This window comes from Ornithodoros turicata, chromosome 5 (genome assembly GCF_037126465.1).
Source record: "Ornithodoros turicata isolate Travis chromosome 5, ASM3712646v1, whole genome shotgun sequence".
NCBI classification, from domain to species: Eukaryota; Metazoa; Arthropoda; class Arachnida; order Ixodida; family Argasidae; genus Ornithodoros; species Ornithodoros turicata.
Window position 1 is genome coordinate 26,334,707 of NC_088205.1, and position 243,793 is coordinate 26,578,499.

Consider the following 243,793-nt stretch of genomic DNA (forward strand, 5'->3'; position numbering starts at 1 on the left):
TAATGAGCAATATGCTCAAAACGAGTGTTCCTAACGCTAATGAACTCCTGCGGGGCTCCAGTGGATTCCAGATCTGAAAATTAAGCGGAAATGCAGAGGCTGACGGAGTGGCAGCCGCTGCCCGGCGATATCAAGCGGCTGTCCTAATATGTCAACCCGAGGTGACAGCAGGAGTGCGACTTGTCGGCGATTCAACCGATGTTGGTGCAACAGTGGCGTCGGGGCATTATACGGACAGGTCCTTGTTGTATTCCCTTCGATCCAAGTATATGTCATTTTCACTCCCATATTGCTCAGGTGGCAGTCGATGAGGACGTTTGCCACAATGCCGCATTTCGAAAAGGAAACTGTGGAGGTGTATCCTAACCGGTGACTGTGTGAAAGCCACATTGAGGGGAAGTCTGTGCCTAAGGGAGGAGAGACAGCGAGGCAAACGGCCTGCAGTCGAGACTTGATAGCGACTGACTAATGTTAGTTCGGGTGAATGGTTAACGGCTGTGGAGGCAATTATTTTGTTTTTGACCGCAGTGAATTCTGCTTCGAACAAGGGTTGCTATCTGCTAGATCCAAATGCGTATGCCGCGCACAGCTCGTGTACTCAGCTAAGAGAAAGAGGACTTGCAGCTGCCCCGTGAGCGCAGCTTCTTTCTTTGACTGTTCTTGTAAATTTCAGTAGCACAGTGAGCTAGCCAGGGGCGGACCCAGAGACACGGTTTCTTTGTCGGAGCGCGCAGTGGGGGGAGGGTACAGAGGAAAATCCCATGTATAAACTGAGGTTATCGCCCCCCCCCCCCCCCCTCCGGTATCTGCGGCTGGTTTGAGACATGGTAAATGCCATCGCAATGCTCCGTTGTTCGCTTAAAAACATATCAGCGGTCAGTTCAAGCATATATGCCTTGAACAGCACGAGTGGTATGTCCTGATGATTTCATGCATTAAAAACTCTGCAGAAAAAATATGGAAATTTTTCATGAGAAAAATTAATGTCAAAACTCCATGGAGTTCCTGATATAGGAACGTAATCTGGAATCACATTACACGTTGAGTTTCTGATGCGTTTCTGTTGACTCATTAAAAACACATCAAGATCATACAAGAAATTCAATATCGATTTTTGTAAGGGCCAGCCAACCTCGGCCACATCGTTGGTCTTTCGATTGGTGTTCTTTAGCCTCAACAATCTTCTCTCCCTGTAATACCTGCTGCGCTTATTGCTTTCCGGGGTATTAAAACGCAGTTCTAGTGGAATGACTTTCATTCATTGGTACAAAAATCTTGATTGTCTCGTAAGAATTGCTGTCTCCATTGCTGTTGATACAATTTTGTTTCAACGTATATCACAATATAAGATCTCGATAATCAGTTTCTTTCTTCGGCGATTTCTTTGTCTCTCTAGAGAGACTGATTCTGTACTCTAAACTATACACGCTTCGAACCGTTTGAAATTTATCCTGACTACCTCGATCCTTCGTGCACTTGACGGCGTTTTTATATTTCGTACGAAACCAGTGGAAGTTGGCCAGTCAGTCACTGATCGTCAGCATCAGGTGCAAAATCTATTTCCCTTCTATTGTATTCCCTTCCTTTTCAGGATATTGTCCAACCACTGGTATACGACAAGGCATCTTAACTCGCTTCTTATTTATTCAACATATAGCTCGAGATATTTTTCCTAAGCAATAATCAGGGTACAAGTTGCTTAGACACGCCGTTTTTCGCGTTAAATACAATGTGCCGTATGCTGAACTTTCAGCGCACGTTAAAGAACACTCAAGTGGCCAAAATTGATCCACAAACCGGCCACTATATGGCGTCCTCATGACCAGAGTTGTCTCGCGGCGTAAAGCCACGAATTATCAGAAAACAATAATATGTTGCAAGGATAAAGTTGTTACGGTCTGCTGCGGCCCATATATGCCCACTTATGACATCTTCGCGTGGAATGCTGTCAAATAAACAGACTTAAAAAAAAAGAAAGAAAACTCAGAAACTGTTGTTCGCTTGAGTACGTTCTTGGGGTATTTTTCCCGTGCCATTTCGAGAAAGCCCTGACAGAGGCCACGGTTGAGAATCAGAAACCTCGTCACGTTTTCCCCTTGGTTCCACCGAGTCGATTGGGGAAGTGGTGCAAGCCTCCAACTGCGTGGTGTGACGGCGGTGCGCGGTAGCGGTTTCCGATTTAATGGAGGCCAATTAATCCTACACTTAACTTTTAATCTCCAAAGGATTACGTTTCTTTTTGTACGGAGACATATGTGCGTTCCCCTTTTACCGGGGGATTATCTCCGAGACGCGTGCCACCGTCGCATCAAAATACGGCTACCTGCCAATATAACTTGCCTCATTCATACGTATGAGGAGTTTGCCAGAGGCACTTCCGCCGAGTGCTTCATGTGGCACGCGCCGATCACATACTTAAGTAAACGTGAGGGAAGTGCGAAGACAAACCTAAAGGTTCAGAACATATGTTTACAGAAAGCAGTTTTATTGGTTATGCATGTTGATAAGTTGATAAGTAAACTTAGAAAATTATGGACAAATTGAATTCGGCACCCGACCAATTCTGCAACAAAAAAAAATACAAATGAAATATAAAAATAGAAAGACCAGAAACGCGTTATAACACACGCCCCCACTAAAACGTAGTCTCGGAGGGAACAATTATATACAAACACGTGCGCAACATCAACGACAGCGCAATATAGTAACAACAAAGGTGCGGTACAGCGGCAACAATCACAACATCACACACCGACAGTGCACAGAACATAATAAACGGATTCCAAAGAACACAATATAATTCAAAAACAATAAAACAAAACAATAAAATTCACAAGCGCAGTCAGAGCTGCATTCCTCTTGCTGGAGGGCCAAATACCTAACACCTTTGCAATGTCAAAAGGTCTACCGTCCAGTTATGCGTGTGATGCGTGCATGTCAGTGCGATTGTGTGTGCGCTCTGTTTCTCATACCCGTCTTTGTCCATTTGAGCAAGCCCAGAACTCCAAGTATACCGTGTGACAGCACTCTGTGGTGGCCACGAGGCCGTCGCCTCGGGCCGGCTGACATGATAATGGTGTGCTGAATTTTTGTGGTTACAAGGTAGCCAGCACATTAGTGTTGGATACGGACAGTAGTCTGATATGGCGGCGGTTATACTGACCTGGTGCGTGGGAAAATAAAATGGAGATTGCGGCGCTAGTGAAGAGTTATGTATTTCCTATACTGTTATGCATTTTCTATGCCCATATCATCTTCATCATGTATTTCGCTCGCTCTCTCTATGCGCTTAATTGCAAAAGCAACGAGACAGAGTATTAGAACTGGCCTCTGTTATTGCCTATGTAGAAAACAAAGGGAATCGGCAAATTAAAGGTACAGGAATTGGCTAAAAAGTAGGTTAAGAAAGCTGGGCTTAAGTACGTTTTTGTGACTACACAACAACAACAACATATATATTGCGATGATGAAGTGGGGAGGTTTTCCACTCTAGGAGTGGAACGCTACCCCATAGCTAGGGGTTTAATATGAGTGGTGACTAATCAATCAACAATACATGCATGCTATACCACAATGGGCACCCATGGAGGATTCTGGATTAACATTGGATTGTCATTAACTTATTTGTTGTTGTTGTTGGATTATGACAGAGTATAAAAGGCTCTTCATTGGTTTTATGCATTACTCACTTTAGTAATTGTGTATACTGTTTGTGTGCGCTGCTTGTTTGATCGCCTGTTATGACTCTGGCGGAAAACGTCAAGCGCCATGGGTGTTTGTTGTTGTTCATCTTATCCTTTATTCGCACTGATGAAAACAAAACGGAATGAATGCACGTGTCGCGAAACTTCCTGGGCCTTTTTAATGGCGTCCCTGCCGTTGCAAGCCAAGGCCACCAAGGCCCGACTGCCAAACTGCCACTGGGCATGGCCGAGTCTTCCTTGCCAAACACGTAGCTCTAATAATAGCGTGGGGTATTATCATTGTGACATTTGACATGATGTGTCAATTAAGACAGTGCGTAGTCATGTCCGCACGCCTGCTATTTTCCCATAGTAATGTACGGTCTAGTATTAAATGTTTAATGGGTAATGGGTAGGTGATTAGGAATAGTAGGCTCCTTAGTAGATTTCGATGACAAGCTTTTGCGGAAAACTTCTAGCAGAACGCTGCAATTGTACAACGTCAAACCAACAAAGCCTAACGAATATGGTGGAGGTCTTCTTCGCCCATAAAACGTCTTCTGAGGCAAACTGTAACAGCTGCTGAAACAGCATCTCTGAGCGGGGTCCCAGCCCCAACAACAACAGCTACATACATAATGATGGGAGGAGGTATTTCACCGCAGGAATTAAGAAACCCTGTCTGAGTGCATGTGGGTTAATATACACGTGGCAAGCGAGATGCGTAGCTGTCGGAGTTAGCAGCCCGTGCAGTCCAGCACACGTCGTGTAGTACGATGAATTCCCATAGATGACATTGCCGTAACACGAGAGCCACACTGTTGCAAAAGTTATCACTGAGGCTAAAGGAGCTCAGGCAGACCGCGGTGGACGTCGGGAACTGATGGAATGATTGCAGACACTGACGGTGCATGCCGCGCAAGGTTAGAGCAATGGCATAAGATTGCTGAAACGCTGAGCGGCTTGCTATTTCATTTGAGTCAGTTGAGACTGCAGTATGGCACTGAAGAGTTCGACCACGGTTCGCGGTCTAATATCCCTTGCGATTGCAATGCATCTGCGCAGGCGTTAATTGTTCGTCGTTCTGATGTGGATCCTCGCGTATAGCAAACGAAAAAGAAGTAGTCATTGTATAAACTGGGGAAAGGCGACCCTGCCCTCCTCCTGCCTCGGTGGATGACAATTTCCATCGAGTGGTGCTGCCTCGTATATAGAGTGAGCGGTTGCCGCTCACGTTTACCAGTATGTTATACATGGCTATAGAACCAGGGCGTCGTCTCAAGACTCCTCATAATCGTTTATCATCGACACCTTCATCTGCGAGCAAGCCGCGACATTTCTCGTGAGGACAATTTCGGCAAGCGAATAAGGCAATGAAAAAATGGCTAGGAAGCAAGCGAGCTGGTGAAGATGATGCATAATGTAAACAACCCCGAGACTAGGGAACACGAAGGGACAGACACAAACACGAAGTCTCAAAGAAAAAGTGGCTAGGAAGCAAGCGAGCTGGTGAAGATGATGCATAATGTAAAAAACCCCGAGACTAAGGAACACGAAGGGACAGACACAAACACGAAGTCTCAAAGAAAAAATGGCTAGGAAGCAAGCGAGCTGGTGAAGATGATGCATAATGTAAAAAACCAATAATAAGGCAGACCGCCCTCTATTTCTTATTTTTTTTATATTTCTTTAGATAAACGATACCCCGGCCCCTTTCCTATTTATCTTCTTATTTGTTATACATCGATATGAAACATGCGCTATGTGAATGGGATTTATTTCCTAACATCTGTCACGCACTTTTAAGACAATTATGTTTGAGTCATATCTTGCGCACAGAGAGTACTGTGATATACAGTCTAAGAAAAAAGGGTGTGAAAAAGTGATAACTTCTATAGTTACCACCTAGATCAATATAGATACTGATAAAGGGTGTAAAAGGGTGGTAAAAGCAATTATCATATATCCAAATTGCTACAAAAAGGCGAACGCCCCACTCGCTCACCGAATCAGAAGTGGTAACCCTATCATTCATGAGGTAGCAGGTAGAACTTTGCAACCCTTTAGGCACAATATATGCGACAAATATTACCTCCTGAAAGGTATAACTGCTCCACCCTTTTTTCTGAGAGTGCATGTAAGCCGTGGTTCGCGGCAAATAATTCGGTAGAAATATTGACCCGTGACAATATTGGAAATAAATATATGACTTCAAAATCATGAGGTCGGGTCTAAACGCACTTTGTGACGAAGCCTGCACAGCGAATTGAGGTGGTTTGTAGAGCATTGGCGAGGTGCACATTTGAATTGAATTGACAAACTATCACATCAGCGCTTAGAAGGAGGCAGAACGCCGAGGAGGCATAGGATACACGTAGCGGATGGGACAAGAGACGCGCATGCGCCATAGGCTGTGTAACCAGGGGAAACACACAATGATATTATTATTCATCGTTTAATTACTGTTGGTGTCGTGACAAGGGTCCACGATACATTGAACGCCGTGACGTTTAACCGCCGCAACATGCATGTCCTCCTTAAGTATTATGCAATACAAGTTATATATCCGCTACCGGGCTTAGAGTGTAGTTGTTTACTTGCGCAAAACCGCCTGCTCGTCCCGTAGGAAAGGCTTACCGAGACACAAACAACACGGCGGTGGTCAACGCGACACGACTTTCGCAAACATGAAGGCGTTGATGACAAAGTCTGATCAGCAGCAGCACACCCCTGTACCTATATCAAAGGCTATCATACTTTCAAGAGATGACAGGACATCATTCATTCGTCATTGGTCTTCTTCTGTGGCCGGACAACAGTGGCGGCATGACATCCCAGTCCTTCCTGCATTCTCTGGACGCTATCGTGTCATCTACCCGCAAATATCTCTCGCCTTGTGAAGTCTCTAGTAAATAGCTACGACTCAGTGTCGCCCTCACTCCGTACTATCGCCAACAAATAGGCTGTGAACTAGCCCATTCTGTGGTGTGCCAGGGAACGCATGGAACGTATATTTCTTGCATGTTGCTGGTACCTACGGCACCGACACCAGCTGCGGTTTCAATTTGCAAAACCTCACAACCAACCTCTCTCTTGTAGAGTTAGTCTCCATCACCGAAGACATTGCGAAGAAACTTAGTACAGCCAACACCACCTAGATAGAGAAGCCTGCTTACTCGTCGACGTTACGTAACAATTAAGGGTCAGTCAGTCAGGATCGTGTTTCCAACGGCCATAGCCAATCACGAACGTGCGTTCAGCGGTCGTGACCATGGAGAGGAACCACCGTCGTCTGCGAGTTGTGATTGAACGCGTACTAAATGGGAAAACTTGGAAATAAAGCGCAAAACGGTCTCAATCTTTCTCAAAACTGATTTTCTGGAAAGCGTCTTGTACTTTTTGTCTAAATGTTTAGGTCTGCAGTCCGCTTCCAAGTGAGCTGCAATCATTTGCGGGCTCTCGAATTCGCGGAACAGTGAACCGCAGTAGCAGACGAATTCTGACTCTTAATTGAAGGAGGGAGAGGAGGCAATGCGCAGGCTTTCTCTATCTAGGTGGATTTTGATGTTGACGTTGAAAATATTAGGGAGAGGTTGAATTCGTCACACGACAAATTCGGCTACTCCCATAAACAGACCCCCCCCTACCCCATGAAAAAGAAATATAAAAGAGAACCGCCCCACCCCCACTTTCGCGATAGCTATCGGCCAAAGGCCAAAATCCAAAATCACCGGTTCACGTAGTGAATTACCTCACAGTGAATTACATGGTCCTAATAGACTGACTCCAACGCACACCTCTGAATAAATGTCACAAGCGCTGACGAGGCAGCCTCCGTCTTGTCAGATGGCCAAGGGCCCAGCACTTTTACGAGGTCAAAGGTGCTGTTGTCCAGTCGGTCGAGAGCAGATTTCATGATAGCCCTTTGAGTTGCGTATCTAGAGCAGTGCACGAGAATGTGTTCAGTGTCCTCCACGGTTGCACAAAGTGTACAGTTCGCTGAATCTGCCTTCCCAATTTTATGGAGGAATTGGCGCCCGTATGGCACGTTCAGACGCAACCTATGCAAGAGGGTCTGGATAGACCGAGGTAACGTGGACGGAACTCTAAATTTCAGATCCGGGTCAACTTGATGGAGCAACGATGAATTCGCGTCACCTCGTAGCCATTGCTACCTAGTCATAGTCTGTGTAAGAGACCTCCATATGCCTTGTACATCGGCTTCGAAGCACTGCACCAGATGCTTTGATGAGGACAGATGTGCTAGATCCGCTACTTCATCAGCCGCTGCATTCCCCCGTATTCCTGTGTGTCCAGGAATCCATTGAAGTATGATGTCATGGCCAGCATCCCTGGATTGCATATACACTGTCAGAATGTCGTGGACTACAGGTACCATACACCCATTACGCAGGAATGATATTATTGCTTATAGCTTGTAGGTGTTGGTACAGCCCGCCGCTCTTTTTCCACTTTTTGCAATCGACCGGCCTCTACGATATCGCGTATGGTCTTCGTCTTTTCTCACTACCGATCACTGAACACTTTCTTATCTTTATTTCTACGCATTATCTTATCGTCATTATCATCCCCCTCATGCTAAAACCCAACAGCAGTGGGGTGGCGTTCTGCTGCTGGAGCAGAGACCTTCAGAAACTTTTCCTACATCATCATCGTGGTTTAGCTGTTGGCGTTCCAATGACCATAACAAGTAAATTAGTCTCAAACGATAGGCAATTTATTCAGCCATTAACAAGCAAGCGTTTATAGGCAAGCCATTGGGAATTATATCTGGCAGGTGCACCGTCTCGCGAAGATAAAGATGACGATCGTAAATTAGAATGATTAGAATGAGGAGGCATGGGACGACGGCCTGGTCCTGGGCTATTTAGCATACCTCTTCCGTACTGTACAGCACCTTTTCAAGAAAGAAAGCAATCGAGTTATTAGGAATTGAACTTTTTCATATCTGGTTAATACATGCGCATGACGTCGAGTACGCTGGACAAGGATATCTCAGTGTTCAATAGACCTCTCCCTGTTGACAAATAAATGACGTCAGATGATACAACAGCGCCGCCAACTTGGTAGACTGGAACTACTATATCAAAAAATCAATGTCACAAGGAAGCCACGTGTAAATGTGGCTTCCTATATTGTAAGATTTTTATGTAATTCCTAACATATTATTAGCTGTATGGCCTTGTTCTGCTCCAGTCTACCGCGGTAGCTTTATCTTTTCGGTAGCCCTTTCTAAAGATGGCTAACGGGCTCTTCCATCTTCTGCAGCATGCAGGATTTTCTCTCGGAGTGCACGTGGTGTCTCTATACAAAGCAAGCGCGAACAAAGTCGTAATAACAAACCACATTCCACACAGGATTACGACATTCAGTTTCAGATGACGCAACTCTTGGGGTGAAGCCTTCTTTTTTTCCGCGATGGACTTGGGGTTGCCACCTTTCGGAGTGCAAAATACCGGCTGAGGGAGAGGAGGTGGAATAGAGGGAAAGTAGCAAATGTTCGGGAAAGGGAAAGTGGGTGAGGGGTGGAGAGTATACAGAGAGAGAGAAAGAAAGAACGAGCGCACTCGCTCCAGACAACAATGATAATAATAATGAATAACTAAGAAACCGACTGTTGACTACGGAGTTGGGTCTGTGCTCCAGATTTATTCTAGCTGTAGTGGAATGTTGAAAGGAAAACCCCTTAAAAACCCTATGAAAGGCGTCGAGCCACAAATACCGGCAAAAGGCTGCCGGTATCACCTTCCTACCGGCAACCGGCAGAACGAGCAAATACCGGCCTGGTGGCAACCCTAGATGGGCTGGGAACGCGAATGAAGACACGAAATCGAATAAAAACGTGGCCTCATTTGTGTGTACTACTGATACAAAGAAGCCACCCGTGACCTTTGTGAAGGAACACTTCTTTGTGAAACGGCGGCGTTCTCCACCCGCGCTGTTTCGGTTTCGATATGTCTACCAGCGTCATCATTACGTCACGATGTCGTTTCTTTGGTAGAGGTGTATAGATGGCGCTGGATGGTGACGACAAAAGTGGGGACCAGTGGGGACACCGCACGAACGGCGAGAGCTCGTCGATTTCACTCCGGACCCCCCGGACTGGTTTTGGTCTTTGTGTTACCCACGTGGGTTTGTTTTGACGCGCGCCGACGGTGGTTCGCTGGAGAGCCGCTAGGATACCACACGTATGTGGAAAAGGTCCATTCTCATCGACAAAACCAAAAGACGCGAGACGGCGCCAAGAGCGCACGGAATTACTTTGTGAGTTGGCAACCTATGTTGAAATCAGCTGGTATTAACACATATTAAAAGTAGTCGCCATGAAAACCAACACAATATTATTGCTTGTTTTATACAACATATTTGCTTTTTTTTTTTCAGTTGTACTTTCATTCATTAAAAGTTGTATATCACATACAGGGTGTTTGCTCTAACGTGTCAAGAAATTATATTTAAAGCGAGCGATAAAAGAAAAGCAAGTGGTACTTTGCTGCTACTTGAGTAACAAACAGGTACTGCTTCACTAGTAGCATCTGTTTCTTAGTCAAGTAGCTGAAAAGTAGGCTCGTTTTTCTTTTATCGCTCGCTTTAAATAAAATTTCTGGACACGTTAGAGCAAACACCCTGTATATTGAACTTTAGTGAGTGAGCGGAGTGTTCATGGTGTTTAATGTAATTTAAAAGAAACGTGTTGCACGAGCTTCATAAAGAATAGCATTCAAGGCCCGAGAGGATAATGTCATATTTCGTGCCAGTGTGATGTAGGTATAACATACACCTTTAGCGATACAGCACGTGTACTTTCGAGAGAAAGGCATCAACCCGAACCCTATCGACTGACCACTTCCGGGGTCATAACTACAAATTTTTCTCTTTTATCTCAACTATATTAAACTAACAAAGATCACGCGAATACGTCGCCATGCAGAAACAGCTGTACACGTTTCGGGAGGACACCCCGTCGTTTAACGTCCGATATTATCATCCAGTAGGTTCTTTACGAACGCAAGTCACGGAGCCTTATCTCTTTGAAGAGGGCCAAGAATGTCGCCGAATTTCCACTCGACAATGTTTCCCACGCTGACAACAACAGTCTGTGGCAACCACGGAAAGGAGATATCGTTTTAGTAGAGTGATAGATGGAAGAGACAAATTTAGTTGACGTTGTACAAATTAACGTACAATATCGCGAGTGCATCGGACGTGCTGACTAGCGATCCTGCGGAACAGCAGGAAGGATCGGGGGACAGCAGGACAGGAATGGTTACTGTGCGTCCGGGTCCGACTTCCGGAGAACCGTACCGTTATTATTCTGGAAAGTCTTCCCAGAAGTATGGAAAATCCTCAGCCAGCACAGCCGGTGGTAGGATTCGAATCCACCAATTGCCAGTCTTCAGCGCGACCTTAGCTGGGCTTTGGTGGACCGCACCTCATGTGGCGAATTTCCCCAATTTATCTGTTGTTGTTGTTGTTGGCTATACCACCAACGAGCGGTTTCTGTGAAACTATTGAGTTGGGTTAGAGGATCATCGTAAACGAACAAATCAAATCAAAACACATATCCTGACCTGCTTTTTTTAAACATCATAGGCCTCGAGAATTTCTCGCTCAAGCCTATATCTCTATATCGGCCCAAAAAGCCGTGTTTGCGAGTGTCGGGATACATCCACATCTTCCTCACCTTGTAATGTATGTCCTGAAGTGTCCCTGAACTGATGACGACATCGCTGCCTTATGCCACTGTCATTAATGCTTCTTCCGTGTAATAATAATAATAATAACAATAATTGACTTACACGTAAAGTGAGTTCGCCTCCGCTTGTGCGGCTACATACTGCACGTGCTGCAGGGAAGGACTGCGGATAATTTCGACCACGTGGTTCTTTATCGTGCGCCGCATATCTCTGTCACACGGTGCTGGAAGCAATAGCGTGCTTTAGTCCATCGATGAACTCTACGAAAACGATACGATAAAAGAAGTTATCAAATCGAAGCTTAGCAATGTGGTGTCACCTCCTTCAAACAAACACCGCGATCGCTAATCGCCTTGTTTCTTTGACATCACATTGCTAAACTTTGATTTGATAACTTACTTTATCGTATAGTAGTCGTAGAGTTCTTCGGATGTACTACTCGCTATTGTTTACCTCCCCCACGTTGCTACCATCCTCGGCCGAAATCTTCTTCCAGTTTGCCCTACATGTTGGAAGCATAGTGGCGCAGGGGATGAAAGGGAATTTGTTTGTTTGTTTGTAAGGGGAAAAAAAGGAGAAATCGAACTCGTTTCCCGCGACGTTTGACGGCTGACTTGTGCTCGAGAAAATAAGTGAGTAATGGTGATGCAAGGTTAACTAAAGGCATATCCGGAGGACAACTTAGCCTAGCCACTAGGCGACTAGCTGCAACTTAGACGAGCCACTATGCCGTTGTATGGGGAAATCGCTTTCCCAGGTGCACATATGACGTAGGTAGGTATACAAGTCAGCGTTGCTTCATTCATTTAGAGTTGTGCTAGAGAGTGAGCGGATTTTGGCTGAAAAGCCAATGCAGTGCGCGGGTGGTATTTTAGTTGCTCTACAGGTTTTCCCGAGCGCCATTCAATTTAATCCGGGCGCCATCCGAAAAAATCCAGATGCTATTTAATTTAATCCGGGTGCCACGTGAATTAATCCAATGTGTTTTTAAGCGCTGCAACCGTGTGCTCACACGCGGACATCTTCGTAGAGTATTTTAGTGGAAGAAAAAGTAAAAAAGAAACTGCTGATGAAACTGAAGTTGTGCTGTGCCTTATGTGGAACATTCACACGAAGCTGAGATATTGAGAGCTGAAGCGGAAGTACAGCAAACGACGGCACTGGTGCTGTCGTCTGCTACACAATATCTTCTAACTGAACTGTTGGATATTCCGCGCAGTTAGAAGAGCGCGAAAAGGCATGACTCACGTAGCAGACGACACAACTGGTGCTGTCGTCTGCTACAGGATATCTTCTGACTGAACTGCAGGATATTCCACGCGGTCAGAAGAACACGGAAAGCCACCACACACATAGCAGACGACACCATTGGTGCTGTCGTCTGCTACAGAATATCTTCTAAGTGAACTGTTGGATATTCCACGCGGTTAGAAGAACGCGAAAAGGCATGATGCTCATATAGCAGACGACACCAGTGTTCCTGTCACCTGTGAAGGAATATCTTGTGACTCTGCGGTAGGATATTCTCTGCGGTTTGAAGAGCACGGAAAGACATCCAGCTTAGTCACAAGATATTCCGTAGCAGACGACAGGACCAATGGTGTCGTCTGCTATGTGAGCCATGCATTTTGTGCTCTTCTAACCACGTGGAATATCTTGCAGCTCAGTGAGAAGACGTTCTGTAGCAGACGACAGCGCCAGTGGTGTCGTCTGCTATGTAAGCCATGCCTTTTCGCGCTATTCTATAACTGCGCGAAATATCCAGCAGTTCAGTCAGAAGATATTCTGTAGCAGACGGCAGTACCAGTGGTGTCGTCTGCTATGGGAGTCATGCCTTTTCGTGCTCTTCTAACCCTGTGGAATATCCTGCAGCTCAGTCAGAAGATGTTCTAAGCAGACGACATGACCAATGGTGTCGTCTGCTATGCTTCTGTTTTAACACTCGATATCTCGACGCCGTGCGAATGTGCAACATAAGACGCAGCAGAATTGAAGTCCTGTCAGCAGCTTTTTACTTTTTCTTACACTACATGTCTGTAGAATATTCTGCGGGGATGTCCCTCGTGTGAGTACACGGTTATAGTGATTAAAAACACCATGGATTAATTCAGATGGCACCCGGACTAAATTAAAAGTCTCGGCCAGCCTTGAACGATCTTTGTAGAAGAGGCGAACAGCGGTAAGGGGTACAGCGTTAAGCATGCACGCCCAAATTGTAAGCCTGTACGTAGTTAAAGATTTTAATTTAATTATTTAATAAGCACGTAGTTCATGACTAAGCTGCTGAGCTGAGTTTTGTTACATTTCTCACTACAATCTTCTTGTAGATGCTACCGGCTGCAACTACAGGTTTTCCCGTCTATTTTAGTGCAAGTGCCATCTGAATTGGTCCAGGTGGCATCTGAAATAATCCGAGCGCCATTCAATTTAATCCGGGCGCCATTTGCTCGAGAGAATAAGTGAGCAAGTGTAATTGAATAAAACTTTTGGAGGACCAAGTACAATCCTTCTCGGGTCAGCGGGACGTGCAGCACGTGCGGCAGCGGCAGCTATCATGGCGGCGAGTAGTGTGTCTTCAGCTGTGGAACAGTGATCCATAATCAAGTTCCTTGTAAAGGAGAACGTTAAACCAGCTGAGATCTTGCAAGTATTACAGGCACAGTATGAGGAACACACACTGTCAAAGAGAAGAGCGTACGAATGGTGCAGACAGTTTAGCGAAGGATTGGGTATGGTGACGAATGAACCATATGGACACGTTCCTCCGTCTGCAGTCGCGCCAGTGAACATCGCAGACGTTGAGCAAGCCATCCTCGAGAACCGGTGAGTAACTGTTCGGGACATTGCAGCCCATCGTAATATTAGCGTCGGTAGTGTGGACACAATCATTCACGCACACTTACTGTTCCGCAAAGTCTGCGCAAAACGGATTCCCCGACACCTCACTTGTGAGAGGAGGAAGGGAGCGCGCATGGCAGTCTCTGAGCAGCTGCTGAGACGGTTTTAATCCGAGGGGACGAATTTTTGCAATCAATCATTACATGTGATGAAACCTGGATGCATCATGTTTAACAGCTGAACTTCACCAAGACTGGCCCCGTCCCCCGGAAGTTATGGATCGCGACTTCACACTAATCGAGCTAAAGGCAGCGTTGAAGCTTGTGAACGCCGGCTCGTCCCCTGGACCCAATAAAATCACCTATGCCGCCCTGCGAAACCTTGACGGGCGGTCACTCCAAGCTATCCTTCATGTGTATAATACGCCTTGGCAACAAGGATTTTTACCACCTACATGGAAGGAGACATTGGTTGTTCCCATCCTGAAACCAGGCAAGCCCCCAAATGCCCTATCCTCCTTTCGCCCTGTGAGCCTGACAAGCTGTATGGGGAAGCTGATGGAGAGAATGGTTTTGCATCGCCTCGACTGGTGGCTCGAAAAACAACGTGCGTTCCCTCACGAAATGGCTGGATTTCGTCGCCACCGAAGCTCCATGGATCCAGTTCTCGACCTGGTCTCTACAGTTCAACATGCTCGTGCCCATCGACGGATCGTCCTATCGGTTTTCCTCGACATCAAGCGCGCATATGATACCGTCTCGCACATTTGTGTGCTGCACGCCTTGCGCTCGTTTGGGGTGTCCGGTCGGCTCTTCATCTAGCTCCAAGACTTCCTTAGGAACCGAACTGTCGCTGTCCGTACGTCCCAAGGCCAAAGCCCTCAGCATCCTGTTCCACAAGGAGTCCCCCAAGGAAGCATTCTCAGCCCGACACTCTTTAACGTGGTGATGGCCGGCCTACAATCAGTAATTTCCTGTAAAGTGTCGTTTTCTGTGTATGCAGATGACGTCGCCCTTTGGACAGTTGGAAAATCACGCCCAGCCATACAGCGCCGCCTGCAGCTCGCTTGAAATAATATCCATACGTACCTCACGCACCTTGGGATGGACCTTTCACCCGAAAAGTGTGTCGAGCTCCCTTTCACGCGCAAAGCTATGGCCAATTTCCCTCTTTGGCTTGGTACAAAGAAGCTTGAGCCGGTACGCTTCCACCGCTTCCTTGACGTGGTAATCCACTCGGACTTGCGCTGGGCTCGGCACATTAAACACCTTGAAACTAAAGTGCAGCGATGGCTCCCCGCAATTCAACATCTTTCTGGCTCAGGATGGAGCTGTGATCAGCGTTCCCTGCTCGCGGTTCACGCGGCATTGGTGAGAGCGACTGTGCTTTACAGCCTTCCTATTCTGCACAGGATATCAACAACTTCATTAAATACACTTCGGTCCCTGTTTGCTCGAGCCCTTCGTCGATGCCTCGGAGTTCCAAGAATGGCTGAAACACGGCAAGTACTGGCTGAAGCTGGTGAGCTCCCGATTGAGGTTCTCCGTGAACGTGAAACGACTCGGCACTTCCTCCGTTTGCGTGCTCACATACCCCGCCACCCGCTCCTCAGGAAAATTCGATACCGCCCTGAAAGCGACTTCTATCGAGTAGCGCAGAGGATACGCAAGGCTCTCACTGGCTTCATAACTAAGGACACTATACTGCCGGAAGCCCCCTGGTCTCTACCGGTAGCGCCCACTTTTGTACGCCTTCCAAACCTTCTGGAAAGAGGAGATCAGGTCCCCCCTCAAGTCCTCCGAGCCCATTTTCATGCTCTGGTAGACGAGAAGTTTCCTACGTTTACGGCAGCATATACCGATGGCGCATCCCGAAACAACAAGTCCGCCTCAGCATTCGTCATACCATCCGATGGCGCCTTTCACATCCAACCTCCTCCACAGCTGCGGAACTCTATGCCATCCTTCTCTTTCTACAACACATCGCTGATTTTACACCGCGGGAATGGGCAGTCTTCACAGACTCCAACTCTGCACTTCAAGCAATTGAAAATTCCGGCATACGAGGCCCATCCACACCCCTCGTCACAGATGTGTTAATGGCTTACCACACTATCTACGCAGCAGGACACAGGCTAGTTCTACAGTGGGTTCCAGCCCATTGTGGTGTCGTGGGGAACGAGCAGGCCGACAGCGCCGCAGAACCAGCACTCTCGTATCGGAAACGGACCAGTATTGTTCTGCTGAGAGGAGACCGCCGTTCCATTCTGCGACGCCTATAGTGACACCCCTGGCTTCCCGCCAATGGACAACCGACATTCTTCCCCCCTCTATGTTGAGCAGAGTTGATCCAACGCTCGCTTTCCGCATGCCACGAAACACCTCTCGTCCAGATGCTGCATTAATCCACCGAAGGCGCCTCGATGTGGCCTTTACAGCTCAAAGGTGCTACCGCTTGAGACAAGTTGACTCTCCCACCTGCTGCCACTGTGGTGTTCTTGAGGACCTGGAGCATATTCTTCTTCATTGCTCCCACTACCAACCTTCCCGAACCACACTCTCCGAGTCTCTTCGTCAGCTGGGCTCTCGCCCCTTCTCCCTATCGAAATTGCTTGGTCCCTGGCCTAATCCAGCACAGCAACGCTCTGCGCTCAAAGCTCTTCTGACATTTCTGGACACCATCGGACTTCGATCGTTATTGTGAAGGGGCTCGTTATTTTATTCCCCACATTCCCACCAGCAATGGGGTAGAGTATCGCCTGTGGCGATGAACCTCCCCACTCTCCAAAGCCAAAAATAAAGTTGTTGTTGGATGCATCATTTCACACCAGAGACAGAAAGCAGCAGCATGGAATTGCGACATAAGGCTTCTCCGCCGCCAAAGAAAAGCAAGATGCAGTCGTCTGCTGGGAAGTCCATGGGAACTGTCTTCTGAGAGTCACATGTGGACTTCTTGGAGCAAAGGAATGCCTAGTACTACTCCACGTTGATAAAGGGTGCCGTGCGAAACGCAAGTCTTAACAAAATTCCTGGGATGTTGTCCGAAAGGGTCATTCTTCTTAATGACAATGCCCAGCCTGACACCGCGAATTTGGCGATTTAGCAACCCCGGCCGAAATTCGTTGGGAAGTCTTGCCCCATGCTCGGCCCAGCCCAGATTTAGCCCCAAGGGATCATTTGTTTGGGCCGCTTAAAGAGCACCTTGGAGGAAAGACGTTCCACACAGATGAAGCCCTCCAGAAAGATGTCCTGCAGTGGCTACGACAGCAGCCCAATAGACCTCTCCCTGTTTACAAACAAATGACGTCAGGTGGTACAACAGCGCCACCAACTTAGTGAACTGGATCTACTACAGCAAAACATCAATAAGTCACAAGAAGCCCACGTTTAAATCTCGCTTTTCATATTGTAAGGTTTTTATTCAATTCCTTACGTATTATTAGATATATTGCCTTGTCCTGCTCCATTCTACGTTAGCCCTATCTTGTCGGTAGCGCTTTCTAAAGATGGCTGCCAGGCTCTTCCATCTCCAGGAGCCTGAAGGGCACGAGTTTCTTTTGGAGTACACGTGCAAACACATGACACTCGCACTGAGTGTGTCCAGAGTTGATTTCCAGTTATTTTGGGATCACGGGACGGTTGACATGAAAGCCCGTAGAGGTCGATGTGGGGGGAGCCGGGAACGGCCGAGCGGCGAGCCGATCGTGAAGGATCCTGATTGGATGGTTGCGGGAGCTAAGGAGACATTCTGATTGACCACAGGCATAGTGTTCTGTGAATTATCCCTGACAATGGGCTCTACGGGGAGCTGTTGGGGACTGCGCGAACTAAGTCGTAATAACAAACCACATTTCAGAATAAACACAGAAGAAAAACAGTCTCTGTTCGAAATATCGGCGGCTCTCGTCCTGAGGCAATTCCCTTCACATATTTCACACAGGATTACAACATCGACTTTCGAGACGATGCAACCAATCCATGGGTGGAGCATTCTTTTCTTTCCGCGCTGGACTGGGAACGCGAATGAAGGCGCAAAAACGACTCAAAACATGACCTCATTTGTTTGTACCATGAATACAAAGAAGCGACGCGTGACCTTCGTGAAGGAATACGGTTTTGTGAAACGGCGGTGTTCTCCGTCCTCACTGTTTCGATTTCGCTAAGTCTACCAACGACATGATTACGTCACGGTGACGTTTTTTCTGTAGAGGTACATTTCTTGCTACGCCAAAGGCATCAAACAGTTGCCACAGCGATGGCAGAATTGTCTAGATGCGCATTGTGAATGCTTTGGAAAACTGACGTAGTTTAGTGCCTTCTGAATTTTTCATTGTACATATTTAGAGAAATAAAAGTATCGGTTGAACGTGGCGTCCGGACCAAAAACGCAGTTGAACTGAAGGTGCGATCGGATTAGTGGGTTCCTGAAATGCATGTAACCGGAATATTTCGTCTTGAAACAGTCGGAAAAATTTAAAACATTAGAAAACGAATTTAATCGATTTTGAATCGAACGAACGATTTTTCATTCGACTGCTGCCCCCGGCTGAATTGAGGCAACAGTGTGCGGACCGACGTCACTTATGAAGGCAGGCTGTCCGTCACAAAATGCGGTCTTCCGACTCGCAATCTGCTGCCGAACAGTCGCTAGAAACATCTCCGTTCATGCTTTCGGTGGTATCGGATTGCAACCAGCCTAGCGACGCCGTCAGCTGAGCGATTGGGAATCTTGCCGGCGATGCCAATTACGTCACCGGAAGAAGCGAAGCAGGGAAGGGCCGTTTCAGCCGAAAGCTGGCTGTTGGTTTCGAATTCGATGCTTTGAGGTTTTATGAAAAATAAACACGAACGAATTTTGCGAAACCTTTTGGATGTTTAGTTCTTGGAAGGCATCTCAAAGTGGATATCACATTAACTTTAGAATTCCGGATACTTCGCGGTTAAATGTGCACGTTAAAGGTGCACCTTTAACCTTGAACGACCATGTATTTGACCGTTGGTTCTCTCTGTTGTAGAAGGAAACTCTGGGTTCCTGCTACACTGAGGAGGGAAACTCTGGGCTCCTGTTCCTCTTTTCGAGAAAGACTCGAGGTTAGTGAACCTCCTTTGGAGGGAACCTCTAGGTTCCTGTACACTAAGGAGGGAAACCTCTGGTTCCTGCTCCTCTCTTTGTATTCTACGGTATTCTACTTTAATCCATTCAAAATCATTAAAGTGCGTACAGACTTACAATTAGGACGTACTGACTTACGCAAGGACGCAGACTTACAAAAAGGGCGTACACCGCTGCACGCCTTATACTGCTGTACCCGCTACCGTTTCCCGCCGCCTCTATAGTTCACTATTGGGACTCTCATTTGTAGATGAAAGCTCTGGGTTCCTGCACCTCTTCTCGAGAAAAACTCGGGGTTTCTGAACCCCCGTTTGGGGGAAACTCTGGGTTTCTACTCCTCTCTCCGTTCTCTGTACTCTACGGCATGTTACGTCAATTAAGTCAAAATCATTAAGTGCGTACAGACTTACAATAAGGACGTACACACTTAGAATAAGGACGTGCAGGCTTAATACTGCACACCTTACCGTTGCACGCCGCTGCACATCTTATACTGCTGCATGCGTTATACTGCTGTATACGCCTCTTCCATTTGACTGTTGGGGCTCTCTTTTGTAGGGAAATTCTGGGTTGCTGCTCTTCATTGAGGAGGGAACTCTGGCTTCCTGCTCCTATCTCTGAATTCTACTGTGGTTTAGGCAATCCAATCAAAATCATTACGTTCGTGCAGGCTTTCGTTAAGGAAATACAGACTTACAATAAGGACATGCAGGCTTAGTGTAGCACGCCTTACAGCTGCACGTACTGCTGTACCCCTTACAGCTGTACGCCTCTTCTATTTAACTGTTGGGACTCTCTTTTGTAAAAGCAAACTCTGAACTCAGAACCCCCAAACATTACAACAACAACAATAGATGCTGACGATGAGAAGGGGTATTTCACCGTGGCGGTGCGGTACCCTACCCCATTGCACGTGGAACATTATATGAAGATGATGAAGGAAGGATGAAAACACGAAAACAAACTAAAGCGTCTGGAGTTGAGCGGTCTCTTGCTGATACGAGCACGCTCATAACACAGTATCCGCCTTTGCGGGCTGTAGAGTGCATGCATTCCATCAGAATGTGCTGGGTGTTCGCCACAACATCGCTGGTGGAGCAGAGACTTGTGTCACAGCATCTGATCATACATTTGAATTGCGGGATAAGAGCCACATTGAGGCGGAGTCTACACAGGAGGGAGGTAAAATGGCGTAATAAACGGCAGGAGGAAGAAGACGACAAATTCGGGTCTACCGAATACATGAGAGATTGATCCGTGATGTCCCGGCGCCATTGCTGCAGAGCCAGGGGCTGACGCAGTTCGTAGGGTCCTCATGTCACCCCTCGACAGCACAATGGGCACGGCTGTCGGGGACTCATGGGAAGCATGGGCACGACCCAGACACGCGGAGGATCTTGGGATATCTGCCGCAGAAAGAGCAGGATGGCATACAGCTCCGGCGATGTCGATGACGTATGATGCGAGAGACGACATCAGTCAGTCGATAACATTAACAGCCTTAATTACAACATATTCTGCTTCATTTGTGTCAATACAATCGAATGAACGACGAATGAACCGCTGCGTTTACGCGCCGAGTGACTCTTTCGACAAAAAATGTAGCGAACAAATAAATCGAAATGCATCGAAACGGCTACCCCTCGAATCTGCTGCTATCTCCAAGTGCTACTGTTTACCGCAGAATGAGCACCACGTAGAATTCGCTTCTCACCGCTCTTCCGCGTATCTGGCATCCTGTGGTTGCCCCGCAGGAGTGCCAGCGGCGCCGATAAGGCACAAACGCCGTTCTCCGAAACAGCTATTAAAACGTCGTTGGTCCGACACATTTTATCTGCTACCCAACGACAGAACAGAGTGGACCCTGACAGGGGCCTCACAGCTTACGCTGATCGATATGCGACTTAATTAGTCGCCTGACATGCCTCCAAATGAAACAAATTAATTCGGCAGGGTCTGGAAGCTATGGGCGGCCTCTGTAATCGACGTTAGTCCCTGACAGGCGATAAGATCGGAATTAAGTTAATAAATTAGAAATTATTTTCCCCGTATTGCTCCCGTACACCTGTTGGGCATCATAAACGAAATAGAGGTTTCTTCTATGACACTAAAAGGCATCATCTTGTCCGTTAGAGATTTTATCTGCTGATGCTACTGCGCACATCCCGCAGGATCAGTATCGCTGCGCACATCACCTATCTTTGTGGGAGGGAGTTAAGTTAAATCACACTCTCTTATTGGTGAGACTCATCCGGCACAGATCCCTGTCGCCGTCTATGCTGCTGCACCATTTATCTCGTGAAATCAATGAGGCTAGCTTGTGCTGCTCAAACTTACGTAAAACCCGGACGCCCACAAGTGCTCACCGGACAATTGCTAACTCGACAATTGCACACTCCACTAGCAGCAGCCCCCATCACACACCTCACACACACACACACATACTCTAATAAAATTTAACGCTGTAGTGGACGAGGCTATTAAACATCATAGGACAAACGCAACACCAGCCCCACAACGCCCAGTTACGTGCTTCAGTTGAACCGTGGCAGTTGAAGGTAAGCAAATGTACCACCAGTGGGATTCGAACCCACGCCCTCTGATTGTCTGTGAAAGTCTCAGAGATGCTATAGAGATGAATTTTAATAAAATTCTAATCTAGAGGTTCGTCAAGTTATAATATATTTTTATTGCAGTAAAATTTGGGAGATGTACAGAAAACCCGTGCACACTTGTTTAAGCAATATGTACGCCTACGTAAGACTGACTAAATCTATACGTGTAATATAATATAAGGACATCCATATAATAATATTGTTACAAGGTTCCGATCCCTCAGTCTAGCACCGAAGAAGTCGAAGTGTCCGTGCCCTTCTCCTCGGACCTCTTCCTCATTCTCGTAGCTATATTTATGACGTATAGTAAACCTTTTATTCAATTGAATAATGGCAGTTGAAGACAAAGCACCTGCAGTTGGATTCGAACCCACACCCTCTGACTGCCGGTCGAAGATACTGCCATCGTTCAAATTAAGTACGTAAACTGAGCGTTGTGGGCCTGGTGTTGCGTTTGTCCTATGATGTTTAATAACCTCGTCGACTACAACGTTTAATTTTATTGTTTCCCCACATACGGCGTATGGTGGCGAATCTAATCATTTCTAGATGTCTTTCTAACGCACCCGTAACCGTCCACAAGAAGCTTCCATATACGTCCCTCAGAGGTGACGGCTTCCGTAATGAACGATGCCTAGATTTCAGCCTGCTTTCTCCTTCTATAGGTCTGGCCATATTAGTTATCACTATTTTATCACATTATTAGTTATTTTTTATTTTTTCTGATGTATTGAATCAGACACTTTCCGAGGCCATCCATTGGACAATTTCCCTCAAAACGAAGCAAGGAAGAGTCATCCCACAGTCCCTATACCCTGCACAAGAGCACTGTTATCTTACGTTCACAAAGCACAAGGTCTCTCAGCACGACGGAAACTCCAAAATGTGCGCGTGTGTGTGTGTGTTTTAATGTAACCATCGACGGGATTTACTATAGGCTTCGCAAATATTCGAAATTTTGGAATACCGGAACGAATAATTCGATATTCGATTCAATTTCCCAATCGAATACTGACTTCTATATTCGAATTTCGAATCGAATCAACGTTTCTTCAAAACCGAACACATATTGGAATACGAAGGTAGTTGCCTCAGGACAGGAGCCGCCGATATTTCGAACAGAGACTGCTCTTCTTCTGGGTAAGAAAAGGTACCATCAGTGGGATTCGAACACACGCTGTCTACCGGTTCGCTGGATTTCTACCCATCTACATATTGGAATAGTTTCGAAGCTGCAGAAAACGCTGTTGTATACCGAAAACGGCACAACAGCGTTTTCTTTCTTTCTAACTTTTCTTCATTTCTACACTTTACCTCTTTTCAAAAAAAAAAAAAGAAAAACTGAGAGAGAGAGAGAGAGAAAAGTTTTCTTCCCTTCCAGCTACTTTCAACTCTCGTACTGTATATGCAGGAGGACTGATAAGTGTGATGTAAAGCCTAAACACATGGAAAGTAATTGTTCTGATGTTGGAATTGTCCATAAACATATGTTTGTGCAATGTTATACTGAGTGTGCTTACGAATTTCCGCTGTCGTGTGACACTAAATGGGATCGGACTATATCACTGTTAGAAACAAAGAGTCGAACCGAACCCGAACCTGAACCGAAAACCGTTATTAACCATTATTTTGGGCCGAACCGGAACTGAACCGAACCGAAACAATCGACGCCATCTCGGACCTGAACCAGAACTGAACTGCTAAAACATACCGGTAACCGGTTTAAATAACGGTTCATGCGGAACTAAGGGCGAAACTTTGCATGTTGTGCATGAACATAATCTTTTTTCTTCTTTTATTAGCTTCGTAGCCTTCCTCCTGCTTGCCGAAAAAGTCGTGCCCTGCAGGAATGCTCTAGATTTTCTCGGGTCGTGAAATAACAACAGCAACAACTTTATTTTAATATGATAAATGGCGAATTGTGAATGGGAATGAATTGGGAGTTATTACTAAAAAGTGTTATGGCTACTAATGTTTAAGGCATACACAAGAATATATTTATATATAATAATTAGGGATTAACGACAGTTTTGGGTAGTATTCACGATGTGACATAAATCATAATAATGTACTAACTAACCTGAGCTATACACGGTTACCACCCTAACTGCAGAAATGATCACTGACACATAGCGTTGTCGAAGAAAAAGTGACTGCTCTCCTATGACGTTTGTGTTTAAAACAGGTGCTGCATAGTAAGGTCAGCTCGTTTGTAACACAAACGTCATAGGAGCTGTCAGATGGGTAGAAATCCAGCGAACCGGTAGAGATGTAGGAAGGGAGTTGCCTCAGGACAGAAGCCGCCAGCCGCAGCTTCTGTCCTGAGGCAACTCCCTTCCTATAGAAGCTGTCAGTTTTCCTTTGACATCGTTTTGTGTTAGAGATAATTTCTACGGTTATCGTGGACATCCTGTTTATAAATGCGAGTAGGCGGACCAACCTATGGATATGTCGTCGGCTGTGGGACTTTCTTCTTCTTCTTCTTCGTCTTTCTCCGCAGTGGCGCACAGCACGGGACTTTCGGTTTATCAAAATTTCTCTTCTTCATTTTTTTTTCTTCTTCTTCTTCTGTTCTCTTTTGTGGAGTGCATTGCGAAAGCAGACTATAGGTACGTTCGATTAGGCCTGCACTCCCTGAACCAGTTCCGTGCGGTGCAGGGCCAGTTCTGAACTAGCGCAGCACTATAGACAGCTCCAGTTCAACGGTGCAACAATAGTGTGGCCGCGAAACGAATATCGAAGTGCAGCGCTAGTGCAGGCCTTCTGCTCTCCGCGAGTCTTAACACCGCTACGGATTGTAAGAACTCGTGTGACATTTCAATCACATGTGCATTGCTGCTTTTTAATTTCGAACACAATGAACTGTTCAACAATTGTGCAAACAGCCATGGAACTTGTGGATTCTGACAGCGAGGACGAAGAATTCGACAACCTGGTAATCGTGATAGCGTTGAATCCTCTGCGAACTGACAGGAACCGTGTACCAATACACACCGAAACTGTAGTGAATCGTTATTTCGGCTTCGAATTCAAACGTCTCTTCTGGCATTTACATTAACTATTATTTGCCTTGTGTCGTCTGCTGCCATTGCCGCCATTACTCTGTACTACCGTTGAACTGACCCCTGCGGGAGTGCAGAGTTTCCTTACACTATAGGGCTACACTTGGCGTGCACTGGTTTGAAACGAACGAGACGGTGCAGGAAGCGCTCGGCTGCACTGGCGAAACGAACGGCCAGGGCGAGTGCAGCACCACCGAAACTGGTCCAGGCAGTGCAGGCCTAATCGAACGTACCTTATCTGAGCTCAAATACAGCATGCGTCCGTGTGTACAATGCTGCCGGATAAACTGCCAACATGCGTGTGTGAACTTACAAACGACACCCTCCTAGCATTTTTGCAACACCCCCCCCCCCCCCTTGAAATTTATCAGGTGACACCACCACCAACCACCAGCTCGGCCACCAACACGTTCTGGTAGTGAGTCCGGCGCAGCGAATTACATCCTGTACAGTCAAGCTTGGGCTGTAGGACCACAGTCATGCAGATGATCGTACCATGCATTTGTCCAAAATCATTTGAAAGTGACTGTTCAATGTTTATATTCCGCGCATATACAAGCAAAAATGCGTCCGGGCACGCAAACTCAATGTGGATCATCAAGAACCATTTGCGCAAACTCAATCAAGCGAGTATTCTGTTTTTGTTTTTGTTTTTTTCATATAAGATTTTCATCGTGGTTGCTATAGGTACTCATTGCGCTTCCTGAGACAAGGCGCTAGTCTTTTTTGTTTGTCACTCGTGTGATTATGCATCTTAATGTTGAAATGCCTTTCATAATGTATGTGTATTCTAATGTACTGTGTTCTAACGTAATAACATGTACAAATAAAACGGGAAAGCTGTGCAGATATGTCACCAATGTGCCACGATTCTTTCCGTGTCTAAGAAAAATTCCGTAAGTGGAACCTTCACCAAGCATAACCCCCCCCCCCCCCCTTGAAAGCTCGGCACCCCCCAGCAATGAATTTCTGGGGAAATCACTGCTTGCGCGTGCTATCTTTGTTTCACAGACACTTCACTCTAACGGCGACATGGCAGTACGGCAGCGGTCAGTGATAACGAACAAATGAACATATACACACCGTTGCAAACTCACTGTTTCGCCGCGAATGGTGGCCACAGCCATCTCCTCAACGCGAGGCACGTCTACAAAAAGCACCGCCCCTTGTTTGTTTTGCGACAGCACAATTCATGGCTTTAACAATTGCGGAACACACTCACCAATTGATTCAAGACACCCCTGTGTTGAAGGGGAATGGCCGCACAACACACACCACCCAGTGCCCTGCTAGGGCACCGGGTGGTGTAGTACTTACAGTAAGTACTTACATAAAGGTCGAGGGCTCACGATCGCATGTACCATTCCAGTCCAACTACCACGAAGCGTCGTTTGCTGATTAACGTGTATCCGCGTCTCCTGACTGGTAATCAATATATAAATATCGATACCAATGACTTAAATGACTTAGGCCAAGGTAGCAGGCTTGGTCGACTGTTATATTCCTGCCGAAATTCTATGAACAACCCGGAACCAGTTCGTGAACCGAACCGTTTGGAAACAAACGGTTCGAACCATTTTAGTTACCTTCCGGAGCTGAACCCTTATCTTCGAACCTAGACCCGAACCGAACCGATAAACGTTTCGGTTTGGTTCGGGTCTAGGTTCGAAGATAAGGGTTCAGCTGCCGATGCAGATGCAGATGCAGATGCCGATAAACGTTTCGGTTCGACTCTCTGGTTAGAAATATTTATACCTTTTGGAGTATACACTGTTAGAAAAAAAGGTATAAAGAAGGTATAATAATGGGCTATTGTACCTTTTTTATACCTTTTGTTGCAGATATATACCTTTGGAGGGTATAGAAAAGGTACAAAGTGCCGATTCATACCTCCAACCATGCACAAGGGTATATTGCCGTTCTCACCCGTATGGTTGTCCGCCAGGCAAGGGGTGCTCCACAGTTTGCCAAGTCGCCAGCAGTATATCAGTATTTGATGTCCTTTAGATGTCGATATCTGGATTTGATCGATCCAAACTGCCAAACTCGCGGAACGGGTATTCCTCTTTGAACCTTTTCTTTTTATATATTATTTTATTTTGTATTTCTTTTTATATGAGGAATTCGTGTGGTGTACTCGAGCGTTACTCTCACATAGTTTGCATGTGTGAGTGTGGTGAAAAAGAAAAAAAAGAAAAAACGCTTTTCTTCTCATCAAATGTTATTTCAACTCCCTCTCATAAAATTTTGTCGCAACTGGATTAGAATATACCTCTGCAGACGTACAGTTTATGTGAAGAAAAGGTATAAATTCTATACCTCAACTGGGGTATAAACTATATATACCTTTCCGGAGGGTATAAATTTATACCCTAAAAGGTACGAGTTATTGCACGGGCGATTTATACCCTAAAAGGTATAAATTTTTCTAACAGTGTAGACGGCTTGTCCCAGGGTGAATACCTTCTGAGGTATAAACGCTATACCTTCCTCAAGGCATAATATCTTTATACCTCCCTGAAGGTTATTATTTACACCTCAGGGTATAAACATATACCTTCTAGAGGATATATTTTGAAGACCTTGTGGTATAATTGCGGAAAACGGTAATATTCGATTTATTTCAGCGTCATATCCGAATGGTGGCTTCTTAGCTTGCCACAAATAATAAAAATTAAGAAAGGACGAAAGGAACGATAACGAAAGGAGAAAGTATCTGGACACGCTCGCAAACGAACTCACAAAGCATGGATGTGAGTCGGAGAGGAAAGAAATTAAGTAAAAATTACCATCAAATTGGAAACCAAGAAGCAACATCAAGAAATATTAAGGAAAATATTTGCAGGAGCAGCTAGCATTTGCTGGAGAACAGATACACACACAACTTACGGTGGACACCATTCTTCGCCCGGGAAGTAACCTAAGAAGTGAGAACGTGTATACTTAGTTATTTTGGGAGCGAATAATAGGCTTCCAGATGTGACTACCCAACGTAAGTAGAAATTCGACCATGTTTTTAGTTAACTTACTCTTTAACTGAGACGATATCGTCCCCGCCACAAATTAATGTGGTCCCACACGTTGCAAAAGAAAAGGTATACAAAACGCTGAAGGTGTACATGTAATAGAGAAGTACCTTATGATACTCTCAGTTGCCGTGGGGGGTATAGCCTCAATGATCTATACCTTACGCATGGTTTAAACAGGTTATAGACAGTGGTAATGACTAATGAGGTACAAATGTGGTACTTTAGAACTCGTTTATACCTTTTTTATATATAACGTCTATGCATAACGTCTTGACAAAGACGGGAACACTCTTTGGGGTTTGAGCATGTTGCCTCTTGCGGTTGCGATATCTTGGTTCATGCTATACAAAGATAAAAGGAAGTTTTATAGTAATGGTATGGAAAAGGAGGTTTCGGAACCGTCGATTGGCCTTATTGTCAATGACAAGGGATTTCAGCGGAGTTTTAAGCGGTTTGAGTGAGAACGAATAAACCTTTGTTGTTAGTGCGCTACTTGTGTGTGGCGTCTCTTTTTGTGGCTCTAGCGCAAGCTCTAGCAAGAGGAACCAGTAATGTTACCATTGCAGCAAACCCCAAGTATAGACATTGACGTGGGCCGGGTTCGGGCTTGTTGCAGCTTTCGACCGCTGGCCACGGGCCAGACCTGAACTCTACACTGTAAACTTTTTCACACCTTTAAAGGTGTGCGCTATGCACATTCAACCTGGTTGCGTAACATTGCATCTCCATGATAATATTTTACAAAATTTGGAAAGCATTACTAAAGATCAAGTGTCAGTGCAAATCTTGCTTTCATTATGTCTTGCATATCGTAGGTACGAGCTAATGCATATATGCATCGCTATCGATAATCGAGCACGCGCGAGTGTCTACAGTACTGTTGAACAATGTTGATATGTTGCAAGACTGAATTTTTGGAGGACAGACAACACTCGAGTAAAGAAAATTTGTGGGAAACCGTGCTCCATTATGATGTTACCAAAATTACACCTAAAATGGCGTGCGCCATGCACGTTATTACACCTTTAAAGGTGTGAAAAGATTTAGAGTGTATGTCAGCATTCCATTTGCTACACTCAGGAAGAGAAAATGAACGAAGGCAAAAGGATGGCTCTTCATAGGTCCCCAGCCTCCAGAATGCTCAGCTAAGAAGGGAGACAGACTGTGACCTTAGTTGTTTACGCTGCTTTTGAAAAGAAATATTGCTTCTAAAAGGAATTGGGCCCTTATAAATCAGTATACCGCTGCTGACAATGATATTCCTCAACCCGGAGAATAGTTGTGTCGCCCCATAATGTAAAAGCCTGAGTCTGGGTACAAAGAGGGACGGCACGAGCACACGACTCAAACGAGCAAAATTCATCCACCGGCTGGCCTGCATATACGCGTGTCAGTTAGTGTGTCGTCTTGTGCTTCCAGAATGTCTTGCGATTAGTGAGCCGAAATAGCGGAAGGAGCTTCGCGACGCAGCTGGGGGGGGGGGGGATATGTTTAATGCTGATAAAGAAAAATAAGGGAAAGAGCAGCTGGCTATGTGGCCTATACTTCTAGCATTGCGAACCAGGCTCTATACCCACCATCCGTTGACGGCATGCCTTTGCTCAGCCAGAACCTTTAACAGCGAATAAAGAGTGCAATGTATCGGCATATCTATTCCAGATTCTCTAATTCTACTACAATCTAGTCCATTCCAGAAATGTGTAATCGAATAAACTCGAGAGGATTTATGATATCTGGGAGGTACGATTTTTGACCGTTAGACACATCTCATCCTGCCTATTGTGCCTTGGGGTAGTGGGCCGCACCTTATGTGGCGAATTTCCCCATTCATTATCATTAATTTATTTGTTGTTGTTGTAGCCATGGGGTAGTGTGCCGCACCTCGCGTGGCGAATTACCCCATGCATCGTCATTAATGTATCTGTTGTTCTTGTTGTTGTGGACTTCGGCAATTCCTACATAACGCGCTCGCCTTGTCTTTCTGTCGCGGATCTGGGCCAGGCTTGGGTCCTTTTTTAAGCCTGCCGGCCGGGCTTGGATACGTATTTAAGGGAGCAGGTCGGACCGGGCCGAAGAATGGCGACCTGCGTTAATCCCTAACTCCAATTTTCCTGACGCACAAATGAACCCCGATACACTCAGCTCCACTAAGCTCAGAACAAACGGAGATTGCGATGGCAAACCTAATGTAAACATAATGTAAACGATGGTAAACATATACGAACGTCAATAGGGCCATAGAAGGATATGGGAAACACGCACAGCACAGTGAAGCGCATCCACTAAGCTCTCATTCGAGAGGCTTGAGTATGCTGCACTCCGCCTGTGCTCAATTGACCTTCTTGAGAACGAGAATGTAGGCTTCCAGCTACACTGTCCCACTCAGCCTCACTCACCGCTATATTTTCATCGCTATCGATGCGGTGGAGCCTGTGGTACTATAGCAGAAGAGTCTCAAATAAACACATTGCGGGCTACAAAGGCCTCGGGTCCCGTGCGATTCGATAAGCAGATATAAATACCACCGTCAAATTCGCAGTAAACAAGAACGAAATGTCACTTACAGAGCAACCTTCTAGCTGGCGCATCCTTCAAAGGTACGGGCATCATTTGAACCGATATGTTCCTGTGCTATACCTGGGGTCATATTCATAGCAGAAGGAAGGGTCACCACTGAAAAGGGGCACCCTCAGCTTCCTTGACGATAAATATTCTCCAGTCGCGTTTGTGTACGCTCGGTGGATCGTGTTTTCTGGGAATTTTCGCGTGATGAGGACGTTATCGCAGCGCCGGAAGTATTCTTCTGCCACCTTGACAGGCCAACCTACAGCACCATCATTGGACAAAATGTGTAGTCGTCGTGTCGTCAGTTGTATTCGAAAGTATTAATCGAATCTCAGAAAGTTGGATGGTATTGGCGATTACTATTATTATGGCTCATATCTATGTCTCGTGTCGAGAAGCTTTCGTCGCAATCGCCATGGACGGCGCGAGCGAGGTAAACCAAATTCCGTTGGCGCTGACATTGAAACAGTTCCTGTTGCATTTAAGCAACTTGACATAAAAAAACTATTTGTCAAAGTGTCCAATTGCTCGATAAGTTAAAATGTTAGATTTAACGAACTGGCAGCAAAAAATTCATGTAGAGGAAGAATTAATCAATTAATTAATTAATCATTAATCCGTCGTGTTCAAGACTGGTGCGTGTCTCCTTGAAAGTCCGTTGCAATACCCGCGCGTGCGACCACGATGGGTGCAAAAGCATACCAACGTTCCACGCCTTCATGTGTAAGCTTAAAAATTATATTTTTTTTTTCATTTCTAACGAACGGACAGGAAATACGTTGGATAGACGAGCGGTTTATTCATTTCAAGTCAAATAAAATGTCAATTGATGGCGCTCGAGACTCGCTATACCTATACATACATATATATATGTAAGTTGAAATAAAGGAATGCGGTTGACCACGAAAAATAAAGATATTCAATAAAGATCAGAAGTGGAGACAGTGCTTCTACAGGACAAGGTATAAAAGGAGAACTTTATTAAGTTTTTAGTTAGTTTTTAGTTTTAGTTAGTTAGCTCTTAGTTTTTAATAAAGTTCCCCTTTTATACCTTGTCCTGTATAGAAGCACTGTCTCCACTTCTGATACTTATTGAATATCATATATATATATATATATATATGTTCACAACGTGCAGCCACAGAGCTCTGGCAATTTTTCCTTTGTATATATATATATATATATATATATACAAACGGAAAATAGCCGAAGCTCTTTGTATATGCCGGGTGTTGTATATGCCTCTGTAATAGCAGAAGCCTTTGTATATGTACTAGCTGGGTACATGTACTAGCTGTACTATGGGTACTATGGGTATATGTACTAGCTGTACTAGCTTGGGTCGGCACTGTTAGTGCCGACCCAAGATCGTGTCGCTTCCCTGCGCCGGTACTGACGAGCTCCAAGTAGAGCGAAACAGCTGTCCTCGGCTGGGAGTGCACGATCAAATTTTAAAGGACGACGGAAACGAAAATAGGCTGCAAAGCTATTTGCCTGATATTGCGATGTGTACCAAAACAATCCGGAATTCGACTTAGATTTGCGTATATTCGTTGAAACGCCGCCACAATCGCGATATAAAATTCGGCCGTGGAGCACTCTGAGCCCCTGGTGAGCGTCGCTGCGCCGCCGTAGCAGACCACGGAAGTGACGCACGTTGGCTCTCCTCTTGCAGTTCCTGACTTTCATTTCGCTTCATTTCATTTGGTGTTTCGGCGTACGTCTAATTCCTGCTACGGGGAAAGAACGAAGACGAAGAAGCATGTACGAACCCATCTCTCATAGGATATATTGTCTTCAGACTTCCACGAGATCTCCGAATCAAACATCTTCAGGCGTTATTCAGAATTCGCCGTGTTTGTACCGTGCAGCCGCACATGGAGCGCGAGAGATATTTGACGTCACGCGCTCCTCAGATTTTCCCGCAATGCTTGGCGCGCTCCATGGGCGATCGTGTCGAGTGGGCGGCCCAGCGCTCTCGTAATCGTCAGAAATATGGCCATCCGCACAGCGTACTTGCAAAATACTAGTGGCACCACAATTTTACATAATATTTACACCTTGTTCGGTCCCCTTTTTGTAATGGACAAATTTCGTTTCCGTTGTCCTTTAAACATCTACCGGGTATTTCAGTTAAATCCCCGGGCTAAATAATTCGCGAACCGGTGCACCAATCGAATAATTTTCTTTTTTACAAGTATCTGTCCAATACCGCCTACAAGATGCGCACCGCGTGAATGAGGCGCTCATTATTTAAATAAAAATTCAAATGAGTTTCGTGCAAAAAGCTAACTTCTAAAGCAGGGCGCCGTCGGCATTAAACTGGGAACTACCCCTTTTGGGGCCTTCAGTGGACACCTTTTAGAGAAAAATCTGCATACCGAAGTGGATCATTTGTTGCAGTGATAAATTGGTTTCGGTTTCCATATTTTTGTCGCGGTTGGTCGCGGCGAAGCGCAAAAGGGCGTAATTGATTGGTGTAATTCATTGGTGTAACGACGTAATTCATTGGTGGATAAGGGAGTGGAAGAGCGTCCTTTCGCGCTTATGCTGTTCATAATTGTCACAGAAATGGCGTACGCCTCCCGTTTTTAACAAATCACGGCAGATAACGATATCATTCGAGATCATGGTTGGCTAGGAGCGTGCTATGCGGTGAAGTTCATTTCTAAGAGTGAAGTCCGGCATACTCCGCCTGAAAGATGGCTTTGCCTGAATGCATATGAATAGGTGAGGAAGCCGACTTTACATCTCTGTCGAACAAGTTCGTACTCCTTAAACCGAACTTCACCGCATAACACGTCGAAGGCCAGCCAGCTTTCATGCAATGATGTCGCTCTGTCTCCTGATTTGTAGGGCGATGGGGCGTTGGCAAAACTCCGAAGACTTCGTGTCGAGTTGGAGTGCATTCTTAAAACAGAAATTCACCACGTAGCTCGTTCTTAGCCAACCGCCATCTCGAATGACATCGTTCTGCACCCTGACTGGTTAAACACGACGGGAGGCGTGTGCCTTTTTGTGACACCTATGCAGGTACGTTAATTGTCACAAAAAGGCGCACGCCCCACGATACCCACAAATCAGGAGAGATAACGTCGGTATCATTCTGCGCAATGGTTGGCCTTCAGCGCGCTATGTGGTGAAGTTCTCTTTTAAGGGTGTGTGCGATGATACCGCTATTACTCCTGATTTGTAAAACGTGCGGGGCATTCGCCATTTTGTGACAATCAACGTAACTGTAAATTAAAGACTACATTCAACTTATATCTGATTCTTGCACACGGAGGCCTCATGCAGTCCAATTCAGGGTTCCCGATGCTCGTTGTTACTGTTATAAATATAGTTTCTTCCCACGTACCTCTGAAGAGTAGAATGCGCTTCCGGCCGGTAGCTGTCAATGCAGCTTCCTCAACGGCAATCGTCGATTTATTGAAATGTTCTTAATTGGCTTGCTTGTGACTCTTGTTTTCCGCACTTGATTACTTTGTGTATATTGTGCGCTCCAGCATCCTTTGAATATTTTGCATATGGACTTCTTGTGTACTGTTGATTGCCCACACCTGCTTTGGCCACCAAGAGGTGGCTGGCAGTATTTCTAAATAATAATAAATAAAAAAACTGCATAAGTGTCACAAAAAGGCGTACGACTTCCGTTCTCAACAAATCGGGAGAGAGATTGCCATTCGAGATGGTGCTTGACTACACTCTAAAAACGGAACTTCACCGCATAGCCATTGCCATGAATGATCGCTTGTGATTCTTAGAGACAGGGATGTGAACGCTTTTTTGTGTCAATCATCATATATCCAAACTGACACAAAAAGGCGTACACCCCCCTCTCTCTCTTTGAAGCGATCAGAAGCGATAACCCCATCATTATGCGATGAGGCTTCGTTTTTAGAACGTAGGGCCGTGTCATGCGGTGAAGCAGAGACCGCTGTAATCATTATGTGGTACACGCTCTGAAAACAGAACTTCACCACACAGCACTGGAGTGATTTGCCTTTTTCTTTCGATTTTCATATATGTAAACTGATGCAAAAAGGCATACACTTCCTATTTTCAACAAATCAGGTAAACGATATCGTTCCAACTTCCAAGTAACCAGTGGCGTAGCAAGGGGGGGAGAGGGTTCAACCCCCTTTGATAGTGCAAAATCCTCCTCCTCCATGTAAAGGCCCCGTAGAACCCCTCCCCGACTATTTTTCTGCCTGTGCAGTCCTGTTTCGAGAGTGTGTAACCCTCCTTACCGTTTTCGAGATCTTTTCTGTTACATATACGAGGGGGGGGGGGGGGGGTTGAAAGTTTTGGGTCCAACCAGAAGAACGTGGCCAAGAGTGAAATTTTTACTACAATTCGACATATTCACCTCAAAGTTCAACGCACTTGGCACATCGTTGCTGAACCTTATTTAACCCTTGCAAAAAAGAAATCCGACGTCTGCTCTACGAAATGTGCTTCGGCTGTTCCTGTTACCTCCGAGTCGTCCGAGAATCTTTCCTCTCGAAATCTCCTTCAGGTTTGAAAACAGAAAAATAGTCTGATGGAGCAAGATCCGCCGAGTAGTGGCAGATATTCAATGCATTCAAATCGCAAGTCATTCGGAACCTGCATTGTCTTGCCTGGTTCGTGAGTCGGTGCATTGCCCCGCAAAAGCAGAACGCTTTTCCGATGCTTCCCTTGCCATTTTTCTTTCAAAGCCTCCTTTAACCGGCAGAGCATATTGATATTCTGCATTAACAGTTTCACCCTTCGGCTTTCAGTCATCAAAACACCTTCCTTGTCCCCAGAAAACCGTGGCCATGACCTTTCCCGCTGATCGTTGAGTCCTGAATTTCTTCGATCTCGGAGAACCAGAGTGACGTCATTACATGAATTACATGGATTGTTGTTTTGTCTGAGGATCATAGTGATGCAACCACGTTCCATCAACTGTAACAAGTCGCTGAAGAAAAGTGTCACTAGAATGCTCAAAATGATGCGAAATCGATTTGGGGGCATCCATTCGGCGTTGTTCCTCATCGGCATCGACTTGGATGACAGCTTCCGCATACCCAACTGCTCATGATTTACAAACAAAATGCGTTCTCTGGGTATGCCTAGGTCTCCGCAATTGTTTTAGCCGAGATTCGCCGATCTGTCAAAATGAGGTATTGGACACAACAACAACTTCGGGAGTTGACACCGTTGGAGGTCTCCCTGATTTTCCAGCGTCTTCTGTGTCAAAACCCCCACGCTAAACGTTGGCACAGCACTTCTGCACGGTTGAGTATGATGGGCACTCTACACTAGTGTTTGCATCGTGTACTCTTAAGATTTCCCTCGGAGTTTCCTTCTGAATGAACAGGAACTTGATGTCAGTTCGAAGTTCAACCTTTGAAAATTTCACGCTTGTAGTAGATATAGTTCTGTTGAAAGCCCGAGCAAAGATGAACGCTTCGCCGTTACAAACCTACAATTTCCTTTTCTTCTTCGTCTCGCTCTTTGTGTCTGAGATGACGAGATCGCGATCGTATATCTGGAAGTGGGTCGGGCCGAGAACTTTTCAGCACGCCTTCATATGCGTTTAGGTACAGTTTAGGGGAGAAAGAAACAAACAAGTGGAGTTGTTTGTTCCGACTACACATAGCGTAAGCACAGCGGAGAAACGAAGGAGGCTCCCTAACCACTATTTGAAAGGAGTGAAAAATAAGGGGCAAGTGATGCATGAACAGAGCTTGCGTTATAGCTCTATAAGCGTCACTCTGCCTAAGAAGGCCAAAGAGAGGACAATTGCTATTACACACGACTCTGACGGCTGGTTTGAAGCGCTACAGGTCAGTGTATATAGGCGAGTTTCAGAACTATAACCTTCGGGCGACTATGCAGACACCCAATACCGATTCCGAAAAGACGGTGTTGACCAGTGGCAGATCGGGGGGGGGGGGGGGGGGGGGCTGATTCCCTGCTGCCTGATTCCCTGCAGTGGCGTAGCCAGACTTTCAAGGTGGCGGTGGTTCTGGTGGGGGGGGGGGGGGGGATGATACGAAACCCGCTTCCTCCCTCTGACCCTGTGTGCGCCCACACACACATACCTGTATACAGGGGTGTCTCAGTTAAATCACCGGGATAAATAATTCGCGAACAGGAGCACCAATCGAATAACTTTCGTTTTACAAGTATCTGTCCGACGCCACTTACAAGCTGCGCACTGTGTGAATGAGTGGGTGGTGCTCAGTATTTAAATGAAAATTCAAATGAGTTTCCTGAAAACATAAACCAAACCAAAATGCAAATTACTGCAACAAATGACCCGCTTCTGTGGCAGATTTTTCTCTAAAAGATGTCCACTGAAGGTCCAGAAAGGTGTAGTACCCATCTTAATGCCGGCGGTACCGTGTTTTAGAAGTTATGTTTTTCACGAAACTCATTTGAATTTCTATTTAAATAATGAACACCTCTCACTCATTCACACGGTGCGCAGCTTGTAGATGGTATCGGACAGATAATTGTAAAAAAGAAAGTTCTTCGATTGGTGCACCAGTTCGCGAATTATTTAGCCCGGGGATTTAACTGAAACACCCGGTATATATGCAATGTGTATAAAAACAAAAGTACGACACCACAGATCGAACCCGAGAATGCGATTTCTGAACGTGCCCACCATACCACAAGGCCAACAACACAACTCTTTTTTTTTTTTTTTTTTTTTTTCAAGAACGGTTTATTTCACACTGTTACAGTTCAAGACGTAGATGTTATTTACAATGCAATATGCGGTATGTGATTAAGAGGGATGACACAAGAATACATGCTTGAGATGAAGTATGTACAAAAGTGTGGGTGTGATTTGAGGACCAGGGTCAGTCCATTAATACTCCGTGGGGCTTGACAGAACAAGCTCAGAACACGAGATGAGCGAGGAATTGGGTTAGAAATATGCTGAAAGTCATCGTAGGCTTATCGAGTACTTTTTTGTCGTGGAAAAAAAATCAGGGCCTCCTGCAACTGCGCACAAAGTTACACAGCACAGAAGACAGCTCCATCTTTCATGTCCAAGGTGGACACTTTTTGGGGGAGCCCTGCACTCTTAAAAATGAACTTCACCACATAGCGCGCTCCTAGCCAACCACCATCCCGAATGACAACGTTCTCGCCCCTGATTTGTTGAAAACGGGAGGAGGAGCCTATTTTGTGCCGTGCATAATGGCACAAAATAGGCTCCTCCTCCCATTTTCAACAAATCTAGGGCGAGAACGTTGTCATTCGGGGTGATGGTTGGCTAGGAGCGTGCTATGTGGTGAAGTTCATTTTTAAGAGTGTGGTTTTGACGTCATTAAAGGACGAAGACATGCCAACGTATTCTGCCATGAATCCAACACGGCGAAAATAAGTCTCTCAGGAAAAAAAAAAGTGACGGTCTTGAGCTACCATTCCACTTGTGGACAATCGAGGAACCTTCCGCCGTCACGCCTAGATGTACACTATCAGAAATGAACTTCACTGCATAGCACGCTCCTAGCCAACCATCATCTCGAATGACATCGTTATCTTCACTGATTTGTTGAAAACGGGAGGCGTACGCCTTTTTTGTGACAATTATGAACAGCATAAGTGCCACAAAGATGGCGTACACCTCCCGTTTTCAACAAATCGGGGCAGATAACGATATGATTGGAAATTATGGTTGGCTAGGAGCGTGCTATGCGGTGAAGTTCATTTTTAAGAGTGTAGACACTTGATTCTAACCCTCAGTTTTAATGGATATTCTATGGAAAGCAGACGGGATACCTAGCTTCAATGGAAGGCGGCAAGTCCGCACGGTAAGCCAACTTTAAGGGTAGGTGTCCCGCAATTCTGGGAATGGCTTGTTCGGTGCTTGGAACGCGCACTGAAGGTTCGCACGGACTTCCTCCGGTCGAGGTTGCAGTGAGGCATCAGAAAATATGGCTTGCACAGCGCAGAGACAGGACACATCGCTGCCCTTTCACTCCTACCCTTCCGTTCGTTTTCGTTTCTTTCTTTTTTGAGCGCTGATGGATCTACGGTTAACACACACCAACTACCCGAGCGTAGCGTTGACATGGCTTCCACATCGGGGAGTGGATATAATATGGCATGAGGACTGAACTGCGACGTTCCCTCGTGACACTCTTCCCAACTAAGCGACTCAAGGGCGCAAGGGCGCATCTCGACACACAGGGGCAACTTGAGTGCACGTTTTTGCATCCGTTCGTGGATGCAACGTGGAAGGACTATACAGGGAATCGGACGAACGTCGAGCTTCTTGTGGAAGAACTGTGTGGTATTTGGCCACCACACGTCATCGCTACCACCCGTATCGTGTTGTGTTTTATTGTGTCGTCTTCATTTTCATACCCCAAATCTTATAGCTCCAATAGAAGTTTGAATTGAATTACACTCTAAGAAAAAAGGGTGTGAAAAGGTGGTAACTTGTATAGTTACCACCTATGTCACACCCTTAAAACAAAGCTTCACCACATAGCACACTGAAGGCCAACCATCGTACAGAGTGATACCTCTATCACTCTTGATTTGTGGAAGCGCGGGGCCTACGCCTTTTTGTGACAAGTAACATTTCTGCATAAGCGTCACAAAAAGGCGTACGCCCCCCCCCCCCCCGTTTTCAACAAATCAGGGGAGATAACGATTTCACTCGGGCTGATGGTTGGCTACACTCTTAGAAACGAACTTCACCACATAGCACGTTCCTAGCCATTCATCATCGCAAATGACAACGTTCTCGCCCTAGATTTGTTGAAAACGGGAGGAGGAGCCTATTTTGTGCCGTGCATAATGGTCACAAAATAGGCTCCTCCTCCCGTTTTCAACAAATCAGGGGCGAGAACGTTGTCATTCTTGATGATGGTTGGCTAGGAGCGTGCTATGTGGTGAAGTTCATTTCTAAGAGTGTAGGAGCGTGCTGTGTGGTGAAGTGCATTTTTAAGAGTGCAACATAGCGTCTGATAAAAGGTGTAAAAGTAATTATCATATATGCAAATTACTACAATAAGGCGTACGCCCCTCTCACTCACCGAATCAGAATAGGTAACCCTATCATTCGTAGGGAGTTGGTAGAACTTTGCAACTTTTTGCATAACATATGCGACAACTATTACCCCCTAAAAGGTATGACTACTCCACCCTTTTTTCTGAGAGTGTATAGGTAACATTTTTAATTCCAACCTTCAGCAGCTCACCTGTCGCTCTCACCTGCTTGCATTCCCGTGACACTGGAACAATTCTGTGCAACTAATAAACTTTTCTGCTCTTTTTTGTTTTCGCCAAACCAACCAACTTTTCTGCTTGAATATCAAAGTAGGAAGACGACGGACGGAGGTTCGTTCTAAACAATGCACGCATGAGTCTCCTCACGCGAAATTCGAAAGAGACAACGAGGAACTGTGTATGGGAATAAGCAGTCATCCATAGAGCGCATCCATTCCTGCATATCTGCTAGGTTATGCACGCTCGGCCGATTCTGAGGGGAGCACCGATCCGCTGAGAGACACACTGTAAAACACTAATCAACCTGTTTCATTAAAGGGATACTTATTCTATACGTACAGAGAGTAACGGCTGCATGCTTGTTTCCCACTTCCTGATCGGTATAGGGTATATTATACACGTGGCTCTTGGTCCCGCATTGCTATTCTGGAGTCGCCTGGTGGAAAAAAGAACATTAGAAATTTATGTGCAAGCTGGATTCCAAAGATGTATGAGCCAGTCACTGGTTAGTGTCATGATGCATCTGCACATGCCGGATGGCCGTTTTGCCTTTAACGAATTGCTGCAAGCGCCTCTGAGCAGCACAACACCTCTGAGCAGCGGTCATGGGTCAAATCACCTTCTGATAAGTCTGCCGTAAACGGTACCGTCATAACACTATCCGGTTTTAGGAACTCCATTAGAGCAAGCATTTCGTAGCGTTTTATGTTATATAGGAAAATTTATTCAACACTACAAAACATCAACTGCACCCAGTTGTGCTACGTCGGAACTTTACACACTATAGTTATGGCTATGTATCTATGTATGTGCATAGGTATATCATACGCGTACAAACACTTGCAAAAATTGTGTAGTCCCGAATCTCCGATGATACGCGTGAAATGAGCACACTAGCAATACGACACGAATGCGATATCGACGCTCTATATATAATGGGTTTCGGTCATTTTATATGTAATGTATCGTTGTGATTGCTCACATCATTCTCTGAGCTGTATAATAGCGTTCCTGTGTTTGGGCCCATACGTATTTCGCCTCCCGAACAACGCGGGACACACTCCAAACACACAGGGGGGTGGGGTGGGGGGGGTGGGGGTGGGGGGGGTAATGGCAGGACAGGCTCGCCGTTGTTGGCCGCACAGAAGTGGGCGTCATCACGACTAAAGCAAAAAAAAAAAAGAACACAAAACCCAAAGAAAGGACGTAGAGCTTCACCACATAGCACGCTGTGCGCCAACCAGGAATGATATATATACTGCTAGAAAATTTTATACCTTTTGGGGGCATAATCGGCTTGTCCCAGGGCGCATACCGTTTGAGATATAAACGATACACCTTTCTTCAATGTATACTATATCTTTATACCTCCATGAAGGTATATTATTTGCATCTCAGGGTATAAACATATACCGCCTAGGGGGTATATTTTAAAGACCTCGTGGTATAATTCCGGAAAACGGTAATATTTCATTTGATTTATTTCAGCGTCATATCAAGTGGTGGCTTCCCAGCCCAGCTTGCCACAAATTAAAAAAAAAGAAAAAGAAAACGCCAAAATTTTTGAAAAATTCATTTGAAAAAAAATCATTTTTGAACAAATATAATGCACTGAGTTGCTCTCAACAGGGATTTCGAACTGGGATGTCCACCGCTACAGCTGTACATGCCGTCACCGATGGGATCAATCAGGCTTTAAATGAATCTCATGTTGCTGTTGGCCTGTTTGCCGATTTGCGCAAAGCTTTTGATACCGTCGATCATCACATTTTGCTACAAAAGCTCTATTGTTATGGTTTTCGTGGAGATATCTGGAATCTGCTGAGGAATTACTTGTCGTCTCGTAGAATGTTTACTCAGATCGATGGGGAATCGTCTGTGTCTTTGCCTGTATGTACGGATATACCCCAAGGTTCTGTCTTGGGTCCTGTGTTATTTTCGATCTATGTGAACGATCTTCCATCGGTTTCCGACAGGCTTTCGACTTTCATGTATGCGGACGACACGTGTTTCCTCTTCAGCTCTCCAGATATTTCCGAAATTGCGCCGACCGTGTCCCATGAGGCAAACAAGATTGCTCATTGGTTTGCTATTAACCGTCTGACGTTGAATCCGTCTAAGACAAAGTTTCTTGTCTTCTGCAAGCCTTCTGCCAAATATGTCAAAATGAGCATCTCAATTCATAACAATGTTATAGAACAAGTACATGTTATTAATTACCTGGGCGTGACCTTAGATTCTCATCTCACTTGGAAACCACACATTGATAAAGTTGCTAAGAATATTTCCAAGTCTTGTCACATTTTATTCCTTGCCCGTCAATATTTTCCACTACATGTTTTACGTCAATTGTACCTCTCATTTGTGCAGTGTCATCTAATTTATTGTGCCGCTTCTTGGGGTACTGCATTTCCAACATATCTGGATCGTCTGTTCAGGCTTCAGAAGAGAGCTATAAGATTAATTACTTGTTCCTGCAGTAGAACTTCCTGTATTGAGTTTTTCAATTCTTTGAATATTCTCCCACTGCCTGATCTTATTCGAGAGCGTCGTGCCTTACTTGTAGAGTCAGTTGTAAAGAATAACGTTCCTTTTAATAACAACATATTTCAAAAATGTCCAAGAGGTAACCGAAGCGTCATGTCGAATGACTTTATGTTATATCGGCCAAAAAATATGTATGGTACGACATTGACAGTGTGTTTTGGGCCGCGACTCTGGAACTCTATGCCTCTTGAGGTTAAAAACAGCCAGTCATTCCGCAACATGCTACGACGATACCTTATGGACACTTCAGCCTATTTGAACCCAGGAATGTAACTGTTTGTTGCATTATTTATCTCACCTGTTTTTCTGTTCCATGTACCCCGCGGGGCATGAGCCTGTACTAGCGAAAGCTATTGGACACGCCCCACGGTTTTTCTTGTTCCTTGTTTCCTAGTGATGACAAATAAACTCAATAAAAGAAACAAGAATGGAACAGAAGAAAAAAAACAACTTTATCTTGGATGATGAATGGGGAGTACCATCACCAGGGGCGATATTCTATACCCCAAAACAGAAGAAAACACCTAACACGCTCGCACACAAATTCACATCTAACTCCAAAAGTTTGGGTGTGAAAAAAAAAAGGAGAGGAAAAAGTTAAGTAACAACAAATGTATTAGCATCAAACTGGAAGCCAAGAAACAGCACCAACAAATACCTACACTCTTAAAAATGAACTTCACTGCATAGCACGCTCCTAGCCAACCATCATCTGGAATGATATCGTTATCTGTCCTGGGAGCTTAATCGTCGTTACGGTCGTTACAAGCTAACGAGGGGCGGGAAATTTAAAAAGGTGGGCATGTGATACAACACGTGCACGGCGCTCTTCGCACGATACGTGAACGCCGTGGTACACGTCACGCGCAATGTGTCATGTGCCCACCTTTTTGAATTTCCCGCCACTCGTTAGCTTGTAACGACCGTAACAACGATGAAACGATTAAGCCCCCTGATTTGTTGAAAACGGGAGGCGTACGCCTTTTTTTGTGGCACTTATGCTTTTCATAATTGTCACAGAAAGGCGTGGGCCTCCTGTTTTCAACAAATCGGGGCAGATAACGATATCATTTCAGATTATGGCTGGCTAGGAGCGTGCTGTGCGGTGAAGTTCATTTTTAAGAGTGTAGGAGCAGTTTGCAAAGTATGGACACCCCTTCGCGGGTAAGCAACTTAGAGAAGTGAGGGCGCGTAGATTTAGTTCTTTCAGACACAAATAATAAGCCTGCTAGATACCCAACCCAACCTGATTCCATTGCTCACTGTATTAACGACGGTGTTTTTTAATTAACTTACTGTCTAACTGAGATGATATCGTATCCGCCACGAATTAATGTGACCTCGCACGTTGCGGAAGTATACAAAACGCTGAGGATATAGACGTAATAGAGAAGTACCCTATTATACCCTCACTTGCCGTGGAAGGTATACATATAGCTTTATGATGATCTATACCTTCCACGTGGCTTAAACGGGGTATACTTTTTATGTACATTTTCTTCTAACAGTGATATGTAACAGAGTCTTCGGATTATCGCTTCTGATTCGAATAGGGGGGGGGGGGGCGTACGCCTTTTTGTGGCAATTTGAATATATGATAATTGCCACAAAAAGGCGTACGCACACCCCTCTCTCCCTCTTCGTAGCAGACGCGATAACCGCACAGCGTGTTATGCGGTCAAGTTCTGTTTTTAGAGTGTAAGGGGGAGGCAATAGTAGATAAAGAAATCTTCCTGATGACGCTGAGCCTCGTGATGGTAGCAGTCAACGATTGCGTCTCAATGAGGTCATTATTTATTATCTCTTGAAAATTGTTGACATTTTCCAGCCGTTCTATGTGTTTAATGTGTTTAATTGGGACTTGTGGATGTTTCTGGTTGAACAGGCTCGTGATGTGTAGGACTTGGTCTTCAACGTGTTAATAATATTTCATTTCATGATTATGTGGCGTTGTAACTGTAGCTGTGGACACATTGTGAGTGTACCACCCGCTAGGATATTTCGGTTGGTGGCCACTCTCAAATGAATGAATAAATAATAGAGCCCGTATATATGATTTACGAAATATCACCAATATGTATCATTCGTATGTTGCATTCTTTCCTTCCACATTATTTCCCCCTCACTGTACCACATTATACCGGGTGTTTCAGTTAAATCCCCGGACTAAATAATTCGCGAACGGGTGCACCAATTGACGAATTTTCCTTTTTACAAGTCTCTGTCTGATACCACCTACAAGCTGCTCACTGTGTGAATGAGTGGGAGGCGCTCATTATTTAAATAAAAATTCAAATGAGTTTCGTAAAAAAACGTAACTTCTAAAGCAGGGCGCTGTCGGCATTAAAATGGGTACTAGCCCTTTTGGGACCTTCAGTGGACACCTTTTAGAGAAAAATCTGCCACCGAAGCGGGTCATTTGTTGCAGTAATTAGTTGGTTTCGGTTTACATATTTTTGTCACGGCTGGTCGCAGTGAAGCGCGAAAGGACGCTCTCCCGCTCCCTTATCCACCAATAAATTATGTCCTTACACCAATGAATTACGTCCTTTTGCGCTTCACCGCGACCAGCCGCGACAAAATATGTAAACCGAAACCAATTAATTGCAGCAACAAATGACCGGCTTCGGTGGCAGATTTTTCTCTAAAAGGTGCCCACTGAAGGTCCCAAAAGGGGTAGCACCCATTTTAATGCCGAGAGCGCTCTGCTTTAGAAGTCATGTTTTTTTTTTGTTTTTTTCGAAACACATTTTAATTTTTATTTAAATAATAAGCGCCTCCCGTTCATTCACACGGTGCGCAGCTTGTAGGTGGTATTTGACACATACTTGTAAAAAGAAAGTTCGTCGAAAGAAAGAAAGTTGGTGCACTCGTTCACGAATTATTTAGCCCGGGGATTTAACTAAAACACCCGGTATACGTAACAGAGAAGTAAAAATGTGTGTCGCTGGTGCACCTCATTGTACGACATGCCCAAGCCTTCGGCCTTACAAATAAAGGTTTCCTAATTTTATTTGATAAGATAAAGCAAGGCACGGTGCAACTTTCTCCTTAAAGGGACGGTCTCGCACCCCCTGCCCCTCTCATAAAGTGTACCATTCGATTGCCCTTTGTTGAAAAAGAAATACTGCGAATTTACCCGATAAAACACGCCACAGTTATTAAATAACCGAATTAAATCGATAAACATTGCAGGGCATGTGTTGCGATGTCTTAGAATGTGTTGTGTTGGCAACAATAAGAACAACCACGTCGCCCTGCGGGAAAGTCCGTGATAGGATACAGAAATCGTCTGCTTTTGCGCGCGCTAGTGCATCGGCGTGAGCAGACGACTTTCAGAAGTTGCTGGGCACCGCGGCAACTCTCGTACACTTTCTCTCAGCTCTCAGCTGAGAGACTACAACCCCACCCACAATCACAAATCTGAAGTCGCCGGCAATCGGCGCGCGCGGTCGCATTACAGCTCCGACCAAAAATATATTACGCACGCTTCCATTACACTCCCCGTTGCACACTCATCCCGTTGCTCATGCTTCGAAATGAAGCGTCGCTGACGACGTACATGGGGAAGGAGTGCGTGTTTATGTAAAAACCGCATTAAATACTCGCGGAAAGAAAACACGTGTCTTAGCTTCCACGTATCCGATTATGGGCTACATTATCGGAGACCCCACAGTCAATGCTCGGACTACATTTCTCCGCTCGCGGAGGTATATGCCTGAGTGTCCCCATTTCGAGAGCAAAGGGGATGACTCGACCCAAGGTGAAAGATGAAAGTCACTGAAAAGGTTAGCTAGCTCTAGGACTCGAACCCACATCTTCTGGATTGCCGGTCCAGGGCTCTACCAATTGAGCTAAGCTCTCCAGGGACAAACCAGCCACTGTCTCAATCACTCATCCTCCTTTCACTCTTACCATACACACATTCACACGACGGGATCGACGCAGGCGGCAACTGTTGAACATGAAAGAACTGATGTTCTGAGGCTGGAACAACATAGAAGGGACAAATACATACAAAGCCTCAATTTGCCTAAGAAATTAACGATGAAAGATGGAAGGAGGATGAGTGAGAGAGAGTGGCTGGTTTGTCCCTTCAGGTGACGCACCCTGCACTCTTAAAAATGAACTTCACCGCATAGCACGCTCCTAGCCAACCATAATCTCGAATGATATCGTTATCTGCTCTGATTTGTTGAAAACGGGAGGCGTACGCCTTTTCTGTGACACTTATGCTGTTCATAATTGTCACAGAAAAGGCGTACGCCTCCAGTTTTCAACAAATCAGGACAGATAACGATATCATTCGAGATAATGGTTGGCTAGGAGCGTGCTATGCGGTGAAGTTCATTTTTAAGAGTGTGGAAGCCGCTGAGAAGGATGTTAGCTTAGCTCAATTGGTAGAGCCCTGGACCGGCAATCCAGAAGATGTGGGTTCGAGTCCTACAGCTAGCTAACCTTTTCAGTGACTTTCATCTTTCATCGTTAATTTCTTAGGTAAATTGAGGCTTTGTATGTATTTGTCCCTTCTATGTTGTTCCAGCCTCAGAACATTAGTTCTTTCATGTTCGACCCAAGGTGCTTCTACAATTTACAATTACCATAACGACGACGTACCCGCAGGCCGACGTCATACGTGACGTATGCATGAGAGAATCGCACGTTTCGTCGTCTGCTATTACGGGACGTTTCGACAAATTCCTCGAAAACGACTTGGTTATTCCGAATGAAACTTTGACGGTTGTATGTGTATAGTTCCCGTGAAGCTAGTTGTGGCTAAAGTTCGGAATCGCCCCGGCTGTACGAGGCCGTCCTTTTAACACAGAGACGACAGGGATTGAACACTTGAGATCCACTACATCATCGTAAAAACGGGTGTATTCCCAAAAGCAGAAAGACTACAGTGAAAAAGAAACGGCGCTGCTTAGTTCGGGCATGGGACTGTCTAAGAGTCTACACACAGGATGTAAAACACTTTCACTTCAAAGACATAAACTACTTTTAGGGATAAACTGCAAAACATACTCATGACAATATATCATTTTTATTTGTTTGATACACTGAAGAAAAACCGAACAAAAAGATCAGACAACGTGGTTGCATCACCGGTGAGGCTGACAGGTTCGGAGGATCGTACCTTTTCGTTGTTCATTGGCTACCCGTTTGCAACCTCGAGGCCCTGCACTTGTCCGATTCACAACAAAATATCTGTCGGACAGCGCACACCTTCGGACGTCGCTCGCACGCTTCTGGTCGGTCATATTCAAGCAGCCTCTTGACGGCGACCTTGACCGACATCATAATCATACAGTTTTCTCTTTTTCAAGAACCAATGAATAAAACTCGTCTCCGCTTTCATATTGAAGTATTAAATTCACTCTTAATTGCTTTCCTGCCTTCCGGGCACCCTCTTGCCATTGCACGCAGCTTCCTCTTACCTCGCACCAGATATTAATTCCACATGCTTGTAACAATACTCAAAGCCCTCCACTCAAATGTAGAGCTTTCGAACTGGCCTCCGCGACCGCAGGTAAGCCGACGACAATCACAGTCTCCATTACACGGGCGCTTTCCCAAACTCGATCTTCTCTGGGACAACGCCGACGAGGCACCCTCGATGCACGCCGCTATTTCCCTGAGCGCTTACGCTCAGGTGGCACCCGCTACGAAAGGCGCCGAAATTCTCATCCAGCCGGCGGCACGCACGCGACCACGCGTTCCTCCTCGCCCCCCTCCCTCCCCCTCTCGTTCCTCTCTCAGGGAAGGACCCCTGCCCATTGGTTCCAAGTATGGGGAACAGGATCAGACATCGTTCAAGCCGCATCATTCTATCTTAGTCCGTCCTGGAAAAAAGTGCACCGTCCTCCACGAACGCTACATCGATGCCTCACGGGACTTGCAAGTGCTCCACGACAAAGTGCGAGTCATCGTAAGATGGCTACTGTTCATCAAGGTCTAATCAATGGACAGCATCAGCAACTTGAGCAGCAAAGACAGTTGGTGATGCAGCAACAGTTGGTGCATCAGCAGCAAGTGCAGCAAATGCAGCAAGCTAGTGTAACAGTGACACAAACCCAAGTAGTGCCCGCTGTTCAAAATGGCATACAACAGTACCAGATGAACCCTTATGCTGGATACAATGGATACAGGTGAGAATTGGTGTTGTGACTCTGCCTCGTCGGGTGACATATAGTGGTGAATACCACCACGCCTCTGATTTGATTTTGGGATTACCCAGCCAGAATTTTTATACCCCCATATTTTATTTGCGCAATTCCCTTTCCTTCGTTTATTTGTTCATCGATCTGCGTAGCATGATTTTTATTCATATATATTTTTTGTTTTACAGTCCAGGGGTTTAATATAATTTTTATTCGTGTATTTTTTATTTTTTACAATCTTGAATTCCTTAAATGAGGATGACATGGTAGATCAAACAAATCCCACAGGTTGACGACCTATGAATATCGTGAGTGATAAATTATACTCGACACTCACTCGAATTTTCTACGTAAATTTGTTTTTGGAGATAAATAAACAGTTAGGCACAACCATCACGTTTCGCGCACATAGTACCATATAAAAGTACATGTGGTCGCAGTCAAGGCGTTGTTACGCGGGTAAATGACATTATAACCTAAAATCCTACACTCGGTACTCTGGGACGCCTGTACGAAGCTTCGCGATGCGCTATCCCAAACGATGCGAAGCGCACCGATAACCTGCGTTCTACCATCCCAAGACAACTGACGCAAAACTGTGAATGAAACTTACACGCGCGCCAAAGTAACGGGCAGCCACAAGGAAAGACCAAGAAGCATCCCGCGTTGTCCCAGAGAACTTTCTCAGTTTCCTCCTGACACAGTCTCGCCGTGCATCGTACTCCAGAATGCGCGGTGGCAAATGTGGTCCAACGCGTGTGTTCTGTAATACGCCGCGAAGGAAACATGGGCTTGACCATCGTGTCTTCACGCTGTCCGTATGACCCGCTAGGCGTCCACGTGCGTGGTACTGTTGCATTCTCCTCTGACGACATTATTTATACAGAAAATTTATTACATTGATTACATTGACATTGTTATCCATCCATTGTACCAATACGTTTGATGCGCATGATGGGTCGGCAGCCTTCAGTGATCATTGGGTACACCAAAGGAGGTGAATGGATTGGAAGGAGCATTGCGGGACCAAATTTTGTGGGAAAAAAAATAAAACAGAGTCGGGAAAGCTTTCGATGGAAAACTACTTTCTGAGATTACTACTCATTTCAATCGTGCTAGCCATTTGCGAATAGTTACCAAAACTGAAGAGGGAAATTAACGTTAAGTAGAGGAGTGGTTGCTCTATTTTGGACCGGTTTGATTGAATAAAGGGCCCCTATGCTGCATATAAAGGTATTGGTCGAACGCGGAAATGGAATATATAGAAAAGAAAAACGTGTGGAGAAGCCATACGGAGATAAAGGCTTAGCTGAGTTTTGCAAGAGACCGACATCCTCTACTTGTACTACACTGTTTAGATTATCACAGAAAAAAAAAAAGGAAATGGACTGAAAGGATTCAGAAAAGTGACGCATATATTTCCTAGACTCCGATACGCTTTGTTAGAGATGTGCTCTACATGTGATTTCCAGGGACGACCACGTAACGTGTAATAACAGGACTAATAACAGGTTAGAAGTTACAGCGTGGATCATTATTAATAGGATATGCCGAATTACGAAGCAGACGACTAAAGATGATGAACTCACGAATAGTATTAGCAACAATTATTTTCTTAATGTTTCATCAACTGGAGGCCCGCGTAGTTCAGTGATTCCTTGTATCGTCGAGCAATATGCAATCAATTCACAATATTAATCAACCGCAAGAGCATAATGTATAGTATTTTAGAAGCGTGCCGAGTCGGAGTCGCGGTACACGCGACAATTTTAACTCCTTCCATGTAGCGAGAATATACGTATAGTCCAGCAAGCTAACGCCAGCATGCAGCATAGGAACGCGAATATAACGCCGTGTTATGTCCACCCACGTACAGATTGATGCAAACTGCCTTCTTTGCATATCTTTCATGTCTGGAGTAAATGCAGAAACGCTCTGTTTAGTTTTGCGTTTTCACTTCAGTACCGCCCGGAAATCGCGAGACGGTAATTACGGTATTTGTTTCTTTTATTTTACTTACAGTAAATTATGCATAATTCCGTTCCTTGCCTCCTATACGTTTCATTTATGTAACGTAATCTTGCCCTTCGAGATGCTACGATTGACCGATGAATTATACAGAAAAAAAAAGTAGCAATTAGTACCGATCTTGCACACAACGGTTGAAACTAGTAAGTCGCCTTTATATACCCCGAAAAGATTTCAAGTTTCAATTTTCGAGTTTATTGGGCATTAATTGACAAAATGTTACATTGGACATGAAATTTTACAGGAGAATGTCCCAAAGTAAGCGGAATCAGCACGTAAACTGTACCAGTATGTTTTGTTCCTATCAATGATTCCTATCAATGATGTTCCTATCAATGATGATGATGCAGTGTAATTACATATTTGGTAGGCCTACTATAAAATTTGTCTCACCATACAGCCAACATTGATTATAACATGCATAGGGCTTAGTGCATGTATGTTTCATGTACCGCACCTACATGCTGCGGTGTGGCGCTGTTGCGCAGCGGCGCAGGCGGCGCCGACAATTCCGCGCGATCTGCCCGGCGAGATGGCGCCATGCTCCTAGTGGAGGCTCGTGCGGCCTGAACGACTTGATAGGAACGAAATAGTGACGAATTATTTTTAGTATAGACGGCACTCACATTTACAGAGGCAGAATTGAATGACCCCAATGTGTGCATGCTGACACTCCTCTGTGTTTATCGCGCTGGTACATTTCACGCGAATGCCCTCATAATTTAAACGATATTAAAAAATGATATCCTTATAAATGAGGCGCTTAGAACATGAAAACCTGCGCCTCCTTTATAAGTAGAGCTAATAGCATTAAGATGGTGCCAATCTGGTATTACGGACAACAAGTTCCAATAGCGAGGCGAGAGAGGCCGTAAATTGTGCTTCCAACGACGTGCCTACAGGGCGAACGCGGTCCCGGGTATATCTGGCGTGGAAATAGCCTACATTTTACGGGCTCAGTCGACTGCTTTGGCGATGATGATAATTTACTCGCAGCGAAAGCGGCCGAGAAAGCGTGGAAAATCAGGCCATTGTGGGTTGCATGTAAGCCTTTATCCCGCTTGGCACCGACGTTTCAGCGCTGGCTGTAAACTGCCTGTACCCCTATAGACAACCCTCAGAATATCCAAAATAAGTGACTTCTTGGATCAGCAGCTATATATGTTTTGGTAATCTTGTGATGTGCCACGCAATGATAAGAAGACCCCCAATAAATTGATTAAAATAGAATGAATGAATGAATGAATCAATCAATCAAATAGAGTTTATTGCTAATCAAGCAAAATACGTACAGTGCATATACAGATGGAGGTCCTATAGTTAAAAACTAGTGAGAATAAAACTTATTCAGAACTTTTAGACTTACTGCGATGAATAACTGTATACTTTATGTACTCTGTTTTAGATTAATTGTACAGGCACGATAACAGAAAGCGAAAAAATAATCCCGAGGCAATCGATTTGAATAAATCTTATTGCGACAAGCAACAATGCTGTACTATATGATTTCGATTAATTGCGGGTATGCCATACATAAAATGTAAAAAAAAAAAGCACAATAGAAAGACTTATAAAAGCAGACTCATAAAAGAAAATGAAAATCGTCATTCGTCACATTCTCATAGTCATGTCATAGTCTATAGTCAACTCTATAGCTCTGGCCAATCTCCCTTTTGGCTAATGGCCATTCTCCATGCGAAGAAAAAGAAGTTGTTCTTGTAAGAGATTGAAGCGTAAACTCATCCACCATTTTCCAACGCACCAGTACTACCAGTGCCACGTGGTACAGCAATTAGGGGAAAAGTTTTAAATGACTCTTGATCGGTTGGCCAGTTCATGCAGTGCTGTTTCCACATGACTGGAATCGCATATTGCGTTGCTAAGATTTATATCCCTCTGCGGGAAACTTACGAAGTGTACAGTACGTTAAGCGTGACGCCACAGGACTATATCGATGTATGTTTATATGATTAAGTCACTATTGTTGCGCCATGCATGCCTATTACGTACGCAGCGCCTTATTGCAGTCGAGAATACTGCACACATCGTAGATGCAAGTGCTGCGTATCAATATATACGATAATATAACTACCAGCCGGCGGCACTCTAAACGCGCAGTCGAAACGAAAAAACAAGAAGAAAGTCCGTTTGCCCAAGGGTTTCATTATTCATGCCTACAAGAGTGAGCCGAACGGATTTTAAAATATCTATAGCAGCGTAATGTACAAAAATAAATCAAGCATAAAACGAGTTCAATATGAGAGAACTGATGTTCTGAGGCTGGAACAACATAGAAAGAACAAATACATACAAAGCCTCAAATTGCCTAAGAAATTAACGATGAAAGATGGAAGTCACTGAAAAGGTTAGCCAGCTGTATAGGACTCAAACCCACATCTTCGGTAATCCAGAAGATGTGGGTTCGAGTCCTACAGCTGGCTAACCTTTTCAGTGACTTCCATCTTTCATCGAGTTCAATATATTTCCCCGTCGTAGTAATGTTCGAGACGTTCCTATACATTGAAACTGCCTCCTTCATGACGCCCTACATTTCATCCCATATATTTGGACGATACGCCTCCAGTTGTATTTCCTACATTCACAATATCATTCTCGACACCATCGGTCATTCTTTTCGTCTATTCTGCAGACGAACGAAATGAGGATGGAGCATGAAGCTTCACCGAGACGAATTTACAACCAGATTCCAACTGTGTTCGACTAGGGCGCGATTTTGAAAAATGAAGCCGCGATATGCGATGCCAGCGAGCAAAATATGCGAGCGGCTTTGTGTATGCAAGCCGATAGATAGCCCACATGATTGGTAATTCGTTCTGCTTTGCTCGTCTCTTTTGTAAGTGGCCTCCTTGTGTCCCACAGGACCGGTGCACATTGTTGACTATGTAGAGCAGATTACATTTGGGAATAAGAACGGCGATCTGACCCCTTGAAAAGTGTCGTCTGCCGGTATGATCGTCACAAAAATCCGCAGTAAAATCTGTGTCATTTACAAACATCACGAGCTGTTGCTTCCTTGCTTCGACAGCGATTTACTCTTAGGAGAAACGCAGTAACAAAATTGTGCACACTATATCGACGAGGAATATTATTTGTTTCGAGAAAATCTATTGTGTTTCTTCGCACACATTACTCCACACCTGATACTACATACGTACAAGATATTATTTGTTGCTACTGCCTTCTGAGCAGCTCCAGTGGCATAGTGGTTAGGACGCGCTGACTTTCCACACCGAGGGTGGGAGATGACACGAGTTCGAATCCCCGCACCGACTGTGATGTCTGGGGGTTTTCCCCGAGTTCTCCGGCAGAATTCCCAGACGAATGTCGGCATTGTTCCCATGAAGTCTACCCAGGACGCATACTAACCCCCCAGTACTTCCCCCAGTAAGGGTTGCATATTGCTTAAATCCCAGGAAACCTATTTAAGCAATATGCAACCCTTGTACCTCTTTTGTCCTGACGAAGACAGTGCCACTGTCGAAACGTCGACCATTCTTTTTTTAATCTATGTGTTAAATTGCCAATTAAATAAATTAGTTTTTGTTAACGTTCCTGTAATCTGTAGTCCAAGTCTTATTATTTCACTTATATATATATATATATATATATATATATATATATATATATACCGCATCTTCGAGTGGCGTAAAGTAACAAATATGTCCAACAAAACAATGCAGCAACATTTGTTTGGTCACGTGTCTGCCTTCTGATCCCAATGTAGCGCGTTCGAACCCGGCTCAAGTTGCCGCCAAATTATGGCATAAGTTGCTTAGACGCCGCAAGACGTAGAAAATCGCACGATAAGGATCCCTCGGGTGTGCAAAATTAATGCGCACACCGACCACTGCGGCGCACGTCGTTCGCGATCATAGTTGTCTCGCGACGTCAAGGCACGAATTGTCGTGTCACGTGATTGCGGGGGTGCAGGATCAGACAGCAGGACAACCGGACTCGCCCCCGGACGCATCGCTCTACGTCAGAAAACCCGAGGCCTTGACCTCGTCACGACTTTGTCAAAGCGGCAGTCCAGAGAAGACAAATGTCACTGAGGAACATTCTTGTTCTGTTAACGCAAATGATGTCAGCCACTCTTGCGTTGCGATGGAATACGCACGATGAATGGAGCGTATACCCTGTTTGCGTCGTTGTGGAAAATCCGCAATCCGAGAGCCGTCATTCGTCCACGGCGCATGAACGCTGCCAACTACCTCCTCATCAAAAAGTAATGGCGTCAACGAATGAAGTGTTCTTAGAAACCATCCTCACTGCAGTAGCTCGACGGGCTCGTCCAGTGACGGGAAGAAATGCACGAGGCTCGGCTTTCCATCATAACACTACACATTCGTGGAATCGTAATCTCCATGTTCTCCACCCAATCTCTTGCAACACGTGTTGATAGGATACGCTTTCGTTTTAAGTTCATTTCTGGGTTCTGTATAAAAAAATTGGCCTCCTACTGTACCTTCAAGCCACTGTAGCTGTTCAGAATATTTTATTAACATAATTATCTAATCACACAAGTAACTGTCCAGATTAGGCTTTGCTAACTTAACTAACACAATCAATAACAACGTAGATGTTCTGCGTGCCACTGTAACTTGTACACTGAATGAAATAAAAATTGAATTGAATTGAAATGTACAAGAACATACGTGCATAGAATGCAGAGCGCTACTTCTGAAACTATGTTACACTATTCAATTCATGTTAGCTCATTATTATTATTATTATTACTATTACTATTATTATTATTTTCATTTGCTAGTGTGTAAAAGAATGTACTAGAATTCTATGAACGAATGATTGCCCGAACTCATATTAAAGTCCACAGTTTCAACATATCGAGAACATCAACAGATCAGCGATGTGCAGATTAGTTATTTGTACTAGTTAATTATTATTAGTTATTATTCCAAGTTATTACTTTTAATCCAGCCCAATCCATCCACGTAAACTGGTTGGCGCAACTCAGAAAGCTCAGCGCCAAAGTTCGTCACAAGTGGAAGAGTAACAGCTATAATACCCGATGATGACGATAATAATGATCATGATAATGGTAGCAAAAAAAAAAAAGAAAAGAAAAAAAGACACTGAGATGTAGAGCCCACTCAACGCGGGATTGGCTACTCCAGGGCGATTAGCAGCACATGGCTAAAAATACCTATAATACCTATGCAGGCGTCGCACGCCACTCTTGACGAGGGAACTGGACGCGAACAAGTACAATCATCTAAAGTATTAGCGTACTCCACATCTCCACATGTAAACATTCAACATTGGCGAAGGAGTGGCATCTGGAAGCCAATTTACTGATTCTGTTTTGTCAGTTGGAAGTTGGAATTCTTAGGACCATTAGCATGAATGAAAAAGAAGAGCAAACATCGGAATACACTTTGACGTAAGGGCAGAATATTTATATTAAGTAATGTTTTTCGGATGTGTTTTCTAGGGCCTGATGAATGAATTTAAAAACATATCCCTTTGTACGAGAATCATATTAGACCTGGACACGGGAGTGATTTCAAATGATGATGAAAGGGCGTTCTTTGTATCCTCAAGCAGACTCAAATGACAGGAAAGAAAGAAAAACCGAGAAAAGGACGAGGCTTTTTTGCGTGGTGCTGACCTACTCTGGGTAACAGCAATGCGCGCTGTGGTTGCGCAAACTTTACTCCTTGACTGCACAAGTAACTGTCCGGATAGTTTCCAGGAAGAAAGCGTTTGTCCGAAATATCAGTGTATACTTTTAAATTGCAGTGAGTTTAAAAGTGCTGGTTAGCCGTTTCATTTATTCCAAATGACTTTGGAGATTCCTCCGTCAAATTTGCGCCCTAATACCCATCATCATAGCCTTCCATATGGATAAGTGCTTGCGACGTGAGACATCTTGTGGCAAACCAAATCCCCACCATGCATCCCATCACAAACAACAGTGTTATCTGTGTTTTCTGCCAGACGAAGGGCTCGCAGTTGTCGGCCTCACAGAGGAACATTTTACTCCGGTTGTTTATGTGCTATTTTTGCTTTGTCACCGTGCACACGCATAGTCCTTCAACCAATCACATTCATTTTAGAACCTAAAAATAAATCACAATATTTTCTTCCGCGCATGTCACGTCATGTCCAATTCCGTTTTCAAGTAACAACTCCGCAATCTAAGTTTCCAAGTGTTATCGTTCTGGCCAGACTTGTGCCCGTTACTCGAAAAAAGTAATTGATTACCGTTACCGTTACTCTTCTAGCAAAAGTAATTGATTATCGTTACCAATGACTCGACTCGAAATGTAATTGAGTAACGAGTATAAAAGTAACGCGTTACTCGGGCCGTTACTTTCAGTTCATGCAAACATTTCCGCCCCCGTTTGCTTCGAAAAAAAGAAAAACCTCAACTCCCAAGTGATTGGGACAGCTGAAATAGCGCGAAAGACTCGCGCGTGAGAAGTAGCAATAATATTTTTTCCACTTACTACAGTAAGAATAGCCCAACAAAGACACAGGAAATTGTTATTTTCACAGTCACAGAGCATTCACAGAGCCTTGTTATTTTGTGTCAGACTCTACTTCAAACGTAATTGATTACTCAAAATTGTAATCGAATTACCTGAGAAATTACTTGTTCAAAAATGTAATTGATTACTCGAAAAATTACTGAAAGTAATTGATTACAAGTAACGCAATTACTTGTAACGCGCTACCTAGAAGTCTGGTTCTGGCATACCGTGTGAGAGAGAATGAGTGAGTAATGCATAGCGCGCACCACGAGGTGAACAGACACGCGCTATTATTGCACGAAGAAGACAGTAAACCTTACGTCACCGTTTGTGTACCCAGTAATCTGAGCCCACGCGTCGAATGCGGGTACTTTTTATTACAACCATCACGGACGCAATGCTTATTCGAAGCCGACAAAGTCGGTGTCTTTGTAGACTTCGGTCTCCCGGTCGCTCTTTGTCTACACTTCCTTCTCAACAGTGGGCGTACGCCATTTTTGTGGCATTATGCAGCTCATAACTGCTACAAAAATGGCGTACGCCCCCGTTTTCATCAAATCTTGGGAGAAAGTGTCGTCATTGGGGATGATGGTTAGCTAGGAGCGTGCTATACGGTGAAGCTGTTTTTAGAGTTCATTCCAAATGATATCATTCTGTCTCGTGTGTTATGCAGTGAAGTTCCGCAAGACACCTCCTTAGGAGCGGTTCTTCCACGGAAAACTCTGATTTACGTATATAAGGCGCACCGGTAGATAAGGCGCACTGCCTCTTCGGGACACTTTTTACAAAGTATAACGCGCGCGTTATACATAGGAAAATATGGCATCATGAAAATGTTCCCTGGGGATCACTGTGTATACAGCATCCGTATTTATGCGAAGTAGCAAACGCCTGATAGCAATCCCGTCCAGACGCTACGAAGAGAACACGGCACTGGACTCAGATGATGTGGTTCCGTAGCTCACATTCTCTCCCAGCATGAACGAGGAACCCGTCGGTGGCATTCCTGCGTATACCCTGTAAACAGAACGGCATCCACGCTGGCTCACGAAGCCCACTTTGATGCGAAAAGTCAGAAGCAGCACGACGTCTCTCGAAGCCCACGATCGCAGAAGCGTACCTGACAGCCACGGACCACGACGACGGGACCCGATCAGCGAGCTCTCCTTGTAAAGGGATGCCGCTGCCCGATGGAGCCATCATTCCTGCGACAACCGCGACGTGCACAGCAGGGTTATTCACGATGTCACGTGCAGGAACATTATGCGAGAGACCGTGGGACCCGTTCGAGTAGTGACACGGATTGACGCCCGGATGTGTACTACGGAGACATCTGTTCATTTATATTTCTCAAGGAACAAAACGTAGACGTCATTTTCGCCTATACGTAGTCAGTATTAGTATAACGTGTGTCAGTGGGCAGAGCACGCCGTAAAATGTTCCGCATGCGGGTACATGCTCCTCCGAACACCACTAAATGGCTCAGCTGTTTGAATTTTCTATTCAGCTGGAGCATGCTAAGCACACAGTTAAAGGTGGTATGTATTTAAAATTGAGATTTGTGGCAATATGAAGTGCGACATTTTTCTAGAAATTTGACGGTGTATAACATTCCGGACATAATGGTTTATGCGATTGCACAATTCATCTACATTTTACGATGAACTGTAAAGTTGCTTGAATCTCCTCAGTCGCTTCTCATCGCTTTCAAGAGTCGATAGGCAGTTTTGCACAGCGAAAACGTGCTTCCAGGAGCAGGTGACGATGAAGTGGTTCTGTTCTTTGTCGTCGTAGATAACCTGGTCCCCATTAAAGGGGAGGTGCACTGGGAAATAAAAAAAAGGAACGTCATCTATGGCTCTAAGTCTCTATCGATTTTTACGGCAGTTTCCAGTATAGTCTAAATTCTGTTTAGCTTTTAAATAACGAAGGCTCCTTTAAAAGCAAGTCCTGGTTCATATGTCCAGGTGGACAAGGGTGAATTGATCGTATTCCCAATGCTTCAAACTTTCTGTGCGATTATAAATGAATTTGCAACGTGCCTCTATGCAATGGACAGCTGTTTACTTCTGATCATAGTTGTCTCGCGATGTAATATGAGAGAACTGATGTTCTGAGGCTGGAACAACACAGAAGGGACAGAGGGTAGAGCCCTGGACCGGTAATCCAGAAGATGTGGGTTCGAGTCCTACAGCTGGCTAACCTTTTCAGTGACTTTCTTTCATCGCGATGTAATACCACGAATTATCATTATCTCTTAATTATTCCATTCTAGATTTTCTATTATCACAGTAAACGCTTCCGCGCCTAGCATAACGCTAGCTTGGGAAGCTAGAATATGTAGAAGATGAATAACAATTGGTGTCATAAAATAACACGGGGGGGGGGGGGCACGTTTTGGGTTGAGACAGTAATGCGGTTCTTGTTGCAACGGTTTCCCATTGACGACAAACGAACTTGTGGGGAATAAAGAAGAAAAAACTGCAACGGCGCCTTCATTTCCCGTGGCATGCCAAGCAAGAAGGTATTCAGGAGTATGACAAGCGTATGCAGATTGCAGAGGGTACACTTCTCCACATTTGTACTTTCCATCTGACGAAGGGGCTTACCAGTGTCGTATTCCGTGTGCACCAGCCTCGTAGCGTACTAGTCACGCGAACCGCTTTTGTTTTCTTCCCACAACCCCTTTTTCGAGCAACCCATCCCACGCGTGACCAGACGGAGACAGAAATGATAATGAGACGGAACAGCACTTGGCGTATCCCTGGTATGCTCTCCGCACTTGAGGGGCATCGCACCCTGCACGACAAGCAGACGACATTCGGTCCTGCGTGGCCAGAATATTTTATGAGACTTCGCCGCGATCTGGTTCATCTCTGTAGGTCAGCAGAACCCTCGATGCTAAACCAGGAAACGAACTTCTCAACATCCAACGAACCACAACAGAAAGAGCCAGGAAAAGAGGTACGCACGCGCATTTCCAATCGCGTCATCTAGCGGCCGTTCCTTAAACCAGCCCCACGTTCCGTCATCTCCCAGGCAGCGCCACATGGTGGCGGGCCACCACAGCGCGCAACAGCTGTAAGGTCAGGTCAAAATATGTCGAAGAAAAGAACGAATTTGGAGTGTCGATGGCGGTGTGCGATAAGGGAAGGTCGATCCTGCAGTTGTATCGGATTAGAGCCGTATTGGGAGGCAGCTCTCATCTTGGAGGGTGAACGTTTCGAAACTTAGCAGGTTATAAGCAGGAAGAAGCAACGCGGATGTGACAGACGACAGAGGGAGCGCGTACGGATGTATCCATCGTTACCGCTATTAGATACGTGAACGGCTCTTCAAATGGTCCTTTCTGACAGTTGGAAGCGAGTCGCCAATTAGGTAGCTACCGGAGATGCAGGACCGACATTTTTGCAGCATCTGTTTGCACCACATTACAACAACAAATAACTTCGCCGCATAATATGCTCAGAGCCATCTATGACACAGAATGACGCACTCTTAAAACTGAACTGTTCAACAATTTTGCTTTGTCCCCGTGTTTGTAATTGTCGCCGCGTATCAGTCATGTACCGACCGTCCCCTTACATTTCCTATCCTGAACAGCAGTTGGTTCGAACTTGTAACAGCTGCGGGATACCCCCTAACGAAGGTTTCAAACTCTCTGTAATGCGAGAATGGAAGGAACATTGCACAGTTGCATCTTCAGTTGCACACGGAGTAACTGTGCGTGGTATCAAAAGCAATGGCGCTGTCTAATCATAATCAGTTGGTTTTGGACGCTCCAGATAACATGGACCTCGTGGACAAATGTTTCTGGTTGCCTTACTGCCTCGCAGTGTTTAGAGTGATGTGACTGGTGTTCAAGAACGAAATGCACACGCAGAGATTTTACAAGCTGAGACCGCCCTCAAAGCAGGTTAGGGATTTACAAACCAAAGCAGACACTTCCAAGAAGAAACTGACAATAAATAATGTTTTTCTGATGTACGAAATTTTCCCCATCAGAAACAGGGAACATTTTGAAGCTTGGAATGAGCGTTCTGCAAGACACATGTCAGAGATACTATGGAACATACGCAAGGAAATTATGTATGCCTACGGAAATGACTGCAATTAGCAAATTGCAGGAACGTCCGCCTTGCAAAAAGCAATTCCGTAGATGTTGCCGCATATTCGTGCTTTTAATGGCGGTCCTGGAAGTGCCATTGTTGGGTCTCACGACCCCCCCCCCCCCCCCTACACCTCCGGCAGACTGAAAACTCTCTGCCTATGGTTCGTAGCGTGCTATATGCGCTTAAATTCTTTCTTAAGAGTGCTGCTACAGATGTGCACGCTGGGAAGCCACGTTGAAGGTCCTGTTCTTCGACGAGCTTTTGTCGTTCTCGTTACAACGTACATGTGGTGACACGTACACACGAACCGGGCACGAGATCCGTATAGGGTCACGGCCGGGACGAACTTCATGATCCCAATCCCGATCACGTATTGGATACGACTTGTTGCGAAACCCGGGCGGTTTTTCAGAGTCCCTCGGCTAAGTCAACGGAAGAAAGATAGGCGATGCCGTCTTGTGGGCTAAGCCCCAGCGGCTTCCGAAAGAATCATTGTCTCAAAGCTTCGTACGAGCAGCTATTTCGGCCTACAACAACTTTGTCCAGAACCGTGTCTGATGACAATAGGGAAAGCAGGCAGTGAGTCCTCGAAGCTTCTCATAGCGAAGCTATGAGATTTTGGGACTAATATGGAAAGCATTCTTACCATCACCGGAAACAAATGAGGTTATCAGCTGAGTGTTTGCGATTCGCCCTTTTCTCTTTTCTTGGTTGCCTATTGTGCGGGTGTTGCTCACTCTTTTTATGGCCAACGTCTCCAGTTTAACCTTATCAAATGGTCACGCGAAAATCTGAACAAGATCCACTCTTAACAAGGCGAACTAAAGTGTTGTTATAACATCGTGCATGCGTTGTACTGCCAGCAGGCCAGCACCACCTAGAAAAAAAGCCTGACGCCTGACTGCGTAAACCATGCAAGTGACGTAGTGATTAAGAATCCGCCAATAGCGACCGTGCTTCAGCGGCCGTAGCTATGGAGGCAAGCCGCCATGAGCCGCAGGAGAAGCCACTTGCAGCCAGAGAAAGCCTATGTTCGAAATCGTCTGCGGCGAAGTCCAGTGGGAGGATGCATTTTTCACCCTTCTTATAGGCAACCCTTCTGTATCTTGGTCGCAGTAGCACTGCATGCCAGAGCATTGAGGAAGAAATGGTTATTTGTAAGGCATGTGCGAATATTCGAGTTTTTCGAATACCGTATCGAATAATCTGTATTGGATCTATAATCGATTCTATATTTTGATCTTTCTCATGTATATTTCGACCCTATAATGGATGTTTGTTTCGAACCGAATAGTTCTGAAACTGCATACGTCAGGCCGAAAACCGTACAAGAGATGGATAATTTTTTTTAAAATGTAATTTGACTTATAAACTTACGGCATAAGACAGTGTGAGCGCTACTTCATCTTCTGATCCGAAAGAATATATCGCGTATATACATATATGTTGTACGCATGTTTATATCCGTACATGTGATGCATGCGTATCTGATCCAGCTATACAGCTACACGCTTCGTATTTCCTTGGGCTATGTATCTATTCGCTTCGTATTAAATTCGGTTTTAAAGCCCATGCCTGTTATTTTTGTACGTGCCACAACCTCATCGCGGACCTCCTACTTCAGAGGAGCAAAAGCCTAGGTCATCCGGATTGGTTTCCGAGAACACGTGACCTCTCCCCCGGACCGTCGTAATAGTTTCCTGCGATATTACAGCCGGATGAGTTTCGAGGTATTAGCGGTACCTATTTTCTGCGCGTCTATTAATCTCTTTTCTGTAAAACTTGTAACTCAAGTTCACATCGATACAAATAAGCGTCTCTCGTATCTGACATAACGCTGGCATAACGCTATCACAACCAGAGGTCGGCGCTTGCGACCACTGCTCATTCATGCTCACTCGCTCGCCGCCGTTTGTTCACTCATGTTCGATTCATTCGTCACATTGAGCATGAGTGAACATTCTCATGAGTGTGAATTTTGTCAAGTATATCACGCTCCTCCATGTAGGAACTGCAGGCGCTTTCACCATGAGACTGCCACACTATGGGGCCATTACAGCTCAACTCATTTACCGCATTGAGCATAAATGAACATGTTCATGAGTGAGTTTTTCCGAGGTATATGATCGCAACACCTTTGACCAGGGGCCTCAATCTCAAATCTAGTCGCGGGAGCATAGACCACATCATGGAGGGCAGCAGAGAAATCATGGTAATTACCCTACCCGCAAAATACTCCAAAACAGCATGAAAATACAAATACACACAAAGAACTACAGCGATGTGTAGTTATTGTGGGGCCCGACCATGCGCACAATACATCACTGAAAAAGTCCACTTGCGACACCAAAAGAAATAAATAAGCTGCCTTTCGAAGTCGGGTACAGTAAATACATGGAAGACGATTCAAGGAAAATACGTACATAGTTCTTTGCGAACGACTATGACAATGTTCAGGAGTGCTGAAAATGCCTCATATTTACACACTTGTTGCCTTTGCGTACAGTTTCGCCTTGAAAAACGAAATAGAAAAATCACAGAGAAACGGCAAAACCTGAAAAGATTAGATAAAATGGCCCTAGCACATACGAGTAACAGTTCCGTCTCTCTTTTTTTTCCCCTCTTCCTCTCTCTGCTCTCTTTCCTATTTCTCGTGGATGATATCTGGAGAGGCTGCTGCCCCTATAAGCTGAGTAAACTTATTGTAAAATTAAGATAAACTCATCCTCACATTAATTACAGTATTAGTTTACGAAAGTGCACGCGAAGACCAAGTTGGTGTGACCATAACTTATTAAGGTACATGAGCCACCAGAAGTTCTCACATGCGTCTGTGGTACCTAACGATGGACGGGGGCAACGCTATACGCCGAGCAAGGGTTAGAAAACAAAGTGCCTGAAAATCTAGTTTCATTCGTAATTCTTCACTATTTTTTTTAGTAGGCAGCTTTCTTCTGGTTGGTGGTCAAGGAACCTTGGACCACAGAATTGCTGACTACGGGCCACATGCGACCCGCGGGTCGCGTGTTTGAGACCCCTGCAGGATTTGACTAATGCTACTACACTAACTACATATATCTATTGAATTTATTGACTAGGTGTTGAAATGACAAAAACTATGAGAAATGAAGCGTCTCAAAACAAATTTAACGAGGCATTAATGAATTGTGATGAGCCATGAGTGAATCACTCATTAAAATTGGTCTGAGAACTTCACTTTTTGCCAAGTTTTGGAGTATCAATGTATTCCTCTTCTGATTTGGATTATATATATGATTGATGAATGAACTATATATGAATTATTATGATATGATTTCATTTGAGAAAGAATAAAAATATGGACAGGTTGGTGGGGGAACTGTCACTCGGTTATTACTGGAAATATTGAAGATGTGCGTGTCCCTAATGGGGCGTTCGCTTTTTCTCAGCGACGTGGCGCTGCTGCAGCTACGAAATAACACTCTGGAAGCCACTTCTATTCCAATCTGTATTCCTGCTCGAAGCAAAGACGTCACATGGTAGGACGCATAAGAAAGGAACATGCGATGACGAGAGACGATGAAAACCCAACCTTCTCTCTGACAGAGGACGAGGCGATTGCGTGCTACCTTAACGAACAACAAGACGTAAAACGGAGCTTACCGCTGAGAGCGCCATGCATATCACCTCGAAGGTCGTATTGTGCGTGCTACCGGACCAACAAAATAAACACCAAGTTTCGTGCCACCACCGTAGTAGATAATGCGAGGAGAAAAAAATGGAAATCTCGAAAAACGGCACGGATGTCGAAAATTCGGTGGGAACGCTTGGCCGCCCGGTTCACTCAAGCGTCCGGTGCGCGTTCGATAAAACAATGCCAAGTTCGCGTCCAGTGCGTTCGATCGCTGATAATGGCGGAGGTCCTTGAATGGACGACGGGTTGCCGGGATCTCGGTCGAAAGGAACGAATCACTTTGCCGAAACACCGACGGGTGTCACGCGGTTACTTTCGCTGCTGAAAGTCGTTAATTGCTGAAGCTACAGCTGAAACTCGTTACTGTTCTGTACTGTTGTACTGTATACTTGGAGGCAACAATTACGGTCTAGCTACGGACTAAGCACACAAAAGAGACAGAGGTGTCTCTGTCTCTGTTTCTGTGTGTTTAGTCCGTGACTAGACCGTTGTCGCCTCCATGTAGTGACAGTCACTAGACAGTTTTAGTGGATCTGTGAACATCCGACGGAGCGAAAACGTGTTTTAGCGAACCGGGCTCTTTTCGCGAACGCTCCGCAAAAGTCATCGAGCGGTTGTCAGCAAAAGCTTCGATGGTCAGAGCCGCGAACCGTCTCACGCTATTTGAAAAGGGTGACGCACTGCATAGTGCAATGCCCAAATGCTATGTGGTGCGCTACACGATTCACTGCAATTTAAATGCTAATAGCCGTGCAAGACTAAACGTCATTTTAATTGCAATGCGTCTTGGACGCTTCATCACTGGGGAGACTGAGCATCAAACCCCGGAGGGGACATCGAATGACCAGTTATTATAACAACTAATAATAAGATCCAAAACGGGAACTTATTTACAGACAGTGTCAGACTAACAGCATCACCAGCGCCGTGATGGTGTCCACCTGCCCAAGCGACGCACACTGAAAGTCGTGACTTAGCTGCTCTGTAGGTATTAAGAAACAGTTACAGTGCTGCTGTAATAACCCTTTGCTGTTAAATTACGAGCTGCGTACACGGGGATTACACAGGATGAACAGCAATAAACGAAAAAAATAAATATGCAAATTACTCCGCAGCAAATTATTGACGGCAATGTGATGTCTCATATGGTGTAACCGCTCGTGTCCACGCGACCATAACACACGACAAAGCACTTCTTTCGAGGAAGTCCAGCGCGAAGAACAGCGGTAACAGACGACAAGTTACGACCTGCTTGTCTCTGCGCATGCGTGCAAGAGGGTGGTTTGTCAAATTCCCGCCGCAATGCGATGTCTCTTGCAGGTAAGGCGACGGCCGTGTTGTGGATATAATATAACTTAAATTCCCCCCATTCGACGCTTCGTCAAGGCCAGATGATTGTTTCGAATAGCCCTTAACAGCTCAACCGACACATAGCGCTCCGGGCGGCCGGCGATCAAAGCTCGATTTAGATTCGGCTACGCGTCGTCGGAGCCACGAAAGGCAGCCTTGGCTTCATCGTCGAAAATGTCATGCGCTTTGTCTTTCAAACTGCTGTTGCACAAATTGCACCTTCACGCATTTCAAGGGTGGGCAGTAATTGTGATACTTTGTATTATATTCTTATCTCTTTCTTTTGAGCGCATATTTGTATATCATGCTCATTCTCTGAATGTATTTTCTCCTGCATTATAACTAGGGTTTTTATTTTAAGGCGGACTCGACGTGTCTTTTTCGTTGTTTCTTTATTTTCATGAAATCGGCGTTTTTCGGTGATTTTTCTTGCGTGTACGTGGTTTACCCTGTGTTATCGGCGAATATAAGTCGCAACGTAATTTCAAAACTGTGCGTCTCGGCTCAGCCTTAAAACCAAAATCCAATACAAAATTACCCCTTGTGAGACATCACAAAAGGAGCACTTTATTGTTCCACAGGGATGGTATACCTAAAACAGTGGTGGTACCTAAATCGTGAAAGCAGAGCTCATTTAAACTCATTGTGTGCAGGCATCCTTGCACAGGTTCTTGTCTGACATCGCTGCACACGCTTTGCGGTTTCCACGCGCAACATCGAGAACGCCCCCTATCGCCCTAATCTTTCCTCGGACATTAAGTTGTATTCGTTTCTTCTTTTTTTTTCAACGCCAAATTATGAAAAAATCAGTGTATCCATTTCGGTGTTTTTCGATTAAAACCGGAAGCGTGGAACCCTATTCTATTTTATTTTACTGCATGCATTATAATGCCCCAGAAGATGTAAGCCCCATAGAATACTTACTTGGAAGTCTTAAGCCTACCAACAGAGTGTCGCAAGTTCACTCTATCGCTCATTTTCCCAAGCCCACGAACGGTTGGTCACGAAGAGGGCACACTATTCGCCTAAAAGCATGATTGAATAATTATCGTCTTTACGGGACTCTAAAGTGAATGGCATACCTATAGAAACTGTGTGCTTTTCTGAAAGCTTGTTACTTGTCATCATCACTTCTCCATCATTTATTGTTGTTGTTGTTGTTGTAACTTGGGCGCTTCATATACGAAAAATCTCTGCTGTACATTGAGCATTTTTAGCAATCTAATATCAAAGCTGCGCCAAGCAAGATTTGCGAACTTCAAGACGCGGCAACCGGGAGGCGACTCCTGCGCCATATATTGAGAAGGCGAGCAACTAGGTTAGCCGTCTGGCTTGTCGTGGCGGGTGGGCTTCGTCGTCGAAGGTGTGGGGTACACCCGGAACACCAGAATGTAAACCAGACATCCGTAGAGATCGCCTGAGATCCCTTAGAAGTCGACCCAGGACGTATATTCCTCCAGGACTTTTGGCAGGCTTTTCTGGCTGATTTTTTTTTTTTTTTTTGCGCGGATTGCAACATTTTTTTTTGGGGGGGGGGGGGGTGGATTGTGCATGGAGGAGTGCTAGGAAGGTCCCTGACCACAGCGTGGAATGCGCATTGAAAATAGCGGCAGCGGTCTTTTCGAACCTTTTCAAGGACCAATCTCCGAGCTCTAGACTGAATGACGATGACCCAGAAATATTCATACTCCGCAAGGTTTTCGAGGAACGGAACTTTGTGAGGAACCATTACGCCGTCCGCGGAAAACTTGGCTGCTGCAGAGTAGATGAAATTCATCGCATCGGCGTCGGTCATGTGTTTCAGCTTCGTTCGGCAGGCACCGAAGGAGAACGATAGGAAACTAACTGACAGGAGGATCATCGCGCGGGAAGGATAACCCCCACAGAGTAAAGCGCGCGCGCGTCGCTCCTGCGTCTCTCCCAACTGACCGCACCGGACGTGCTCAACCGGTTCCCAAAACTCTCTAATGGCAGCAGGACGCCAGTCGAACCTGAGGTGGTGATATCGGCTTGCCGAGCTCCTATCCGAGACCTGTGCTCCCGCTGTCTCAACTCGTAAGCCTCACAATGTCCACTTGAATGTCCTCCTACTGGTACCACCGTTCTTTAATCGTTCTCTCCGCTCAAGACAAATAAGAACACTTTCCTCCTACACCTGCTTCTTTTAAAAGCAACATGGCTGAAGCATATATACGGGCGAACATGATCGACAATCTATGGATGCATTTTCGAAATTCTTTCCCTGGCCAAGGAGACCTTACTGGTGTGACCAGGGCTCGAACACTCGTGTCAGTGTTTGCAGAACGTCGTATCTGAAAGGCCGTATAGCACTTGGACGTCATCCAGACGAACAGGAGACTTCTCAAGAGATGCCACTGAAGGATGCCTCTCCGCAACGAGTGCACGACTTTGTGAAAATAGATGGGCAGCGCTGACAATGATGCCGCTAAACGGGCTTCGGAAAAAGAGCCACGGCAGTCACACATAAGGAGCAAGAAACAAAGAGAACCCCCTTCGATCATACGTAAAGAGTGGCATGGCAGGGCAGCAGTCAACGCACTTCTTCGTGGAGGCTACCAGCCTAGCTGCTGACAAGCCCGACCTCGTGGCACTGCTATAGCTGCATTCTCGATGGGTCGCTATCGCTCGCTGTCCAGCTATACAGAAATGGGCTCCACTATGAGATGAGGAAGTCTCGTATAGAGAGAGATGACACCAGCTATTTAGCCCGCTGCCATCGTTATAGGCGTACTCGCCGTGGCGCTATACTGAAGTGGAAAGGAAAATTGTTGGCATTTAACGATTGCTCGGAATAGAAGTACCGTTTCACAAGACGTCTTCTTTTCCTTACGATACTGGTGGAAAATAGGTGAAATGAAGCGCGAAAAATGCATTGAGCATGTCGTTGTGGCGCTGATCGGATAGTGATTGGCCACAGTCCGCTCAAACAGCAGAACTTCACCGCATAAGACGATAATTTGCACATGACCACTTTAGATTATATCGTTCCCCCCAGCCCCTGTTCAATGAAAATATAGGAGGCGTACGCGTTTTTGTCACGATTTATATTGACGTTAATGATCACAGAAAGGCGTATATAGTATACGTCGCGCTCTTTCACAAAATCAATGTTAGGTAACAGTACCATTCTCTGCGGCCTTCGACTTTGAGCGTGTTATATGGTGGATGTTCTGGTTTGAGAGTGCGGCCGTCGTGTAGCGTTTCTGAGACAAAATGTGCCACAAGAAAAAAATGTGCGAGATATTTAGGGATAGAGTGCACTCTTAATGAATGTCAAAAATTTATTGGAGTATACAGGGGGTTTCAGTTAAACCCCAGGGCTAAATAATTTGCTAACAGGCGCACCAATCGAAGAACTTCCTTTTTTACAAGTATCTGCCCGATATCACCTACAAGCTACGCTCTGTGTGAATGAGCGGGAGGTGCTCATTTTTTTAAATAAAAATTGAAATGAGTTTCGTTAAAAGACGTAACTTCTAAAGCAGGGCGCCGTCGGCATTAAAATGGGTACTACCCCTTTTGGGATCTTCAATGGACACATTTTAGAGAAAAATCTGCCACTGAAGCGGGCCATTTGTTGCAGTTATTAATTGGTTTCGGTTTTATTTTTGTTGCGGCTGGTCGCGGTCAAGCGCAAAAGGACGCTCTTCCACTCCGTTATCCACAAACGAATTACGTCCTTTCCCATGGACTTTCCAGCAGACGGCGGCATCTTGCTTTCCTGTGGCAACGGGGAAGCCTTATGTCTCCATTCCATGCTACTGCTTTCTGTCTCTGGGGTGAAATGATGCGTCCAGGTTTCATCACATGTGACGATTGATTGCAAAAAATCGCGGATTGAAACAGTTTCAGCAGCTGCTCAGAGACTGCCATGCGCGCTCCCTGCCTCCTCTCACAAGTGAGGTGTCGGGGAACCCATCTTGCACAGACTTTGCGGAACAGTAAGTGCTCGTGAATGATTGTCTCCACACTGCAGACACTAATATTACGCTGGGCTGCAATGTCCCGAGCTGTTACTCGCCTGTTCTTGAGGATGGCTTGCTCAACGCCTGCGATGTTCACTGGCGTGATTGCAGTCGGGAGAACGTGTCCATGTAGTTCATGCGTCGCCATACCCCGTCCTTCGCCAAACTGTCTGTTCCATTCGTAGATTCTTCCCCTAGACGTCGCTTGTTCCCCATAGTCTGCCTGTAATAGTTGCAAAATCTCTGCTGGTTTGACGTTCTCCCTGAAAAGGAACTTGATTTTGCATCACTGTTTCACAGCTACAGACACACTGCTCGCCGCCATGATAGCTGCTTCTGCTGCACCTGCTGCACGTCCCGTTGACACGGGAAGGATTGCACTTCGTCCTCGTTCTTCGTCCTCTGAAAGTTTTATTCAGTTACATTTACTCACTGATTTTATTCGAGCAAAAGTCTCGGTAAAAACTTGAACGACCCTCGTAAAATCTCATGCTGTTCTATGCCGCCAGAACTGGTCAAAATACAGCGCAACTTGCATCAACAAAGAATCGCTGCGAAACAAAAAGTTGAGGCAAGAAAAAGTCGTCATCTGTGAGCTAGAAAGGTATTTCTGAACGGTCGTAAAAGGCACCCCTCTATCCTAAATCTGCAGCCGTCCTAAATCAAGTCCAGCTGCTTGTCACCATCCATGTTCTCGCAGTGAATGGAGGAACGCGGTCACTTCGAGGGTCATTAAAAAAAGACAGGTAGCCAACCTGACCTCATAATGAAGTTAATAAATCACTCTAGAGCTGGAGGTTCGCGTCACGCAAGTGACAGTTTAACACAAAGCTGCCACTGTGAGTGCCATCACGTATATTGTAATGGCGATGTCTTGCATTATAATACTATTTCTGTACTATAGTGTATCGGGTATTATTACTGTAGTAAGGACTTGCATCCATGCGTTCGTAGCATCGGTATATGGTTAACGACAGGCGACTGTACTGTGACGGCGTTCAACGACTATATGATACAGGGAAGGGCACCTGAGATCCTGCGGTGAAAAATCGGAAGTCACGATCATCATTTGTTGTTGTTATTGTACGGAATGTAAAGCAAAGTTGTTGTGCACTTATTGACTAAGCGACACGCAACACAGCATCAACCAGACCCCATCCCGCATAGTGCAGGATAGATAAATGTGAGGCGCCCCCCCCCCCCCCCCTCCTCCCTTTACCCGCTGCCCCCTAAAGCTACATGTGTGTCTAAGTTTTAACTTCGTTATTGAGCCTCTTAAATTTTTAGCACGCAAGTATGATGGTTTGCCGATAAGGTGTAACAGAAAAATGTTTTCTGTAGCTGCTTTTTCCTAGAAATTACCAAGTGGTTCGTCATGAAAATTACTGTATACCTGCCTATATAGTATGGCCGCTGATAGTTCCGGCAAACGTCGTGCATGCGCCCAGTGCGGGCTCAACAACGTACGACTACCGCCGCAAACATCGTTCTGCGCGTTTCTCACTATATGTGTGGCACGTTTTACACATTCCAAACCAAATATCGGTTCACGTAACGCTCGCAGGAGCGAACGTAGCACGCTGAGATCGTCAAATGGGAAGAGATGCGTGATCTTTGATTTTGTACTGATAGTCTAAGACGTGCAGAAGTTCGGAAATGGAATAAAGTGGTAATCGCAACTAACTCAAAAGAATTCCTGCAATGATCTTTAGTTATAGAGAGAGACACAGGCAGCCAGGAAGCGCCAGGTTTCGTCGATTGTTTCTCGGAATTAGTATCAAAATAAACTTCCGCGTTCTCGCAATCGTGGTTTCAAGGTGACGCTATTGGTTTAACGTGAGTTAAAGTAACGCGGTGTAGTAATCCCTCATGCACGAAGAAAACCATGAGTGATTGATGAGTGAACACCACGCTGTGTTTAAATGTATCAAAATATCTGCATTCCGCTGGTTGTAGTATCGGCCATCTCGTATGAGTTGTCCGGGATTTTTAATTTTTGCCTGACCGAACTCGAAAAGACATATGATGGAGATCTGTTTATGTATATAGCGTGCAGTCCTATAGCGTGACATTTCTGAAAAATTCCCAGGAGTATATTTTGATACGTTTGGTAACTGCGCCATAAGTAGCACTGACGATGGCCATACGTGACCATACGTTGTTTTTTCTTAAAATAAAATCAAATAAATCGTCTACGTGCTACGATCCGTCGTATGGCCACGATGGCCATACGATGGCCATACGTGGCCATAAGTGGCACACGACTACGATGGCCATAGGTAGCACTGACACATGTTATTTCGCAATCAGGCAACACTGAGGGCTTTGCAAAGTTATTTCGATCCACGACCCTGTCGAATGAAACAGTTTGTATCGAAAACCGGAAGTAACCAGATGTCTACAATGTTGTCAATTAATTCGGTACGTAGGCCACAACCAGTAGCCTAGTGCTTCTTAATTACTGTTCGATACTGCTTATTACACTAAGAAATGCCTTGTGTGTCGAATGAGAGCCAAAATGGGTTGTCGCGGTATTCGAAAGTATAGTCTTTAGGTCGACACTAAGAAAAATAATAATGGAACCAATTGCCTCGTGGGTGCAACCTCCCATCTTGATGCTCATACTACGTGACAACGCCAAGTCTCGGCCACATCCTGATCACATCCGTTTCTTGTTTTTCTGACGAGTGCGACTGTATCTCTTTTTTTTTTTTTCGTGTCTGTTCTGGACGCGAATGATTCCACGCATGTCCGCACCCCCTTTCCTCCCCCGCTATTTACCAACCCGTTCCGAACGGCGATCCTATAGCGGTCTCTATCGTCCCTATCGCTTCGGGTCACGTGGTACCAATGAACAATGTATGAAGATGAAACACTAACGCGGATGTAACCCACGCCATAATAAACGTAACACACGGTACGGGACGAAGCCCACGAAATTGAGACGTAATAATACCAAAAGTCCCAGAAAGATGCAGCAGTTACAGTTAGGGCAGCCGTCAGAAATAGAAAGAGAGAGAGAAAAAAATATGAGAAAAAGAGAACAGGAGGTATATACGGGAAACAACAATCAAAAAAAGAATAGGGCTATTTCAGCTGCGAGTACAATGACATTGAGCTGCCAGCTTAGTCGTGAGGTTGGCTTACAAGCATATCATTTCGTGGCGATGCGTCGTTGCTATCATGCACTTCAGCTATACCGCTGCCGATATTTGGTTATTTCTTTCTTCTTTTTTTTTAATCTTTCTGAGGCTCTTTTTATATTTAATTTTACTTTTCTGTACAGGAAGGGGGAGAGAGAAGGAGGGTTCATTCAGCTGTGTCTTGAAGAAAAGAAAGAACTGTGAGGGAGATAGCTCTACCCTGTTAAAACATAACTTCATCACACTACACCGCCTGAAATCGATCTCCATTCAGAATGATGTCGTACTTGTAACCTGACTTCAGTCCAAAAACAGAACTTCGCCGGGTAGCACGGTTTGCTCCAACCATTGCCACGAATGATAGGGTTATTGACTCGAAGAGAGATGAGGTGTACGCCATTTTGTGTCAATTTGGATGTATGATAAATGACACAAAACTGCGTAACCCCCCCTCCCCTCTTTCTCTCTCTTCGAACCCTTTCACTCGTGGCAATGGTTTGCGCACAGCGTGCTATGCGGTGAAGTTCTGTTTTGAGGCTGTAGAACTGAAACGACCATTGCTTGTTGCCAAGAGGACACACACGGTGAAATTGCGAGCACTAAAATGTGACGATATGGACGCATTCATTCCCTTTTCGAACCAAAAACAACTCTGTCATGAAATTCGCTCTCACATATATGTATGGTGGCTCCGCAATCCTAGGGACACAACTTCGCCACATAACACGCTCGCAACCAGTCATCATTCCAAATCATATCGTTCTCTCCGCTGTTGTTGAAAATGAGGGAAAACTTTTCCTTTTCAAAACCCAAGAAGCACACTCTAGAAACAGAGGGGGGGTCGTGGTAGCTTGCCGTTGTTGGCCGCACTCACGTGGGCATCGTCACGACTATAGCCAACAAAAAAAGGAATGCGGGAGAGGGGAGTTGAGGACTTCAAAGTGATGCATAGGCAGGATGACCGATAGTGATGGGACGGAGGGACACTGTAGGTGAGAAGTGCACTAGAGTGGTCTTTCCGCTAGGCCCGTTTCTTGAAGAAAGCGCACGAGGCCTCCTCTAGAAACAGAACTTCACCGCACAGCACGCTGTGCGCCAACCGTTGCCACAGATGCTTGTGATTCGAAATAAGGGCGTGGCGTACGCCTTTCTGTGACAATTAGAATATCTCAAAATTTCCACAAAAAGGCGTACGCACACCCTCATTCTTCGAATCAAAAGCGATAACGCTATCATTCGTGGCAATCGTTGGCTAGGAGGGTGCCATGCGGTGAAGTTATGTTTCTATAGAGTGTATCACTACGATGAATGATGCAGTTATCGCTTCAGATTTCAGGAAGCGCGCCTTTTGTGGCAATTAACAGTAGGCTGTTTACATCATTGCTACCACATAGCAGTTAACAAATACACACCACATAACAGTTGTCACAAAAAGGCGTATACTTCCTCTTTGAACGACTTCATTCTGAATTCTGAATGGCGTTTTGTTCCTTGCGTACCATGCGGTGAAGTTCTGTTGTTAGAGTGTGAGTATGAGTGACCATTATCACGAAAGCACACTTAAAGAACGAACTTCACCACATAGCACGCTCCTAGCCAACCATCATCCCGTGTGACACCGTTCTCTCCCTTGATTTGCTGAAAACGGGGGCGTACGCCATTTTTGTGGCATTACGCCGTTCGTAATGACCACAAAAATGGCGTACGCCCCCTTTTTCATCAAATCAAGGGAGAGAACGTTGTCATTCGGTATGATGGTTGGCTAGGAGCGTGTTATGCAGTGAAGCTGTGTTTTTAGAGTGCCGTGTCATAAAGAGGCGTTTTCTACACTCGTTTCCTACAAATCACGAGAGAGAACGGCTTCATTCGGAAACAGCTTTATCCGGGAACATGTTTCGTTGCGGAATTCCCTTTCTACACTCTAAAAGCAGTACTTCGCCGCATAGCACGCTCTGCGCCAACCTTTCCCAGGAATGATAGGGTTATTGTTTCTGATTCGAAGAGAGAGGGGGCGTACGCTTTTTTGTGTCAATTTGGATATATGATAACTGCCACAAAAAGGCGTACGTCCCGCTTTCTCTTTGAATCAGAATCGATATCCCTATCATCCATGGTTCGGTGAAGTTCTGTTTTTAACATCTAGAATGTACACGAGTGGGAAGTCCATTCATAAACTACATGACCGCAACAATGGGTCAAAGAATTGTTTTCATTATTTTCCCAATGTCCCGAGCAGCTAGAGAATTAGAAGCGATAAACCTATCATTCCTGTGCTCTAAAAACAGAGCTTCGCCGCATAGCACGCTCTCCGCCAACAATGATCCCGAATGACAACGTTTTCTCCCTTGATTTGATGAAAACGGGGGGGGGGGGGTGGCGAATGCCATTTTTGTGGCAATTAAGAAGCGCATAACGCCACAAAAACGGCGTCCGCCCCCCCCCCCCCCTCCGGTTTCAGCAAATCAGAGCCAAGAACGATGTCAGGGGGGGTGATGATTGGCTACAACAACAACAACAACAAAGTTACTCATAATGAATGGGGAAATTCGCCACGTAAGGTGCGATAAGGTAAGGTGGTAGGCTAGAGGAGCGTGATTGGCGCAGAGCGGGTTATGCGATGAAGCTCTGCTTTTAGAATATAGAGTAGATGCGTAGCACCCACTTCCATTCAGATCTCTTCAATTCACCCATATATGTACGCATTTTCTTCTTCTTCGTCTTCTTCTGCTTCTTTTTTTTTTTTTTTTCTCGACGTCGGAACACAGCATTGCAAGGAGCAATAGAGGGAACTCTCACTTTGTCCTCTTCCGTTCATACTGATCCTTCATTGATGTTTTCCATCCTGGCGCATCAGACCGGCTAATCCCTTTTCCAGACGAAACAGAACAAAGAGCCGCCCAAATCCGAATTCTTCTGACAGGAATTAACACTCGGTGTGTCCCTTTGTTTCCCGCGTCACTGTCTCACCCGAGTGGTTTCGCCCACGTGATTCTGCACGGCCAGCCAGTGCGCGGCACACCAGGAACGTTAGCCAATCGAAGCCAGGAACTCTACGGTTTCGTCCAATAAGGAGGCGGCGTGTGTTATCGGAAGGGCCTTATGATGAATGATAGATTATGCACAGTGTGCTTTGTTTCTTTTCTGGTGTGCCGCACGGTTCACGGGTCGCGCCGTTCATTACAGCGTGCAGTGACGTCATAGCACGTGACGGATGGGCTGGTGCTTTGAAAAGTGACGCCACGGGAGGTGACACTCAGCTCCCCTGATGGAAGCGAGGCTCGAATGGATTATCCTCGTCCAATGATGCTTTGTCGTCGGAGGCCCGCAGACGCGTGTGTGCAAGCTGACAGAGAAAAATACATGACGTACATATTGGAATGACGCTCACAGCATCCTGATTCTTTATCGAACTTTGCCTAAAATTACCACTCAATTCATCTAGCATCAAAGTGTTAAAAAAACACGAGACTACATATGTTCTATTACAAAATCCAGGGAAATCAAATTGGTTGAGGAGCTCCCTTGCCACGGATGTTCAAGTGAAGATTGGTGACGTTATTCTGCAGCAGTACATCGGCTATAACGGATACCAGTACGATCAGTTTCTAATTGCTGCCCTTTTCAGCACTTACGTTGTTGACATTCCTTAACAACAACAACAACAACAATAAATGAAGGTGAAGTGATGATGACATGGGATGTTTCCCCGTGGTAGTCACAGGACCCCACCTCAATTCACAGCGGTTAATATGAGAGGATGAATTACGATGAACGCGAAGCGACGACAGGTCGGAGTTCTGTTTAGAGTTCTTTCAGGAGTCCAATTCCCTAACAGTCGGTAATCAAAAAGGTGAAAGTCCAGCGATCCAGTGAAAGTAGATATCTCCGTTCGAAATATCGTCCACTATCCCGATCTGCTTCACTCCAAAGATTGGTATAGTTACTTCCAATGGTTATTGAAGTAACCTAGGGGTGTATTGATATAGGCAATTTCAGTTTAACATTTGTACCTGAAAACGAACATTTGTCACTACACAACTTCTCCATCATGTGGGATATTCTATTTTGTCTGCAGTAGCATTTAAGAAGGTATCTTCTCTCCCGGACAACGGGATGTGTTACCGGGCACTCTGTTTCCGACACGGCGCCATGTTGCTCGGAGGGAATCGTGCGGCCGGGTCGACTTCAAAGGGAACGGTGCCGACATTTTGCCAGAGTCTGCGGAAGAACTCGGGAGAACAGCCGGTGTCTGAGACTCATCGAATTTTGAACTATGCGCATCACGAGAAAAAGACAGCATCCTTCCAACATCACACGAAGATGACTCGATGACTTCTTGCTCGTGTGCTCGAAGCATCGTTTGCGGACACCTGTTGGCATAGAAGGAGAACGAATGTATGCGATTCATTTTAAAAATGCGCGATATGTACGTGAGACTTTACACGGAACAGCAACAGTTTCAGAGAAATCTCGGGCCTGAGGAGTCAACAAATCTCTCGTCGCAAGGGAACCCGCGAGAAGATGGCGGAAGCGTAGAATGCGAGTGCGTGTTGACTAAGTGTCAACATGGCAGCTTCTACGTTTTACGATCGACTTTAGCGTATCGTCCCCTGTGGCGGCCTCTTGAGCAATAGGACAACAATTCGATTCGAGGTAGTGTTATTTGCTACCACTTTTCTTTATTTGCTCTCGTTACAACAGTAAGCAGTGAAAGCAGCTTGTGTACACATCCGTCGCGAGTTAGTGCGTTCAGGTATTGAGGCTTCCTATATACCAACAGATGCCGCCGCACACAGCGGTCTTGGCGTCAGCATCTATTTCAAGGAACAAGCATGTAAGGTGTACGGTAGTGTATCGTAACACTCACATGTCAGTGCTACATGGCAATTTGTCTTGAGCTTCGCCTCTACAATTTCGGTTGTTTCTGATGGCCCGGTTGATTTTGTTCGGCAGTCGCAATCTGAAGCGCGCGCGGCAAATGGTCGCGAAAATGAATTTTCGTGTTCGGTAAAATGGGTCTCAAAAGTAATCGTTGACATGGTGGAGCTATTGGAACCAACAGCGATTCAGAATGATATTTTTTTCTTGATTTGTTGAAAATCAGATTGTTTGAGGGTTTGATCAGATTGATCGATTAGTCCTAAACTTCTCGGAAGGGCTACTCAGGGACGCGCTATTTACTTCATCCAGGAAATGGGACTCGCACTAAGTCTATGACTCAGAGTTTACTTGTTCACGGGACGTCCCAGCAATTCTAGCAGTGACCGGTCTACAACTTAAGTTTCGACCGTCTTCATTTCAACACCTCATATCACATCATCGCCTCTCATCCTTGGCGACAGTCGTGACGCTGCCCACAGGAGTGCTGTCAACAACAGCAAGCACCACCACCGTCACCACCACCTGTTTTAGACTCTACAGAGGATAAGATACCTGCCACGATGTTAAAACAGAACTTCACCAACCGATCGGAGCCATCCATTATTCACAGTGATATAGCGCTCTCTCTCCTGACTTGTCGAAAGCAATAGCTGTTCACCTCTTTCGGACACATTATACGAAATGCAAAATGTCCAAAATAGGCGGATCCAGTCCATCTGCAAGTCAGGAGAGGGAACAATGCCATCCGGGATTATGATTGGCTAGGGTCATACGTTATGACGTTCTGTTTTAACAGTGAAGCCACACACATGCAGCACAACTTCCGCTACATTGTGCTGCCTGGGGACATCCTCGCCTTGACCACGCAAGGTAAGGCAGAATGACTCCAAAACTGATCTGACACTCATCGAATTTTGATATATGCGCGCAACAGAGAAGTGAGACAGCAGCCTTCTAACAACCTATAAGCCTATACCGCGTTGCCATCTCCGTGAATAGCATATTTCGATATGGAGGTGATTTCCAATTCGACATCCCTAATAACTAGCCGAGCTGACGGCCCCCCCCCCCCCCCGCCTTGGTGCCCACCGCCGGCTAAATAAGGTCCCAGGTTCATTGACCTTGAGAGCGCTTAATTCCAACCGCCAGCGCCACGGTACTGACCCCAAACGCCACACGTATATAGACTCACAGGACGATCGGGTGAGGTACACACGCGCCTCGAACGCCCTCCGTGCGTATTTTTAAATTGGGTATGATAAGGAATCTGTCGCTTCAACTTCGTCGATGTGCCACATCGATCAGATTACGTCGAGTGAAGGTGCTTTTTATGGAGCCCCATAAACGGGATTCCGTTGCCCAAAGAATTCGTAACGTACCGTTAAGGACCCGTTTCTTCGATCTAACCTAACCAGACGAAAAGCTGCAGGAGTTGCTAATGTGGACATTTCCTCATTTAGCAGGAAAGTTTACGTTAAAGACGGGTCAAAACAGAAGTTTGCGCGATTTGATTCAGAGGCTACGAGGCGCTTCATTCTGTACGCGAGGGTCTTAAAATATTTCGTGTACACAGTATACGTTACCGGGTCACAGGAAGAAATGAAACCGAGTCTGACAAAAAAGAAAGTGATGAGGCAGACCTTGGAATGCGATGGACGTGCTGTGGCTATCGTGCCCGTGTCTTAATTGCATTTTTCTTTTCCGCTCGCTTTTATTTCCTTAACACCTCACCCTGGTGTCGCTTTCCGCAAACTTTCTTCTCTGTGGAAAATGTATTGCACATATAAAACTGTGAAACGAAACATATGAAACTATTCTTAGAATATAGATTTCGTGGTCACACCACAAGTCACATTCACATAAACTACGTGGGTGTTTCTTGTTATCTTTGTTATTTACTTAGGCCGTCGTTGCTCTACACTGTGACGCATTGCAACGTTCTTTTCCTATCGGTATTTACATGCATTACTTTGGTTTTGCCAAAATGCATTAGTTCTGGTCACACGTCCTTTCAATTGCTCCAAATTGTTTTAATTTTTAATAACAGTTAGTATCGTTCACACAAATTTGAAAAGATCAAATCTCTAAAAATAGAGGGTGGTGGTTGTGACGATTCCGGCTCGCTGCTGTTGGCCTCAGCGTCGCGTCTTTATACCTAGGATGGAACGGGATGATATGATTCGAGTTGTTGAAATTATGATGGTCGAAAGTTAAGATGTAGACCGGCCACTGCTAGGACTGGTGAGGATTGCGTTGAGCAAGTAAACTCTGGGTCATAGTCACGGAGGAGAAGCTCCTCCGTGCTCCTCCGTGGTCATAGTCTTTATGGGCGAGTATAAAAAAGAACTTCACCACATAACACGCTCCTATGGGTGATATCGTATCGTACGGGTAATATCCTTGTGCGTATATCGGGTATAATAAAATAGTTCCCTTTCCGTTTCCTTTTTGTTTAAGATAGGAGGCATACGTCTTTTGGGGGAACTTTGCATTCATATTGATGGTAACAAAAAGGTGTACGATTCTATCTTTCTCTCTCTCTTCTGAAATGAGGAGTGACAATGCTACCACCTTGTGTAGTTCTTGACATTGAGCATACTATGTTGTCAAATTCTGTTTTCAGAGCGTAGAAAGAAGTCCGAAAAAGAGGGGGGGGGGAAGAGAGAGACTCCAAATGCCTACTTGAGATACTCCATAACGGCAAGCCTGAGCAGGGCAAAAATACAAAGGCGACACAACACAGCGGCTTGCCTGTGTCTACGCAATTCTATCTACATGAGGTACCTCGAGAAAAAAAAGTCTAAGACAAGAAATAGTCCTAGTATACATTCGAGCATCATAGAAGCTTAGGCAAATTGAGGCCTTGTATGTATTTGTCCCTTTTATGTCGTTCCAGCCTCAGAACATGAGTTCTTTCAAGTTCTTTCAAGCTAAGATAAGTATTTAAAGAGATTGAAACATTTAAATAATTTATTTTACTAAAAAAACAAGCTTTCGGACGGAGTCCGTCCTTCGCCAGGTGCGATACATTGAACACTTGGTACAGATATTTATACTAATGTACATCAGAGAAAGGGGATAAAGAAGGTGGCGAGGAGGAAATACAAATTATTGTTAGAGAGGATTGAGGGCGCGAAAAAAAATACAAAACAAGGCGATGTAGGAGTGTTACCGGAGACAAAAACTGTTCAGACATCTCAGGTGGGCGAACACGGTAAGGAAGACCGCTGGAAGAAATATTACACTCCTGGGGTTTGAGAAAAGATAAACAATGGCAGCGCTCCTAGCATCGCGCGATGCACATTTTCTTTCTAGTTTAGTTCGTACTTTACAAAATAGACTCAAACTTAACCAACTGAAACCTGTCGCTTCTTCTCCCTCGTGCAGAGCCCCGACGTCCCAGATGCTTACGGCCACGTCCGTCGTGTCGTACAAGAGCGATATTTCTGCAAAAACTCATTTCTGCCCACGACGGGACTTCGGCGAATCACTTTTTTCTTCCTTTCATTGCGCGGAGCAAATTTGCGCCAAGCAAACTCACCTTCCAGTTCTTTTCCCACGAGCACACCTTGTTTTCTCGCTCCGGCGTCTTCAAAGGAGTCATGCCATCCCCCCTTCTCCTGCTGCCATGGGAAACATATCAGTGCTACTGCGCTAATTGCAGCTGCCTGTCATCGTACATATAGTTCGGCCCCACGACAGAAGGACCTTCTGTAAATTTTTGAATTTAAAATAGAATTTAATTGTTTTTTTCTTTTATGTGGTTGACACCTAAGCAATTTCATGCAACTTGTTGGCGTTGGTGTGCGGTTAAATTGAAAAAAAAAAAAGGTTGTAATTAATTTGTTTGTATTATTAATTGTTTTAGTTAGTAAAATGATGTTAACTGACTAAATGAAACGTCATTAGAGTAAATTCTGCGCCATCGCGAATCTTTCAAAAAGAGTGTCTGTGCACCCCTTAAATTTTGTTTTGCTCCGGTACCCTGATTTGCTACTCGAAGAAGCGATGGGCGTGAGTGGGTTTGTGACGTAGAGTAAATAGGGAATTCCCTGTGTAACTGCGTCTTTTGTCGTCCTTCAAACAGCCTCATCCACATAATATGCCACAAAAAGCAGTGACAGGTGACACGCGCTTCCAGCAACCGTTGGAGTAAGCAAACAACGATCGCATGCTAATTGGCTCAAGTACATAATCGTCTTGTCATCATCAGAGTCTTGACTTCCATGTCCATGTAAGCAGACGAGGCAGCTCATCTCGACGCAAGGTCGCCTTTTCTTCTCTTTTTTTTAATTCTTTTCTAGTTTTAAGCGGGAGACATTTTCTGTTATCTGCGACACACGAAGTGATCTTGACCGTTGTAACTGCTCATGATAGCCGGATTAGGCGGGACAAGCACGCGCCCCTTGACATATGTCCTCATGAACCTCGAGGGGTTTTCGGGGAACAGCATCTTACTTAGGTGGGATTATACTTTGAGGAGAATTTCCATTGTGGCATCATCACTCTGTAAATTGTCGTGCGTTGTACATTTGATGTCAGGCAAGGGACATGTTTCCAAAGAGATGTAAGAGAATTAGTGGTGACGAACAATATTGTTTTTACATATTTGCGAACGTGACCGAAATGGAAATCACTTTTTTTTTCATCTTGTTATTTTTGTATCTGCGTGACTGTGCATGTGCGTGTGTACGGCTACGGGTAGTTCCTGCTTTGAACCAGCGTCTATTTCTTGCTGTTACAGTTGGTTGCGTTCCCGTTTTCTCAAGTCGTTCAAAGTAAACTGACTTTCGAACAAACGTATGAGACAGCGAGAGGCGTTAGTGCGGTTGACAAGTGCATTGCGAAAAGAACACAAAAAAAGAAACACAAGACCAAACAGGACAAGAGCTTGCCCTGCTTTGTCTTGTGTTGTTCGGCTGTTTTCGCAACGAGAAGCATTTGTCCTTTGAGTGTTGAATGTTGGGGTAGTGACAGGGTTCTATCGGGAATCACAAGAACAAGGGCGTTGCAATACAAGGGGTCAATATTACAGTTACATTATAAATCCTTATCATTACCGACACGTACCTACACTCTAACAACAGAACTTCACCGCATAGCACGCTGTGCGCCAAACGTTGCCGCGAATGATAGGGTTATCGCTTTTGATTCGAGGAGAGAGGTGGGCGTACGCCTTTTTGTGGTAATTTGGATATATGAAAATTGCCACAAAAAGGCGTACGCCCCCCTCTCTCTTCGAATCAGAAGCGATAAACCTATAATCCTTGGCAATGGTTGGAGCACAACGTGCTATGCGGTGAAGTTCGGTTTTTAGAGTGTAATACTGAAATAATAAAGGCCACCCCCTATACACTCTCAGAAATGAACTTCACCGCATAGCACGCTCCTAGCCAACCACCAACCCGAGTGACAGCGTTCTCGGTCTGATTTGATAAAAAACTGGGGGGGCGGGGGGCGTACGCCATTTTTGTGGCAATTATGAACTGCATAACGCCACAAAAACCACGCCAGCCACGTTTTCCGCAAATCGGGGGCGAGAACGATGTCACTAGTGTTAATGGTTGGCTACGCGCGTGCTATGCACGTGCTTTTCTTTCTTTCCTGTTTTTTATTTTGCTAGTCGTGACGACGCCCACTTCTGTGTGGCCAGCAAGGGCGAGCCGATCTTGCCATTAACCCCTCCCCCTCATTTTAAGAGTGTATAGGGGGTGGCCTTTATTATTTCAGCATTAGACACGTGTCGGCAATGGTAAGGAATTACAATGTAATCTGTAATAATAACCCCTCGTATTCACCACCACCAGCACCACCACCACCACCACCATAATCATTTTTAAGAGTGTAGGGGTACACAGGAAATGAGGTGAGAGGGTTGTCGCCAAACATTTGGGGGCGTGGATAAATCACAAGCTTGTGATCACGCCATTTTCCTTTCTTTCCCAAAGAATACCTCTCAGTGAAATAATACTTTCCACTCTCTTCGATTCTCACATTCCGGCTCCGAAACGCATGCGCTCACAGCGATAGAACATTACAAAGTAGCATTCAACAGGGACGATGAAAAAAAATCAACCCATCACGGAAGCCCAATTCATCATCGACGCGCTTCCGTCAAGGTCACAGCGACGCATAGATATTTCCCGATTATTGAATATCTAGGCGAAACTAGCGAAGCGTCCTATATGACCGCTTCCGGTGGAGCTTGCCGCATATATTGTGATTGCTTCAGTGGACGAACGTCGGCTACACGGGGTCAAGGAAGGAACAAAACGATGTTTGTATGATAATTATACTTGCTTCCCATTTCACCACAAAAACACCGCGACACTGCGACACACGGGAGAGCCGGATTGAGGGTTAGTTACAGTAACAGGCAGCTCTATCTGACATTATTAATCTTTGAAGTCTGTGTTAGCGCCGCGAAGCAACTGTGGCTATGAGCTGCATACAGACGTACGTGGACCATGAGTTATCATGAGTTGATTGGTTGACTGACTGGTAAAAGAAAAAAGAGCGGAGACGTTAGTCCCAAACTACTTGGAACTGGCTACTCCAGGACGCGTTATTTAGGGCTCACTATCTGAAAAACAAACCAAGGGAAAGGAGGGTGGGGAAAAACGAAGGAAAGAAAAACTATACAGACCTGTACACTCTGTGAGGCACACATGCCCAGACGCGATCGAGTGAGAAAAACTCAATGCACGGAAATACAAACACACAAAGAGCGTCACAGAGTGTCGAAGATGTCCGTTGGGACGAGGAATTTCACAAGGGCGCGCATGGCTGATTTCCAGGCCAGCACCCAAGAACCTTTTCGGTGGAGTATGGGCGATTAGGCGGGCCAGCGATGACACAAGGGTACGGCGGCGTGCACTGTACCGCGGGCAGCCTTGGAGTATGTGATGCACGTCTTCAACTACACAACGCAGAACGCAGTTGGGGAAGAAACCCTGCCGAGCTTAAACAATAGTCGGCCGCTGTATGGCACGTCGAGGCGTAGCCTGTAGATGAGCGATGTGGTGGGTCGAGGAAGCGCTGATGGCATATAAAAACGGAGATCTGGGTCCACCTTGCGCAGGAATGACGTAGCAGAGACACTTAATTCTTCGCTAGTGTTCACTGCACAGATGTCTCGTGAGTGTACAGATTGCTCCCTTCGCGTCAGCGCTTATCGTGAGTTCATCATCATGGCTGCCGTCGTTCGTCTCCGTAGTTCGTATGCTGCATGCTCTGTTTCTTGGTTTCGGAAAATCACGGGATCATGGACAATGAGTAACAACTGGCACCAACCCCCATTGCGAAGCGGCGGCTGCAAGAACTATATACCTCACCGGTGCTGGAAGCTATCCGTGGACCCAATACTTTATCCACAGTAGTATATGTCGTGGTGACGCGGTTACGCCCCCGAATGCGGCCATCAAAGCACATCCTCCTATGGGAACGCCTACATTAGTCGAAGGCAATGTCTTATAATGGCAATAGATATGTATCGGATATAACCACTTTACTGATCTCAAGGTTGTGGGTTCGAACCCGGTCGAGGACGCCAGCACTCTGTTGGTGTGGTACAAACTGCTTAGGCACGTTAATCACGATGTGCTGTTTGCTGAGAGTTCAGTGCACGCTAAAGAAACCCCCCGGGAAGGCCAACGTAATCCACCCGGACTTCCTTTTTTTTTTTTTTTTTTTCCTGCACATAACCATAACAATCTACGGATCGCGGTCATCGTGGCATCGTTCCCGATCATAGTCATGTCGTGACGCAAAGCCAGAAATGAGGTAGTACAAAATGTCTCTCGGCTGCTGACGACCGGACAGTTCGGAGTACCCTTGTCGGAGCCATGCCGGAAAAAGAAGCGCTCCGCAGGTCAGCAACAAAGAAACAGCATAACGATACATCAACGCCGCTGTGGATATATTTATATTGTGAACCCGCGAGACACCGCTGGCCACGCGACAACCGAAATAAATGAATCCAGAATGAGTAACGACCCCGTGACGCACGCCGTCGCACACGGGCAGAGAACCCTGGACCTCCACGGCGTGACGGCGCTGAGAAAAAGAAAGTTGCACCTAATATAGCGAAAAACACGGAAGAGGCAGTAGGAAAACGCAGACGAGGGCTCTGTAAAGTAAAGATGGCAGACAGCGGAGCAGATTAATGTGCCCGAAAGATGCATCATGCAGTAAAATGGGTTCCTCTTCTTTGCGCAAACGGTGCAACGGAGAACAAACGTTGACACTCTCTGTCCGTGGTGGTCGCTGTTTGTCTTTGTCAATGCCAGCAGCTTCCAAACGTGCGAGCATACGTGTTCATGCCACCTCTCGTTGTACGTAAGGTCTACGTGTATGGGGGCCAAGTTTTATTAGAGGGCGGAGGGTTGTCAGTGTGTAGGGTAATGTGATATATGTTCAGCCGTGACTCTGCACAGGACTGAAGTTGGGACGCGTCCATTAGACACGTTTGTCGGAGGAGCCAAGGTCAGAGTGGCCTCAGATTGCAGAATAATCGTAAAGGTTTACGTGTCGTCCAATCACGAAAAGCAGAATAAGAAATTGTCGTATTCTTCTTTAAGGCCACGAGTACTTTTCAAAGAATGACTTCAACGTATATATTATAGGCCACAGGCAAAGCCCTCGCCGGCGATTCTACCCTCGGAAAGAGAGCTCACCACATGGCTCGCTTTTCTTCGTTTGACGCCACACTTCTGTCGCTTCACTTCACATTAGATGCTTCTCACATCACTACGGCGAATGGGAAGAACTGTTTCAATTGCAATGCGTCGGGTGGCAACGCCGGCGAAGCGCGCACCACAGTAACCTAATCGATCAAGAGGGTGTTCTTGGCTTCTCACATACGAAACTCCCGCATGAAAAATCTTCTTAATGCTGAGGCCGATCCCAGATTAACCTAGGTTACTGTAGCCGATCGTTCCCAACGGACACAGGCGGAAATGATCTCTTCAATTTAGCCGTTTCCATTGTTGTGTCCCCGGTGTTATTTCGCCGTCACGCAACGGGAGATGTGTAGTTCTACAACGTCTTGTCATTGTCTCGTGAATCCTTAGCGCCTTCGCACGTCATGCCTCAGCTGACTTGTCACCACCAATTTTTGGCGCCACGTTGAGGTGACGTCCGCGCCGACAATATACGCTCCCACTGCCTATTCCCAGTTTTTCGTAGGAAGTCGTTTGTGCGCCAGCAAGTGTGTAGGGTGCTATCCTATAGCTTACTAACTCTCCAAGTCACACCTCCCGTTATTTCTGATGTGTCCAGCTTCCTCCTCATTGATTGACACCTCAACCCTTAAAAGACGACTTCACCGCATAAGACGCTCTTCGCCAACCATCATTTCGAATGATATCGTTCTTTCATAACTGAGAGTGCACGGGCGGGACGCACACTGGGGAAGAAGAACGATACGAACAGCACTATCGTGCACTCTCTCTGTTATAAATGTATTGTACCACCGCGCCGAATCCATCACCGTTCTTAGTTGCGTTTTTAGTCAGTGCGGCTATACTTATTTTCACCTTCTGTTTGCGACTTTTCACCTGACCCTCACGTGATTGCACCTTCATATTCATTCTTGTTGAGAGTGCTGTTCGTATCGTTCTTCTTTACCCGTATATTTCCCTATCCTGCATACTCAGTTATGAATGTATTGCACCAACGTGCTGAATCTGTAACCCTCCTTAGATATCGCCTGTCTCCTGTTTCCAATAAATCAGGGAACAGAAAAATGTCATTCGGAACGGTGGATGTGGTGAGCTTCATTCGTCCTGTACATACCTCACCTTCACACTGTCATCCTTTTCTTTTTTTTTTCTTTTTTCTTCTGGTATAGTCGTGACAATGCCGGCTCGCGTGTAACCAGCAATGGCAAGCCTATTTTGACACTCCCCCCTCTCAGTTTTAACAGAACTTCGCCACGTAACATGCTCCTAGCCATCCACCGTTCAGTTTTAATAGTCAGACACCTTAAGACAAACGTCGGCACAGTTCCCTGTGAAGTCGGCCCAGGACGCACGGTCCCCCCATTACCCTCCAGCCGTGACGTTGCCCGCCTAAGCGTGGTCGACCACGACAAGCAGTACCATGACACCACCACCACCGTCAGTTTTAACCAGGGTGTCGGAGCGAACCGGAACCCAAAACCGAAAAAAAAAAAAACGCTATTTTGGTGCGAACCGGAACGGAATCGAAACCGTATACGTTTTATTTATTTATTTATTTATTTTTTCGCTCAGGAGGGAAACCGAAAAATTTATTTAACGGTTTTCGGTCCAAGAAAAAACTTCGCCGGTTTAGACTTATGAAACTGACGTCGTGTATGAGAGATGAGAGAACTGATGTTCTGAGGCTGGAACAACATAGAAAGGACAAATACATACAAAGCCTCAAACTGCGTAAGAAATTAACGATATCATCCTTTCAACCTTCCTTTCCATACCATCCTTTCCTATCAACGATTCATCCTTCTTCGTTAATTTCTCGTTGACGTCGTGTGTTCTGAAGTTATGTCATTGATACTTTACAAGGGTTACGGTTACGGTGGAATGTATGTCGCTATACTATGACCCTTAAGCTGCCTTTGTAACGTTTTATCGTTCGCGCACATAGACTTAGAGGTACATGTGAACGGTTGTGATTCTCTACCAATGTGCCGCAATGTTCGTTTTAATTCCATCCGCCCAAACCAAACTCTCCTCAACTAAGCAACGACCCAAGGGGGCTGCGTAACGGCTTCTCTACGGTAATGTCGCGCAACGCGTCCCTTGTCTGAGAGCACCGAAGTTGAATATATTTAGGTATCCGCGAGGGCAAGCGCGTGCGAAGTGGCGCTCCTTTTGTGGACCGGACACCAAGAAAAGAAAACGGAGCCGTCGAGCGCGTTTGTGAAGGTGTTCCTCGATTTGCGTCATACTCGTGTGGTGGTGCTTGCTGGCTAGGCAGTAGCAACAGACACTCGGATGGGACGCGAAGGAAGCACTTTACGTATGACACCACGACAAACAAGTCCGTCTGTATTATGCGCTGCAAGAAAGGAGAAAGCCAATTTGAACAGACAGTCACCTACAGGAACCAGGAGCTACCAATTTCACAGCTGCCTATTAATATTGAATATCATGTATGCGGAATACACGGGTTTACATTTAGCAAGATTGATTTTTTTTTCTGGGTATGAATATGCCCACCAGAAGCGGAACCGGTTAAAACTGGTATGAACCGTTATTTTTTTTGCTCCGGAGCAGAACCGGTACCGGACCGTTTATGATAAAACCGGAACGAAAAACGTTTCGGTTCGACACCCTGAGTTTTAACAGTGAGGACTAGCCTGGAGACTTTTCCTTGGAGTACCCGTTAACCATCGATTCTAATCGTCCCATACTCCCCTCTCATCATCTCATCTCATCTTCCAGCAACAATCGTGACACTACCCGCAATACGCTATGGATGTATAGGTCAGCTGTCAGCGCAGCCCCCCAGTTTCTCTCTCTCCCCTATTGTCCGTTGAGCGACCTCACTGGTCCCTCTCCCAAATAAAGGCGTGGCATCCCAAGGTTAGACGCACGTGGTCTCTTCTGTGTCATCTGTGTCTCATCCTCCATCCTTCACCCGTCTCTGTTTTTCTTTTCTTTTTTTGTTGTTATAGTAGTGACGATGCCCACTTCTGTGTGGCCAACAACGACGAGTCGATTCTGCCATGAACCCCCCCCCCCAGCCCCCCTGTGGTGAAAGAGCGGACCAGCTAGCCCCCTCAGCACATCACAGCTGCGGGCCTTCCTTATCAGTTCCCTACGACGCCGACAGACAAATGGCCGTCAAACCGTTGTCCGTCACCATGGATACGGGACATCATGCAAAATCACCGACCCTTTCTGCCCATGAAAGTCCTGTCGCGAGTCATTATAAACCATGCTTCATAGAGGTTGCACACAGAGTCTGCGTTCACCGACCCGCAACTACGCGAGATCGGCTATATGTATGATGCCGCAGCTGCGGTCACTGTGGGCGACTTGAAACCATCGAACACATCCTGACAGAATGCCGCGCATACAACACCATGCGACATTATATACCAGGCTAAAACACGACAGTTACAGTGAAGATGTTGGGACTTTTGGCACCGAACACGAGGGATGCTGCCTTGGCGGCACTTGTGAATTTTTTTCAGAGCTGTGGGATGGACACAACCTTTTAGGATTCTCTGTGCATGATGTTGGGGTAATTGTGAATAGTGGATAATTGTGAATAGTGGACTTCTAGGGAACATATGAATAGTGGACTTCTAGGGAACATATGAATAGTGGACTTCTGAATAGCGAACATGTGAAAAGTGAATAGCGAACTTGCGAGTAGAGCACGTGAGAAGTATTTTTGGGGGGTGGGGTGGGGGTAGGTGGGTGAGAATTTATCTTAGGAGTAGCAGAACAAGTCGGGAGACTAGTTCAATTTCTCCTCTTTTTTTCCCCCTTGCAAACAAACCAACAACAAACGACAGTTACTATGGATGACTAAAAGGGTGATGGTGACGGGGATAGATAGAAAAAAAAATGGTGAGGTGAGTCACAAAGGGGGTGACTAAAAGGGGAGAGGAGCAAAACGCACCATTCCTTGTATTTTTCCACCATTCCCACATTTATTTATTTATTTAATTTTTTTACGGTTTCTTCTTCTAGAATGTTCTCTGGGGATAACAGGCACTGTACCGCAATTTGTGATAGCATGGATGTGCAGTCCTATACGACTTCCTGGGGATAGCTGAAAAAAAAAAAAGACATTACACGTTTTCCACATGTTCATCGGCATGGTTTAATTCATTTGAGCCGTCCTATCAACGTCTTCTCTTATTCGCCGAGTACCATAATCGTTTCTTTAATCTGTGGCAGTCCAACGCACGCATTCTATATTGGTACACGATGTCGCATTAGAGCAACGCGAACCAACCTGCTCTGTCGCGTCCTACTTTAGAAGTCTCCCACAGTGAGAAACCAACAGACCGGTTTCACACAACATCGGGGCGAGCAAGACGTGACAGTTCGGCAAACGCCAATCTCGCTACGGAGTGGTTCGAACCATGTTGACTTTTCTCGTTGTGTGCATACGGTTCCGCGTCCAATCGCGCCTTCGACAAATAGGTCGCGCGAGTTAAAATTCTCCGTTTGACAGCTCGGCAAACACAAGAACGTACATTGACAACAACCAATCACATTCGTAGGCAGAAAGAAAGGACCGATTTCTGATTGGGTCTTTTTTTCGCGCTACGTTCGCCGGTTGAGGTCGAATGACGCCTTTGTTGCTCTGCCCAGAAAACGCAACAGCGACAGACGTTATGGCTGCGTCGGGAGACTCGTTTGAATTGTTGTACTTCAGGGAGGCCGTGTATGGACAAGAAGGACACGTTCAACGTAACTTTATATTATATAATTTTTTGGCTTAATTTTCGATTCTGCTACGTCCGTGGCATATAGTCAGGTATACCGCTCCATATACACTCTAAAAACAGAACTTTACCGCATAGCACGCTGTGCGGCAACTATTGCCACGAATGATATGGTTACCGTTTCTGATTCGAAGAGAGGAGTGGGCGTACGCCTTTTTGTGGCAATTTGGAGATATGAAAATGCCACAAAAAGGCGTACGCCCCCCTCTCTTCGAATCAGAAACGATAACCCTATCATTCTCCGCAATGGTTGGCGCACAGCGTGCTATGCGATGAAGTTCTGTTTTTAGAGTGTATACGGGGCAGTTAAATCCCCGGGCTAAATAATTCGCGAACGGGTGCACCAATCGACGAACTTTCTTTTTTACAAGTATCTGTGCGATACCACCTACAAGCTGCGCACCGTGTGAATGAGTGGCAGGCGCTCATTATTTAAATAAAAATTCAAATGAGTTTCGTAAAAAACATAACTTCTGAAGCAGGGCGCTGTCGACATTAAAATTGGTACTACCCCTTTTGGGACCTTCAGTGGACACCTTTTAGAGAAAAATCTGCCACCGAAGCGGGTCGTTTGTTGCTGTAATTAATTGGTTTCGGTTTACATATTTTGTCGGGACTTCACTGCGACCAAAAATATGTAAACCGAAACCAATTAATTACTGCAACAAATGACCGGCTTCGGTGGCAGATTTTTCTCTAAAAGGTGTCCACTGAAGGTCTCAAAAGGGGTAGTACCCATTTTAATGCCGATAGCGCCCTGCTTTAGAAGTTATGTTTTTTTTTACGAAACTCATTTGAATTTTTATTTAAATAATGAGCGCCTCCCACTCATTCACACGTGCGCAGCTTCTAGGTGGTATCGGACAGATACTTGTAAACAAAGAAAGTTCGTCGATTGGTGCACCTGTTCGCGAATTATTTAGCCCGGGGATTTGACTGAAACACCGGTATAGTAACACTATGAAGAGCGCTGATGCACTTCATTCGCCGCATAGCACGCTGTGCGCGACAACCATTGCCACGAATGATAGCGTGATTCGAAGAGAGGGGGGGGGGGGCGTACGCCTTTTTGTGTCAATTTGGATATATGAAAACTGCCACAAAAGGGCGTACACCCCCTCTTTCTTCGAATCAGAAGCGATAACGCTATCATTCGTGGCAGTGGTTGGCGCACAGTGTGCTATGCGGTGAAGTTCTGTTTTTAGACAGTGGCTGCCATAAAACGTTGACATGCACTCTTAAAAATGAACTTCACCGCATAGCACTCTCCTAGTCAGCCGTCATCTCGAATGATATCGTTATCTGCCCTGATTTGTTGAAAACGGGAGGCGTACGCCTTTTTTGTGTCATTTATGCTGTTCACAGTTGTCACAAAAAAGGCGTACGCCTCCCGTTTTCAACAAATCAGGGCAGATAGCGATATCATTCGAGATGATGGTTGGCTAGGAGTGTGCTATGCGGTGAAGTTAGTTCATTTTAAGAGTGTAAGTAGGAAATACATGCGTGCTGCAATGACAAAATGACTTTTACAGTTCGCACAGACCATTGTATGACTCTTTCCGAAAAGTCTAGCATGTTACTACGTCGAAGTCCCGATAGCAAATGAGTGCTGGTGGATTTGCGTTCGCCCTCGAATGACAGGCCCCGCATCAGCTGTTTCAATTGTTACAAACTGAATAAAATATAGAAAATTGATTATTGTGATATTTTGTGCCATAACATTGGTGGAATATTTAAAAATATATATTTTGCAACGTCCCTCGGTAAGATAGGTGAAAAGAAAATGTTACGCTCAGTATTGACTACCTGAGATGCTGAGGGAATGATGGTACTGTGCGAGTAACTTTAGGTTGTCTGTGTGCTTGCTAAGTAAGCAATCAAGGGGGGATGAGGAGGTAACATTGGGTAGACAAGCGGTCTGCAATCAAACTCTGTAATCACAACATCGAATAGCGTGCTATGATAAACCGTACTTTTTATTGCGCACTAGAAACGTCTATTAACTTGATTGAAAGAGCCGCCGCGCAACAATAGCAATTACGGTGGTCTTTTAATTTCCCGATGATAAATGCAGACTATATATATACATTTATAAGCAGACGTAGGTTAAGCGAGCAGGACCAAGCAAACAGGGTTTTCTTCTTTATCGCCTCCGCGCAGCTGCGCCAGGAGGTCAGCAATCCTCTCGCCCAGTTAACCCAATTCCAGTGACTTGATTAGGGTTAAATATAGGGGCCCCCATGGGCACCATCCGCTATACTGGCCACTCCAGAGAGGGCAGCCTCCAAAGGCCACCCTCAGTTTTATGCAGGCCCTCACGTGACACTGGTTGGATTCAGGAGAAACCATCATTAGGCATTCGCGGTCCTATGTGGACAGCGCACAAAGGAGTTGGACCGCTTCATTTTTATAGGGATCGTCGTTTTCGGGCTTTATTTTTCATATTTCGGAAAGAAAAAGTTTAACATAATACGGTGTAAATATCGGTCTCAGAGCCGCGGAGCGGGAAGCGGGGGGGGGGGGGGGGGGGGGCTGTGTTTTCCAGGACTTCGTGCACTTCCGGTTGCTTTCGTAACTACATGCAATTAATGACCGATTTGTTTCCAGACACAAAATGTGAAGTGATTGAACGGTTGACCACAGGGTAAAGTGAAGTAGATAAAATATTAGAGAAACGTAGTTTCCAGACCCAGCGGGATAAAAAAAAGACAGAAAACCTCTTACAGTTCTTTCTGCATTCGGATCAGTAAAAAGGGAGACGCTGTTTCAAAGCTGGCGATATCAGTACGACACCTAAGCTGAAGTGAGTAGCAAACTGTATGTGCATGTGGATGGCGCTATACTTCAATTATACGATTATAGACTGCGCTATACAAATGGGCGAATGAGATTGCCGTGGAGGCCGAAATTATTTTGCAATATGTATACCAATGCATCGCATTACTGAGACCTATTGTAAGATACGCCTCCTACAAACTTCACCATATAACGTCATGACCGGAGATATGTGGAAAGCGCGGGGCGTACGCCTTTTTGTGACAATTACCATATCCTCATAACTGTCACAAAAAGGCGTGCGCCACCTACAGATCAGGAGAACAGTGTCATTCGGGTCGATGGTTGGCTATAGGCTCGCGTTATGCTCATTTCCAGTCGAGGGTTGATATTTCTGTCTGTATTCTTTCGTGCCTATACCACAAACACTTTCATAACGCCTCCATGTCCAGAGAGCCAAACTAGTGCCCGTGAAAGCCGATAGTGTTTTGACGACAGAAGGTACGGTACCGTTTCCTAGACGCGTTCATCACCGTAATCCACGGAGGAAAAGCATCGCTCTTGAAGAGCTCCCTGAGAGCCGGAAAGTTGAGGAACAACACGGCATATGCATACGTTTCCGCATCACGGAAAGTGCTCGTTCGTGGCCGTCCGCCGCGTGTGCTGTCCTGGACTCAGGGGTTCCCGTGTCAGCCGTGGTCCTCTGCACGTGGAGCCTCGTTCGTGGTTGGGCGGATCTTCTTTGTTCGGTAAATCAGTGAGGATTTTAAGACACACGGCTATGCCCTTATCTGCAGCAATGCCGTGGCCGTATCTGATCACGCTCTAAAGACGGAACTTCACCCGCATAACTGAATCAGAATCAATCGTTATCCAGAATCGTATCGTCGTCTTTCATTGCTTTGTTGAATATGGGAGCCGTACGACTTTTTGTGGGATTTTGAATATATGTATTAATTTCTACAAAAAGGCGTACTCCTCGACCACTCCTGAAATCAGAAGTGACAACTGTATCATTCGGCACAGTTGTTGGCAGCGGGTGATGCAATTCTGTTCTCATATTATATCCTAGCTATAGTCATAAGGCTGCCCACACGAGCGAGGCCAACAACGGAGAGCCGGTCTCCCCACAACCACTTCTGTTTTTAGAGTGCTGAACATATTTGAATTTATTATTCACATATTGAAAAAAAAAAAAAAACATGTTGATGTAGGTTCCATCAACATGGGTGCAGGGTACACCGGGTAGCACTTAACGCTACGTGGACGCGTGCATAGTGAAAAGTGATGAAGGAAAAAGAATAACAAATAAGTGTAGAAGGACCTATGTGACTGCGGAGGAAAACTGACTGCAAAAAGACTGACAAAAAGTCACTCAAGGAAGGGAGAACCCAAGAACCTAAAGAGTAACTGAAATGCGTTGTCTGTCCCAATATTTTTGAATTTGAATATTTGAAAGAGAGGATACCATGCATCCATAGAGCACGCCGCCTATGGGGTGAGGGTCAAGCGCCAAAAATTGTCACATTCAGTTCTGCGAGCGAGGACTGAAGTCGACTGCGAGAGACACTGTTTATTCACACAGACGACATCCCAACGTTACATTCTAGTGGAAGAAGAGCAAAAAACTGCTCACGGGCCGGAACTTCCGGCGCGTCTTATGTGGACCATTTGCACGGCACCAGAATATCGGGAATGATGTACTGTGCACATAGCATGCAGACGACATCCATCTTGGAGAACAACAAGTATACAAGTATATATGCAACAAGTATATATACAAGTGGTATACAAGTCCTAGTCCTTGTATACCATCCCAGATTCCAGATATTATTTCTGGTCGTATGGGTATCGGCATAGCGAAGGCCACAGACAAATATGGATAGCAGAGGCAAAAGTAACACAAAAGGGCAGCCACAACGCTTACTGGTGGCACGTGATGTCCTCCCGTCAGGGAGGACGTCAGGGGAGGACATCACGTGCCACGTGACCTTCCGACGCCACTCGCTCAAACGTCGCCCCCCTACGCATTGCTGATGAAGGCCCAATAAGGCCGAAACAGCTGTCCAATGCTGGTGTGGTGACGTTTGGGACTTATAAACATATGTTCAACGTGCAGCCAAAGAGCCTCTGCTAATTTTCTTCAGTTATATATATATAACTCTCGCGTGGCGGTGGCTTGGTGTGGAAGGGGTGAGATGATGAGTGATTGGATGATGAGGGCACTGCAGGTTTATTTACATTAATATTTACAATGGATACAAGCTATAACGGAAATGAACTGGCTGGGACGATGGCTGAGTCCGGGCTGGGACAGTCGAAGCGTTGCTCCAAAATTTTCTTGGAAGGAGTCCTCTCCCCCATTTCTGGGAACTGAGGGGCGGACTTGTACAAAATACTGCGCAAAAGTATTTAAAATAAGATACTAAATACTCTACGGGAAAAGTATTTAAAATAGAGTATAAAATACTCAAAACTGAAAGTAATTTGAGTAGAGTACTAAATACTCTAAGAAGTATTTAAGATAGTCTTTAAAGTACTTTAGTATTAGCAGTAAGTGAAACGCGTATTCTGAACGTGGCCTTACAAGTGAGGGGAATAAACTTCATCAGCCATGCATATCTTTCATTTGCAACGTCTTGGTGTCAAGTAATGTTTGGTGAACTTTGGTGAACCCAAGTAAACTTTGTTGATATGTTCTGACCCAAAACTTCGTAATCCCTCCTGTATGTCGGTTCGGGTCTTTCAACCTCTGACACATGTTTATTGCTTTGATGACCAGGGAAATAAATGCCGGGATTATCTTGTACCTAATCCCCTGGTGATTCACCTGGCAATATGAATAGGAACGGTTTTCTGACGAAGTTTGCTATTCACAAGCAAGGCCAGGCTTGGGACCAGCCTATTGTACAAGAGGCTAAATGACAGATTCGCGCATTCCCGAAAAAAAGAAAAAGAAGAAACCAGTGAGCTGAAAATCTCTGCACGGCGGAAAGCGTGCTGGATATGGCTTGACGAGGAAGGAAAGTATTTTAAGTACTAAGTAGCAAATACCGAAAAAAGTATTTTAAATACATTAAAAATACTTGTCGCAAAAAAGTATTGAGTAGAGTACCAAGATACCGGAAAAAGTATTTAAAATACTGTATTTTGAGTACGTATTCAAGATACGTACAAGTCTGCTGAGGGGTCGCCCTTCGTGTGACACAGCTGTGGGGTGGAGATGATGAGGTTTTGGGGATGGCTATGCTACATATATATATATATATATATATATATATATATATATATTAAGGAAAAAAAGCCACTAAAGAAACAAGTAAATGACACTAGACGTGTTTGAATATATATCAACGGGTTATCCACCTTCCCAACAGTCTGATTAACATCTTTGGGGCAAGGGGAGCCTTTCTGACTGCATACAATGTTCTACAGAATGGTACCACGAGTTAAACAGTTTGGCCTTAATTTACGGTTATTGGTGTGCACCACAAAATACGAAGTATCCTGCTCTAATTTTCACTTTTGAACCTCATAGTAAGACGAGCAACATGAAGCCTTTGTTCACGACCATGATATAGGGGAAAAAATCTCTATTACTCGTGCATTGAGGGCTGAATGCAGAACCGGCACTGACGGCAGCAAAAGGCAAGAAAAAAGGTATACGGGATAAGGGGGATCTAATCTACGTTGTAGATTATATTAGATTAGAGTAAAAGAAAGGGAGAATTCAACAGGTGTCACATACGGGATTGTAAACACCTATGGAAGACTCACATGACAACAAGGACTGCGAACTCATTCCCATATGCTCCTTCATCACTTTGTACCTGTGTATGTACGGATATCTAACCCAAATAAATTTACAATTTGAAGAAAAATACTGCTATCTTGTAGCACGTGAAATTTTGTGCAGAACTAATGGCTACAAGCGAGCAGGGATGCACACAGTCTCTTAACCTCCTTTGACTAGGCCTCCCACTCACATTCATTCGCTTGTTAAGATGAATGTAACTCATGTTCGATATGCACTTTGACGCACGCAATGGTTACAACCGCAGTACGCACCACGCTCACTGGGCGTTGCAATGTGGGTCGCTTTCCATGCCTCTTTTCCTATTCAGTCGCCACCGCACGTGCACGAGCAGGCCCAGAGTGCGCTGGTGGCGCTGTCCTCTCTCTCAGTGCACTGTGTACCCTCAGTGGACCACGCCGACGCGTCGTTTACCTACTGGGAGAACTCGTTGATACCTTGCTTCCTGGAGGAGCGCACGGCAATATTGCTAGCTTTAGCGGTTTGAAGTGACATACCAACCAGAAACATTCAATTTCAGTCGTTTCTTGCTGCCACGTTCTCTCGGACAGACGCCACGGAGTCTTCAATACTGCGCTAACCGATTTTTTTACCGATGTTTTCACATTTTACTGTCGCTAAAAATCGCATGCTCTGCTGGAGGAAGTCGCTAAAAAAGTCGCTAAACCCAGTATACGATAAAGGTCGCTAAACTTAGCGAGACAATCGCTAAAATGGCAACACTGGTTCGTATACACACTATAGGAGGTCGTGCTATTAGTATGAATGATCCCGAGGAGCCGTCCATTACGTGCATCTGGAGGGCTGTCGTGGGGCAAGTCGGGCTGAGGCCCACACTCACTCGCCAATATGTAGAGATGTGATGTTGTACTCCATGTTCGTTCCAGATTATTAACTCACAGACAGCGTGCACCTTTGCCGCCCGAGACGTATGACTTCAAGACAAATGGAACGCGTAGTTGTGGCTTGTAGGTCCATAAATGGCGGGCTAACAACAAAATTTTGTCATCATTAAGCACCGCGCCACTTGTAATACAACGGACGAGATAGTACGTTTCGAATCAGGTTGAAAAAAAGATGTGGGGTTATTCGGACATCAGTGCGGTACTGCCATACATAGTGTCTCATCACTGCCCATGCTGCCAACGGGACGAGGCATCCTGTATCGAGGCAAAGCTACCTTCCGAGAAACACTGTATGAAGAGCATGTAGCGCCTCAAACTCTGTTACATCAAGTATAAGCGTAATTTTGACGGCGACTTTCATCGCTGACTGAGATCTGCAAAGTGCATTAGTCTATATGAAAATACTGAAGACCCACTCCGTCTGGACGACTCGACTTGGATGTTCGCCCATCGCTTTTCTTTGCCGCACGCTGCCCCATCCTCGAGTTATTTCGTAACCATTGCCCGTAAAAGGGCTCTTGTTTGTCAATGGGACATCGCATCAACGTCACGAGATGTGCATTCTGGGCATCAAAGAGACATCACCCATACCACACACAGCACAGGTAATGGCATTTGACATTTTGCCTTTGCCAAGGCCATCCGCTGCAGAAGGAGGGATCAAGACGGACACTCCACGACAAAGTGGAAACACTACCCGCCCGCATTTTTTTAAAGGTTTTTAGCTTACCTTGATCATTTCCTTTCCTTATCAAGCTATAGTAGGCGAAATATATATATATATAAAACAGTTATGAGGAAACAGCGTTCCACGTCGTTAGGATTGATGAAGAGACGCCACTCTCATATCGTTTGATACATGATATTCCTCGCAACAAATGGATGTTGCAAAAGCTCAGCCTTGGCCGCGGCACCAATTCAAATAACTCGCGACAAAAAAACCAAATGACATTTTAATCACGATGACACGCGACTGAATGGGTGGAGCCTAAAAACCAAGAGGGCCTTCAGAGGGAATTACATGTACACCCGTGCTCGGTGACTTATGACTATGCCTATGGCAGCTAATAACGGCGTCACTGGCTCAGGATGGTACAACGTCACTGTACCGGTACTTAAGAACATTCGTTCTCGGTGCGTTGTTGGCCGGAGAATAACGACATGCGGTCCGGAGAAGAAGGGGGGAGGGGAAGGCTAAATTCAGGATACGAAGGAACCAGCGTCAGCGTTCCACATTACTAGAAGACTTGGAACAGAAACTTTACCTTGATAAAAGCACTTGAGCTTCAACTTATAATGATGAAGCGTATAAGGGTCCGGTGGAAAGTCCTATAGCTATACGGACATTTGTTTATTATGCAACAGATGCTTCATCTATTCGTTCTCTATTCCCCTACTCGTGCGGTACGTAGTATCAGTACATACGGATTTTTTAGGCACCGTGCATCCGCCGTCAGACGTAATCGTAACGCGTGAGCGTGAGGTTTGCAGTCTAGCGCAGACGCCAGCGTCGCGGAGCGTTGCCTTCTGGGTTTGAGACTGTGTCCGAGACATAGGTCCGAAACAGGGTTGAGGCGTACACCCCCTCACGACTGCTGATGGCAAGCTCGGCTGGGCAGTTATAGCACCTACACTCTAAAAACAGAGCTTCACCGCATAGCACGCTGTGCGCCAACCATTGCCACGAATGATAGGGTTATGGCTTCTGATTCGAGGAGAGAGGGTGGCCGTGCGCCATTTTGTGGCAATTTGGATATATGGTAATTGCCACAAAAAGGCGTACGCCTCCCTCTCTCCTCGAATCAAAACAGATAACCGTATCGTTCCCGGCAATGACTGGCGCACTACGTGCTATGCGGTGAAGTTCTGTTTTTAGAGTGTACAATGAGCACGCACGCTTACCGCAGGCTGTAAAGCATGCACGCTGCCTCGCATAGCACGACCAAGCCTCAAACTGAGCTGGCTACTCTGCGCAACACAGGCGTCTGCGCAGGCCACTCACTCGCGCGTTACGTTTAAGACTGACGCAGGCTGTACGCGAGCACTGTGTTCTCAGGTACGACGGTCAAGGATATGTTGTTGTTGTATAGGAGCGGTATCGATGTATAATAATATCATACAGCGAGACAATAGGATAGTGAGCGACCCACAGTTGTTGCACCGTGGGTTATTTATGAACTTCATTTTAATGATGGTGACTAGGGAGTTTCATCGCCAGGGGCGATGCTCTACCCCACTGCTGGATTATTTTTTGCCCACATAAGTGCCCATTCAACTTCCGCTCAAACTTCAACACGCCGCACCCCGTATGAAAGTGACCCATGGATGACGATGCATGTGTTCTAAACAAGCTTAGGCTGACATCAAAGTGTATCGATACTGTAATTTGTTGGTTCCTTTGGTTGGGAGGAAGCAAAAGTAGAATGGAAAGTGTGACACCTATAAAGGGGCCGGCCACTCCAGTTCTACTAATTGAAAGAGGAAAGGAACTAAAATGTGGACACTGAGTCCCCAGAGATCACATTCATGTTCGCAGTGAATCCATCAACTTGGTGTCTTTGAGAAATTGCACGAAAATCTGCAGGACTTGAATATGTTTGATCGCATGCCAAGGGCCCGCCATGACCCTCGCACGTCAAAATGTCTGCTGTCCAATTGGGCCAAAGGTGCCCGGAGATGTTGTCGATGTTGATGATACATTGGGAAGGCGGCAAAACTCCTGTGCTATTTCAACAGACCCACACATTTGGCAGTTACGGGAGTAATTGCAGTCCTCGGTTCAACCAATAAATTACGCCGACACAAGCACTCATGAAGAAATTATACAGAAATACATGCACACTATCTCTTTATTCGCATCAACAAATAATGTAGCTGGTACCGTTAAGGTCCCCGGTTAACTTCAGCTTTGTTCCCAGACAGAGGAAGAGAACGACCGGAGAATTCCAGGTCTGTACTCTGGTTCAGGAGTGCTTCTGCAGTCTGATACAACGTGGACAAAAGTCACATGGTCGAGTGGCGCGATTTTTAAACTGCAATCTTCAACATCGGGAATAGCATAACAAACTGATGCTGTCGTCACATCACACTCGTCACTTTTGTGGCCACTGATGTCATCTGTAAATTGAAAGCGGAACCCGTCGAGGAAATTGCCACGTGGAGTTTTCTGCTTCAGCATAAAGCAACGTGCGAACAAGAAGAGGACCGTACGAGAGATTTACGTTCTCCGATCTCGTGCGACGAACGCGTTTGGTCGGAACGCTCGTAAAGATCCTTCGGGCATTGACGGCAGGTTGCGAATAAACTTCGCCTAAATCATTTTTTCGCTCCGCTTTGGTGGTCGCGTGACACTCACGTGACACCCTGCTTGGCGAGTGCGAGCAACGCCATCTACACTAAAGAAGGTCTGCTCGATGCCTGTCGTCTGCTTCAGCCGATGGCAGCAGACGATTCAAGTACACAACAACAACAATTATATTTTGACGATGAAGTGGGGAAGTTCAAGTACACACTATCTGTGCGTGGCTGCAAGGATGGGACTGCTTGCAGCTCGGGTCTCTAGCTATGGTCATTGAGTCATTGGTTAGATCCCTGATGGCTATGTAGCGTCGACTAGCGGCCAGGTTTTGTCTAGATGGCACAGCCGCTGCACTCTCGTGGGTATACCTGCAGATCAGCACATCACATGAAGCACATCACACATATACAGTTGGTGGCCGTGGTTGGACATTTTCAGACAAGGTATAGTGCTTCAAGTGTGTGTGTGGGGGGGGGGTAACGTTGGGTAGACGCGTGGTCTGCCTGCCGAGCTGGCGGCATGTTGCTCGGGGGGAGGGGAGGGAAAAGGGAGGGAGCCACTAATGTATAGTACTTCAGTAGTGCTTTATTAGCATAGACTAATTCGAGTCGTTCCTATCCGGCAGTGTTTCGGAAAAGCAAGCTACTTCTAATAGTGGCTTACTAGTTTCTAGCAAAGCAAGAATAGAAAGCCGCATTTACCTCATTTTTTTAATATAACATAACCCCCCCTGCCTGTATGAGCCTTCTATTTCTCTCAAATGTTTCAATGTCACTTCTTGAAACGAAATAGCATTTATTAACCTTGATTCTGCGAAAAAATTCTCCAGCATTCATTGCTCCCCCCTCTCACTGTTTGTTCGTTCACAGTTGTTTCCTTATTGGACCGCGGTACTATATATACAGGGTGCGTCACGTAAATCTCACCAGAATTTTATTAAATTCGCGGTTTGCTTTCGGAAAAGTCGTTGAATATATCTATTCCCGATGGGGCCTACTCAACGGTGGTGGTGTATCAGTTATTAGTGCAGCCATTAATCAACTTTCGTAATGAATCTTCATAATTAGTGAAAATAAGCTGACCGCGCATTTGCAAAGTTGTAGAGCAGGACCCTGAGGAGTCTAGTCCGCTAGAATAGTAACCGCAGCGCTTTTCTGTGTCCTATAGTAAAAAATATACGAAAATGCACTATTTTCTAGCGTTGCGCGAGTTCTGCGGCCGCTTTTTCCTATCCCTTTCTCGCTGTCACCCTTTCTCAACTAACATCCCCCAAGCTGACGTCAAACCCATTCCCTCAATGGCACCAGTCAGGCAATGGCAACATTGCTTCAAAAATGTGAGTCATCCAAAGCCTGCGGCGACATGACAGATGTCTCGAAGTCTTTAGACATTATCTTCTGTCTCCAGACATTATATATCAGAAATATTTGGACATTGCTGCTTCTCCTGACACAACTCTGTTCAGACTTCTCACTATAGCCTATGTCTTGTTGAATCGACTTTCCACAACTCTGCAGCCAGACACTCGTTCGTCTGACCGGTTGTAATCAATAACGCGAGGGAAGTGTCTACTTGCCGTCTGAAGAATTCACCCGCTTCACTGACCCGGCTAAACTTTATGAAGGGGCTGGCTCCAATCCCTCCCCTTACGCAGACATCTCAAAAAGGATCGTATATTACACTATAGCTCATTGGCGTTGGTAGAAGGTACAGAAGGAAAGCCGTAACATCGGCACCGGTAGCTATATTAACCCTGTGCTTGAACCAAACCTCGATACACAGGTGAAGGGGTTAACATCCCTCGATTGATTTTTTCCCCCTCTAAAGCATGAGCAAATTATATAACAGTGAACGCAGCACCCACAGAAGCATTAAGACGCAAATCAGGTCGAAGTTACACACACACACAACAGAGCACAATTTACGATGGTGACGTCATATTTCATGGTACTCGCGTGTTTGTCCAGACAATGTCCGCCTATAACAATGCTCAAAAACAGCTGTCAATTTTACAAAATTTACGCCTTTTCATGGTAAGGTGAAGTGGTAGTGAACATGGTAGTGAAGACACAACGAATTATCCTATAATGCATAGCCATATGCGAAAAATGTGATTAATACCTTAGCGGTGAAGTCTTTCGTGGCCCTGGCAGGAGTCCACATAGCTCAGCCTCTCGTACAGGGGGACGGTACAATTAACGTGCCGTTGAAAGGACGGAACGCAAACGATTCAGAAAAATAACTCGAGACGGCTCTAGTGTTGTAGACAGATTTCGCAAGGTTCCGTGTGTTGTCGTCGGAAACACCAAGAAATTAAAGCCAATTAGAGGTACAGGAGGTCTTCCGGCCTTCTTGTTCCGTCTGCGCTTTACACCGTGGCTGAAACGATATACGACGGATTTAATTCGTTGATGTTCGTCCTCCACTTCTAATTTTTTACAAAGTGTTTTTTCCTTGGGTATACACTGGAGATCAAAAGATTGGAGTTGCGTAGCGGTATGACAAGATTGTTCTCGCAAAAGTTACTAGCTTCTTAACCAGGGGACCTCCTCCTGCATATGTTTTTGCGAAGTGTATCCGCTTTGTACGAACAAACAAATTTGAGCCTGAAAACTATTTTCCTATTGAACAAACAAAAAAAAAATTAACGAAGCAAAGTCGCTGCGTATTTTTCTACTTCTTAAGACGCAGATATAGTCCAATGTTTTTTAGCGTCGCAGTCAGCGACAGCCGAAGTCAGACACGCCAAGCAAAGTGATCCGGGAAATATGCGTTTATAGTCAGACGCGCGTCAGCAGTGGCCTGCGAAAGTTGCGCATGCGCAAAGTCGCTGTGACTTGAGCCTCAGCGAGACTGCGACTGCGCTGATCTGACTGCGCGAGCGCGGTCGGCGAAAAATAGAACATGTTCTATTCTGCGCGGGCGACGTCCTAGCGCGTTGAACGCCGCCGGCCGCGCTAGCCACTAGACTATAGGGCGTGATTTCCCCCGGCGTAGCGCAACTGTGCAGCGCGCGTGCGCGCAGCACAGTTACGTCGGACTATATCTGCGCTTTTAGCGAGCTTGCAAGTAGACTGTGAACATGTTACATATATTCATTCTCCGACCGGTATATAGTGTTTACAGAATTGTTACGATAATAATCAAAGTAATTCAATTGAACTGGAAAGAGCCCCGCAAAGTCACGCTGCCGCATGCAGGTTTCCCTCTTTTCCGGTAGAGGGCTTTACCTGGTGAATATACTGTGGCTGTAAATAGGACCGTCATTGAGGAGAGCTACAGCGGCTGTCCACTCTAAAAACAAGACCTCGCCAGATAACACACTCTGTCAATAGTGAGTTTTAGTGCATCGTACGCTATCGCCTTTGCGTACGTAAGAGAGAGCGTTGATGGTTCTGCGCAAAACATAAAGAGAGGTTCGCACTTGCGCATAACCACCACGCTATCCCTTACGTACGCAAAGGCGATAACGTACGATGCACTAAAGCTCTCTTTGTGTTAGCGTCGCGAAACAACTGTGGCTATGAGCGGCGTACAGACGTGTACAGATGGAGAGACGACAGCAGGAAGGGGTGGGGGACAGGGGGGTTAGTGTGCGTCCTGGGCCGACTTCAGGGTGAACTGAGATGAACTGAGCCGACATTCGTCTGTAAAGTCTTCGGAAAACCCACGGAAAACCTCAGACAACACAGGCGGTGATAGGGTTTGAACCCGTGTCACCTCTGAGTCCCGGCGTGGAAGGCGATCATCTTGACCACTATGCCACGGGAGCTGGTACTAAAACTCTCTATTATCGATACACCGAAACATAAATTGGAAAAAAAAATGTCAATAATATTGTTCCATCCGCGCGTTATATATAGTCCTGGTTCTCATTTTGAGCTGGTGAAATCCGATTTGTTGAACTTGAAGACATATTCATGTAATACGATGCAACATTTACTCTCTTTGCGAGGGCAGATTGCGATCTATAGCCCAGATAATGAGCAAAACCTCCCCCAAGAAGAAGAAGAAGAAAAAATGCTAACAGGACCGATTGCCTCTGAGTCCTTAGCACGCTAATGATGTATAATAAGGGGTGGCCGGGGTGGCCGCTGGCGAAGAAAAAAGACAAACCGCTCGCTCATCGTCCTCATTTGCTAATTCTAAGCGGCGCTGGACATTTGGGCGGCGTCTTCAGTAGATGACAGACACAGCTGAGAATGGTACATTTCTTTGTAACTGAAGGATAAGGGGATTCAAAGTCATTTTTGCGTGAGTTGTAAGACAAACCTGTTACTCAATCATTTAACAAACCAACAAAGAAGATAACGATGTTCACACATAACGAAATAACTACGTTTCTGTTATATCTCCTGGCCTCTGATTCAGATACATGCTATGCTATTAGCCCGAGTAGCCTTTTTTTTTTTTTCTTAATAAACATATACCCCCCCCCCCCCCCCCGATTAGTCTGCACACCCTCCGCACACTGTACCCGTTCTCTTGTGACGTCTTTATGCTTTAATAATAGCCAGCACTGCGCAAATATACGAAACCTCGAAGTGTGAGAAACTTATGCTGACTCGGCACACTTCTGCGGAAGAAAACAACACCAAAACAATATCACGGTCTCAATGTCACCCACATGACACTCACCTGTCACAGCTTACCGTTGAATTACTCCCCATATGTATTCAGCTTCTCAATGCTCTTTATAATACTGTTCGCACCATCTTCTTCTGAGATATGATCCAACTCGCCATGTCCACGGTTCTGTTCCAATAGCTGTTTATTACCTACCACCGCAAAGGAAAAAATAAAGACATTTTGACATAATAAGGACACAGCTACCCTTTCCATGGCCGCGTACAATATCATCATGCTGGTGGACGTGGCTCGTTGTCTGACACCGTACACGAGAAGCAATTAATGACCGAAGGCGAGTGTACCATCTGTAGCCGAATACAGGCGGCGTGTTTCTAACTCACTTTGGGTCCCTCAATTATCAATCACTAATCGATGTGTTCATTAATAATTCAGCTCTCTGTCCCAAACAGCATCTCAGCTACCAAAAAAAAAAATAATAATAATAACAATAATAATAAAGACAACGAACATGTAATCGTATGTGGTTCCCGAAATCGACTCAGTTTCCAACACAGCACAGGGAGGGCGCAACAGGAAGACTCCCTCATGATAAGCAGCTTCCGAGTGCTCGTGTCACTCCTATTTATAATGAACGCGGGAACGCGGGACCTTATCTAGTCGGTCGTTGTTTGTTTCGGGGCGTTTTTTGCATGTTCTTTCAAGGCACACGCCGTACCCATTTACCGCCTTGCAATGAACTGTAGTGCAAGTTGTACTACTTTCCCTGTATTTGTGGATCATTTTTTGAGTGCAGATAACGCAGTTAGGGAAGCGATTAAATGTTTTTTTTTTTTTCTAGTCATTACATAAACCGGCTTTCAGGGGTGGTCAGTGTCAAGCCAGAGGTGAATGGAAAGAAAGGTGGTCGGAGAGCGAAAACAGGAGACAATAGTAGATCGTGCAGATCGGCTGTCGCTATAGAGACACGGACGATAATATTTCTTTGCTACATGCTATAAATCTCTCACGGGCGCACACATTCAATTTGAGGAGTTGGGGGAACTTGCAGTCTTGTATATGTATCAGGTGAGAGCAGGCGAAACTAATCCTGTTTAGCAGGGATGACGGCTACAGTGTCACCGAACACGGACGACATCCGAAGTTTGGGTCACGCCGGCACGCTTCTCTGAACCTCTCTTTTGCGCAGTTTTGGCCCGCATTGCAAGCAGATTGAAGCGTGCGACTTTTATATACAAAAAGGACACGGAGGAAGCAATCGTTTGACAAAATTTGGCTATGCGACCGCTTCAGGCAAAAGAAACGAGGCAAATGCGAAGATAACTGTCGAGAAAAACGACTATGTTATTCGCATTGCAGAGAAGGGAAAGGCCACAAAAGAAAGAAGGGAGCGACACAACGAGTTGTCGCGACGAAAAGTGTTTGTCAAACGAGATGAAAGGGAGTCGCTAATTACACACGCTTAAAAAGAAAGAAAGAAGACAACGAGAAAGCGACCGGCCATGCCGAGCTAGCGGGCGTCGCCGTTCACGCCGCACGCACGCCATCTCGCGGAAAGCAGCGCATTTGAAGCATTGAAGGGAAGCTTCCTCTCTCTTTTTTTTTTATTATTTCTTTTTCTGTTTTTAATACGCGGCTCTCTTGCTCCAGTCTGCCCAGTCTGTGTCAACAGTTCCAGGGGGCATTCACAGTCACAGCGCAACCGCGCATGTGCTCGAAAAACAATATTTCCTGGCGCAATTGAAAATTCAAAAGCGGTATAGGGCGGTAATGGTTTTCGAAGAGAGTCTGTTTCATTGCTATCGCTATATAGATACTAGTTTTCGACATTGGGGACATTGAAAACCGTGTAAACGTGCCAGAGAAACGTTGACAGTGAAATTTAGAATGCATATCGGACGACTGTATTGTTAACTAAATAACGATCGCGGAGGAAGCATTCGCAGTGTGGGGACATTGTATGATACCGGTGAGTCCCATTGAACTGAAGGTTATTATGACCCCGCACAACAAGAAAAAAATTACGGGACCTAAAGCAGCGGATGTAGCGTTTCAGTGTGCTATAACCAACACGCTCTTCTGGGCCTTCCATTATCGCCATATACGTTTGCATAAATGATTTTCTTTCTGAAAGTAAACCAAGTTACAAAATATATGTATAAAAACAAATATGGCGAAGATATGGTATTGACTAGGTTAATTGACATGACTACTACCGTAAAACCTTTCTATTTCGCGACACGAATTTTTCGCGAATCGGGCCCAGGACGCATATTCACGGCCATTAAATTTCGCGAAATCGAGATGCTAAAGTTCGTGGCTTCGTTACCTCACCTTATGATACGCTTTAATTTTCTTTTACTATATCTAATTAAGGGGGTATTGCTCTGCTGTAAAGCAGTTGAAATACTTTCTAGCAACTAAGGCTGAAACTAAAGTTTCCGATTATACAACTGTTTTGGAAGCGCCAAATTTCGTTCAAAATTTTAGCTCGCCCTGAAATTGAAGAAAATTAGGGGCGCGCAAACATTAAGGGTTTTACAGATCATTATTTACGCTAAAAGATTGTGTGAGAACAGGACAGAAAAAATCACAACGAACCGGCCACTATGCAGTTACGCAGCGTACCGCGGTTGACGACTGATAACAGCACAGACAGGATGGTGTGTGCTACACATTACATTCAAAAGCAAAAAAGAAAAGGGGTGAGAAGGGAGTGCGTTGTTCTCACAGAATAATATGATTATCAGTCCTATCAACGAAGAAGGTTTCCAGATCCTGTGCGGTATCTAACTTTGGGCCAAGGTTCAAACACGTTGTAGCGTGATACTATGGGCGTTCTCCTGAGTAGAACGATAACGACAGCGTGGATTTTATTTTACGACCAGCATTGATCATCACCGGGAAAAGCGTGTTCAGGTGGTCAAAGTGGTGCACCTAAAGACGGAATCATTCATATCAGGGACAAGAAAGTTGAAAGCAGACCGCATGTCAAAACGAAAATGCGGGTTATCCTCGCAAGGCGGTTAGAAACATTCGTCAATTTTTAAGATTTTTTATTTTGTGCTCCTGGAATTGATTGTTTGCATGAAAGAAAAAGAGGAAACCTGCTAACAATTATAGCGCCTCTTTTCTCCTTCCCCGGTATAACTGAGGAGGTCAACAAAAACAAGGACGTAAAGAGTTCTCCGGGAGAGGCGATCGGTGTACACAGATTCCCACAGAGCCCCGCCGTTGTACTCTCTGGATACTTCGATTCTATCTGCCTTTGCAAAGCGCAATTACAAAGGGTACCGTGCGAGCTGTGCACAACAGGACCTATGTCCACAGACGAAAATAAAAACAAAAATGGAAGAAGCAGAAGCAGATGAAAGAAACGGGGACTTATTTACGCGCCGAAGGCCACGCGCCGGCTAACCTGACGTCAGGAACATTCGTAGCCAATGGCAACGTCGCGCGCCTGACGTCACGTTTCGGTCTTCCTCCTCGCAGCGGGCTTTCCAGGCGCAACCGAGAATTTGCCATAGAGAATCGTGTGCTCCCACAAACGGAGTGTTGGTTCGCTCATGACAGTTTGTTTTCGTTGCCGGTGTCTGCGACAAAAATTGAAACCGAAACTGGAAGCGACTGTTCGCAGACATCCTACTGCATGGAGTGCAACGTGTTGAGCTGATATTTTCGTCCCCGACGGTGCAGTGCTGTTTATTTTCCACGTGTGTGTTGTGCTTTTATCGTCTGTTTACCGCGGTTCGTCTGCATCGCCTGCTGAATGCCGCTAGACGCCGCCACCATTGAGGGTCTCACAGGAGAGGACTCTAGGAACGACAGCGACTTGCCGTCGTTCCAAACGCTCAGGTAGAGTTTTTTTAGCCTTGTTCGTGTGTTTTGATCATGAAATATGTGTTCCGCAGTAATATGCTTATGGACACAACATTTCAGCAATATGCAAGTAAAGCAGAACTAACGAGGATCTTCGATATCGAAGCTACTCATCGGTTATTCCATTCTGTCATTGATTCGTTTTTTGCTTTGTTCTTTTTCTTTATTATTACACTTGTGTATATTTGTTGCCATTTCAACAAGATCCCATATTTTTTGTCAAGGTGAAGATTCCGTCATACATAATATTGGAGATCGCGTGTTGCTTTTCGGAGTCTACATTAACCCGAATGCCAAAGCAGTTTCTCACGACTTTGTCGCTTTTTAGGCATGGCTCGTGTTACTTACCTGCTTCCCGCAACGATACTCCATAGTTAGATTTTTTGTGCAGTGACAACGTGCGGTGTCATCCCGCTTGCCAATGTGAGCACCGCTGCTCTCTGCTCGTCCATGCCAAACCACTCCGGCGTATGGCAGCAACCTTATCTACATCATCGACGTTTACCTGGTGACCCGCGCGGTCGCACACTTGAACTTGAACGTGCTTCCACACCCCCTGCATACTAAACGGGCCGCTCGCTCCCTCCGCAACGTCTCATGAAGGGGGCCTCGCACGACCCCAAAGGTCACCCACGGATATCCGCCGCTTCACTGAGGATACGGAATTGCGAATTCAATTGCTTTTTTTTCTCGATTCAAAGGTCAATGAAGAATGTCGTTGCGATTGCAGGTCGCGTGTGGAAAGCATCCCATTTTGCGGTTGGTCAGGGCTGTATAGCACGAAGGATAAGAGGCGCAGCAAAGGAATCTGTGCCATCGTGAAATGAGTTGTCATTGCCTTTGTTTGTTTTTGTGCTTGAGCTGTTCAGTGAAAACAAGTCAGTTGTTTTGTGCACAGCTTTACGTTTCTCTCGAAGAGTTACACGAGTTGATATGAGCACTGATCACGCTTACACGTATTGTGCATCTCAAGTTCGCCACATAACGCTTCTGAAGTATAATGCGCTGCAACAGCGCCGCTCCTGCGGCAGGGTAACGCGTGCATAAGATTGATAGCCAATGCAGCTGTACTCCCCATGTTCCCATAGCGACGACTGCACGGTTTCTTTGGGGCGTGCAAACGAAGGTCGCCTGACACTCTGCAGTTATATGACGGTGCACAAACTGTCTCGACGGGTCTCCGCCCCGCGGTTCTAACATCTGCGCGCGCGGCTGGTGTATGCTGTCAATAACGGCCTTTCACATCAACGTCTGACACATAAAAATTTTGCAGTGCATAAAATATTTGGGCAACTTTGGCTTCCTGAAAACGCCGATTTCCACGAGCGACTACACCCGTCCGCTTACAGCTACAGCTGCTCCACGGTGAGAACACACTACAAAAAACTTTGGATGACTGAAGCATGAGTCAAAGTGACTCGCCATTTTCTGAAGATATAATGCCGATGATTCAAGGTTATGCATCTCGCGATAGCTATGACCAATACCTCGTGGGCAGATAAAACGGCATCGACTGCAGGGCAACGTAGCAACACCAGGACAAATGGGCTACGGTAATTTTCATTTCTTGGTATACATCAACGCCATCATACTGTTTTACCTCACTTAGGGAGGGCGCCATCTGACCAAGTTTGAAACATGGCACGAAGGTGCTGCCGTCCTCGGCTGGTATCGAACCCATGACCTTGGCATTAATTAGCCTTACCGCTCGACACCGAACACCCTATGCCAGCCTGTTCCTCGTGTATGGTTTTAGCCAATTTTCTCCTTCAACAATTTTCCAGCAAAATTCTAGCTCGGGTGCACACGATGTTGTGGGTGAAAGAACAAGCCAGACAAAATCCACGTCGCAAACGGCTAATCAAGACTGTATTTATTGCTCTTCGGGCCGAGACTGATAGGTGACCCATATACGAATCCCAGTACCGGCTGTACTGACAGTGTGTTCCCCCTAGGTATTCCTCTGCACTTTCGGACAAATTTCGGCACAAGTCGGCTCAGAACCCACGGTCCCCCTCGCGCGTCGTGGTCGTGACTGATTTTCGTGGGTTATTACAATGCCGAAGATCGTCATCAGTGTATTTGTTGTTGTTGTTGAAGATGCGAGTATGGCCCGTAACGCGGTGTATGCTAATGAAAGCGCTATCTGTCCGCTTCCTTATTGCTGGCCATCTCGCGAAAGGTGATGATATCGTCACTGCAGTAACATATCTCCGTCTCTTATTTTTTTTAATGTAGCGGTGTTGCGCGATAAGCGCAGCCTTACCACGCGTACCGAAAAGGCACGGTACGCGTTTCTGCTGTTGCATCTAGTAATCAAAGCCGATCATTAACGAAAATTCTCCATAAAAACCCTGACAGCTCATATACGCTCTCTGATAGCGTTGCGGACATCAGATGTGACGCATTCGAGTCAGCGCCAGCACACCTGGGTGCCCATGGTCACTGGCCAGTTTCGCAATCGAAGCGCGTGCATTGCTTCCAGAGAACCAGAGGCCAGCATCCAAGAAGTACGATTGGGACAGAGGGTAGCTTTGGACGATTTGTCAATTATCGTCACCTCAAAGCTGTCCTTCGCTGTCTTCTGTGTAAATAAGCCCGCGTTGACCGTGTTTTCGTGAATCTATCTGTCGTTCCGGTACGTGTGAAGCGCACGTACAAAAAACGTAATGTATGGGCAACATTGCGTCCGACGTGTAGGTCTCACAAGGCGATTTGGAGGTCACCTCTCTGGAAGGCCTCGTAATTTTCCCGCCAATGTTTTATCTCAAGGTGTGTTCAAAGCAGCGCTGTTACTATACCGCATCCGCGGTGAAAGTTGTTCGTCTTGGACGCACTGTCGCTGCTGTGCTCAATCAGCTGCATTCGAAATCGAATTGTACCATAGATACAAAACACGCAGACAGAGTCACAGGTTTAAATGGATTTGTCCACAACATTACGTAGCAGAGGCCGGCTAGTACATAGGAGTAGATATCAAAACATGTGTCGTCTATGTGTTTTATCAATGTGTGGCCATGGCCCGCGTGACTGAATGCAAAAATCTTCCATCCAAACCACCTCTGTCGATTAGAATGGTTAATTTTCTAGTCTACGTTGTCAGCGGCCTGGTTTCTCCTTGGTTTTCCCTTAGTACAGTGGTTTCCAGACTCTGGTGCGTGTTTTCTTCGCAGGCACGTGTGGCGCGGGTACCCTTTCAAGGGAGGTTGCTTTTCCGCGGGTATTTCCATAGCTGTCGGAGTAGTTTGCTGAAGGTTTCGTATATGGACGCACATCAGAATCTTCGTATAGGAGCTCCTGCGCACCGCGACCGACCCGCAGACAGTTCTGACAGTGGCGGCTCAATTCTCCAGAAATCGGCCCGCGAGACGATCTGACCTCCTCCGTTTGTGCACCGCTCTCAGTCACGGCTTTTTAGCGCTGATACGACATTTGACGGAAGGCTATAAGCTTGAACAAATTAGACAAGCGAGCTGATGTATTTTATTTTTATATTTTTTACCCCTTCCATAGCGCAGTAACTGTGCCACGGAGGGAGTCAGCATGACGAAAATATATACGTATAAGTAAATACATATGTGCGTACCTTAGCAAGCTCTTCACGGAGAATCGCACGAATCACGACTTACACCAATAATTACAATTTCCTAAATGAGAAGTAAATCAATTTCATCGAGACTAGATATGTGGGAACATATACGCAACTCATGCAAACACTTCATGAGACAGTTCAAAACTTCAGTCGCAACTTGCATCAATAATTGAGGTAATTACTTACGACAATAATTATTGTAACAATAAATACTGAAGAACTTTTATGTCCGGAGTACACGTCATGCCCTGTTTATTTATCATACAACGCTTTCCATAGTCTCTTAGAGCGTGACACAAAAATCCGACTAGGCGCCGCAATCAACTACCTCCTGAGGGAGACTATCCTTTATCCCGTCCCTTTCGTATTTCTGTCAAGGTGACGACATCTTTCATTCAGCTAGATTAAATTTTTGCACTTTATTGCCCCTTTAATGATTTGTAGATTATATTTTTCTTTGAGTACGAGGGGACAGCACCAAGGGACGAGTCTCAAATCTCGGCATTTTTCGTAATTCTAGATAAAAAGGTCGATTGGGCTATTGCTTTTTACGTGCTTGAGAAAGCTTGTTGCTGTCTTACCAAAGGAGATTTAAAAAAAAGGGAAACGAAAGAAAACACGCGATTTGTAAAGAACAAGAAAGAGTCAAAGGCTAACATTGTCAAGGAGATACCACTTCGACCTTGACGTCGGTCTGCCCTATGTTTGCGGAGAAGAGTGCGCGCACACCGAGCAAATATTGAGCGCATATCCGTTGGAACTGTCTCTGTCCGCCGCACACGCAAAAGCGCAAAGCCAAATAGTACTCGTCCCGCAAGACTGCCCCGAGGCGCCGAGCGAAAATTCCCGTTCGGCGCCCGCTGCTTCCAGACTAGATGAGCTCTATTACGTCACGGCATCGTGCCCTGCACTAAAACCTGTTGAATCCTGGTGGACTTTGCCGTAATAATGGCTGAAGAATGAAGCTATGTTGGTCAAAAGTTGGCAGAGAGACGCGTTAGCCGCGATGTTGTTTCTTTCGTGTTATTTACGGCAGTCAGTTTTTTCCCCGCGCCGGGGGAAAGCGCTGAAATCGTTTCTTTCGGAGATTGATGGCTATCTTTGATAGCGCCGGGTTTTCTCCGAGTCTGCCCCATACGAAGCTGTATGCGATGCTATCTCGTATCATGGGAGCCAGAAAATATTCGACATTAAATAGGGGAAAACAATGGGGTCCGCAAAAGAAGCAGGGTTTTCTTCGACTCGCTCAAAATAATCGCTTTCGGCTTGTCTCGATCAGCACCGACACTGAAGAAGTTCGTGAAAACGTTATTTTGTAAGTTGCACGCGCGCGACTTGTATCTCCATAGGAAACATGCGATGCGGTACCCCGCGGCGTTCTTGTCTGACAACCGTACAAGGAGACCTTTAAAGACGTCCACCAGGCGCGCGTGTCTCCATGATGGATGAAGACGTTTCGGTTCTCTCTAGCCGACACTAATGTCCTTTGATGCTCTGTCGACGACACGTCAACTGATCCTCTACCGCCGATATTACAATATCTGTACGACCGTCTGACAACCTGCCTCAGCAGAGAGGCACTCTTTCGCGAGGATTACGTCCTTTTCTGTTTTTTATGCGTCTTCTAGAAGGTTAACGTTTTCTTTTACGCGATTGGATAGATATTCCCAGATATCGTAACTAAACTAAAGACACAATCCTTGCGAAAGATTGAGAATGATTACACGTTATTTGGTGGTGGTTTTGGTGGTTATTCGATAACTTTCACAGGAGCTGGTTGCATCTGAGTTTAGTCCCACGGTAGCGTTCTCTAGGGAGCTCACGGTAGCGGCCGACGTATTCTGTCGTAAAATCTGACGGAAAATATTGGTTCTGAGGCTGAAACACACAACGGACGAACACAACACAACCCTTCAAACTGTTCAGTGTTGTGTGTGTGTGGTAAAATCTGTCCAACGTGTCTCCTTACTAGCACAGAAAGAAATTATTTTTTTCTCGCAGTCCATGTTTGAACAATCACAAAATGGACGGCCAATATACTCTAAAAACAGAACTACGATCACCACCACCTTTCTTATGACTGCATATGCTTGGCGGCCTTTCAAAGCGTTATAGTGTTTCTGATTACCCAAAAGCGTTAAGTTTTAGAACACAGACTGGACTCCACCTGTACTTGTAGGGGGACAGCTGGCTCGATAGCCCGAGAACTGTCTCATTAATCAAGTAACGTATCTGGACGTCCCGTATTGACTTAGCTGCCGGTGAATGGTGCGCATGAGGCCTTGGCCCCCTAGTAGCTCGATGCCTTGCTCCGCGCAAGCACTCGATTTGCAGTGAACTCGCGAAATGCAAACATCGCTCATCCCTCGAGAGAACGCAGCGCAAAAAGTGGCGTCCTGCGATGCAGAAGCCAAGGGGTTGGCGACGTTCATTCGCTACTGTAGATATATGCAAATCAGGCGCGGTAAATCATAAAGTGTTAACGGAACACACTTTACGAATCCAGTCATGCAACCAACGCTCTCATGCCAGTCCCCGTTTATGTGTTGTATACTTGCTTCAGAGCAAGTGTTTGTCCACGCTTTAACTTCTTTGCAAAGGTAAACCAGTACTGTTTTCGGTTTTTAAAGATGTTCAGATAAAAACCGACCAAGAAGTCGCCGCACACCCTTAGGAGATGCTAACTCAATAATGTGTTCACTGTGATGCGATAGATGAAGGGAAAAGAGGGTGATTTAAGTCACGACAAAGTCATACTGGCTACCCCAGACCACTTAGCCGCAGTTAGTTTGAAAAAAGAAAGAAAAAAAATGGGAGAAAAGACAGTAGTTGGGGGCGGGAGACAAGCATCCCGAACTAGTGGGAACACTTGTCACAGAGGGACGAGAAAGTCTCACAAAATGTCAACAACAACAACATAGATGAATGGATGATGATGATGATGATGATGTGGGATGTTTCTCTGCGTTGAGTGCAGGACCCTACCCCATTCCAAAATGTCAATCAGATGCGTTCCTTCGAGGAAACGTAGAAGCGTGTGTTCAATTTTTTTTTTTTTTTTCACTATGCGTTAATCGTCTGCCCTTACATGCATATACATCTCCCTGTAAGCCCATTCTGTCTCGCGATCAAGTTGGCTGCGTATAATCACTCGTTCGCTCTCGTAATATTGTGTCGCCAGCCGTACGTATACGGGAGGCTTTTGTGTCATCTGACCAACCGGTTAACTCACGCATGATTGAAAGTGTTTTCGGTACAGCGTAATTTGACTTGGCTTTCTTTGTGAGGCAAAGATGAACATAATTGTACTACAAAGACGGAACGATTAGTAAGAAAACAAGTTGCTGGGGGTATTGCCGCTGTTCTTACCAATGGTGTGGCACATGGAACAGCAAAGGAGTACAAATTGTGTGGCACATGGAAACTTTCGTGTGCTATGCTCATTACAAGAGTGTGTGTTTTTCTCTTTTTCTCTTTTCTTTTTCCTTTCTGCGGGGTCCGTCCATTTGTGGGTTTTTATGGGAGTAGCGGAATTCATCAGGTGACGAATTCAATTTATTTCCCCCTTTTTTTACATTCAAATTCAAACTCAACAACTGTGGCAAGCCGCGTTTACCTGCATTTATGGGTCGCTATTATTCGTAGTACGAGACGCCCATTTGTGCTTACCGTACTTACGGATATATATCGCGCGTTCCCCCAAACTGTCGAAATTTAGAAGAAAGTTCGATGGATAACGCGCACAGTTGAAACCACGAATTTGCGTATAGGATTTCCATCTCGCTGACATGCCGTTTGGCTGACCTTTCCTCCACTTTTTTTTCTTTCTTCTAATAAATATATCCCCATCTCGATTTTCTTTTTATCTCTGTCATCTCTTTTCTTTTTTTTGGGGGGGGGGGGCTTTTTTGGAAGGTATTCTTTCCTTTTTGCCTGGTATTTTTGGGGTATTGTAAGGTTTTGGGGAGTGGGGATGGAATTGGGATTGGAGATGGATGCTGAGAAGCTCCCTCGGTGCTTTAGTGTCATCCTTCGCTGCGCTGCAGTGCGGGTGATTAGCGTCTACACTGTACACTGCTCAGCACTGTATTTTGACACTCTAATGTGAGAGAAAGCTACGATGGGCCTCGCGGGAATCCTGGAAAACGCTCCCTGAAAATTCAACATCATTTTCGTATCCAGTAGCAAAACAAAGAACAGGTGGTGCTTTGCATCCTACCCACCAATCTTCAGCCGAATCTCGACGCAAACAAAAGCTTAAAAGTTAAAACGAACGTATCTTTCCGTCCCTCACAATGATATTCGTCGGATAAACGAGTCGCAGCCGTCCCTACTACGACATTCTCTTCAACACATTCGCGAAAACAATGTCGAGCGAAAATAGAGACACCGTATAATAAGAGCTTAATCTGATCCACTCGCAACAATAGGGAGAAAGCATTTAAGGAAAGCGAGCTACCTTTCTCTCAATTGTCGCGTTCACCTGCATGTGACACTCGGCCTGCTGCTCTGACGTCAGCTTCAGACTAACCTTGTATTGTTTTGTGCTCGCGTTAAAAGGATCAAAGGTCCTTTTAATTCCGGCAACAGGCGTCACTGTGTGTCCGTCTACGCTGGTCTACGCAAGTCTTTCCGACAACAAACGGTCGAAGCGAGTTCACATGACCTTGGAAGATCGCGGAGTGCCAGCGTTGCCAGCTACTTGCCGCGCCGACGGTTAATCTTTTTGCCACTTTCTAAGGTACGGCGAGACGAAGAGCGCGATTGTTTCACCAACTGAAATTGTCGTGATCATTCGAGCACCTTGAGACGACAAGGCAAACAGCGTTGCAAGCGTTGTACGAATATCAATTTGTCGAGAAACTGTGTGATTCTTCGCTTTTGATTGAGATGATTGCACATAGTGGATGTGCCGATGAACGGCAACACAAATGGGTTTGAAGACGCAGGACGAGCATATTAAGCTAACTCCTCATCTTGTACGTTTTAATATAGACGCGATGCCCATTGTGTTACGTTGTCATGGGCCTTGCTGTGGACAAAGCAGAAGGTTAGGTTTGTTGGTGTGGCGCGATAATGTAGCAGAAAGCACAAAACTTGACACGGCGGACAGACAACACGGCGAGACAGCACGAAGAGAAAACGACAGGACAACACGAATATCACCTCTGTATAGACGCCATTTTCTGCTTTAAACTCCGTCCCTCGTCTGTAGACAAGCACGAGAACAACTATGTAATCGGAGTCGTTTGACACGCCATGATTCAGGCTCTGGTGTACTACATACGTACATCTCAAATGACACGATGCACATGACACTTCTCGATCGCTCCTACTCCCATAATGTGCGCCACTTCAGCATGTAATGAACAATCACACCGTTCGTCATTCGAAACCTTTTAAAGGGATAGCTTTTTTTTTTGGGCCAATCACTACCTGATTACCAGCACGCCACGTGTGTGCAAGATTGATCGATTGATGGATTGGAAAAAGAAAAATATGGAGATGTGAGTACAGACTGCGATTGCCAGACTGTGTTTGCGCTGCGCTGAAATTGTGCAAATACCACAGTAACCGTCACGGTAACGCAGAAAAAAAAAATGAAATGAACAATATCACGAAACATTGAGAGGCTCTCGCAAATTTTAAATTGTTCATAAAAAATTGAATGACGGGGGTTTGACCAAAAATTTATCGCCAACGATAATCCTATAAGGCTACTCCATTTAACGCGTTTGGCACGATGCCCAAACCTTATGCAGTGCTTTTTTTTTCTTTTTTTTTTTTCCCACGTACGACGATTGCATACAGGGTTGGTACCAACCATAGTGCTAACATCCCCACTTCGGACGTAGGCATCATATTTTTCTTTTTTCTGAAGTGTCGTCTTGCTACTGATTCCACGTCGCCCAAAATGTACATATATGTATATATACAGATCTCGTGCTGTCCCTCCGAAATCAAGGCCTTGACCACCAAGCAGCGTGGATATGGAACTCAACTCAAATAACGGAAAGCAACGTTTGCCGTATGCTACCCGAAAGAATGAGGTGGGCTTTTGTCTTACGCAGCAAAAAGAAATTAAAAATATATAAAATCCTACAACACATTGATGAAGTCTGGCCAATCATCTCAGCATTATACTTGTTCCTGTGTCCACCCAGGACTGTGTGCATTCGGCAGACATACCGTAGACCAGGCAACACTTTTATAACTAACTGGAACATTCTTCGTTCCACGAAAAATGTGATTGTAATTATGTCCCCCCAAAAAACCTATGCTTTGCGCGAGATATTCTTGCACGGTGTGGCCGACATAGTATCCGCTGTCCACTACGTCCGTCCTTGAATCGGCCATCCAATCTCGCCCCGGGCGCAACCTTTCGTATTAATCGCTCCTGGCAGCCGGATCACAGCACACAGTGCACGTGACTGGCACCGTTGCGCAAGTTCCTTCGAAGATGCTGCGCTGGACATTCAAGGCGATTAGGGCCAGTCAAGGACGATTCGGTTCTCGGCCGGTCACTCTACCGTTTCGTTTGGATACCCACAAATATTTTCCCACGTCTCCGTGAAAGGGTAGGATATCATTCTGCGATATTGCTGTCATTAATTTAACAGGATCATTGAAACTGGAGCTTGGAATTCAGTTCAAGTGCAGGGATATCCATCCTGGGGTATCACGCCTGCGGTCAGTCCACGTATACGGTACTTTGAGAGAGAGAGAGGGAGAGAACTAGATAATAAGGGGGGGGGGGAGGGGTCAGACGTAAACCTCTGCGATGCTCCAGAAGCTTGGTGGATGTTAAACAGGACGATAACCACCCGCTCGAAGTATTGCTTGAAGGTACACCGAACCTCTAAATACGCTGCTAATGATGAGATACAATTCATTACCATTACTCATTAGTGAAAAGTAATGGATTACCGGTAATGCATTACTTTGTAATAAGTTATTCCCCACGTCTACCTTCCAGCAACAGCCACTGCCCACAAACGGTGGGGCAACAACGGCAATCTCTTCACCACATCCACTGACCGCCATCTTTCCCTGTGTTGCCAGTGTTGCTCTCTCACACTCCGTAATAGCAATGTTTCGCTTAAGACTGTACATTTTGATACATCGTAGTCATTAATTTAGCCCATGCTTGAAGAGTATAGGTACCAAAGGCGTTGTTTCTTTCGTATAAATATGGTTAAATTTTCAAACGTTTGGATACGTCCAAATACATGAACAACCGTGTCTGTATCTGCGTGCCTCTTGTGATATATAATTATCAACGAATGTCAGCCAGAATGGGAATAAATTTATTCGTCGTGAACGTTACGTTCGCATTATGCGCACGAAGTGCATTCAGCGAGACGCTCCTGGTCGAATTTCACCGCAAGTGAGGCGATAGCATAACCCGGCACTATAGAGGAATCTCTTCTAACATATCCTTTTGGTTTCTACAATGTCTAGACAAAGGGGACCTACGTAAGGGCAAATCAAAAAGACAAAACGATTCGTCTGAAATATTGCATAAGAACCCAGCTCACTAGCATATGTGAATGATTGTTTTCGTGTTTGCCAGGTCCTTCTCCATCACTGGTAATTCCTATCTTCCAGACGTCCGCGTGGTGGCCTCGAAGCCGTCGAGGCTCGTGACCATACGACTTGTACCCTGTCGTTATATTCGTATACAGAAAATACGGGCTGAGCATGAGAACGGAAAACAAACACTGCTCTTACATTGGGCAAGAGCTAGCACACCAACACAGAACTGCATGGTTTCGTGGAATATTGACAAGGCTTCCAGATTGGTGTTCGCGCACGATAAATCGATATTTAAAAGGAAGAAAAAAAAAAGAACGCGGGTACGGAAACTGCTGAAAAACGTAGAACTGTCAATCGAGACATTCCCTTTGTAGCGCTGGGCCCCTACGTTTCCTGCCAATCTTCGCATTGTACGTAGCGTGTCGATACCGATGTGCCGGGACGCTTTAGGAAAGTGTTTGATGTGCCCTACATTCTCTTTCTACGTTCTTTTTCATGTCTGATGTTTGAAAAGCTGCCCATATAGGTAAACTCTCATCCATTGCAAAATGCGAACGAGACACCGGGGAGCCCTTGTCATGGGACAACTGTTTTGGATACTGACTATATATTTCCCGCGCGGAGTGAAGATAATTTGTCTTCTTTTGGTTTCGCTTGGTGTATGGAGTTGCGAGATTCTCATCGGTTATGACTATAGAGGGCCATTGCTGCCTCACGTACTGCGGCCAGATATTTGACACGCTATATGTATAACTGAATAAGGTTTTATGCGTATCCGCGCACCAGAGCTACACTAGAGGACGACGGGCTTAGTGGCTGAAGTTTCCTGCCCCGTGAAACAGTTTCAGCGATATTGCTTTGCTTTTTCAATAAGTATTTGCCCAATACTGCCATCCTGCCTTGTGGATCTCAGAGTGGGTTGTCCAAACAGAAATTTTTTGTTTAGTTTGCTCTTATTTATTTATTTTTTCCTGTGACTACCGCCGTGTTCTCACTCAGCCCTGAGGGATCCCTTCGCTTCCGGGGATCCCTTCCAGTAGCTTTGGCAGCGCCTCCTGCGCGCGCAGCGAGCGCGTGCCCAATGTATTGCCAAAGCGGCTGGAAGAGCCATGGGAGCACAGGGATCCTTCACCTGGAGCTTCACTGAGACTGTGCTGAATGAAGCACACACTGAACTGAGGTGTCAACGCGAAGCAACGGCCATTTCTTTGGAAACCTCCGTAGATGACAGCCTCGTTGACGACTGATTAAAAATAACATACTTTGATCCGGAAAACACACGAACACCTGCACTTAAAGCCACAACAGTGGTTTCCAGGATTGTTTGATTCCGGTAAACGGCAAGCGGTGCAGCTTGGAAGTTTTTGTTTCCAAAAGGGACGAGCGAAATGCATCGTCCGCGGGTGAGGGAAAATCCTTGGCCATTTTATTGTCTTCTCGCGTGGAAATTCTAATGACGTCACAGCCGAATGCTCTGATGGCAAGGCGGCTGCCGTTGTTTTTGGCATGTTTCTTGGGTTTCGCCTGTGTGGGAACTGGAAAGCACGCATATCTCTACTTGCGTAAGGGAAGGCCACAGAAAAAGTTCCTCAGTTCTTTCTTGCGTGGACTTGTCCTTCTGCCAGCGTGCGAATGTCAAACGCACAATCCCCTATCTCGATGCACGCATCTTATACGGTGTATTGCGAAACACTGTACACGGTACGGGGAGCGCATTCTGGTGCGTTGATTGGTAAACGGAGCTGGCAGTACACGCCTTGTTGCTATGTCATTTAAGCGCGCCACAGCGTTTGCAACCTAGTTGAGGTCATCAGTAAGTGTTCAGAAGTATGTATATTTGTATGGTCACGCATCCATCAGTTTAGTCTGTGGCATCAAACAATCCGTCCGTTCTCTAGATTGGACTTCATAGCAGCCCCAAACCTGCCATCTGCGAAAAGGGGTAGTAAATGCGGATTTTATGATACAGCACCAAAGGCGATGCCCATGTCGTTACTTCCGTATCTTCTTCCTCATTTTCTTGCTGTTAACGAGTACAACAAAGAATGAAAGATTAAAGTCACTGAAAAGGTTAGCCAGCTGTAGGACTCGAACCCACATCTTCTGGACAAGTTTCGCTGAGCATGAACCATATATCACCTTCTGGCGACCGGCTCTTTTTTTACCTCCTTCTATTTGCCATTTTATATTGGCATTTTGCCTTTGATGCCATCCTCGCGCCTATAGCAAGTAAATTTTTTTACGGCGATCTAGTAATAAGAAAATGCGACAACACTGCTCCCACCGAAGAGTTTCGCAGTACCTCCAACCCCTCCCCCCCCCCCCCCCTAACACGCCCTTAAAGATCTTAGAGCGAACGCAAAAAAATAAAAAATAAAAAATCTGCCTAACGAAAACAAAAGCATCCCGAAAACCTAGCAGATGCGGTTCCCACACGCGGAATTTTAACCACCCCCGAGAAAAAAATCGTGCACAAATTCCTGGCTCCCATGTTGAGCACAACCATGATGTCTGTAGCTAGAAAGACGGTACCATGTTCCCAACGCGATACACAACGTAAGTAGAGAGCCACCCATACCAGTTATGAAACGAAGGATCCGAGACCGGCATAGCGATTACGATGGTCACTTTCCAAGACTCAGAGCTGTCATTGGCGGTATGTGCGTCCAGTTTTGGAAACACTCCAGGATTTCCCCCATAAAGTGGACGCGTGCCTTTGTTTTCTCGCGTCTATAGGCCAGGCGAGGATAATCGTGATCATAATCGTGATAATCGCATACTGACACTCGGAAGCTTCTGCGGGCGTATGTGCGCGTTGTAAAGGGTTATTACGACGAAGAACGAGAGAGATCCCTGTAGGCAATGTGCGAAGTGAATCACGAGACGACTGAAATCGCACCAAAATATGCAGGAATGTCTCGGCTAAAATGCACAGATACAAAAAAAAAAAAGAAAGGAAGAAATCACGGACACGGAGCACGTTACGCGAATGAAGTCAACTGAATGTTGTTATAGTGGTGGCCAGTCTCTTTTTCATTGTTCCTACTTAAATTAATTAGGTAAGACTGATTAGTTTATTTATTTACTGATTTATTTAAAAGGCACTCGAAGGGCCGAATTGTCAATTGGAAAGCTGTAGGGCGGCTCGACAAACATCCAGCCGACTTGCGTCGAACAAAGTACGCTTTTTGTGGTAATTTTTTTTGTTCGGCCCAAGAGAAGCCAGGAAAGAAGTTTGTTTTCTTTTAAATTCCGTGTTGGCTCCGCGAAGAACCGTGGCTATGTGCGGCGTATAGACGTGGACAGATGGAGAGAGGACAGCGGGAAGGAGTGAGGGACACGGGGGTTAGTATGCGTCCTGGGCCGACTTGAGGAAGAACTGTGTCGGCGTCCGTCTGGAAACTCTGCAGGAAAACCCAGGGAAAACACGGGACAGCACAGCCGGTGCGGGGATTCGAACCCGCGTCACCTTCCAGTCTAGGCGTGGAAAGCGATCATTCTATAACCTGAGACAATTGATGTCCTGAGGCTTGAACACACATAGAAAGGACAAATACATACAAAGCCTCAAATCTTTCATCATTCTTTCATCCTATAACCACTATGCTACGGGAGCTGCTCTTTTTTTTTTTTTTTTTGTTCAAGGATGATAGCACTGGGAGCTGACTTATAAAAAGTACGAAGTGACAACGCGCCCGCGCGTCAAGATTGCGGCGCGCCATGTCGCGAGTGTTTTTTGTCAATTATATCGAGGGCTTTCTTTTTACGCACACCGGAAAAATAAAGTGAGAGAACGCTAAAACAAGAGACCACACCCTCTCTCTTATAAGTCTTACTGCACGTTGGTTGAGACACCCTGTATAAAAAAACAAACAAAAAGAAATAAACAAATACGCCATCACAGCGCATCTGACATCACAAATGCAAGTGCATTAGGTGTCAGAAGAAACCATTGCACGCGCAAAAGGGTTTAGAGAGTTCGCGTGCTGATGCCAAGGTTGCGTGTTCGAACCTGACCGAGGACGCCGGCAACTTGGTGGCATATGGTACAAGTTGCTGAGACACAACGTCGTCCCAAAGTTGCTCCTAGACTTCAAACCCGGAATTATTGAAAATTAAAAGGGCTTAGAAATAAGTTTTCGCTGCGGGTCACGATAAGCACACAGAGAAAAACAAAACGAGGGGTGAAAACGCGGACGGTGAAAAAAAAAAGAAGCCGATAAATTTGCGCGTATGTTCGTCTGATTGACTTCTGCCGACTTTCAGCCCACCTGGCTGTCCGTACCCTTTTCCATGTGCCCTCCGTCGCTCTGTGTCTTCTCTTTCCATAGTTATAATCTACGCCACAAGCTGTGTTCAACCCGCTCTGTGGCCGGCACCGTAAACGTAAACCCGTCGTGCCACTTTATTGCGAATGACAAAAGACCGAATGATGAGGGGTCCCGGCACTCCCTCGGGCTATGATCACCACGGCGACTAGAATCAGATGCTATAGACTGCCTGCCTCACGGGGGAATCCACGATAATTGGTTTCCATTCCACGTTACCTGACCCACCTGAAGAGCATCTCCAAGAACCTTGCGTACTAGATTAGCACCGAACTGACATTATTATTATATTGCTATACGACGGCAGGAACAATGTAAAGACGGAAGTTTACCAGGTAACATGAACCTGGCAAAACCATCATTCCGAATTATATCGTTTTCTCCACAGATTCAAAACGAAGGGTGTATGCCTTTTTGTGACAATTACGCAGTTCTGTTAATTGTCATAAAAAGGCGTACGTCCCACGCTTTTGACAAAGTAATACGGTACCATTCTGTTCAATATAGTTTACTTTCAATGTGTTGTGTGGTGAAGTTCTGTTTTTGAAGACCCGGACCGGTTTTTGAAGAGTGTCGATGTCTTTTTTTTTTCTTTTTTTTTTTTTTTGTTAATTAGAGGCGTAGGCACTTTGCATTTGCTGCGCTGGTAACAGAAAAGGCGTCCGCCCCGGCCTCTTCTCAAATCAGAAGCGCTAATGATATCATCGTGTGGTTAGCATTGGGCGTGGTATGTGACGAACTGGCGTGTTTAGAATGAACATATACTTCCAAAACAGACAAAGCAAGGCAAGGCTCATGAGTCCAGCTTATTTTGTGGGAGGGAGTCTCTGGATTCCTGCTTCTCTATTAACGAGCGATCAATCTGCCGGTGTGGTGACATGTTGCTCGAGGGACACTCTCTGATTTGTGGAAGCCGCGGAGCTATGGTCTTTTGTGACAATTAACATAGGTGGAGTGTATTACAAAAAGACGTAAGCATCCCGCTTTCAACAAATCAGCGGGAGAGAACGTTTGTGTGGAACAGCACAGGAGACAACACAAAGAAAGATACAAACAACACAGCCGCTGTTGAAAAGAATGTTGTCCTTCGGGGTGGTGCCATGGTCGACTAGGCCATCTGCTAAGGACGGATTCGTAGGATCCGAACCGAAACGGTTGTATAACTTCGTACGAAATCACATTGTGTCCTCACACCTAACATGAAGCAGAGTGATAGTATCGACCTAAAAGGCAGGAGGCAGCCATCCATCAATCAACCTCAATCTTGCACCTTGAGATGATTTATTCGGTAAGCTGTAACAGTATACCCTAAACATATACACAAATACATGGAACGGACTCCTTAACAACAGAAGCCAAAACGTGGACGACAATTCAGAATATGGTAGTCCTTACTTTTACTACATAGAAATGCTTCACACAAAGCGAACGATCACACCGGTCGCGTACAACACTACCGGTATATATGTATGTCTGGGACACGCAGAGAAATAAAACTTTGTTCGAGAGCCCCTTCGCTACGGCCTTCCACACTGGCAATCATATTCGCCACGTCCACCTGAGAGGCCCTTCCACCTAACGTCCACACATATATATCCTGGCAGATCATCGTAGGCTAGTTCCATCTCAAATCGAACAATCCGGTACACTTGATGTCTCGAATGAACGGGAAAAAAATATATGTTGAAGCCATCGGTGAGTTAGGAGAAATAAACGCTTTCCGAATTCTCTGCGCTGCGCGGTTCGGGAAATAGAAGAGGAGGAAAAAACTGCCTCTCATAAGGCAACGTCGTCGCGAGCGGGTTTGAGCGTTCGCTACAAGGCCATTTCTTCTCGCATTATAGTAATTTATTGATCTGGCTTTAGACCACTTAGGGCACAATAGGATCCTTCGTTAGCAGTGCTGTACCGGTTTTTATCTGTCTGCAAAAAAATATCAAAGTTGACTCAAAGTGCCGAAAAACACAATATTCACTGCAGCTTTGCGGACGATGTACAAAACGAATAAGACTGGGCTTTATGCGGTTTAATTTGTCATTCATAGGGCTATCGAATGATGTATAATTTGTTGCTCTACTCTTTAAGGAACGTAAGCGATACCTCTTTTAGTAGCACCATACCACTGAAAAATGACGAACTTCGGAAGCCTTTATCTAAAAAACCCCACCAAAAACTTACCTCGAAAATTTTATATGTTGTAGGTAGTTCCTTAGACTATGCACAGAAGCAAAATCAAAATTCGGACTTGATCGGTAGGCGCACTGTGAATTTTTTGCCAGCCCTATACGCGGAGCGCATTCAAGCGGAGGCACCGTGTCCCGCGTGTTGCAAAATCGAATTTTCCAAAGGGACTTTGAACTTCTGTCTTCATATAAAAAGTAATTGCTGCCATTTGAAACCATTCTGAGGTTTCAAGGTTTCCTTTTCAAGGTTCTGAGCGTTTGCGTTCATAACAATGGTGTAATCGCTGAATCTAGATTGTGGAGCAACCAGATGTGCTCGCATTTTTTGCGGCACTTGCATTGCAAGTGCTGGGAGCCCGCGAAGAACAGAATGATTTTACATCTTTGTAAGAGGCATATCTGTTCAGGGTTATTCTAAACAAGCATATTTACTGTACGTATTATGGCAGGAGGGACGCAGTGACTTCCAGTATTCTTTGAAACATTTCTTTCCTATGACCTCGGACGGGGGAAATTGCACTCAGGAAAATGTTGTTGTGTAGTGCCATACGCACACACTCAAGGCTAATTCATGGTGCCTTTTGTGAACCTTGCCCAAACAGCCCGACTGGCGCCGCTGTCCGACATGTTATTCGGTTCGACATGCTGCAACCATGAGAAGGTCCTGATCGCATTTACTCACTGAAGACACCTTGCGCAAAGTTTCGCCTACACACAGACGACGCTTCACTCACTTCTCGACTACAGAAGTGCAAGGAGTGCCCTTATACAGAGTGTGCGACGGCATCTGCATTACTGTAGTGTGTCGTCCTGGTATGTCACCTACCTCAATGGCCACTTCGTTGTACTGCGCTGATCGTATGGATTTCGCTGACTACAGCATCATACACAAGAACAAAGTGCTATAGACAAAATATTTTCGCTTTGCTTCGGAGATCGGCGTAGCTGCCATAAAGACTGTGGTTCCACCAGATCAAGCCGAAGGCGTAACAGAAATGGGCCAGCTATGCAGAGGCTGCTTCAAGTACTTCACAGCAAAGGTGGCTGAATCACAACACGCAGCAATGTTGCCCACATTTGAAAGAAAATCTGACAAGAACCTGCCATCAAAAGTAACATTAAGGAAATGACTTCCACAACGGCCTAAAGCAGTTCATGACACGAGCACTCTCATCCACCTGGAATGCTCTGCATAACTTACGTTACCCCCCCCCCCCCCCCCCCTCCTTACCTTCGTCACCTTGTCTTCTTCGCTGTCAAGTTCTTGCTATTCTGTGTACTGTAAATATGCTTCGATGTGATCACCGTGGACAAATATACCTCTTATAAAGACGCAAAAGTATTCTAAGGCATTCTGTTCTTCACGGGCTCCTAGCACTTGCAATGCATGTGTGTCATCCCGCGAAAAAAAGGTGAGCACATATGGTTGCTCCACAATCTACATTCAGCGATTACAACACTATTATGAACGCAAGCGCTCAGAACGGTTTCAAATGATAGCAAATGCTTTTTATGTGGAGATAGAAGTTGAAAGCCCCTTTGGAAAATTCGATTTTTCAACACGCGGGACACGGTGCCACGGATTGAATGTGCTCTGTGTATAGGGCTGGCAAAAAATTCACAGTACGCTACCCAAAAAGTCCGACTTTTGATTTTTCTTCTGTGCATAGTCTAAGGAACTACCTACAACATATAAAATTTTCGAGGCAAGTTTTTGGTGGGGTTTTTTAGATAAAGGCTTCCGAAATTCGTAATTTTTCGGTGGTATGGTGTTACTTAAAGAGGTATCGCTTACGTTCCTGGCAGAGTAGAGCAACAAATTATACATCATTCGATAGCCAGATGAATGACAAATTAAACGGCATAAAGCTCAATCTTATCCATTTTGTATATCGTCCGCAAAGTTGCAGTGAATATGGTGCTTTTCGGCACTTTGAGTCAACTTTGATATTTTTTTGTAGACAAACAAAAACGGACACAGCACTGCCAACGCAGGATCCTATTGTGCTTTAAGTGGTCTAAAGCCTGATCAAGAAATTTCTATAATGCGAGAAGAAATGGCCTTGTAGCGAACGCTCAAACCCGCTCGCGACGACGTCGCCTTAGGAGAGGCAGTTTTTTCGTCCTCTCCTATTTCCCGAACCGCGCAGCGCAGAGAATTCGGAAAGCGTTTATTTCTCCTAACTCACCGATGGCTTCAACATATATTTTTTTCCCGTTCATTCGAGACATCAAGTGTACCGGATTGTTCGATTTGAGATGGAACTAGCCCGTAGAGAAGTCCACGTACCAAGACGAATCTCATCGGGCCAGTCGTCGGACTGCCGAGAATAGCAGCACGTTCGTGCCGAGACCATTAGAGAGGAAGTCTTCGCGGTCGGTGGTTGGCTGGTCGTTTCGCCATCGACGGCTGCGACCGAGACACCCAAGCGTGATTTTGCGCTTTTCTTTTATCGTCGTCTTTAAAAAGCACGGTTGACGACTTTCAGGCGCGTGAACGGAACTCGTGTCCAAAATAGAACAAACACACGAAATCTCGGAACAACACGGAGTAGTAAAATGCGCGCGAACATCGAGATGCATTACACATCCTGGTCTCTCTTCCCGTGAAGTACTCATAGATTTAGATGGTTCGGGGATAGGTTTTGCCTGAAGAGATTCCCAAAGACGTAAACTACTAGCAGAAATATCCCCAGAAGTAGCTGTGAAAGTCCCTGTTTCTCCTCCGAAAGGTCCCCAAGAAAACGTCGCACTAAGGAATATCGTCCACTGATTATCTCATCGTGGTTTTGTACCGTTTCTTCATCGTAGTTTCTCCTCTGGGTCTTTCCTGGGTTCTCTGGGTTTTCCTCAGAAGGCGCTATAGTTCCCAATGAAGTCGGATAATCCCGAACCAGCTGCTATATCGGTAGCAGAGGCGATGGTATTCTACAATCTTTACTTAGCCTTCGTCTGTCCTCGCTAGAAACTAGCCGGAGCTTCGTAATTAGTCTACTGTAGTTAACTACGAAAAGAAGTAGTCTCTCGAGACATTTTTCAATATTTTTCGTGAGGTAGTTCCTTTTATCATACAACTACACGTACATGCAGTTCAACTATTGCGCATCAGTCATCATGAACAGTGTCCGACCTTCAACCGTCAGGTAGCTTCGTTTTCCTTGCCTTCTTCGTCGGCTCCGTTTGAACTCACCAGCTGTACGGGATATGCATTGAAATGCCAAGGACTACTGGAAGTCTCTGGACACAGGTGCAGGGTCCGTTTCCCACTGACTTTTCCCGTTTTAGGATTACGAGGTTCGCAGCGATTTGCCAAAATGGTCACGCATTCGCGGAGATATTGATGCACTGCTCCAAACGTGTCAATGTAAGAAGCGATGAACTGATAGACGGAACAAAACGCCTCGCAACCGGTACGGCCAGGTCCCTCCAAGCGTGCGGGTCTCTCCTGCCTTATTGATATGGAGAGTGGCAAACGACAGATAAGCGGAGGGTCCAGCTATGTCCTTAGTCGAACAGTCGTCATCGCGTGTAGTTCCTATAGCATTTGGTAGGAGGCACGTTTTCTTTTTTGCGGGTCATTCGACAAATAAGTATGCATTCAAAATGAGAAATTTGTACAAGCAAAGGTGCTTTGTTTGTACAAATTTCTCATTTAGAGCGCATACTTGTTTTGCTTGTCGTTGAACGTGACCAAAACATAGCTGTGTTGTAACACAGACTGGTGCTCGTCATTACGTGGTGCGCATCAGTATACTTGCAATAGTACTTGAGAACACTTGTATATAGATTTATCCGTCTAAAATTTATTTATGAAATTATACAGTCATAACAGAAATATTTTTAGCGACTGGTATCACTGGACACTAAAAATATATGAACCATTGTAAAGTAAATTAACCATTAACTTCTCAACTTTATTCACCATTAAATAAAACCAGTATAACATTATAAATCGAGTCTGAAGTTTCCGGGAAATATTTTTTCCTAAATTATTGGGGTGAAAAAACTTCCAGTATGCTAAATTTGGGGAGAAATCGGGCTATACTACAAACGGTGATGTAATTGTGTTTGCTGCCAAACAAGCTAGTATTAAACAAGGAGTATATTAAGGAGTTAATTAGGGAGTAAACAAGCAAGTGCATTGCTACAGACGTTTCAGTGAGGGCAATTTGCTGGGTAAAAATCGGGTTTCATCCTAAAGAGGCAACCTTCAATTCGGGGTGCAAATTCGGGGAAGAATCGGGTTAAACCCTAAAACTTCAGGCTCTAATTATGGCCCACCATTCAAGAAACTTACTGCGAGCACTAGAGGGGCTAGCTCAGTCGGCTTTGCGTAGAATTTAGTTTGATGACTCTTAACATAATTCCTTAATTAATTCAACCGTAACGCCAAAACGTACCTACACGAAGTTTCTTAAGTGTCACCTATACATAAACGATCGAGGGAGACGTAAATTCTGCGTCAAAATTGAAGCATTTCAAATGCACGGCCACCTTGAACTAATTGGACTAATTCGTGGAGCACTCGCCTATTAGCCGCAAGCATAGCAAGCATAAGAGAGGGAAGACGCACCTTCCGTGCAAGCAAGAGCCACACGTCAGTCAAACCAACCGTGCTAACGAAATCCATTACAATAGCATGTGCACCGCAACAATATACCTAGCTTTCCATCCACACCACTTTCCATAGCAGATATCCATGCATGAGAGTCGGCACACCGCACCGCGCTCGTTATCGTTCCGTCGACAGCCGCTCCCAATAGCGCGCGTCTGATATGACGTCACCTCCCTTGCTGTGCTTCTATACTGGATGAGCGCCAAGATGCAACCGCGGTCGGAAGTACGCACTCCGGCTCAGTGGAATATCGTTCTGTATCACATGTACGACGTGCTCCCCATGCAAGTAAAACACTGCCCCACGTGAGTAGATGGTTCCCAGATTCGCCAGTTGTTGTACCATGTTTTGAGGTCTAACTACGAGGGGAGAACCTTTGGTAGAGAACAAAAATGGCTCTCCCCACATGAGAGATAAGCGGCGCTCGCTGTGCGGCAACACATATCTCGACTCTCTTTGAAATGTGTTGCCGGATTCTCTTTTCAGTGTCTCAGTTCGAGAGCTTTTCTTTCGTTATAGATCGTGAAACATGTGTTAATGGAAGCGGAACATTCCGAAATTGTATCATGTTCTCGTGTGAAGTTTTCTCTTAGTTGATGGAAACGTATCCCTCACACGTAAGACCAGCGATAAGAGACCGCTTAATCACGTGACTCTGCCGTACAGCGACGTGTGCTCTGCGGGGAAGGGTGTAGAATGCTGTCAGTAATGAAAGTACCCTGCAGCGAAAATCGTGTACTGAACTTTGCCCTGCACATTAATAAGCGTCTGAGTGTCGCTTAGTTTAGGGAGTGTGTGTGTGCGGGGGGGGGGGGGTGAAAATGTGAAGTGGGCGATTTATCCAGAAGTCCTGCACCCCAAATGTTGGACGACCTCCCACCACCTGTCCACCCCTTACATGGGGTGGCGGGGGGGGGGGTTCCTTTGTTCCAGCTTTAAACAGATGTCGGCGATGGTGCATAAAGTACATAGTTATGTAAAGCGAAAGTGACGCAAAATAGTAAGCAAAGTAAAGCACAGGTCCCCCTGAAGTCGGCCCAGGACGCATACTAACCCCCTCTGTCTTCCCACTGTTTCCTGCTGTCCTCTCTCCATCTGTCCACGTCTGCACGCCACTCATAACCATAGTTGCTTCGTGGCGCTAGCGCAGAATTATAAAAAAGGGTAATGACCCCCTCCCACCCCCACCCCATTTTTTGCAACACCTTCCCGTGCTTGTGATTCTGGATAAACTATATACTGGTGGAGAGGAGTACACACTTTCTTATTTCGCCACACAAGTATTATCCATACACAACTCTTCTTCCAAGCACTCCCTTTCATGACAGAGCGAACCCGCCGATCGAGTACTGCACGCGTACACCCGTAAGCTCCCATCGGCAGCCGTCATGCATCAAGATAGTTCAGCACTTTGCGTCAAAGTTCGCCGATAAAGTCGCTGCGCGCTTGTCTCGTCGTTGTCTGCAGACAGGAGGCAGATCGCCGATGGCTTCACAGAACACTCCTCAATTCCAGTATCAGTTACACACAGGAATGACAGGCACCCATCATCGCGTCAAAACCTCGACAGGGCCTGGCTACTTTAAAAGCTCTACTCACCTGAACGATGTTTACCGCTGGTGTACCGCGGAGTACCCATCTCGAGCGAACACGCTTGCATGTACGCGAAGCTGTTCTCAAAATTTGTATGGAGTCGTCGATGAACACCTGTCATCTTTAGAGTGAACAGCGGAGGATGAAGACTAAAAAACTATACGTGACACAAAATCGCTACGCGGGCGTCATTGCGAACGATCGCGCTATACAGCAAGATGTCACACAATACAAAGGAAACTACGCTGGTTGTTTTTTCGGACGAGCGTGGACAGGTATCGAAACAAACGAAGCAAATGATGGTCGCTGAACAAAAATAAAAATAAAAAGTAATAATAATAAAAAATATAAAATAATAATAATGATTTCACTCGTTTCTTTCGTGTACAGTTTTTCGCAACGAAGTACAACGAATTACAACGAAGGGTGCTCCACGTATAATGATTATAATAATAGAACTTTGGGGAATTCAACAATGATAGATTGAAACTGACATAAATGAAAATTTGAACAATATTGACAATGTTGAACAATATAAGGCACGCCGATATCCTAATAATACATCCTTACATCGATCATTCACTCTGTGAAACTGTGAAAGGTTGGCAGGAGACAAATGCGCCATTATGTGCCCTTCTATTCGAGCTCGAGGTAGCAGGCGCGTATACTATACCTAATTCATCGTTCGCAGAAGGCTCGTAAAGAACGAAGCGCGTACAACAAGAACTCGCACGCATCGCAGTGCCGAGCCCAAAATTCCTGAGGGATCTCAAAGAGAAAGCCGGTCTGACGTCGCCATACCTCACCGTCATTAGACACGAGCTGAAAACGGAACTTGCCCAAAAATTCGTGTGCGTCGAGTTTGAAAGCAAGGAGAACGAAATAAAGTAAAAAGAAAGACCTAATGGTTACGCTAATGGTCTTTTCCATGTGACTGTTGCATCGCACAGCATCGCAATAAAGTCCGATGCGGATTTTTTTTTTTTTGTGCCCCCCGTCTATCCCCCTTTTTTTCTTTTTTTTTTCTACCATGTACTCATCATAAGAATGTACGTGAATTACGTGAGCTTGTCTCTGTATCTCGAGAGTTCGACTATCTCGTTTAGTCCTTGAGCTTGAACAGCAACTAAAGCTGTTTCTGCCCCTTCAAACGCAATTTATGTTCACTTTGCAGCTGAACGAGAGTTTGCATTGAGCTCACGGTGTACACACGTAACCCTCTTAATCGAGGTGATTTCTGTCGATGTAAGGCGTTTCAGCGTTGTCTGAGGAAAAGTACGCTGTCCGTAGTTGGCGATGTGAGAGCATGTAAAGGGTAGATGTTTTTTTTTTTCTTCTTCTTCTTTTCATGATACTCGTGATGCTTGGGGCTTGTAAATCACGCCTTCGCATCCAATAAGCTGCTACCCATGAATAGCTCATGTAACGCACGCTGAGTTATCAGGCTCAACGCCAAGAATATATACTCTCGCGATATGGAGCATGTGTGTATACAGCCTATATGATATCTGACTGGGCTTCGTCCACGACAAGACAGCTGCTCTGAGAAGAAAATAAAAAGTGGGTTCTCTTTCGAAAAATTTCATATCGGGAATAAATAGGCTATTGACATGTTCACATGCTGGCACCTTCACATGCTCAACGAATAAAAGGAATGAGCGCATGTCCTTTTATTTATTTATTTTTTCTTCTATTCATCACCATCACCAATTGCTGAGGGATATTGTATGGAGGACACGGTCGCTACAGCGCTTGTTGTGTTTTACAACCTGCTCAAGAAGATCCGTGCTGTTTCTTGAGATAACAATATCGATATATATAGTTGAAATAAATGGGAGACAGAAGACGAAAGTAGGGGAAGTAACAAAAAATTGTTTATTAAAACTTAAAAATTATAAAAGTTAGGGAGGATGTCTACGTTACGGCGGAAGCTCCGCCTTCTTCGGGGCGAAATAGCTATTTCGTCCCGAAGAAGGCGGAGCTTCCGCCGTAACGTAACATCCTCACTAACTTTCAACTCCAACTCCAACTCTTATATAGTTTCCTCCTCCCCCTTTGTTCTTCCTGCTTTCGTTGCCATTGGACTATGTGTTCTATACAGCATTAACTGGAACTCTTGAAAAGTGAGAACTGCGGCGGCCAAAACACCGACCAGAGTGAAAATGTTTTGCGCAAACGTAACATATACTATAAGACGAATGTGAAGGGAAGCTCGGAGGCACATACCCTATTTCTCCAATCCACGGTCGACAGGGAGATTACTATCCCTTCATGTGTTGTATATCTGTTATGGGACTATGTTACAGCTAGCACCTATATCTTGAAACCAAAATTGTAGCGGGACAGCGTTGGCTAACTTAAAAAAAAATCGTGTACGAGGTCGATGGCTCAACGAAGACGAAATATATTGTTGGATGTATCAATTGTAGATATTTTTTCTTGCCCACTTACTGAGATTAGAAGTCTCGTTTGGGGCGTCTTTTTGTGAGTGATCACAAAACTAAAGAAGTTCTTTTTATTTTATTAATTTATATTATATGTATATTACGTTATTATTATTAATACTTTGCATCTTGTGAGCGCCATTGAATAGTTTCTAAACCAAACATATACCTTTACTAAGCACTAGACATAACTGAAATATAGTACCAGCGAAGACATATTTCACGCCAACTGAACAATCCATCGCGGCGCTTTACGATTTTAAAAATGCGCCGTGGCCACCCGGCCGGTGTTCGTAATGTAGAAGCGCGTAGCAGTGCTTAAATTGCAGATACTGTTCAAGTATGTAAGTGTGTAGTGGCTGGACCAGCGACACGTCGAACGCCCAAGGGCGCAATCTTCTTAGGCTCGGACATTGAAGAGGGTTAACGAACGGGCACTCGGCGTACCCAAGCGGCAGATTTGTTCCGCCTGCTAGAATACTCGCGAGATTTTTCTTTACTTTAATGCTTAATCCGGAGATTTCTAACGAGCCGCCGCTGAGCGTCTCAGCGAGCCTTGGGAGAAGCAGCTCTACATATAGGGTGTCGAGTCCGTCGCGCTACGCCGACTACGGTAATAACACTCGTATAGCTCTCGCTCTGAACTGGCTTCTATCGCTACTGTTGTTGCAAACTCGCAAAAACAGTAAGAAAGGGGATCTCATATCACTCCTCCGCCGCCCAGAGGCCATTATACTTACATGTACACGAAAAAAAAAAAAAAGAAACATTACTGAGCGGCTATAGGAAGACATTCTTAGGATGGAAGTACGTTAGAGAGCCCTCAATTTTACATCGTGCTGGGAACACGGAAGTACTATAGAGACGCTTCGAAGGCGACTTGCTTCGTAAAGGGAACAGTTTACCTATCGTTCACCAAACACACACTTCTTAAGTTTGTTTACAACAGCCACTGACTCATGCCGTGTGTTCACACGAGCGACATTCCCCGGAATACTCCAGCGGAAGATGCGAACGCCACAGCTTTCTGTTGTCACGTGAGCGCTCAACTTCGTGTCTTCAAGTATACTGCTAACTGTGGGGAATATCCTGCGACACAGCCACAAGACATTCCGTAGCAGACGACAGGAAAAGACGCTGACGAAGTCATCTGCTAAGTGCGCGGTACGCCACTCCCGATATTCCAGCACCGTGTGAATGCTCAACATAGCACGGGACGGAACTTTGGCTCCGTGAGCAGTGTTTTCGCCTTTTCTTCCACTAGAATCTTCCGTGAGGATGTCGCTTCGTGTGAATACAATGGATGGTGGCCAACAGCACCTGCCTTTCTCCTTCTTTCTAGGATGGTGTAATTTTCGAGAAGACAGAACGCCTTCTGCTTGCTTGTAACTCGTAGTCATTATGGCGTGCGCTCTTAAAACGAACAGAACTTCACCGCATGACGTGTTCCTAACCACAAATCATCGTGAGTGACATCGTTGTCTCCCCCGGTTTCTTGAAAACAGGAGCCGTTCGCTCTTTTGTGGCTCTCGTATTATCGGCACATACGTATTATGCACGGGTACGGCGTCCTCTCTCTATCGTCGAACACCTCTGGAACTGTACGATACCGTCCCGTAAATGTCGGCTGCACGCGTTGTTTGCATCAGAGAGACAAGAGCTCTTCCCACAAGCATTCATTGGCGTTCGACACTGGAACGTCACGTAGGAACGTGTTGGTGCAATGTGCCAGCAAACCTGACGCGCCTCTGATACATATTCCGTCTCGGGCTGCGAGGGAGGGGCCTTGATTTGGCCTTCAACTTGACCTGCGAGGCGCAGTTACCGACACAGGAAGTGTGCCTGATATTGCCGTCCCCGCCCCACGACGTCACTTCCGACATTTATGTTCTTTTTTTTATTTTTTTTTTTATTTAGTGTTAGGACAATACAATATCATAAACGATTACGTGGAAAGTGGCCGATTAGTGTACCGTCTGGACAGTCTAGTACGTCACTGCTTGAATGGAGAAAATTGAGGAGCATTATACCAATTGCATAAGCGCTAATGGAACGACGTATAGCAAAGTAGAGAACAGAAACAGAAAATAGCGTGATATAAGAACCGCTAAACGTAAAACCTGCTGCGCCCTAGAAAGATTGTGTTTCCGACATATGTATAGGCGCCTTTACCCAGACGCGATGACCGAGGGCCAACAAACGCCGATTGTATTATTTTTTTCTTCTTACAGCGATCATACATTTGGGGTGAACAGATGAATGTTTAAGAAAAATGTGAAGAACTTGGTCCCACGGGACCTGCTACTCCTATATGTAAAATCACTCGCACATTTACAAACTAGCTGTCGTTCGCAGAGACACTTACTGAATTGTGAAAATCGGCTGCATATGCGAACATTGTGCCAAACGCGTTCAAATGCGCCAGCTTCTTTATAGGGCCGTCAAGGTGTCACGTGGTTGTCCATACAAAGCTTTAAAATGAGCACACTTTTTTTGGACATTCGTTGCCTGCGATTCGCACACGGCAAGCGAGAGGCAAGGGCGAGAACTCCGCATTTGCCTGCATTCTCTCTGGGGCTTCTGTGAGTAATGTTGACCCAGTTTTTAATGAAATAGCAATGAACTTCTGCAGCAATCGTGCCGGGGGGGGGGGGGGAGAAGTGTTTCCGAGCGAGTGCCCACGGCGAGCGATGAACTCCTTCCGCATCGTTTCTCCTCCGGATTCGCCCACATGACTTCACTCATATACTCCGCCAAAACACAGATATTCCCGCCCGTTTGCGTCGCGACGCGTGGTAACCGGCACCGAGTAATAAAATGCATATACAGCACTCGGCCTCGATTTTTTTTAAAGACTTCGTTCAGTCCCTGACGTACTACGAAAAGAAATAAACGACACAGAATGAATTACGGAGGGCTGGTTCTGTCAGAATGGTCCATCTTCGAAGCCAGGGTTGAAACTCACGGTTTCAAGTTCGATATAGGCGAACCTTCGTGTCTTACCGCGTGAGTTGCGAAACGCATGGAAAGAAATGCCTACTTTGAAGAGTCCTGAATGTAGTGTCCTGTCTTTTTGTATCCGACTGGACGTATATATGACTGGGACACAACGAGGACACACATCAAACTCACCGAGCACTCGTAAATTTCCCCTCTAACGTGACCCGAACTTTTTCTCCCAGCTTCCCATCAAAATATTTTGGTGAAAATAAATATCTAATCTGGGTTCGATTTGTTTCGACCGCGCGTGTGAACCTGACAACAGGAAAAGGGCCTCTGCGGCATAATTTCGCGCACAAAAGTTCTGCTCGGTTAAGCTCTCCGCCGCTAAGTGTTTACAAAAATTCCGCATTTGTTCAGGAAGACAGGAAATTGGCTTAAGGAATTCCCCTAACAGATATGAAAAAGCACTAAAAGCCCACCTTTATCGAACAGCACGACATTCAGCACCAAATGTGCTTCCTGAAACACAGAAAAAGCGCGCGATCTCCATCCTAAGGAGCTGCCGCCAAAACGTTGTACAAGCAACGGACGACCTTGCTCTCGTCTCCATGACGTGTGCGCACGCCTCCTACTGTGTTCACATCCGTCCACACAACGTGACGTTTCCTGTGACCAGTGACGTAAGCTCTGTGAAAAGTGGAAAGGTGGGGATCGAACAGTTCCTGTGCGTTTTGCAGAAGCTCTGAGCTTTTATTTCTTACAATGAAAGACTGTGTGGTGACCGAGCCCTGGAATTGGAATTGGCAATGAAAGAAGCATATGGAGATGTTAGTCCCGACCCAGTCAGGACTGGCTACTCCAAAACGCGACCGAGCACTGGACAGCAATGAAAACAATTTTTTGTTCCTAACGTCTTGCATGGCTCTCTTACTACCTGACTATGCCTTCATAATTAAGCGCCAACCATAGTCGTGTTCAACTTAAGAAGGAAAAGAAATCTAGTCCGTCAACCACATTCGCCATATGAGATAAGGAGGCGCAATAGCGCGCCAGGAGAAATACTGCAGCGCCACCATGCGCCATCAGCAGGGGAGCGCACTTTCTGCCGCAGCGTAGTGTCATGCGGTCAGTCCTAACAGTCAATACGGAAGCAGAGTTAGCATGTTGGATTACATTATCTCGCGCAGGAGGGAGCGTGACCTCTCTGCGTCCAGCCATTCTATCTGCGGCGCAGTAATATTTTGAGAGCAGACGGACTAGATTTCTTTTCCCTCCCAAGTTGAACACAACTATATAGTGGAACGTTCTCAGGTGAACCCTGGTCAGTTTGGGTTTGCTGTGGACTGGACCTCGCAGCAAATACCAGAGCAGAATGTTTTGAGGTATTCGTTTTTTTTTTTTTTTTTACTCACATACTGTTAATCGCTCTGGAGCAACCTGTCCCACGGACGTATACATTCCCATGTTTTCTTAAGCCGTCATTGTCATTAGAGTGTTAGTCTGATGTGCACGTTGCATTTACGGCCTCTCATCTGAGTCTGGATCGGGCACAAACCGCATTATGTCTTATGTACGTACCTCTTTCTTTGCAGGTATGTACCCCTTCCTGGACTACTTCATCGACCAGATCGGACCAGATGTCCGTGAGTGTCTCACAGATTTTTACACCTATACACCACCACGCTTCAACGCCACAATCACCCCGTATACCTGAATCCTGTACATCATGGGAAACAAACATGAATTTTTGCCGAGAGAGTTTCACATCAATGATCGTTTCAAACTGCCAGTGTACTGGACGGTCCTATATAGGACCGACAATCAGCCTCTCTCTTTCTTATTCTGTCCTCTTCCTCCTCTGTTTTTATAATCAACACAACCCATTCTACAGAGCGTGACTTCAGGCTAAAGATTCCAGCTGTTAAAATGTTCTTTCGTAGCAGTTTCAAGCGTCGCTAATCAAGCCCCCTGCAAGCATACATACGTACTAGTATATCATATTCGATAAAGTTACGCATTCGTCGTTCCGTTTTAACGACAAAACAGTGTTAACACTACACAAGCCCCAACGTCTAAGCCCCCACGTTTTTATTTTGAAAATTGAAAATACTTTTTTAAATTTTTCACGTTTCACAATTAATGTTTATTATTTTAAATTTCGCCGCGTACCTTCGCACACGAACGACACCAGAGGATGTTGTGAATCGCAAGCCGTAAATTCTTTGCGTCAGCAAACAACGCAACCGAATAAGAGAAGGTCGAGGAACAAATCTACACAGAGGGAGTGCGGCTAACGCGTTCAAGGATGTAAAAACGAAGAAAGCTCGTGACGAAACGCAAACAGATCGCATGGCTGGGCCCCCTGCCGCTCGAATCGAAGCGCTGTCAAGGATGAAACCCCCGTTTTCCGTCGCTTGAACCCCCCTCCCCCCTTCTGTGTCAATAGGCAACGGATAGGACGATATGAGCTCACCTGCTGTCACCAAAGATGCATCCTTCTAGGGATGGAATAATATGGCGTGCGCCACATCCTAGCATTTGGCATTTCTTTTTGATCATTTGTTGTTAGTTAGAATGGCGAGAGAACGCGCGGGCTCACTCAGAGTTTCGCACGAAGTCAGGGGCATCTACACTAAAGAAAAAAAAAGAAAGAAAACGCAATGATTGGTTGTAGAAATGTGGAAGAACCAGCTATCCGGACGACTCTTCCCTTGGCCTTGCTGGAGAAGAGTACATTCCAAATGAATAGTATCTGTTCGATGTGAGGCCTTTGCTTTAATATACTGTTGTTAGTTGGTTGACAATATTAATTGGTTGATGGACACCGTGATGATGATTTCCGTTTCGAGAGGATTGTAAGACAACATGACATTCTTGGGACCTAGCATAGCGATGCAACTACAAAGTGACGCGGCAGGTATTTTTTTATTTTTTCACGAACGTCGCTGATGCCAAATATGCAAATGCTTATACAGCGGGGTCATGCCTTCAGAGAGATTTTAACTTCCCGTTAGAAAGAAAAGAAATGTTGTATATGACGCAGGGTGCCTTAGCACAACGCCGTCCATCGAGAAGTGCACCTGAGGACAGCGGACATTTGGCCGAAATCGTTTGGCGACACCGAGCAACAAGAGGCTGCTCGATTAGAGTACCGGGCACATTTACGCACAATCACAATCAAGTGAACTAACTAAACAAGCAGTGTGAACTAAATGGCAACGCCCTCTTGAACAAGTGGAGGAGATACCTCCTCCCATAGGTGGACACACTCTGCGTGGGCGGACAGGGTTGCCAGCATTGCTTCCCAGTGATGCCGAGAAAAGCCGTCAGCAAACAATGGGCCTCTACGAGCAATGTCGCGTGAGAGGCGCAGAACGGGGCCACTTGGACCGCTTGCGGGCGACCGACCTATGCGGGGTCAGCAATAAATGCGTCAGCAGTTTATGCACGTTCACCAGTTCAGACGAGAACTGTAGTATCTGCATCAAAGATCCTTTGTTCCTATGTAGACAGTCGTGCAAGACAACAGTATCAGACTAGCGTACAAAGATGTGCGCTATCAGGTTCATTGTTTTGCTTTCCATATTTTATACATGTCGTCAACTCGTTTCGTTGCACTTGCAGCAGTTCGGGGAGTCGTGAAGTTGTTTTGGGGGGAGACAGTGCTAAGGGTAATTCTGTAATTTCCCTCACTCTTAGCAGATTTTTGCGGGGGAGGGGATCATTCTGGGAGTACCTAGTAGTGCGTTCAATTTGTGTCTCTTTATTTCACGGCTCACTTCAATTCGTTTCAATCCTTTGTTACTGAAACATTCTGTAATATTTAATTTAAACACGCGTGACATTTCCAGCGTTTAGAAGCACCAGCTGAGGAGCAACCGTCACTTCAACTTGGCTAAAGCGTTCCCCAATATCTGAAGTATCGAGGTTAGAAATCGCTAAGACTGGGCATTAGTCACACCTAAAAAAAAAAAAGAAAACCTACTTAGGAGCTAATGCCACGATGGGAATTGATGAGCGTCAGCCGGCCGTTGACAAGCTGGGTTGCGGTCATTTAGTGTATTGTTCAAGTCCATAAGGAAAGTTTCAGCGGATGAGGCTATTAACCACGGAAGCACAAACACAACACAGGCCTAATAACGTCCAGCATCTCTGGACGGCAGTCAGAGGGTGTGAGTTCGAATCCCACTGCTAGTGCCTCTCCTTCAACCGCCATCATTCCATAAGGGACGGGTCCCCGTTCTAAGAGCAAATTTGATGTTTGCCTAACGACGTATCGTGGTAGTGGGCACAAATGCTTAAAAAGGGGGCTTACCCCTCCGCGCGTCTCTTCTTTAACCAGCAGACCGTCTAAAAACGCTGCAGGACTCAAGAACAGGAAATATTTGCAGCACGTGTATTATTATAGCGTGGCCGCAGAGGCGGGAAATCCCACAAGTAATATCTGTGAGCGCGCAAATGTCAAAACAGAATAACCTCTACTGCTTCGTCTGCTTTTTGATTTGCACGAAGGATCATGCACTACGGAGCCTTCATCAGGTTCTAGTTTTTTTGTTTTTTTTCATAAGTTGAAATATCTTGACAAGAGCACCTTCAGTACTCATATACAGAAAAACATTATTATGAGAAACAGGAACGTGTAGATAAACATAGGGTCAATAGGTATTAAAAGCATACTTCTACAACGACCGTAATTGACCGTTTACGCACTCTTTACAGTGTCGCTACAGGTATAGTTCGTGAGCATACGTCTTTGGTGATGTTGAAATAAGCTGCAGGTTTTCAACTTCGCGAAGTACTCGTTCCAGGCTCTAATGATTGAGCACTGCGCTGAATGCGCTATATACGCTTACACTATATTACTGCGTGCGGTGGCAATTATGACGATTTAGTGGCCGTTCTACATTGATTGCTTTGCGCGGTACAACACACGCGTCTATCCCACATATCATCACAATTCACTTTTCTTATCAATCTTTGTCTAGACCTATAGAGGTGTATGATACACATTACTGCATAGGGGACAATGCAACCGAAGGAAGCAAACGCTGACCACGCGCGTTCTATACAATGTACTTTAATATAATAAATCGCCGACGAGTCATGTGGGGCACCCTCCTGCAAGCAGTTTCGCTTCCAACAAAGTTATTATAGTCGGCAGATATAGAAGGAACGCTTGCGTGGAGCGCCGGCTGCATTGGCCACCAGGAAGGGACAGACCAAGTTCGTTGACCCTCAAACCTGCGTGAGAGAAAAATCTCTCTAACCCAGTTCCTTTTCCCTCGAGGGGTTGCTATATTCAAACGTCGTATCAACGTGGAGTAGAAAAGAAGGGGAAAAAAAGAACAGAAAAAGAATACAACGCGCACTGGCCTTGCACAAAACAACAACAACAAACAAGCAATGTGCTCTCTCCGCATACGTTATGCACGGACGCCAGAATGCGTTCACGATTCGTTGGCGTATCCTCGAGGCTCCAACGATAAGGTCTGTCGACAGAAAGAGATCCTGTTGAGCCCAGATTGCGTACGCTCACGAAAGGGAAGCATAGCAGAGACTGCTTACAGCGCCCTATGCGGAGCGTGGCGTTGTAATTGAAGCAAATTAAAGCAAAAGTTGCAGGAGCATCTCTCTCTCGCGGTCGAAACGGTATTGATAAAATATTTTCATTTCTTCGATAGCAGTCCCTTAAAGTGACCATTGGTCACTTTTCCAAGAAATAATAACTGTTCAACCGAACTCGTAGGAAATGAACCATTTTTGGAGGAAACGGAAATTTCGTGACAAGTACTTGGCTTTGCATTTCAGTACGAGATTGGATAGCTATACGACACCACTGTCGAACATCACCCACGAAGAATTAAGTACATAACTGCCCGATAACGATACTGCTTATATTTTATTTATTTATTCATTCATACTGCAGACCCAGTTGCGGGTCCTAGCAGGTGTGACATTCGTATTAAGCCACGAACAAAAACCATTATAATCTTGAATGAGAACAGCTTCCTCAGGCAGCCTGTTCCAATCCTCCGCTGTGCGTTGCAAAAATGAAAACTTGTGAGCGTCAATTTTTGATGGCTGTACTTCTAGAGACATCGCATGATTCAGTCTCCTGGATCCTGTAACTCGCAGAGTTAAAAAGTTTACGATGTCGCATTCAAGTTTGTGATGAAGAAGCAAATACGTACAAAAATTGTAGCCTTGACCTTCCACGACGGCAAGCTCACACTTATACAACAAATCATTAACAGAAATAGTCCTTCTGTAACGCGAACAATATATATATATTATTAACAACAATATATAGTATTAACTCTGCCGCAGAAGGTGTGCGGTTAATCGCCGGAATTGTTGCTCTGTTTTCTAGGTTTTAGAATACGTGCGAGGAAATATAACCGTGGTACTTCCTTTCTTTTGCGTTGTCTCCAGTGAAAGGATGCCCTGTAACTTCGTATCTACTTGAATACGAAATTCGATACTAAGTCATACTTAATATTAATTGTGGAAATTATTTCTAAAATTTTAAATTTATTATTAAGGTTCAAAATTATTAAAATTGAAAAGTATTAAAATTAAAAATCATTTACAGAAATTATTAATTACGTCTCTGTTCTCCACATCTTCCGTTACGAATCTAGTATAACCTCTCTTATCCCTTGGTTGGTTGGTTGGAATAAAAAGAAAAATATGGAGATGGTGGTTCCTATAAAACACAGGAGCCGGCTACTCCAAAACACTTGAAGATAAAAAAAAAAAAAAAACACTAAGACTAAAGAGTTAGAGGCACTGCAATGGAATTATATCCCTTGGAATTATATACACACACACACACACATATATATATATATATACATACATACATACATACATATATACACACACATATATATATATATATATATATATATATATATATATATATAATTATAACAGACATGACAGGTTGGGCCCTCGAGGTAGACATCTAGGCCGTGTACTGACCTGACTGTCATGATTTATTTGTTGTTGTTGTGTTGTACTGACCTATCTGCAAATCTTATCAGCTGTTCAAGGGTCTGAAACAGGAGTCTAATCCGCACAGGATTCCGCAGCTCTCAAACCTAATACTAATGGTTCGTTTGTTACTTCCTTGTTGTCCTTTGCGGTCTCCCCCATATTATTCTTGCATATCTCTCTCATATCTCTTCGTCTCTAGGCTTGTGTGCAGTACTGCAGCCTAGAATTATCTCGGTTCTGTTCTTTCTTCGCACATTGAAAGTGTGCAACCCAGGTTTCTCGTTATCTTTCGATAGATGCTTAGAGCTGCGGTGTTATTACCAATATAAAAGAATCCTCAATCGATGTAAAATTGACTCCGGTGTACCAAGCGTGACCTCACATTCTTGCACAAATGTGTGCATGGATTATTGAATTGCACAGATTTAGTCGGATCTCTTATCTTTCACGCTCCTGTAAGGCGCTGTAGGTATCCCTCTGTTTTCGCTTATACAAAGAAACAACAACGTGATTGGATGGAGTCTGCGCAAGATCGCACAAATGCCTGCATGGCGTGGAACTGATGGTCCGGTGACCAAGGGCCCAGAACTTTAACAACATCGAATGGTCTGCCATCCAGCCGAGCTAAAGAAGCTTGTAGATACAGTCGGTGCTGCTGATACCGTGGACAGGATAATATCTGCTACCTACTTCATTCTAATGTGCAGGACTATTCATTTAATCTACTTTCAATCCACTCCGTATCTAGTATCTATGTCTCATATTCATATCAGCTATGTTTTTTTTTTTTTACTTTCCTGTTAGCGCTTCGAAGCAACTGTGGATATGTGCGGCGTACAGATGAGGAGAGAGGACAGCAGGAAGGAGTGGGGACGGGGGGTTAGTATGCGTCCTGGGCCGACTTCAGGGGGAACTGTGCCGACATTCGTCTGGAAAGTCTTCGGAAAATCCAGAGAAAACCTCAGACAGCACAGCCGGTGGTAGGTTTCGAACCCACCTCCTCCCAGTCAGCACGACACTAACGAGCGAGACGACTTCAATATCAGCTATGTCATGCACGTACAATAACAATACAAAGTGCCGCGTAGATACGTCGTTCTCAACGGGAAAGCCGGGAAGCCGTCGAAAAGTATCCAGAGAGACGTGAAACGTGTGTTTAGAAACCGTTTACGTCCTTCAAGAACAACATTGACTGCAGCGACTCGATCGAGCGCTCCTGAGCAAACGACTGAAAGGCAAAAAAAAAGCAAAACGCAAACAGGAACAGAGAATGATGGACAAGTTTGGCAGTCAGTGCGTGACGAGCGCAGCGTTCAGTCATGCATACACACCTTTTCTTCGCATGGGGGAGCTATAGGAGAAGAACGGGGTGAGTCACTCAATTGGGGCGGACCAATCATGAACGGGCCCCGAGGACCTACCGATGACCCACTAACCAATCATACGACATTGCGTGCAGCGCGTCGAATTCGATGGAGCCGTCCATCTCTCCGGGGTTCTAAAAGTAGGCGCACCCCGTTACACATACCGCCTAAGTCACTTTCGTACCTGTCTTTCTTGGTCGGGACAACGTCGTGAAACCGGAACCAGAAATATGACAATGATGTAGGGATGCTCCAGATTGTTCAGTGTTGTGCTTTTGCGTTCGATACTGTACGCTTTGGCAATGCAATTATTTGTGCTCTGCTCAGCAACTAGAGATTCCATGTCACGCTATGTAATCATGTTTCGAACAGATAGAAAGGAACTGAACACGAATTCGGCATGGTGCATTTTGTTCTGTGATACAGAGCGCTGAGAATACTTTATTGGTCAAATTGGTCAAGAGCCTCAGGACAAGAGTCGCCTATATTTCGAACACAGGCTCCCCTTCTTGTGGGCCCAGAAGAAGAACAGTCTCCTGTTCGAAATATCGGCGGCTCTCGCCATGATGCTGTTCCCTTAACATTTCTACTTTGTTGGTCAAAGGCTTTCTACATAGACCTTGGGAATACAGGATCTACCGAGGTGCTGATCATCCCACAGACACACTAGGACATAAAGCCGAGTAATCTTAAAGAATACGGCATTGCAAGCTGCACTTTCGCAGCGTTTGGGCAGGGCCAAGGCTATCACCAGCGCAATAAAATAACGAGAATCGAGCCTGTTTCGGACAATAACATGTGTGTTGTAGCTGGCCAGGCTCGAAACAAGAGCGAGGGCTGTGGGCGAGAGAAGAGGCTGTCGTCGGTAGGTCAGTGCCAGTTCAGCCTCAGGAATGAGGTCAGTCTCTGCCCCGTTTTTAGCAAGATGCCGGCACACTTGTTGCTCTGCTGTCACGGACCAGCGAGCGCCTCCTCATCCTCATTGGACGATCATCATCATATACATGTCCCCACGCGCAGCCGTCTCCTGAAAGAACTCAACTCCCCGTAGCAGTCTGTCTATAATAATGGAGCGTAGCTGGGTACAGCTTCTCGAGAGGAAAAGTGTTTTTTTTTTATTTTTCTTATAGTGTTCAGCGAACGTGCTACTATTTTATTACAGTGGGAAATCCCTAATGAGCGAATAGCTTTATGCAATATCAATTGATCGAACTGATTACGCTCACCGACCACAGCGTTGCCAGAAAGGAAAGCTTAGAACGCATACGTGGAAGACAACACGAGCAACCATTTCTGCTCGTTAAAATGCTGCACATATATATATCTTGGTTGTACTTTTTATCGGCGTGCGATTAGTACAAATTGAGGCATTGTTTGTTATTCTCTACAGGTAATGGGTAACGATCATGATTGGAGTGTGCGGTAGTGAACACACGTCGCAGCGGTGCGGCCAATTGGTCCGATACGTTCCGTGTTGATGACGTCCTTGGTCGCGTACGGCCAGACAGGAAGCACGGTGGACACAGAGACAGGTCGTAGACAGTGTTTGCTTTCTATAAAGACAATTAACTTCCTCGTCGCACCTTCCCGCCACAGCCGGGGTCCTTGTTCTTCCGTTTGTGTAGTATAAATTTTGCCCGACACTTCGTTTTTTTGTTTTTTTTGCGTATACCGCCGGATAAAAGATGGTATGACGAAGGGCATTCCATGGAATCGTTTCAGTGCTTGCCGTATTCTGGAGCATGCATGCTCCAGAATACGGCGAGCATTGAAGCGATTCTTTACTAAAAAAAGGCTCCCCACTGTTATCCGCTGGTATTCTACCACTCGTCATAAGCACAATAATAGTTATAAAGCCGCTGGCAGACCTGGACGTTGCACGGCCTCTATTATTCTCCAACCGAGGCTACGGTTTACCCAGCAGCCCAGCAGCGTGCTAAGTTTGGACATGGGCGAATAGTCCATGTTTCCGACATGGTCCTGTTGTCGTCTGAGTCCTTAGGCCAACTCAGCCTTCGCGCCGTCTAACGATCGATGCTTTTGGAGACTTCTTTACGGACGCAGGACTGGTCCTCTCATCTTTAACCGCTTTGCTCCTTTTAGCTAGCAGCTAACAACCCCCGAATGCAAAGCAGCAAATCCTGTATATATTTTGTGGCCGACCTCCTTGCATAATGTCTTTTTTTTTTTCACTTCCCGTCCTCCCCTTACTTCAATAATGTTCATGCTCTTAAAGACAGTGACGTCTTTGATGTAGTTACTCCCTGAGTTTTACTCTGTACGTTACCCACAACGTGAGACGCGTCGCTATCCGCGTTCAACTGCACGTCCAGCATTAAAAGCGGACTTGACTTTCGGTAAGTCAGCCTACCACGTTGCGACACATCGTGGATGCCGGTATGTCATCTTTGTTTCTCTGCAGCTCCCGCCAAAAGTGAATTGAACCCTAGAGCCGTCAGAGTATTCTTCAGAGTTCTCCTGTGTTTCGAAGAAGTGCAGCCACTTTGAACTATATATAGCCTCTCCCAGAAGACCGCTGTGCCGCGGGTATGTCGAAGACACATTGCAACTGTGTATATTAATGTAGCCACCGGTAGGACATAATCCGTTGTGGGATTCGTTCTGGCCCAATGTAGTTTTCCGTTGAACCACGGCGCATCATCCGCAATGCCACGGCGCGTTTCTTGCCGCCGACGCGGCCCCTCGGGGCATCACTCGACGGTACAGCCGAGTAATTTGCCAAGGTTAAACGGTCGCTCACGACCGGCTACCTCAAAACAGTGCCGTCCAGTGTGTGTTCGAAACGTTTAATAAATTCCCTCACAACAAAAATATATGTACGTGCAGATTTGCTTATGGAAGCGGTCGCCTTCGCGCATGAAATGCGAACGGACAATCGTCTCCCTCCAGCAATATGCAGGTAGTAGGTAACTCTTTGAGCGAGGAAACTTCTGCACAAAAATTAACAAAAAATAAAATAAGATGAATGAAAAGCTCGCTGCCCCCTATGGCCAGGTTACCGTCCACGGACCCGGTTACCCCGCCGATCGATTTGGGACGGCATGGACGAAATACAGCATTGTATACGTCGTTTGGTACTGAAAATATATATGAAAGGGGGGGGGGGGGGGGTCTAGGCGCGCTATTAGTTCGGTCATTCAACAATCGTCGAGGCGTAAAAGTACAGGCAACCCAGTGTTCCTCACCAAAGAGTGCCTCCGTAAGGACTCTGGGCTGTGGTCTTCTGGCTATGAATTTTCGGGAGATTAAGAAATTCTGACACTTTTAAGAGATGCGGTCATAACGCACGCATTGCACTACACACCAGAACGTCGGGGAAAAGTATATTCGTTTTCCTATCTGTCGTGGCCAGCAAGACACAGTCCCCTGAAAACAACTGCGCGTCGAGATCTGACGTCAGACGGAGCAGCCCGTTTCGGTCATTCCTGTTAGTCCTCGTAAACACGTGACCTCTAACGTGGATCCCCCCACTGGTGAAGGTGACTGCAGTGATGTCACAGTCAGAGGAGTTTCGTCATTTGCAGTGCTTATTTTCTACGCGTCTATATTACCCTCTTTGCTCCACAAGACTTCGAACGCAGACTGTTCATACCGATCTTTTACGTTTATCCAGCGCATAACATATGGGGCGAGGTGACACTTCAACCCGTTTCATCTTCGCGTGTTTAGGAAAACATATACAGACCAGCGGCATGGCCGAGCGGGTTAAGGCGTCCCGCTTGTTCGTATGGTAGCTAAGGTCGTGCTGAAGACTGGGATATGGTGGGTTCGAATACTGCCACCAACTGTACTGTATGAGGTTTTCCTTGGGTTTTCCGAGACTTTGCAGACGGATGTCGGCACAGTTCCCCTGAAGTCTGCCCATGACGCATACTAACCCCCCCCCCCCCCTCGTCCCTGTCCCCCACTCCTTCATGCTGTCCTCTCTGTCCGCATCTGTGCGGCGCTGACACGGAATAAGAAAAAGTATACAGGTCCGTTTCTTTTCTTCGCCGCTTACATTCGTTGCATTTGTATGCATTCCATGATATATGCCCCGATGGCGGATAACACTCTGTATCTAACAAAATGTCATGTTTGAATGATATGTGATCGAGCACGTATCGTTAATGCTATAGTGGCACTCGCTGCGTGGAACGCACCGCCGCAGCTTATTAATAAAGCACTTCAGGAAGCGAACTACATATAAATATGTATAAGGTCTGACACATTTTCGGGTTAAACACGATTCCTCCCGATTAGTCGTATCAGTTTAGGTCCAAATTCTGGTCAAACCCGATTTCTCCTCGAACTCCAGTCATATATCACGCTGTATATCACCTACTTCTTGCTATATTTGATTGATTCGTTGGGAAAGAAAAATACGGAGATGTGAGTCGAGACAGGATGCCCCAAGTACAATATTTAGTTGCAGTCTGTCCGCGTGTTTCATGTAAATATTATTTGAGTACAACAATAAACTATGCCAAATACATTTGATACCACATGTTACAACATGAGGTGCTTATGACTATGTAGTTCGCGAGGATGCATACTTGACCAATATATGCACCTTCAAGTGCGGACCGCTTGCTGGACAGAAGGAAAGAGAAAAACCTGATACATCTCGAATATGTCAATAGCACCCGATTCCACGCATCCGAATTACAGATTTAAAAATAGCACCCGATCTTCTCCCCCGAATAATGGGAAGGCATTTAGCCCGAAAAAGTCACTACACTGTACTACTCAAGTTGTCACTCTGTATCGTAAAAGCCTCGCACAGAACGAAAGACGTATTTACAACCAGTCCCATGTATATACACAGACCGAATGAGACCGACTCACTGTAACGCATGCGTAACCACCAGCGTGGAACTAAAGGCTCGGACAAGGTCCATTGCGCGCCAAATTTCCCGCGGCACAACAGGGCCCATCACACGACGACACAAGGGACAACAAACCGCTCACTCGTGACGTTTAACCATATACGCCTTGTCGCGGTGATTTGTGCGTGACAGCCGGCAGCGTACCTTACCGACAAAGGCGGAGAATTAGCGAATTAACTGGATGTCGATACTCGTGAGTATCTTGCAGTATCTGCCCTGTGTCTAGAAGCCACTTACTGCTTCAGTTCACAGCAATACGAAGAGTGCAGCCTCAGTATAGTAACTGTCCCTATATGTAGCCTGTACACGCTAAAAACAGAAGCAGATAAGGCGCTCCCACCCAACAGTCAATGACCATATTATCGTTTGTTAAAAATGGGGTACAACTGCACTCTTAAAAGTGAACTTCACCTCATAGCACGCTCTTAGCCAACCATAATCTCAAATGATATCGTTCTTTCCCCTGATTTGTTGAAAACGGGAGGCGTACGCCTTTTTTGTGACAATTATGAACAGCATAAGTGTCACAAAAAAGGCGTACGCCTCTCGTTTTCAACAAATCAAGACAAATAACGATATCATTCGATATGATGGTTGGCTAGGAGCGTGCTATGTGGTGAAGTTCATTTTTAAGAGTGTGGGTACAAATGAGGTAAGTGTGTACAACTACTTCACGTATAACAGACGAGCAAGGATGGGGTAGTACACTCTAAAAGCGAAACTTCACCACAAGGCACTCTCCTAATCAACTGTCATCCCGAATGACATCTTTCTCTCACCTGACGTGTTAAAAATGTGAGACCTACGCCCTTTTGTGGCAGTTTGGGCGCACGTTAATTGACACAGAAAGTATCATTCATTATCGTGATGGGCGGTGAGCGTGCTATGCGGTGAAGCTGTCTTTTAAAGTGTACGTCACTGACACCTTTAGCGACGACGTCCGTTTCATGAGAGGTGCCTTTCATAAAGCGGATAGATATTTATGTTACTGATGCAAGGTGTTCCGTGGCAGTTGCCGCGATACTCTTTATTCGCCAGACAGATTCAACCTGGCATAAGAATTGCACATTCTTAAAACAAAGCTTCACCACATAGCACGCTGAAAGCCAACCACTGGTCTGAATGTTACCTCTACCACTCTTGATTTGCGGAAAGCGCGGGGAGTACGCCTTTCTGTGACAATTAACATTTCCACATAAGTGTCACGGGAAGGGGGGGGGGGGGTAATGACAGGATAGGCTCGCCGTTATTGGCCACACAGAAGTGGGCGTCGTCACGACTATAGCAAAAAAAAAATAATAATAATAATAAAGAAAAAGAACGCAAAGCAAAACACAAAAGTGTCATAAAAAGGCGTACGCCTCGTGGAGATAACGATCTCACTCGGGCTGATGGTTGGCTAGGAGCGTGCTATGTGGTGAAGTTCATTTTTAAGAGTGCAACGTAACATAAAGGGTGTAAAAGCAATTATCATATATCCAAATTGTTACAACAAGGCGTACGCCCCCCTCACTCACCGAATCAGAAGCGGTAATCCTATCATTCGTAGGTACATATAGGTACATACACGTAGGTACATATAGCCATAGCCTCTCCAAGCCAACTGTAATGTCGAATGATATCATTATATACCCTGATTGGTTGAAGACGGGAGGCGTACGTCCTTTTTGTGACACTTATGCTGTTCATAACTGTCACAGAAAAGGCGTACGCCTCCAGTTTTCAACAAATCGGGGCAAATAACGATATCATTAGAGATGATGGTTAGCTAGGAGAGTGCTATGGTGCTATGCAGTGAAGTTCACTTCTAAGAGTGTACAAATGAGGTTCATTCAACATATATATAGTGTACAGCATATGGCTCGTTTCTGACTCGAGTGCATCCCTCATTTTACGTGGTGTACTTACTTATAGTGGCTGGAGGTCACGTGGCCGTCCGGCCGTCCACGCAGCCGTCCGTCGCGGAATAACTTACACGCTACCTGGAGCGAATCTCCTGTTGGCCCCTACCGTCCGTGAGAATCCCTTGAAAAACGCATCTTTGCATCTATCGGGCTAATTACTCTACCTCGAAAATTTTCCAATGGAGATACGTGTCAGTTAAGCAGATTATCTTTGAGGGGAAAGGTCAACCCCTTTCGGCAAGCTGGGAAATGATATAGGAGCTTTTCGGCGAGCTGGGTATGGTGGCAAATGACCTGTAGATAGGAAACGTGCGAGAATCATAGAATCCCTTAGTGAACAGTGGCGAGAACTAGATATTATGTTGAAAGATGACACCCACCAATCGCAATATCATTAGCAATATTTATGACGAAAACCCCCGATTATATAGGGAACGTAGCAGCACATGCAGGTAATGCCACAGCTGAAGATTTTAATAGGAAGACGATAAACTCATCCATGGCCAGAGTAACAAAGGGGGACATCTCTGGATCAAACTTCTCTTGTGTGTGGTCTTTCTATGTACCCTGGTCTCGGGGGTTTTTCGTATTGAATCCTTACCAACAGCTCGCATTCTCGACATTATTTCATTAACAATGTGTGTGCTGTTTAGTAATTTGTTCATTTAGAGTAAGTAAAATATCTCTTCGAGACATTTCAGTCCGTTAAATTTTCTGTGCTTTTCATTTAAATAGTTTAAATGTATTTTATTTCGGCTCCTGAACCTAGAAGCCGTAAGCTCTGCGTCACTATCGTGAGAGGTCCTATCGTATAGTAACGATGTGGTTGGCTATGAGGACGGTTTTGAAACCCTCTATAATCGCTTATTAACCAATTACAGCGAAAGCGTAATGCTTGTCAAGGCAATGGAAAGCCCCATGAGAGATGAACGTAGGAAGGACAGAACGTCCCACGAACAATCGAATTGGTTGATTGACGGCGTGTTAGTTACATAGCGTTCTGCTGGCCGGTGCGGCGGGAGACAAGTTATACTGGGAGGTAGGACCGGCGAGAGGGGGGGGGGGAATGGAGCCCCGGGCCTCATCACGGGCCTGCCCGACAGCTGCAAACAGCAGGGGACGTGAGGAGGGGGTCCGGGCAGGACTCCGTAGTCTTGCATCCCCGGGGTCTGTAATTTCTCTCACCGGCCCTGCTGGGAGGACAGTGCGCCCTGGGCCACCTTCATAGGAAACCTTACCAACATCAAAGGAGAACCCAGAGAAAACATCCAGACAGCGCAGTCGGGTCACCTCCCAATTTCGATGTGGAAGGCGATGGTCTTATAGCCACTAAGTCACGGTGGTAAGGTAAATCCGGCGAATTGGGAAGGGACATGTCAGTCATTCGGCCAGTCGAACCAGCACATTTGGAGGTCAAGGGATTACGACTGTCTCCCGGCCTTCAAAGCATTCGGCGAGTTTGGATTCGGCAGATTGGGAGGACACGGTCGGAACTAACCCCTCATATGGGCAGCCTACACGACGCTTGGCATAGAGTAGCAAGAGCGTCACAGACTTCTTTTTTTTTTCTCTCTCTCTCTCTTCTTGTGGTTATATAGGAACGTGGTAATTAGATCATCAAGACAGGTAATCGCAGCCGGAATTGCAAATGAATGGAGTTCAGATACCTGCGCTTCGGTTGTTGCATTTCTTGATCAGAAGCAACCAAAAGTTGTCTTAATGGATATTCACCTTGTACTGACATGTACCCTGATTTTGTTGAAAACGGAAGGCGTACGCCGCTTTGTGACACTTATGCATTTATATTAGTTGCCACAAAAAAGCGAACGCCCTCTGTGAGTGTGATTATCACGTTGACATTTATTCTTGTGCGGTGCATAATCCAGTTCAACTGTGTTCCTTGCACTATTACCCTCCAGAAGCAGAACTTCCCCGTATAACACGCTGAAAGGCAACCACTGCACATAATGATCATGTTATAATTTCGCTGATTTGCTGACACATAACGTGACAGCGTAAGTGTCACAGAAAGGCGTTCGCCTCCCGTTTTCAACAAACCAGAGGAACGAACGATGTTCACTCAGGATGCATGTTGCCTGAAAGAGTGTTACACGGTTAAGTTACGTTCCCGCATTCGTTTCTATAAATACGAGCTGTTGCGATAATTTGGGCCGGCGTTTAACGAGACGCCCTGCATATGTTGCCGGTGCGAGTAAAGTTGAGTTTTATTGATGCCCACCAAAACGGCCGTTACATCCGCACCTCTATACCGTGACCTCAAGCGAGACGAATCGACCAACAACAAGATCGTGCGCATTCTTCAAGTTTGCGGTCCCCCAGGCAGGACCACCTCGTTTTGCTGGTGCTGTTTACTTGCATCCAACGCATCGGCGGAGGTCTCACAACCCCAAAGCAGATGGGGTACGTTGATGCCACTCATGAAGATGGGGGGTATAGTCTTATAGGCTTCATCCGTCGACATCCCACACGTCCCATTTTGATCCGTACAACACGTACATATCAAGGGGGAGATCTTGCCAGCTTGTCTTTCTGTGCCACCATCACGCACGTTTCCCTTGTTCGTTTGAATGGTATTTTGTTTGTTTTTTTGTTTTTTTGCCCGCTTCACATCAAAGTATACGCACAGCTATGTGCATCGCATCGTGTGTACATAAGCGTATAGATGCAAAGGCTGTCACATGAACGTGAGGACAACTTCGAGGATTAAAAATATAGGGACAGCAAAGAGAATGGAGCATTGCTCGATAGAATAGAAGGGCGACGCGTAGTGGTGGGTCGATGTAACCTCTGGAGCTTATTTCCTATGGAAGCTTCCGGCAACGTCTGGAACTTATGAAATTAGTGGAGTCATAGTTAATGGCGCTGTGCTATAGGCGTAGCCGGATGGTATCACGCACGCTGTTGAAAAAGAGAGCCACAAAACTGGCCCTAAATATTTTACGTTAGCTGGAATATTCGATAATGCGCTTTACTATATAGTATATACTGGACTCGAATTAACTGTATACGTAATGCTGAACTCTCTAATCTGTGCATTTCATGGCATTCTAGTTTTTCTACAGGCTTTCGTATATTACCGGAGGAAATTGTGATGTGGCCTACCTTTAAACACATTCGAGGGAGCGAGGAGGTACAAGTTTCTGAACTTGTTCAGATTTGCCTGTCAGTTGTGCGTTGAAATCTTTACATGGATTCGTATTATGTAAGTTTGTGTGTACGCAATTTGCGCGCGTTCTTGTCATCAAGCTAATGTAGTGTATGTATCGTATACCCATGTGTCATCAGGTACCGTCGCGCTAATCGTTTTTGTTCTTCCACTTCGTGAATCGACGTATATACCCACGATTGCCATTCATTTGTGGCGGCCACTCCCGTGTGGGTGACATTTCAAAGATGGATTGTGACAGATGACAGAGGGCGCCACGCTCAGTCAACAAATGGACACCTCCTCCATGCCCTATATATACTTGCAGATATCTGAAGGAGCATTTCGGAGCTGGTTTTCTGGTACGCACACGTAAACGCTTTTGAGGTTGCGAGTGAACGTCTTTACTGCCTATTCCCTGATGCAAGTTGTCGCTGAATTATTCGGACATTTGAAAGTAATCGAAGCGACGACGAGATTTATCGGACTCGTGATGAGCACAAAACAAAAGAGCCAGAAGAAGCCGTGACCTTCGACGAGTAACTTCCGGAAAGGGGTATTCGATCAGACATTTAGGCTCGAACCCAGAAGGGTGAAGAGAGCCTGAGAGCAGAGCGTTGGTGAGCTGGATGTGACCAGGAAGGGGGGGGGGGGGTGTTGTTGTTAGGCTCGAACCCCCTCCAGATATCTCATTCCATACAAGCACTTCCAAGATTGTGCCGCCGTGTTTCGAAAGACGAGCGCTAACACATGCCAAGCAGCACAACGTCTTGGCCCAATATTGGAAATATTGGACCGACATTGCCAATATTGGTCCAATATTGGGTCAAGATGTTGTGCTGCTTGGGGTGGTTTCCCAATGAACTCTCTCAGTACAACCGCAGCTTTGAGTATGTCGTGTCGGCAGCGCGTTCTTGACCTCGGGCTCGACCCCTACGAGTATTGCGACTTGAGTATTGAGTATTACGACTATTGCGTGAGTATTGCCTGAAAAAGACAAATTCAACCTGCCTCCTGGCCTGGACCGCTCGCAGCTACGCGGTTTGTTTACTGAACGATTTGAAGATCGTAATACACGCTTCCTTCCAAGTACGTTTGTAACCATCGTTCTGCCTATCTACACCGGTAAAGTAACGTAAAAATACGTGACATACTACTGTTGGGTCTCAACACAAAAACCTAACACACTTCTTCTGACAGGAAACCAGAACCCTTCTAAGGTTAACGATTTATTTCCTCTATCACTCACATGGAAGCGTAACGTGGATTCGGCAGCGTGAACCGATAAAAAAAAAGCAAACCATTACCAACTAACAGGATAAGAATGGAAGCGCCTCTGCCGGTCATCCGAGAAAAGAAACTATGCAGTGACAGACAACAGACAAGCAGATCTCTCTGTGAATCCCATCGGCTCCAAACTGTCGGCAGGAGCCGTCAGTGCGTAACTGCCGATCACTTTGCCATGGCAGATCCAAGTGGCTACGGATGATCCTCGAGCACGAATTCTTTCCCTCGAGGTTCGCCTCAATTTCGGCTTCTTGCCACGGGCTAACTTGTGATGGGTATAAATATACGCGGGGAAGTATTTATTGCCGTCCAACGGCGCGACCGGTCCCAGAACAGGTTCCTTCTTCTTCAGCAGATAATGACGATTGGGCCTTGTGGGATATGTGATAGCACGGGGACGAGTCAACGTCAGTTGTCCCGCACAGTGTGGAACTGACAACGCCGCCGGTGACACTTCCATCACGACCAGGCCATGGTTGCCCATGTCGATCTCGTGTAGCGTAACAGTTTACAGCACAGTGGTCTGAGAAGGTGCGGACATTGAAATGGAGGGGGGGATGAAAGAAAGGAGTAGTTTAACACGATGAAGGAACCTGAAGCAAGGCGTTTTGCATGTATACGCTCGTCGATCTCAAGAGGCACTTGCACGAAGACACAACTGACATGTTCCCTTTGCTCTGCGCTTCATGCAGTACCCCGTCCGCGGTTTCTACGTTGCACCGTTACAGATGATATTTCTCCGTAAACTTTTTTATGTACTTCTGACGTGTATACGCGCATCCAATGTCATGCTAACTGTAACATCTGTGTACTTCATACTAAACAATATTTCATGCTCCTCCTGAACGCAGTTCCATGTCCTTCCGAATGCGTTCGATATTTTCGACATCTTGTATTGGGATAACCTATAGGTTCCTCGATGGCTATAGGCTCGTCGATATAGGCTCTCGTTGGCTACAAGCAGCAGAGAGGAGACATACTGAGAAATACGTACTCCACTAGACCCACCGTTAAATGTGGCGAGTAGCGTCGGATTGGAATCTCTAAACTGCCTACAGCATTTTCAAAGACATTAGACGTTTAGGAGGGCATCTACATTTATCTGCACTTCCTCAGGTGACAGTGCCACCTGCAGTAGTGCAGTTTCATGCACGAAAGATCGCTTAAATAAATGCAGATATTCCTAACCTTTTTTGAACTGCTCACCTTCGTGCACTTGACATTGTTTTTACAATTTGTTCTTTGTACGTTCAGGATTACTGTCCACTTTGTAAAAAAAGTGCTTCTATCATGCAACTGAAAGGGAATAACATTCTGTAAATCTACGATTAAGCGTCGATAATCACATCAAGGGTCGTATGATAGGCAAATCGGTAAATAAGACAGACTACATCGAACACAAAAGCACGGAATACTTGACGCCACACATACGCACATGGTGGATTGAGAAGTTACCCGTCAAAAAGAACTCGTTACAAGTTAAGTTACCGTGTGCAAAATGTAACTAAGTTAATAACGAAGCTCCTCAGCCTGAAATGTAACTCGTAGTTACTGAGTTACTTAACAAAAAGAACGAGTTACTTCCAAGTTACTTCGGACACAAAATAACATTACGCAGGTGCAGCGCGCGTGAGCATTTGTGTTAGACCTTGAGTTGCCTGCGGAGAAGTGCAACACGCTTAGATCGTTTTCGTTTATGTCCAACAATGGGCACCTCCCTGTTTGTAAACAAATAACGTCATAGTGTTCGACAGCGCCACAAATTTGGTAGAATTGAACTACACTCGACGCTAGAGGTGAACAAGGTCGCGCCCGAAAGCCACGATCTTGAGGGGATTACGATATGGTCCCTTAAAGGGACGCGACCCTCTGTCCTGCTTTTCTTTCAATGGGAGGCAGCGAACAAGTGCCCGTTCGTGGAAACCAGCCCTCTCCTTCCGATTTGTTTCGGTTTCAGTCTGTCTACCAATGACGTTTCTCTGGTAGAGATCTATTCGAACGCTTTGTATCTCACTCCCTGCGGGCGCACAATGGTTCAGCTTCATTTCAATGGCAGCGGTTCTTACTTCCTGAACAAAATACTGTCATTGATTGATTCAATGTCACGTTTTATGGCAAAAAATGCCACGAGGGAACTGGAGAGACAACAAGAAAATATGTGGACGTGAGTGAAAAGCGAGTTAAAAGTAACTTGGAACTTAACTTAAGTTACTTTGGCAAAGTTACCTGAAAAAAAAAAAAAAAACGAGTTCCTCTGAAAGTTACCACTGCGCAAAAGTACCGAGTTAAGTTACAAGTTACCAAAAAAAGGAACTTAGTTACAGTAACGAGTTACCTCGAACTCTGCATGGTGCACGGAAGTGGTTCTGCTGAGATCTCTTCAAATGGCCTCATGATTCTCGCGGCATTTTTCGCCGCTCCGACGCACACGGCGAGAACCGTGCTGGAACTGATGCTTCTATACGAATGGAGTAGTGTGTGTGAGAGAGAGAAAAAAACGCTTAATGCGTTCTGGGGCGAAAACAAAGTCCAACAAGGACGCTGTCTTGATTGCCATTGCATGGCGTGGTGTCCCACGCAGTTCCACTGGACTGGAGATCTCGATATCGCCACGGCCATCGCATAAATCATGCACGTGTATATAGACAATGAAATCAGACACGTTATTATGCTTTACATGCCTGGGAACTACACTATACTCTAGTACTTTAGCTGCATAATGGTGACTTGTTATGCCGAGCGAGTATCCGTGCTTCGACACGGTAATAATCACCGAGACGCCATGTCGCGTCTTCCTTACAATAAAGTTAAAAGGATCACTAAAGTGCGAAAAATTCTCCTCCTAATACACCTTAACAGACACCAACACAAAGGGAACGGGGTTGATACATTTTCCCTCCTCCTCTCCCTCTCAGGAAGGCCGACAATGCGGTGCGGGCGCTCATTGGTAATCCTCAAACGATTTGTCCAATCATCGCAGGAGGTCCTTTGTGGAGACAAACCCGCATTGTCGCACTTAATGAGGAGGAGAGGGAAATAGGTAGTATATCATCAGCCAATAGCTTTGCAGAATTTGACAACATGTGACCTGAACCGCACGAGACAAACAGGAAAGCTATTAGTAACTGTCTTGGATTCCCGAAAAAGTGCAACAGCCAGTGTAAAGAAGTGCAAACGAAGTGCGGGACAGGTGCTGCTCTCGTGCAAAGTACACTGAGCCTAATCGAATAGCCTCAGATAGTTTCACATAGTCAGATAGTCTCACAGACGTCTACACTGCATCGGCAATTTTCTGAGCGATTATTGTCTACAAATTGACTCGAGGAATAAAAACAGGCCCATCTTAACAAAATTGATTGCCAGTATGCTCCATATCGATGATAAAACATCGCCAAAAACCACAGTTGCCCTATAAACGTCGTCTGCTCTACGGTGCACGAAACGTTTCACGGACGTCGGAGATGGTGCAGCATTTTCGTGAACTCCCGTTGCTCTCTTTCCAATCGAATGGTCGAATGTATACTGCAAAGGCTGCACCTCCGCTGAATCGAGTGCTGGAAATTGCACCGTTTGCACTAGTTCAGAATGTGCGACACAATCGAAGACAGCTAGTTGTGCACAGCTATTAGTTGTGCATAGCTAAGGAATAAGGATTAAAAGAAAATAACTATCGCGTGTCACATACGTCACATGATTGTCACAGTGAAGTCACAGTCACGGTACGTGCACCAGCTTATAATGTCTGTACAAAACTGCACGAACGCCTGCAGGCTTGGAATGGTTTGGTCGGGGCCATGGGCCCAGGCCAGGACCTTCATTGCGTCAAAAGGTCAGCTGTCCAGTTGGGTCAAGGTTGCCTGGAGATAGCGTCGACAGTACACAGTGCAGTGCAGTGCAGTGTCCTGTACAGAGCCACACACGCGACCGTTAGGGGAGTCTATACCTTTCTAAGTCTATGTAGAAATCGTCCGCTGTATGGACACATTTAAGCGAAGCCGGTGAAACAACGCTGCAAACCTGCTCTGAAACGATGGCTACAGTGATGGTAACTGTGAGCTCTGGGTCAACCTGGTGGAGAAGGGAGGATCGAACCACCACACCGAAGAGCCGTTGTTGGTTAGCCAGTTGACGACAAAGAAGGGTCAGCGTGCACCTTGCGTCAGACTCGCGAAAATAATGAAAACAATTATTTGGTCCGTTGTTGCGGTCATATAGTGTCGGCAGGAAGCAGGAAGGCAGTTCATGAATTGACTCACCACTCCTGTAGATCCTACATGTTAAAAACAGAACTTCACCGCATGGCACGCTCTGCCCCGACCATTGCCACGAATGATAGTGTTATCGCTTCTGACTCGAAGAGGGATGGGTACGTACGCCTTTTTGTGTCAATTATCGTATATCCAAATTGACACAAAAAGGCGTACGCCCCCCCCCCCCTCCTTTCTTCGAGTCAGAAGCGATACATCTATCATTCGTGGCAATGTTTGGTGCAGAGGGTGCTATATGCGATGAGGCGGTTTTTAATACGTAGAATGTACAGGAGTGGCGAGTTCATTCAGAATGGCATGGCTCTGCACCCTGATTGGCTGAGGACGAGGGGCGTGTGCCAGTTTGTAACAGTTTGCGTTTCAGACTGCTCGAAAACAGCACGCCACCACTACCACCACCTTGTAACGATTTGCGTATGTGCAAAATGTTTCTGAAACCCAACAAAGAAGCAAACTTGTCTCTAGTTGGTTTAGTACACTCAATGTGACAGTGCGAAAGTTGTTGTTTAGTCCTTTGTCCCTTTTCGCGTTGCTCAGAACGAGAGTTTCTGAAGAGACATGCGTGCGCTTCCCATTTTCAGCAATCAGAAGATAGAATAACTCCTTCATCCTGATTTATTGTAGTGCATATGCTGTGGTGCGGGCAAAATACCTTGGACACTGCAGGGGTTGTACGCTGAATGATGTCCTACATCCCAGAGGCTCTTTCACTGAAAGATACTCCAAAACTCGCAGCCTATAATCTGCTTATTCCACCGGGAATCTGGACTCGCCCAAAGGCTATGACTATGACATGACGTTTGTTTGCTCACGGGACTTTTTAACAAACCTACCATGCAGTGACCGATCTACAGCCTTAACTTTCGACCGTCATCATTTCAACCTCTCACACATATCATATCATATCTAATCTCATCCTGGCTACAGTTGTGACGATGCCTACATGCGTGAGGTCAGCAACGGCAAGCCGGTATCGTCACCACCATCTCTTTTTTGAGTGTGGTATCTACCTGAGTAATAAACAATATCCTGATCAGAAACAGAACGTGTATATCGGTTTGTATCGAATTGGTTATTAAATATATTCTGAACAGTAACAGAACTGGCACCACATAAGACGCTCGAGGCAGAAAACTGCACAGGATGGCAGCGTTATCACTTCTGATTTGAGAACAGAGTGCGGCGTACGCCTCTTTGTGTCTACAAATGCGAAGTCTCCCAAAAAAAGCGTATACTGCTCCCATCTCCAACCAATTAGGTGAAGAAACGATGTCGTCCTCAATGATGGTTAGCTCGGTACGTTCATTGGAGCGTATGTAGAAAAACGGTTTGGTTGCATCGCAAAAACGAAACGAAAAGAACAGCTTTGTCTGCTTAGCAATGTAGCCAAGCCTGTATATCCATTCAAAAATCGAGCAGTTCTTTTAATTATCTTGTAGGCAAGTAATACTCTCACTCCAGAGCACACAGAAGCGTCCCTGAACGATTCATCAAAAAGATGATGTGAACGCGCGAGTTTTTCCCAATGTATCCTTCCTGCTCCAGTACCCCATATAGGTTCCGCCTTCCAAGTCAACCGGATAAGGGTCGGTTTTTCCGAAAAAAATTTATACGGGCTTGATATAAAAATAAAGCCATCATCGTCGAGCAACAATGAGGAAGCCCGCAGAGGATCTGGAAATGAGTGATAAATGAAGAACATCTCCAACGCCAGAATGAGTCACATATAGTGCGACACACCGAAATGATGACATAGTATACGACTGTACACACTCTTAAAAATTAACTTCACCACGTAGCACGCTCCTAGCCCGAACCCTAACCGAGTCACATCGTTCTTTGCCTTGATTTGATGAAGAAGGGGCCTACGCCATTTTCGTGGCGATTATGAGCTGCATAGTGCCAAAAAGATGGCGTACGCCCCCAGTTTTCATCAAATCAAGGGAGAGAACGTTGTCATTCGGGATGACGGTTGAGTAGGAGCGTGCTATACGGTGAAGCTCTGCTTTTAGAGTGCAGGCAATACATGTATTGCTCAGACCTTCAATTATCAGTCATTTCAGTGCAGACATTTTGTACGCTTCCATGAATGATTTCTCTTTCGTCTAAATCAAACCAATAAATGCGGGAATTCAAGGCGCCAGCCACATAAAGGTTTATGTCAATATAATTTAGACATATTTAACTGGCTTGATATAGATATAATAATGTAGACCAGATTTAACTGGCTAAAAAGTGTTTCGGGAGGGGCAATTGAGGAAATAATAAAAACGGCCCAGCATATGCGGACAGCACAAGTTAAAAGTGCTTTCTACACATACGTGCTTTGTCTCGCAGTTCTTTTGACGTTTAACACCTTTTCTGACGACGAAACGCCTCACGCCCAGCGTGTACCATGTAAACACTCTCACGTACTTTTAACTGTGACTTGTTACTTTTAACTTGGTTACTTTCAGAATGCTAGGGACGTAATTTCCCGCAGCACTGAATCTGCTGTCAAACTGCGACCTCTGCCGCACGGCCTGTTCAATTCAACGTGTAGCGACGCCTTAAATTCTAGATTAATTCGTGAAGAAGTCGCTACCTGAAGAGGAGTAAATGAATGCCCTTCAAAGAACAAGAAGCGCGACTTTCACCTGTAAAGAGGCGACCGCCAATTACCGCCAACCGCGGACAATGGAAGTGTCATGATCAGAGCGGCAAGTAATTAGCCATTGAGGGACAATTGTGAAGATAGCCTAGCATTGTTTCTCGTTCGGTAATGAAGTGTACGCTCGCATTCATGATAACGAGGAACGATACAAGGACAAGGACACCTCTGTCACTTCAGTGTGTATACGCATCGTATGCATGCAGCTCCAAATACTGGCCGTTTCGACTTGTTGAGTCTGTTGAACGTTCGTGTCTTTTCTTTATTTCTTTTGAAACGTTTGTCCCGTCTCATCCAAGGGGTCTCGTTTTTTGTAAAAACTGAATGACGAAATTTAACTTTGTCCTGGCACTGTACAAACAGAACTCGGTCCACCGCATATTCCACCATCACTGCGGACAATAGTTCATTCAGAACCGCAAGCTCGGGAGGGGGGGAATGCAAAAAATTTGGGGGTGCAGTTACATTGTAACAATAATATACCGGAAAAAAATTTTGGGGGGTGTTGCCAAACATTTGGTGTGTGTGTGTGGGGGGGGGGGGGGTCTGGATAAACCACTGATTGCTAATGATATTGTTCTTTCTTCCGATTTATGGAAAGCGCGAGGCGTACGCCTTTTTGTGAGAATATACGTAACTGTATGTGTGTTTCAAACAGGCGTATGCTTATCTCTGGTCGCGTTATGTGCTCAGGCTCTGCTTTTAAAGTGTATAATAAAAAGAAGAGCATTCCTCCATTTTGCGAATGGCTTTTATGCAAGCACTTTCCTTCGTCCGGCTCCCAAAACTGGATTTCCCATTATTCTCGTACCGTGCGCTAACTTGCCTACTTTACGGAGCTTCGCCGCGTGTCGCTGGAGTTCCAGGCAGCGTTCCGGATAGGCGCGTGCATCACGTGACCACCGTCATGCTGTGTCACGCAACGTCACGCGTGAGCGGTGAGCGCTAATCCGCCCGGCAGAGCGCGCACCACTTGCGGCAAAATGCGATCCTATTTCGGGCACTGCTCGCCCTACTGGAGCAAAAATCGCCCTGTGCGGGCCGCTGACTCTTGCTCGATTTTCTTTTCTTCTCCATTAGTGATTGCGCGCCGTTTCTGAACGAAGAGGAAGAACAAAGTATCTGAACATCGCATGCATTTACGTTCAGTACTGCATACGCCCGCCATCGTGGCACGTCTTGCAAGTAGTTGGAGCTGGTAGCAATTTTCCGAGTTATTGCAATCGTTTAACTATCTTTATTCGTGGATATTTGCATTCCTGAGGTTGGAGATGCATTTCAATGCTTGTGTCAGGGTGTCATCGCGAACGTTCCACACCATCATCTGCATTCATCTTGCAAACAAGTACATGGAGTGCTGTGCTGCCATCTGTCCGCGGCGCGTCTAAAGCGGCGGCGCTGCATGTTTGTTTGTCATGTTTCAATACGATAAAGTACCAAGCAGAACGTATTCCAGAGCAACGTACATATTCTTTATGGAGGCAGAAGCGCTGGTACTTCTCCTCTGACGTAACATTTTGACAGTTGCTTCGCGAGAGACGTCGGGCGACGTATTATGACGTATTTATTTATCCTGAAACATTGACCCATTCAGCACCAATGTACAGCAATTTCGGGTTACATAGGGATGGCTGGCAAGTATCTTCACTGAAGAATTCATATCGCGAAAGGTACACACGTTAAAAAAATAAAATAAAATAAGAACTTCACCATGCCTATATATAGACTCGCATTTTGAGTACATTGTGCTGTTTGGATTGCGTCTCCCAGGTTCTCCCTTATTCAAAGACCATCATGTGGCTGTCATCAGGAACAAACGTCGGCAAAATCTTCAGAAAGGCCTGATTACACAAAATTGGCAAAGTAGTCTCGCTGCACGCAGAAGGTTAGAACCAATCGATTCTCCCTTCAGTCACCCTTCTGTCGGTGTGGTGCGCATCCTAGGGTGCTTAAAAAATCTAGATGATGCCTTTTGGAACAAGAAAGAATCATTCTGCGTGAAAAATAAATAAACAGGAAAAAAAGAAAAGTAAAAAGCACGCTCTGCCATGTGAGCACGACATAAACAGGAAAATTATGGCAAAGAAAGAAGAAAAAATCAAACAAACAGAGAAGCGACGGTGGACTGAGAAAGAGAAGAGGGAAAAAAAAAAAACGGTTCAATGTCCTGCCTAGCCGTTACTATAGAGAAGGAAGCGGCTACGGCTGCTTCGCAGCGCGGCAACCTTCACAAGTCGATGAGGAAGACTTTCAGCTTGTGTACTAGCTTACTCTCACTTTCTTCACGTCAGGAACAGGTAAACAAAGAGATGCAAATGGTTTAGGATGCAAAAATGCGAAGAGAAAACGCGCAGTATGCTGCTGGATTAGGGAATGTCATGGTGGTTGCTGAAAACGGCCAAGAAGAGCTGTGTCATTGTGTCGTCTTTATTGCGTTTTATCTGCACTTAGACCACTTCCACATAAGATTCAGTCATACCAATATCTGAGGTCAGGACGCGGAATAAGGTAACGTTTCCTCGAGTTTGAGGGAAGACACACTGAGACTTGTTTTTGTTTTGCGCCTTCTCTCAAACTCCAGGATATGCTACGAATGTACGAAGATTATACGACGAAAAAAATATCGATAAGGGAATCTCAGTTGTAGAAGAACACAAACTAGGATCAACAAGAAGATATATCATCGTAGTTTTTTTTTTTTTTTTTCACGGTCTTTTCAAAAGAAAAAAAATGCTCACTTGCTGGACAAAGTACGGAGAACTACAATCATTGACAGAATCTTTTGTTTAAATTTCGTTTCTTCGCGTATAATTGCGCGTAAGAGGCTATGTGTCAAGAGTCTTTAGTCACATTGTCGATATACGAAACTTAATTGGGCGTGTGAGGTCGACAGAGTCCGGTATTCCTTTCTCCAGGCGATGTCACGCACCGGTTGTTGTCCGCCGTGCGCCTGCCGCGTCCGGCTGCTTTAATTAGGATCCGACGCTCGCAACAGATATAGGTTACTCGGTTAGTGGCGTCTTTGGGCGCTATCTTTTCCGAACGGCGGTTATCGATGACCCCTTGGAGCACTGTGTGTGTGTGTGTGTGTGTGTGATTCATTACGGACGCCGCTGGGTGGAGCCTCCTCCACGACGCCGAGGGGTCTACCATTTAGGAAGTCTGATTTTTGTAATCTCAAACGCAGAAATCGGGTTTTATTCGGTGAACTGATACGCACGTCTTTAGGATTTAAAAAAAAAAAGTGATCAATGGAGCTTTTACACTGCATGCACCCTGCAGACCAGAACTCCCCCATGTCGCACGCTCCCAAGTCAACTATGGTTCTCTGTTCTCGATTTGTTGAAAGTGCGATACATTGTATAGTCTCAAAGCATACACCAGTAAGGGGTATGTAGATGCATCAACTATAAATTTACGCCCAGTATAAAGCGCGAGTGCGCACAGTAGAAAACAAACGTTTCACATTATTGCGACAACAGTGAGTGACTCATATGGAATGCAGCATTTATTGTGGGATAGTTCCTTCCGGTAGTATCCGCAGGAAGCTGCCACCCGATCACAACGGAAGGAATACCCGGAACGAACGATAAACAGACAATGTGTGTCTCGTTTCCAAGAAACACGAATATATTCAATATATGTGTATTCGACCTTATTTTTGCAGGGTTCAGTCAAGGACGCCCACCACTGGTTACAGAATGATGGTCAACCAGACACCCGATCTCATGACTCCTCACGAGGTAGGTCCCTTCTCAAGACTTGGAATCTGAGCGTCAGTGTCAAAATAAGAGCGGTACCATGGTGTGCGCGACTCTCCCCTCTAGCGTAGTATGTGGGTTTAGTTTACCCGTTTTTATATCTGAGCGGAGGACATGCCGGCATTAATATACACACATACATACAAAAAAATGATAAATCTCTGTTGCCTTTGCCTCCTCGACTGGGAAGCGGTAATAAAAATCGGGTATCCCCACTGTCTGCCCCAAAAGAGGGGAATACTAAGCTCCGACCCTGGCCAAAAGCATGATGGTATACCTGATTACCGGCAAGCATTGTTTATTCCTAGTTGGTCCTCTGGGTGTGTGGCACTGGGCCAAAAAAGGCGATAATCCAATGTCTCAAGAAGCTCCCCATAGTGAGACAAAACACAGAATGAGAGGGCGAATGCAGTGGATTTCCCCGCTCTCCCCCCCCCCCCCCAGTGGCCAATACAGGGGGCGATTATCCCTCCCCCAAATTAGTTTAGACATTGGGTTTCCCCAATGGCCCTCAGTTATCAGTTCACTTACCCATATAAACATTGTATCGCCTCTTGTCTTCGTATCTGTTCATGTCTATTCCGCTGCCCATCAACACGTCCGACCGGGGAGCGCAAATGATCATTACCGTTTTCAGTCTCGAAGACGGCAGTGCATGTGCTGGGGCACAAATGCGTGTCTGCCACGCAGCGGCGTAGCCAGACCTCCAAGGAGGGGGGGCTCGATACGAAAATCCGCCCACTTTCACCCCCCCCCCCCCGCTATTCCTGGGTCCGCCAACACAGACATTTTATTGCCAGCTGGCTATTGCACACACCGCAAGATAAGGGATGCAAATCGAGTGATTTGAACGTTCACAATGTGATTACATGCAGGCTGTTATGACCAATGAGGCCTTGTCACCAGATTGGAAGTATTTTCATACACTCACACTTTGAAAGCCATTCAAGAGTGTAGACAGACGCAGGATCGTCGCTCTGGTACCCCCTCCCATATATTATTTTCTCCTCGGATATGCACGATTTGCGTGGATCGGCACGTGGCAGGTAGGGGGTGCTCGAGCCCCCCCCCCCCCCCCCACACACACGTAGCTACGCCACTGCTGCCACGTGCATATAAAACATAACAGCTTTAATGGAGCGTAGAGACGAAGGGTGACTATAGGATGACAATCGTCGCGTGGTCGTTTGCTGTCGTCCGAGCGCACGCGGCGTGAAACGCTGGTATAGCCCAAAAATAGCCAAGACTTGCGTTTGCTGACCAAGAGCGAGGGAGGCCCCGCCTCCCGGATGCGGGCCAATAGGAGGACGCGGAAAGCAGGCACTTCCCAAGCCTCTGCTCTCGCCTAACAGATGGCGCAACGTTATTGTCATTTCATGTGTCGCAAGGCTTCTACCATGGCGCACCTATCTAACCATCTAACCAACGGCTTCGCCGTCCGTCACCATGGGAACGAGGCCAAGCAGAATTCGTGCGTACGCCGGTTAACGGTAACAGTACAAAACAACGGTAACCCTGCGTCATCTCTTAGGCGAGAGCAGAGGCTTGGGAAGTGCCTACCCTCCGCGTCCTCTTATTGGCCCGCATCCAGGAGGCGGAGCCTCCCTCGCTCTTGGTCAGCAAACGCAAGGATAGTCGGTGGGGGCTAGAGTGGTATTTTTACTATTTTTTTTTCAACAATTTCTTTGTGATACTGTGCTTTGTTTTTGTTGGATCTGCGGTTATCCTCGGAGAACTTCGTATTTCTGTAAAAAAAAGTTAATTTCACTCTGCAATTTTCAAAGTTCGATTGAAGAAAATAAATTTTGCTCAATTAAAAAATTAAAAGTTGTGCAAAGCCTTCCTAAATGGCGGCATAACATTCCAGATGGTAACTGCCGAAAGTCCCACAATCCTCCGGCGAGTACAGCACCAGGTAGAATTTATCACCTTAGGTGAAACACCCTGTATACCTACAAATAGCAATTAAGAGTCACATTTGAGAATCTCCCACCCGATCTTCTCAGTTTTGTTGGAACAGAGGGTCAATTAACCCTACAACAAACACACAATTTGAAAATGTAAGGCATACAAGACATAGTCTGTAGTGGCGATCATTACACTGGATCTCAGCGTAGGACCCTTGGTGAGCATGTTCATAACAACACAAAATAGTTGCCTTGTACACCTGCCAAAATGCCCGGGTGCACACTCTGACTGTTTCTGTACTTGTTGTTGTGCTATATCACGCCCAATCCAGAAAGCTTTCTATTAGACAAAAGATACCAATTGTAAGAAGTGGGTTAGCAATCATGGGTGAACAGCGTGGCAGGGATACCTTTGACTGCCTAAGGTATTGTAATAAATGAAACCATTGCGAACCACATTAAATTTCACTGTCCCAGTAAAACGTGGTCAATTCACCGATATTCAAAGAACGAAAAAAGGGAGCCAAGTTATGTTACACAGCGAACGTTGAACGAAAACACCAAACCTGGCACTTATGTCCGTTTTTGTCTTTTGCAGTCGCCCTACAATGCAGATGAGCATTTTATGTACGAGCCGACAGATGACGACAAGAATGCCTACTGCAACCTGCAGCCCATTGGGCTGGACAACACAAGTCATGTGACACAGTCCTTATCACACTCCATTGACCTAATGCCTTCAACACGGCCCATCCCCTTTGAAGGTAAGCTGTTTCGGTTAACTTTTTTCAATCCAAGTTTTGAAGGTGACCACAGACCAGCTCAGTTTGTAACACCCTGTTCAACATTACTGTGGTACAGCAAATTTTTTGAAAAATTGCCAGCGAAATAATTTTTGCGGGTACACGTAAACGATCGTACCACCTAAACGTCGCATCATGCACAAGACACAAAAGGAGGACTTACTCAAACAAACAATATTTATTCATTGTTTCTTTATATTCTTTCAAACAGCAGTGTCGATTCAGAAATTAAGCCAAAATTCTACTGGTGAGCAGCATGGACACGAAGCTGAGGAGTTTTATTTATGGTTACGGAGGAGTTCTCGAGAAAGATGGAAACATGTACAGTAATTGAAGATGCCAAATGTTGAAGGCATGGAGTACCTTACACGCAGAAAACCATGAAAAATGTCATACACACACATAAGTACTACGTCATCTGCCTAAGTTCAAGTAAACAGTTGTTTGTAGTTTTTGTTTAGATCCAAACTTCTTCCCTCAAGATTATCACTTGGCTTTCCCACCGCATCGTATGAAGGTAGTCTGCATTCGACATCCACAAATAATTCAGAACTACACTCAGTCTCTCACTTATCAAGACCGGGGTAAATATTTGAGGTGATGTAGCAAATGTTGTGAGCACAGCATTTGTTCATTTACTACACATGGCGAGTTATGCTGCAATTATTCACAGAGTTGCATTACGAAAAAGCTTGAGAACCGAGTAATATGCATTCTGATTCGGTCATGGCTGTGCAAGATCATCCTATCAAATGTAATTTGTGATAAGTTTACAGCCTGTAATGACAGCACACTTTCGTCCAAGGCACACAATTAGCTATGAGTTAATCCGCTCACCGTGTTGTTCTTCACAGGTGACACATTCCCCAGTGATGTCCTCGACCTGGAGGCAGACAGGTGGCAGAGTATTCCCATTCAACATTGGCAACCCTGTGATGTGCTCAACTGGCTCGTATCCTGGTCTGGCCAGAACCTCATAGAACTTGTTGACGAGGAGATCAACATCGCTGCGTTCAGCAACATGAGTGGAGAGCAGCTTTGTCGTCTCAGCCTAGACGAATTCCGTGCCATTGCACCTCCGTACGGTCACAGACTATATGAAGAAGTGCAGCGTCATTTAGGTGGACGACCCAGTGAGTGGATGTCTCACTTCTTACAGATCATAATTTTTGTGAATTGTATTATCTGTCTTACCCTTGTGTATTTTGGCTGATATTGCACTATGTGACATATAGAAGCACTTTAAAAATGGTCCAAATTCCAGGGCTGTCCATGTTTACTCACACTAAAATTCACACTGGAAGCTACAATGGTTAAAAACAATCTAAAACTGATGTTTCACAACCTATATGGGTTCCACCCTCAGATGGAACCCGTATGGAACCCATATAGGATCCGAAAGGTCGGTTTTAGATTGGTTTTAACCTGTTGTAGCTGCAGTGTGCACTTTAGTGTGAATAAATTAAAGCACTTTAAATGCCGCACTAGGGCCTAAAATAGACGAGCATTCTTTTGATAGTGATCCATTTGTCTCCACAGATACAACTGCTCTATCAGAGTCCTACTATGATCCAGAGAAATATGGGTCCTTTCAGCGTTTCTTTGACCCGCTCGAAATCCAGAACAGCAGTCCAGGATCCGAAAACGGTATGCAAAGTTGAAGATAACGAGTTACAATGCACAACAACTGACCTTTCAGTAATGTTTCCAGAATCAGACAGTGGAAGTACCAGCAGTAGTTTGAGTACAGTCAATGAAAGAACAGAAAACCTCTTTGCCTATATGCCTCAAGATACAAGAATACTGTCTAAGCAAAGTAAGTCAGCTTTCTGCATTCTGTGACACACCCAATATCAACTAACCAACAATGCCATCTCTTCATCTTCACCTAACCACATTACACCTCCTGGTAGGATTTCTGGTAAGGCTTACAATGGACATCATGGTATTCCACACTGACATTACACAAAGACATGAAAAGTCTTGTGGAAATCCCGTAAGAACCTGTAGCTGTGTAGGTGTCAGACACCAAATAGTAGAAATGCTAGACATCAAATAGTTAAATTTACTCAAATATTATTTAAAATTGGCCCCTTTACATAATTTTTCATTGGCCCTGTCTATACATCCTAGAACAAGTGTGTGGGCTGCCACAAAAAGTATACCAGGGAAGTTGTTGCTCTCGCGAGTGGAAATTTTTTTATTGGGTCATGAATGGTTAGGTTGCATTTGATCTCTTACACATCCCCTTCTGCAAAGAGAACTGATTTTATAAGCTTATTGATTCTGCACTTCAGCTATTCCATAGTGCCCACATTATAAAGAAGAATGATGCTGAATAACGTCCGCTGCCACTAAAAAGTGTATCCCCGTAATAACAGTAGATTTATACAAATCAGCATCACATCCTTGAAAATGAATACCCAGTACAAGATAGTAAAAATAACACTATAACAGCCAGGCTCAGTCTAGCTAAGTGAGACGCCAAGGGCATAAAGGTAGCATAGCGATGGACTGATAACAAGGTTTTCTTTCCCACACAGTGCCACCTCCCATGCCTATGATGGGCAAAAAGAAGGGCAGGCGAGGCAGACCGCCCATGAAAGAGGCCAAAGTACGCAGCAGAGCAGGTAAGGAAAAAAGAGAATCGCTTAGCCGTACTGCCAAACACATACATGTCCGAGTAAGCCTACCAGTCCCTACCACCATCCTCTCACCTCTGTCATCTTCACTCTTCTCCTACTAACACTCATTCATGATATGAGACACCTGTTTCCTGCAGTGTACCATGCTGTTAAAAAAGTGTGTGTAAAAGGAATCACACTTACCATATTCACTCGCATAATTCACAAGTTTTTTTATCCCAAAATGTAGCAGCATAGAGGAGGTGCGTTAATTACAAGTGGAAAAAATGTAATCGCAACATTCAAGGTGCACTCAGGTACCGTTATATCCTGAAGCATTGGAACCTACATTTCCAGAACAACGTGTGCTAAGTATGGGGAAAAATCAAGAACAGGCTTGGCAATTAACTTGGGCAACATTCTGTTGCCTAAGTTCGGTGTGTTAACTACACATTTATTATGTGAGTTTGTGCGTTAATTATGTATTGATCATGTGGGGTATTAATTATGCGAGTGAATACCGCAATCCTAACCATTAATGCCGACAATCTCTTCTCTGTGATAACAGGTGCATCTATGCTGCATGAGTAGGGCCCTGCTTTTTCGGGGTTTATGTATAATCTGGAGGTAAAAATCGGGTTTTATTTCAGGAGCCATAAAGCAGGGTAAAATGGGGCAATGTCGGGTGGAAAAGCAGATCTTTAGGTGGAAAAAAAAAGAAGGCGCTTCTCGCCACTTAGATGAACACGAGATATAAAACAGCCATGCTCAGTGTGCAGTACTTAAGATGCTGCAGTGCCCGTATTGGTGGCTGAATTGACACTTTGCCAAATTAGTTTTCGACCTTTACCCAAAGTGATGCAGGTGCAAATCGGAGGGGAGGGGGGGGGGGGGGGGGGCAGTGAAAACGGATTTTACCCTAACATTACAAGTCCTTATGTATGAGATAGGATGTCATTCCTCGTGTTGATATCAAAATGTGAACCTCTAGGCACTTGCTAAGCATGACGAGTGTGTAAACCTCAGTTTAACCTCCTTGCATTTCTCAAAATAGGCAAAGGAATGGGCAAGCTGTGGGAGTTCATTCGTGACTTGTTGCTCAACCCGACCACCAACCCTAGCCTCATCCGATGGGAGCGGAGAGAGGATGGCATCTTCAAATTTGTGCAATCCGACAAGGTGGCCAAGATGTGGGGAGATCGGAAACAGAACCCACGCATGACCTACGAGAAGCTCAGCCGGGCGATGAGGTAAGCGCTACATTTCACGTTTCATGTGTTCATTTTTGAACTAACACCTAGGGAGATGGAAACTGCATTTTCATATACAGCACTAAGCATGATGCAATACCACACGTGATATGAGTACATTCAAGTGAACGTAAGCTGCTGCAACATACTTGCTTATTAAGACATCAGGTTTTTCCTAAAAATGATACAATAAGCTTCCACTAATTTTGCCATAGGGGTACGACAAAATTAGGACAAAGAATTGAATTAAAGAAATGCTGGAAATCTGCACAGCTCAAAGTCACTATTAGCTGCCAAAGTAGACCACAATCGCCTATTGCCGTCTACGTATGAATTGCGTGGTGAAAGGTACTACGTATTCATGGGGTGTCGGCATGTACTTTAGAGAAAAAGCTACTGCTAGACAAGAAAGACACGAAAGAGAAAAGCCTTCTCACCCAGGCTTGCAAGGTGCAAGCATGCTTGACTGCGCCTGTGCAAATTATTATACGTGCAAATAGCTATGTGGATGGTAACTTTCAGATATGGTCTCTGCTCATTGTTTATTCACGGGAACCCCCGGACTATCTTTTGCTCTTTTTTTACGGCAATGCACACTGCATCTACCTACATGCATACCAGCTAGAGTTGAATTATCTGGTGCAGTTGTTGTCGGGTTATCTGAAGTTACAAACTTCACAGAAATGTATTGGTGGATGCAAGATGATATCCCCGCTATCGGATTAAGTGAAAAATGGGAATAACTCAGGTTGAATTAGTGGAAGTCTACTGTACACTTCTTTTGTCCAACGACCTCAAAAGTTTTGCAGCAGTATCCAATCGGATGCCTATTCAAATCAAGCACAGATCACGTGGTGGTGGAGAAATACATGGTGGTTGGCTGTTAAACTAACACTAACATCTTCAATTCCCTCTTCCTCTTGCCTCTGCCCTTTCTCAATCCTTGTGGGTGCACGACAGAACATATTACGGCAAACAGATTCTGGAACCAGTTCCAAAGCTGGATGGTCTGCCCAAAAAATTGGTCTACAAGTTCGGTCCACGCTCCAGTGGTTGGAGCACACCGGCTTCAGACCGTCGTACGTCATCACAGCTTCATCACAGCATCATTCCGACTTCATGAAGATGCATGACACTGGTGGTGGTGCTCAAAACTTGTGCCTTTTTTTCTTTCTCACACGATGGTGTAGCATTGCATTGGACACACTTTCACTCTGCCTTCTCCAATGACAATGCGGTGCACCTGCTAACTTATGAAATGCATGGTCATTTTGGAGTTTGTGACAAATGGTGGCAATGTACAATTCGATGTAGAACATTGAAGTTTATAAGCGACACAACTAAGAGGGATTTCAGGGGTGCGTCCAGGAATTTCCCACAGATATTACATAGATTTCTATATCGCGAAAAAGTTGACCGGTTCCTAGCAAGACACATGAAAACAAACGAAAAGAAATAGACGATGACATGTGTGACTGATGCATGTGATAGAATACTGTAAAAGTCGACTTCGTGCAGAACATATTTTTGAATTTTGGTGGACGCCATTGTAGACACGGGAACCTAAATTCACGAAAAACGTGAGCTCATGTCTTTCAATGACGTCAATGTATCTACTTTGCAGATACTTAAATTTGCGAATTTTTGGCGCTCGCGAAAAACACGAAAAATCATTCCGCACACACACACAAAAAAGAGACTGTTACAGTAAATAATTTCGAGTAACTGTATGAGTAACAAAATGTTTACCACGTTGCTACTCTCCTAGTCACCAACAGCAACTCAATAACAAAGTGTACTTACAAAATTATAGTGGGCATACGACAGCTCCGATGTAGATACCTGAAATGTTGTAATGGTAGGGACCGTGCCTGTGGCAGTGCACATAGTGTAAGCAGAACTACATCACCATTTGTAGAAAAAGGAGTTATGTATATGCGTGCAACTGTTTCATAATCGTTTCCAGGCCTGTAAAAATTACTTTTGAGACGTAGCTGAACTACAATTATGACATGACTAAATTAGTTACAAATTACAGTTACAGCTACCCTGATCCCCGAGGAACATTGTGATGTGCACCTTGTTGGCATGTTCCAGACTATTCAGATTAAATATGACAACTTACTATTACGGTGTTCCCCTAATCACACGCATTCTTCCAAATTCACGTTGCGGTCACGATAATCCTGTCTTTCGTGAATGAGTAAAAATCTCAGGTATCGCGAAAATTATTTAGAAATATCGCGTGCAAAGTACGTAATTTCAAAAGTTACTGCATGTAAATTACAAATCACTTGCAAAAGTAAAAGTAAGTAAAGTAAGTTACTGTTACAATTATACAATATCAAAAGTAATCATGCAAGTAATTAATTACTATGGGAATATAATTATTAGAGTATTTGGGTTGATTGTCATTAATTGCGTTACTGAGTTACCTTTCCGTGGCAAATGTAAAACTCTAGTAGGATGGTTAACAAGGTTCCACTTCCTAGATTTGTAATTGACTGAGCTGCAAAAAATTTATGACCAGCAAAACCTGTTGCTCGAGGCATTGGAATACTATCATGCTGAAATATGGAATTTGCACTGAACTTTTTTTTATTCAAAAGTTTTGGAAACATAAAATACAGCTGTCCAACATTGCTCACGGACGGCTCCAATTAAGTCAGGTAGCTATAAAAGGTCATCTCCAGCATTAAAAAGTCTTCATTTTAGGTACAGAGAAAACCATTAACACCATCAATACCTGGAGACATTTGGAAAATGAAGTGACAAATTATTTAAAAATGATGTACTTTCACATGCCGCAATCTTAGTTTCGTGCTTTTTTTTTCTGTCACTTAATTATAAGGTTAATTGAGACATCTTTAATTAGGCAACAAACCAGTGTGGAAAGTTTCCAACAAGAAAGTGGATATAACCCTGGAAAATTAATGGACGGAAGAGTTCTGTGTATATGTCACTCCTTTTTCCTAGAGACCCTGAAGTGATTCAAGTTTAGTCACTCTTCGGATATGTAACACATTGAAACACATACCAGTGTGCCTTGATTCTAAACTGCCATATGTGTTGTTTTCTTGCTCTGCTTGCTGAAACAGAGAGCTGCAAGGAACAGTGCCAAATAGCTGCGCCTGTAACTAAGTTAGGTGCCAAAACCCAGCCACAAGACGCAGTGTCCTGTGCAGTCTGGAAGGGCGCACATGGTTGCCTACAGTAATCGGGGTGTCTGTCCCTTCCTCCTGTGGCTCACAATATATAACGGTAGAAAGGCCGCTACTCAATGGCTGGGCTAAACAGGGTTCATTCAGCTAGTTCAAGTACATATCTTAGCTACAAAAAAAAAAAAAAAAAATTGCAGCTGGAGGCTATTGTTCATGCAGAACTCTATAAAGCTATGCGAAGGTCCCACAGTCCTGCTTCTGTTTATAACGTGCTTTTGTTTTTGTCCTCTTTTCCTGCCTTCGTTTGCAACCGCCAGATACTACTACAAAAGCCAAGTACTTCTGCCCGTCTTTGGACGCCGCCTTGTGTACAAATTTGGCCCCAATGCCACGGGCTGGAGACCGTAAGCCTGGTTGCAAAAATCCGGCTAAAAAGTCAACACGTTTCCATTTGCTCTCTGCGGCCTCCGTACAGTATCAGTGAAAAAAGTCATGTTTATATTTTGTTTGTATGAAGAAAACAGAGTACAACACTGGCTGTTTTATTTGTTTGCTTTGTGTGTAGGTTTGACACACAAACACCATCTGCAAAACGTTATCTTTATCCTGCCTTACTTTTTGCGCAGTGGGAGATAAATATTACTTAAATTGGAACAGGCTATCATTTAATGCAATTAACTAGAAGTGACAGGCAATATCTTTTGCTCATACATTGAATATGTGTGTAAACCTAGGTTACTAGTGTGTACAAAAACGCAGAAGGCATAGAGAGACACTACGGAGAACTTAACAGATCGAGATCCTACACTGCTGCCAATTGTACTTTGCGTGCAAGGCTTACAGTGTGCTTATGTCCTCCTCCGCAAGAACTAGCTTGGTGAGCTATCTTAATCGCCCTTGTCTGTTGTAAAGACACATATGTAACATCTTTTTTTGTCATGTTTACTACTTTTATTCATTGCCAAGCTGGCTTTGTTCCATGGGACCTGTAAAAATGCACATCTTTTTTTTTTTTTTTCATACATTTCGAAACAATCCTTTTAGTGTGCAATTGTCATTTACATTACGGTCATCTCAGTGTGTGAAAGTCATTGTGAAATGCTTTACTCATTGCGACGGTGATACCATTTCCTACTATATATATATATTTTTTTTTTTGTTTACTGGTGAGTTTCAGAAACTCTTGGCAACAGTTGAACTGCCTTGGTTTGTTCAGGCATGTTTGGAATTGGAGGAACCCACCATGCATAGTTGGTACTGTAAATAGCAGTGAAAGGTACTACCATGTTGTACAAAAAAAAAGGAGGGGAAAAAGAAGTGTCTGCTATCATTAGAATGTCTCTTTTGTTCCATAGGCCACATTCCAGATAGTATCATATCAGCGGTTATTAGATATCATATCGTCACGGTGTATATGTATCACATAGTGCTTCAAACAAGCTTGTGATGTGATGTATACACCATTATTCAATGGTTAGCACACATTCCCTAAATTCCAGCTATAGTGTGACCTGTAAAGCTGTAAGCTTTGGTTAGGCCATCAGAATACCAGAGGTGTGACACGTGGCATGACGCATTGCAGCACAGCTTCAGAAAATCAGGACAGAGTCAAAGTGTAGAACTCATGCAGTCTTGCTTTTTAAGAGGTGACAGTATCCTAAAGAAAAGCTCATTTAATGACCCTAGTGATGCCTATGGACTCAAAAGGGGATAGCAAATATAATGGTATATTCCATTTCTCAAAATGTACCATTTCATCGGGGAAAAGACTAGCAAGCAAAGCTATTAACAATTTTGAATCATCTGAGTGACATTCAATGTGTACTCTATGCATACATGGTAGATGAAAAAGCTCTATGGTGTACTGTCAACATTCCCCCTTGATTTCGGACATGGAAGCATAATGCTCAAAAAGGAACAGAGTAGTGCTGATTCTTATGTGCTGCACATTGCTAACAGCATCAACAGAACACCAGTAGACATACTTAGTGAATGTACATAAAAGAAGAGATCACCTGTCTCCAAACAAAGGGAGTGTACGATCGATTTTTTTGTTTACCCTGTGAGTTGCAAGTTGATGGACTGTCATATCAGTGTTGATGCTGACATTGTAGTCTTCACTGTTTCTAAATGAGTTGAGCAAGAGAAACAAGAGAGGAAAATGACCAATGGAAAATAGGTTTCATGTAGCTCTCTAAATTTGTTTCTGCACTCTCGTGAGTGAGCACTGTTGAGATATTGTCTCCACGTTATTTTATGAATGAAGAATATATTTCAGAAATATTAATAGCTATATAAATAAATATATAAGTATATATATATATAAATATAAATCTATTTCATACATGCAAAGTGCCCTTTTCTTCCGTTGTCTACTCTGTACGACAGCCCAAAATAAAATCTATTTGTAGATAAAGTTCCTGGTGTCATTATTTGTGCCATCCCTTCGATGCCCAAGCCCACAGTTGTCCTATCCGATACGTACATGCATCGTACCTCCTGCGAAATTTATTGTTGCAAAGCCGAAACATGCTATGTACAAGAACGCCACATGAAACCTGCCTTTAAATGTAGCAGTTACCCCAAATTAACTACCACATACCTGCCAACCTGACTGACTCAAAATTTGGGAGACTGCCCGCAGCGCGACCGGGGAGAGGGGGATGCATTAATTTTGTGCATTCAAAATACCATTGACAGTGGCAATCCCTGTACGTCATAAGTAGCCACTATCGGGTGGAGCTGCGATGTGCTTGCTTCTGTCAACCGCAATTACGAAGACGTGTCGTTTCAGGACATTGCATTTTGCGCGGCCGCAGCCATTTCACTGATGATGGCAGTGGTCTTCGTCTGTCCACTCCCGTAGCACTTCGCTCTGTCACTTTTGGCAACATCTTCTGGAACAGCGGTCACACATCGTCGCTTACGTTGCTGGTTGTGCTCAACCAGAAAACCTGTGAAAAGGCACTTGGCACATGTGAGGAACACGTGCAGGTAATTCTTCTGTTTGGAGAGCGCCATTGGTGGAGATAAAACTAAGGTACGAGACTGGAGTGACGATAGGACGATGGCACATCTTCTCAAGAAACACGGACACAATGAAACACGCTATCTGCTGCCACCTCCAGCCATGGATGGTCATGCCGCGAAACACGCGTTACAGGCTGTCTAATTCTTCAGAAATGCGTTTGCGCAGCTTTTAAAGGAAAATGAGAGAAGAGAAGCCAAAGGCCCCAATTTTCTGGGAGATTAGAGGGCGCGTCCGTACAATCGGGAGACTAAACGAAATTCAGGAGTCTCCTGGATAATCCGGGAGAGCTGGCAGATATGCTACCATTTTTATTCCACACAATATGTTCATACTTCTCTTGTGCCACTTGCATAATGTGACCAGACGGCCCAATTTAGGTGGGTCAGGTCCTGCTTTTACGGTCTTAGTCCCGCTTGTCCTACCAGCCTACTTGTGGGAAAGCATTTTGTCCCGCTTTTGGCTACAGCAAACCCCCAATAAATAAAAAGGAGCTGAATAGAGGAAGAGCTTTCGACTTTCGCTTGACCCTCTCCCGGCTCGCATCTTTCCACTGTCTAGCCAATTGAACATTTAGACTTGTCGGCTATCAAGTCATCCCAGGGTCAATACTATGTCGTAAGCAAAGCTCGCTTATGCATGATTTGCTCATCAAGCTGCCTCAGTGGGAGCATGGTCTTAATATTGTGAGGCAGAATCATCGCCATGATCATCACTGCATCTTAGCGCGAGTTGCAACCACCCGCATTCATTCTTCCTGCCCTCATTAAACGGCTCTTCTCTCGCCTTTTCACTATCCCACAATAAAATGATCAATCATTGCGGTGCTGATAATGATGACGGAATTGAACAGCAAGTTCATCAAGCTTGGGCTGAGACTTTGTTTTCGTGTCTGCAAATATGCCGACACACCAAACAGAGTACATTCTGGACAAAGCATTTGATGTGTGCAATAAGTAGATATGCATATGATGCGTAGATGTGCATATAAATATGAAAATGAAAATAAACAGACAAAAGAATATAAAGTGAAAATAAATAAATAAAATGTATATACGTACTTGACTGCCAGCTATTACCCCCCCCCCCCCCCCCCCCCCCCCATCCCTTACTGCAGATGTCCCGCCCCGGGGTCGGAGAAATATAGTCACATTATATACTTGCACTCACTTTCTCATAGCTAATGTGGATGGTCTGATGTGCATTAATTTTTCCATACCATCTTCACTGGATTACTCTCATTCCAAATATATCTTCATTTTTGCAATTATACCAGAAAAAAATTATAACCCTTCTGAAACAAACTCCAGGAACATACCTGGAAAACATTGAAAAGCCACAAGAACTGCGAATTGTCAACGTCCTCACAGCTCATATGATGTGCATCATATGTAACACAAAATCACTTTTGTCAAATGACACCATTTTGCTCCTTTCACCTACAACTGTCACCAACAATGCATTTTCAAAGTGTAAATTTATTATCTACTTTGGAATTTGTAACATCCCACTATGTACACATGTATATACAATTCATGCATGGAAAGGTTAACAACAGAGGTGTCTCCATGGGTGGAAAATAACAGTGTTAGATGTGCCACGCAGTGTAAGTCCACTTATCAACCAACGCCGCTACTCTTTCACCACGAGGGAGTCCCAAAGCGACGTACTACTTTTTCCTGGTCAGTTAAGTCCTTTTGAACTTTCATGCGCATGTAGAAGATGGGACAGTCACGACTGAAATGGCATCAGGAATAACGTGGATACGTTAGCAGCCTGAACACCACAAGAATTGATTGCTCACAAGAAAAATCTTGACCACACAGAATTTGCTGGTTCTCAATCAAGCAGACAAGTAATGATCACGCTGATGCTCAGGCACAAGAAATTTTATCGGACCTTTGAAAGCATCTTGCATTTAGACCACATTAGTGAACACTAGGTTGTTTGTTGGGATTGCATTCTATTCCAACAAAATCTGAAAGCAGCTGACTGGGTAAGTCACTTCTCAAAATTGGTTTGTTTGCACTCAAAATGTAGCACTGCATTTAGCAGGGATGTACTGATCATGATTTGAGAGCAAGTGCACAGTCAAACTGAGTCCGAGGCAAAAGAGTTCCGACATGTCTCCATAGCCATTATTTGACTTCTTCACTGGACATAGTACAAACCATACAGATATATGCAGCTCTACAAGCTTATAAAGCCAATATTGACGGCACATTTTTGGCAAGCTCTGTTCGGAAGCACAGACTGGCAATCACATGGTGGTGGTACGGTCACGTGACTTACAGAGCTATTATTACACAGTGGCTGGCCCTATAAAGCTTTTAACGTGCTTGGAATATCTATGGGAACCTGCTACATAAACTAGATCTTTTATAACGCAATGAACGAAGTCTCAACAAGAAATTTCACCCTGTGGTCCGCACAACAAAAACGTGCATTGATCGCAGAGCGAAAATGACTGGTATACACACATGTGAATTTATGCCCAGTTACAAAGGCAAACAGATATACACCCAGTCAATGCAGAACTGCACTAATGAAAAGCAGGAAATGACGTCCCCCTCCAGAGATTGCAGCAAAGCAAAATGACGGACACAAACTCACCTCGTACAAAGAACCTCCTCATGAAGGCTACCGGAGCAGCGCTGGCACTGGGTCCACAGCCTTGCAAACTTTGTTTCTAAGCTAGTCTGGTGTTCCACCTGCGCAAGATAAAAAGGGAATTGATACACATAACAATATGGTATCTCACTATGCAGTGTGATCACATTTGCTGGTGTTAGAACACAGCTTATTGCTTGCAAAATTCAGTGGGTGGTAATCAGTACTTATTAGGGGGTATGTTCATTTGGATGAGTAATGAATAATGAAGGGAAAAGGTTAGCCATACAGGAGTTGGCTTGCTATTCCCCAAACAAACAGATGAAATGAAAAAAGAATGACAACAGCCTGAAGTGTAACTGTGTGTCACTGTTCATTGGAGCCATCACAGCCTGCCAAGAAATTCAGTTTGCATGAGGAACCCGAATAGCACTGCAGCCACATCACTGTGTTGGGTAGGGCAAAGAAATACAGTATGGTTGGTATGGTTTGTTGGCCCGATATTGCAGTACGGGTGCGCGAATCTGAATATTTAAAGTTTAATCGAATATCGAATCTAGTGGAGGAAAAAATGTCGAATACTGAATCAAATATCGAATAGTCATACAAAGTTTACAATACATGCTTGTTGCACTAAAAGTTTGCAATTTCAAGCCCATGGCTTTAGTGTAATTTTTCTGGCATTAACTGTCACAAGAGACACATGTAATTCTCCGTACAAGTTACATGATAATGTTTCCTACTTTTCAGATGAGTACATACTGGGGCAATTATCTTGATTTCAAAATTTGATGTCAGGAAGTGGCCTGTTACACAGATGAGGCTGCAATTGTTTCTGAACATTCATAGATCACACTACAACAATGAAACCCGAGACACGGAAGGAAACAGAGGAAGAGACAATCTCAAACACAACATCTCGACACAATCTCTTCCGTGTCATGCGTTTCACTGTTGTTATTATGTATGTATGTATGTTATAAGGCATACATGCCTATATGCACATGTACTGTTGGGGACATAGTTAGCTAAAATCGCTCGTCAATACTTCGCCGTCCCATGCTACATCAATTGCGCTTGAAAGTTTCGTGCAAATATTATATGTGAAGGTGGACCATGTATTGCATGTGTTTATTACTCAAAAGTCTTGGAACACCTGGGGATTTGAGATGAGATAAACCACGGAGTGCTGATTTTAGACAACAGTGTCCCCTACAGTACAGTTATAGTATTTTTACAATGAAACAATGTGCTGTCCTCATGAAGCAAGCTGGAAACCATAAAAACAACTTGTTCTTCAAAAATCTTTCATGGACAGTGAACACCTGCGTTGGCATTGTAAGTGATGGTGAAGACAGACAGAATGGAAGTCAAGGGCATGTTCAGAATCTGTGATGGTTTACAGACTAGCATATCTCAGAAGGAAAGTGAAGGTGGCAAATGCTTTCTTCTTGCACTGACAACGCCTTCCACATTTGTCGTGTAGGAGAGAAACCGCATGGCACCACTGTGCTCTCACAACGTGCTCAACGATGGCCTCACGCATGACGTCGCGCGTGATGCCATCGTTCCTGTTGGTAATGCATAGTTTGGAAGAGCCTCATTTATTATCGCAGCAAAATCACAACCCTCGACGATGTTGCATGACTTTGCTCATCACGCGTGATTGTTTCCGCATCGTTCGTGTTCAGCGCTTCTTTCATTTTGGCTGCAAAAATCTGCGTGCACGTCTCAAAACTTTGTCGCTTCGACACGTGACAAAAATCGCGAGCAAAATCTTGCCATGGGGGTCGGGCATGAGGGAATATGCGTTGTGCTATCATCCGTAACAACAGCTAGTGAAGTTACAAATGACCTGTGCCACACAGCACAGGAGTTCGAGAAACTATGTCGAAATACTGTCACGAAGCGAAATGGAAATACCGTCACGTCCTACTCCTGGATTATCGAAGTCACTGCACGCGGCCATTTTTTTTTTAAATATGTATATACTAGGGGTGTGCGAATATTAGAGTTCTCGAATTCGAATCGAATATCAAACGCTCGAACTATTCGATTCGCGAATCGAATATCCAATATTCGAATTTTCGAATATTCGACTATTCCACGAATATGAACGACACAACCCGAAGTGGGCTTCACCTGATGCTTCCGTGCATGGGGTGAAGCCTGCTTTAAGAAATTGCCCTTGCTTCAGGACCAACACAGGCGGGACAGTGTTTAGTTTAAGACAACGTTATCCAAAGTTAGTTTTGTAGACATCGTCTGTGGAAGGGGTGGCGCCCCTCCCATATGTAGTTTAGCGGTGCCGACGAGGGACCTTGATTTGATGTCTGTGAGGTTGCCTTTAAAAAGTTAGAACTCTCGAATAATGAATACATAGGGCCTGACTTTTTAGGGTTAAACCCGTATCTGCCCGATATTTACCCCCCCGAACGAAATCTGTAAAATTCGGGTTTAACCCGAAAACATCCGGGTCGCGTGGCACACTCATAAGCGTGCATTAAAATAAACTTTGATAACATTGCTAAACATTAGTTCCATGTTAAGACAAATTTTTATCAAACAAAAAAAAATTCACCCAAATACACCCGAATTCCTGACGACAGAATATGCCGTAACGGGATTTGACCCGAATACACCCGAATTTTCAAATGAAAAATATCACCCGATATTTACCCCCCGAATTTGGCCAAAAATAAAACCCGAAAAAGTCAGGCCCTATGAATACAGCCCACAAACAAGAAGGGGGCGTCTTAAAAATGTCCTTTTCGTCTAAAATTTCAGTAGTGCAACTTCCTAGGGCGAGTGGCAAAGAAACTAAAGGGTGTTCATTGCAAAGCTGAGGCAGGATGCCAATTCGTTTATTTCACAAATGGCCTGTGGTTGTCTGAAGCAATTACAGCCTCATCTGTGTAACATGCTACTGCCTGAAATAAAATTTTGAAATGAAGGTAACCACTCCAGTACTCCAGTAAGTGTAGGCTCACCTCGAAAGCAGGAAGCACTCTCATGTAAAATTAAAGAGTAGGGGCTTTAAACAGAAGGATTGCATGTCTCTCTTGTGACAGTTAATGCCAGAAAAATTACACTAAAGCCATGGGCTACAAAACGGAAACTTATAGTGCGAAAGTCACATATTGCAATTTTGCACGAATACAGACACAGATATTCGATACAGATATTCGATTCGGTATTCGGAATTTGTTTCCCCATTTGATTCGATATTCGATTCGACTTAAAATATTCGGATTCGCACACCCCTAGTACATACCGCTGACTACCATAAGCAGAAACCGGAAAAACTGTGTTCGAGACACGGGTTTTGACTCATGCAGTGGCACGGTGAACAGCGGTGTTCAGCTCAACGCCAACAACATTTAGGTGTTGAACCGGAATTTCACCAAACTGTTGGCCTCACACGGATGTTCAGAGTTAGTTGGCAATCCACTGAAGCGGCGACTGTGTATAATGGCGGCTCCACACAACTGTGCACTACTTTCGGTTACCGACCGTGTCGCGACGCATTCGTAGATGATCGTACCTTGAAAGCTCCGTGCGTCGCTTTACAGCTGTTCTACTATTCATGTTCATCACCGCTACCGCAACGTACAAAACTCCAGCGCGCAGCCCGCAACAGCGTTTGTAGTCTGCTATGATATTTGAAAAAAAAAAAAAAACTTGAATATTTGAAAACTTCAAATATCAAATTTGCAAATATTCACACATCTCTACTTATTACGTTTACAAAGCCAACAGTTAATTGTTAGAGGTCCAACTGCAAATATGTACAGTGACATACAAGATTACAGACACAACTATAAATTTGAAGGAGTGCAACTTTACTAAAAAGAAAAATGTCTTAAACTTGCTTTTCTACAGACCCTAACAAATGCTGAAGCAGTTAAGTCAAAGATTTTTTAGATATGCACAAGTATAGTGGTACTTGGTACGAAATCTTGGCCATTATCAACCAGCTGGAAAGCGAAGGAACAATGGTATATGACGTCTATACTCTTCTACGCATCTACCTGCGAGCACTGTTGGGTCAGTGGAAGGGCGCCACCTACACTCACTGCATCGGACCAGAGGTTTGACGCGATGTTAGACTTGTTCGATGCTGACCAGCGAAGGCAGCTTGAGGTGCACTACATTGTAATTTCTATTTGCCAATAACTGTCGAGTAAACCATGTACACGACTGGAAAACATAAAAGAACACAGGTTTCATAAAACCAATAAACACCGAAAAACGTACGCCAAATCTGCCCAAAAATAAAAGCCGAAAGTGCGGACCCTCCTTATAAGCTATCAGTTCTATTATGAGCAACTAACTGCTTCACCCTGGGCTACGCCCTGCAAGAACTTACCTTAACAAAATGTGTTGTTGGGATAATTGGTGCGTAGGTAGGTACATGGGAATCACACTAAGCTTGAGACAGTCACACAAGGCAGAGGTAGACATGTGATCCTGTCTGTGACAAGGTTGTCTGTAATCTCCAGCTCGTGGCACAGTGATCCTGTATCAGTGGTGTTGTGCACTATGGAGCTGTACCAATATCGTCTCCGAGGGGAGGCAGGCTCAGACTCATGCGCCTCGGAAAGCACTGTCTGCTACCGCAACTCATCTGTGGGCATATTGTGCAATTCTAGCTCTTGATGAGTGGCACGTGGCATTCCTTTGAGATTACAGACAACTTGTGTCGCACACAGTACCCTACCTACAAGAAATAACCTGTCTGAAGCACAACCTCTATGAGACTTATGCACCTACCTCCACGAGGTAGATCTCAGCCTCCCTGAGCTTGCAGTGTGCACAAACTGCAGCAGCTGAAAGGTTAGAAGTGGTTTGTTCAGGGTTCTGTTGGGCCACCAGTGTGTTCAGAACAGAAAACACAAATATATATATGTTGTAGGTCAACGGTTCTCTAAAGTCTGAGAGCCGTGTTTACTGAAGCATCCCTTCCTACAGACACCCAAGCCATACCTGCCTCCCACACATGCAACCGAAGTGCAAATACACAAGCACCAGGCTTTATAAAGTGCAAAGAAATTTACGGCCTTATGGGATCATGTTGTGCGTCTGTGGAAAAGCATGGCTGCTACCATGCACAGAGTCTCATCAAAGCACACCATATTTCAGAACATTAACGACATAATTTCTTCACATGAATATGTTTTGTTACACGTGATAATTTGCCTTGTATCAAATATGTAGGACGCGGAAATTTAGGCACTAAAACCAAGGTGTCGAACCGCAAAAAATACAGGTTCGGGCTCGCGTTGCATGGATTTCGTTCCAGTTCGGCCATGCCAAAAGTCGAACCAGTTCGCAAACCTGTGCAATGCTTCCATTTTATATCTCCTATAAAACTTCTTTTATCAGAAATTGCGTGGCTAATGACTCACTGCTGTTGTCTGCATTGACGTTTTTAGTGGTCAGGTACATCATTTAGCGAAAGAAAGGAGAAATGGATGGGCACTTGCGAATAGCATCCACACTGATGAAGCTCGTGTAGTCCTGCTACTTTCTGTTCTCAAAATCGCTTTTTTCACACGCACAGTGCCAGCTAGATACACTTAAAGGAAGCCTAATAAGATGGACAGCATTTTACATAATGACGGTACTTGCCGGCACATTGCATTTGCAGCGTGAATTGATCTGAAACCGTACTGGAGCATGTCGAAAATAAGTCTGCCAGCCTTGCTCTGTCCGAGCTCACAGCAGTGTACCAGTTAATCCACAACACAAAGGCAATGTGTCACGACACAATTGCACTACCAGTAAGCAGAACTACATTTACTTTTCAAACCACGACCAATCAAACAGGCACAGTTCTGCGTACGCTTCTTCTCCACTTCTCATGTCTCTGACTTGTTTAATTTTTACTGCTCACGTGTAAAGCGAAATGTTGGGTGCTTGCTCAATCACATATTCGTCCTATAGAGCTACACAACTGGCCTACTCCACCCCTGCTTCGTTCGTCCGTATGGAGCCTCCTCTCTGAAGAAGAAGTGAGAATTTGCGAAATCCATGATATGGAGAACAATGTGTCCTCGTTCGGGAATTGAGGCACTTGAACTCTTATGCAGACTACTTTTATGTCTGAACCGTTTTGTTGCGAACCGGTTACCGCTATTATTCGTTCGGGTTCTGCTCCAGTTTGGGTTCAACAGTGTCGTGAAAACTGCAGCTCAGGTTCGGGTTTGGTTCGACACCCTGATTGTAAGAATTTATTTATACTTTTGTAACGCAACATCAATTACAAAATGAAATCATAAAAGTCCAAACCACTTATTGCCAAAAAACTTTCTGATGTGAACGTGTATTGCTGTTCACCTCAGCACTGCTTGGGTTGTGCCATCTTTAGATCTGATTTAGGCACCCGCACTGTCCGAAGGTTTTTAGTCTTTTCAGTGCTTTTGCTGACTAGATTTAGAGATATCTGTCTGAAAGACTTTTCAAGACAAGCAGTGTCAAACACAGCAAGACTGCAGTTCATTTCGTGACGTATGAAACTTTTCACAGATATTTTGAGATAACAATGAGTTCAGTTGAGTTAACAAGGTTGTACTGTAGTTCATACATATGTTCAAAAATATATGTACAAAAATGCACACTTCATTTACTTTTACCCACGTTCATGCACGCTTATAAGCAGTGCATGAACACAGCATTTTTTTAGGGTATTGGCATAGTAGAAAAACAAAACAAATCACTTACTTTCATTGTCTAAAACAGCACGACAACCGATGCATGTGCTCCTCTTTTTTGTGAATGCTGCTAGTGCTCCCACCTTGGAATGGACTACTGTCTTAGTACGTGTGTGGTCCCCACCTGGAGTAGACGTAACATCACACACAAGTACTTGGCACCTTATGTGTATCTACTGCCAAATACAGGGACATTCCTATCATAATTAGGGACACTAGCTAGAGAAGCTGCTCCATGTTTGTTTCTAGAGTATATTTGTTTGTTATGACAAGGATGCAACTCTAAACAGAGTGGGAATATCAACAACGAGTGTACTCTCAAGCATAGATCGAGAAGTTACCCGTCAAAAAGAACTCGTTACGAGCTAAGTTACTGTGTGAAAAATATAACTAAGTTAATCACGAAGTTCTTCAGCCTGAAATGTAACTCGTAGTTACGGAGTTACTTAAAGGAGTTACTTCCAAGTTACGTCGGACACAAAATAGCACTACACAGGCGCAGCGCACGCGAGCAGTTGAGTTTGACCTCGAGTTGCCTGCGGAGTAGCGCAACACGCTTAGATCATTTTCGTTTATGTCCAACAATTAGAACGCTTTGCATCTTACTCCCTGTGGGCGCACAATGGTTCATCTTCATCTCAATGGCAGCAGTTCTTACTTCCTGAATAGAATACTTTCATTGATTGATTATCATGTTTTATGGCACAATATACCATGAAAGAACTGGAGAGAAAGCAAGAACGTGGGCGTGAGTGAAAAGCGAATTAAAAGTAACTTAGAACATAGCATAAGTTACTTCGGCAAAGTTACCTGATAAAGAAACGAGCTCACCTTAAAGTTATCACGGCGCAAAAGTACCAACTTATACCTACCAAGTTATAAGTTACCAGAAAAAGGAACTCAGTTACAGTAACGAGTTACCGCGAATTCTGCTCTCCAGCAAGCACGATTTCCTGTATCCTTTCGATTATTTCGAAAGTGCACACGATATTATGTTAAGTTTTAACGTTGTGTGAATATTTTATTTTAAAAGCAAAACAAATAGGGTAAACCAAATACAGCATGTACATGCCAGCAGATGTTCACGTGAAGCACCACGCATATGCAGCTTCAGAGTTATATTCGAGTATATCTGGTTGAAAGAGGCATTCCTCTGTTTTGAAAATTGAATATATAGAATTTCATATTAGATTCGAAATTATATTCAAATACACATCATTTGCTTTGGCATTCGAAAATCCGAACATTCACGCAACCCTAGTACAGTAGCAAGTTCATAGCAATCATGAGAACGTACGCAACAGCACAGACTCTGCCTTTGTTTCACCAAGGATGGGCTCGAACACCCGGAGTAGAGGCTTGGACAGCTGGTTCTCCAGGTAGTACTGCGTATCTATTGGTATGTTGTTTTCCAACACGTAGATGGGATCTTCAGACTTGAGGTAGGCTGCAGTGCCCTTTGCTGCTGCTATTATGACATATGGGACACGGTCACCCAAGTTTGGTGCACTTCCAGCATCTCGCTTGCGCATCCTGCATGTTTCAGTCACGCAGGTAAGCAACGAATCACGTATTAATTCTAGAGTCTTACCGGTTGGCTAGCTCCACGTGTGCTTGCTTGGCGGCATACTCTCCATCGTTTTTCGTTAGTTCTTTCGTTATGACTAGCTGTGAAATGTCTACCCGGTTGCAAAGGAGGTCAGCGATGGTCTGCTTAGCAAAGTCAACTGCTCCATTTGGATCGCTGTGGTGTGACAATTAAAAATTAACGCTCGGAAAATACTTGAGACATATGATAAGAAAACCATTAACAGTGCAGACAATTCAGAACAATTATTAATTTATTTACAACTACTGCAGCCTGATTGAGGCTATAGCAGGAGTGAAACAGCTGATGTGGGTAACTTACAAACATGTCCATCTATCTTATTCTTCTCAAAAATACAATGTTGAAATAAAGATGTACTTAAAACAATCCACCCTGTAGCTGTAAGGAACAATATTTAGTCTATGTGAGCTCCTTAGGTACCAGCACCAGGTAAGCACAGGTACCAGCTAATTGTAAATAATGCTTGTAAAGGGAATTTTCAAGATGCTGAAGACTATTGAGTGAAACGTTTTGAAACAAAGTGTCCCGTGCCTCACTAGAAGTGTTGTAAGGTCAAGGTCAGATAAAGCAGCCCACGTTGAAAAAAGTGGATCGTATTTATTCTGGACAAAGTGGGGGACCCTATTCTGAATAATCTCTTTGTCTATTGAATGTCTATTGACGTTTTGAAGTCTAGCTGTGAATGGGATCCCAACACCCTACATGCAAGCAACTTGGTCTTGACAGTAGACGATTTTGGCGTTCGTTTCAGGTACCCTAGCTTTCTCAAAGCTTTGGATGCAATCATATCAATATTGTTGTCATAATATTGTGGCTGTCTCAAGAGCAAGGGCCACACCCCACTGCCACCACCGTCACCCACCATACCCATAAGTATAGTCCAGTTAAGAAATACATTTGAAATTCTGTATGCTGCAAGACACGAGTATCACCTGTGGCGATAAATGCTCTATGATCTGGTACGTGGTAAACACTGTGGTTGGTAAAGCTCTAATCTCATAGCATGCACTACATTTTCAAAGAATACAACAAAGAATACAATCAAACAATACATACCACGTTAATTTAATTACGTAGTACACTATGTCAACCTAACCTTGACTCATATGCAACTGAAACTGTAAATCGTACTTCTCCCAGGAGCATATACACTTAAAGGAACATTCAGTTTATGTAAGTACTACATTGTATCTATTTCTGCTACAATATTATTCTATAACTACTATAATATTCTACTAACTTTGAAAAATGTTTTCTGAAATTATGGAGGTTGCCAATGACATGGTAGCAGCTAATTAGAAAACATGTTGTGCACTATTTCACAAACACACCGACCCCTCACAACAATGGCATCAACATCATTTTGCAGGTTACGTCGGCCACCAGTTATATCGCTGAAATTTTTAATGACAGTTATACAGTAAAATCTCATCAAGTCAAACGCCGGTTAAGAACAAAATTAGGTTTAAGTCTAACGCCCATGATGTCCCATGAATGGCCTGTATTCCCATAATGTAAATGATACCTGCTTTAGTCGAAATCGTATTAATCGTATCGAAGTCGAAATCACTGCTAAGTGTTTCGTCCCAGGCGACATTTTTCATCTGTAAGTCAAATTTCACTTCGGATCGGTAAACACCACCTTCAAGCCAGCCAACACAATCCAATCCAAGTCCACCTGATTGAGAGTCGACGGGATCGAGGCTTGCGTGATTCCAAAACTAGCGCGAGACGTGAGGACGCAGTGAAAGTCAAGAACTGTGTGTACTGTGCACGCTGTTAAGTTTTATGCGACATGTCATTGTCGACGCTGAGGCAACGCAGGTTGAAGACTTTCACGCTTGCAAAAAAGCGCGAGCTGACAGCAGCGATTGAAGCCGGCACAAAATCGAAAGGAGATTGCCACGGACTTCTGGATACCAAAGAGCACGTTATCCACAATTTTGGCAAAGAAGTTGAAGATTTTGTTAAGTGGCAGCAGTGGAGCATGCCCAAAGAACAGAAAAAGGGTTCAAGGCTTTCTGACACACAAAATGTACAGGAAGCAAGGAAAGATATCAGATTATTGTTAGAGTGCAACCACAACCAGTGGTTTGTAGTAATTGCAGCAGTAGTGGCTATGTCTGTAATCCTTGAAGTACATCTGCAGAGTATTGTGTGAGTTAAGTTATAACTACAAATAAAGGTGATATTGATCCATTTGTGGATTATGCAACAGTTTAGGGGTCAATTTTTATCAGAATTTGGCAGTTGTTTGATAAGTCAAAATACTGCTTAAGTCAAACTAACTGGTCTGGATGGTGGGTGTTTGAATTAATGAGATTTTACTGTATTTGAGTCAATAGACTACGTTCATGAGGGACATCGTGACACAATGTGTTTGCACATCTCTCTGAAGCTTTCAGTAACTGACATGACATTACTTGATAAGGAGCACCATTTCTTAATGGTGAAGCCACTCCACAGCACCAACTGTGCAGAGGTAAATATTTGATTTGACTTGATTTAATTAGATTTTTTATTGGCACACTAGCTACAAAGGCCATAATGTGCCAAATACTACTGGAAGTTCTATCTAAGTAAAATTTGTGTGTTCACTAAAACTGGGATAAATGCTAGATTAGTAATTAAAAACACACATCCTTTAAAAGCCCGGTATCTCTAAAAGACATGTATACCTTGTAGGGTACCAGGGGAGACAATGTAAGAATAGAGCAAGTACACTGTTCCCTGGTTATGAACCGAGTGAGGCTCGTGCCCCATTCCTCGGCTTCTTTATTGTCTCCCCTGGTACCCTACATACCTTTTCAAAGGGTACAAAACTTTTATCACCCAGCAAAAGTGCCGGGTGCAGTGGGTAAGACGTTTCTATCAAATAAAACAAAATGACGTTGACATTTTGTTTTGACAACGACACAAATGACGTTGATGCTGATATGCTGGGCATGTAATGAGGATGTGAAAGATTGTGAATTGTTCCCCACGGTGACTGCATTCGGGAGAGTCTCCTTCCCGCAAGAGATATCAGTGGGTTAAGTAGGTGTGTCCCAGGCGGAGCCGACAGGACAGCACCTCATATAGTCGATTGGATGTACAGTCGCCGTCCAATTTTTCGGACTCGGCGGGGATCGCGCAAATGTCCGAATAATCGAGCAGTCCGAAAAAACGAATTTCGCTTCAAAATAAACTTTACTAAGCCCTACTAGGCTGGAAAAATTTGTTGATGCTTTCCTAACGCGCTTCCATCTCTACCTGATAACATCAGCTTCTATTTCCCGAAGCGACATTTCATCAACGTACACTGCGAGAGGCACCGCCGTCATCAAGTCTGCAAGTCGGCTTCACCTAACGCATGCGTGTTTTAGGTGAAGCTCGCTTTACAGCGCTGTGGCGCGACTCGCGGGCGGACAGCACGTGCTGGGCCGTTGGCCAAAAATGAAGACGCAAAAGCGCTATGACAGACCTCTTCTACTCAGAGGAATAGAAAATGAACAATCATCACTGCCTATTTTTTTGCCTCAATATTTTAGTTGGTTGATTTCTTTCGATACGAATTTCAGATGATACCAATATTTTCCGTCACCCCAAGAGAGAAATTCGCGGGTTGGGCAAACACAGTCCGAAATATCGAGCGACGGAGCTGCACGGCGTCCGAAATTTTGGACGTTCTTATACATCAACTCTATGGGACCCGCGGTCGTTCCGCGAACGAGTCTGAATAATCGAGCACGTCCGAAAAATCGGTCGGCAACTGTAGATGGAGGAGTGCCTATCTTAGGTTTTATAGTGTGTAACTTGTTGCTTGTCTGTTGGTCCCAAAAGCTCTGCCAGAGTCTGTTGATGCTTCTTGTTAAACATAGCCTAAGGCAAATGGGCCGTGCACATTTCAGAAGTGCACTACATTGTTGTGCTCACTCCGCATGACAGGGATGACTAGGGTTGGCTGGTGACACAAAACGACATTCGGTGGCAAGCCGGGAAATAAAGAGCTGTGATAAGTCGGCACCGCATGACTTAGCCCAGTGACGTTTGCAGACACATTGAAGGAAGGAAATGTTTGCCGATTTTGCCCCTTGACCTGCTTTGTAAATAATGACGGAGCTTGGGGCTCACCAGGCCTTGCACATGTATAGGTAAAATGAAACTCCTGCTTTCACTGTGTGCAGTTTTTAGAAAAAGCCTGATCAGCAGTTTAGTGCCCCTGCAAAGTGAAGGCAGCAGTTTAGTGCCCCTGCAAAGTGAAGGCAGCATGCAGAACGACAACTAAAATTTCTCTTTGAACTTGTTCACAGACGATCAATCATAATTATCAGTCCTGTTAGTCACAGCATGGCTCCAAATCAATTGCCCATTTGTATGATGATGCAGCCCAAAGCAAATTGGCAAATACGATCAACCTCTTCTGTAGCCCCTGTGATGTTGACTAGAAGCAGTCTGAGCTGTGGAACATAGCTTACTTACTTTTCTATGAGAATCTTCTCCAGGCACGTGTTAATGAGATTGGCAACTAGAGGGCAGTTGTCTCGACGGACTGTCTCAATTCCCTTGCAGTCCATCTTGTCATAGGTTTCAGGTTTTGTGTACAACAATCCAGCATATCGCTTTTTGTTGATCAGCAAATATGGAAAGTACACCTGAAATATCCACATCAAATCCTTGTTTTATTTGTAGTGTTTCAACTCAAGCTTACCCTTTATGCAAAGGTCGTTCCATTCAACTTTTACAACTTTCTTGGTGTTTGACAATTATTTCACCAATGCCGAGCAACACCCACAAGGTGACTTTTTGAAAATGTGGAAAGGGCTTGCTTGATGAACCAGATGAGACAAAAGATTACAATACAGAAGAACCTCGCTATAGTGAACCCGCATGTAATGAAGAAACGGATGTAGTTAAGGGAAATCTCGGTCCCGATTGAATGCCCATAGACGCCTATGTATTTGCAACCGGTTTATAGTGAAAACTTTTCTGCCCGAGAACCGGATATAGTGAAGAAAAGACGACCGAAACTTCGAAATTTCCCGAAAAAAAAAAAAAAAGACTCGTTCTGCCACCGTGGTCGAAAACGGAACTCACGTAGCGCCGCCGTGTTCCGGAAGTTGGGCGTGATCAATGACGTAGGATGAAAGGCGCGGTCATGAGTCATGACCAACCAGCCAGGCATCCAGGCTCGCCACTTTGTTTTGTTTGGTGTTGTCAAACTACGCAATGGAATATCGTTCCACAGAGTATGCGGAGAAGAAAATGCGGTTGACGATGCGACAGTCGCAGAGTTGAAAGAAGTGCTTCCAACCATTTTGGAAGGATATGCACCAAAGGACGTTTTTAACTGTGATGAAATGGCAGTCTTCTATAAGTAGCTGCCAAACAAGACTTACAACCTGCACGGTAACAGAAGTGCTGGTGGAAAAGTCAGCAAAGACCGTGTCACAGTTCTGTTGCGCTGCAACACGGATGGCAACGAAAAGCTACCGGCCCTCGTGGTCGGCAAGTCAAAGAAACCGTGAGTGTTCAAGAATGTACAGAAGAACATTCTCCAGGCAAAATCTTTGGCAGACCACCTTGCTGCAACACTTCAGATAGCACCAGTTCCAAATGTACTTGCTATCATGTGTTTTCATGTAAATAAAGTGTATGTATTCCATTACAACCAATATCTGCTGCTTACAGGCATTCTGTGGGTCATACATGCCAGAGAAAAGTGAACTACGGATGTAGTGAAGACCCTGATATAGTGAAGATTTTTCATGGTCTGGACGACTTCACTATAAAGGGGTTCTACTGTACTTGGGAACAGCAAACACACACAATTTCCTAATGTTGTAATGTTGGTGTGCTTCCAACTCCCAAAGCAATGATAGAACATTTGGCACCAGAATGTCAAACATTGCTCGCTTGCAGGAATGCAACGTTTAAAATATGTCATTGTTAAGGCCCTTCTTTTTCTGCGATTCCGTGATTCTGCAAAAATTCGCAGAATTGAGGGTCTGCCGCGGAATATGAGGTTTTGTGCAGAATTTTGCTGAAATGGCATGCTTAACTCAGTTTATGCATGAGATGAATGGACTTTGCTCGCACTGGGTCAGCTTGCGTTACAGCGTAGATGTGCCAACCGGAAAAGGCCACCAGGCCGTGATATGGCCCCATCTGTGTGCTTGAACAACCCTCTAACATATTGCGATTCTCGAGTGGAATGCAAACGCTGACCCCTGCTTTGGTGTCCATAGCTGTCAAGTACCGTATTTTCACGCGTATTAGCCGCGGCTTATGCGCGATTTATTTTTTTCGCGGACGCTCTGCGGCTTATCCGTGGGTGCGGCTTATCTGGTGACTATTTTTCCCTGGTACTTTCCCCATATCCCGGGTTAAACGAAAGGGCCGACAGTGCCTCATGTTTTTCGGAACAGGACCGCCCTGCCAGTGCACGAACAATACCGAACAGGGGCGGGTCCACTCCACATTCGAGTGGACTAACCCGTCAATCCACGAAAAACACCCAACAAGGGCGCAATCCGATCTTAGTAGAACACTAGAACTGACCTCCTTTGTTATACATGATGCCGACACCAGAATGTGGACAGGGCTTATGGCCTTCCCCACGGTCTCCTTTGTCGGCAGACCCAAGGGTTCAATACACCTGTCATCGGGATAAAACGTGGTCAGCTAAGCGTCAGTTCTCATTTGACTATAGCAGCAGCATTCGTGGACACGGGCACGGCAGTTAGAGGTGAGGCATGGCTCCAACGCTGAGGCACAGCCACGACAGCGGCTTCAAACTAAAAGTCGTCGACTTCGCGGACAAGTACGTGAACAGGGCAGCTGGCAGGGAGTACGGTGCTGACGAGCGTTGAGCGTCTCTGTTGATTTTGTATGTGCATCACTGGTTTAGCGCACAAAGCAGTCGCGTCGTATTACCCGCGGCTTATCTGCGAGTGCGGCTTATCTGCAAAAACATTTTCAAAATGTATCTAAAAACGAGTCCTGAGGCTTATCTGCGGTGCGGCTAATACTCGTGAAAATACGGTACCTCTGTGTGACAGTAAATTCTGTACATGCAGAGAGGTCACTTAGCAAGTACAATTTGACAGCGACAAAAGTCACTCCCTCTCAGAAGAAAGTACAATGTACCTTGTTATCAACAGAAAAAGTAGGGCCGGTTGGTAGAACTCCATTTCTTAGCGACAATCAATAGGGACACTCGGTTAGAACAGAATAGGAAAGACGAGGTCGCAACCACTCTTGCGACCTCGTCTTTCCTATTCTGTTCTAACCGAGTGTCCCTATTGATTGTCGCTAAGAAATGGGGTATCTTGTTATGCTAAGTCACAAAAGTTGTAACCGTGTTCCCTCCACACTAAGAGCTAACAGAGATTATTTTCCGTCTGAACTAGGGCAATTTGCCTTTTACCGCCGAAAAATGCAGAATTCATAGTTCCCTGCTGCGGAATTCAGGAATTGCCGCAGCAGAAAAAGAAGGGCCTTAGCCATTATGATGGAAACAAGTACTCTTCTTGGTAGCATCTGCTACTATTCAGTTTGGAGTTGGGTAAATAAGTGTCTTCTGACATGTTGGGTAAACATGTCAGAAGACACGTTTTTCATAACCTGGAAACTGACTCATACATGGCAAAGCATAACAGAGTTGCTTTCATGCATACTTCTAAGATTTTTTGCAGGAAGCATAGAAAGGATAGCTTTTTTTTAAAAAATCATGGTGCTTTTCTCACATTGTCTCGGCTAGCGTAGAAAATGAACACACAGCAAACAGTCACCTTTTCAAACTCCAGGTTGATGGGCCGAATGAACTTGGAAGTGACATACTCTGCAGCTTCCTTGCCCATTCGCATGGCTTCTGGAAGAGTGTCGACTCCAAACTGTATCATAACGGAGTCCGTATCGCCATAGATGACCTTGGAGTCAGCAGGGTAACCATTGGCTTTTGTATACCTTGCTTCCACTTCTTGTTTTGTCTGTTCAATCATCATTCGACCAAATGCTGTCACACTCTGGAATGCAGAGATGCCAGTTAAACAGGGGTCACAATCCATTACTGCTTGTCATTTGGAAGATCTCCAGTCGGTCAGGCATACAGATGGCCAACGGACTTTTTGCTCTGACCTTATACATTCACATTTACAGCATGAAATATATGTTTGGACAAGTGGCGATGACAAGGATATTGTGGGCGCTTCCCCATCAACTATGGCAATCCTTGCAACAATCACCATAGTAGTTGTCAATAAGTACAGTGACTATGGTAAGCTAACGAACTTCAGCGTGATGCGTTGTCCTGTGTTTGTGCGGCAAAGCAGACATGTGTAGACACAATGGAAATTGATGTTCTGAGGCTGGAACACGGAAGGAAGGACTAACCCACAAAGCCTCAAGTGCCAAAGAACAATGAATAAAGAAAGAATGAAGTCACTGGAAAGGTTAGCCAGCTGTAGGACTCGAACCCACATCTTCTGGATTGCCGGTCCAGGGTTCTACTGACTGAGCTAAGCTAACACACCTCTCCAATGACTTGAAAAATTGCGTAATCTGAACGGACAAACCACACCCATTCACTCACTCATTCCACGATGTTGAACATGACGGCTAAGGCCCCTGGTTTTCTGCTGAGGCAAATTCAAAATTCTGCGGCACTGGCTTGTAAATTCAGAGATTTTCCGCGAAATGGGAAATTTTCTTGGATAATGTGGGGACAAAAATATTTTATAAAATTACAGGTTGAAAGCACTGTTGTGCCCCAGCATTACATACATGATATTTTGATTTCTCCTCTGACAAAGACGAAGGTCTGTCACCCGCAATCATTTTATGCCTGCTGAAAGGTCTTTCAGCATCTACAGAGTTTATAGGAACTTTATAGGAATTTAGAGGAAGGAGCTTACAATACATGCCCTGTGGAAGTTACACCCTTTTTGTTTCTAGGCAGTAGACACTATTTAAGAGTCTTTAACGGCAAACGCTCGGACATCAAATCAGAATCCCTCACAGCCACTGCTGAACTGCACACGGGAGGGATGCCGCCCCTTCCTCGGGCGAAGTATGCACAATAAACTTGGGCTAACGTTATCTTAAGCTAAACTACAATCTGTCTGCGCTGGTCCTGCAGCATGGGCAATTTCGTAAAGCAGGCTTCACCTCATGCAGGGAAGCTTCAGGTGAAGCCCACTTTCGGGAAGTGTCGTTTGTATTTTGCGAATAGACGGATATTCGGAAATCCGAATATTTGGGTATTTGATTCGCGAATGAAATACTTCGAGTGCCTGATATTTCATTTGAATTCAATAACTCTAATATCAGCACACTCCTAAAAATAAGGAATTCCGTGAAATTCCCTGCCAAACGAAGGATTCCGCGATGAATTCCAGATTCCGCGATATTTTGCAGAATCGCAGATTCGCGGAAAACCCGGGGCCTTAACGATGGCTTGCCGCCGCTTGAACACAGATGCCGCTTGCGTCGCCCTGTCGTACGAATGTGTGTGTGAGTGAGAAAACAGGTAAGAGTGAAAGTGGAATGAGTGAGTGAGTGAGTAGGTGTGGTTTGTCCGTTCAGACGATGCAACCTCGGAAGTCATTGGAGAGGTGTGTTAGCTAAGCTGGATTGGTAGAGCCTTCGACCAGCAATCCAGAAGACAGGGGTTCAAGTCCTGCAGCTGGCTAACCTTTTCAGTGACTTCCCTCTTTCTTCATGTGTTGACAGTTTCCTAAGCTGCTTTGAAATAAAGCTTCTGGCACGAAAACATTGGTTCTTGCCATGACTGCAAATTCAGGCAGCTCAATAATTTGGAGCATATTGAATGGCTCCCAGAAGCCCGAAAAGATTGATTGGTGACTATACTACTGTACACTGCGACATCATGAATGCTATGTTCGTGCAGCTTCAGAATCTGCTCTCCCCTGTGCTCAGTCCAAAAAATATCTGTAGCTTTTAGATTTGCTACAGATTTGCTCCTAGATACAATGTTACTTCAGGAAACACCCCTTAGTGGAAGCATCCTAGTGTACATACCTGAGATATGGGCAGGCAAGGAAGCTTTCCAACTTGGGCCCCGGTGAAACCATAAACGGAGTTAGCACTAATCTTCAGAGCCAACTGACGCCCGTCAAGTACTTTCTTCCGAAATGGGTCAGTTTCCCTCTTGAGATCTGCTTTGGCCCTGCATTGCAAAGAAACATTGGCTCTCTATCACCATGGCATAAATACTGATTGTGTATCATGTACTGCATGAAGTTGTGCACCTCACAGTCATGCTTCGTTAATATGGACCCCATTAATATGGACGACTCGAAATAAGGACGATTTTTGTGGGAATCAAACTTTTCAGTGTATTTATATCTTGTTAATATGGAAACTTGCTTTTAGGACAATGAGCAGTGCAACAAACAACAACTTTATTACGGGATGATGGCCGGGGAGTTTCATCGCCGGGGGCGATACTCTACCCCATTGCTGGTGGTGATGCGGGGAATGAAATAATGAGCCCCCTTCACAGTAAGGATCGAAGACCTGTGGTGTCCAGAAAGGTGAAGAGAGCCTTGAGGGCAGAGCGTTGGTGTGCTGGATGTGGCCAGGGACCAAGCAATTTTGTGAGAGAAAGGGGGCGGGAGCCTAGCTCGTTGAGGGATGAGCAGTGCAGTAAGGTAACAAACCCACACAGCCTTTGTATTTTTGTCTCATTACTATGGATGGCACCGGTCTGCAGGGAAGTTCGCCTACCATTAAGTACTAAGCAGTTTGCTGTGTGCAACACAGGGGCAACTGTGTGACAACTGGACAAGACAGGAAGGACAGAGGGCTCTGAACAGGATCCTCGGATGTTCCTGCCACAGCGCAGAGATGGCAGTGTAACTTGTTTAAAGAATTGGCAATTTAACTATATTGGGTGCACAGGTATCTAAAGGTGAATGGCATTCTTCTATTTTCTGAAGGCACATTTCCAGCATGACTCGAGGCACCAAAGCAGTTTACCAAGCTGCATCTGTCCCTACAAACTGTCGATCTCCAATGGCATTTGAGAGCACAAACGATATTAATGGGACCATGAAAAGATCAGGAAAATCTCTAAGCACATATAACGCATTCCTGGCTGCTAGTACGTTTACCATGTGGAGTATGAACCTGACATTGGTTAGAACAATATATTGTCTAAAACCAAGGCTAAAAAATGGGAATGCTGCGACCTGACCACTGCCAGCGTGAGACCAACTAGATGGAATGTCACAAGCAAGTGACCTTCCACACTGGTGAACTGGCTTGGTGCAACCTTAGAGTGAGCAAATGATGAAGTATATCAGGCTACTTTTAGGAGGAGTGTCAGGCAGCCGCTCATTATTTCTTGTGTGTGTAAACTGTGCCCGCGTTGAATGCAACATGACCAAAACCTGACATATTTCAGATAAAAGTCCTCCTTCAGACCCATTCTCCACTGAGAACACAGATTTTTCGAGAATCTCTTCATAGTCCCATTAATACGTGAACTTTATAATTTTATCACGCGAAACCCTAGAGGTGCGTTACAGCAATAAAACATGCGCTGAAGGCTCATATAGATTTCTTCATTTTGGCAGAAACAGTTCCAAAGATGATGACATTGTAAAGCTGTCAACAAGAACTTGCAATGTCTATAAACTCTTCAGACAAGAAGCAATTGGGTGAAGATTGTCTGCTACACAATGATGAGGCAGTGCATGTGTTTCCTCCCTTTTCTTTTGCAGCTGCTAAACATCAACTGTGCCACACACCTCGAGAACACAGAAAGTGTACTACGTAATGGCTTTTACTGAGAACATGATGATTAGTATTTTAATGGCGCAGCAGCAACGGAGGCTATAAATTTTACTGAGAACAGCTCATAGAAAATGAGATGTGAGGACTACATGGAAGAATACTGAGAATGTAATAGATGTGTACGATGCCGCAATGTAGTCAGTGTAGCAGAACTGTGCAGCATGCTGACCATTTTACTCAAGAGGAGGGCATTTCAAGCATCTATGGCATGCTTGAAGGGAAAGGGAAACCACACAAAAACTAAAAAGGCAGTTATTAGAGGGGTTGCGACACATCATTCCATGTTATCCCAGATAAACGTAACAGACGGTTCCTTTTCCCTGATGTGAACCTGCATTCCAAGTTTTGCAGCGACGATGGTAATAAAAGCATAGAAGACTGCCACAGCGAATACCGAAACTCACCCCGCTCTGACATCACAGCGCATGTCGCCTCCAGTGAGGCAGCGCGATAGAAGTCACATGCTTACAGCTACAAATGTTAGTGGTCACAGCTCTGAAACCTCAGATGTCTGCGCTTTACTCTGGTGCGTGTTCGACGGCTTAGATCTAGGGCCTGACTTTTTTGGGTTTAATTTTTGGCCAAATTCGAGGAGCAAATATCGGGTGATGTTCTTCATTTGAAAATTCGGATGTATTCGGGTTAAATTACGTTACGGTATATTCTGTTGTCAGGAATTCGGGTGTATTCGGGTGATTTTCTTTTGTTTAATAAAAATTTGTCTTAACATGGAACTAATGTTTAGCAATGTTATCAAACTTTATTTTAATGCACGCTTATGAGTGTGCCACGAGACCCGGATGTTTTCGGGTAGATTCGGGTTAAACCCCAAATTTTACAGATTTCGTTCAGAGGGTAAATATCGGGCGGATACGGGTTTAACCCTAAAAAGTCAGGCCCTACTTATATCTCGCAAAGTATGACGCATATAAGAATAATTCTTTCTTGCTCAGTGCTCTGGAGTGTAGTGCAATGCATGCATGATGTAAAGAACCACATCTCTGAAAGTGTCACAATCCCTTTAGGAGCATCTACACTGTAAAACGGAATATGGGTAGGGCCTGACTTTTTCGGGTTTTATTTTTGGCCAAATTCGGGGGGTAAATATCGGGTGATATTTTTCATTCGAAAATTCGGGTGTATTCGGGTTAAATCCCATTACGGCATATTCTGCAGTCACGAATTCGGGTGTATTCGGGTGATTTTTTTTTTGTTTAATAAAAATTTGTCTTAACATGGAACTAATGTTTAGCAATGTTATCAAACTTTATTTTAATGCACGCTTATGAGTGTGCCATGCGACCTGGATGTTTTCGGGTAGATTCGGGTTAAACCCGAATTTTACAGATTTCGTTCGGGGGGTAAATATCGGGTGGATACGGGTTTAACCCTAAAAAGTCAGGCCCTAAATATGGGTTAACCCCCGTAAGTTACGAACTGGAAAGAAATGAAAACCAAAGGTTCTCATATCCCCAAGCAAGCCTTATTACCTGAACAATAAATCTGGTGTAGTGTGCGGCACAAAAGGCAACAAGGGAAGACAGCTCAAGCGACAAGCGCATTGGGCAACATCAAAGCGGAGTTAGAAGACTGTGGAGCCAGCCTCCCATTGTTGCAAGATTCATGAGACATTATATGAGACAACGATAGACTTTTCTGGTGAATATTTGAAAAAGTGTGACCTATATTTCAGTTATATGTCGCACCGTGAATTATAGTTATACAATCAAACCTCCATGTAGCAAACTCTCCATATGGTGAAGTTCTCGATGTAACAAAGTTTTCTAGCGCCCACGTTTTGCTTCCATTGAATGCCATGCATAAGAGTGATCCATAGGTGAAGTTGTTCTCTCTGAGCTTTCCTTGCAACGAAGAATTTCGTGCAAATGCCCTGGGAACAAAAGCATCGGAAGTGCTACTGCCAGTGGCTAGGGCAACACGGCATACCCGCCAGCGAGATCGGAAGACGGAGGAAGGAAAGGGAGCAATGGCTCAAGCTTTCTTGCCCTTTTTTTCCATGTCCGTCTCCCCCACTGGCTTCCTCTCACCACTTTCGCTTCATGACATCATGGAGTCCAGATCTGCTACCACGTGCAGAAATGCAAGGCCCTCGCTATGGACGCAAAAGTCGATGTTATCAAAGCTGTTGCTCACAGCGAAAAGAAGGACATTGCAGCCAGATTTGGCATTCCAGCAAATTCGTTATCCTGGAGTGAAAGGATAGCATCCTCGCTGCTGCTGCTGCGGGAACCAGCGCCACACGAACGTGGCACAAGCTTGCCGTTTACGACAAGGTAAAAAAAGCCACATTTACGTGGTTCATGGAAATGCGGGAGGTGCAAGTTCCGCTGACTTGAGCCATTGTGCACCGTCAGTCTGTGCCGAAAGTTTCACAGGTTTTGAACGAAACGAAAATCAACCAAGGGGCAGCACTAGAGGCCCTCTCAGAAAATGTTCTGCCAACGTTTTCCATTGCGTAAACGAAACGCACTGGCTTTTTCTTCAAAGAATAAAAATTATGTACAGGGTTGATTGGCTTCCGTATTGTACATGCACCTGGTCGTTTGGCAGATTAGCAAAAGCGGGAAGCCACAGTGTTTTTGCTAGCTATCTGTACAGACTGTCAGTCAAAGCCCACAAAGAGATAGTGAAAAACATTGATGGCGCAACCCCATAAATAAACATGACACAGAGAACACTCACTTTTTCCTTGCCGATAGTAGATCCTCTAGAATTTCTGGCAGGAGACCCCTCCTTAACCTGGACTTAACAAAATAATCCCCAGAGGGGGTCCTAATGAAGTCATCGGCATCCAACTTGTCTTTATGTCGAGGATCCAGCAGTGTTGTATAGCATAGATTGTGAGCCATCATAATGGATGGATACAGAGAAGAGAAATCCAGTGTTGTAATGGGGATGCTATAAAAGCCTTTTACAGGTTCAATGACTGTCGCTCCTGTATAATCATCACCAGTTTCTTGGTGCACTGTTGGCATCACCAAGTCCTGTTCAGCAGCCTGTGAAAAAAGAAACTTTTCTGAGCTTTCAATGCAACATAGTACCTCACCAACTATAAGATCACTTTACTTTTTTCTGTTTCTTTTTCAGAAATCTGCGGAAGATGTGCCTGAAACGTTTGATTGAGACATCTGCCATTTTGAAGATAACGTTTCTGCATCTACATTGCAAGAAACACAATTGCGAAGCGTAGCTTAATAACGCAAATGACTTAGAGCCGTGCGAATATTCTAAATTTCGAATACGAATCGAATGTATGATGCTATTCGAATGCTATTTGCAACCTATTTTGCGGTATTCGGAATGTTCGAATATTTTTCCAATAGTACTAGAGCAGGCATCACTATCGCCATTCTGCAAGTGAGCTTCACCTCATTACATCCAAGGGTTAGCTGAAGCCACTTCACGTCACCGCCATTGTTCTTTTGGGTACGGCTCCATTCTGCAAGTCGGCATCACCTCGTTACACTGGAGTGTTAGGTGAAGTCCGCCTTACACTGTTAACAATATTCCAAGTTTACAACTTCTGTGAGCTCTTGGTCAACACTGTACTCTGGGCACTGTATGTTCCAGTAAATGTACTCCCAACTTTCAGAGTTATGCTCAGTAACAGATGGAAATATGTGCAGTTTCTAAAAAGAGTACAGGAAATTCACAATGTAAACATAGAAGCGTATACGAAGAGGGGAGTCAAGTCCTGTAGATCACATAAACAAAATACAGAAACCGACACTGAAGATTTTTGTTTAAGTTTAATTAGTACAAGCTTTCGCGTGGAGGTCCACGCTTCCTCAGGTACAAAGTGAAGTGGTGACACACACAAGTATATATAGTATAGCCATATACACGACTAAACATACTGCTGCACAAAGAAAGGGAAGGGGAAGGAGATATGGTGCCACATGTCTGTGTACAATGAATAGCTGGGCAGACGAATAAGTGACCTCTAACCGTTTAAGAACAGTAAAAGGTGTTATTGTGAACAAAAAGGCTCGCCAACCCAGTTTCGCGGAAGGGGGGGTTAGGAGTATGGGAAACGAGTGGCCCAGAATGGACAAAGGGGAAGGTTACGGATTATCTAACGGAGTGCCAGACGATGACTGAAGCGAAGATTCAAGAATTGTGCACAAATAAATATGGATATATAACTATTAAATTTACATAAGCGGATATAGCGAGCCAGGACTAAGATTCAGACCATTTGGTGTGAGACACTTGAATTGCGAAATTAAGTAGGACTCCCTATTCTTACGTTTGATGTCGGTGCGGAACCCAGATTCTAACAATATAATTTTCAAATCAGTTTCAAAATCGTGATTAGGTTTGATTGAAATGAATGGCGACAGGAGTTTGGCGGGCATTTAGGATATCAAATTTGTGGCCGTAAAATCTTTTTCTCATTGTGTTGGAGGTTTCACCGATGTATTGTGAATTGCACTTGCAGCAGAATATCAAGTAACAAATACTGGGTGAATTACAGTGGAGTGAATGACGAATTTTCAAACAGAAGTCACCCAAAGTACTACGGGCAATGGTGGACGGCACGATAAATTTACAGGTCTGGCACCGTGCACTACCACAGGGATAACAACCCGGAGAGCGCTTCATGATGCATGATGACGTGAGGATGTCGCGCAAATTTTTGGATCTACGGAATGCTACTAATGGGGGAGTCGGAAAAACTTCCTTTAATTGCTCGTCAGCATGTAATATATTGAGGTGGCGTCTAAGAATGGAATTGGTATTGACAAGTGATTTATGATATGTAGTGGATAAAACTACATTACTTAAGTCTTCTTTGCGTTTCGGGGTGAATAAGGACTCCCTGGATAGGCTAGATGATTTGGCAACAGAGTCATGAATGAGTTCAAGTGGGTAATTTCTTTTTTGGAAATCAGATACCATTTGCTGAGCATGTTTTACAAAATCAGTCTGATCTGAGCAGATTCGTTTCAGGCGCAAGAACTGACCATATGGAATACTCCTTTTCTGGTGATTAGTATGATAGCTTTCATAGTGGAGATATTGGCGCTTGTCCGTTGGTTTCTTGTAGAGTTCAGTGGTCAGCCTACCAGATTTACATGACACTGTCACATCAAGGAAGTTGATGGATGACCTTGAATAGTTACAGGTAAATTTAATTTTGCTATGCAGAGAATTGAAGTGATCAAAAAATGACTGCAAAGATGCCTCATCACCAGACCAGAGGACAGAAATGTCGTCGATGAACCTGAGATATATGAGTGGCTTAAGGGGGAAAGAATTAAGGGCTAAGTTTTCAAAACGACCCATGAATAAATTGGCATAATTAGGTGAGACCCGGGAGCCCATGGCAGCGCCATGAATTTGGACGAAGTGTTGATCGTTGAATACGAAGTTATTACAGCCAAGAACTAGTTCTAAAAGGGGGATGATAGCGGGCATGGGAAGAATATCGGAAGGGTGAGAATTAAGGAACTGTTCAACAGCAGAGAGACCCTCGTCATTAGGAATATTAGTGTATAGCGAAACGACATCCATTGTTGCCAACAAAATGTCAGCATGGTTACTGAAATGGTCATGGACAGCGTTAATTTTGGAAAGAAAATCGTTTGTGTCTTTGACAAAGGATGGGAGAAGGGGTGGGATGTGTTTGATGCAGTGGTCAGCAACTAAGGATAAATTCTCTGTCGGTGTGTTTATTCCTGAAATAATGGGCCTCCCGGGGTTATTGGGTTTATGAACTTTGATCAAAAATGACGAGATGGACACAAAGCAGGCTACATGGAACATGTTGACTAAAGGCTGATTCACATACCAGCATTTACAGCTGCGTACCAACGTCTCACATGCACCTTCGTCCCATCCTGAAGGATGCTCCGTTCCAATGATTCGCTGTCAGCGGATGCAACACGCAAGCACAACCATAAACGCAGCAGTGTGAATTAGGTTTAACTCTCAATGCAGTTCATCCCACTAATGCAGTCTACCACACACAACAGAGGGCCCCTTCTCTCATGATATGTTATGCTGGATGAAAAGGCTCACAAGTATGGGGCAGATCATGGAATGAGCACAACACCACAAGATATTTCACCACGAGGTATTCCAAATTATTCGAATTGGGCCTTTTCTGAAGAGATTATTCTGGTTCGATTTGCAGTGCAAGTGAAATATTCTTATGCTATTCCCAATAGAAATTTTGCTATTCGCGCAGCTCTAATAAATGCTCTTTTTCTTTTTTTAATTCTGTGTTAGCGCCGCGAAGCAGCTGTGGCTATGAGCGGCATACAGACGTGGACAGATGGAGAGAGGACAGCAGGAAGGAGCGGGGGACAGCAGGGTTAGTATGCGTCCTGGGCAGACTTCAGGGGGAAGTGTGCCGACATTCGTCTGGAAAGTCTTCAGAAAACCCAGGGAAAGCCCGTGTCACCCCCCCCCCCCCCCCCAGTCTTGGCGTGGAAAGCGATCATCCTAACCACTATGCCACAGGAGCTGGTAATAAATGCTCTAAAATACTTCGTGCCCACTAGGAGGTGCATAAAAAGGGCCTTGTGCTATTAGTGTTATCTAATTAATTAGGCACAGCAACAACAACAACAACAAAAAAAAAAACTGGTGGCTATGGTGCACTACTGCTAATATGTAACATTCAGTTGACTTCATCTGCATAGTGTGCTCCACCTTTTTTAAAATCTTGGCACGTGTTATTAGGGAAACCACAGGCACATTCGGATGGTATGAGGTGCGTCTCTGTATACTGCACGCTGGAAGTGTCGGCATCTTAAAGCCTCATTTGAATACCCTGGGAGACATCAATGAAGGCGCACGTCATGAAGTCGGTTGCGATGTAGACTGCATGGTGTGCACTATGCACTTTCTGCTACAGGTGCTAGGTGTCGCACCTATAAACAGATAATTTCAAAGCAGCCAACACACTCTTCTGCATACCATCTGCAATCCAAAAATGGGTGATGCATCGGAGTTCTACGTCAGGCTGCTACAAATATAAGTTTGTAAACTGTCACAAAGCTTTTGCTGGCGCTGCCCATGTGGCACTAACATAATTGCTTTAAGTGTGTGTGTTCGATTACCTAGCAGTAAGGGTGCAACTATGGTGCACACTGTGGCACATAAGAATTCGAACACAGCATATTTATTATATGTGTCACCTGATGAGTTAACTTTGTGCAGGAATTTTCATTATACGTTGTAATAATGTATTCAACTAGAGCTTGAAGTTTTAGGGTTTAACCTGTTTCTTCCTCGAATTTGCACCCCAAATTGAAGGTTGCCTCTTTAGGGTGAAATCCGATTTTCAGCTGGATAAATTGCCTTCACTGAAACGTCTATAGGAATGCCCACTAGCTTGATTTCAAAATATGTTGCCAGGCGGTGGCATGTCACATAGATGAGGCTGTGAACATCAACAGGTCACTTGTGAAACAAACAAATTGGAGTCCTCCGTCAGCTTTGCCATGGACGTCCTTTAGCTTCTTTGCTGGAGTGTGTATGAGTCGCGTCTGGGGAAGTTGCGTTGCTGAAATTTTAAATGTAAAGGATGCCTTTAAGACACTCTTTGTTGATGATATTGAAGGGAATATGTTACAGTCGCCGACCGATTTTTCGAACCCCGAACCCCAATTTTCGGACATGCTCGATTATTTGAACTTGTTCGTGCAGCGGCTGCGAGTCTCAGAGTTGATGTATAAGAACATCCAAAACATCCAAAGTTTCGGACACCGTGCAGCCCCGTCACTCGATATTTCGGACTCTGTTTGCCCAGCCAGCGAATTTCTCTCTTGGGATGACGGAAAATATTTGTATCATCCGAAATTCGTATAAAAAGACATCAACCAACTAAAATATTCAGGCAAAAAAATAGGCAATGATTGTTCATTTTGCTCATTGCGCTTTTGCTCTTCGTTTTTGGCCAAGAGCGCGAGTCACGTGACAACTCTGTAAAGCGAGCTTCACCTAAAGCACGCATGCAATAGGTGAAGCCGACTTGCGGGCTTGGTGACGGCGGTACCTCTGTCAGTGAACAGTGACAAAATATCGCTTCAGGAAATAGAAGCTGATGTTATCAGGCAGAGCTGGAAGCATGCTAGGAAAGCATTGACAAATTTTTCCAACTTGTGCTTAGTAAAGTTTATTTTGAAGCGAAATTAGTTTTTTTGACTCCTCGATTATTCGGACTTTTGCGCGATCCCCACAGAGTCCGAAAAATCGGACGATGACTGTATAGGCCTTTAAGGCACCCTCCCAGACATCAATTAAAAATTCCTCACCAGCACCACTAAAGTGCATGTGGGTGGGATGCTGCCCCTTCCTCAGGCGAAGTATACCCAATTAAATTGGGCTGAAGCTGTCTTAAGTTAAACAACAACGGTCCACCTGTGTTGGTCCTGCAGCACCAGCAATTTCGTAAAGCAGGCTTCACCTCAAGCAGGGAAGCATCAGGTAAAGCCCGCTTTCGGGGGTGGTGTGATTCATATTCGGGGAAAAGTCAAATATTAGGATTGAATACTTCGACTGATCAACATTCGATTTGAATCTGAGAACTCGAATATTTGCACACCCCTATATAAACATAAATATGACCATTGTCTTCATATGTCTGCATATTGGTTGGGACACCCTTAGTGAGTTTTAATATACCGTTGATAAGGTTATCGTGCCTATCAGAACCAATCTCGGGTTGCGTGACTTGGAATCTTGTCCACTGATTGGTTCCGGTTGATACGGTTCGACGTTAGCCACGTTATCATATTTTATATTCCTGTCAACATAGTCATAAACAGGCTCAACAGTACCATTTTCTTTGGCCTTCGTGTTCTCATATACTACATCCACCCATACATACATATCGATACTTTATACATATAGGTACATGTGCAACGCTACAGAGCCAAATATTACTTTAGGCAATTACCTTGCGAAGCAACTGGGAAACCACCTTGATCTGCTGCCCTCGGGTAAGAAGGTAAGTAAGTGGTACACCAGTCACACGTGCCATCTCCATGTAGTTGATGATGCACATAAGTTTATCGAGGAGGCGAAGAGGTAGCATGGCATCTTTGAGACAGTATACTGCTAGACGGCGTCGTGTCTGGTCTGTGCCATTCTGGAAGTTATTGGCTCGTTGCAGACAATCTGAATGTGTTGCTACACCATGAAGCATGTAGGCAAAAGTTGATTTACCTGGAGGTCAGTAATGATGCTATGCTGCACATCTTCCTTTTGTTCTTGTAGAAAGTGGTAACTTACAGCGTTCAATGTGTAAGATCTCAGCTTGTAGTCACGAACCAGAGCCTGCAAGTATTTAAATGGCATTCTTTTACATACTGAACCATCCCAATGCACAACATCTGGATACATACTGTGCGTCCTAGAACACCAGTCCCTAGATTCCCCCATTATTTTCCCTGATCCTTCCCCAAATTTGTCCGTGCACAGGGTATTGATATTACCAACAGTTTTCATACTACTGAACTACTACAAGTACAGTGCAATCCAGTTATTTCGTACTTTAAGGGGACCAAAAATTTGCTCGAATTAAGTGGAACTAAAGGGAGTCGCTCTGAATGAATTAGAGACATGTCATGGCTTGCTAGGCCTTGCCACATGTTTGTGGTCACGCGATGCTGCAAATATAAGAGGTTCATTCATATTCAAAGGTATTTATTTACAGGCAAGCATCAAAACACCTCAGGACAAAAAGTAATCTATTGTACGTATAATGTAAAACCCCAAGACCAGAGAACACGAAGGGACAGACACAACACGAAGTCTCAAGAAAAGACTCTGTGTTGTGTCTGTCCCTTCGTGTTCTCTAGTGTCAGAGTTTTACATTATGCAACAACTCCACCAGCTCGTTTTCTACTTTGCCAAGCAACAACAACAACTTTATTACGAGATGATGACTGGGGTTTTCATCTCATCATCTGGGGTGATGTTGGGAATGAAATAATGTGCCCCTTTACAATTTACTACTACTTAGCCATTTTTTCATTGTTATATGTGTTTCCATACAATCCACCCAATCGTACTCTCCACGAACACAAGCATCGCAGACCAAATTCCGAAAGACACTGGCCTTCATCCATGCCTTTTTGTTATCTGCGTATCAACAGGAAAGATCTTGCTTGATCCCCTTAAAACAGCGAGGCATACTTGCTTTACTGACCTCAAATAAGCAACATCATTCTGTGCATACCCAATTATGGAGATTTGTTCTTTGCTCCTCTTCCTCTGGCACATGTGTCTCCTTTACAAGTAGGATTCCAACTTTTCGACGGTACGACTTTCCGATTATTTATAAGTACGGTCTGAGGTTTTCTGGTTTTCCCCGATTCTTCCCCCGAATTTACCCGCCGAATCGCACATTCAGTGATTCAGGTAAAACCCGATCTCTCCCACGCAGCACAGAACCACGGCACATGACTGCAGTAACAGGAGAGAGGGAGACGGATGGAGGCTACACTGCAGCCGAGAGGCAGAAACTCACGGATGTTTCTCCAGCGTCAAAACGCCTCGTGCATGCTGTGGCCTTGTACACGCGGTGAAGAAACAAACTGCGGACAACCAAGAGAAATGCCAATGTTGCCACATTCGTTGACCTCAAGCATTTGCCTGCGAATGTCAGTGGTCGACAGATTCTGGTGCACACATGTTGTGCAATCATCGAAAAAAGAATGTGGTGCGCAAGGCTTTCAGCAGTTCCAAGACCAAAACAACGCCCAGTACCAAGCAACTTAAATAGTTCTGAAAAGATGGGAGTCAGGAGACAAAGTAAGCAGAATTGCAGATTGCTGTCATCTTCATCTTCCTGGTCATCACTTGGCGTCTCGTCTGTCTCTGTGGTTTCAGCGGCAGCCCCGCTGACCTTGGCAACGATCTCGCTGCCCATCAGTTCGGGAGCCACCATGAGGCCGTTGTCTCCCGACATAAAATTGTCGAATGCGACAATGTCGACGTTCAAACGCCTCCACACCGTCCATGTGAAGGTGGTCCTAGCATTCCAACACTTCCACGACCTTTTCATACTGCTTGCCACTGCTTGCGCGGTGTAACTGTTATCGATGTTCTCACGGGCTTTGAGGATCGTTAAAAGGGTGTTTGAAGGAATTCTGTACTCCTCTGCAACGTCCTCCTTCCATTTTCCACTGCCAACTTCTCAGAAAATGTCCAACTTCATGTTCAAGGATAGGGTTTTCCTGTTCCTCGACATCACCAAGCTCGGAGACACGATGTGAAGGCAAACAGAAGTAGGAGGTCGTCGAGACGGTGGAAACAGAACGCATGCGAAGAGGTCGAAATGTCAACAAACTGAGGGTGAGGGTCAGCTAACCGGTAACTGAGGGCGAAGCTGAAATGGCTGGAACGGGCAGCCAATGGAGTTGTTGCCTCGCACTCGCCCACTTTCGCCCCTCTCTTCACCTAGAAACTTATATCTCCTAATTCCCCGAAGAGCTTCGGGAGAAGCAGCTTTGTTCGTTGCTTATCGCACCATGATTTCTTTGGGGAGGGGATGCTAAGTCACTCCGTTGTAACCAAAATTTCGAGGAACCTTGCGAAGTTGGACTCATTGTAAAAAAAAAGAGATTCCCATAGAAACAAAGCGCCACCAACCAAACTGAAATAAAACTTCGTAATAAGCGAAAATTCGTAGCATCCGAGCTCGTTGTAACGAGGTTCGACCGTATAACAAGCCTTTTAAACCAGATTTTTACCAGTATCATATCATTCCAGAACTTTCAGCTGAATTCACCCGAATTGAATGGTGCTGTTTTTATGCTTTTTACCCCCAAATTTGGCAAAAAATATTTCCCAAAAACCTCAGACCCTATGGTGTCACAAGTAATAGGTACACTAAATAAGCAAACATGTCCTTGACACACCCGCAGAGCGCCGGATGGCGAGCGCCTGTGTGCTTCCAGGGGCATAGTCGGGTGCCACTGACTAATCTCGTTCAAATAAACCATTACGCATATTCATAGGTGCAAACTACCGGGCACTTTCCTGCTACTGAAATACGCAATCAGAAAGTTCAAATTAAGAGATTTTGAATTAACGGGATAGCACTGTAAAAGAATCTATAGCACTAGTAATTCTTCAATCAGTAATATTGACAGCCTTATTGGAGCGGCACTGATCATGTAGAACTCACAGGGGCACATCAATTATTGAAAGGCTACTATTTATATGCTGTGAGCTGTTTGTCAAGAACTTTCAGATGTTTCCACAAATCTTTGCATTGCACCATGAACGCTTTCGTATTCATACATTCATTCGTTATGAGAAACATTGCCTTAACATGTGTTCTAACTAGAGGTGTGCAAATATTGAAATTTTCGAATACGAATATCTGCAAAATAGTCCTTCGAATATTGAATATCACATCGTAGGATAAAGGCTTCTAAAAGTAACAATTAAGCCCCGAAGCCACGAGCATGGTCACTTGTATTCTGCTGACCATTAGAAAAATACCCCAAGTGCTAATAGGGAATGTGTATTAATGTGTTGACTTAGCATAGGACATACAAGCCTATATGCACATGTACAGCAAAATTATTTTTACAATGAAACAATGTGCTGTTCTCATGAGGCAAGCTGAAAACCGTAAAAACAGCTTGCATTTCAAAAATCTTTCATGAACATTGAGCACCTGTGTGGACATTGTAAGTGCTAGTAAAACAGACAGAATGGAAGTAAAGGGCAATGACATACGTCCAGAATGTGGAATGGTTTAGTGATGAGCACATCTCAGAAGGAAATTGAAGGTGGCAAGTGCTCTCTTCTTGCACTGACAATGCCTTCCACATTTGTCGTGTAGGCAAGAAACTGCACGGTTTCACTGTGCTCTCACGCGTGAGACCATCCCTCCTGACGGTAATGCATAGTTTGGAACAGCGTGATTCATTAGCGCAGTAAAACTGCAATCCTCGATGATGTTGTACGACTGTGCTCATCACTCATGATTGTTTCCGCACACATTCGTGTTCAGCCCTTCTTTCATTCCACAGCAAACATCTGCGCGCGCGCCTAAAAAAAAAACTTGCGAGCAAAATCGCTCAGCTGGTCAGGCTTTGGGCTATATGCATCTTGCTACGTATCTTCTGTAACAAGAGATAGTGCAGTTTCAAATGACATTGCAGCGCTATTGTTGTCCATGTTAGCACTTTTAACATAGGGTCGCACAGTGCCGGAGCTGAAGAAACTATGTCGAAATATCGTCACGTCTCACTCTTCGATTATCGCCGTCATCGCACGTGACTATGTTTCTACCATATTTCATTTTATTTCATTTATTTACCTGAAGCGCCTCAGAAGAGGCATTACATCAGGGGGGTAAGAATTGCGCCCATAACCTATATTTGAGCACTAAACAATATGAGAAGGTAAGCTATTCCACTCATGTATACAGTACCACACTGTAGAGGAGAATTGAGAAAATATTCGGTAGGTCCAAATGTCGACTGAAGTTTAAAAACATGATCAACACGGCCAGAGATAAAGCATGCCGGCCTTAAATATGCGAACTCTATGTGGAATAATTTATGCAAGAATGACTAACATTTGATTAAGTGTCTATTCTCAAGAAGTGCAATGTTACCTTGCTGTTTTAACGCCTTTATGCTTGTAGAATTATCATGGATATTAAAGATAAATCATATAGACTTATTCTGTATACTTTCTAGTTTTCCAATCATGTACTTCTGGAATGGGCTCCAAATCATGGATGAGTACTCTAATTTCGGACGAAGAAGTGTTTCGTACGCGATTAGGTAACTTAATTTCGGGAGATGCCAAGTGTAGCTTACACCTTAGAAGGCCAAGGGTTCGTAAGGCTTTTCCGCATATGTGATCAATATGGAAATTCCATGACATGTCATCGGAGAAGTAGATTCCTAAGTATTTGTAGCAGCTTACTCGTTCGACGCAACAATTTTACAGGAAGTACCGATTAATCGAGTGACGGTTGCTTTTAGATATGGTCGTATGCTTGCTCTTGGACGTGTTAATCTCCATTTGCCACTTCCTGCACCAGTCCACAATATGATCTAAATCAGACTGCAATATTAAACTGTCATTTTGATCACTAATTTCCCTATAGAGTACAACATCATCTGTATAGAGTCTAATATTAGAGCAAATGTCATTTGAAAGGTCACTGATATAACTTATAAACAATATAGGACCTAAAACAGTACCCTGCGGAACACCCGACACAACATCGTTATCGAACACAACATGCTATATCGTTGACTACCAGAAATCAACTGACAAAAAAAAAAAAAAACGCTTTAGAGACGTGGGTTTTGGCTGTGCATGCAGTGGCACTGGGAACAGCAGTGTTCAGCTCAATGCCAACAGCATTTCAATATCTAACTGGAATGTCACCAAACTGTAGGCCTAACACGTATGTTTGGAGTTCATTGGCAATCCACTAAAGTCGCGACTGTGCTGACGATGCATGCGCACCACTGTTTCGCGTTGGGCTTGGGCAGACTTTAAATGGCAGCTGCACACAACTGCGTACTAGTTTCGGTTTCAGTTACCGAATATGTAGCGACAGCATTCGCAGGTGAGCCTACTTCAAAAGCTCCGCGCATCGCTTTGCAGCTGCTCTGCTATACTTGTTTGTTGCTGTTACCGCAACGTACGAATTCTAGCGCTCAGCCCACGACAGCGTTGAGAAAAAGCTGCAATGATATTCGAAAAAAATCGGATATTCAAACTTACTTGAATATTCGAAAACTTTGAATATGAAATTTTCAAATATGAATACGAATCCAATATTGCAAATATTCTACTCGTATTTGAAGTTTTCCAATATTCACACACCTCCAGTTCTAACAGATGTGGTTCAACGTCATCCACCACATCCTAAAAATTTGTCAACGCATCAATTTATAAATTACGTCATACTGACCAGCAGTAGGTCAAACTGCACTCGTCCCTCCATGGTGATAATTTTGTTCTCACGTCGGCCCATCTGCTTCGACTGGAGCACGGAGTCCTTAACGAGAGTACGAGAGTCTCGAATACGTCCCAAGAATGGGAACGATGCCACAGACAGGCGCTTGGCACGGTTGATCAGGTACGGAAAATCGAAGTTCTGGATGTTGTACCCAGTTACGATGTCCGGGTCCACTTCACGAACAAAGTCTGCCCATTTCTGTACATAATCATGTCCATATCATCATCATCACAAAATATTTGCAGATTTCATGAGTAGCAAAAGTGTTACAGTAGAATCTCGATGATACGATCAGGGATGATACGAATTTCGGGATGATACGAATTCTTTTCCAGTCCCGGCCGGAATGCCTATTCTTCCCATGTATTCGAGTTCGGATGATACGAACGCGTTATCTTGCCTTTTCGGGTGATACGAATGCGGCATGCGACAGAGGTCGTTCCCTTGTGAGGCGAGAGCACGGGAGTCATGCTGCTCCTTCTTTCGAAAAGGGAGGACGATCCTCACCATGAACGCCCTTACATCATGTAGCGCAATGCAAGCAATGACTTTCCTTTTGGTGGTGGTGGAGTAGATAAGATCAAAGGGATTGCACGAGGCCGGGAACCTTATCTCTGTTTTGACCTTTTTACCCCCCTCGCAACAATAAACCGTGAAGCTGTGTGACATCGCTCTGGCGGAAAACAACGACCGGAACACGTGGAAGGAACATATCGGGACAACTTGTGGCAACATTATGCGTCACCATTCCGCAAGTCGGCTTCACCTAACGCCTGCGTGCTTTAGGAGAAGCTCGCTTTAGAGCACTGTCGCGCGACTCGCGGGTGGAAAGCACGTGCTGGGTCTTCTGAATCATCTCGCGTATTTGGGCAGCATTGGCCAAAAACGGAGACACAAAAGCGTTACGACCGACCTCTTTCACTGACAGTAACGGAAAATGAACAGTCACTGTATATTTTCTTGCCTCAATTTTTATTTTGGTTTAATTCGTTTGATTCGAATTTCGGATGATACGAATTTTTTCCGCAAACCCGTGAGATTCGTATCATCGAGATTCTACTGTAACATTATATGACACTGACCTAAAGCAGAACTGACATATAGCAGAACACATTTTTCTCCATATATCAGAATTAGACAAGCTTCAATGTTGTTCAACCTTCTTGTTTAAGGGGGGCATTGGATTAGAGACTAATCCTATTTCTGGCCCAATTTCGATGAAAATTGGTGGAAATGTTCTTCGTGTGCTTGAAATGACTTTGCCCAAGTTTCAAAAGTTACTCCTCAGAAGTATAGACTGGTCGCTATAATACCTATTCTGGGGATCTGGTCGTTTTATTTGTTACACCTGCACACCATTTTCAAAAATTTACAGTAGAATCTCGATGATAGGATCACGGATGATACGAATTTCGGGGTGATACGAATTATTTTCCGGTCCCGGCCGGAATGCCATTCTTCCCATGTATTAAGAGTTCGGATGATACGAACGCGTTATCTTGCCGTTACAGATGATACGAACAAGCTGAGGATGCGACAGATGTCGTTCTCCCGTGACGCAAGAGCGCGCGAGTCACCCTGCTCCTTCTTTCAAAAAGGGAGGGCGATCCTTACCATGAACTCGCTTGCATGCGCAGCGCAAGCAATGACTTTCCCTTTGGTAGTAGTGGAGGAGATAAGATCGAAGGGATTGCTCTTCCCCTAACCTTATCACCTTATCTCTTTTTGACCTTTGACGGAACAGTAAACCGCGAAGCTGGGTGGCATCGCTCTGGCAGAAAACAGCGGCTAGAACACGTGGAGAGAACATATCGGGACAACTTCTGGCAACATTAGGTGTCACCATTCCGCAAGTCGGCTTCACCTAACACCTGCGTACTTTAGGAGAAGCTCGCTTTACAACACTGTCACATACTCGAGGGTGGATGGAAAGCTCGTGCTGGGTCTTTTGAATCATCTCGCAAATTTGATCAACGGAGACACAAGAGCGTTACAACCGACATCTTTCACTGGCAGTAACGGAGAATGAACAGTCACTGTCTATTTTCTTGCCTCAATTTTTATTTTTGTTTAATTCGTTCAATACGAATTTCGGATTATACAAATTTTTTCCGCTGCCCCATAAGATTCGTATTATTGAGATTCTACTGTATACTTGCAAAATGCAAAAAATGCAAAAATAAAAGAAAGAAATAAAGAGTCATTCAGAGTCAGTTTTGGTCTCTATACAGTCGCCGTCCGGTTTGTCGGACTCTGCATGGATTGCGCAAAAGTCAGAATAATCGAGTAGTCCGAAAAAACGAATTTCGCTTCAAAGTAAGCTTTACTAAGCACTAGTAGGCTGGAAAATTTTGTCGGTGCTTTGCTAACGTGCTTCCTGTTCTGCCTGATAACATCAGCCTCTATTTCCAAAAGCGACATTTCGTCACTGTACACTGACACAGGCACTGCCGTCATCAAGTCTGCGATTCGGCTACACCTAACGCATGCGTGCTTTAGGTGAAGGTCGCTTCACAGCGCCGTCGCGCGACTCGTGGGGAGACAGCATGTGCTGGGCCTTTTGAATCAAGCTGGTTGCCAAAAACGAAGGCTCAAAAGCGTTACGACAGACCTCTTCTACTAAGACGAATGGAAAATGAATGAAAAATCATTGTCTATTTTTTTACCTCAATGGAATGGAATGGAAAATTGCCTATTTTTTTGCCTCAATATTTTAGTTGGTTTATTTCCTTTGATATGAATTTCGAATTACGGTACACCAATATTTTCCGTCACCCCAAGAGAGATATTCGCTGGTTGGGCAAGCAGAGTGTGAAATATCAAGCGACGGGACTGCACGGCGTCCGAAATTTTGGAAACATCAACTCTATGGGACCCGCGGCCAGGCGACTGCAATACCTATTCTGGGGTTTTAGTCTTCTTATTTGTTACACTACTGACTGTGCACACCTTTCAAGGCACCACCAGTGCTCAACAAAAGCAGCTTCTGAAATTATTTCCCAGCCATGGTGTTCCACAGAGTTTTCATCATCCAAATTAATTGTGAAGGATTCTGAGCTGTGTCAAGCATTTCAGCTGCAAAGTCAAAGTATCAACGAACACTCAATTTTCTCTGCTCTGTACATACCTGTAGCATTTCCTGTTCCCTTTTAAAACAGAGCACATTACAGCCAGCAATTGGAGCACACGTGTTCAAGGTAAACACATTACGGATGAATGGGTCTTTGTTGCCTTGGCGGACCACCATGTTTGCAATCTGGATTACACTGTCCTTGTCAGCTTCTGGGAAAATACCTGCAGGAAGAAAACCAGACCTCTTCACAACACCATACAATTTTTGTTTCACCATTTTCTACATAAAGGGATTTAAATGATAGATCCCCATCCCATTAAGGGGCTACAGGGCAGGAAGGACCCCTGCAATGTAATTAAGTACTCATAATTAAGTAGACAGCACAGCACTGTCAGAGGAAAGCTTTATTGTTCAAGGTACTTTCTTCAATTTCATATTCACATCGAGCCACATCACCACATTACTGAATATCCAAGTGAACTGCCTTGTGAGACATTGTGCTGTGCAACTACTGCTACCATACTTAGAAAAAGTTTGTGCATATTTAGCTTACCGTCTCTATTACCTTTCTTATATACGTAAACTGACTTCTTTACTACGATCTAAATGATCTGTCGTGTTCAGGCTCCCATTATTTGGGTATTTATCACATATTCACATTTTTACATTTCATGCACATCCTGTCATCACGAAAACAGCAAATTTCAAAGAGAAAATCAACTGAAGGACACGAAGCAGCAATTAAGGAAACCACAAGCAGGGGGGATCTACTCAAAACGTATTGTAAACTCACGAATTCCATACCTTTACGACCAGCACACTCAATGTCAAAACTGAGAATGCGGAAGGGAGCTACTCGTGCCCACTGGCCTTCTGGTGCATGAGCCACAAGTGCATCCCATGCTACATCGACTTCCAGTTGGCAACGAGACATCTTCCGTTTTGTCCCATCTTCACCACCAGAAGATCGCAGACGATAACTGCCAGCAGGCAGTTCGATCCAACTACAACCCACCACTCCAGAGTCCACCATGTACCTGAAGTGGATTGGAGTAACGCTTTACTTTAACCCCTAACCCATTCTTAAGTACACACATGCTTGAAGTACTGAACCATGAGCAAACTGACTTGCACAAATCTGGTTTGCCCGTTTCAAAGCAAGGAATGTGTTCTTCAATGAATTCTACATGTCCGATGCATATTTCACTCAGTTGTGGGTACATAGTAGCAGAAACTTGTTTCAAGAGAAGTTAATGCATGTAAAGAAGTCTGACACAGTTGACAATGAGAGTGTATAACACTTTCTTCCCAAAATGCTCAAGCTCCAAGCTCTGCATAAAGCAGTGTTTCTTGTTTTATAGTAGCTGCAAAGGATTGACTGACCCCCTTATGCCTATTCGTCTCTAGCAAGGGTGTCTACTAAGCTGTAGCCTTCAAATTCCCCGACTTTTCCAGGTTTTCACTGACGAATTCAAGCGAATTCCCTGACCAAAACAAAAGGGAACTTGGTGCCTGCTCCTACATTTTGATTCAGATCCCTTATAAAACACATCATTTATTAAGAAAAACTGCCCTACTTTTCTGCCTCTGAGCTTGCCGTATTGGAGAACTGCCACTTGCAGCAACATTTCTGTGGCTTGGCCACCCAACCACTCATCAGCACTCGTGGTTCACTGCACATCATGACAGCACTTGTCTGTGATTTTCCCTGACTCCAGCTGCCTTGTTGGTAAATTCCCTGACAATCCCCTGATGTTTCCAGTCACATCAAAATTCCCTGTTTACCAGGTTGGTAGACACCCTGACTAGACGAAAAATACACTTTTCAATTTTCTTTTCAGGAACCACGAAAAAAACAAAACTTCCTTTTGTGTGAACATCAATGAATGAGATGCTACAAATTTTAACAAAAAATCTTACTTGGGGCTTTTAGGAGGAAAGTGTATAGCAAAAATGCATGCACAGTGGAACCTCTTTATTGTGAAGTTGGTCAGTCTGATAAGAAACTTATATGTATCAGTAGGCTGGTTCATGGTTGGGGTTTCAACACACCGGAACCACAGGTTTACTTCACTATATCTGCACTAGATGCAGGTTCACCGTTTTTTATTTTTTTATTCCGTGTTAGCACCATGAAGCAACCGTAGCTATGAGCGGCATACAGACAAGGACAGATGGAGAGAGGACAGCAGGAAGGAGTGGGGGACAGAGGAGTTAGTACTAGGGGTGTGCGAATCTGAATATCGAATCGAATGGAGGAAAAAATTCCGAATACCGAATCGAATATCGAATATTCGTGCAAAATTTACAATTTGCGGCTTTCGCACTAAAAGTTTCCATTTTGTAGCCCATGGCTTTAGTGTAATTTTTCTGGCATTAACTGTCACAAGAGAGACGTGTAATTCTTCTGCTAAAAGCCCCTACTCTTTAATTTTACGTGAGATTGCTTCCTGCTTTTCAGGTGAGCCCACGCTTACTGGAGTACTGGAGTGGTTACCTTCATTTCAAAATTTTATGTCAAGCAGTAGCATGTTATACGGATGGAGCTGTAATTGTTTCAGACAACCACAAGCCATTTGTGAAACAAACGAATTGGCATCCTGCCTCAGCTTTGCCATGAACACCCTGTAGTTTCTTTGCACTCGCCCTAGGAAGTTGCACTACTGAAATTTTAGACGTAAAGGACATCTTTAGGACACCCTTCTTGTTTGTGGGCTGTAACCATTATTCGAGAGGCCTAACTTTTTAAAGGCAACCTCACAGACATCAAAGTCCCTCGCCGGCACCGCTAAACTGCATGTGGGAGGGACGCCACCCCTTCCAGAGGCGATGTCTACAAAACTAACTTTGGATAATGTTATCTTAAGCTAAACACTGTCCCGCCTGTGTTGGTCCTGCAGCAAGGGCAATTTCGTAAAGCTGGCTTCACCTCATGCACGGAAGCATCAGGTGAAGCCCACTTTCGTGTTGTGTCGTTTATATTCGTGGAATAGTCGAATATTCAAAAAATCGAATATTGGATATTCGATTCGCGAATCCAATCGTTCGAGCGTTTGATATTCCATTCGAATACGAGAACTCGAATATTCGTACACCCCTAGTTAGCATGCGTCATAGGCCGACTTCAGGGGGAACTGTGCCCACATTTGTCTGGAAAGTCTGCCGAAAAACCCAGGGACAAACCTTAGACAACACAGCTGGTGGTAGTATTCGAACCCACCACCTCCCAGTCTTCAGCGCGACCGCGACTACCACCAACACGCGGATGTTTCTACCCACTTGGCCATGCCGCAGGTGTTCACCATGTATACATAGGGTTCTTCGTTTTCGGGTTAAACCCAATTTTTCACAATCGTTCCCCCCCCATACAAGTTTTCAAGAATTCGGTTAAAACCCGATATCTACCTGAAATCCTTGCGGTCCTTCAACTTGTCGTTCTAGGTAAACCGTCAGAAAAGTGAATCATAACATCAGCAAAGAGAGCTGTTTGTGATAATCTATTTGTCCTCCTTTTCTAATCCCCTCCTGCAGGAGTGAAAGACAAGCTTTGTGGAGCTCGGGCAAGTGTTTGAACACAGCGGCCATTCACTGCCCCAGTTCTGAGCGGAAATATTTATAAGATATATATACACAAATACGATTATTGTTTCTCGTCCCAGTGTCACAGCAGTGGCTTGTTTGATATGCCTTTGATTTCACCCGAAAATTCCCCGATGATATCAAACAGAGATAGTAGCGCCCAATTTCTCCCCGAATTCTCGTGTGTAAATAGCACCCGATTTCCCCCCCCGAATTTGAAAAATCATAAAACCCGAAAACAAAGAACCCCATGTATACATAGACACATTATATTTGCATATCATCAGCTGGCATGTGCACAGTACACTCCTCTTAAACAGAACTCGCAGGGAACGGAAAAATTGTTCCATTTATCAGAAGTTGCATTTAAGCAGTGCACACAAAATTACAAACAACCTTTATTTGTTATTGTACTGTGCCTCTCTACCAAAATAGAGGTAATTACAGTCTGCTGCGCATTTTCCAATCGCTTTTTCACAAAGTGCATATGCATATGTGATAAGCCCTTTACAAATTCTGTCTCGCCTTCTCGTTCAAACTACTGCTGCCGCTTTAAGACAGCATGCCATGCCTCATGCTGTGGCACTGTCTGTCGTACAGTGTCCTCTATTTCATCATCGTCGTCAATGGAGCTGTTGTCCTTATTCTGCACCTCTGCAATCAGTTCCTCCAGCTTCTCTTCCCGGCACGTGGCTAGGGTCGAATCCACCATTTCATATTCATCCCGTGTGAAGGTGGTGGTGCCAGCAATTTCACTGAATACTGTATCAGCATCAGAATCATCATCATCACAAAGAGTGTTGCATACTGGACTCAAGTCTTGAGCAAAGCCTGCATAATGGCAGCGGTCCTGCACAGTTACTGGTTTCACTTGTGCCCACGCATTTGTCAGAATGTGAGGCGCTGAGAGCAAGTCAATGCCATAGTCTTTGTTATTATCCGCACACAGCAGAATCCGATGAAGAAGCTGTCGCCTGTAGAAGACATTAAGGTTTTGAATGACATCTTGGTCCATAGGTTGAATGACAGCTGTTGCATTCGCTGGCAGAAACTCGAGCTTTATGGACTTGAGCATCCACCTGACCGTGGGCCGGACAGTTGTCCACTATGAAGATTACCTTCCCGTTTTGCCGTGTAAACTTCAGGTCTTCTTCTCGCATCCAGATCTCAAAGATTGTCTGTGTCATCCAAGCTTTCGAATTTGAATGGAACCGGGGTATAGCTCGAAAGCAGCGTGGGTGCTTTGCTTTTCCTACAATCACAAGCTTCAACTTCTTACTACCGTCCATGTTTGCACCCACAAGAACAGTAACCTGCTCTTTGCTTTGTTTTCCTCCAATACACGCTTCACCTTTGTAAGTGAGTCTTATTTGGAAGTGCTTTATAAGATAATCCCATTTCGTCCACGTTGAAGATGTCCTGTGGCTCGTAAGCTTGTAGAATTGCTTGAAGTTGGCCCTGTTGCAAATCGGCACAAAGGTCTCTGTTGACAGCAGCAGCTTCCCCGGCAATCATCTTGAACACAAGGTCATGCCCCTTTTTAAAGAGACTCAGCCAACCGTCACTCGCATTAAAGTTTTCGCAGACACCCAGCTGGGAAGCAATCTCCCTTGGCTTGCCTTCTAAAATGGGTCCGCTGACTGGAAAATTCTTGCTCTGGGCATGCTTGAACCATAAGAAAAGCACTTTTTCCACATCTTCGCAGGGCATTGTTCGCATACGCTTTTGGGCGGCTGCAAAGTTTCCGGTTGTTACTGCCCCTTGGATTTTGGCCTTCTCTTTCAATATCCTTGAAAGCGTGAACTTCGGGATGCTGAATTTCTGCACCAACTCTGCTTTCGTAATCCCTCCCTGAGCATGAGCTTCGATGATTTCCAACGTCGTCGCTAGCGAAAGCGCGACAGACTCCACGGCACACACAGAAAGTAGGCCTAACTCTGACACAGGATAGCAGCACGTTGGAAGTCACGACTGAAACCAACTTGAACTGCTGAGCATGTGACTTATAACCGGACCTGGACGTCGCATCGGATTGGATCGTGCTACGGCTCTCATTTAGCCACAGTCAGCGTCACTAGCCACAGTCTTCATTGTTGTGTGGCGGCCGGTGACAGTCTTCGACGTCCATTGGGCGGTGTCATTGAATTCAACGTGACTGTTTAACCTAAGTATGCAGAATTATATGTTCCAGAATTATATAGATTTTTACCATTGTGCATACAGGAAACCAACGAAAGCAGCCGGCAGTGTTCCGTTTATCCGCAATTTCCGTTTATCCGACACCACATGTCGACACCACAGTTGAGGTCACAGCCTACTATCTACTACAGATAAGAGTGGACATACTGAGCAATGGTATAGGAGAGTGGAGACACAGCAGCAGCCCATACGTATTCACCTAATTTCAAAGTCCACGTTGCTCTCGTAAATCTTGTAGCAGACCGGACCACATGCAGGAATACTGACAGCACCATTCTCTAGGAGCCTTTTTGCAGGGGCAATTAGACGTGGCAGTACCATGGTCACCTTGAGGAATGGTTGTTTGCCCTTGTCACTGTACCCATAAATACCTGAGGACACAAGCATAGGAAGAAACAAGCAAATTAATGCTTGTTTTGCAAATTAATTTGCAAATTAAACAATGTAAAGGAAATTAATCAAGAGGTGATCTCAAAGTGAGGAGCACAACCCTACTAGATTACACCGACAATGTCATAATTGGCATCTTCTATACAGGAGCCCGCACATATCATAATTGCATAACAGGAATTTGAATTTTGAATGTGCGTAAGCAGACATACGACTGTAGTAGATGACAACGACAGCTCCCAAGAAAACATGTCAAGTGATGGTGATAATCAATTTACAACCTTGGCAAGAACACATTTCTTATGGAACATGCTCCGCTTGTACAAAACTCCCAAGGTAAACTGAAGTACAAGGTATTGTATCAATTGAGGGAACAATAAATGAGCTGATGAGCAGCTCCACCGCTACCTTCCAGATGCAGCGCTGGAAACGGGTGGAAATGACACTGTCACCATGATTTAGTAGGTCGTGGTGAGAAGCCGGGCTATAGCTGGTTGTCATACATACTGAACGTAGAGAGAAAACACGAAAACAACATTGGACGAGCTCAGGTCGAGCAGGACGAGCTGTTTTCATGTCATCACTGTAGCAAATAAATAAAAAATGGTAAAAATGAGGATCTCCCTAGCAATGCCCAGCAATACAAGTATTTTATTTTGCACTTCTAAGTTTTTAGCGAATTCTCAGAGCAAACCACTTTCTGTCAGACATGATCAAAGCAAGGGATTAGTAAAGCTGAGCTCTACACTGATCACTGTAGCATGGTGGTTTCAAGTGGGGATTTACAATGTATGCTTTCCTGCTTCCACTAGCATCCCAAATGTACATTATCAGAGAAACTGATGTCACATACTTTGTTTCAAAGTCACGTCCACAGCAGCAACCGCATCAACCAAGTTATTCTTGTTTGACCGCATGTCGGCAAGGACGGCAGTGTTGAGTGCATTCTTGAAGGATATATGAGAAAGAACATCAGTTCCATCTTGAAAATGGTAAGGTAAAACAAAAGTAAAAAAGTACACAGTGCAACATAGAACACAGTGCATATAAAATAGAATATGAAAACACAGTGCATCAGGGTCAGGACAGGCATACCACACCTCAAATTAAATTCACATGTAGCATACGCAGACCCTTGAGTTTCTGAGTTTTATGATTTTTTAAAAATTGGGGGTAAAAAAAGTTTTATTTCAAGAGCTATAAAATAGCGTAAAATAAGGAAACGTGGGTACATGCCAGACAGAAAACTAATTTTCGGTGGAAAAAAAAAAAAAAAAAGAGAGATCTCGTCTCGCATTTCAGATTAACACGAGACAATTGATCATTTACGGCTTTACATCGCGAGACAACTATGATCACGAGCGACACCACGGTGATCGGTCTGGGGATTAACTTTGCCCACTTGAGGGTTCTGTAACGTGCACTGAAATCTCAGCACATGGCACAGCGTATTTAACGTCCCTCACGGAAGACAGCATGTATAAGCAACTGGTACCCTGCAACCAAGTTGCTGGTGTCTTCGGCCAGGATCAGTAGGCGGAGACAGTACTAATTGATCCACCGACGCCGGTATTAATGTAACATGCCGAGCGGCTGTGCTAAATGCACAGTGGTTAGCATTCTCCAGTGCCTGTATTGGTGGCCGAATTTGTACGTTGGCAAGTTCATTTTCGGACATTTTCGGGATTACCCTAACTGACAATGATGCAAATCAGGGGGGCAGAAACAGATTTTACTGAATTTACCGCTACAACACAAGGTTCTAAACATAATGATGGAATTTCATAGATCAAAGACATTACGCTAGGCTGATTTATCTGCGTGGCAGCCTTTACAAGCATTTGGCAAAGACTCAGAAAACTAAAGGATGTCAGACCAAGCTTTAGCAAGCGTTCACACTGACGAAGGGATAACAAGGGGTCTCATAATGGGGCAATATTCACGGTATCATATTGGGACTACGAGATGTGACATCAGTGCAACCTTTGCAGATCAGTGCAGGTGCTCAGTAATGTTTCCACGATGACAAATCACAATTTTACATCTTAATGCAATACCCCCATGCTCCAACTTCAAAGATGTGAAGATATTCTTCAGGTATGCAATCAACAGCTTTTGGTCCCATTTGAGCTTTGCTCTCGAGTCCATCAGAGAGTACGAAGTATCTAACTTTCCTACCTCCACGGGTACTCAAGAAAGAGTATAAAGAAAATGAAAGCCTCACCTTGAAGGCAGTACAATGCTCTTTCTTGAAACTGCTCGGAGCCTCAACGTAGAAGTAGGCCAGGAAGCCGTGCACGTGACACAGAACACTGTGGCCACCATCTGTGACACCAAACATGCGCACAATGGGCACAGTACCAGTACGCATGCCTGGCATGCCATCCATGGGCTGACCCAAGTAATGGTCCAGATCCAACTGTTGGAATTCCAAGGAGTCCACCGACGGCCTCAAAGGTGGTACAGCCGGACGTGCCCAACGTGCACTCGTACATGTGTCCTCTGGGCCTTGCCCTAATGAGATTTTATGCAATAAGTGTGTTATCCAGGTCAGTAACAACAAAGAATGCGGCCCACTCCGAATATCTGTCCAGGGCACCTTGCAACGCAGAAACTGGAATGTGATATTTGTTTTATACAATATACAGGGTTCATATTATGTATGCATAGGCCTACAGTGTACATGTATTCTGTATTTATGCAAAGCGCTTCTTTCGAGCCCTGTTCTCTGCAAATTTGTTAATCAATTCGTCATAGTCCAGAGATCTGGCAATCGTGTTATCGACTGAGATAAGTCGAAGTGCAGAAAGCTTGTCATATGCCGTGGCTGAGTGCAGGATATTCTTGATTAGTTAATGAGCTGATTGTTGAGTGGGTCATAAGTTGATGAGCTGGATCATCCGCTGATGATCCAGGGTCTGGATCGTCAGTCAGTGGTTCAGATTCGGATACTTCTTTCCCAGCAGCAACTGGCAGAACTGACTTCACCTTAGACTTCACTTGAAGTACTTCTGCATACTTCTGGATATGATTTGTAGCTGCTGGCGCTGCCCATTTCATGTGCTGGTATTTGAACGTTGGATTACAGCACAAAAAACGTTGACAACGTTGGAATTTTCGGCATCCTTTGCTGCCTTTCATTTACTAGCTCCACTCTTATAGATTCACAAAGCCGTCACACCATTAATTAGGATTAGTGATTTATGTTATGTTATATTAGTCATTTATTTAAGCGTTAGATTGATTCATGCAATTTTCTGTATCATAAGTGTGTTTTGTGATTTTTCCTTTCCTTTGTATTTTCGTGTACCGACTCCCCTCTGTAACACCTCTGGGGCCTTGAGGGCAAAAAAATAAATAAATAAAAGCATGCTTCTGCGATGGAAACGATACAGAACTAAACTAAATTAATAACAATAAACTCTTCCCTTACGAAAGCCAGTCTCATGAATCAGGTGATAGGCTGAGCTTACAACCAAATACATTGTTATCTATCAAGTAAGCCATAGTTTCACCTTCGGGTGTTGTCGACTTTTGTCTTTGTCGACTTCTCCCACAGTTCTCTCGAAGGCCTCAATTCTTCAAACCCACTGATATGCATCCCATAATGCGTGATGAACATCTTTGTATACACTACCTTACAAGTGCGACACATCAGCTGTATTGGCTCTGCTCGATATTAAATAGAATGGGCTGCACAACAAACCTGTGAGCTGACGGACGCCCATGGTATTGACAACCAGCAGCATTTTTTTATCATGCAGACGTTTCGTGCAGTTTTCTCACCCACAGATTCCTGCGATTCTGTATCATATGTCTGCTCCTCGCTCATAATATCTTCCATTGATGCGAGCTCCATTTCGAAGTCCATAGGTTCGTCGTCGTCTTGCGAGCGGGATCTTTTGTTGCCTTGGGACAGCGGCATCTTATTGTTGGACGGCTTCCGTTTCTTGTCCATTCTGGTACCTTTCCTACCGAACCAAAATATCCACGTTTATCACCCGAGAAAGAGATTTCAATGTATGCTGGAAAAAAAGTCGCGACATATGAAATGCTTTTCGCAGGAAGAGAGGTCTTCAAATATTTGTCCTCACGGAATGCTATATTTAGTAAGTAGCAAGTTTTAGTTTTTCGTTTCGTATACAGAAGAAATCAAGCCATACAGGTAACTTGGTGACATCGTTGCGAAGACGAAATTGAAAATGATCAGATGTAAAAGAAAGCTTTGCGCGGAACGAAGTTGGCCGGCTCCGTGCGCGTGCAGTGTTATTTTTGCAGTTTACCTTTAAATTTCACAGAACTGGCTTCGTACGAGTGGCGTATTCACAAAAGCAAGCAGAACAACAACCCCAACACGTATGTTGAACCGTACTAGAAGCTGTCACATCAAAACGCACGTCAAGACGCAGCATTCGCTGAAGTGTTTCAAGCTTGAGCGGAGCAGATACAAGCAATCCCTAGGCGAGAAAAGGATGCTTTCGCCTAACGAAAGATCTACTTGGGATGTCTTACCTTCGTTTACCACGTCTTGATAATCAGGAATATGTACAAAAGGTTAAAAAGTGCAAGTTTTAAAAATGAAAACAATCACACCAACAAAGCAACGTAAATTGCGCCAAAACCTTCAGATTTGCGCGCGGCACATGTGGCCGCTGCGGCGCTAAAGTGCTGCTTCCGGCAGAGCCGTAGCTTCCGGTGATGATGCATCCGGCTAGGCAAGTTTCCTTGTTTCGGTTTCGTTGTTGTCGGTTGGATTTGGATTTGCTCTGTCGCATTCTGTGATCATTAACATGTTGCATTTCATTCGCTCGCAAATGATTTTAATAACCTTGTCGGAATTTAGGAGCCTCGATGGGGGGAATATGTTTATTAACAAAAAGAAAGGAAAAGGAAATCTCGATGGTAAACGCAAGTGTCATATGGCAAAGCGCGATCGCACCATCCCGTTTTTCCATGGATAGCCATGCATGTGCAATCCATGGATACCCGCATGCTTGATTAAAATGTTAATAATAAATTTGGAGCAATTTGCTATTGAAATTTTGTTTTTCGTTGTCTCTATACATAAGTGTGCTACTTCTCGTTCGTGGAACCTTACTGGTTTACATTCTTGTCCTTATGGCGGTTGTGTTCAATCTGTCTTGCTTTAGGATTTCACAAAACCGAGATAAACAGGCGGCATGTTCTAGCTGAAAACTATATACCGTCAGTCGTCGGAGTCAATAAACTCAACTCACCTTCGTGTTTCCTCTTTCATTATTCTCGTATATTACAAAATATTTTGTCAGCCGACATCAAGACCTTACACCGACTTTAACATCTGGAGGAGGTGCTAAGTGCTAATTCCATTGTCTCAAGCATACGAACTGTCTTCACTACTGTGTTGTGTCCGGGCAGGTAGTTGCTCTCTTCCAGCTGGATGATTGCTAGACGTATAGCATACAGGCAAGTGAAAGTGTATGTTTTTACATTTGAGGATGTCTGGATCCAAGAAGATGCAGACAAAACAAGAGACGATACAAAATGCTCCAGATATTCTTACCTCTCTTCTTTGCTTCAGACATTATGCAGTTACACGACCTACTCTATACTAGAGACCTGAACAGCTGGCGAACCCCTATGCGAGAGACGGGTCATGGGATAGTTACGGTAGTGGCCACTGCAAGCGCCACATAGCATTATTGGGGAGAGGGAATGTTGCTGTCGCCCTTGCCACCGTCTTTCGTGCTACCGGTGCTACCAAGCTGTTGCTAAGCACGCGCTATTCTCTCTCTCACTGCTGTCGTCGTTGTCAACTCAGCCCACCATGCATTGCCGTGGTTTCGGCAAGTCACGTGGTAACGAATAGTGCGAACTAGCGCCAAATCCCATAGCCAAGCGGCGATTGCCAGAACTACTACCTCAGCGCAGGGAGCTTTGCGGATGTCCAGGTCTCTAGTATAGTAGTAGGTCGTGTGCAGTTATGTCCACCCTGTCCTGCTGTATGTTTTTCTATGTTCGTATCCACCAGCTTCCCTGTCCTCGTTGCTGAGGTCATGGTACCCATCGACTTGTCCTCTCCAACGCGAGCCTCTGCCAAGTGTGCTCCAACGCGGGCCTCTTTGTGTAAATCTCCCCAAACCGGGTGACTTTCGTCCAGCGGCATCTAGACAACGTGGCCACCTCTTCTACACGGGTAATTTCGGTAGTGACACAGAAGAACGGGTGGATGTAACGATGCTGTAGTCAAGCCTGACTAACCACCAGGATACAGAACTGCGCACAAAAGAAATATTTCCGAAACCACACCAAATTTCGCAGGAGTCGAACTGCGGCTAAATCTGGTGTGATACTTCGAAGGCTCGAATTTCGTAAGGCAGAAGCCCTTTACTGAACCTTGCAGCGTGTTCAAGCGGATAGGATACCCCACATATCTTATGAACACCTTAGCCTTGTGTTCTCCTGTTTCTGTTTCCTGGCGAAATAAACTACGAAAGCCATGTCATTTATTTGTTGCTTCAGGTGGCCTTGAGAGTCATATGTCCTTATGCCATTAGTGCTGACGAAGGCGGAGCTTCCGCCGCAACGTTGACGTTACCCCTTAACTTTCCATCAGTAAATAAATAACTTCCCCCTCTTTTCTTACTTCCTAGACCTTCGTTGTCTGTCTCTAATTTGTTTTTGTTTTTTTCAACCACCTATAACTTCGCGGTCGCCCGAATACATTTCTTTCAGCGTATCTTTCCACGGAAAGTATCAGTGTTTCAAATGAAGTATCCATATTATGCACCTACTATTGTTGTTCTTGGAGATTCCCAAACCTGGTAGCTACATCACCATTTTAACCCCAGGTCCCGATCGGCGCCCACGATGTTCGTGTCCCGGAGCGGAGGACGGATCCTCGACATCATCGAGGAGGTTGACCTGCTGCCGGCCAGTAAACGTGTCGTGGTCCTACATTGTGAGACCAACGACATGCCACTAGCAGACACCAGATTAGCCATGTCCTACTACCGGCAGCTGCTTGAAAGTATCCGCACCCGCGGAGGTATCGAACTCGCCGTATGTACACTTGTCCTCCCTCGATCCCAAAACCGACTCTGCCCTTTTGCTGACAGGCGCAGGGAATACCAATGCAATCCACAGGTCTTCACCTTCAACTGTCTACACGTGGAGCTGCGCCAGCGGTCCCGGGACCTGTGCTATCTAGCATTAGTCCTGACGAAGGCGGAGCTTCCGCCGCAACGTTGACGCTACCCCTTAACTTTCGGCCTGTATATATATATATATATATATAGATTAGAAGCTTAGGAGGGCGGTTGACCACGAGAATGAAATAAGCAGGAAAAATCAGAAGACGACAAAGAGCTTACAGGAAAACACAAAGGGGAGTTTATTAACACATATAGGGACGTTTACGACGTTTCGGCAGTCAGCGCTGCCTTCGACGGGACTGGGGTTTGGTGACAAGAACAAGCTTTATATATGGGAGAGGGTTATGTACAAGGGAAAGAGAGCAGCGCATGCGCTTTTGTCATGACTAACATAGGTCGGTGACTAAGTGAAAGGGGAATGACCGCGTCTGTGCAGCAGGACCTTGAGGAAATACCCGTGAGCCTGAAAAAGAGACAAAAGAGTGTATGTATTGTGCTGGATTAGGAATGCAGGTTGCGAATAGTAGAAAGGATTCCTGGATCTTCGTTTATCTGACATTGGAATTTATGAATGAGATAAGACTCGCGCTGTTCCCTGAGCCGCTGGGAAAGAAAGCCTGACTGCAGGATGAAAATAGATATATTGGTGATTGAGTGTCCTGGTTTACTGAAATGGCGCGACACTGGCAGATTAGGTTTCTTCGCGACGTCAGATTTGTGGTTATTGAATCGCGTTCTAAATGAAGTAGCTGTCTGTCCGATATATTGGGCGTTGCATTCATTACATTGAAGAAGATAGACAACATTGGAAGAATTACAGTTAAAGTCGCCATTAATGTTGACCCGATAATTAGAATTGGTACTATCTGCAGAGTTAGCGGCTTGCATTGATTTACAAATTTGGCATCTAGTTGCATTACAAGGGTGGCAACCAATGTTATTTTCTGGAAGTTTGTTAATTTTGGCATTTACTAGTCTGTCTTGGATGTTCCGCGCCCGGCGATAACTTACGCGCGGTGGCTGTGAGAATATTTCCTTCATCCGATCAGATTGTGAAAGAATTGTGTAGTGGCGGTTGAGTATCCGGCTAATGTTAGGAACGCTGCCATTGAATGTGACAGTGAGATTTACTGCAGAATTTCCATTGGCTCGAGGAGATCTTTGGAGCAATTGTTGGCGATCTGTGGATCTTGCTCTGGCTATAGCGTCTTTAACAAGTTTGTCCGGGTATTCACGATCAATGAAGGTTTGTTCTAGTCGTTGGAGATGGTTGTCTAGTTCGGCATCGTTAGTGCATATTCTGCGGTAGCGCAATGCCTGACTATAAGGTATGGCTAACTTAGTATGCCTTGGATGGCAACTGCGGAACGATAAGTATTGCTGAGCATCTGTAGGCTTCCGGTATAAGTTGGTTGAGATGCCGCCGTTTTGTAACTTGACTTCCACATCCAAGAAGGTAACACTGGAGGCGGAGTAGTGGGAGGTAAATTGAATGTTAGGGTGAATTTGGTTGAACCGGTTGATGAACGTGAGAAGGTCACTTTCAGAATGAGGCCATATGATAAAAATATCATCTAAAAATCTCTTGTACACAAGTGGTTTCAACACGGAACATTCGAGAAATGTTTCCTCCAGGGATGCCATGAAGATATTTGCATAGTTGGGGGCCATTCTCGTGCCCATAGCTGTCCCGTTAACTTGCAGATAGTGCTTGTTATCAAATTCAAAGTTATTGGAGGTCAAAATCAGTGTTAGCAGTTCGGTGAGGACAGTAGGATCATACGGCTGGTCAGGTTGATTTTTGTATGCTGAAACGGCCGCTGCTATACCATCTGCGTGGGGAATATTAGTGTAAAGGGACGTGACGTCTAACGTTGCCAAGAGACAGCTTGAGGGAACGGTTACTTGCGATACAGTTTGAAGGAAATGGTTGGTATCTTTGACGTAGGAAGGTAATTTAGGGGGGATAGATTTGAGAACGTGATCGACGAAGGACGATATATTTTCTGTAGCGGTACCGTTACTGGACACAATTGGTCTTCCGGGATTGCCTGGTTTATGTATCTTAGGGAGCATGTAAAATCGGCCTGGTTTAGGGTCTTTAGGAAGTAAGTATTCGTAGAGCGCATCGCCAATTTTCTTAGTGGTCTTTAACCGTTTTAGTGTTTTACATATATCTGCGGCAATTTCATTAGTGGGGTCGGATTCGAGAGGTTTGTAAAAGTCTGCACAATTAAGTTGACGGAGTCCTTCCGCCACGTAAGCTTGCTTATCCATTACGACTATGGCACCTCCTTTATCAGCCTGTTTGATGATGATACCTTCGTTGCTTTCTAGCGCGGACAAGCTTTGCTGTTCTGTTTTCGTAAGATTGTGCCGGAATTTCCGATTGTTTGAGCTTGCATAAGTACTGAGAATATCTTTCTGAACAGCTTTGATATACATATCAAGACTTTTATCTCGGTTCGGGTTGGGAGTAAAATCGGATTTTATACGGAAAGGATTTAGGTTTGATTGCGGTTTGTCGTAGAAGTATTCCGTAAGGCGTAGTCGCCGCGCAAAGTTGTCAAGATCCAGATGTAGCTGATATTCATCGATTTTACTGTTATTGGGACAAAACGATAATCCCTTCTCCAGTAGAGAGATTTCCGCGGGTGTAAGGTCACGGGAAGAAAGGTTAACTACGCTACATTCGGTTAGTGTGGGGATGTCGGGAGCAAACTGGCTGTTGCTGTCTAACGGGGTATCTGGACGTAGTTGTGAAGTATTGCTACGGGCTTCGGAATTAGGGGGTGCCGAATCTGTGGAAGTATTATGAGTTGGAGGGCAATCGATTTTGTCTCTAAATAATTTCTTTTGCTTTTGGAGCTTCAGGTGGATGTTTTTCTTTTGGAGGAATTTGTCTAACTCTGATCTATGAGAATGTGACAACGGGGTAGAGCTGTTAATGGCATCGGCGTCTTCGGATAGAGACTGGATAGTATCTTGGCAGTGAGAAATTAGAATTTTAGTTAGATCTAAAGATGCTTTGTTAAGAATGGATATATATATATATATATAGAATAGAAGCTTAGGAGGGCGGTTGACCACGAGAATGAAATAAGCAGGAAAAATCAGAAGACGACGAAGAGCTTACAGGAAAACACAAAGGGGACAAGAGATAAGGGGAGTTTATTAACACATATAGGGATAGGGGTCGACGTTTCGGCAGTCAGCGCTGCCTTCGACGGGACTGGGGTGCTTGTCACCAAACCCCAGTCCCAGTTTCCCTTCTGTTTTTCTTTCTTCTTCTTTTTTCAGCAAAGTTTGAAGCAGCGCTCACCCTGCCCGGAATTTTCCCCAAAGCGGACAGTGACCTTCGGCGAATGACATCACCACCCGGACTTGACCTTCTGGAATATTCCCGAATCTGACTCACTGACAAACGCCTGTGGCGTGCCCGTACCGATTGTGACGTCATGTAGCAAACCTATTTAAGAAATGTGTAATCAGCTACGCATCTTTTGTCCTGACGAAGACGGTGCCACTGTCGAAACGTCGACCCCTTGCCCATTTTACTTTTTAACGTCTCCCCATGTAATAAACTAGTGTTTGTAACTTCCCTAAAATCTGTTTCCGCGTCTTTTTTTAACTTCTATATATATATATATATATATATATATATATATCTTGAAAAGTTGGAGTTGGATCGGACGGCTACGTAATTATAGTTGAAATAAATGGGAGACAGAAGACGAAAGTAGGGGAAGTAACAAAAAAGGGCTTTATTAAAACTTAAAAATCATAAAAGTTAGGGAGGATGTCTACGTTACAGCGGAAGCTCCGCCTTCTTCGGGACAAAAGAGCTAAATGAGGCCACGAGGCTGATAAGGGGCCCGAGAATGACGTAATCGGTTGGGGGAAATTCCCGCCACCTGGCGGTTGTCGATGGGGGAAATTCCAGAGCGTTTTTGTGTCAGGTCCAGGAGTAGGGTCGTCGTTCTTGTGGGTCAGTGGGGATTTTGATCTGGCTGAAACGAGGAAAGGCAACAGGGTCTTATCTAGGTTGTTAAAGGGACTATGAAATTTCCCGAACCCCCATACTTTTTTTCGATGGAAACTGTTCTTCCCGCAGAGAAACTAATATGCCACAAATTTTTCCGGACGAAATCGCTCCACTCTGCGAGGAGCGCGCGCTGGAAATGTCTCTTCCGCGTTCCTCCTCTCCCGCGCATATTTCCCTGCCGATGGTGTAACTGTACGGACCGCTCTTCGGTTCCCTGTTACGTCACCAGTGTTGCACAATGGCAAGTAATGCCGCGAGCTCGCGCTGTGGCTGCCGCCACTGCCGAAATCTGCCGATCGCGCGAAAGCTGCTGTCATGGAGATTTCCACTCCCGATGAACGCATACACGGGATCCTACGGCGCATGCTCCTGGCGGGATTCCTCGGCTCGGCAACACGTCACGATGACGTGTTGCTGAGCCGGCCGTGGTCGCGTCAAGTTAGGGCCAGTTCTCACTTGTCGACGCCCGACGCGACGTCGCGAGCGGGCGGCGGAAATAGATGTGCATTTCCGGCGTTGGAAGAGGAGAGACGTCGAGCCAAAAAAATTGCCATGCCGGTCTCTTTCACGACGTCGGCGGGAGGTGGCGAGAACGATACACTGACGACCAATAAGATGACAGAGAAAGGCCACGCCTCTTCAGTTTTCGTCTGCTTTGGGCGACGGAATGCCACTGTGGTGGGAACATGAAAATCATGCGCCTTGACGGGGCGGCGGAAATGCCCGTCTACTTCCGCCGTCCGTTCACGACGCCGCGTCGGGCGTCGCCAAGTGAGAACTGGCCATTACCCGTTGTGTCTCCGCTCGGCAGCTCGTCACGGCGCGGCGCCAGCTGTCCTCCCTTCGCCGCTCCGTTTAAATTCGCTCCCGAGAAATCCGCTCGCGCGACGAAAGTAAAATTTCGGTTCTAGACTCAGAAAAATGTCTTCTTTCGAACGAAACGAAGAAAAAAATCGTTTCATAGTCCCTTTAAACTTCTTATTGTTGACAGCATGCCAGGGTCCTCGTTAATGGCCGATCGGAATTTGTAAATTAGGTAAGATTCCCGTTGTTCCCGGGAGCGGTCGGAGGTAAAGTTGGACTGGAGAATAAAAACTGAGGCTTCGTTGATTGAACGTTCTGGTTGTTTGAAATGGCGTGAGACTGGAAGATTAGGTTTCTTGGTAACATCCGATCGGTGATTGTTGAATCTAATTCGGAAAGAAGTTTTTGTCTGACCCACGTATTGAGCTCAATACGTGGGTCAGACAAAACCTTAGAGGTTGCAAACCCAGCCCACAAAGTGATAGTAAAAAAAGCCACAGTTCCTGAAATTGTGAAAGGGAAGGCATGATCCCAGCGGAAGCCGGATGCGATAAGCCATGCCTGTGTTATCTCTTTCTACTATCAGTCTGTAGGCTGCAGCTAGTGCTGCTACACTGCCCAAGCAGCACAATGTACCGAAAGTCGAGTGCAATAGGGGTGGACGGTATGTGTCTTATCAAGGTTCTTTAGCTTCACGCGTCTGTGCAAGGCCTTCCACCTACTAGTCAACCCCTATTGCACTCGACTTTCAGTACATTGTGCTGCTTGGGTGGGTTTGCCACCTCCTTTCGTCAGACCGACAAGGATTGCCGTCAAAAAGTCCATCGAGCGCTATGCTCTTGGTGCCCCGAAAAGCATGATGTTCGGCTATTTTTTCCGATGGGATAGTTCCTCAATATCTCTGTCAATTATCATGAATTTGAGTAAATTTGGCACGCTCTTCACATTGGTGGTGTAAAAAAGTGACATTTACTTGCCAAATTTCCGAGTTCGGTTAGCAAAACATTTACATAATAAAACTTACGTTACCACATCAGGAGGTGGCAAAAACCTAGTAAGAAGAAATGCCGTTGACCGCATGATCCTACGTGGCGTAGTTTTTTTATCATAATTAAATGACACGTTTTCTGGATATAATAGACAGGCGGAAGAAGCCGAAGCTCTTTTGCTGCACGTAGTGTACATGTTTGTAAGCACTCAAACGTCGCCATACCAGCACTGGAGATCTGTTTTGGCCTTGTTGGGCCATCATCAGCAGTGCGCAGGTAGGCAACGTTTGAGGGGAGATGATGTTGGGGGAAGGTGCGGTCAGCCTGCTCGGGGGTGGCGTCTCGGTGCACCCAGGGAGGGTGAAGAACGAAGGGTGAAAGAGGGAGTGGAGAGATCATGGTGGCACATGAGGGAGGGGTGTGCAGTCCCTCTTGCTCTTCGATTTTTGTAGTCCACCACACTACCCACCACAGACATCAGATGGGGTAACATCGCCAGTCGTACTGGCGGTTACCGTAGTGGTAGCCACGGTCGTGCTGAAGACTGGGAGGTGGTGGGTTCGAATCCTACCACTGGCTGTGCTGTCTGAGGTTTTCCAAAGACTTTCCATACGAATG

At 45.0% G+C, this 243,793-nt stretch overlaps 3 protein-coding genes, 2 long non-coding RNA genes and 1 other non-coding gene across 14 annotated transcripts; 2 read left to right on the top strand and 4 right to left on the bottom strand.

Annotated features, from left to right (window-relative positions):
- Positions 1-8,399: 8,399 nt before the first annotated feature.
- Positions 8,400-11,531, bottom strand: LOC135395415 (uncharacterized). Its single transcript, XR_010423070.1, has 2 exons — positions 11,389-11,531; positions 8,400-8,601 (listed from the first exon to the last, which is right to left on the bottom strand). It is a non-coding gene; the product is annotated as an uncharacterized LOC135395415 (long non-coding RNA).
- A 35,248-nt stretch (positions 11,532-46,779) lies between these two features.
- On the top strand, positions 46,780-46,852 carry Trnaa-ggc (transfer RNA alanine (anticodon GGC)). Its single transcript has one exon. It is a non-coding gene; the product is annotated as a tRNA-Ala (tRNA).
- A 1,429-nt stretch (positions 46,853-48,281) lies between these two features.
- LOC135394250 (ETS homologous factor-like) lies at positions 48,282-182,637 on the top strand. Of its 6 annotated transcripts, XM_064624907.1 has the most exons (10): positions 133,379-133,513; positions 141,781-141,831; positions 170,383-170,458; positions 172,982-173,147; positions 174,041-174,319; positions 174,726-174,833; positions 174,886-175,002; positions 175,730-175,816; positions 176,865-177,060; positions 178,021-180,552. In XM_064624907.1, the coding sequence occupies exons 1-10, from the start codon at positions 133,404-133,406 to the stop codon at positions 178,181-178,183; spliced, it is 1,353 nt and encodes a 450-aa protein (XP_064480977.1). In that variant the 5' UTR covers positions 133,379-133,403; the 3' UTR covers positions 178,184-180,552. The 6 variants fall into 6 exon arrangements, with proteins under 6 accessions (XP_064480979.1, XP_064480978.1, XP_064480975.1 ...); XM_064624908.1 differs by lacking the exons at positions 133,379-133,513; positions 141,781-141,831 and adding an exon at positions 48,292-48,546 and having other exon boundaries at positions 180,539-182,637; XM_064624905.1 differs by lacking the exons at positions 133,379-133,513; positions 141,781-141,831 and adding an exon at positions 48,297-48,546.
- On the bottom strand, positions 90,874-133,492 carry LOC135394252 (uncharacterized). 2 transcript variants are annotated; one of them, XR_010422805.1, is made up of 3 exons: positions 133,167-133,492; positions 107,127-107,266; positions 90,874-91,014 (listed from the first exon to the last, which is right to left on the bottom strand). It is a non-coding gene; the product is annotated as an uncharacterized LOC135394252 (long non-coding RNA). The 2 variants fall into 2 exon arrangements; XR_010422804.1 differs by lacking the exon at positions 90,874-91,014 and adding an exon at positions 104,721-104,867.
- Positions 182,052-234,848, bottom strand: LOC135394249 (DNA polymerase delta catalytic subunit-like). 3 transcript variants are annotated; one of them, XM_064624901.1, is made up of 20 exons: positions 234,717-234,848; positions 233,991-234,175; positions 232,429-232,718; positions 231,058-231,151; positions 230,014-230,185; positions 224,841-225,073; positions 224,091-224,257; positions 220,916-221,161; positions 215,182-215,292; positions 214,913-215,104; positions 208,684-208,997; positions 204,202-204,349; positions 201,954-202,187; positions 198,643-198,815; positions 194,164-194,316; positions 193,870-194,105; positions 192,583-192,696; positions 190,633-190,688; positions 185,863-185,960; positions 182,052-182,347 (listed from the first exon to the last, which is right to left on the bottom strand). In XM_064624901.1, exons 2-20 carry the CDS (start codon positions 234,160-234,162, stop codon positions 182,233-182,235), a joined length of 3,318 nt encoding a protein of 1,105 aa, XP_064480971.1. In that variant the 5' UTR covers positions 234,163-234,175; positions 234,717-234,848; the 3' UTR covers positions 182,052-182,232. The 3 variants fall into 3 exon arrangements, with proteins under 3 accessions (XP_064480971.1, XP_064480974.1, XP_064480973.1); XM_064624903.1 differs by lacking the exon at positions 182,052-182,347 and adding an exon at positions 184,708-184,986; XM_064624904.1 differs by lacking the exon at positions 234,717-234,848 and having other exon boundaries at positions 233,911-233,994.
- LOC135394251 (tigger transposable element-derived protein 6-like) lies at positions 228,144-228,690 on the bottom strand. The gene has a single exon (XM_064624911.1). It carries the CDS (start codon positions 228,688-228,690, stop codon positions 228,154-228,156), a length of 537 nt encoding a protein of 178 aa, XP_064480981.1. The 3' UTR covers positions 228,144-228,153.
- Positions 234,849-243,793: the final 8,945 nt, after the last annotated feature.

Bases quoted from the DNA above. Each gene is read 5' to 3' on its own strand.
- LOC135394251 (XM_064624911.1), bottom strand. From the start codon at position 228,690: ATGCTCAAGTCCATAAAGCTCGAGTTTCTGCCAGCGAATGCAACAGCT.
- LOC135394249 (XM_064624901.1), bottom strand. From the start codon at position 234,162: ATGGACAAGAAACGGAAGCCGTCCAACAATAAGATGCCGCTGTCCCAA. The intron at 225,074-230,013 runs GTGAATACGTAT...AATCCACTTCAG, and splicing joins AACGTGGACTTTGAAATTAG to GTACATGGTGGACTCTGGAG. The intron at 182,348-185,862 runs GTGAGTTTGTGT...CAACTCATTTAG, and splicing joins GAGGAGGTTCTTTGTACGAG to AAACAGTGAAGACTACAATG.
- LOC135394250 (XM_064624905.1), top strand. From the start codon at position 48,332: ATGGCTACTGTTCATCAAGGTCTAATCAATGGACAGCATCAGCAACTT. The intron at 173,148-174,040 runs GTAAGCTGTTTC...TGTTCTTCACAG, and splicing joins ACGGCCCATCCCCTTTGAAG to GTGACACATTCCCCAGTGAT. The intron at 175,003-175,729 runs GTAAGTCAGCTT...TTTCCCACACAG, and splicing joins AAGAATACTGTCTAAGCAAA to TGCCACCTCCCATGCCTATG.